Below are 288358 nucleotides of genomic sequence, written 5' to 3' on the forward strand. Positions count from 1 at the left end.
AACTATTATAAGGCCACGACGTTTAACGAGACTTAGTAATAAGAGCGATTGCACCAGAAACCTAAAACACATTAAAACAAACGTTCTCAACTTACCACCGAGGCCAAACTGCAATATAAAATGCTATCTGTTGAATATTCGTTCATTAACAAGTAAAGCTGTCCTAGTAAACGACTTAATATTTAGTTACAAGTCCGATCTTTTCTTTTTTACCAAAACCTGGCTCAGTGAGTCCAATATGATTCCGCTAATAGAAGCCGCTCGGGACGGATATGATTATTTCCATAAATCTCCTTCTGTACGTCGTGGAGGTGGAGTCGGCTTTCTTTTCAATAATAGATGTCATAGTTTCGTTCCACTCGATGACGGACTCAAGTGCAGAGTTCTTCAAAGCGATGTTTATTATAGCAGACAGACGTAATCCAAGAGAGAAGTCAGGGACAAGCGAAGGTCAGGCGATCGGCAAACAGAATACACAGGGCAAGGTGAGAATTGTGGTCAAAGAATAAACAAGGAAAAGTTGAGGCAGGAAGGAGTTACAGGTAATACAGTCAGGCATGCAAGAGAAATTGCTGAACCAGGTTCCGCATTGTCTGCTCCTCGGCGTCCCTTTTTATCTTCTGTTCCATCAGGGAACAGCAGGTGTCGCCGATGCACTGGTTGATGGAGACGTGAAAGTACCCCCTCCCCGATGGGCAGCTCTGGATGCCCCAAGCTGGGATGGCAGACACCCCCTGGGGCGAGGGGCCGGGTGCTCGGGATGATTTCTGTGGAAGTCAGAGATGAGTGCGGGGTCCAGAATGTCCGATTCTGCCACCCAGGATCGCTCCTCCAGTCCGTATCTCTCCCAGTCGACGAGGTACTGTAGCCGACCTCGCCGCCTGCGAGAGTCCAAGAGGGCCTGGACCGTGTACATTCGGTCCCCATCAATTGGTAAAGGAGGGGACCGAGCTGGATCAACCGGCGGTTGGTGGAGGGACACCCCTACAGGCTTTAGAAGAGATACATGAAATGTTGGATGTACCCAGAGATCCGGGGGCAACTGCAGGCGGTAAGTAACAGGAGTCATTCGGCGCTAAACCTTGAATGGGCCGATGTACTGGGGCCCGAGCTTCTTAGAAGGGGTCTTGAGATGAAGATCCTGAGTGGAGAGCCACACTCTTTGCTCAGGCACAAAGGAAAGGGTACGCCTGTGTCGGTCTGCTTGACAATTGTACCTTTCGGCACTGGGGAGCAGGTGGTTCCGGACCGTCCGCCACACTCGGTTTCTTTCGCGGTGCCAGGACTCCACTGCCGGGACTGGACTCTGTGGAGACTCTCTAGGGAATAGAGCAGGCTGATACCCCAACACGCACTGAAACGGCGAGATACATGTTGACGAGTGTTGAGCGGAGTTGTGGGCGTATTCCGCCCACGACAGGTAGCGAGCCCATTGGTGTGGTTGTTGAGAACAGTAGGCCCATAGATACCTTGCTATATCCTGTTGCAGGTGTTCAACCTGTCCGTTGGCCTGCAGGTGGTATGCTGATGTAACGCTTACCGTCACACCAAGCCTGTTCCATAAGGCTTTCTAGACTCGGGAGGTAAACTGTAGTCTTTGGTCTGAGACAATGTCTTCAGGAAGTCCATACAATCTGAATACCTGCTCAAATAGGATTTCTGCCACCTCAAGAGCAGTGGGCAACTTTGGAAGGGGTATCAGTCTACAGGCTTTGGAGAAATAATCCACAAGAGTATCACAGTTTTACCCTCAGAGGCAGGTAGGTCGATTAGGAAATCAAGCACGACGTGTGCCCAGGGTCGTGTTGGTGTGGGAAGTGGTTCCAAGAGGCCAGCGGCCTTCTCGGGCAGGGTCCGGGTCTGAGCACAGGTTACACAAGCTTGGACGAAGTCCCAGACGTCGTCTGTCATGGACAGCCACCAAAATTGTCCCTGTAAAGAGAGAGGGTGTGCTGGATACCGGGATGCTCCGCCTCTGGGGACTCATGCCCACTTCAATACTGCGGCACGGAATGGACTGGGCACATACACTCTTCCTTCGGGTCTCCCGGGTGGCTCCGGCTCACTGGCTTGGGCATCTTGAATATCCTGGAGGAGTTGCCATTGGATTGGGCCCACGATGCACCCCTTGGGGAGAATCCTCTCGGTGTGGTCGGAGTCGGTTCAGTGTCATGAAGTTGGGACAGGGCATCAGCCTTTGTGTTCTTTGAACCTGGTCTATAGGACACAGTGAAATCAAACCTGGTAAAGAATAAAGCCCAGCGAGCCTGGCAGGAGTTTAGCCTTTTAGCGGTTTCAAGGTACTCGAGGTTTCTGTGATCCATAAGGACAAGAAATGGGTGGACAGCCCCTTCCAACCAATGGCGCCACTCCTCGAGCGCGAGTTTGATGGCAAGGAACTCCCGGTTCCCGATATCATAATTACGTTCTTCCGGGGTCATCTTTCGGGAGAAGAAGGCACAAGGGTATAGCTTCGGCGGGTCCCCTTGCCTCAGGGACAGGACAGCTCCCACGCCAACCGAGGAGGCATCGACCTCCACTACGAAAGGTAAAGAAGGGTCTGGTTGTCTCAGCACCGGGGCAGATATGAACCGGGTCTTTAACTCCTGAAACGCCATTTCCACTTCCTCTCCCCACAGGAACTGACGTTTCTTACTGGCGGTGAGTGCGGTAAGAGGAGCGGCCACGGTGCTGAAACCTCTGATAAAATGACGGTAATAATTGGCGAAGCCAAGGAAGCATTGGAGCGCTCTTACCATGGTCTGCCTGGGCCAGGATGTCACCGCACAGACTGTCTGGGGGTCCATGGAGATCCCTTCCCTGCTCAAAATGTACCCCAGGAAGGAGATCTGGCGCTGGTGGAATTCACATTTCTTCCCCTTGACATATAGTTGGTGCTGTAAGAGGCGCTTTAATACTGCACGTACTTGCCGGATGTGTTCGTCTCAGATCCAGGAGTAGATCACGATATCGTCTAGGTATATACTAGCACAATGATTAATTAAATTCCCCAGCACGTGGTTCAGAAATGCTTGGAAGACTGAGGGGGCGATAACTAGGCCAAACGGCATAACGCCATACTCATAAAGACCTAGAGTGGTGGAAAACCCCATCTTCTAGTCATCCCCCTCGCGGATCCTGATCAAGTTGTACGCGCTTCGAAGGTCTAACTTGGTGAACCAGGTAGTACCTTGAATGCCTTCCAAGGCGGCCGTAATTAAGAGCAAAAGATGGGGATATTTGACCGTGATTGTGTTTAACCCCCGATAGTCGATAAATGGCCATAGACCTCCATCTTTCTTGCTGATGAAAAAGAAACCAGCCAGTGCAGGAGAGGTGGATGGTCTGATAATGCCTGAAGCGAGAGCCTCGTTTATGTACTCCTGCATGGCCCATTGTTCTGGTAAAGACAGAGGATACACCCAGGCCCAGGGAGGTGTGGTACCTGGCAAGAGGTTGATCATGCAGTCCCAGGGTCGATGAGGAGGCAATTCGGCTGCTCGGGCTTTGCTGACGACCTCCCGCAGGTCCTAGTAGTCCGGGGGTATCTTCGGTTGGGGAAGGCCCTCCACACCCTTAACCGAAGTAGCACGGCAAGGGAGAGTCAAACAGGAAGAGTGACAGGTCTTTCCCCAAGACACCAGTTCATTAGTGCTCCAGCGGAATACTGGATCATGTCGCGTCAACCAGGGGTAGCCTAGAATAATCGGGGTGTGAGGGGCCCTGATTAGGAAAAAGGTCAGTATCTCTTCGTGACATGCTCCTGTTTCTAGCTGAAGTGGAATGGTCCGAGTGTCCACCACACCGGATCCAAGTGGCTGGCCGTCGAGTGCTTTAACTCGAAGTGTGACCTCACAGGTTTTAAGGGGAACATGGTGCTTCCTGGCATTGCCCCAATCCGTAAAACACCCAGCTGCGCCAGAGTCTATCAGAGCACTTGCATGTACCCGGTTCCCTTCCCAGGAGATACACACTGGCAATGTGGATCCCCTGGAAGCCCCCTGTGGTGGTCGTACTGGACAGGCTGCACGGAGGTGTTCCGGGGAGCCACAGTAAAGGCATAGGTTCCCCACCAGGTGATGTCTCCCTTCATCAGGGCATAGGCGACTGGTCCTCACCTACATGGGTTCCGGTTCCTCTTCAGACCTGGACACGAGGGGGGGGGGTCTGACCCCCACAGCTCTCTCGGCTCCGGCCTAGGTTGTCAATCGTGATGGCGGTCTTCACAAAGCAATCAAAGGTCCAGTCCTGCCCGCGGTAGGTTAGCTCAGCCTGGATCCGAGGGTGAAGCCCATTGCAGAAACAGATAAGGAGGGCAGCAGAGTTCCAACCGCTTCTCGCGGCAAGGGAACAGAACTCGAGGGCATATTCAGCTACGGTCCTGTTTCCTTGGCTCAGGTGCCAGAGACGGTCACCAGCAGAGCGACCAGCGTGATGATGATCAAACACTGCCTCAAACTTTTCCCTGAAAGCAGTGTAAGTGGTCCTCTGGCGTGCGCGCCACCCCGCCACTGCCCAGGCATGAGCCGGACCCACCAATAAGGACAGCACAAATGCTATTTTGGCTTCATCGGTCTGATACATCCGTGGGGAGCATTCAAACACTAATTTACACTGCATCAGAAAGTCCTGGCACTGATCGGGTGAGCCATCATACCTCTCAGGAATGGCGATGGTTGTATCAGGTCCACTTTCCTCAGGAGGTGCGGGTGGTGCAGGAGCAGTTGGAACCACGGGCGTGGTGGTCACGGGGGACAGGATAATCCCTGCCGTTTGCAGGGCTTGATGCAGCCTCTTGATAGTGTCTTCCAGTCATGCCCATGACTGCTCATGCACACCAATGATTGCCACCTGGGCGGCAAGCACGTTATGCATCTGGGCGAGTTCTGCTGAGTCCAGATATGAGGCAGAACCTTCTGTCATAGTTTCGTTCCACTCAATGACTGACTCAAGTGCAGAGTTCTTCAGAGCGATGTTTATTATAGAAGACAGACATAATCCAAGAGAGAAGTCGGGGACAAGCGAAGGTCGGGTGATCGGCAAACAGAATACACAGGGCAAGGCGAGAATCAGGTAACACAGTCAGGCATGCAAGAGAAGTCGCTGAACAAGGTTCCGCATTGTCTCCTCCTCGGCGTCCCTTTTTATCTTCTGTTCCATCAGGGAACAGCAGGTGTCAGCGATGCGCTGGTTGATGGAGACATGACAATATATTACAAATAACACCGAGAAATCGTAATAATATCACCTCATTTGAAGTTCTACTACTAGATTTCAACTCAAAACCCAATATAATTATATCCCTTACCTACCGTCCACCTGGACCGTACTCCTCTTTTCTTGAGGAATTTAGCAACTTCATAACTGATTTAGTCATTAATCATGACAAAATAATACTGATGGGTGATGTCAAGATTCATATAGACATGTCGAAGGATACTCTCGCTAATAGTTTTACGTTTCTTCTAAACTCTGTTGGTTTAACTCAAGTTGTTACCGGTCATACTCACTCCCATAACCATACGATCGATCTTGTCATAACCTACAGCGTAGATGTTCATCATGTTAATATTATCCCTTTAAAGAAGGCTATTTCTGATCATCATTTAGTAACCTTTGATCTATACCTGCAGGTGCCGTCTGACAATAGTAAGACCAAAATCGTGCGGCATATTGATGACAATACTACTGCTAAAATTGTTGATCATATTAGAAGCTCGGATTTTGGAACGAGTGTAGATACAGATCAAATGGCTTTAGATTATAATTCAGTAGTAAAATTCACCCTAAGCTCTGCGCCTCCACCAAAACCTAAACTTATTCGAACTGTAAGAAACTTGCCATGGTTCAACGAATCAACTCGTGCAATAAAGTTAGAATGTCGTAAATTACAGCATAAATGGCGTTCAACTAAACTAAATGTTTATTATGTAGCCTTATCCGATTGTCTAAAAAAATATTTTTGCTACCATTAATGATGAATTTATGTTGTTTTTCAATAATAAATTAGAGAATATCTGCAAATCCATAGTGCCCTCTAGTTCAGTTTTAGCCAGCATAAGCGCTTCTGATGATCATAACATGAGTTGTTCGCACCATCTCAGTAGCGTCGACGTAGTAACTGTAGAGGAAATTACCATGCTAACTCGCTTTATAAAAGGTACAACCTGTCCTTTAGACCCAATCCCCACTAAATTACTGAAAGCTGCGGTTTCCATGCTTGCAAAACCTATTGTTAATATTGTTAATACATCGTCGTTACTAAATGGCTGTGTTCCAAAAGCTTTTAAAATCGCCGTTATTAGACCCCTACTAAAGAAATCAGATCTGGATTGCAGTAACCCATGTAATTATAGACTGATCTCCAGTCTACCGTTTTTATCCAAAATTCTAGAAAAAATCATAGCTTCCCAAATTGTAAAATACACACACACACACACACTTTCAGAGCCGCTTGTCCCATACGGGGTCACAGGGAACCGGAGCCTACCCGGCAACACAGGGCGCAAGGCCGGAGGGGAAGGGGACACACCCAGGACAGGACGCCAGCCCGTCGCAGGGCACCCCAAGCGGGACTCGAACCCCAGACCCACCGGAGAGCAGGACTGTGGTCCAACCCACTGCACCACCGCACCCCCCATTGTAAAATATCTTAATCGTTTAATATATTTGAAAAATTTCAGTCTGGTTTCCGCACTTGTTACAGCACTGAAACGGTACTCACACGTGTTGTTAATGATTTTCTCATTTCTTCTGATGCTGGTCAGATCTCTATTCTTATGTTACTGGACCTGAGTACTGCATTTGATACTGTAGACCATAGTATCCTATTGAGTAGACTAGGAAATCTGGTTGGACTAAGAGGTACCGTTCTGAAGTGGTTTAAATCGTATTTAGTTAACCGTGAACAACTTGTACTGAAATCTGATAACTGCACTCCCTCCATCTCAACTACAGTTCAGTATGGTGTACCACAGGGCTCTGAGTTGGGGCCAATATTGTTCTCACTTTATATGTTACCACTGGGTAATATTATTCTCAAGCACAATGTGAATTTCCATTTGTATGCCGATGACACACAGCTTTATGTATCGTTTAAGCGTGATGATCCATCACATGTGGTGTCATTAGTTAATTGTTTTACCAGTATAAAATTATGGATGAGTAATAATTTTTTATCTCTAAAATCCCAGTAAAACAAAAGTACTTGTGGTGGGTGGTGATGTCAAAACTGTCGACATAATCACGCCAATCTTTACAACAAATGGTGTTAGCTTCAAGCGTCCGGATTGTGTCAAGGATCTGGGTGTCCTGCTGGATGGACAGCTGTCATTTGTATCGCATGTAAATGCTTTGACTAAGTCGTGCTTCCTTCAATTAAGAAACATAGCTAAATTGCAGCGATTCCTTTGTAGACGGGATTCTGAGAAACTGGTTCATGCTTTTGTTTCCAGCAGGCTGGATTACTGTAATGCTTTATTGTTGGGTTGTCCATACCAGACTGTATCCAGGCTACAGTTGGTACAAAATGCTACTGCGAGAATTGTTACTAGAACTAGGAAGTACGACCATATAACACCGGTACTTAAATTGTTGCATTGGCTCCCGGTCGCATTTAGAGTTGACTATAAAATCCTACTTTTGACCTGTAAAGCAATACATGGCATTGCTCCGGCTTACCTTTGTGAGATCATTGATTCTTATATCCCAGGACGATATATCCATTCATTAGATGCAGGTTACCTTAAAGTGCCTGTGAACAATAAGACCTCAGTAGGAGGTCACGCCTTTAGTTATAGCGCACCTAAACTGTGGAATAGTGTACCAGCTACTGTCAGAAATACCCCGTCTCTTTTTGTTTTCAAATCCCGACTAAAGACTTACATGTTCACTCAGGTATTCCACCTCGAAATGTAATTCCACCTGCCGTGGTTGTTTTTATCACCTTTAGAAAATGCATATTAATTAACTTAAGTAACAAATTACTAACTCTGTTCTTTCTTCTTGTTGAGCACTAACTTACTACAATAGACCTGAGGAGGCCAGCCAGTGGTGACAGACGAATCCTATGCTAACAGAGGATGATGTCCATCTGCCATGACGAACGAGACGTTCCATGTTTAGCTGGGGATCCTAGATGCCATTTAGCAACATAATCATTATTACTTGTTACACTGGCTTACAATGGTTACTTTCTAGAATGCCCAGGAGGGATGGGCAACCACTGACCCTTGGACCCCCAGAGGTTTTTTTCTCCCTCAGCCTTCAGTTGGGAGTTTTTCTTCCTTTCCCCGGTGGCCAGTAGGCCTACTTATAGCTCTATAGAAGTACTTTATTATGGTAGCCATTAGTTGACTATCTTCTTTGTATTTGTTTTTCTTGCCTTATGCCTGTGTTAAAGTGCTCTTTGTCACTGCGTGAGAAGAGTGCTCTATAAAAAAAAAAAAATAATGATAGCTGTTGTTATGTAGCACATCTCAGTATTTTGTTCTGTTCCTCTTTCTCTCACCTAATTTTTGCCACTGTTAATTTTTCTTTTATTGTTTTATTCTTGGATGGTGTAGTGGTTACCTCACTGGTCCTGGTTCAGTCTATGCACACACACACACACACACACACACACACACACACACACACACACACACACACAGAGAAACCACTTGTCCCACGTGGGTCACAGGGAGCCAGAGCCTAACCCGGCAACACAGGGTGCAAGGCTGGAGGGAGGAGGAGACACACCTAGGACGGGATGCCAGTCTATCACAGGGCAACCCAAATGGGACTCAAACACCAGGCCCACCCGAGAGCAGGACCCAGCCAAACCTGCTGTGCCACTGCACCCCCCCTCTTCAATCAATGTAGAATTTTCCTTTCTTCATTGTGTTTGCCTGAGTTTCCTCTAAGTGTTCTGGTTCCTTCCTACAGTCCAAAGACATTTGTTTCTTGTGCTTTGGTAACTCTGATTTACCTTTACTATGTCTTTGAGGGAGCGAATGATTGTCATTGGTTTCCCTGCGACTTGCAAGCATATACCGTACCTTACACCTTATGCTTCAGGAAAATTCTTACCACAACCCTGTACAAGTGGTTTATAATAATGGATGGATTCTGTTGTTCTTTTTAAAAGTGCTGATTTTATATATTATTGTAATTTTTCTTGCTTGTCTTTGTAACCTACACAACATCCCTGCTATTGTGAAACACTTCTGAGTTCTGCTATTAAGCACACTGTATGAACACACACAGTCTACAGCCATTTGTTCCAAGCAGGGTTGGGGTGAACCAGAGCCTCACCCAGCAATACAGGGCACAAGGCTGAAAGGACACACCACGGACAGGACGCCAGTCAGTCGCAAGGCAACTCAAGGAGGACTTGAACCCTAGACCCACCACACCGCAGGCCCTGGCCAAACCTGCTGCATCACCGCACCTCCATATGCCATAGAATGAAGAGTAACATTAGTAAAGATAATATGAAATTATTATTACATTACCTAAGAAGGTAATCAATCAGAACACTCTTTCTTTGCTGATTCTTAAAGTATCAGTTGTGCTAAATGAATAAGTCACAAAGTCACTGCAATAATATTGTCTTTTAATTTTGTGTGTTTTATCACTGTACACTTATAAGTGATAGATAAAGCTTTTCTTTGCCTTTATAGCTTATTTTGTCACTACACATTTAATGCTTTACAGCTTAAGAAAGTGTCTGCCAAATGTATAAACTGATGAAATGCTGGAAAGTATGAAAATGTCACCTTGCCTTTGTTTTAAACCAAACAGGCAAAGAAACCTTCGGGCCACTTTAACTACATAGTGTGTCACAGACTGTAGGCTCTCCTGTGACTCTTCCTGAATGATGGTGCAAAGGGCAATTGAGGTCAATACAAACAGATGAGGCTAGAGAAGAGTAGGCTGTGTAACCCAAGGTAAAAAGTGTTGTATTGCATCTGTATTCCTCATTCATGAGACACACCCTGTGAGAAACCAGAAGGGCGCGACTTTCAATCAGTGATCCTTCTGCATGGGATAGATCCTGTCGGGGGTATATAACACACCGCATCCTTCACACATTTATTCAGTGTACAGCTTTACGATGGCATTGCCTGTAGACAGCAGAAAGCATCTTTTCATTGTTTCTGTTTGGCTTCTTCTACAAAGTGTTTTCGTTTTTTTTCCTCAGAATTTAAAGTCATAATTAATTAACTTTATCAGACCCTTTTAAGCAAGCGTTTACATAGCTCAGTCTATAAAAGGTAATTGTCTTATTTTTATTTCTTTATTTTTTTTTTCAAAGTGAGGTGATTGTCATTAAGCAGCTAATTGGTCATTTGATATTTTGGATCCTCAGAAAGCTTTAACCAGTCATCTGTATCACAGGTTTTGTGTAGAAGCAAATAAAAAGATGCTTTTTTCACGTTACACCGTTTTTTATACACCCAGTATGTTGACTCCAAAAGCCGACAACAGGCAATGCTGAAGTAGCAACGAAATGGTGATTTCCCTGCAGGCCATTGTGACATGTGTATTATTGTGCCTCCTTGCAGAGCTACACCGACGGAATGGGCCACAACCCAACTACCATTTCCAACAAGAGCACGGGTGCAAAACACACAGTTGACACTTACTAATGACTTCATCTGCACGCTGCACAGCAGCCTAGAAGATAGTCCCCCTTCACAGGTCAATAATTCATTAGCAATGTGTCACAGTGACTTCAAGTCAGTGAGTAAGCGTCACCAACGGTTCTGGGAGAATGCTTGAGTTGTGACCCGCAAAACGTTGTTTTAATTAGTCGAGGTGGGAAAGGACTATGGGTTTGACGTCACTCTCGCAGAGAAACTTGTCTTTGTTTACTTCTGCTTTTATGTTCCATCACAGGAATATTTTGCAAAGCTTTGGTCTCAGCGAGGCAGTAGAGTCCTTTGAAGAGCTGCTTATATATTAGTCATTTTCACTGCAGGGACGCCTTGAACAAACTTCCTTCAAATCTTTGCAGTCCAAGAATAGCATCTTCCTCACAACACTTATCTGCATTAAAAATGAGATCACCTTCAGGAGCACGAGAGTTACATGTGGGCAAACCTTTTTTTTCATTTTTCTTTTATGTCAATGTGACTGTCGACGATGCAATAATGTAAAAGACATGTCAGGACACTGACCTAGCTGGAAAGAACGCGTTTCATTCGATTTTTATCTTTTACACATTTTTGGGCAGTTCAAACCTTTCATGGCAAACACTGGACAGAATTAAAGACATGGTTTTTGTTGCTTACAGGTGTGTCTCAATTTCTGCTGCAAAATATGAAAGACAAAAAACATTATCCTCTTGTTTATATGGACAAAGCTGTAGTCTGATTAGATGAAAACTTCTGGATCTCCTCAGAATTAAAAAAAAAATTAAACTTCAAACAATGACAAATTAATCTTTACACCAGCATCAACATTTACAGCAGCATTCATACAGTATTTAGTAAAGGAAAATACAGTCAGTGACCCAGACTAACTTCAGCTAAATGGTCCAGGAGAAGGTCCTGAGAAGGCACTCAGCTGTTGGCTACAAGTTCAACACCGGTTCTGGAAAAATTGAAGAGTGTGGAGATAGTGAGGGACACGACCATGTGAGAATCTCTGGGTTGGCATGAGGAATGAGAGGCTTGAAATGATATTTTTAGCGATATTAAGTCAGTAGCGAGACCAGAGTAGAGCGGCAAGGAACATTGTACACCTGATGAGGACAATTTTTAATGACTTCCTCCAGCAATCCAGCCTCAGTTCTGCCAAAACTCTAAATTAGGCTTCTGTTACACAAATGTATAAATATGAGTTCATTACAAAATAGAATAATACTCCTTCAAAATTGCCAGATCTCTTTCCTGAAATAATTCATTTTAAAATTATCTCTGGAGCTTTAAATTTCTGGAAACTCAAACAAAACTATTTGGATCCCTGCTGTTTGAGACAGTCAGACTCCCAGTTGGGAAAACACCTGTAGGCATTCTGAAATATTCACACTCTGAAAAACAATTCTAAAAGAATTGTTTTTTTTGTTTAGTTTTGTCTGTATTTTGATACTTTATCTGATTTATTTTTATTCTCATGCTTAGGGCAGCACAGTGGCACAGCGAGTACCAAAAGGAAAATTTCCAAGAAATTTACAAATTTCAAAATTCGTAATCCCATTCCTAATAATAATAATTTTTTTAAGAAACATTTACATTACATTACATGAGTAGCTGCTTGAAGGTTTAATCATTGTTCAATAGATATGTTCTCAGAGTTATAGACCATAAACTTTTACACATTACATGAGCTTAAGAGATCATGGGCGAAGTGAATCTGGAAAAGGTGATTTTTAAGACCCTTTTTAAATGTGAACAGGGATTCAGCAGTTCTGAGAGAAGGAGGTTATTCCCCCACATTGGAGCCAGAACCGAGAACTAGTATTAACTATTAACTCACGTATAACATATAAAAAACTGCTGCAACATGCTATTTACTCAAAAACGGTCAGTTTATTATTATTATTATTATTATTATTATTATTATTATTATTATTATTATTATTATTGTTGTTGGGGGCGTGGTGGCACAGTGGGTTGGCCCTGGTCCTGCTCTCCAGTGGGTCTGGGGTTCGAGTCCCGCTTGGGGTACTTTGTGACGGACTGGCGTCCTGTCCTTGGTGTGTCCCCTCCCCCTCCGGCCTTACGCCCTGTGTTGCCGGGTAGGCTCCGGTTCCCCGCGACCCCATATGGGACAAGCGGTTCTGAAAGTGTGTGTGTGTGTGTGTATTGTTGTTGTTGTTACTCTTCATTGAATGTCAGCCAAATGCATAATCATAAATCTGCAGTTCTTAAAGGCTTCAATTGTGCACTTAGCTTCCTAAAATATTGGAAAAAAGTGTTACACAAATACAGGGAGAGATCTAGATAAAAACATATGATTCTTGTGTCCAGTCAATTTGTCTCATACCACTGTATAAACCAGCATGCATTCCAGGAGTAGCTGCATATAGGATTTTTTAACATTATTGAACAGATAATTTGAGGGGGCGCGGTGGCGCACTGGGTTGGACCAGGTCCTGCTCTCCAGTGGGTCTGGGGTTCGAGTCCCGCTTGGGGTGCCTTGCGACGGACTGGCGTCCCGTCCTGGGTGTGTCCCCTCCCCCTCTGGCCTTATGCCCTGTGTTGCCGGGTAGGCTCCGGTTCCCCGTGACCCTGTATGGGACAAGCGGTTCAGAAAGTGTGTGTGTGTGTGTGTGAACAGATAATATGTTACACATTTCTTGAACAAGTAGGAGGTCAGCAGAGAAGTGAAAGAGATGAGTTTGGAAATCCCTGTTAGATGTAGAGAGAGATTCATCTCAACCTGTGCAGGTGTCATACATATACATAACATTTGTCCAAAGCAATATACAGTTTTAGTGATTCATCCAATTGTATGTTGTACTGATGCATTTTTTAATTTTGTGCAATATTTGAGGGTACTAGGGTAAGGAATCTCATGGGACTCCAGCAACCAAAGGGTTAAAACGTTATGCCTTTCAACATTATACAACTGATTGCCTTAAATTTGAGGCAATTATTGTTCAAAAATTCTCAGCTTTATACTGTATTCATCTCTAAGTGTTACAATATTCTTTGTAGTAAACATTCAGATATTACAGATCATTTCAAGGAAGATGAAACATTTCTAATTAAATTTGTACCTGTACCTGTATCCTAATGGGATGAATATGACATTAAAACAGCAATTACATGATAGTAAATAACCTTCATAAAACATTTTAGTGCAACTGAGTGTATTCTTTGCTGTTATCTTTTTATGGTTTTTGCTCTCCAAAAATAGCTCCAGGAGGGGGAAACCATAAGCTGAGAAAGAAGAAAGTAATAGGAGGCAATATCAAAGCTACACAGGAGGGCTCCTGTAATTGAGTTTTTCATATTTTGTAATGTTCTTTCACTATATGGGTTTGAGCCATGAGAGTCCTGTCCCTGGTGTGGAGCAAAGCGTGTACTGCAGCTGGCCATTTTGAGAGCTGGAATATGGGTTTCAAAGCTAAGAGGTATAAATTGGTTGATTCAAATCTAATTTAAAATATGGCATCATTGGTTACTCTTACATAAGCACAGCAATAGTACCACTACTTGTATGTCTACTATTAGTAGTAGTAGTCAGATGTCTAGGTGTTCGCTGAGCCTGGCATTCAGACTGCAAATGTTTCATCACTAGTTGAGGTGACATCATCACCACATTGGTCACCAATGATGTCACCTCAACTGGTGATGAAACGTTTGCAGTCTGAATGCCAAGCTCCTCGAACACCTGGACATCTAGATCAACAGCCAAAACAATAAACACCATCAATCATCTCTATCATTTCTTATAGTAGTAGTGCTACATGGCCGGACAAAGCTTGGACATCCTTTATCCACAAAATTGGCAGCTGCACCAGGGAGGAGCCTGTTAATGGAATAATGAGTCCCAGGTGCAGACTCATCCAATGGGGGGGGTATGCTGTTGGTTCTGGTACTAGATTTATGTAGCGGTATTGTATGATCATTAGCTTAGCTGCTGTTTACACTTTGAAATGAGTTAAAATCAGATTGGGTCAGGTGGTGAAGGGGGGTGCGGTGGCGCAGTGGGTTGGACCACAGTCCTGCTGTCCGGTGGGTCTGGGGTTTGAGTCCCGCTTGGGGTACCTTGCGACGGACTGGCGTCCCGTCCTGGGTGTGTCCCCTCCCCCTCCGGCCTTATGCCTTGTGTTGCCGGGTAGGCTCCGGTTCCCCGTGACCCTGTATGGGACAAGCGGTTCTGAAAATGTGTGTGTGTGCGTGTGTGTGTGAGTCATGTGGTCTCTTAACTTGAATTGACGTATCCTTTGAACCTGTGGTTTGATGCATGTCTACATTTATTTATTTAGAAGATGCTTTTCTCCAGTGGGTTGGACCGGGTCCTGCTCTCCGGTGGGTCTTGGGTTTGAGTCCCGCTTGGGATGCCTTGCGACGGACTGGCATCCCGTCCTGGGTGTGTCCCCTCTCCCTCCAGCCTTATGCCCTGTGTTGCCGGATTAGGCTCCGGCTCCCCTCGACCCCGTATGGGACAAGCGGTTCAGACAATGTGTGTATGTATGTGTGTGTGAAGACGCTTTTCTCCAAAGCGACTTCCAATTAACCCTATGTAGTGTTATCAGCCCACACACCTTATTCACCAAGGTGACTTTCACTGCTAGATACACTACTTACACTGGGTCACTCATCAGTGGAACACACTGTCTCTGTCGCTCACACGCTATGGGTGAACCTGAACAGCATGTCCTTGGACTGTGGTAGGAAACCTATGCAGACACAGCAAGAACATGCAAAATCTACACAGATAGAGCAGGGATGAAACCCATGTCCTCTCGCACGACCCAGGTGCTGTGAGGCAGCAGCGCTACTTGCTGTGCCACCATGCTGCCCATCTGTGCTTTAAATTGAATCTAACTGGTATGAAGTTATTTTAGCAACTCTAACATAAGTCTGAATCAAAGGCAATATTGTGCAGATGAACACATACATTTTAATGCACCTGCATTCATTTCAAGTTAGAATTCTTTATTCTTTTGTTAATTATGTCCATACAACAACCATTCAAAGACCGATGTATAAAGATGACCCGTGTTTTCATGCTTTAAATGGCATGAAGGCAAACAGTACCAGATCCATCTCTTTAACTGAAAAATGTATTTAGCTATCGTTTTTTTAATTATCCGTTTAACAGAACCCACCCCTGCCCAAAAAAAAAAATGAAAAATAGCATATATATGCTATATATAGTAACTAAAAAAAAAGGTTATTAACAAGAAAAACATGATAAAAATGATATGCAATGGCTGCTAAGCAGAATGTCACCAGTGCCGGTTCCAGCTGTAGTGTGGAATTCTGCCAGCTGTGCTGCTTTTTGTGGGTGAGGGAAACAGGCTCATCCCTATCAATGAGCGCAGTACGGTGGACAGTGATGTCACTCTCTAGGTGGAGTGGTTTGCAGGCCTGTAGTAAATCAGCAAAGTGGCTCTTCAATACACCAAATGTCCTTTCAGTGAAGCAGCAGCATTTCTCTGACTTTTATTAAACCGAACCTCCACGCGTGAAAGACGCCTTCGCTGGGGTGTCATGAGGGCTAGCAGGGGTGGCCATACTCACTGAGAAGTGTCAAGCAAGAGGACTGGAGACAGAAGATAAGTGAATGGACCCAATTGCGGGTCGGTTTTTATTTCCGAGAGAGTTCGCTGGGTCAGACAAAGAGCAATGATCGGGGACAGGCGAAGATCGATCGAGGCGCAGGCATCTATACAAGGGTGAAGCTAAACTCAGGAGTCGAGAGAGCACACAAAGGTCAGGAGCCAGGAGCCTGAGAACGAAGCAGGGAACTAAGGGTAAGGAGTAAACGCTGAGACTGCAAAGCCACAGAAGGTGGCATCTGCAAGAATCCGCACCTCTGTGCAGTTACGGAGCTCCCTTTATACCAAACAGGGTTAACAAGCCGCAGGTGCGGTAGCTCGGCTTGATTCTGGGGGCGTGACAGAGAAGCATTCCAATGTAAGCTCTTTCCTCAGATGAAGTGACCCCCTCAGCCATGCACCCAGTAATTAGCAATTAAAGTTATGAGTGAAACAGAATCAGCCGCTGTTACATCCACAATAGGTGTCCATTTTGTCTTCTTTTTTGGTTTTCTCCTCCCCTGACATGAATTTGGAGTCACAACTGTCCATCAGTTTCAGTCCAGGAATGGTGGTCTTCATTTGCTGCACCAGGAAAGGAAGCACTTCCCAACAACTGAAAAGACAGTTCCTTGAAGCTATTGGGAAGTGTCACAACCACAAACACACTGCAACCAGCAGCACCTAAGTCCGATTCAGTACTGTCAGAAATCACAGCATTCATCTATAAAAACCATCCCCAGTTCCTTCCCCGTTGCAGAATCTCTTAGAGGCAACTGTTCCTCCAGAGTCCACGACTCTTCCTTAGCACCTTACCCACCCTCCTTGCTCCCTCTCCTGTCTCTCTGTCCCTGTTTCCCAGGGCATCAAACTATGCTTTGCATTATTGAGTACATTTTTGGATTCTCCCCTTGGACCCCGTTTGCACCTTGGATTGAACCACACGTGTCCCCCACTGAGAGTATTGCCTTCTCCTGAATATCTTTATCCACAACGATTTTGCAATTGGGTCCACATCCGGGTCCTCAGTCTGCTCTGAGCGACAGAAAGCTTGCTGGTTGCTTAACGACTTGTTATATTTCGTCTTTATTTTTACCTTCTTCCTTGTACTTTGAAATTTTTGTTTCTTTCTTTGTACCACCTGTATACTGCTTGTACATTTGTTTGGTTGGTCGGTTGTTTGTTTCCTTTCCTTAGACAGTATAAAAGTAGTGCAGTTAAGAAGGCGGGTGAAGACTTTGTTTTAAGTTTCGGCCCCTTTCTGCTTCCGACTTGGAGTGAAGAAGTGGCTTGTCTACAAGCAGTAGGTTAGTTAGGCTTCTTTATTTTTTAAATACCCTTTGCATTCTCTCTACTTTTGTAAGGTTTCCTTGTTAGCCCTTTATTTTGTGTACACTTTCATTTAACTGCCCTTTCAGCAGAACATTAAACACATGCTCCATTTGTGCACCCTATTTGTCTTGTCAGTTCAAAACTTGGTACAAAAACCTTTATGTTACACCTTCATGCTATATGGGACAGCTGGTACTGTAGTTGTTAGAGCTGCTGCCTTTGGATCTAACATTTGAAAGGTCAATCCCCACCTCTTGCTGCAGTTCCCTTGAGCAAGGTACTTCTTCTGAACAAATTGGAGGACTTTTGTCTGGTGGTAGTCAGTCTCCATAACCTTGTATTGCAGTCCAACCCTAGACTGGGCTGGAATATACTGGGGAGCTTGTCTGGAAACTAAATGTCTTGCGTGTATTTGTTGGTTTCTGGTGTTAGTAAGGTTTAGGGCCTGGAGTAGGTATTGTGTGACACAGCAAGATACACTAACACATTTTGTGGTGGGTTCATATGCAGGCTGGACATGGAGTTCAATTTTGATAGATTTAGTCTTTCGCCCTCTGTTGCAGCAATGAGTAAGTGTCAAAAACTTGATTTGATTATGGTATCTGAATTCTGTAACATCAATGTACTCCATAGTGCAAGAAAGGAGGAGCTCAAAAGAGCAATAATAGAGGCTTTCTTGGTTGAACGTGTGCTGTCAGGGCAAACCTGGAGTCCAGGTTTTGCACTAGAAGAGGCTGGTTCTCTGCCGATTGCGATGGCAACCATCAGTTCACCTAAGCTTCGCAGCATAGATCCTGTGACCACACCTGGAATGGAGCCTGTTCATGAGTCTCCTGGCTCAGCAATGGCAGTAAAGCTGAAAGAGCTGCAATTAGCCATTAAGCAGTAAGAGTAAGAGACTCAGCTTCTACGGGTTCGTGCATTGGAGCTGGAGACTGCCAAGGAGTCCCGTTCCAAGATGTATTCATGAGTGTTTATTGTCATCAGCCTGGTCATTTAATTGCTACTTGTGATGTGTAGAACAAAAATAAACATAAACCAGAGCGTAGCATTTATGAAAACTGACAGTAAATCTGTTTCTTCTGACCCAAGTCAGTGTGAAACTGCTATATAAAGGTTGTGTGTATGAAGAGTGTGAAGGAGTCAAAGTGCTTTTGAACAGGTCGAAGCTCTTCTCCGTAGTGCCCCTGTGTTAGCTGCTTCTGATTGTAGTCTGCCTTTTTGGCTGGATGTAGATACCAGTGATGTGGGACCAAGTTGATGAGAAACGTATTGAACACCCAGCTTATTTTTACTCCAAGAAATTAAGTAACCATCATTTTAATTACCGCACCCTTGAAAGGGAAGCACTTTCTGTAGTTTTAGCGGTACAACATTTTGAGGTTTATATATGTTATCAGTCATCTCCTATTATTGTCTACACTGACCATAACCCTCTTACATTTATTCATTTAGCAGACACTTTTCTCCAAAGTGACGTCAATCTCATTGGAAAAAACAATGTGTGTATTACATGAGCAGAAGGAGACACAGATGCAGATGCGTGATTTTAAAGTACAGTTAGTTACAGTTATAGCGATGAAAGATGGCGCTGGCGCGAGGCAACGTGTTGATGGCTTCTCTTCGTAGACTTGTTAGTTTAGTGTGTATTATTTTGTTTGTGTCACTGTCCTTCCAGCCAGTTTACTCTCTTATTACTTATGACCACCAAACCCTTCTGCAAATACGTGGAACACTGCAATCAGATGCAATTCTTAGCGTTAGAAAGCTGAACTCGCTACCTTCGCTCTGCCGTGAGCAACATCATGACCGCGAGCCATCTGGGACCACTCAGAAGACGTGATCTCAGAAACGGGGCCACAGGGCCGGCGTACAAGTAAGAGCAAAATGCTGCGGGATATGACCTCCAATGCCCAGCATTTTCCTGTCCAACATTCAGTCTCTGGACAACAAACTGGACGATCTCAGAGATCGACTTAAATTCTGAAGAGACTTACGAAACTGCTGTGTTTTCTCCTTTATGGAGACGTGGCTCACCACCAGCATATGAGAAGCATATGAGAAGCACGCCGGACCACGCAGTCCAGCCCGAGGGCTTCTCAATCTACCACGCAGATCGGACTGGTTCATCAGGGAAAAAGAGAAGAGGGGGCATATGCTTTCTTATTAACGACGCATGGTGTACGAATGTGGAAGTGATTTCACATAACTGCACTCCAGACCTTGAATACCTTCTGATCAAACCATGCTACCTGCCCAGGGAGTTCTCGGCTGTGCTCATGGCCGCAGTTTACATCCCACCCCAAGGGAACACACACAGTGCTCTGAACGAACTGTACCACATCGTCACTAAGTACGAGAACAAGCATCCAGTTGGACTGTTCATTATCTCTGGAGACTTCGACCAAGCCGATTTCAGGAATGTGTACCCAAATTACCATCAGCACATCTCCTGCCCCACCAGAGGCTCAAACACCCTCGACCGCTGCTACACTTTACACAAAGGTGTGTATCGCTCCGTGCTGCGTCCACACCTTGGGCAGTCAGATCACGCCTTGATCCTACTGCTTCCGATCTACAAGCAGAGACTGAAGCGAGAGGAACCTGTGACACGCACTGTACAGCGCTGGACACCAGAAGCAGAGGAAAGGCTCCAGGACTGCTTCAACTCCGTGGACTGGGACATGTTCAGACACTCATCCTCCAATCTGGACGAGTATGCCACAGTGGCCACGGTCTTCAACTGGTACTGTCTAAGTGTCTGCATACCCCATAAAACAGTCTGCTCATTCCCCAACCAAAAACCATGGATTACTGCTGAAATCCGAAATAAGATCAGCGCGCAAACCTGTGCGTTTCAGTCCGGAAACACGGGCACGTACAAGAAGAGTAAGTACGAGCTCCACAAAGCCATCGCCACCGCAAAACAGGAATACAGCAGGAAGGTGGAATCAGAGTTTAACTGCACTCAGGACACACCTAGGTTGTGGCAAGGAATCCAAACTTTAACAGATTATAAATCACAGACGTGAACATTGAGAGGTACCACTGCGTCTCTCCCCGACGAACTGAACGCGTTTTGTGGCCGCTTTGAGCTTGCGAACAAAGACCCCCCAGTGTGATTCCCTATAGCGCTGAATGACCCCAGTCTCACCGTCTCTGTGGCACAAGTGAGAAAACTTTCAACCGAGTCAACATCCGCAAAGCTGCTGGCCAGGACGGAATTTCAGGGCGAGTTTTAAAAACATGCAGCGAGCAATTGGCTGCTGTCTTCATGGACATATTTAACACCTCCTTAAAAAGCTCAACTGTACCCACCTGTTTCAAAAACACCACCATTATCCCCATTCCTAAGAAAAATAAAGTGAGCTGCCTTAATGACTATCACCCAGTGGCACTGACCCCCATTGCAATGAAATGCTTTGAGAGGCTGATGCTGGGACACATGAAGGACACCATCCCAGACACTTTGGACCCACTGCAGTTTGCCTACCTCCATAACAGATCCACTGAAGACGCAATATCACACACCCTTCACACCACTCTGGCTCACCTGGACAATAAAAATGCTATGCAAGGCTATTATCTGTGGACTATAGCTTGGCATTTAACACTGTCATCCCGATCAAGTTGATCCAGAAAGTACTAGGGCTGGGACTGAGTGCCGCATTGTGCAATTGGATCCTGGATTTCCTCACCAACAGACCCCAGCATGTGCGGATTGGCAGTAATACCTCCTTCCCACTGACCCTCAACACTGGCACTCCACAGGGAAGCGTCCTGAGCCCGGTGCTGTATTCCTTGTTCACACATGACTGTGTGGCCAGGCACAGCTCCAACACCATCATAAAGCTTGCTGACGATACCACCATTGTGGGTCTAATCACGAGCAACGATGAGATGGCCTACAGAGATTAGGTGAGGCTCCTGGCAGAGACGTGCCAGGACAACAACCTGTCTCTCAGTGTCAGCAAAACTAAGGAGCTGGTGATTGACTTCAGGAAACAGGATACGGTTCATGCACCTGTAGCCCCCACACAGTTTGTTCCCATGTGTGGTTGGATGTTTGAGGTGGAAAATGGTTATATAAATATGCAGGGGGTTATGGTTTTGTAACGTGACTTTTTTTGTTGTTCCTGTATTGTGCGTTTTCTTTGATGTTTGTTGGTGAGAGAGATGTCATTTAGGGACTGCCCAATCAGTGCCGGTGGGGAAAGTGCTTGCGACCTTGTCGGGTGGGATGTTCCGGGAGAGAAGGGGAAGAAGACGGAGGAGGAAGAGAGTTGGAACACCGCGTGGGGAGATTTTTTTTTTTTGAGACCGGGCGAGGAGAACAAGCGGTTTGGGTTCGTTCTCGCTCGGGAAAAAAAACGGCGCGAGCAAGACAACCAGCCGGCGGGCAGTCAGTTAGATTTGCAGTAGTTTAAGGGAAAGAGGGGGAACGGAGCACGTGTGGGAGACACCGCGTTGCACCGAGTTTTTTCGGAGTTGGGGAAAGGAAGGTTAGGGTTTGACCAGCGCGACTGGACCCGGAGAGAGTGTTGCCAGGACTAGCCATCATCGCTCCATCCTTGCTGGAGAGAGGGTGGATGTGAGGACAGGTCGCTGTCGGTTTCCTGCACCGCATGAAAACCGTGAGTAACGGCGGGAATTTCCCCTCGGTGGTGGACAAGGAGCTCCAGACTAAAAAGCGCGCCAACGAGACGACGGTACCAGAGACTGAGTCATATAAAAGGAAAAAACGTGTTCGTTTTCTTTGGTGGTGTGAACAATGTTTATTTGTGTGGACGTTTTATATTAAATGTTTGTCGGGTTTATTTCACCTGAATGTTGTGACAGTCCCTCAGTGTGAATGTTTTTTTTGGGGAAAGGAAAATGGGCTGAGGTTGCTGTGTGTGACGCATGGGAGGTTTGTACTCACAGTAGTATAACAATATAGCTGCACGACGCTAACTGGGCCTCTCCTCACCCTAGCAAGAGCCATACCCCGTAATTGGGGGAGCAACAGTACACGCATCCCAAAGTTGTGTTGTAGACACCACCGATTCACCTCCCATGCTAGTAATATTAAAAAAAAACATCAGAATTGAGTGGATGGGCTACACTTGGGGGCTTGTCCGGGATCCGTTTACTGTTTTCTGTATTTGTGAGTATATTTTTGTATGATTTGATGTCTGTTTGATGTGATTTTGTGATTTGATGTCTGGAAAGTTGTTGTAACATGGAGTCAAAGCAGATAGTCCAATGGTGTAACGACAAGGGTATTGATGTAAGAAAAGCTATCGTGCTTAGTGGGGTTTCTGTTGACATTACTGATGAGATTGTGTATAAGGTGCTGGATGGGGTGGGAGTATTTGGTCAATGTAAAGTAAGGGGACAGTGTTTAGAACAGGCTGGAAAAAACCAACTAGTGTTAATTGAAACCACAAATGACATGACTAAGGCTACCATACCTGAACAGTTAGCTGTTGGAGGTGAGTTGGGGCCCTGGGTAGTTAATGTCAGCGAGACCCGAGAATGTCCAATATTTGGTGAAAGAGGCAGTTTCCAGGCAAAATTCCTGTCATTCCTAGCAAGTGAAGGGAAGACTTTAGCTGATGTCTCAGGCTGGTTTGGGCCTACTCCAGCGCCACCTGTCACTCCAGACTTGAACACCAAACTTGTGAATGCCATCTCTTCACTTGTGGAGAAATGCCAAGCCATGCCTATGGATGGACTTGGCTATTGTAAACTTCGCTTGTTCTCCGGTATGAAACCAACTCCACTGGGAGAGGAAAAGTATGATGCCTGGGCTGAGCAGACCACTCACATGCTGGATGAATGGCAGTGTTCAGATATTGTCAAGAAGCAGAGGATAGCTGAGAATCTCAAAGGGCCAGCAGCAGACATTGTCCGGTGCTTGAGAGTTAGTAACCCCTCTGTCACTGCTGATGATTACCTCAACGCCCTGGAGGCAGCTTTTGGAACCACAGACAGTGCAGCTGATCTCATGGTAAGGTTCCGTGGTACATTCCAGCAGGAAGGTGAGAGACTATCAGCATACTTGTTCCGTCTAGACAAACTGTTGCATGCAGTTCATCGTAAAGGCGGGGCTGAGGTGGCCAACATGGACCAAATTCACATTGAGCAGGTTGCACGAGGAGCTCTGTCCTATGACCTTGTTGCCATGCGCATCTGAACGATGTATAAGCTTAAACCTCCTCCAAATTTCACTGAGTTGCTCCGTGATGTCCGAGAAGAAGAAGAGATGATCCTGGCAAGGCAAAGTGTGGGGAACGCTGCTCTTCCAGCAATGGTTAGGTGTGTGGGGTGCGCTACACCCTCTCCTATACCTGTGCAGCCTAAAAATCCTGCAGTACCTGTGGTGGTGGGGAATGGTCAGGAAATAGAACGGCTCAGGGAAGAGTTCAGAGGGCTAAAGACGGAGGTTGCCCGGCTGTTTTCTACCTCTGTAGCTGCCTCTGATGGCATACCACAACAGACCACGCAGAATCTCAATCCGAAGAGTACAGGGAACTTGTATGCCTGCGGAAGGGAGGGTGCTCCCAAACCCCAGTATCGTGCTGGTGTTTTTTGCTTTCGATGTAGTGAAGATGGGCATTTCCAACGAGAGTGTCCTAATCCAGAGAACCTCCGAAAAGTGACGAACTGTCTATTGAAACTAAGGCAGTCGCCGGGAAACTTACCAGGGGCCCAGTGAAGGAACGGCCTGCCGCCCCAGAGAAGACACGTCCCACCAGGTGCAATATGCTACGGCAAGGGGAGGCTATATTGCCAGAGGGTTAAGTTGGACCCAGTGCTATTGTCTCGGTACAAATTAAGGGCATTTACGCTAAAGCTTTGCTCGATAGCGGTTCCCAGGTTACTCTACTGTATCGCTCCTTCTATGACCAGTATTTGAAGCACTTGCCTTTGACCCCTATTGAGTGCCTAGAGATTTGGGGCATTAGTGTGGAGCAATATCCATATGATGGCTATCTGTGCGTGAAACTGGAGTTCACTGGAGATGTAGTAGGAGTAGTGGAGACCATAGAAACGCTTGTGCTTGTGTGTCCAGACCCGGTTGTGAAAGGGGAGGTTTCTGTGGTGATTGGTACAAACACCTCCATAGTTAGGAGGCTCTTCCAGTCTTGCATAAATAAAAAGGGGGGAAATTTCTTAGCTACCCTTGCTGTCCACCCAGTAATAAAAGAAGCATATGAGAAGTTCCAGGAAGCTTCTGACGGCCTGGCTGAGGAGAGGCGAGGGACCGTCCGGTTCACGAGGAGCAAGCCTTTCACTCTGGCCCCAGGGGGTGTTGCTACAGTGATTGGCACTCCAAAGTTTCCTGGGCACCTGAATAGTCAGGCTTTGGTTATAGATCACCCAGAGGAGGGCCCTTTCCCGGAAGGGCTGCTGGTAATGCCTGTTGTAGAGGAGCCAGGAGCTGTCCAGTGCCGTCACCTCGCAGTCACTTTGAGGAATGTGTCTCAGCAGCCGGTGACATTAAAATGTGGAATGCCTATTGCGTACCTATTCCCAGTGGATGTGATGAATAAGGGGCTAGGAAGGGAGAAGACGATGCCACATACGTCTCAACTGTCCCCCTCCTCCTTCAACTTTGGGGACTCTCCTGTGCCTACTAAGTGGAAGGATAGACTGTGTCGGAAAATGATGGAGAGGAAAGAGGTCTTTTCTTGCAGTGAGTTTGATGTAGGGTGTGCTAAGAGTACGCAGCACCACATTCGAGTGACGAATGAAACGCCTTTCAGAGAGCGTTCCAGACTTTTACCGCCAGGGGATCTAGAGGATGTGAGGAAACATCTCCATGATCTGAAGGAGGCTGGAATCATCTCAGAATCTCGGAGCCCTTACGCTTCTCCGATAGTGGTGGTTCAGAAGAAAAACGGAACCATACGTATGTGTGTGGACTACAGAACCCGGAACAGGAGAACAATTCCTGATCAGTACACAGTTCCTCGGGTGGAGGATGCTTTGGCCTGCCTGAGTGGTAGCCAGTGGTTCAGTGTGCTGGACCTCAGAAGTGGTTATTATCAGATTCCTCTGAGTGCAGCAGACAAGGAAAAGACCGCATTCATCTGTCCCGCGGGATTTTACCAGTTTGAGCGGATGCCAGAAGGGATATGTGGGGCCCCAGCAACCTTCCAACGGGTCATGGAGCAGACTGTAGGAGATATGAATCTTCTGGAATGCCTAGTGTATCTTGATGACATCATTGTATTTGGGCAAACGTTGAAGGAGCATGAGCAGCGCCTTCTAAAGGTGCTGGACAAACTAAAGGAGGAGGGATTGAAGTTGTCTTTGGACAAGTGCCAGTTCTGCTGCCCTTCAGTGACTTACCTTGGGCATGTTGTGTCCAGAGATGGCATCGCTACAGATCACAGAGTGTCACTTCATTTGGTGGCGGGCTGTTACAGCCAAAGGCCTGTAGTATTTTGATTTGTGGGCATGTCTGTCTCTCTCTCCATAGGTGATGTGTTTCAATCCAACTTCAGCCTGGCTTGTAACAATTTGGGAGATATCTACAGAACGTGAATTTTTGATGTTCTCAAAACAAATGTTGCAGATTGTCTACACACAGGAGGTGAAGTACAATTGTCTCTGAGGTTTGTGTAATCCACATAAAAGGTTCTGTCATTAACAAAATAAAGTAATTTTCTAGTTAGCAAAACAGTAGTATAGACTTCATATACCAAGCTTTTTAAATATGTTTGGACAAGAATTACGAGTTTGCTCCGTGTGTCAAAATGACAAAAGATTCTATGATCGCTTAAAATCACTTGTACCTTAATATTGTTACGTTAAGAGATTGCATACAAAAGTATGGTTTAATTTCTGTAATATTTTGCCAGTTTAAATTTTTTTAAAGGGGTTTTTAAATTCCCTGGGTCTTTCCACTTTTCACAAATTCTCTACCTGAGGCTTTTTTTTTCCGTTTTCCACCACAGAAAAAGCTTTAAAAACCAACTTGTGCATTTCCCGCATAAGGTCTGTTTCTCTTATTTCAGGTTGGTTGTACTAATATTGCCATTTAACAGTCAGCAATGTACTTTCCTGAAAATTACCAGTCCAAAGCAAATTTCAACCGCGCCCCCCCCAACACACACACACACACACACACACACACACACACACACACACTGTTGTCAACCAGCATCCCCAATGGTTTTATCTCAAAAGCAATAAAATCGATTTTCAAGCATGAGCCTACTTCCTGGTAGCCAGGGGACATTTGTCTCTGCTACTAATTAGGCTCTCCAAACTCCCATCTCATCTCCCGTCAGTGAGCTGACAAGAATAATTGCCACCCATGACAAGCAGCAGGAAGTAAATAAATATGATCACTTTATAGCATAAGGATCATTACGCCTGAAAGTAAAATAAGCCACTCCTTTTGAAAAGATTTTTGACGGTAGATAAGTTATCCTAACCCTAAACGCAGCTAACTTAAGAGTTGTCTTTTGCAGACTCCCAAAGGGTAGAGCTGGTACACTGATATGCTTGGGCTGTTGGTTTGGATGTGGATTTGATTCTGCGCCTTTCTATACAGAGTTTACATGTTCTCCCCATGTTTGTCAATACAGAAATGTTTCAGGTAAATTGGCTTGGTTGTGTGTCTGTTATACTGATTAGTTGTGGGACAGTTACATTTATTCATTTGGCAGATGCTTTTCTCCAAAGCAACTGTCAGTCACAGGGATGGGAGACAGGAGGAAAGGAATTGGACCCAAGTGCAGGTACGTTTATTTTGGTTCGTTCCCAGGGACAGACAAAGAATGAAGGTCATGGACAGGCATGGATCTTCCAAGCCGCAGATGTCATTTCCAGGGTGAAGCAAAATTGAGTAACTGGGAGAGCAGTGTGTGATCAGAAGCCAAGAGAGTCAAAAACAGGAAACAGGGAATAAGGTAGAGGGAGTATAACGCTGAATTCACAAAGCCACGTAGGGAGGCTTTTGCAAGATTCTGCAACCCTGTGGGGTTACGGTGCTCCCTTTATACGTGGCCGTGCTGATTAGTAGCTTGGCTTGCTGCCGAAGTTGTGACAGCAACGTACATCTTATAGAAAAGAGACAGAAAGAGACACTTAGATGCAGATGCGTGATTCTTAAGTACAGTTAGTTTCTTTCCACCATATGAACCAATGTTCATCACATGAGTAGATGCATAAAAGTTAATCTGAATATTCATGATTCCAAATCACCTTCCTAGTAATTTTTTTTTTTTTTTGAGCTGTATATAACATTTACGTTACATTACAGGCGTACCTACGTAAAGGCTGATCCAGGGATGATTTTAAAGTCGTAGTGCATGAACATTTACACCTTACATGAACTTAAGAGATCATGGCCGAAGTGAGTCTGATCAGTTGATAGCATTCAGCACATATTTATCATTACAAGTAACAAGTCATAAAAAATGCAGTAATTCTGCAGTAAAGCAGTTGCTAAATGAATAAATGTAACTGAGGTTTGGTCCACAAAAGAAAAGAGACAGCAGTGATTAACGGCTTACTTCAGCTATTCCCAGACTGTACCTGTTCATGCTACCAAATGTCTGGTTCCAAAATTAATTAACCTTATCCAAGTATGGATCTTTCCAGTTGAATAACCATAAAAATTGCCTTGAATTTCTGTTAACTTATACTGTTGCCTACCATATTGTGCCTTGGGAATCACACAACATTTGCAACAATTGCATTTTATCAAGGTGTAGTGTTTGCCTTCCTTTGTAAAAGCATGTTGCTTTAGCCAATTGCAGTAATTTACCTCAGTTTCACTACTCCAGACAGATGTTCCAATTTAACTCAGATGGAAGACCTCAGGTTTTACAATTTGTTATTCACAACACCGTAACCTCAATTTTTGACAAAAAAAACATTGCCTATGTATCCTTTTGAATGAAACAGCCCTGTAATCACTCATTTGAGAAACAGAACAGAATAAATTAGCTTTCTTAAGCTTTTTTCAATTGATAAAGGCTGAGAATGATAAATTTAAGTAATCTTATTCCTTCTTAGAGGCCAAAAAATACCACTAGGAGTCAATAAAAAAAATTCTCATCTTAATAGCCCCCCCAACCCCCAAACTTGCTGCATGCAAAGTCCAGAGTTGTTAACCCCTGCTATAATGGAATAAACATATTTCTTCGAAAACTTTGAAATTTCTCAAAATAGTGCAATAATTTAATTTCACAAAAATATTCCAGGTTTCATTTTTGTTTGTATCTGAAATATGTTAACACATTTGCTAAAGAGCTTCATACACAGGCATACAGTTATCAAAGCACTGTTTTACGCTATTGCTTTTGCTGACACACATTACTGAAGTACTTGCCAACAGAAGTGAGAGTCAGGTACTAGATAAAAAGATGATCATGACAGATGGCATGAGGAGAAAAAAGAGCTGGAGAAATGTTGGCCAAAAAGTTGGGAATCTACTTGAGTGCTAGCAGGAATTCAGTAGTTTGAATTACTTAACGCTTTCAGTGAGACAAAGATGCGACAAAACCCTTTTTCCACTTTCCAAATATTTCTGGACTCCTTCCAAAAATGTCCTTAGTACTTCTCCAGCTTTTCCTTGATTGACCATGTAAATTTATAAAATTGAAGAGAGCTGAAATTGCCCCTATACATCACTTCATGTTCACAGGCTCTGGTGGCACTCAACCCCACAAACTCTGAGTAGTTTTCTAACCTGATGTCCTCTATGCTATCTATTTCACCAAGGAGCCTTCTCTGGTCTTTTCAGCAAACTCTTTGGTGAAATGGATACCAGAGTCTTTGCTGGCTGTTCAAATCTCAGAATGCTCCTTCAACATTTCAAATTTGTAAAATGCATAACTGAAGCAAAAGTCAACCACAGAGTTCTAGCTTGAACTTACCAACTTTAAAAACACTTTTCCACCCTTTTGGCATAGAAGTTGTTACACCGGTGTTAGGTGTCAAGGGTTACCTGACTTCTTTCAAAATGTTCTGGGCTAAATCTCCAAAATATCAATTTTTAATTGGGATGTGAAGTGAACTAGCAGAAAGTGCGTGAAAGTAATTACAAATCTTACTTTGAAATGTTACAGACATTTTATAACATGCCTTTCCATCAACATCAATGACTTAAAACCCCTACTTTGCAGCTGGACACCTAAGTAATCAACAGCCTATTGTGCCAGTTGTTACCTCATGGCCTGAAATTCTGTTCTAACAGTGTAGGTGTTCCTTTTCAGTTGTTATGGGGAAGGTCACAGATTGTGCTCTATGTTAAAAAGTGAAATCCGTTGGAGTTAAGTAGAAACCAAGCTGTTCCACACCCTTTACGCATTAGTAGTATTCTAATAGTCATCCAATAGTCCATATATTTGTGATCTTTCACTGGCTTTTTGTTGCATTTATAATTATATTTACATTTATTCATTTAGCAGATTTTTCTTCAAATTGATGTACATCTCAGAAAACAACATAAAAGTAGATTCAACACCCGATGGAGAGGTTGAGATGAAGATGCATGATTCTTCAAGTATAAGCATGTGTTTGAGACCCTTCTTGGGCGTTTAGACTGATTCCACCACACTGGAGCTTCATGTGGGCCAGATGTGAAGGAGTGCAGTAGTCTGCCTGGGGTATGATGACCAATTAAGTCTTGAAGGTTTCAGGGAGCTGATGGTCTTGTAGGCCATAACCAGAGGCTTGAACTTCATGCAGAAAGCAGCAGGAAGCCAATGGAAACAGAAAAGGGATAGGTGATAGCATAGTGGTTAGGGCTTCTGCCTTTGAACCTAATGGCTGTAAGTTCAATTCCCACCTCCAGGTGTAGTACCCTTGAGCAAGGTACTTGCCCTAAAGTCGCTCCAGTAGAATTACCCAGCTTTATAAATGGATAAATAACTGTAGGTAGATTAACCTTGTAGATTGCTTTGGAGAAAAGTGTCAGCTAAATGAATAAATGTCAGTGTAAGAAAGGAAAGTACATGGGAACTTTCTGGTAAACTAAAGACAACTAGGGCAGTGGCCTTGTGTAGAGGAGAAGTTTTCTGATGGTGGCACAGTGTGTAGTTGCTGTTGTCTCATAGCACCTGGGTGGTGTGAAAGGGTGTGGGTTCAATCCCTGCTCAGTCTGTGTGGAGTTTGCATGTTCTTCATGTGTCTGCATGGGTTCCCTCCTACAGTCCAAAGACATGCTGTTCAGGTTCACCCATAGTGTGTGAGTGACAGAGACAGTGTGTTCCACTGATGTATAGATGAGTGACCCAGTGTAAGTAGTGTATCTAGTAGTAAAAGTCACCTTGGTGAATAAGGTGTGTGGGCTGATAACACTACATATAGTTAATTGGAAGTTGCTTTGGAGAAAAGCATCTTCTAAATAAATGTAATTGTAAGATCAGGCAACAGAGTTGCAGTAGTCAAGGTGAAATACCACCATGGTCTGGAACAGAAGTTATGTAGAGTTCCTTGACATAAAGGTGGATCCTATAGCTATATGAAGGATGCATCTGCAGGACCAAACTGTGGTTTCACTGTGTTGAGAGAAGATAGACTTGAACTGATAATTAATCCCTTGCTCTTAACTGTTGAAGCAGTTTTACAGAGAGATTGTTGCTGGACATTATGAATTATGAAGCTAATCTTCACCATATATTGCTTCTAAACTGAGGAAAAGAGTTCTCATGTGTCATGTTTTCAAGTATTTAGCAGAATCCATAATATAGGCATCAGATGCTATGATCTGTGCTGTTGCATATGGTGGAGAAAACAGTACAAAGGATATTATAGCAGGGAAATTGTAAGAGGTGGATTATAATGCCCCAATAACCCAGAAAGACAGAAATTTCCTGAGGCAAAATACTGTAGTGTTTTTCATGACTGAAACTCAAGAGGTGGTTCTTGAAAATAGCTGTGAAATATTTATCATCAAAAACAAAACAAATGAAATTTTCAATCCAGCTGAAGCCAAACCACTGAAAAAGTCTGGAAGTACTAATCTTAGCTCTTCTGACATATCCTGTTTTCACAGGATAGCAGGGGGCAAGATCTTAATAGAAAAATTAAAATACTGTATTGAGAATAACCTCTTAAATAATGAAAAGCATTTTTTTAACCCACATGAAACTGAGCATGGGAATGTGAGCAATAATGTATGTAAATACTACATAATTTGATTTGGACCAATGCCCTTTGTCAGAAGGCAGATGGATTAGGGGCACAGACTGTGGCAGTATGTAGGTCCTTGTGGATCATTGCATATTAAATTGAAGTGAACTAAATCTGTGTGCCTGCAATGAACACCTAAATAATGAATACCATCTATAAACCAATTGTGTTTGAATTGCAGTTGCCATGGCTACCAAAAGGCACCTTTCTCCCTCTGCTTTTCTTTCCTTGTCGATGACACAGGCATAATACACAGTATTTCCCAGATATCACCTTTTATATATGTATGATGAATCTCACATCATTGTTTGTACCAGTCCTTCTGCTGCTTTTCATAAATGTTCTGTATTGATTTTACCCAGAAAACAGGAAGTCAGTCGTATTTCTTTACCTTCAGTATTGAACTTAACATCTGATGTTATTTCTGTAACAATTTGAGCAACATTAAGGCGCACCATATTTGTTGATTTGTTGTGGTGACTCAATTCCATCCATGGAATGCAAATATTAGGAGAAATTTACATATTGAATGTTAACATTAGGTCCAAATGAACCAGGTTGGGAGTCACGGGAGGACAATACTCGACTGTAAACACAAATGAACGAATGTTAAACTCTGATGGGCCTCATTGCACTAAGAAATGTTGTTAACCCCCGATGGTATTAACACACTACTGTGATACTAAGTCATGTGGTACCTTAAATTGCATGGTCACAAGAGAGTGGATAGTGTGGTAGTTAGAGATCATGACTTGTAATTTGAATCCTACCATTGGTGCATTGCCTATTAATCCTGGCTTGGTTAAATGCATAAAAGGAGCATGGTGGTACAGAAGGTAAAGGCAGTGCCTCACAGCTCAGTGTGAGTACACGTTTTTCTTGTATTTGCACCTTGCAGACATGCACGGAAAAAAGGAATGGAAAACAACTTTAATTCCCTACCTTACCTAGAAAACTATGGATGTGGTAGTTATGAGTCAGCTTTGACCTGATGGCACTTCCATTCATCCAAAAATGTGTATACAGCTCTAAGATGTTTTGGATATGTGTTAACAAAATTATGTACCCCTTAGTCTTTTTAGACATTGAATTTGAGGCCATGGATTTTCCCTCTGAACTGAACTGTTCACTCACTCCCCTCCTTTCCATTTTCCCTCTATTTTTGTACCTTTTTGACACAAAGTCTGATTTTTTTGTTGTTGTTTTTCTGTGAGTTCTGCTAGTATTTGAATGGAGCCTGGCTGAGGAAAAGTGACACCAGTATTGTTCTTATGTAATTTCCTTGGAATCGAAATTACTATTATTAGCAGTATTATTATTAAGCTGAATATAATGTTTGGTATAATGTACTATTACCTTTTAATATGCTCAAATGTAGTGAAATTGTTTTTGTTTTGTTTTAATTTTGGAATGAGGGAATGACTGGCAAAAAGAGGGGTGGAACTTGGTGAATCAAGTAAAAGAGGCAAGTGAGAGCCCTTACAGAAAGCAAAAGGAGTTATTCACAAGGACATATTGCTCCTTTGAGAAATTTCATGCCCCACAATCTTCTTGTTGCAGCTGGTGCACAGTCATGCCTCTGTGTACCCCCCCATCTTTTCAGATTCTGAGCCAGATTTGAGGCAGAAGGACTGATTGCTGTCTATTACATGAACTTGACCTTTGACCAAAGTGGAGAAAAGTGGAAGGGGTTCAGACCTGGAAATATCTTTGGTGAGAAATGTATTTCTTTCTACCTGCAGCCTTGGCAGAGGCACCACTTTCAATTTCTCCTGGTTCCTTCCTCACAGAAGATGTCCCCCAGGGATTGTAATACCAAAACATTTACTTCCTTCAATCGTTTCATAAAGAGCTTAATCTGTACCCTTCCAAGGAGCCATGGGGTCTCCTGCTATGAGAACACACTCAGTTGGGGCCTCCCAGGGTGCACTGTAAGAGTGAACCTCTTAAATGTTCTCCTCAACCATAGGAACTCTACCCACATGTAGGTGAGAAATTTTTAATGACTTGCTGATGTACAGTAGACTGAAGTTACAGCTACTTTATAAACTGGATATATTTGTTTTCACTTCTATTGAAATCTGTGACAACCGGATGTGAAACAAACATGGACGTGTTTTGCTGTAACATCAAGACATGGATGTAAAGTACAATGATCTCAACAGTAGAGTCTATATACAAGCGTACAGTGCAAACCCAGAGATAAAGTGCATGGGTGACAGGGAATAAGAGAGACACACAAAGGGTTCTTACATTAAGTGAGAATGTCTTGCGTGAACGGATTTGATACAAAGAGACACGATAGTGATGGGGTGGTTCACAGGACCTGGACAGGATCGTAAAGGACTGGCGGAGACAGGACAGGAGCTCGGGACTGGAACAGAAACACACTGGAAAGTAACATGTCAGTGAACAGGAATCAGTAGATAATCACAGGGAAAGTGGTAAAGAGCTTGTCAAGATCCATAAACTAGTGACATATCTGTAACCCCTTTAATACAGCTGAGGTTAACTGAAAACAGGTACGCTGAGTTAGTCATGGATCACAGGTGATGCTATGGTGAACATTGCAGATTTCACCCCCTGCGGTTATGACAAAATCCTACTTAAGAGACTACTTATTGTATGCTGTGGGCTAAATAATGATTATTATGCACAAAAAAGAAAAAAAAATGGGTTTCATAAAACACCTCCATGAATACCAAGCATTGCATAACATTTGTCGCCACAAGTTTCCCCTTCTTCTGTGAAGTGCTCTTGGCACACACTGTCAAACATGCTCAATCAGTCCATCCAAGGTCACTATACAGAGTATCTTCGTGAGCCATGTCCAACATGCTCTCGGAATACATCAGGCCCAAAGTGTTTAAGACTACTTCCGGTAATGCATAAGGTTTGTGGCGTTAGAACCGTCACATTAACTTATTACAGAATGAGTTAGACTGAAATATAATGTTGGGGTACAATGAACTAAACTAAACTTGTGAAATGCAAGATGAGGTTCAGAGAATGAATCAGAGCTTTGCCCAGATATTTCCTGAAAATCAGAACATTTGACCTATCTGACATCTTAAAAGTGCCATCAAACCTTGAAATTATTTTATTTGATTCTCTTCTATTCTTCTATTTAATTCAATGTACAGAGCTGAACAAAGGATCATGAGAGATAATACAAATATCCTATTATTCTGGATTGTGTTTGTCTGAATCTGAAAGGGGCTTGATTTGCATGGTAAGGCCAGTGCTTGGGACATCAAAAATCACCTTACAGTCTTTTAAAGTTAAATTTAAGGCAACAGCTGAACAGCAGTGTCAGCTTTGGGTGACATGTAGGGTAACCCTGCAAAAAACCATGCAAGACTTCAGGCAAAGTATCTTGAGAAAAGCTCTGCTCAGTTAGAGGACTGCATTCTTGGTGTTTGGATCTGAGTAGCTTGTTTTACCTTATTGCATTTAAAAGAGAACAACCCTAGATACTCTTGTTATAATAAGAGTGCTCTGTGCCAACTTTGTAGAAGCACATTTTTTCCCCTTCAGTCTCAGTTTTTAAAATCTCACCAACTGCATTCTCATAACAGTAGAGCTTGAAACTAGGAAGCCAGCAGCTATTTGAATTTTTTATTAGAATACAATACAGTATATGCCATATGGTTCTTAGTGGTTGTAATGCTCTCTCCCAGAAAGTGCATTTCATCCTGACAATATAAAGTTTTTATTCATAATAACAGAAACAATAAGAAATCATTAAAATTGCTCTACATGATAAATTTTTTCACTAGATGGTTACGCATAGAATGTCTTTTGGGAGGATCAGTAATCTGGAGGCATTGCACTAGATTAAACTTCATATAACAACATAACTACTATGCTTTGCTATTTTGAATGCTGTGAATCACACAAAGATTCACATTAATATTTCACATTTTTAAAATTGATCTAAGAGGTCAAAATATTTTCAATATGTATAATAAAAAATATAAATTTATCTGACAAAATACATTTATTAAAAAGGTATACATGCTTGTACTTTTATTCAGTGGAAGACAATGTATAATTGTCATGCTGCAGACCGGGAGGCTGGAGACAGGTACGTAGTGGACCCAAGTGCAGGTTGGTTTTGTTCTTAATCTCACGAACCAAAGGGCAGAACATGATCAGGGACAGACAAAGGTCATACAAGGCGCAGATGTCGATACAAGGGCAAGGCAGGAGTCGTAGAATACAGGCAAGGACTGATAACCAGAAATAGGGAAACCAAACAGAAGATGATGAAGCCACTGAGACTGCAATACCACAGGGGCAATTGCAAGAATCCACTCTGTAACTTGTTTCCGGAGCTCCTTATATCCCAGCTGTCATCAAGTAGCCGCAGGTGCTGCCGCTCTGCTTGTTCCCGGGGGCGTGACAATAATATATTAATTCATTAATTTTCTAGAACACCTTGTCTCATTAATTGTTCAAGGCAAGTCACACCCAGCAAAGGGTACAAAACAGTACATCCTAGACAGGAGGCCGTGCTGTGGCAGGACACTCACACAGTCGCTTCTAAGCAACCTGATGCAACCAGTGTAAGTCTGGAGTGTGTGTTCAATAATAGCTTTTAAATACTTTTCCAAATTTCCCTGCAAACAGAACGTCCAGTAAAAATGTGTTAAATTCTGACAAATGCTCCAATATAATTTAAATATTGAATGTTATTTTTTAAACTCCTAAAACATCATTAAACATTAAAAAAAAAAAAGTTTAAGTATTACGTAGCCAGTGGATAAACCATTCAGGGGAAGACAGGTAATTCTTGTAGGAAAGATAACTTTCCCTGCAGTACAGTGTTGATGTGAAGCTCATGACCCCTTACAGAAACGTAGTAAAAAGGACTGAAGATTTTCGGCAGCCAGACTCCCAGCTGGACACATTAAGAACTGCAAATGACAGTAAAAGCAGAAATAATATGAGAAAATATGACAAAAATATGAGTACCATTGACACGCTAAAGATAGAAACAGAGCAAAATAGGTCCATGATGTTCTTTTCTACTATAGTTCACTTTGATTTTAAACACATGCATTGTCATAATACATACTTTATAACATTTAGTCTGTTTACCTGCTTAGTAAATCCAAGACCCTGGCTTTGGCAATTTTACTTATGAATTTTCTCTATAAATAATCTCTGATTTCAAAATATTTTTCAGATGTTTTACTCAATCACCTTCTTGTAGGAAACGTGGAATCAATTTCAGTTTTCAGTTTTTTTTCGAAGTTTTTGTGTTGTTTTAGTCTGTCTGTAAGTGTGCTCTGAAAATGTTGCCTATAACACCATCTACATGAAAAACACTCATTATAGAGAGTTAAAAAAGAGTAGTGGTGTAGTTATTGTGCATTTGTAGTTATTTAGTATCTGTCTAAATGTTTGGTAGCAGCAAATATAACAGTTGCTAGTGATAACATCTTTTTTTGTTAATATCTCTATAACCTGTAAACCTAAACCTAAACCTAACCTGTAAAGGTTATCTTCCCAAGCTGAGAGTCTCTGGTTCCAGTCCCACCTCCTGCTAGGGTACCCTTGCTTGAGGTGCTGCACCTCCTTATACATTTATTCATTTAGCCAATGCTTTTCTCCAAAGTGACCGACAGTGTTAAAATCACCGCTATTAACCATTTATACAACACCGTAATTTTGCTGGAGTGGTTTAGGATAAGTACCTTGCTCAAGGGTACTACAGCCAGAGGTGAGAACTGAACCCCTGACCTTTGGATCCAAAGGCTGGTTCCACTGTAACCACTACAGTACCAGCTGTCCCCCTATGCAGGACATTTACAATAGAAATTTTCCCTGTGAATAAGCAGGTGAAATCATTCTAAAGTAACTTAGCCATTACTTAAGTTGCCTTGAGCCAAAAGAATAATAATAAATAATGGAAGGTGCGGATTCCACGTGGTTCACTGATCACTTTTCCTCACATTTCAATGAACACCGCGTTCTCTTTCGACGTGGCGCCCCCTAGAGGGACACGCAGGAACGAAGCAGTTCGAACACGCGCTTGCGCTTGTTTGTTGTCTGCCCCGTAGCCCCCCCCCCCCCCCCCCCAACACACACACACACACACACACACACACACACACACACACACACAAGTTCGGACGGCGGCTCAAAACCAGCTGGTGTTTTCCGTGCCGATGTGCGCAGAACCTTCGGAGCTGTGATGTGACCCCGAGGACAGTTACTGTTCACGCGCGTGTCGCGCGCGACAGTCACAGTCAGTGTTTCCTTCTCTGCTCATTAAGCCAAATTAATTATATACAGAAATACTGTCACCTTATTTCTTTCGCTTATTACAATAACAGATCAATGGTGTGGCGATCTTCAGCACGACGTGCCACTGAAAATGTAAGGGCGTATACTCATACTGTGTGTGTGTACGGGAACATTTTCTCGCGTTTTCTCTAAAAGTGACATTTTTGTCCGCTGCCTTCTGTCCACTCCCTTCTGTGGGGCACTTGGTGATTCCAGGAAGACGCGCGAATAACGCACTTCTCTGGAGCGCGAGCGAACGCCCGGCGTCTCGGTGCTCAGTCGCTGCTTCCGGGCCGTGGGCGCGGGCACTGCGGAGAGAGAGAGAGAGAGAGAGAGAGAGAGAGAGAGAGACGAGGACAGCGGGCGCGCGCAGGAGCGACAGAGCGAGCGAGCGCGATCCGCGCCCCCGTTCACAACCAATACCATCATCATCATCATCACCAGCAGCAGCACAGAACGAGGCTGCGCGCGCGCGTGCGATTTAAGTGCATGAAGCGACAGGAATAACGGTCCTATTTCCCAGGACCCTACCGTTCCGCGGTGGGGCATCTGAAAAAGTGACTGCGGTTCTCCGTGTTTATTATTATTATTATTATTATTATTATTATTAAGCATTTTTATCGACTCATCTCGTCAACTATAACTTCGCCTTTTTATTTTTTCTTTTCATAATAGACTTGACTGCGAAGCAACAGCTTTTTCCAAAGAACGACTTATGAAGTGTTTTTTTTTTTTTTTTTAAATATATACACTTCATTATTTCAGGATTAGTTGAGTTCTTTCCGGTAAGTAATATGTCCTAATAAAACATAAGGTGCGCATTACCTGTGGCTACCTTTAATGCTGTTAAATATATTGCCCAGGTAGGTACTTGTGTGTGTGTATTTGTTTGTTTGGTTGTTTGTTTTGCTCATTCAGTCAATGAATACTTGGCGTCACTGTTTCAGCGGTACAGTTTTTATCGGGCACTTTAAATTAATGCCTTTCCTTTATTTCATTAATAGGATATAATTATCTATCGCGCCATGATTGTTGAAAGGAATATTTTTCTTATTTCCAAACTTGAATCGCAGACAACTGTGACGCGTAGTAGGCTGTGTGTACTGTAAACGTCCAACTGCATGTTCATTTCATTTGTGCTCATTTAACGGCGAGAAAAAGGAGCTGATTGGAATTTTGGAAGCGGTGTGTGTTTGAATTGTTTGTTTCGGTACAAAAGAGAGGGAAAGAGACGCGCAGCGAACTGATCACTATTAGCGACTTGTCCCAATTCAACAGGTTTCCGAGGCTCCCAGTCCTGCCCGAAAGCCTGGAACAACATGTCTGAATGGGCTAGAGGATAGCGGCACACACACACACACACACACACACACACACACACACACACACACACACACACACACACACACACAGAAAGATATATGTAAATGTACATGTATGACGTGTATGTATGTATGTACTGTATGTACGTGATTATTTGCTGACTTCTAACTGAAAATAGATACACAGGACCAAAACCTATTTTATTTGTTAAAAACATCCATACTAATCAGATACTAATTTCAGATAAAATGCTGCCTTTATATTCTGAGTTTAATTGTTATAAATGCACAGAACAAATTGTCAATAAATAAGTCTGTGTAAAACCCTTATTATTTACAAAATGAACATTTTCCCTTATACACAAGCCATCTGAATGTGAAACATGGTGTTCAGAAAAATTACGTCACTTTACATTTGTTATGTCATATCAAGGCAGAGTGAGCATTACTGCTCAGTGCTGGTGTGCTTAATGTTTGTTTTCCTAATATATCCCCTTTCTTACCTGTAAACATGATCTTCCCAATCTGCTGTCTCCTTAAATTGAATAGTTATTTATACCACAAATAGTTGTTTCACTTGTTTTACGGTCAGTATTGTTAGTCTTCTAAAATGAAAGCCAAAGGAAATGTTTGTCACAGTCTAAGTTTTACCAGTATTTCTGATTATTGTACTTCTTTCTCCTACAGAGGGTGGCCTTGATAGCAGTTATGTATGTCGTCTATTCACAATTTAATTATACTTGAGAGGATACTGAGCTCCAGCAGGGGAGTCGTGTATTTGTTAAGGGGTTATGTTAATATTTACTGCAGTGCAGTAACTGCTAATATGAACACACTGAATGAGTTTATGGGCTGTCAGACAAGCAGCAAAAAAATCCCTGCGTTTCTTGACTTTTTTTCTTTTGCTCTTGTTTTCTCACACTTAGATGGTTACTAACCTAAAGGCAAGCTGGTTCTGAAGGAGGCTGGGCTCTTCCCCTCATCCCACGCCAGAGTCACCATGGCAGCAGGAGTAGCGGCATGGCTCCCCTTCGCCAGGGCAGCGGCCATCGGCTGGATGCCGGTAGCCAACCTGCCCATGCCTGTAGCTCCCACTGAGAAGAACAAGCGGCAGGACGAGCTGATCGTCCTGAATGTGAGTGGGCGCCGCTTTCAGACCTGGAGGAACACCCTGGACCGCTACCCAGACACCCTCCTGGGCAGCTCCGAGAAGGAGTTTTTCTATGATGAGGAGACCAAGGAGTACTTCTTTGACCGCGATCCTGATGTCTTCCGCAGCATCCTCAATTTCTACCGGACTGGGAAACTGCACTATCCACGTTATGAGTGCATATCATCGTATGATGAGGAACTGGCTTTCTTTGGCATCATTCCTGAGATTATTGGCGATTGCTGTTATGAAGAGTATAAGGACCGTAAGCGGGAGAATGCTGAGCGACTCATGGATGACCAGGAGGACAACAAAGACAGCAAGTTGCCCAACATGACCTTCCGGGAGACCATGTGGCGGGCATTTGAGAACCCTCACACGAGCACCATGGCTCTGGTGTTCTACTATGTCACTGGCTTCTTCATTGCTGTCTCTGTCATCACAAATGTAGTGGAGACAGTGCCCTGTGGCTCCTCACCCAACCAGAAAGATGTGCCCTGTGGTGAACGCTACACGGTGGCCTTCTTCTGCATGGACACAGCCTGCGTAATGATCTTTACTGTGGAGTACCTGCTGCGGCTCTTCGCAGCACCCAGCCGCTACCGCTTCATGCGCAGCGTGATGAGCATCATTGACGTGGTGGCTATCCTTCCCTACTATATTGGCTTGGTCATGACCAATAATGAGGATGTGAGCGGAGCCTTTGTCACACTGCGTGTCTTCCGCGTCTTCCGGATCTTCAAGTTCTCCCGCCACTCACAGGGCCTGCGCATTTTGGGCTATACTCTGAAGAGTTGTGCCTCGGAGTTGGGCTTTCTCCTCTTCTCCCTTACCATGGCCATCATCATCTTTGCCACCGTCATGTTCTACGCAGAGAAAGGCTCTACCTCCAGCAAGTTCACCAGCATTCCGGCGTCCTTCTGGTACACCATCGTCACCATGACGACCCTGGGGTAAGGAAATCTACGTCCTCCCTTCTTTCACATGGGTATCTCACCATGCTATTTGCACCTTGTCTCCCTCAGCTCAGGGAGTGGGTAGCTCAGAGACCGAGGGGAAGAAATCTCAGATTTAAGTGAAGCACCGATGAAAGCGATCTGCAGGGACACCCGAGTTTTCCGACAGCCGCACTTTTCACTTCTGCGGAACAAGTGATGGATTATGTGATGGACCAGCGGTCCTCACAAACAGGGCTAGCGCTCACCCCCTCCTCGTACTCGTTTTCTCAGTCTCATCCCTCCCTTTCTTCCTTTGTCGCTCTCACACTTCACAAGCCCCTTCACCCACTCAGTCATGGGCATGGATGGAGTCTCCTTCCAGATGGTTAAACTCGGTACATTGAGTCACTGAGGGAAGGGATGTATTGCTTTGCTTGTATTGTTATTTTTTACTCTTAGTCTTTTTTTTTTTTGGGTGGGTGTGGGTGTACTGCTTTTTCAGAAAGATCTTGTAGCACATCTTCACAAAACCTGCATTAATTATTTCCAATGAAGTATTACCTCATAGTCGAGTTACTGCCTCTTTCTTAAATGTCAGCTCACTTTCTATAACTACAGTATTTGCCTTGTGGTGAAAGTCCCTTTTTACTGCCAGATGTTAGTAACCACTTTTATGGACATTCGCAGGATGAGTGAAGAGTATCGCAGTGGAGTCCCCTGACCCATGTCCTTTCAGTTCTATTAATAGCTGTGCTGAGTGTGTTTGTTTGCTCAGGGAAACATGTTTAAGGACATCGACTTACAACATGAACGTGCTTAGATGGAGTCCTTATGTTGAGCCAATACTGTAGTACCCTTGAGCAGGGCACGTAGCCTGACTCCCTCCACATCTAGCTGTATAAATGGTAATTCTAATTTAAACTCAAGCGTTGGCAAAACTACGTATTTTTACAATTAAAGATGATAATGGTTATTTGTAACTATTCCTTTTGACCTTCCCCAGTGTGTGTGTTGGTAATATTCGACACGTGTAAACAAGTGGAATGCCTGAGTCTGATGATGCCCCGGTTTACTTGACTTGCAAGCAGGCTCCAGGCAGCCTGTGCTTAACTGAAGAGCAGCTTCTCTCCTCCGATGGAACGTGAGGGACAGAAGTGGGTGTGTTCATACACATCTGACTAATCTACAGTAGACTCATGCATTTGTTCCATTGTTCACGCAAGAGAGCCTCAAACAGGTCATTGGTTGCAGTCGTGCTCATGGAGATGTCTCAGCAGGGTCCCTGTGGAGATGTTCCATGAATCCATCAGCTATACACCCTACAGTTGGGACCCTGTGTACACTCAGGGCCATCCACCAAGGTCAAAAAGTCCAGCAGCAGCAGAGAAAGTGTGCACCCACATTACCATGACGCGCTGGACGGCAGCCTGCACCTCGCTTCCCTCAAATGCCCCTTTAGCTGCTAAATCACAGCACCCTGTATGCTCTGGGCACATACTCTTTTTGTCATTCCACTAGCTCGTGCCTCATGAATTATGTAGAGCTTACTTATCACCCCTGCCAGCTCTTCTGTTTTGTTGGGGGAACCACGTAGCATGGCCATAAAAATGGGTCTGTCCAGCAACTACTGCTCCGAGCCAAGAACTTGGGGAGCCGGGCCAGTTTGTTGCGCCCTCGTTCCTCAGAAAGGAAAGGCTATTACCATCCACATCCTGCTGTAGCCACAGCCACGCCACTTCATGACAGAACTGCATTCTTAAGGGCAGCACATTGTGTGGTAGTTAGTGGCGTTGCCTTTGAGCTTGAAGGACCCGGGTTCAGCTCTGCCTCTTTCTGTAGTACCCTTGATCATGGTATTAATTTTGAATAGCTCTAAAAAATTACCCAGCTCTATCGCTCAAAGATTATAACCAGCAGGTAGCAGTGAAATGGGTCAATTAACCAATATCAGTTTCTTCATTTTCGTCACTTCCTCTAAGATGATGTGATTTATCTGTTTTACCTTGATTTCAGGTTGGTAGTCCGACACTGTTTATTAGGAGGAGTTTAGGTTGAAATGCAGACTGGTCTTCCACAGGATCTGTGTCTATAAATGAAACATGTCTTCCTCTTGGGGACAGGCTAAATCAGAACTCTGTCCCAAGTGGGACACATCTAGAATTTTCTATTTGATGAGATTACTATTAAAGTTGATTCTGACCTTTGAAGGGCAGAAATTCATGTGCGTTGTCATTTTGTGAACTGAGGGAGAGGGGAGGCTTGGAGCAGCATGCCAATGACAGCCGCTTTCAAAGAACACATGCTTGACATCCAGAGAAGTTTTGACCTTTCTGAGGTGCAGCCCTTTTCAGTAACCTTTGAAACGTACCTGCATAATCCCGAGGCCTTCCTTTGAGGCGGCTTTGGCCTGTGGCGTTCACATGTGGTTTCAGTGACTGTGATTTGACTTTCTACAGTGCTGTATGTTCCCCAGGATACTTTGTTTGTGTGAATGGCATATGTGGTAAACCTGGCTGTAGATTTTGGGTGGCAGAGGTGCACTGTAGCTCTTGAGGGTTGGATCATCTAACACTAACCCTTAAACTAAGGCTCAGGTCTGACTATAGTCAGACCCCCACCACCACCCTTGGATGCTACAGGCCATGGGAAATGACACTAAAATATAAGCAGTATGGATCACACGAAGTACAAAACACCAAACATTATTAATATCCCACCAGCAAAGTAAAGTACTTTGTTTTTTTTTTTAGATTGTGAATAATTCTCTGCTGTTGCTTTTCTGCCCTGTAAGGGCTTTGACATCTCCTGAAAGGAGTATTCACCTCAAACACCCATTGATTGCATTGCATCCCATTCCCAAATGGCTCAAAGCATTTGACGTTCAGTTGGAGCAGTCTGATTTATTCCAAGAAAGGTCATCTGTAGCACCCCCACAATGCATCAGGATGTTTACTGCAAGAAATGACTATTCGCAAGCCTGTTCCATAATGGCGGGACAAGTCTTGTATTAATTTTCTCCCCTGCAACTGTAAATAGGGGCATGCACGCACATATTCCCAGGGAAATAACCATCTCACATCCCCATGGAAATAACCATCTAAAGTTGCTTAAAGAAACTTTTCTCATTGATTTTAAACAGTATATATTAGCATAGTGTATAGGAGAAAAGCTGCAGTTTGAACAATATAACAACTTAATTGTACATTGTGCCCTCCACTTTCCTAAGCATTTCATATGAGAATAAAAATATCTCTTACTGGACCTAACTATAAGAGAAAAAAAATTGTGTGTATTCCAAGAAATATCTAAGACATCAAGATGGCAATATTCTGAGGCTGGAAACATTGTTTTGTGCTGCTATTCAGCAGAGTGTAAAGAATATTTTACTGCAGTCCTCATTTAGAAGCAAGGTGAAATCTGTCCTCTACCAGATTTACCTCAAAATATATGAACTTCCACTTTCATTAACTTATATGAACTCATATGTACATGGTTTTCACATATTCTCATGTTTTGTTTAGTTTGTATAAATACATTAACAAAATAAAAACAGTTATTTAAAATACCTTATATATTTATCTCCAGCTATCATAGATGTTTCCTAAAAGGACTGAATTATTATCTAAAAATTATGTAATTAAAATCTCAAATAGCGCGACTCAATGCCACAGTACTATATATAATAATGCTTTAATCAGCTTAATTTTTTTAAACTAACAGCCCTTTCAAACCACCTTGAATGTAAGTCACCTTAACACTAAAATATCTGATGCACGTATTACTATATACTTAGTAAAACTAAGTAAAACAACTGAATACCATATAATCAATGGGATTACTTATGAAATAACAGATACTTGTTCATTACACTGGGTTCTCAACCTACAAACATAAACTGGAGCAGAAGTCCGTTTGTAACTCGATTTGTTTGTAACACATGGAGCTTATGTTCTTGTTCCACTTGAATCACACTCAATACTGCAAAGTAGGAATAACTTTTGTGAGAAGGTGTCACCTATGAAAAGTAAACTAATACAGACTACAACAGTTGGTCTATATCAAGGATGTCAAGCTCAGTTTCGATCTGCCCGTGGCTCTGATGGATTTTATTCCAACCAGTTTTTGAGCTTTAGTCATTATTCATTATTATTTTGTTACTTAGCTGACACTTTTTATAGAGTGAACCATTCAATTAACAAAACATTAGACTGGAAATAAGATGTGTTTTTCATATAAAGTAAAAGCTGCCATGTTCAAATCACAAGGTAAACAGGTAATTAAACTTTATTAGATGTTATACTTAAAGTCTCATCCTTAATTTAAAATACATTTACATGTATTTATTTAGTACAGTTAGTTTGTTACTTTCCACCATAAGAACCAGTGTTCATCACACAAGTTGCTGCATAAAACTTTGTCCAAATATCGACAATTCATAATAATAATTTCATTTTTTTTTTTTAACATTTACATTACATGAGTAGCTGCACGAAGGTTTATCCGTTATTAAACTGTTATGATGTCAAAGTTATAGACCATGAACATTTACACATTACATTAATTAAATAAAGAGATCATGGGAAAGGTGAGTCCGGGAAGGTGAGTTTTAAGACCCTTTTTTAAATGAAGACAGAGATTTGGCTGTTCTGATTAAGAGGCAGAGGTCATTCCAGCCTCATCATTGCAAGAACCAAAAGCCTTTGTGCGTTTGCTTTTAGACATTTTCTACATGGGACCACCAGGCGGGCAGAGATGGAGGAATGCAGCAGTCTGGTTGAGGTGTAGCGGATGATAAGGTCTTGTAGATATAAAATATCCTTCCACAAGCTACACATGATTCTAGAGACCTATTTAAAATTGAGTTGGGTACCTGTTATCTGTATTGCACTGTAATTATACCCGTTATTTTGACTTTTGAAAATGAAATGTCCACCGATATTCTACAAATAAAGTAAATACCAGTATTTTTTCACTATATGCAAGAATATATACTGACCGAATTGGCAGTAATCAGATCTATTATTTCTTTAGAAGTCCTGTAGTGAAATACAAAAATGGTAATCCTAAATTATAATTAAAAATTGAAGTGATTGCTCTGATTGGCCAAGTAAGACAAGCAAAAATGCTGTATACCCGGTGTCCTCTGGAAGGATTTTGAGATCTCTGCCTCCACTCTTCCATTCAGTTGTAAGAGTTTCTGAAGATGAATTCAGAATATTGTCACTAAAGTGTTCAGGAAATTAGTTAGATTAATTCGAAATTAGGTATATGTCCAGATTCCTGTACCAAATGAGATTCCTAAACTGAAGTTCTGTGCAGTAGCTAGGGACAGCTGGTAGTGCAGTGGACCTTTGGCCTGGAAGACTGCAGGTTTAAATCCCACCTCTGGATCTAGTACCCTTGAACAAGGTACTCAGCCTTAAGTTGCTCCAGCACAATTACCCAACCATGCCAATAGCCTTAGGTATGTTAATATCGTGAGCTGCTTTAAAGAAAAGTGTCAGCTGAATGAATAAATGTAAGATTTGCTCCAGCCAAGTCACCATCAGTGTTGTTTACATTTATTTATTTATCAGATTCTTTTCGACAAAGCACTAACGCAGCGGGTTGGCCAGGACCTGATCTCTGGTGGGTCTGGGGTTTGAGTCTTGCTTAGGGTGGCGGACTGGCGTCCTGTCCTGGCTGTGTCCCCTCCCCCTCCAGCCTTGCTCCCTGTGTTGCCAGGTTAGGCTCCAACTTGCCGCAACCCTGCTCGGGACAAGTGGTTTCAGACAGTGTGTGTGTTTTCTCTAAAGAAACTTCCAGTTAACTCTATGTAGTGTTATCAGCCCACACACCTTATTCACCAAGGTTATAGGATGTCTCTTTTGTGCTATTTTATGCTCTTTACTGACCTACTGCAGGATGTCTGAAAAGCACTGGTAGTGCCAGTAAGGAAATAGTGCTCAATTACCATGGAAAGGAAAAAAAATAACATTGAAAGTGCTGCTTGTTCCTTCAACACAAATGTTTCACAGTTCATTTCAGCTAGTAGTACAATGGTTAGAGCTGCTAACTTTAGAGCCAAAGGTTGCAGGTTTGAATCTCATCTCTGGCTGGTAGTACCCTTGATTAAGGTACTTACCCTGAGTTTCTCCTGTAAACTTACACAGCTGTATAAATGGGTAGATAACTGAAAGTAGCTTAACGTTGTGAGTTGCTTTGGCGAAAAGGATCCGGTAAATGTGCCCTGTAAGTTTTGTCTGCAAATGAAAGTAATACATTGCCATACAAACACATCTCTAGTCCATATTGTGGATATTGCTGTATTTTGTTGAGGATGTGCACTGTACTTATTTTCACTCAGTCATTACAGTAGAAGTGTACGTTAGTGGTTTCCTTATTATAACGGCTGCTATACAGTACACGGTTGGTACAGCAGACATACCATGTTCAATGATTTGACTTTTCAGACTTGGATCATGTATACTTGAAGAACACATGTTCCTTGTCCATTACAACAGATAAATAGGATGAATGTAGGTCAGTGTGTCTCGATATTGGCTCCCCACTGTGTGTAATGAGGGATCAATTGGTGTTATCATTCGCAGGGGCGATTGGTCAGCCAGACAGTGGCAGTGATGCTGGGGATCGACAGATGTGATTAAAGTGTCAGTGACCCTACCCGTGTCTGGTGAGAGGACCCTCAGTGTTTTTATTGCCAGAGCCCAGGGTCAGGACCAGAGGCCACAACTGTGTTTTGTTTCCAGCTGGTGTGTTCTGCTCCCTGATGAGGGCTTGCAAAAGCCAAGACAAGCTGTTAGTGATCTGTTTGTGTCGTGTCCTAAATAATGAAAAACTTTAGTGTATACCCAAAAGACGGTTGTTTTTATCCTTCTTTTTTAGTTAGCTAGAATATGTTAGTTTGAGTTGTGACAATAAACCTGTGTTGTTTTCATTTTTTGTCTACTTAGAATTACAGGGTTGGCAGCATTGTTCCAGAGAAGGTTGAGGGACATCTCAATGCATGTGTAAAATCCCAGGCTCTGTTTCATTTTCCCATAATATCTCAGAAATGAAAGAAAGGAGCACAGCAGCATGATTTACATTTTGGAGTAACCTCAATGTTGATGCACTTCCAGATGAGCCTTGTTAAGTGGCCTCTCCTTTCCATCTGGAGGCACTGACTCAATAGGAGTGACCAAGGTTCTCACCTGTCTTCCTCAGCGCTCCTATCCACTGAGCATATATGCCCCCATCACTCTGAGGTGACCCTGCAATATTTCTGGGGCCTGCTGTCAAGCTCAAGAAGAAGGATGACAGTGCTTCCCTTTATTTATAGAGGGACTAAAACTGACAGTGCCACCTTTGGTGCCTCTCTAAATAGCTAATGCTTTGCATAAACACCAGTGGTTCCTCAACTCTGTTGGAGCCAGTCCGCCAGATTATCCCCACATCCCTAATGCACTCTAAATTATTCCCAACACCTGATTATAGCAGCACCAGCTCTGTGCTTAATGTGCTCAAGAACAGGTGGATTAGGCTTAACAGAAGTGCTGCTGGATGCAGAGCATCTGTTTGGGTTTAAGTAGAGATCTGCAGCTCGTCTGGGGTGCCTTGACTGAAAATGTGTGGTGTTAGGGTCTTAACAACTTACTAGCCAGGAAAGACAAATCCTTATTACCAATTTGGAAATGATGTAGTTCAACCTGGATGCTGAGAGAGCCCAGGTAGCTCAAATAATAGTTTTGAGCTAATAAAACATGCAGATAGACCTTTCTTAGATAGAAGCAGTTGTGCAATGAATTGTGACTTCACCGGTTGCTCAAAGCTGGTTAAAAGAGGCACACCTGGAGGGATTTGTTCTTCAGGGTGGCATCTAACCCTATATGTGCATTTGTTCATTTAGCTGATGCTTTTCTCCGCAGCAAGTTCCAGTGTTGTTACTTTCCACCATTAAACCATCTATTTACCTGGGTAAATTTACAGGAGAGATTTGAACCACTAACCACCACCAGCTGCTTCTAACCCTCCTTCTAAGCCATAACCCTATCCCAAACCGTATGAGAAAATATTAAGGAAGGAAGGAAGGAAGGAAGGAAGGAAGGAAGGAAGGAAGGAAGGAAGGAAGGAAGGAAGGGCAAACATCAGAAATCACCTGTTTAACCATAATTTAACACTGAAGAGAAATGTACTTTCATGGGTGGCCATAACACCCCTTTTCTACCAGGAGACGTTTGACAAAAAAGCAATGAGGAACTTGGAGAGGAAGCCCTGCCCCTAACGAACCTCTAATCCTAACCTACTCTGTGTGTATCTGTATGGGGAGAATTGGATATATAATTGTTACTTTCAAAATTCCAACCCTATTGTTGAAAGCTACATCCCCTAATGAATTGTTTTTACGCTTCACATTACAGTGGGAGTGAGACAGTTAATGCACCACTTCCTGTCCTCCCTTCGAGAGCTATTTTAAGCACTCATCTGGCCAGTGGTACTTTCATTTGTTATCTGTCCTCTTTACTGCTCGTTCTTGGGTGACAAAACCAATTGTACTGCCAAAGTCGCTGTGCTAAGGATTAATGTCGGACTGATTGTTTTTTACTGTTAGTGTGTCCAGACGAGCGCTTGGTCTCTATTTTAAATCCTAAAACCCATCAAATACCAGTGCTTAAATACATTATTGTTACTGTTATTTCATTCCCTAGCTTATGTTATTTTCTAAAGAAAATTAATGTTTGAATGCTTCTTCCATTTACAGAGTTCACATTTGCAGTGTATTTTTCCTGAAGCAAAGCTCAAGGTGCAAAATGTCCCTCTTGTGGGACCTGAACCTGCAGCTTTTTGGTCATGAAGCCAGTCCTTGAACTGCTGCCCTTCCCGCTGCCAATAACCAGCAGTCTCTGTGCTTTAATCCTCCTAATTAATAACTGGTCGAGTGTCCCAGAAACATTCTGGCTCCTTTTTAAATCCTTCGTCATTTTGTGGGATTACCATAGTTAAATTAGGATTAACACAGACCCACATCCAAAGATATTATCCATGTGTGAGAACTACATAGCAATTGATTTATTCATCTCATGCCGAGACTTCAGAAGAGCCCAGTTCTAATTTAATTTCATGGCTTTTCCAGAATCGGATGTGAAGTAGCCGTGGTTTAGTTTTAGTTTTGTGTTAATAAGGAAGACCGTGGTTCTGTCTTGGAGTCAGAGGCAAGAGCATCAGAAAGCTACAAGATGGCTGCTCTTCTTCCTTTTTCATTTGACAGGAGTAGGTTTCACATCTCCATGGCTTTCCTGTGTTGACCTTGCCATGGTGATTCCACAACCTACATGTGTGACCAAGTGTGCTCACCACACACACTGTGTGTCCTCCTAGCATAGAGCTCGATGGGATGGAGGACAATAACAGGGGATGAGTACTTTGCTTGAGGTTTTTTAGAGAGAAATAAAGGTGGCATATTAAAGTAAGAAAGCAAATCCTATTGGAGGCTATTTTTAAAGCCCCAAAAGACTGAAGTGCAGTTAAAAAAATCAATAAAAAAAAAGAGGAAGCAGAAATCTCATTTTGATTGATTGATTGACTCTCTTGACCCGTGTCTTTCATCTTTTATCCTCTTTTTCTTTTTCCATTGCAATTCAATCATCAATTCCCAGAAAAAAAAGCTTTTTTGTACATATTGGGAAAGAAAACACTTATCTTATATTGTTTTGTAATCCTCCATTATGTTTGACTGGGAGGGGGAAAATGTCACAGGATTCAGTGCCAACGCACAAGCTGTGGGCAGACTAAGCTACGGGTTCGGCTTGAAAGAAGTTGAGAGACCATTTGAGAATTGTGTTTCTTGTGTTATGCTGTTATGGAACAGGCAGCTGTATTTTTTATCATTATGTAAGCTGCTTACAGACAAGGGGCTCACCATAGCAGACGTGTTTAACTTGCAGAGGAGTTATACTTGATACTGGCAGGCAGAGTTTTCCCATGTTAGTTCTGATGAGTATAATTTTTTTTTTTTTTTTTTTTTCAGAAGCAATGAGAAACTTGTGGGGCAAAGCTCTGCTCCAGCCCTCACCCTTCACACAAACCCCTTACTCTAATTCCAGCCAGAATGCAGCATATTTAAAACAAAGAAGATTATAGTAACAAAATGGTGCTGTTGGGACCTTACCAAATACCTGTGTAAATTCAATAACAATCTGAAGCTGGGAAAATGGGTAACGTAAAATCTGTATGGTGTTGCTGGCTCTTGGCATGGAAGTGCCTTCTAGGTAACTGAATTACATGAAAATTAATGCTGTATATGGTGTCAGAGATGTGCAGTTTTGGAGGTAACACTTCCGTTGATCTCAGGCTTGTCTACTGACTTGATGAGAGAGGTCACCATCACCTCTAACAGGTTTAACTGTCTCATCATGATAAATTGCAGAGGTGATGTTCTCTGGAGCTAAAATGGTTATCATATTTCACGATAAATGATAATGGTGAATCTTCTTATCATTTATTATTCTGCCTCTTTTTGGCATCCTTCAGTTCCTTTGGTACGGTATCATATAAACAACACAGTAGATACCAGTTAAAAATAAAAATAAAAAACTGATTTCTGGGAAAATGAAAGTACTTTTCAATAATTTTTGTTTTATTCTGAAATGATAGTACAAAGAACTGATACAAAGTCTTTGTATCAGTTAATGCCACCATCATATTTAGATGGCAAAGTAAGTGATGAAGCACTGTGGGAAACACCTTCACAGGAACTGGTGTCTCATACAGTAAGAGATATTGGTGTCAAGCTAATAATAGGCGTTGCTTTGAAAGGACACCTCTGGGAAGCACATGACTCCTGACACCTTAAGGACAAGATGATGGATTGGAAGAGACTCCTGTTTTGATGGTTAAGGACTCTGAAATGATACGCATGGATTTCCACACTGCTTCTGTCCTGCGCTGCTGCTCGAGGTTTGGCAGTTCTGCAAGCAAGGTTGTACTAAAGTCATGCCGTGCTAGACTCGTACTTCCAGTCACTGTATTGGTGACGGAGTAAATTTACCCAGTGCTCTCCAACATAGAGTATTAGTATTAGCTTCAAAAAATCACTGTGAAGCTGCATAACTTAAACTTGACTTGATTAGCAGTTAACAAGGAGAGTAATTTCGTATGTGTTGCTTTTTGGGTAGAAAGTAAATTGCCTTACTGATTCATTATTAAAATTGAATAATACAACAGGAGCGGAGATTGCTAGGATAGGAAGCAGGTACATTTATTTCATTTATCTGTTTTTAAAGTGATTCAATAAATTCTTTGTGGTCACTGCGTTTTCCATTAATGTTATCAGTAATGGCCAACGCAGGGAAATTGAAGGAAATACAAACATCGTTGTAGATTTAACAAGGGGGCAATAACAGCTGCATAACATCGCTGATACACATCTTATTTATGATGGTTGACTCAATAGCAGTGACCAGTTAGCTTTTAGTAGTTGTTATTTCAGCAAGGATTGAAGGCCATATTTTACTGCTGTTTCTCATTAATCACCAACAGTGTCTTTTAACATAATGGCCAGTGCAACAGGCTGGAAACATGGTGCGATATCATTTAGAGATTCAATAAAAACCTGCATACACCTAAATACATATTGTTAGGCATCAAGTTCTGAGTTATAAGTGTAGAATGATGTATTTCTTTCATTGTATGTTTTTCTACAATCTGACAGGTCCAACTTTAATAGTGAAGAATGATGACTTTTTCTGAAGGGTATGTTGAAATTGTGAGAAGGAGGATCACTTTTGCAAGGGTTGGAGTGTGTGTGCAGTGTGATTGTGGTAGTTGAACTCCAGGACAGCACAGTGTGTGAACATTCATTGTGATGACGGTGGTCACTCTTGGAATGGCATGAGAGCTGTCCAAACATGCTCCTCCAAAAACACACTTGGGACCAGATGTATTGTTCATATTCATTACTCACTCTCTCTCACACACACACACCATCTGAACCACCTGTTCCATACAGGGTCGCAGGAGCCTCACCCGGCAACACAGGGCATAAGGCTGGATGGGGAGCGGACACGCCCAGGACAGGACACTAGTCCGTCACAGGGCACCCCAACCAGGACTTGAACCCCAGACCCATGCAAGAGCAGGACCTGGTCTCTCTCTCTCTCTCTCTCTCTCTCACACACACACACACTTTCAGAACCGCTTGTCCAATACGGGGTCACGAGGAACCGGAGCCTACCCAGCAACACAGGGCACAAGGCCGGAGGGGGAGGGGACACACCCAGAACGGGACGCCAGTCCGTTGCAAGGCACCCCAAGCGGGACCCGAACCCCAGACCCACCGGAGAGCAGGACTGTGGTTCAACCCACTGCGCCACCGCACCCCCTGCTCCCCCTATTCATTACTCCAAAATCCCTAAGAGAAAAGGCTTGGAACACAGTTCTCCCAAATTTGTTTTACAGTTAGGCTCTGTGAAAAAAAAAAAAGATGTTTTAGGTATTTGAAATGGGTGGTATTATGGCACAGTGATGCAGTGGGTAATGTTGCTCCTTGTGAGTTCCTCAACTGTTCAGACAGAAGTTTGAATCTTACTCAGTATGTGTGGAGTTCTGTGTGGGTCTCCTCTGGGTGCTCCTGTTTTCTCACACAGTCCAAAGACATGTTTCACCTGAATTTACCACTCCAGGTTGTCCATAGAGTGCAAACAAATGAGTGAGTGTGTGGCTACCCTCTGAAGGAGTGGTGCCCTCTCCAGGGTGTATCCCCTCCGCCTTGTGACCAGTGATTCTGGGATAGGTTCTGGATGGCTGTGAGCTCAGCTAGGACAAAGCATTCGAGATTTTGGTTATAATAAATAAATGTTACTCTGTGTGGCCTCTTCATTGTAAAATTTATATTAATGATAAATTACATTATAATGTTACCCATTTTCAGTTATGGCATCTGAAAATAAGTTGTCTCCCCAAGCTCCTAATCATTACTAATTGTTAACTGATTCATTGAGGAAGCATTTGTCATTTCATGCTAATTCTAACTTTATTATTTCCATGCTTGACACTTTGGTAATAGTACCTTTATTGAAATTGTTCTAATAAGAATCAATACTCACAAATACAAAACGTGAGCTTTAAACAATACGGAAATGGGTTGAATGAAGTGGTCACACACTTATGTTCTGATTTGGTGGGCTTCTCCTCCTCCTGTGGGCTGGGCAACAAACACAGGTTGCAAAGGTTTAGAAAATCGGTAAGAAATGTGCATTTTTTAAAAAAGTTTCCCATATTTGAAAATTCATAATACAACAGTTTTTAATTCAAGGAATGTTTGTATTTGAATTTCCAAGGTGTGCCTAGAATTTTCCACCATATTTGGTCAATTCTGTCCCACTTTTCATTCTGTGAGGTCGAGGACATCTTTTCTCAGACAGTGGACACTTTTGCTGCTGTCAAACAGTAATTCATGTCATTCTCCCTCCAGTCCAAAAGACATTCTCCCATTGTTTATGACCAGAATTCGTTTGGGGTTGTGGGACGTTGCAGCAAATATCAACATGCTGTACATACATCTGGTGTTTCCTTGCAGTGATCATGTCCATTGACAAGGCAGTAAATACAGACCCCAACCTGGGGCCTTTTTGTGCTGGTAGGGTAGGTGAATTCACATCCAGTTCAACTCATGTAGACCCCTCCTGAACATTTTTTTTGCATTACATGTTGATGCTAAGGGAAAGTATAGAAGTGGTTTCCCATTGCCATCTTGCACCTCTATCTCTGGGTTGCAAACACAGGGAAAACATGTAAGCTCCGCATGGCCTGAGCCACATTCAAACTTACAACCTAACTTGGGGCTCAGACAGTGCGAAACACTGGCGTTACCCATTGTGCTGCCATGCCACTTTCACACCACCCCAGTGAAATCCACATGTGAGTTCCTTAGAATGTGATGCTTCAAGCCTCATCCAAATGCAGCTCCGATACTTACAACTGTACATCTCACAGATAATGTATTTCCCCTGCTTCCTGTTTTACGTGCAAACACACCACGGAAATAGAACGGCCTTGGGCAAGTGCAGAACCACTTGTAAACCACATCTCTTTCCCGTGTTACTGGAAAATGGTAATGTACGCTACGATGTCTGAATAATTTTGCTTACATCTGGGTTAACGGATTTAACTCTGTTATTACCATTTATTGGTGTTTGGCCCATGCAAACACGTTTATCTACCAAGTTCACCTTTGCGGGGCACATTTTGGACTCTTTTTTCTCGAGAGCTCTTTTAAATTCTTTGTAAAGATGCTGTGGATGCGTTCGGAAAGGCTATATGGTAAAGTACCAGTAGCAGCAAATAGCATCAGGCAAACATGCAGCTCATTTAGGTTGGGACACACAGCAGCATTATAGCTGGAAAGTCATTAAGAGTAACAAGAGGAAATTCAGCAGAACCTTATTGAATTGGCCGGTTACAAATTAACAGGTATTGATTGTTTTATTTCTGATGCACATAGAAACTTAACAATGAACCTGCACAGGTATATAGAACTCTTATTTTTTTAAATGAAAGGATAATGTACAATCATAAAACTCTCACAGTTCTAGACCCTTTATGGAAGAAAGGAAAAATTCAAGTAAAAAGTATGATTTAAATCTGTAGCACAGCAGTTAAGGATGTAGAGTCACCCTTCTGCCCCTATTGCTGTGGGGTCTTTGTGGAAGGTTCTTACCCTGAATTGCTATTTACACTGACATGAATCAGGGGCAGTATGTCAGTATGGGTGAGAGACCTCTGCTGAGTAATAATGTTACAAATATTTTATGTATTTGTGTTATTAATATTATAAATCAAATTTGTTAAGGAAGTGTTGTACCACGTTCCATCATGACATTACAATTACTCATTTTTTTCTCTGGTTATAGATTGATCAGCAAGTTAAGTTATTATTTATATTCAGTTTTTTAATTTAATGCAATATATACAGTAGCCGTACACTCACTCACCCATTCACACACTATGGGCAAGCTGGAATGGCAGATTTTAATGTGTATATTGAGATTATTCTCATGTCAAAATGATTTTACAAAAAAATCACTTATACCATACACTGGAAAAACACTTCAATCGCATGACCCCACATTAGTTTCATCATGCAAGTATGAACTGTAATAATAATATGCTACATCACCTTACATTATCATATCTATCATTTCCCAGCTAAGTTGAAAGATAATAAATCATTGTAGATGTGTCAAAGAGTTTTGTGTGCAAGAAGCTTTGCTGCTTTCTAATGGATCTATTGTAGTATTACAGAATTTATGACTGAATCAATAACATGGTAATAGGAAAAGGTAAATATTTCTCTAAAACAACAGAATAACAATCCACCAGATATAGAGGATGTATTCCTTATTCTGGTAAAAACATCCAAATTAAAAACAAATTTTAAACTAGGAGAAAAGTGACTGCAGGAAAGCAAGATGAAAATAATATACCCAGGTCTTTAGAAACCAGCATGAATATCATCTATTTTCCATTCCGTATCATAGAGAACAGCAGACCGCATAACACTTGGCTCCTCTTATCTCAGCCTGTGTTCGGTGTTTCAAGGGAGCAGAGCTCAACATTGTCAACAGCGATATGAGTTTAAAAGATATGCAAATAAGGAGCGCTGTACTATAATTAGAAGAAAGAGTTTAATCCTTTGCACTTGCACATATGATGCTGGATTCCTGAGAAAGGCGGTGGAGGAGCACGTTTCGGAAGGCACGGCTTGCCAGGTGGCTCAGAAGACTGCTGGTGTTCTAACTATCCTTTGCATGGACCCCATACTGGCTCGCCGTGGATCCAGAAGATTGACTCCAGCACAGATCGCTCAGTCCCAAACCGCAGAGGCGAGTCTTGCTCCCTCTGTGTAAGTGGGTTAGTGCACATTCTCACTGTTTCACAAAGATGTGGAGCCTCCAGATCTTTCTGTGCGCTCTGCAGCTTAACCTCTGTCGGTCTTTATCAGCACTTGAATGAACCAACACACTTTTCCGCTTTCCACTTCCACTTTTCCACTTCAACTAGTAAAGCCTTCATTGGAGACTGCTTGGTTTTGTGGTTAACGAAGAAAGGGCCAAGGACTTGCGTCACTGACGGCAGCGAGGTGTTTTACCCTTGATATGAAATCCCGTTCACCTCTGGTCTGAAAAGGCCACGGCCCATGCTGTCATACCACATTTCTAGCCCTAGGAAGGAAATGCTGTCATACCACATTTGTGGCCCTAGGAAGGAAATTCTAACATCTCAATGGCCCTGCAGTCCCACTGCAGGCAGTGCCATCCAGATTGCAGGTGAGGTCAAAGGCACCACATGAAAGTCCTGAGAAGAGTGGTGGATTGGAAATGTCATGATGCAGTAATTCCACAATGCTGGGTATGGTGCCACCGTTGCCACTAGTACCTTAAACTGCTTTGGCTTTCTTTAAAGAAATCAAAGCACAGGAGACCAGGCTAGCACTCGAATGTCTGCGGGGCAGCATTAGCCAGTTGTTCCCAGCACCACAACAGCAATCCCAGAAGGACCATAGAATGAGCATTGGAAGGACCCGCCTTGCCCTCCAACTGCTGCTAGAAACCGCAAAGGCATTCACAGTGCAGGGAAGTGCACTGCAGTGGTGGACTGGAGTCTCCAGAGGGTTGTGTGCCTGCTCCCCGCTTTTCTGGAGAGAGACTAAGAGACAGAGACAGAGAGAGAGAATCCGCTTGTGGAGTTTTCAATTAACACCCAAGGTTCCTTTCCAAGGTGCCATGGCACTTAATTAATTTGTGATTCATATTGTGTCATTATCTTTGGGTTGGAGCATTCCTCCAGGCCCAGTTCCACGACAGCCCGGGGGACAATGTTTGAATGAACGCACAGTAGCAACCTTTCATCAACAAGCTTCATAAACAGGGCAGACAACTTGTGGGTCCTACCAAAACAATTTCCTTCCTTTTCTTTTTTAAAATAGCCCATCAATTTTTGGCCCCTGCTTCCCTAAACCATGAAGTGCAGACAGCATCCAATTAGGTCATACATGTGTAATAAGAGAAGGTAAAATATTGATTCCTTTTTTCAAAGCTGAAGCCTAATTCTCTTCTGAATCCATCTGTCAGTGTAAGGTTCAGATGAATACAACATTTTTAGGATTAGCCAGACGCTGCTGTTGCTTAGATGTTGAACAGGCACCTGAGATACTGTTCCTGTGCTTTTGCCAAGTACAGCGTACCAGGATGGAAATGCGAGTCAAAGTGCAAAGGATCAAGACATGAAACCAATTCTAATTCTTGGCGATCTTTAAAAAGAACAATTACTGAAACATACTAAGATAAATGGCATTAATTTGCTAAGATAAGATAACACTGCCTAGTGACCTTAGGCGATAAAAGCAAATGTAAAGATGTACTGGAAAGCTGCTGAAAGCTTGTTCCCCCCTTTCTCTTCTTAAACATGTATTATTCATATAGCACTCAAAAGATTTTCATTTTCGTGTGTAAGAAAAATGGGTTTTGCAAATCTAAACATGTGCAGTGTGGTGTGCGGGGCTGAAATTATACATGGATATCAAACATATATACAGTATTTATGGCTGTGAATTCTCATATTGTTACATGTGTCACACTGAGCAGCTGTAAATGCCTGATGAATGTTTCTTATTTACACATCATTAAATTTCCCCACTGGATTTCCTACTGGTGATGCTATAAGATGTTCATCTGCACTCACACTTTTATTTTTGACTTTTAACCAGTGGATCTATAAAATTCTCACCCCTCAGACACACTCGTGCTCATGCACACACCCACACACTGTACAAATGTGCATATGGACACATAAGCACCTGATAATTAATTCATAAGGTGTACAAACATCTAATAAAATGCGTGTGTGTGTATTCGTTTTGTTTTTTTTTTGAAAGTGGTGCCTATCACTCATCTCACGTGTGTCATGGTGGAAGCAAAATGTAAATGAGCATCATTCAGCGAGCTCTGCCTGTTGTTTGCACATGTGAGGAAAGGAGAGATGTACTGTACCCTGAGGTCGTGCAAAAAGTCAACAAGCATTCCAATTCAATTTGTGCACAACCCTGGTTCTGAATCTGCATTCTTCATGGGTGTGTGCTGTTTGGTATTACTTGTGTTTTTTTTACTATTATTATTATTATTATTATTATTATTATTTGGACAGGGCCAACAATGCGTTGTCAGGGTTGCCTAGGAGCTCAAAGGCCGAAAGCACATGGCAGTGCTACCACAAAAGTTTCTATAAGCGCTGGCAAGGGGCTGAAGCGCCTTTCAGAATAAAAAAGATACCTCCTTTGGAAGGAGGAGACACAATATAAGGGCAAGTAAGGGGTAAGAATTTTAGAGGCTTTCCCAACCCTTTTTTCGAGAATGCACTGGGAGGCAATGGCCACGTCTGACCTGCTGCTTGACCAACCATGAGACATGCTATTACCATCTTCCTTTTTCTTTCTTTCTTTTTTGTTCTCATTTTAATTATTCCTCTGCTTCTTGAAGGCAAGGCGCTACAAGAGGCTGTTTTCTCCATCTCTGTGTGGTCTATTTTTGCAGCTGTTAATTTAACAGCTAGTAATCATCTGTCCTCACAAAATCAATGGCTCCATGTCAGCCCAATACGTGTCTGCATGTGTGCGTCTGTGTGTTAGAGATGTGTTGGGTGGAAAAAGCGAATTCATCGTCGCACTGTCCATGCTGTACATGTCACACCTTTAAACACGGTGCTTGTCCTCAACTTCTTCAGTAAGAATACCCTTCTGCATAAACTTGTTCAAGTTCATTTCCTAACATTTTCAGTTGCCTTAGACAGAGGTACCACTAAATAAATGCCAATAATGATAATAATAATAACAATAACAGTGTATAATATAATTTTGTGCTAACAATTTACATTGTGCAGCAAGTTTTCTGATACCTCTTCTCATAAGGTTTTCATTACTTTCCCGGAAATACAATATGTGATAGCAGGGTCATAACATGGTGCAACAATATAACAGAAGTAATAATCCCAGTGGCAACTGATATAGCTTTTTGTTGTGTGGCTTAACTTTTAAAAACACACTTTCCCACGTTTTACTTTCATGCTTAACTGGAAAATACGTTTCTCCATCTCTTCACTGCGCTGAGCCAATTTGTCTGTTTGAATGAATCGAGAGGTGAACTCGAATGGCAGCAGCCCATGCTGTGGCTCCTCCATGGCTCTCCACACCCTGCACTTTGCCCCCAGCACTGACTGAACAAGACTGGTGCCAGACCCCATCTCTCCATGACCTATTTGGCAGAACTGAGTTGCCCTACACATGGACAGAGCTACCATGAGTTGTCTGCCAAGTCTGCTGCCTTCACTCACACATTTTTGGATTAGAGTCACCCACATGTGAAAGGGTCAGCCATGGTCAAAGGACTGGAAGGTACAAAATTAAGAGCAATAATAGCACCCTCTTTTGTTATATTGCTACAGCACATGACCTTCTTTTCAGGGATCAACAAGAGCCCATGTACTTGTACATTTATCAGAAGCACAGGTAGACTATCAGTTACAAATGTTTACTTTTAGGCAAAGAATTGGAGATTCACATCTCGCATCTTGTTGTTTTATCCATATCTTGCATCCATAAGCATCCATAACATGAATTGCCTCAATAAAAAACATCTGCCTTGATAAACTGAAATCCTGTGAGCCAAGAAAACAGATTTTGATTTTTAAAACCCAACCAGACTGCTACACTCTTCCACATCTGCTCGCTTGGTGGTCCCACGCACGAAAGGTAAAGCACAGGGGTCCTCAATTCTGGCTCTGTTGTGGTCGAACAACCTCCCCCTCTCACACAGAACTGCTGAAACTTTGTCCACATATGAAAAGGGTCTTAAAACTCACTTCTTCAGACTCACTTTGCCCATAATCTCTTATGTTCATGTAAGGTGTAAATGTTCATGTACTGTAACTTTAAGATCATATGCAGGTAAACCTTTACACAGTTACTCCTGTAATGAAGCATAAATGTTTAGATATATCTCATAAAGGGGGGTGCAGTGGTGCAGTGGGTTGGACCAGGTCCTGCTCTCCAGTGGGTCTGGGGTTAGAGTCCTGCTTGGGGTGCCTTGCGACGGACTGGCGTCCCATCCTGGGTGTGTCCCCTCCCCCTCTGGCCTTACACCCTGTGTTGCCAGGTAGGCTCCGGTTCCCCGTGACCCCGTATGGGACAAGAGGTTCAGAAAATGTGTGTGTGTGTGTATATCTCTTAAAAAAAAAAAAAAAAAAAAAAAAAACTTGGAAAGTGATCAGGAATCGTGGATTCTTGGATAGCCCTTTATGCAACTACTTGTGTGATATACATTGATTAAAATGGTGGAAAGTAACAAACTAAGTGTACTTTAGAATCACACATCTAAGTGTCCCTTTTTGCTAAAGTAATGAACACATTGTATTTTCTGAGATGTACATTGCTTTGGAGTAAAGCATTTGCTAAATGAATACATGTAAATGTAAATGTAAAAAAAGCAACTCTGAAAAGCACAGGCATAACAAGAAGGGGACAGAGGGATTGTGTCTCCAAGCCTAATGTGTCCTCCCGAAAACGCCACTGATTCCAATTCTTTGTGTTTCGCAGTTCTTCATTTGGTATCAAGCTGTTAGTTAAAAAGAATACACAAATTAATTTTGTTCACTGAGTGCCTGGTCTGCCATGCCTCCTGCTACAGTGATGATCTTCAGCACCAAGGAGCACACCAGTGATGTCAGCCACCCACATCAGCAATGACAAAACTGGCTGGAATCTTTTCAAAATGAGTGTTGCCATTATATAGCCTTGCTTTGTAGAGTAAAAAAGAGTGAAGTCGAGCAGTGAGTAAGCAACTAGAGCACAATTTCTGTCTGAACTGTGTATTATATCACAAAAACATAATTACCTTTGCTGGCATGTTTAACAGTGTATTCCCTGCCAGTATCAGTGACTGCATGAGGGAAAGAAATACCTTCTGACAAGTTAAACAGTCCATATTTTCTGAATTAAGCAGTATAGTAAAACAAAAGGTCGAAATTCCTGAAGAAATAAACATACATGGTGTGGTGACTTCAAAGTCAGTTTGGTGATGGTAACCTTTGCTCTTACCCATATGACCAAAATCATTTTTCCTGTAGCCACTTGCTCACACTTTTTCCAAATAAGGTTTTGTGTTCAAGACCCTACAAGAACCCCGAAGCTGTATCCTTCGAAAGGCCACTTAATATCCCAATTTCCATCTGTAGAAGTGCTCGTAATATCCAGCTGTAGAAAAACATAAAACTGTGAGGTACAGCTGTGTAAGTCATTGCAGATAAAAGGGCCTATCAAGAAGCTCATTCATTGTGCCTAAAGACATTTGCTGTTCTTTTTACAAGGAAATGTAATAAAAGGGAATCACTATAATAATCATAAATGTTGCAAATATCCTCATACACAGAAAAACCCAGAGCTATAGAACAGTGGTAAAAAACAGCTTTGTGAATTTCAAAGACAGACACAGACAAAATTACACAATAAACATTTGACATCAGTATGACTAATGAAAAACAAGGAACTGAATTGAATGCTGCCATTAGCGATATCAATTTTTCCTCTTCCCGAAATAACTTCCTTTCTAGTGGATTAATGCTTCATAAAATTCTTTTATCCAAGCAATTAATTTTGCACAAAATAATTCCACTGAAGAAATGACAGCCTAAGACCCTTCTCTGAATTTGAACACAGTATAAGCAAGAGAGTGGCTAATTATGTGAAATATTATTTCCTTTATTTACTGATTTTCACCCTAATTTAATCTGTGTTCCCACCCCCTGACAACCTCATATTCTTGCACTCATTCAAAGGAAGTTGTACTCTTTAAGACGAATTGCCTGTCTGTAGCATAATTCATTTTTAAAAATGCACTAGGGAGGGACAAAGAACCTGTTCTTACTTTTGGAAACTGAGATTTACAGTAACACATCACTGTGATGAATGGCTGGTTGATGAACATTTCCCATTCATTTAAATTCACATTCCTATTTATTCATTCACCAGATGCTTTTCCCCAAAGCGACATACAGTCCAGACACATTCGAGTTCCTGTTCATGGAATTGTTTGCTGTATTTTATGAAAGGCAGAACGGTGTTAGCCAAAGAAAGTGTGTGCTTGCTTCTTCTAGAGTGCTGCTGTAAGGTGTTCTTAAATACATTTACCTTTACATTTACATTTATTCATTTAGCAGATGCTTTTCTCCAAAGTGACGTACATCTCATAGAAAATACAATTTGTGCATTACCTTAGAAGAAAGACGTAACTGCAGATGTGTGATTCTTAAATACATTCTTAAATACACAGTAATCTATAAAAGTCTTTTTCAGCAGGTGTTGTTTCCCTTGACAAAGAACCAAATGAACTGACATAGACCAATTTAAAAAAAAAAAACAAAAGAAAACTGCAAACCTTACCATGTCACTTTATCTTGTTTTGTGTTTGAAATGGTTCTCCTCAAGAAAACCCATCTCCAACTTCCTCCCATACAGTAAACAAATAATTCATAGGCTGGAAGAGTGAGTGTTGAGAGATGGCTTTTGTAGCAGTCCAGGTGCCCCTGGAGTCCAGATGTTGACAATAAGAACCTGCGTTTGGCCCCGCCATGGCCCACTTTCTGTTCACATTCCCCTACTTCTTCGTTCATCTGAGCATGGAAGACAGGACCCTCGCAGGGGACCCTTGCTCTACTCTCCATGTGAACCCATGTGAACCCATCCACCAACTTCGCTCAGACAAGGGAGTGGGCAGATGTCTACCACTTATGCTAGTTGCAGTGTAGGGACAGAGGTTACACAGAGACCATGAGGCTGAATAAGAAGCCAGTCAGGTTGTCCTTCAGGGTTCGATGATGACCAAAAATGGGACATTTCCGAAGGCAGTAGTGGCAGAAAACTGATGAGTGGAGATCATAACTTTTTCACCTTTTTTTAGAGTAGCCCCTGGGAGGCCAGAGGCTGTTTTTGGGTTTATACACCACACTTGCTTGTTCCAACTTACAGCTCCATCACATACAGCTCCTATCCAAACATATGTTCTTTAGGATATTTATAATTAGTGCCACTGAGGCACCTCTAAAAGCAGAGAATAACAATGTCTTGGTAGTCATGTAGCTCAAGTCCTTGTCTATAACTCTGAGACAGGGGAGATTGGAACACTGGCTGGACAAATGAGAGTACCGTACATCTGAACTTCTGCGTAGCATTTGAGGTAAAGTAGTTGTATAGAGTGAAAAAAGCATTTCTCAGTGAAACATTTTACATGCACTATTCTGCAGTGGACTCTTTTATCTTTTTCTATCATGCTCCCCTGCTTCTTGTCTACTGCTTTTTCCTGACAATACAGATAGTTCAGATGTTGATATAGAGCCCATTTGTACCCAATTTCTTTTCTTCTCTTGTCTTGTAGACAGCCAATGTTGGCCTATGACCAAGGGAGCCAATATCTTTTTTCTTCCATCAGTTTTTTGGACAATTGGACTGGCTCCTCTAATGGCACATCAAAATGAAAATAGTCATAGCTGTAAAGTTAACTGGGAGTGGAGACAACCCTTCCCAGTGTCCCTTCAGAACAGCATACAAGCCGGCCAGCAAAACACCCTGGAGCTGCCTGTGTCTCTACCATCTCCACACCAGTCAGTCAGATGGAAGCAACCAGCTTTCTTGCTAACGGCTCTCAGTTTTTTCTAGGGACACTTCAGCCAAACTGTGCTGGCACATTTGTTGCCAAAATGTTAATTCAGTGTCTTATTCCCTAAAACTCTCTGGGTGTTGCACATTATTTAAAGGAGATTGCTCATTGTTTAGGGGGGCACAGAGGAGTGATGGCATGGTGGCGCTGCGGGTTTGGCCAGGTCTTGCTCTCTAGTGTATCTGGGGTTCAAGTTCCACTTGGGGTGCCTTCTGATGGACTGGCATCCTCTCTGTGGTGTGCCCCCTCTCCAGCCTTGCGCCTTATGTTGCTGGGTTAAGCTCCAGCTTGCTGCGACCCTGCTCGAGACAAGCAGTTTTGGCCAGTGTGTCTGTGTTCGTTGTTAGAGTGTCCCGAGCAGTAATTTTACTCATAAAGGTGTCATACTTTAGACTACTTTTTTGTAAAGTAGTCCTTGCAACACAGTTTGGTGCTGATTCAGACTTTATCAGCCATGATGAATATACACTTTGAGTCACTTGACAAAGGGGATTTGGTTAACATCTTCAACGGGTGAAGATTCTATGTTCATATGAAATTCTTCCAAACAAATCTGAAGTTTGATTCAGTCCAGTATCTTCCCAGAGTCTAGAATCTGCACTCCACTGTAGACATAGAAAGTGTGTTCCTATGCCAATGTTCATGACATTGATATACTGTGTGTGTACAGCTGGATGTGTCCTCAGTAGTCCTCAGTACAGTACATTTACCCTTTTCAAAACTGGGTTCTGCCACCTGTTGGAGATACATGTATGATAAGAAAAAAGTTTGAATATATAGGCCAGTGTGATCTCTGTACATTTCCATGATCTGAAATGAACCAGTCTCTCAAGGCGCTGTTGGTGCCTTGTCCCTACATATAGCCTGGCAGCTACCCACTAAAACACAAGTCAAAGGTTTGGCTTTGACTCCCGCTGGCTGATCCACAAGAAGAGAACTATGTCTTCCCGGTTGCACAGAAGGCCTTAGTGAATGATAGCTTGACCATCCATTTTTCTGTCTTAGCCAATAGGCTGTTTTGGAAAAAGCCGGACTGTAGCTGCCCTGCAAGCAGGACTTGGCTTCCCACATGGAAGAAGCAGATGGGCCAGATTGCCAGGCTGCATCCTCAGGCCCTCAGCAGCAGGCAACCATGTAAGTTCATGCTAGGAAAGGTAATAGGCAAGCTTGGCCTGTGTGTTTCGCAACTCAGCAGGACAACAGCAGCAAGCTGGGTCAGGCAGGGAAGATGGCCAGGGTGCAATCTGAGCTGTGGGAAATGTTCCAACCCAGGGAGGGTCATGCCACCATCTTTCAGATGATCTGCTGGTGTCAGTGGCCCAAAGTTTACATCTTAACAGAATAACATTCATTGCAGGTTCCTCCATCTGTTCTCATTGGTAGAGAAGTCCAGTCCTCCACCACCACAGTTTCATCTTGTGTCCTTTCAAGCTTGTGAGCTCCATAGCATAATATATATCATACAAGGTTATTGGTCATTTAGTTTGGTAAATGAAGTGATATTCAGAGTTGTGCAGTCATTTACCAGGGCTCTAATAACTTAGATAATTCATAACCAAATTATGGGGTAAAGAGGGGAGAGAAACTACAAAGTCTAACTTGGCAAAGAAAAAAGTGAAGTAAGAAGTACATTTACTTCCTTTCATTCCAGCTTCTGAATTTTCTTTATGGTGATCCCCAGCAATCTTTCAGTTCTAACAGATTTTCTGATTTGATTACGAAAGCTCTTGGAAAACAGCAGTTATTATGCAGGCTGACAGTTCTGTGCCTTCTTCTCACTATTTGGTATTCATGGGTCATGTAATAATGAATATGAGGAATTATCTACTTTGTCAGCCAGTATGGGTCGAGTTTTTGAAATGCAAGGCAATGTCAGAGCCTAATAATCACTCAGTTTCTCATATGGACCTGTCATCTGATGACTGATTAACCTATGGCCGTGGCAATCTTTGTGTCATAACAAGTGAAGAGTAATGGCTTGGGGTTTTTATTTTTCCCATTTGCATTTATGGCTGCAAAGGCACAGCGCTTTGGTGAGTTGTGATGAACGGCACTTTCAAAGGCTCACATAAGTATGAAGTCCTGCTTCATACATTTTAAAACTTCTGCTACAATTCTTCCCAGTAGATTTTATTTATGGAGAAATTAAGCCTTGGAAGCTGCCTATGTCTGTTTCTTTTTTCCATTGTAAAATATTGTTTGGTAGATTTCACAACAAGACTTGGAACTTCAGTCCTCTACCTGACAGCTCAAATCAGCAGAGATCCTAGTTCGTTCTTTTTTAAAAAGTTGTTCTGAAGTTAAAAAAAAAAAAAAAAAACAACTGTTATAGCACTTAGTCAAACTTAAAAAGATCTCAATTTTCCAGCAAGGACAAAGCAACTCAAATCAGAAGCAGCCATTGTTGAAACTCTGAATTTTGGAAACTAAAACACGTGACATTTTGCTACAAATCACTTTTTTCACTCACGTGATACATTGACCATTAACTGTTCTGTTACAGTTATACCCTTTCATACTGTATATGGCACTTTGAAAAGATGTACGGTTCATTGAGATGGATACTGACCAGCCTATGATGTGCATATTTTAACAAGTGATAATGCCAGTCCAGTATGGGTGCTCTGCAAGGTTTTAAAGCACCCATCACATGATTCAATGAAGAAATGATGGTAAACGTTACTGAGGCCCACCCACTTCAGCAATGATAAACAAAAAAAATCCCATGTGCGGAAGCCCATATCTTTAATTAGAACATGAACTGTAAACATGTCAGCATTTTTGTAATGTAGAGACACAGATGTGATGAGAGAAATTAATAATTCATGGTTCTCAGGGAGATCACGGACAGGATTGTGCTGTCACAGGGTGACACTTTATTATAGTATTTCTTGCACAGTTTGACAAATGGAAAACCACAGGCTGATTGTTTGCACACACTGAAAAGGCACTAATCAATAAGGTATTGTTTTATTAACAGCTTTAGCTTCAGAATGATGGATTTGGAGTTGGTTTTCCCATCCTGCGTGTACATAATTTACATTTAAATATCACACAGCTGCTCGTGTTCTTTCAAGCAGGCCCCAGTCATGTGTACTATGAGCAGACGTGGGTTGTAACAAACTATATTTACTCATTTACCTACACTCCAATAAATTCTTGGAAAATTTTTTTTTTCCCAAGTAAATTTTGATATGGATACTTTTTTCTTTTACTCAGTCACATTTGTAAAGAAAAAAATAAGTTTTACATTTACTGTGACATTTCTGTCATCTTTTCGTTACTTTAGAATTATTTTAATTTCATGTTTCAATTTTGTTTGGGGGGTGCGGTGGCGCAGTGGGTTGGACCAGGTCCTACTCTCCAGTGGGTCTAGGGTTCAAGTCCTGCTTGGGGTGCCTTGCGATGGACTGGTGTCCTGTCCTGGGTGTGTCCCCTCCCCCTCTGGCCTTATGCCCTGTGTTGCTGGGTAGGCTCTGTGACCCTGTATGGGACAAGCAGTTCAGAAAGTGTGTTTGTTTGTTTCAATTTTCACTCCGGAACAAATCGATCAGTATTACTACAAAGCATTACGTCTTCTAGGATTTTATTAGCAATAGATGGCTGTTTGTCACAGTCATATTTATGGTGAACCTTTAAAAATATGTCTTCACTGTCAGATGAGTTCTTTTGTTAATTTCAGTAGCCAGGTTTCCTTAGTTGTGACACCAGTCCGAGTTGAGTGCTAACCCATCAGAGCTCAAGCTGAGTTTCATCCCACCTTGATTGACAACCTAGTTCATTCACTTCCAAGGAAGTGAATTCATGACAAAAATATGTGTTTATATATTTTAATAGGGGGGTGCGGTGGCGCAGTGGCGCAGTGGGTTGGACTATAGTCCTGCTCTCTGGTGGGTCTGGGGTTTGAGTCCCGCTTGGGGTGCCTTACAATGGACTGGTGTCCCGTCCTGAGTGTGTCCCCTTCCCCTCCGGCCTTACGCCCTGTGTTCCCGGGTAGGCTCCAGTTCCCCGTGACCCCGTATGGGACAAGCGGTTCTGAAAATGTGTGTGTGTGTGTGTATATTTTAATACACAACTGTTTCTTTAGAATGAGTGTCAAGTGAACTTATCACAGATTTGCTTATGTGAGTAAACGTCTAATTGTAGAAGTTTCAGAAAAATTATTGGTTAATTAATTTTAATTGTTATGTTTATTAATACACAAGTTGCCTTGTAAACTAGAGTGTGAAAGTCAGCAATAAAAGTAGACAGATATTTCTTGGAAGTTAACTTTATCTTGCGCACACACACACACACACACACACACACACACACACACACACTTTATTTTGTTTTGGTGAATTAGCTAATGCCATTTCCAACCTCTTTTTGTTCCACCGTTTACTGAGTATTGCCTCACCCTTGAAAACGACATCCGCACCTTGGAATACCCACGTCTGTCTCCGACCAACGATTTTGTCTGCTCCTGTGTTTGGCATGGAAATAAACACACCTGCACTTGGGTCCAACCCTTACCTCCGGTCTCGGAGCTGACGTAAAGACTGGACCCTCGGTAGTGTTATGAAAAATGTTCACGTATGAACAACTTAAAACTAATGTTTAATATTCATTCTGTGAACTTACTGAACAGTGTGAACACATTTTTTGTAGGTTTAGAGTGCAACTGGATAATGTATAACCTAAAAGTCAATATAAATTAAAAGTTATGCTGACCACGCATCCACCAGCAGTTCAAACATGCATCGTTGTCCTTGTCTGCCAACACATTTCAGTCAATATGAACTACACACACTGTATAAATTTCAGTTACTGTACACTGTTGCTCTTCTGTTGTATGGCTGGCTTGTAAACTATCCAATTAGGTAACTATCCACTGGGCTCTCCGACCAGTTGTTACTTTGCTTCCCAACCAAAATATCAGTCATGGCAATGGAGTATCACTTAAATACTCAAGTAACACAGCATTTGGTTTGCTGCAATGAGCTAACTATGATTCCTGCTGTCTAATTTTGACGTCCTAAATTAACCATTGCTGAGCTGGATAAATATCAAATCCGTTCGACTGACAGAGTAAAAAAAGTTCAACGAATGTGGTTAGACCTGTAGGTCTTAATTAGTCCTAATCCTTCCAATCTGAGCATCTGGATTGACTGGCATTTTTTGTTTTTTAGTTACTTTCTACTTGTGGATTTGTCCAATAATAGAGGTTGTCTGTTCGAATAATAATGTTGCCACTGAACTGTTGCTTTTGAGAGAGACATGCATCCTGAACTTCTTTTGTATAAATTCCTTGCTGTTTAGATGAGTAAAAACTTGTAAATCACTTTGTAAAAAGGCATCAGTTAAATGACAAATGACTATACAGCTTAATTTGAGGCTGCAAAAAGCATAGTTGTTTGAGCTGTTACCTTTCAGCAAAAGAATAGTAGTTTCAATACCTGCTCATGCTATTTCACCCTTGATCAAGCCACCTACTCCATGTTGCTCCATTAAAGTTACCAGTGTGTATAAATGGCTAAATCAGTGTAAATACCTTAGTATACAGAAGGTATGGTTACAGAGGAGATTAATTCCGTGCTTCGCAGCTGCTGAGCTCATCGGTGTGTGTTGGATTTCAGTCCATTTTAGAGTGTTTGGAGTTTGTGTTTGTATCCTCCCAGACATGCACGGAGGAAGACGCTGACAAATTACTTGTAATCCTCCCTTGCCTCGGGAACCACACAAGTGGTAGCTTTGAGTCACAGTTAACTAGGTGGCACTTCCATCCATCAGCCTCTGTATACCAACCCAAAATTGTAAGTTTCCTTGTATAATGGGGTCCGCTAGATCATGGTTAACATTAATACTAGGTTGACTTAAGAATCACATGTCTGCAACTATATTTCTCTTTCTCCTAATGTAATGCAAAAATTGTATTTTCGGTGATATGTACGTTGCTTTGGAGAAATGCATCTGCTGAATGAATAAATGTAAATGTAATGTAAATTTAATACCTGTGGTCTTTTTATGTGTTTTCCATTCATTTGATTATTGTAAGGTTGAGGGGGCACAGTGGTGCAGTGGGTTGGACCGGGTCCTGCTCTCTGGTGGGTCTGGGGTTCGAGTCCCGCTTGGGGTGCCTTGCGGTGGACTGGCATCCTGTCCTGGGTGTGTCCCCTCCCCCTCCGGCCTTACATCCTGTGTTGCCGGGTAGGCTCTGGTTCCCTGTGACCCCATGTGGGACAAGCGGTTCAGAAAATGTGTGTGTGATTATTGTAATTCTAATCTTATTTTATTTAGCTATTAAGATGATTTAATTTATTGAAAAGATAATGTGACAACCACTAGCAATGTTAACATTTACTATATTATAAATGGTAACATTGCTTGTACTTTATAACGTTAAAAGCATTCTTTGAATCCACACAACTTCCGTACTTGAATAGTTTATTTTTTTTTTTTTAGCCTGGTGTTTTTACTTTTACTCAAGTAAACTTGTGGATGAGTACTTTTACCTGAGTAATTTTTTGAAAGTAATATTGTTTTTATTTGAGTACTGTCTTTGGCTAGTCTACCTACCTCTTACTATGAGTTCTAACTACTTTCTAGAAGGCTATAGCTGTGCTTATTGTATTTCAGCTACTTTTCCGCAGGTCATATCCATCTTTACCATGATTCCTTTGACTTCTTTCCAGCAGTCTATAGCCATAATAAGTAGGAGTGTTTGTGCTGATTTCCAGTAGCCTGTAGACACATTTAATATAAGCACTTTTAAATTGCATTCAGGCAGGCCATGCCCTGTATTTACAGTGAGCACTCAATTGCTTTCCAGAAGTCATCGCCATATTTGCTGTGTGTGGCTCTACTAAGATCAAACTTCTCCCTTTATTTCCCATGTACTTCCTCTTCAATCTGTGGTCTCATGATTTATATAATTTTAATGTTTCATCTATTGTTCTCATCATCTACATCTGACATAGAATACTTTTAGGTCCTTCATATTAACTCCTGTCCACAGCCTCAAATAACATTAGTCAATGAAAAATATATATTAAAATATGTATGCAACATTATGTAACACGAATGCATTTTACAGTGTGAGTGAGTTGAGTGAGATGTGTTGAAGACTTTAAAACAAAATCACTCAGAATTCTTCTGAGATGTTAAGTATTTAACTTCCTCCTCTTGGGACATGTCATCAACTCTTCTAGAGACAACTATATATTACTTTCATAGTAGCACCAGGCAGCTTTTTGCATCAGGAGTTCCACGGAGATGAGGCCTGCTGCTGGGGGCTTCAGGCAGGGTAATTGGAAGAATCTTTTTCTAATTGAGAATTTCCTATGAAGAGCCCATTCTTATTGTTTTCTCAGACATATTGAGGTTTGTAGACTGCACGCTTGCGTAATGTTTAGTTGGGGCTGATTGGGACACCTATATCAAAACACTAATAGTTCAGTTGTTTAACAGTCCTCATTGTTTGGTTTTTCCCCTTTTTCCCCATTGTTTATTAGTTATGAACACCAACACTTTTACACTGCCACTCTGGTTCCAGGTGCCATTCACAAAACCAAATGCTGGTGCTGGTGAATCTTTTATGAAGTACAAGCACTGTTGCTTCCATTCATAGAAAATTAAAAAGCCCATTAGGTTCATTGCCACGCGGAGAGATGACTCTCACATTCTTTCCTCCGGGGGCGGATGCTCCGTACAACGATATCCGATAACCTTGGAAGAACTGTCGGAACTGCACACGCACAATCATTTCCCCATATGAGAATGGAGGATAGACTCCTTCGCCTACAGAAGAAAAAATATGGCTTCAGAAAGAACGATTTAGAGCTACCAGCCATGTCATTAACCTTGTTGTTTTTGGTCCTTGCCCCACCCTACCAAAATTCCTCAGTATGTTTGGAAACATCTGTCTTCATAATATAGTAGAGATAAGGGAGAAGACTGGCAACATACTGTTTTCATATATACATAGGCCAACCAAGAAAATTATCTGTTTATCTGGGCAGTAAGTGTTTAACTGTTTGTAAAAATATTGTATAACACTACAATAAACACAGGCATACATAATCTGTACATATTATATCCATCCATCAATCAACAACAACCCCTTATCCCAGTCAGGGTCACAGCGAGCCAAAGCCTTATCTGGCAACACAGGGCACAAGGGCGAAGGGGGAAGGGACACACCCAGGACAGGATGCCAGTCTGTCGCAAGGCACCCCAAGCAGGGCTCAAACCCCAGATGCACCACACAGTGGGCACTGACCAAACCTGCCACACCACCACACTATATATTATATGTTATTACCAGAAAGCCCATATGTGCACAGACATATTGATAGGGAGTGGATCTATGGCTCAGACATTGAGCTGACTGCCAGTTTGCATCCATGTTGTATGCCCTCAGGGTTTTCACATACCATTTTGCCTGTTAACATGGAGGCAGTGTGTGACAGCATCCACACGACAGTCTTGAGATTTCAGGCAGGACACCCCAGTGCACTCATAATGGTCTCAGGAGACTCAGGAGTGGACAGGTCCAGTTGAGCTGCGAGTGCAGTTTTTGTGTATCTGCACACTGTTTCTCTGCAGGGGGGGGGGGGGTGTGGTGGCACAGTGGGTTGGACCGGGTCCTGCTCTCCAGTGGGTCTGGGGTTTCAGTCCCACTTGGGGTGCCTTGCGACAGACTGGCATCCTGTCCTGGGTGTGTCCCCTCCCCCTCCGGCCTTACACCCTGTGTTGCCGGGTAGGCTCCGGTTCCCCACCACCCCGTATGGGGCAAGCGGTTCGGAGAGAGAGAGAGAGAGAGTGTGTGTGTGTGTGTGTGTGTGTGTGTGTGTGTGTGTGTTGCGGTGCAGCTGCAGCAGCAGCAGGTTTGGCCTCTGTCTGCTCTCTGGTGGGTCTACAGTTCAAGTCCTGGTTGGGGTGCCTTGTGATGGACTGGCCTCCCATCCTGGGTGCATCCCCTCCAGCCCTGAACCCTGCATTGCTGGGTTAGGCTCTGGTTTGCTTTGGTACAAGCAGCTTCAGTGTTTGTTTTTCTGTGTATGTTCTTGTACTTATCTAGGTGTGCCACACATACCTATCTATCTCTCTGTAGAAAATTTTAGAATGGGGACAATAAAATGATGGTAGTAATGTTGGTTGTTAATCCATTCAGTGCAAACTGACAATGGCTTCTTAAATGAGTTTTGTTTTGGCATCAATATAACTAATACTTCTTTATCCCAAATTTGTGATCAAATAGCAGGTAGCATAGTTACAGCAATTAGAGTGGTTTGAGCTGCTGTCTTTGAACTCAAAGGTGGTAGGTTCAAATCCCACCTCCAGCTAGAGTACCCTTGAGTGAAGTACTGACCCTAAATTGCTCTAGTGTTATTATACAGTTGGATGAATGGTAGTAGATTTTGTAAGCAATATTGCATGTGCCACAACATTGTAAGATGCTTTGGACAAAAGCAGACAGTGGAGCAAGTGTGAAGTAGGCAGCTGGGAGCATAGTCGTTAGAGTTGTTGTCTCTGGACCCAAGCGTTTTGGGTTTGACTCCCACCACTGACTGTAATACCCTTGAGCAATGTAATTACCCTAAAATATGGCTCTAGTAAAATTACCAAGCTGTATAAATGGTAAATAATCACAGGTTGACAAACATTGTAAACTGCTTTGGAGAAAGTATCTGTTAAATGAATAAATGTAAAAAGCATTCTCATGTTTAACTTTTTCCACGGGTCTTGCATGACAATGAAGCTAGTAGAGAAGACCTCTGCACCTGAGAAGTTCACTGAAGTACATACAGTATGCTATAAATGAGGCCTATTGTATTGCTGTCCTGCAGGGCCAACCCCAGCAAGTCTTTATTCTATCTGAATAAGTTAAGAGCCATATTAGACTTAGTGCCCTGACAGAACCTATTTAACTCGCTTTCTGGGTTCTTAGCAGTGTAATGAGAAGAGAACTCAGCCATGCAGCACCTTCTGGGTTGACTAGACCTACTGTAAACAGAGGCCCAGCTCTTCTGTATCGTTCCAGCAGATGTAGTCTGACAGGAACAGTTGTCACACCTTCTTCAAATCAGCGTTGTGTGACGGATAGCTCAGTGTCCACTGTCTATTCACACAACGTGTGGCACAAATTTAAGGAAGGCAAACTGCTTCTTGGCATCCCACCTCTCAGCCACCACAGTCTGAATTCAGGCGAATGTCGGGCACCCATCATTGTGAGACTTCCATTGGTACCATTAGTTCTGGCTTCTGCATTTTTGTATAATATTCCTGTGAAACCTTTCGTAAGCCGAAATGGCGTAAAGCGAAGACACAATTACTATTAATTTATATGGTAATTTTATATTCATTCAGCATGATCAAAACGCTTAAGTATGTCCAATTTTACACTAACCCTAAACCTTACGAGCTCTCTTGGGCTTTTCTGATACCTTAGGACACATCTTTCTAATGGATGCACAAAATAAATGGAGATAAAGCACAGATGCTCACAGGCACAGTTCAAAACTATGGTGGGTCAATGCTGAGATGCTGAGTGTAGTTCCTGGGGAAGGAGCTTGGCGGCGCCACTCTCGCTGCTCAGGGTGAGTGCTCCCTCTACAATGGCTCGCTGCAAAATAAATGCTCAACGCTATTTTCACTTTTCACCTTTTTTCATAAAAGCGAAAACCCTCTTCGGATTTCTTTCGGTTAGCAAAAACAGGTACTAATGTAGGTCTTTTGTTAAAGTGGCATAAAGTGAACTTTCAAGAAGCGGGGGACACTTGTATTTTATTTTCTCTGCTCTAAGACCATTTTTTTCCTTCGGAAACTTCTTTTTCGAGCAAATTATCTGAAGTCAGAGCAACTATGCAATAGAGCAGAGCTGACTGTATTACACAAAGATGGACACAATTGAGCATAATTTTATTGAGTCATGACATCCCTTATAAACTGACTTAGAGAGTGAGCAGTCGCTGTGGGTCCATCTGCCAGCATGAAGCAATTGAGCCTGGCTTGCCACACGCCCACTTCTCACACTCAGGTTATTTAGGAAGGTCCACACTGGCAGCATAATATTGCTGAGCTAAAGCAAGATTCTGACTTCAGACAATCCAAGCCCAGGGCTGTGCGCACCAGCGGCACATTCACGTTTGACGGGGATCACACTTTAAAAATGCCACTTATACTGTAATCCTGCCTAACTGTAGTTTAGTCTTACAAGCGTAGCGTTTCCCATGTTGTATAATGTTTGAATAACAAGGCAAATGTCAAATAAAATTCACTAAAGATCATATGCTCTACAAGGCATCTAGTTAACCACATTTTTATAGATTATGTGCTGCTGGTGGACTCCTGTGTTCTTGTCTTGTGTCAGTAAGAAGGGTCATTCGGGCCATCAAACGTTCAATTTTAAAGAATTCAGACCACTTAAAACTGCTCAACTTGTGAGCACAATATAGGTTCCACCTTAATTCATTATAGGAGTGACATTTGCTGCTGTTGCCTGTGTTTTAGTTGGAAAAAAAGAATCATTTTAGTTTACATTTAGCTGATACTTTTCTCGGGGGGTGCGGTGGTGTAGCGGGTTTGGCCGGGTCCCGCTCTCTGGTGGGTCTGGTTTTCAAGTCCTGCTTGGGGTGCCTTGTGACGGACTGGTGTCCCATCCTGGGTGTGTCCCCTCCCCTCCAGCCTTGCACCCTGTGTTGCTGTGTTAGGCTCCGGTTCGCTGCAACCCCGCTCGGCACAAGCAGTTTCAGACTGTGTGTGATACTTTTCTCCAAAGCAACTTACAGTGTTAAGGTTATAATTATTTACCCATAAATACAGTTGGGTGATTTTAGGGTAAGTACCTTGATCAAGGGCACTACAGCCAGAGGCAGGGATGAAACCTGTGACCTTTGGATCCAAAGGCAGCAGCTCTAACCAGTACACCAACAGCTGTCCAAACTATTTGATTAATTATAATTTAAAAAATTTGTTAGCCCTGATGGAAGTGAATTCATTTTCCATCTTTCGTGACATGGAGCCATCATTGCAACATCAGCTATTCTATCCTTTGAGCTTGAGTCTAAATATTCCTCCTGGAGAGATGAGCTTTCCTGGGAAGGAAGATGACACAACAGACATGTGGGCAAGTGCCCAGCAGGCTGGCTGGCACTGCAGAGAGCACCCCCCCACCCCTGCCACCTGTTTCTCTGGTTTAAGGAAACAATTTGGCAAATGGATTTGTCCTTTCCTGGAGGGATTCCTTTTCACTCGTCCTGCCCTATGAAATGTGGCATCTGCTCATCTTGAGCTGCTCTTCTCTCTTCCCTGTGCTTCTGTCTTTCTTGTGGCAGAAGATCTGCCCCTCCCAAAAGCAACAGGTCATATCCCCTAAGGTGAATACTTATCCCAGAAGGTCTCAAAAATAATTATTTTTCTCATTCAACTAGCAATTATTTTTTTAGACATTTCGGGATAAGTGTTCAACTTAGGGGATATGACCTTCTGCCCTTGGGAGGGGTATATTCATATCGTAACCTAAGAGTAGTTTAAATTACAGTGTAAACTACTCCTAGGTTACAATATCAATAATTAGCTGGTCTTATTTGTACTCACCATTGTTACCAATTTACATTGTGCTGCTCATAATATTCTGTGATTAATTGTTCACATACTTATGTGTCAGTTATTAGTGCAGCCTGGGGAAATGACATTCTTCCAGCCTGAAATGAGCCACAGTGTCAGCATGCCACATGGAACCAAGGACGCCAGGGCGGTTGGACCCAAGTGCAGGATCGTTCGTCAGGAACCACAGGGTCAGGCGAGTTCTCGTTGTCGGGGATGGGTGAAGACTCGGTCGATTGGCAGTCAGAGTGAGAGCGAGGATCCATGGATGTGGTCAGGGGGCGATGCAAAGGGTCGAAAGCCGGAGAACGGATACAGGAAGCACGGGACGAGGATGAGCAGGACATAGCACAGAGGGATGGTTGTGTCAGCAAAATTCAACAAGGGAACAGAAGCGGAGGAGGGTCTTTTTAGAGTGCGTGTGCTGATCGGTGTTCGGTGATTGATCTGTGTCAGGTGCTGTCAGTGGTGATGCAGGCATGGACGTGACACAGCATCAGTAAGTTAGTCTACGAAACATTTTCTTTCCACTAACCTTTTTAAACAAATTAAATAAATTCCACATTGGGACTGCTTCATATTAACAGTTCAAGCTGAAATACATCTACACAAGCATCATACTCAGTCAAATCCAGTGCTGCTCCCAGTTCAAATCATGCAGTTCTCATAATCCCAAATTTCCAGGCAACAATTCAGGATAGTTTTCAACAAAGTCTCTAATAAAAATATTGAAATAAATGCAATTGTATTGAGAGTTCTTAAAAAAATATTCTTTAGTCCACAATAAAGTTTGGAACACATATATCTTGTTTGCACCACACCACGTCATCCTCACCGGGTATTTGTATATCAAGGCAGAGCTCCACAACACCTGCAGCACTCTTTCCTTACTTTCGTGAACTGCTTTCCTTAGTCAGGGCTGCAGCAGTCCTGAGCCTATTTAGAGGCTCTTTCGAGTGGCCAGTTCACCTCAACTTCTTTGTCTTTGGACTGTGGGAGGAAACCAGAGCACCCAGAAGAAACCGACACAGAAACAGAGAGAACAACAGAGCTGAATTGGAACCTATACCTAAACAGCACTGGTGCTGTGAGGCAGAGGCGCCACTGAGCCACCCCCCTAGAGCATAGCAGATAAAATTTATTTTTAATGCAAGGAAGTAGGGCTTCGAATGTAAAACCCACAAGCCATCAACACATCACTGTTGATACGCGTAGGCACAAGCATTGTCCCCCGCAGTTGGTTACATAAGTAAGCATCTTTTTGTGTGTGTTTCCATCAATAATCCAGCGCTTATATATACAGGCTGCAATGCAGAAGTTGGTTGTCAAGGTACTGAACCGCAGGGCTCCTCTACCCGCCTCCTGTCTTAAAACACAACCTGGTGCTGCGGTTGCCTTTCAGGGCCTTTGCAACACATGCCTTTGCAGAAGTTCCCAGATACTGTCACAAGCAAAGCAACAGCATGGTGGGAAACATAATGCCACCTGTACCGAATGTGAGAACTGAACACTTTGGCATGGCATCACAGTTGTATAACACAGCATATTCGGTGAAGTAGCTGTGATTTGTTTTCGAGAACCCTTGTGATGTGGTCCTTCAACTCTGCACTCTGGGCAGCCCTATTTGCCATGTGCTTCTGCATGACTGCTTTTGGCCTCTAGAGACCTGACCTAATCATGAATATTTTATAAATTAGACCAGGTATCATGCATTTGGATTTGTTTTCCCTCTAATATCATTTCGGGGCTAAAGGAAGCGTGCTGAAGTAATCAGAGTAAAAATAAAAGGACGTGTGTCATGGGAAGAGCACTGTTATTGCTCCATTGAGTTCTATACCAAACCAATTTACTGCCACAAATGAAATAATCCTGCTCTACAGTGTCATGTAAATGTAAATGGTCAGTAGTGTGAATTCCTTTCATTGTGAACATCTGCTAAGCGGCTAAGTAAGAGGGCCTAGCGTGGCGCAGCCGCGGGTGGCACGGCGCACTTGTCTGGCAGGAATCCAAGCTGATTGGACCCATCTCTTTGCATTAGCGGGATGGTGTCAATGAAGAAGCTGGCACTCGGTGTGACACCGCTTGTTTGTTTTTAATGAAGGCCTGAGCCTGCCTTCTGCAGCACTGAGCCATTTTAATTGGAAGCACATCTGGCTGTCCCCAAAAATAGCAGCCAGCGGGCCGCCCCTTTCACTGGCTGGGGGTTTCAATTTGCCACTCTGCTCCACTGACTTACTTCTGCGAGCGCTCACCCGCCTGCCCCCACCACTCTTTTCTGCGTCTCTCTCTCTCTCTCTCTCTCTCTCTCTGGGGCCACGGTAGGACAGCCAGCCACCTGGGCACAGCAATGGTGGAGGGGTTTGACCCTGTGAGGTACTGTCATTGGATGGTGGCTAATCGATAAGGACAAATGTGGGACTGAAACCCTCCGTTTAGAATCCCCCAGTGGCAATTTCCCCTTTATTGTTATTTTATTTCTTTCATTATCTCTTATCTGTTTACTAATTTAAAAAAAAAAAAAACTCTCTGTATACAGCTAATTGTGTAATATAATTTATATATTTTTTAAACGATCCCACAGTGACACTATGCTCAGTAAATGGCACACAAGCAATGCTCCTGGCCAACAAGTTTACTTGTAACTACATATATATTTGTGGCATTCAGTTCCTGATTTCTAGTTCTAGTTACTTGCTACATTTTAATTTAGAGTCTTAATTGCTTTAATTGTAAATTAGTTTTTGTTTTTTATTCATGACAGTCATCAAGGTTTCTCACTTTTACAAGATTTACCTTTCAATCAAATTTCTCACAGTAAACTTCAATAATAATAATAATAATAATAAGCATTGATCCTTTCTGTGAGAATTTTTGGGACTCAACAATTTATCTGGAACTTTTGGATCCGAAAATAAGGCATTCTTTTGCTACAGTACCATTAACCTCATATATGACAGAGTAGTGGATATTATTTATTAATATTATAATATTTTATTATAATAATATTTACTGTTTCCAGGCTAGAATAACAAAGTGTGTTGAGAGTACATACACACACATTTTCAGAACTGCTTGTTACGGGGAACCAGAGCCTACCCGGTAACACAGGGCGGAAGGCCGGAGGGGGAGGGGACACACCCAGGACGGGACGCCAGTCCGCCCCAAGGCACCCCAATCAGGACTCGAACCCCAGACCCACCGGAGAGCAGGACCAGGTCCAACCCACTGCGCCACCGCACCCCCTGTCATGTTGAGAGTATTTCACTATAATTATGTGAAGGAAAATGTCAAACTAAAGGAGAAATTTGAATGCACACTCATTTTAACAATTGGATAAAACAGATAGAAGGACATAAATATCTATATAATATAACAATGTGATCATTTTGAAATTAGAAGCACGAGTTAAAATCCTCACGCATACATTGTCTGAACCACTTGCCCCATACAGGGTCGTGGGGAGCCGGAGCCTAACCCGGCAACACAGTGCGTAAGGCTGGAGGGGGAGGGGACACACCCAGGACAGGACGCCAGTCCGTCACAAGGCACCCCAAGCGAGACTCAAACCCCAGACCCACCGGAGAGTCGAACCTGGTCCAACTCACTGCACCAGCGCGCCACAACGTCCCCCTTAAAAAGCTTCAAATTTTTTTTAAATAAAATATATGCAAAATCACACAGTGTACTTTTCAAATCTCAAGATCGATGAAACTATACTGTGCGTTCTGTACGATGTTCTAGTACAGTGGAAGCTGAAGAGTGACAAAAGGAGCCGCATAATATATGATAGCTGCATTTATCATTGTCGTTCACCGTGATATATAATACACATTATACATCCAGTGAACGTCAGAACTGTGAGTTATCGTGAAAGATCTTGGAGAGGAAACTGACCTCTTCCATCCTCAAGTCTGCAGCGAAGCCAATAGTGAGGTCAAATACTTCCATTTTCACCTATAGCTCTTCTCTGCAAGCAGATGCACGTTTGTTTAATCCTATTCATTTTCTTAGCTGGTGCTTTTATCCAATAAGATGTAATGAAAAGATGAATGTGTAGCAAATTTACAAGTTATTCATTTACACAACTGGATAGCGTTACTAAAGTAAAGTAAGTAAATTCAAGTACTGTGGGCTTGGCTACAAAAGCAGGACAATTCTGTCGGTTTCAACATCCTGGCCATTACCTTTTAAAACTGCCGGACCTTAAAATGATTTGGTTATTTTTATGAATCTTTTTGGTTCAGCGCTTCAGTGTTGACAATGGGCAGGTAGCAGCCTGGGGGATTCAAACTAAATGAATAAATGTAAACAGTGCATGATCTGCTGTGTATAATGAAACTAAACCTTCCAATCTGAGTGTTTTGCCTAAAAGTTGTTTAGATGCGTATATACAGAGTCTGCAGAGTTGAGGCACATGAAAACCAGGCTGTGTTGGAGTCAACATCATGGATCCGCTGATGGCCAGAGACTAATATTAGCCACTCATAACTGGAAGTCTGTGCGATGTCATTTGCATGGAGCCATGTGGCACAATATGGGAGCTGGTGAAAGAGTCTCACCCCAGGGGCACGATGGCTCAGACAGGTTGGACCCTTTCAGCTCCAGCAAGAAGGAATTCACATTATATTTACATTTATTCTTTCAGCAGACACTTTTCTCCAAGTCAAAGTACATCTCCGAGAAAAACACAAAAGTGCTTCACACCAACAGAAGGAGACACCTGGATGCAGACACATGATTCTTGAAGTATCATTGATTTGTCTCATCCCACTGTATGACCCGTATACATTACACAAGTAGCTGCATACAGGTTTTTTTTTTTAAAAAAAAAAAAAAACACAAATAGCAGTACAAGTTAGGAGTGGGACGTAGGAGTTTGGGGGAAGTAAGTGTAAAAGAGATGTCTGTTGAAGCAGTTATTGAATATTGAGAGGGATGTAGCAGTTCTGAGTGAGAGAGGGAGCTCATTTCACCACCAAACCATTCAAACCATTCTGCTTTTGATTTTGGACCTCTTGTGGGTGTGGCCAGAGGTGGGGGTGTGTAGCAGTCTGGTTGGGGCGTAGCAAGCAATCAGGTCTTGTAGGCATTGGTAGTTTTACCCTTTATAAATCTCTTCTCATGTTCCATAATATAGGGTCCATTGTTAGGGCTCGCAGCGACAACTTACTGCTTTGTCCGTTCATTAGATATCATTATTACAGATATTTTTGTTACAGCTCACTGTTAGGTCTACTGTTCTGGCAATGGATAAATGTTGGGACTTACTGTTGCATCGCACATTTACAGCTTCCTTGTAGGGCTCATTGGTATTCGCAAAGGTTGTGTTCTTGCTCTAGTCATTTAGGGCCAAATGGTGCGGTTCACTGTCAGAGCTCATCATTCAGAAGCGGCGCAAGTCTCCTCTGTTAGCATTTTCTTCTGAAATATGGTACTAATGAAAGCCATATTTAACAGTCTGTCTCAGGAACTGATGTTGGCCACCGACACTGGTATGGGCTCTAAACACTGACTGGCAGCACACGGCAGTGCCCCGGGTTTCACAAACACTATGATGCCATGTGTTCATCTGAAACTAAGAATTATGTATAATCCTCTCAATTCAGCTGGGAAGATATCTTCCTTTGTTCCACTTGGCACAGCCATATAACCACGTGGAGCAGCAGAAATCATATTCTCATGTTGATATGTCTGTGGTCGACCGAGTCGGTTTTAGACCATATTTCCAAGCATTCCTCTCTGTGTACGTATTCTGTTCTTTTTCCCCCTCCTTCTTCTTTTTTGGCCTCCCTCTTCTTTCCTTACCAAAGTGCTGGCAAATATTTAGAGGAATTATTGAGCATCCATGCTTATCGCTCATGCTGCCTGAGCAGGCTAAAGGCTTATAATGTGCCTGTATAATTAAAAAAAAGGGAGCACGGCTTGAGCTGAAGATTAACCAAATCTTCTTTGCACAAAAGTAGCAGGTGGAACCAGCAGCCTCACTGAGGAAATCAGGAGTTCTGTTTTTACTTCTTTTTTCTCCTTTTGCATTTGTCCTCCAGGCGTGAGACTGTAAAGACTTTATTTCCATGTGTAGCTGATGGGGGAAGGGCTGATGGGGTGGGGGAGCAGCAGATATATGGTAATTCAGAAAAAAACATCTATGAGAGACTTGGGAAGGCAAGAACTTTGCTGGGAGGGTTGCTTTGGAAAGCTCAGAAATGAAGCCTGGGCTGTTTTACACAGCATGGATCTTTCTTATATAAGGAACGCAATCAGAGACGTCATTGTTGCAAAAGTCAAATATAAAACGCATCACATGCTTGTGGAGTTCTTATGAACCATATAAGGATGCAGGTTATGTAGTGTTCCCCACACACAATAAAAGAAGCAAGTTTTCAGCTTTGTATACCTGCGACAGAGACAGGAAGGACAGCTGTGCACATTGCAGTGTTCACATCTAGCAAAAATATGGCCGATGAGATGGAAGCCTTGTACGGCACTGTCCAGGGGGTATCTGGTGTCCTGCCACTGGGAAGAAAGCTCCCAAAGGACAACACATGTGCAGATAATAACGTGTGCAGAGGCTGCTGTCATGCACAGTTAATCCAATCTGTATTTTAACTAATTAATCAAAAAGGACGTGGTTTAAGAGAGGGTGGACAAGACAGACATCTTTAAATGATTTATGTGCCTTTAAGGGTGGTCCCTAACTTACGATGGGGATTATGTTCTGATGAAACCATCTCAAATTGAAAATATCGTAGGTCAAAAATGCATTTAATGCACCAAACTAACCGAACATCATCGCTTCTTATCCTTTAAGATGGTCGAGATTGTCAATTGCAAAAGTCCAAGTTCACATGCAATCGTCATTACAGAGTAAGAGTAATTGTCTTCCTCTGCTTCTCACCAGTAGCAGGAGACACAGATGGGCGTTTTGAAGACATGATGGATGCACAAAACACAACGTAGATACAGGGGGGGTATCCAAAAAAACAGAACACTGTAGAGTATCGGTTGTCGACTCTAGCTACTTTGTGACAGACTGGGAGATGCGGATTTTTGCCGTTGCTCAGCTGCCCAGTATCACAAGAGAGTATCGTACCACATATCCCTTGCCTGGGAAAAAAGTCAAAATTCAATATTGGAAGTACGGTTTCTAATGAATACATATCGCTATCACACCATCGTAAAGTCAAAAAATCGTAAGTCAGACCATCGTAACTTGGGGACCGTCTGTACATTGATTCCCATCTGGTGGTATGAACAGAGGCCATCGTGTGTTGTCTTTGGGAGGTCGTTCTGTCCCCGGGGGGCCTCCTAGGCAGATTGGCAAGCCTGCAAACAGCACTGGACTGTTGACCTCTCAGTAGCCCTAGTTTACACAGCTGAATAGGCTGCTTCTGTCCTGTTCCTACCCAAGAGACAAAAATAGTTGGTTTAAGTGATGTTGAACTGCATACATTTAGAAGGGGTCTACAGTCGGTCTCCAGCTTACAACCTTTCAAAAAACAAACTTCTCGCTGACAGAAACTTTTTTGAGTCACATGCCAAAGCTGCTCCTGACACGCTGACAGGTAACATTTGTGAACAGTAAACGTTACCTTACATTTCCCAGAAGAGTGAAGAAGAAGTAAAGAGAAGGTAAAAAGCTGTAAATCATTCTGGAGCTTCTATTCTACCAGTTTTGAGGTTTCAGTGAAGCGCTGCCTCCCCGGTATCCTCCACCCTCATGTAATGCCCACAATCTTGATTCTAAAGAAGTTCATAAACTGGGGACCAGCTGTATTTATGAGCATGGTGTCATGCTAGGAATATCGTTAGCGCTTCGAGTGTCACTGGAACTTCAACCACCCTACCTTTTTTTTTTATATTTTACTTCATCGTTTTTAATGTACAGTCCCTGGTCAGCTGATGCATCCATTGAAATTGACTGCTTTTACATTTCGTGTCACCCATTGTTTCACACTCCATTTACCATAGTGTGATTCCTCAAGGGTGCAGCAGCTGAGCCACTCCTATAATTTGAACCCTGGTCCATATGCGAAGAAGGAGGCAGGGCAGGCAGGCACTCAGAAGTTGAGTGACAGCTCCAACAGGGCCACCAGATGACCGATGCGCAATCGCCACGATGGCAGCTCCGGCTGCCACCCATTTCCGCACCCCCACCCCCCATCCTTTAAGAGTGATGGGATATTAAAGGCGTCCGCATTCAAATCAAATTTATTGCTGTAGTTAGTGGGGTTTCCCCCCCTTTCCCTTCCAACATAATGTTATTATACAGCTCTCCAAATCTGATTGCCTACTCATTCCTCATGTCCTAGCAACAGGCGTTCCCATAGTAACTTGAGGCAGGATAAACGGTGCCTGTCCTCCGCTTGCCTGTCAAGCATTCCCACACTCGGCCTCATCCACGGTTCGCGGCAGGTTTCTCCTGACACGACTGGTATCTCTGAGCACGCTAACAACGCCACAGGATGGTGGTAAACAAAAACACGGCCCTGCATGCACAGAAATCAGCATCATTGATTCTGTTCTTTTCTGAGGTTTGACAAAGGAAAGCCCAGATAATGAAGAAAACACTTTCCTTGATTGGATAATTTCATCACATGGCTTTTTCCTGACCTCCTCTGACGGCCGCAAAGCCGTTTTGTAACACAAGCCAGCTGCGCCCACGGGGTAGCAATGATCCACCGAAGGCGTTCTTGCCGAGGCGAGCGCCTTCATTATACCACGCGATCCACCCTGGGATGGCACAGAGGAGATGGGGGGGTGCTGCATGAGACACCAAACTGAGGAGGGTAAAGCTTGCAGAATCAAAAGCCTTGGTTTGTCCTCAGAAGAGGAGCAAGACAGGAGCACTCTGCAGTCGATCTTGGCCAGGTCTGTGACGCTGTGCTAATCAGCAAGCTAATCACGACTAATGTGGAGGGCCGGAGGGGGTCACGATCACATGCCATGAGGGAGGGTTTCAGTTAATAGTCTTGCTCAAATATCAGGCTCCCTCTCTTATTTTTAGGAACCACAATTAAACCCTTGGCTGTTTGAAGTAGTTTTCCTACCTTTGGTCACTTCAGTGGATCAGTACATCATTTGAGAAACTTCCCAGATACAAATGATAGGCTCCATGAGCTCTGTGTGTGTGTGTGTGTGTGTGTGTGTGTGTGTGTGTGTGTGCGCCTCCTTTTCACTGCTAACAGCTCAAGGCTTCCATGTGGTTATGGTTGCCAGCAGCTCAGTGGTGCTCTCACCGCCTTTGTCTATTACTTTCCCAGCGAGGCTCAATGCTCTCTTCCTTGGCAACTTCTCTCAAGGCTATTTTTAGAATTCAGACAGTCTAAATTCAGCAGAGCCTGCAATGAGCTGTCAGCTCATTTGTTTAAAACAGTAAAGAACATTTCCTTTTAGATCTGTGATAGTAGTATCGCAACTCTTTTCTGGAATTTCACTGCATAAACATAGACGCACTCGATATTTTGAAATTGCTCCTAGAATACCCATCAGCTCAGTGGCTCAGTGATGCAATTGCCAGGACCTGATTTCCTAGTTTAATAGCTTCAGTGCTTCTCACAGATGAGGGACATGAGCGCCATTGCATGTATTAATAATCAGGGAAAGAATATAGTGTGGCCGTCCTTCCCCCTCCACACACAACTCCCAGTACACACACATGCACATAGACATCACTGCATATGCATGCACACTCTCACACATGTGCACTCATGTTTCAAAAGTGCAGAATTACCATAGGTCTGAAATTGTGACTTGAAAATGTTCTACAGTAAATGATATTTACTTATTAATTACCCGGAATTAATTATTCAGCTCACATGCTTATTAATTTCTTTCATTTTGTATACAAACAGACTTTATATAAGGAGGTCCTGCACAGCTAAGAACTGCAAGTCCTTTTTCATAAAATGGGTTATTATTCATTACAAAAGCATTCTTGCCTGTTACACAGTCCCCACCATGGGAAAGTGGTGCAAGTCAGGCTGTTTTATGACTTAATACATTTATCTGACGCTTTTCTCCAAAACAGTTTACAATTATTTACACATTTATACAGTTAGGTAATTTTTACTGGAGCAAATGAGGGTAAATACTTTGCTCAAGGGTACTATAGCAGTAGTAAAACTCAAACCAGCAACCTTTGGATCTGAAGACAGCAGCTCTAACCAATATACTGTCACGTCCTCCCTTGCCCAACTTCAGTGTATTATCCTCTACATTACCATGGGAACAATGACCAGTAGTACACTAGTAGAGATATGGTGGTGTTTGGACTCCTCTGTTTTAATACAGGCAATGGATGGACACAGATATTTACATTTACATTTATTCATTTAGCAGACGGTTTTCTCCAAAGTGATGTACATCTCAGAGAAAACAGAATTTGAGCATTACATTAGGAGAAAGCGACAAAGCTGAAGATGTGTGACTCTTAAGTACAGTTAGTTTCCTTCGCCATATGCACCGACGTTCATCACACAAGTACTGTAGTTGCGTAAACCTTAACGAGCGTATCGCCAATTCCTAATCACCTTCCTAGTAGGCCGGTTTTTTTCTTCTTTTTTTTTTTTTGAGGTATATATCAACATTAGCGTTACATTGCAGGAGTAGCTCTGTAAAGGATTGATCCAAACATCATCATAAACATTTATACCTTGTATAAACTTAAGAGATCATGGGGAAGAGATGAGTTATAAGACCCTTTATAAATGTGGGCAAAGATTCAGCAGTTCTAAGAGAGAGGAGGAGGTCTTTCCACCACAATGGAGCCAGAACCGAGACCCTCCGTGCTTTGCCTTTCATGCATGGGACCACCAAGCGGGCAGATGTGGAAGGGCGTAGCAGTCAGGTTGGCGTGTAGCATATGATCAAGTCTTGTAGATAACTGGGAGCAGTTCTATTGATGCATTTCTCGGCAATAACCAGGGTCTTAAATTTGAACTGGACAGCTATAGGAAGCCAGTGCAGAGAGACGAATAGAGGAGATACATGGGAACGCGTCTGCAAGTCAACCACAACTTGGACAGCAGCGTTCTGTATCAGCTGTAGAGGTTTGATGGCAGTAGCAGGAAGGCCAGACACAAGAGAGTTGCAGTAGTCCAGACGGGATGTCACCATGGCCTGGACAAGTAGCTGGGTAGAGTCTGTTGTGAGGTAAGGACGGAGCCTACGAATATTATGCAGGATGCCTCTGGAGGTCCAGGTTGTAGCTTCGATGTGCTGAGAGAAAGATAGACTCAAGTAAATCATCACTCCTAGACTCTTAGCTGAGGAGGTAATTCTCTAAGAAGTTTATTAGCAGTCTGTCTCACACTGAAAGTGTCAACCAATCACAGCTCCTGATTAAGTTAACTATTCAGTATACAGCAAGTGAGGCAAGAGATTTTAATTGTGTGATAAATTCATTTAGGTGACATTTTTCTCCAGCATAACTTAGCAAAGACTACGTCTCTGAAACAAAGGTAGCTCACCTAACAACAAACTTTCAGCTGCAAGTGCTGCAGGTCATTGCGGTTACTTCATTGCATCCAGACATGTTATTATATTTGGTGTGCAAGTGGATCGTGTACTTTGTAAAGTTAGCAGTACTGTTTGAGGATGCTGTTGGGGAGGCATATGAATGAAAAATGTTAAAGTATGTGGCTCTGGTGGCAGAGGCAAGAGACTGTGGGTGGTGGGCTCATGTGAGGTAGAGGTAGAGGTAGGTGTTGGGGTTTTGTAGCTAAGTCAGCTACACCATTGCTGAGCGAATATGGTGTTAAGAAGCCATTCATTGAGGGTGGTGAAGGACCTGTATGAGGCTGCTGAGAAGGTGAGTCAGTGGCTGTGGTTGAGAAGAGAGCAAGGCAATTGGGGTTACAGGTTGGAGGGTAGTGTGTAGTGATGGAAAATTAGTGGCAGGTGGCTGATCGGAGACAGCTGGTGGTAATTAAAGAGGTGTGACCTTGTTAAATGGGTTGGTTTAAGTTTGTGGAGTGTTGTGTTTGCAGCTTTTGTTGGCTGGTATGGCGGTACAGTGTGATCCGGGATGGTTTGAGTTTGTGGCGTTGGTGTATTTGTTAAGGCTGAAGGGCATCTGAAGGGCAATGCCAGACTGCACTGTTGAGCCTTCTGGAGGTGTCGTGGGCCTAATTCAATGAAATACTGAGGGAGGGAGATGCCCACTTGACAGCCTCAATGAAGTACCGATGTTGGTACCCTGTGGTTGCTGGGGAAGGAAATTAAGCCACTTGGTCTTGAGTCATGAAGATGTATGATTGCAATGCCGGATGTTTTTTTCTCTGTGGTTTCACATTTGAACTGTGTCCTTGTGTACACCCATTGTAATATACGTATGGGGTATAACATATTGTCACATGTATATTGAATGTATAGACAAGCAGTCATTGACAGGAAATGAACGAATGAAAATATAACATAAGACAAGCTAGAAATAATATATTTCATTTAAAATGTTCTGCTTTTTAAAAAGAATTAATGGAAATTGATTCCCTCACAATGACAATTCACCTAATTTACCTCATTGTGTGAAGGTCAGATGTATTTTCTTCACTTAGTGCATATATTCTCTGCAGCCACATGCTTTGTCCGTGTGCTACTAGTGGGTGGCTGTGGCACAGCAGCACACGTGTTCTGAAATGAAACAAACTGGAAAGGAGGGAAGCAAAGGTTTCCTTCCACATAGTTGGAAATGAGAGTAGTGGTGAGACAGAGCCACATTTGCATTGACACATGCTGTGCTCTGTGCTTTGACAGATTCCCTTCCAGTCAGTTAGACGCAGGCTACGTGCAATGGCAAGTCCCCCGAACCACTCCGTTCTGCCTTTTGCTGCCTTTTGCCGACTCTCACCATGACTGACAGTTGAGTCCAGGGCCTTGAGGGAGCTTCAGGGAAAAAGTAGAAACAAGGATGGTTTATATATTTAATAAATGCAAAAAGTATGGTGATTTTTCGCTCTGCTGGCCACCCAGTGGGTTTTTATGCACTAACCCTTCTGGTCAGGTGTAGGCACAGCAGTTCCTGTTTGCTGGCCAGTGCATCAATACAAAGATAGTCAAGATTGAAATTAGTAAACGTTAGCATGTTTCAGCAGCAGTCATAAAGTTCTGTTTTACAAACAACTGGAAAATGATCTATAAAGCCTGGCTCAATGTGGAACATTTGAAAATTTTAAGAAACATTTTAAAATTATCGGTATCATAGAGAGGGGGTGTGGTGCTGCAGTGGGTTGGACCTGGTCCTGCTCTCCGGTGGGTCTGGGGTTCGAGTCCCGCGGGGGGTGCCCTGTGACGAACTGGCGTCCTGTCCTGGGTGTGTCCCCTCCCCCTCCAGCCTTATGCCCTGTGTTGCCGGGTTAGGCTCTGGCTCCCCGCGACCCTGTAGGGGGCAAGCGGTTCAGATGGTGTGTGTGTGTGTGTGGGGTATTTCTTAAACTGATATTTTTGCCATCACCTAACTTCCTTTACCATTCCAAAGTGGGGGGGGTTTGTTTGTTTATTTTTTAATTATATATTATGTGTTTATGTTTTGTCAAAATTGGTATTTTCTAGTTCTGCACGCTGTAGGGTAGTAGAATGATGGCCCTACTGAATTCTGTTACATTGCACTCTGCACACATTTCTGTTTTGTCCTTTCATGGAGTTACTCTACTGTCAAAAATTCTGATCAGACTATGAATACATGAGTTCACATTAGAATTAAAATTTTAAAGTTTAATTCATTCTGTCACATCACAATATTTAGCATTTACATTTATCTGTTGCTTTTCTCCACAGCAACTTAGTGTTAAGATACCAACAACTATTTAGTTGTTTATACAGCTGGGTAATTTTACTGTAACAACTTAGGATGAGTACCTTGCTCAAGGTTCCTATAGCTGGAAGTGGAATTCTAACCTGCAGTCTTTGGGTTAAAAGGCAGCAGTGCAAACCACTATGCTACCAGTTGTAATACAGGTGGTCATCTTATGGAGGAAACAAATTGTTCCAAGATGGAAAATATGTCACCTGAAATTCATTAAAATATCAAAGTAAAATTTATTCTTATACATGGCAATAATGACATAATTATATTTAATAATGTTTATAAGACAACATAACATTTCAATCTTATGAACATTTTAGTTCATGATGTCTCAATTGGAGGGATGTGGTGGTGTGCCAGGTTTGACTATTACCTCACTGTGTTGTGGGTCTGGGGTTCAAGTCCTGCTTGGGGTGCACAGTAGCTCTGTGTTTCTCCCTGTGTTCACCTCTCCCACCATGCAGAGGATGGACCTGGCTACCCACCTATGTTCCTCTCTTCACTTGCCTTGAAAACCATGTGAGTGGTTGCTGTAGGTCAGGATTGACTTGGCACCTTGCAGGCATACAGTATCTCAGTCATGCCTTTTTATACTTTCCTTCATTATTAATATCTACTTGACTATTGCAGGACTGTGGAGGTCCAGAGTGTATCCAGAAAGCAGAGGGCATGAGTTGTGGTACATCCCTGGAGGGAGATACACAACGCTGTTTATATTTATAATTATATCTGTTTATCACATCATATGTCTTACTCACATTCCCTTGCATTTGTATAGAACATACCTGTACATACATATGTCTAGTGACTATTTTTTGTATATTGTGTACTTTATATTTTTCTATATGTTTTATCCTTCATTCACATATTCTATCTTCTCATCTGTGTCTTGTCACTGTCATTCTGTCTGTGCTGTGGAAGGTTCTGTCACCAAGACAATATTCCTTGTATGTGTGAACATACTTGGCAATAAAGCTCGTTCTGATTCTGATGGATGTTTCTGAAATAAATCATTGTAAGTGGCTTAACACTTTATGTCACTTCTGAGAAAAGCACCAGCTAAATTAGTAAATAAAATTAAATGAAATGTTTCAGTTTTGATGTCCAAGTAACATTAATTGATGATTGTTGTACAGGGGGCGTGGTGGTGAAGTGGGTTGGACGGGGTCCTGCTCTCCAGTGGGTCTGGGATTTGAGTCCTGCTTGGGGTGCCTTGCGGTGGACTGGCGTCCTGTCCTGCGTGTGTCCCCTCCCCCTCCAGCCTTACGCCCTGTGTTGCCAGGTAGGCTCCTGTTCCCTGCAACCCCGTATGGGACAGGCAGTTCAGAAAATGTGTGTATGATGATTGTTACTGGTTGAGATCATCAGGGTGACAATAAGCAGAAAAAGCTTTTCCCATGTTGTCTTGTGCTAATAATAACTGAGTTTCTTTAGGTAGTTAAATGTATTTTGTGCCACCATTCAGTGCTGTTCTGAAACCCGGGTGGCATCCTGGTGAGGGTCAACTTCAGGAAGGGCATCCTGTTAGAAAAATGTGCCCCAACCACAGTTTCAAATGTGGAATTTGAAGGTAAAACTTGGGTTCCGCCAGAAAAATGCTGTAAAACTGAAATAGAATGGATAGATAGACATCATTAAATGAACTTATTGCTCATCATGCTATAATTTTTTTAAATGTTAAAATGAATGCTTTTCAGTACTTTGCTGTTGTGTTGAACGACTGCTCTGAGCCGATTACCAGGAGCTGGAGTTGTGCCAGGAATCACTTTTCTGCAGTGGAGTGTATGTGTGTCATTTGTGGGTAGGCTGTCTGGGGCACGAGACTAGCAGAGTGGTTAATGCTGCTACGTTTGGACCTACTGGTAATCCCCTTGAACAGCATCATCACCATTGTCCCTCCTGGGGCATAGGCCACCCACAAGGGCTCTGCTTGAAGTTTCCTTCTTGGTGTTTCTGTAGCTGGCAAGGTTTTTGCAGCATGGGGTAGCTAGCCCCACGCCCAACCTTTCTTTCTCAGCCAGGTTTGGGACCATCCATGACAGAGTTTTGAGCAGCATACTTACCATAAATTGTTCCAGGAAAATTATCCAGCTGTACAAATTGGTAAATAAATTGCTCAACATTCTAAGTTGCTTTGGAGAAGAGTGTCAATTGAGTGAAAATGTATCTTTGCAAAATTGCAAATAAAGGTAAAGGTAGCATTAATTTCACATTAAATCAATATTTCATTTAACATTAACTCAAGTTCAATGCAATTTTCTCACATAACTCATGCTGTGGCTGAGTCAGTAATTTGTTGTGCCCCAAAGCCAAAATGACCCTTAGTCAACAAGGGTGCATGATGTTTCGCTAACTACCAGCATGATTGAGCTTTATGTCTATCTTGCAGTTCATCTCTGAAATAAAAATAAATATAATAATGTATCCATCCATCCATCCATCTTCCTCCGCTTTATCCGGGGCCGGGTCGCGGGGGCAGCAGTCCGAGCAGAGTACTCCAGACTTCCCTCTCCCCGCACACCTCCTCCAGTTCCTCTGGGGGAACCCCAAGGCGTTCCCAGGCCAGCTGGGAGATGTAGTCTCTCCAACGTGTCCTGGGTCTGCCCCGAGGCCTCCTCCCAGTGGGACAAGCCCGGAACACCTCCCCAGGGAGGCGTCCAGGAGGCATCCGGAACAGATGCCCGAGCCACCTCAACTGGCTCCTCTCGATGCGGAGGAGCAGCGGCTCTACTCCGAGCTCCTCCCGGGTGACTGAGCTCCTCACCCTATCCCTAAGGGTGCGCCCAGCCACTCTGCGGAGGAAACTCATTTCTGCCGCTTGTATCCGCGATCTCATTCTTTCGGTCATGATCCAGAGTTCATGACCATAGGTGAGGGTAGGAACGTAGATCGACCGGTAAATTGAGAGCTTCGCCTTACGACTCAGCTCCCTCTTCACCACAACAGACCGGTACAATGACCGCATTACTGCGGACGCCGCACCGATCTGCCTGTCAACCTGCCGCTCCATTTTTCCCTCACTCGTGAACAAGACCCCGAGATACTTAAACTCCTCCACTTGAGGGAGCAACTCCCCCCTAACCCGGAGGGAGCAATCCACCTTTTTCCGACTGAGAACCATGGCCTCGGATTTGGAGGTGCTGATTCTCATCCCCGCCGCTTCGCACTCGGCTGCAAACCTCCCCAGTGCACGCTGCAAGTCTTGATTCGATGAAGCCAACAGGACCACATCGTCCGCAAAAAGCAGAGACGAGATCTCACGGCCACCAAAGCAGACACCCTCCGTTCCCTGACTGCGCCTAGAAATTCTGTCCATAAAGATAATGAACAGAATCGGTGACAAAGGGCAGCCCTGGCGGAGTCCAACATGCACCGGGAAAAGGTCTGACTTACTGCCGGCAATGCGAACCAAGCTCCTGCTCCGGTCATACAGGGAACGAACAGCCCGTAGCAATGAGCCCCGAACCCCATAATCCCGAAGCACCCCCCACAGGATGCCACGAGGGACACGGTCGAATGCCTTCTCCAGGTCCACAAAACACATATGGACTGGTTGGGCAAACTCCCACGAACCCTCCAGCACCCTAGTGAGGGTATAGAGCTGGTCCAGTGTTCCACGGCCAGGACGAAAACCGCATTGCTCCTCCTGGATCCGAGGTTCGACTATCAGTCGGATTCTCCTTTCCAGTACCCTGGCATAGACTTTCCCAGGGAGGCTAAGGAGTGTGATCCCCCTGTAGTTGGAACACAATCTCCGGTCCCCCTTCTTAAAAAGAGGGACCACCACCCCGGTCTGCCAGTCCAGAGGCACCGTTCCCGAACTCCACGCGATGCTGCAGAGGCGTGTCAGCCAAGACAGCCCCACAACATCCAGAGACTTGAGAAACTCGGGGCGGATCTCATCCACCCCCGGAGCCTTGCCACCGAGGAGTTTTTTGACTACCTCAGCAACTTCAGCCAGGGTAATGGACGAGTCCCCCTCCGAGTCCCCAGCCTCAGCTTCCTCTACGGAAGGCGTGTCGGAGGGATTGAGGAGATCCTCAAAGTACTCCTTCCACCGCCCGAGAACATCCTCAGCTGAGGTCAGCAGCGCACCACTTCCACTGTAAACAGTGTTCGTGGAACACCGCTTCCCCCCTCTGAGTCGCCGGACGGTTTGCCAGAATCTCTTTGAGGCCGACCGAAAGTCTTCCTCCATGGCCTCACCGAACTCCTCCCAAGCCCGAGTTTTTGCCGCGGCGACTGCCAGAGCCGCGCTCCGTTTGGCCCGTCGGTACCTGTCAGCTGCTTCAGGAGTCCCATGAGCCAACCAGGCCCGATAGAACTCCTTCTTCAGCTTGACGGCATCCCTTACTTCTGGTGTCCACCACCGTGTTCGGGGATTGCCGCCGCGACAGGCACCGGAGACCTTATGGCCGCAGCTCCGAACCGCCGCACCGACAATGGAGGAGCGGAACATAGTCCATTCGGACTCAATGTCCCCCACCTCCCTCGGGACCTGGTTGAAGCTCTGTCGGAGGTGGGAGTTGAAGACCTCTCTGACAGGGGCCTCCGCCAAACGTTCCCAACAGACCCTCACTATGCGTTTGGGCCTGCCAGGTCTATCCAGCTTTTTCCCCCGCCATCGAATCCAACTCACCACCAGGTGGTGATCAGTTGACAGCTCAGCCCCTCTCTTCACCCGAGTGTCCAAGACATATGGCCGAAGGTCAGAAGAAACGACTACAAAGTCGATCATCGACCTCCGACCTAGGGTGTCCTGGTGCCAAGTGCACTGGTGGACACCCTTATGCATGAACATGGTGTTCGTTATGGATAAACCGCGACTAGCACAGAAATCCAATAACAACTCACCGCTCGGGTTCAGATCAGGGAGGCCGTTCCTCCCAATCACGCCCCTCCAGGTATCACTGTCGCTGCCCACGTGGGCGTTAAAGTCCCCCAGTAGAACGACAGAGTCCCCAGTGGGAGCGCTTTCCAGCACACCCCCCAGGGACTCTAAAAAGGCCGGGTACTCTACACTGCCGCTAGGCGCATAAGCACAAACGACAGTGAGAGACCGTTCCCTGACCCGAAGGCGTAGGGACATGACCCTCTCATTCACCGGGGTAGACTCCAACACATGGCGGCTGAACTGGGGGGCTATTAATAAGCCCACACCAGCCCGCCGCCTCTCACCTTGGGCAACGCCAGAATAGTGGAGAGTCCACCCTCGATCGAGTAGAGTGGTTCCAGAACCCAAGCTGTGAGTGGAAGTGAGCCCGACTATATCTAGACGGTATCTCTCAACTTCCCGCACCAGCTCAGGCTGGTATAATAATGTATTTATAATCATTTTTATTTTAAATGTAAATAAATGACCAAGAGATAAGCAGACAAACAACCAAGTGAATGAATTAATGAATGATGGAGCTTCTTTAATTAGGGCAAGAAATGTATTTAGTTCCCCTGATCCCTGTCAATCAAATCTGATGTATTTTTACTTCCCCTTATAACACATACAAATACACAAATCCTTGTGAAACTGTGTCTATGGCAGGGTTCGTGTACATTCTGCTTTGTTTCAAAGAAGAGGATCCGGTTATCAAGGTTCTGCACATACCCAATACAGAGGACCACGTCAAGTCATTCAGCACAAATTTAGTCTGTGTTCACTTGTACCAGTGAGCTTCCAACTGCCACCTTGCAGCCATCTGCCTGTAATCACCAGCTTACCCTCATCAGCCAGGAATGACCTACCTGCGGTGACCATCCTGCAGGCAGCAGTCTTCTGTCAATGTCCAGTGATTACCCCATAATCATGATCAAGACCTGTGTACCTGTGCTCACCACCCTCTTTCCTAAACTTGTGCTCATAAACCTCTGCAGGCAGCCTGTGGTTTCATCTTCTAGCTCAACATATGGGCATTTCTACTAAATTTGCCCACATTCTACAACAGAGTATCCTGAAATATTTGCTGCATTGCTAAATTCTGAACAGAAAAAACACAGATCCTGGATCACCAGGGCTTGCTGTGTTTCCCAGGGTCAAAGCTGCAGGTCAGAACATTCAAAATTCCCTGAAAATTTTGGGTTTTTTTTGTTTTTTTTTTCCCTGTCAATGTGCACCAGAGGAGATTATTTGTATATGAGATCTTCTGACAGACATGGTATTTAATCTGAAAGTGTTTTCCCTCCATTTCGTGTTGGCAAGAATCACCAGCTCAAATACTGTTCAGTCTGATTTGGTATTAAGTCAGAGAGTCAGATTTTGGGATGATGTTATTTTCTGTGGTCTTGACACCATGTTCCCTCATCTAACCCACCACCCCCTCAGAGACACACAGAAAATATTGCTATATAATGCAACACTCTACCCACCTCACGACACAAAATAATACTAGATGAAACATGTTACCAGCTGAATTTTTTTGGGCTGGTTCTCAGGTTATTTTTTAACAGACACAATAAGGATGCCAGGTAAAAAGTTTGCAGGTTCTAGCCTTAGGACAGACTCCGTTGTTGTGGTCTTGAGGAAAGGCATGATGGTTAAATAGTCTGCAAAGGAAATTTGGGGTGGACAATTGAGTTAAAATTACAAACAAATAAAATATGTCTTCATATTAAAAGCATTCTATGCAAAAAAAGCTTCTTGTATAATTTTATGTTAAGCATAATTAATGGAAAACTTAAAATGGAAAAGTTTATATATACTGTATATACTGTATATTCATACTGAGTGTGTATACATATATATATATATATATATATATATACCGGGGGGCGCGGTGGCGCAGAGGGTTTGGCTGGGTCCCACTCTCTGGCGGGTCTGGCATTCGAGTCCTCCTTGGGGTGCCTTGTGACGGAGTGGTCCTGGGTGTGTCCCCTCCCCCTCCAGTCTTGCGCCCTGTGTTGCCGGGTTAGGCTCCATTTCCCCGCAACCCCACTTGGGACAAGAGGCTTCAGCCAGTGTGTGTGTGTGTGTGTGATATATATATACACATATACTGTATTGTGTTCTTCTGTACTATATATATATATTTTTTTTTTTTTTCCCCTGCCTCACCCCTCTAGTACCCCCCCCCCCCCAATCTCAGGTCCTTCCAAGGCTTGGGAGTTTGAGGGCTCTGTGCAGTATCGTTGCTGTTGCTAGTATTGGGCTTTTCTGGACTGAAAGCTCTGATGTTGTTCCTGGGATCTGTTGGAGCCACTCTTCCAACTTGGGTGTCACTGCCCCAAGGGCTCCTACCACAATTGAGGCTACTTTGGCTTTTACCTTCCACATCCATTCCCATTCCTCCTTCAGCTCCTGGTGCTTCTCCAGCTTTTCATACTCTTTCTTCTTGATGTTGCTGTCATTCGGGACTGCTACATGTAACACCACTGCCATCTTCTGTTCTTTATCCACCACCATGATGTCCTGTTGGTTGGCCAGTACTTGCTTGTTAGTCTGGATCTAGAAGTCCAACAGGATCTTAGCTCTGTCATTCTCAGCCACCCTCTGCTGTGTCTCCCACTTGGTCTTGGGAACCTCTATCCCATAGACAGTGCAGATGTTCCTGTACACAATCCCAACCACTCGGCTGTGCTGTTCAGTGCATGCTGTTCCCACCTGTATCTTGTACCCTGCCAGTAGGTGTTGGATTGTCTCTAGGGCCTCTTTGCAGAGTCTACATCTTGAGTTCTGTCTGATATGGTAGACCCTTGCTTCTATTGATATGGTGCTTTGAGTCTGCTCCTGTGCTGCTGTGATCAGTGCCTCATTGCTGCCATTCAGTGCAGCGCTTTCCAGCCACTGGTAAGATTATGGATGTCAGCCACCTCTGCTAAACGCCGATGGTACGTTCCATGGAGGAGCTTGTCCTGAAATGGCACTTCTGCTGGTTCTTTAATCACCTTCCCTGTCTGGTGCTGTCTCTGAGGCATTCTCTTAGCTTGATGTCATCCATGTAGAGGAGGTAGCTGATGGTAACTCAATTTCTGAATTCATCCATTCCTTGTGGTTATCTGGCTGAGGAGATTTAGGCCTATGCAAACAGCAGTAAGGACAGAGCATTGCCTTGATACATTCTGCACTTGTTGATTACTTGGGCTTTTGCCTTGGAGTTGGCTTTGAGTGTTGTTTTCTGCAGTTCCACTGAATTCTTGATGATGTTCCTTACTGTTTTTTTGACCTTGTATAATTCCAGGCACCGTGTGTGCAGCATTGAGTCATAGGCTTTCTTGCAGTCAATCCAGGCAGTGCTCTGGTTGGTCTGTCAAGACTTGGAGTCTTGGGGGAACTGTCCTGCCTACCAGTAGCTGGTGTTTTGAGCCTCTGATGTTATTCCCCCTAACTTACTGATCTCTGTTCATGTACTTCCCCACATGCTCATGTAGCGTGGTGACTATGATTCCTGACAATACCTTCTATGTTGTTGAGAGGCAGGTTATTGGTCAGTACTTTGATGGTGCTGTTTTCTGATGTGGGTCTTACATGGTTTGCACCATCTTGACTTGTGTTAGCCAGTCAGGATGGACACGTGCAGACAGTAGTTAGTTAATCTGTGTTGCTAGGCATTGATGCAGTGTCATTAGGCTCTTCAACCAGTACTTGTGGATCATGTGACTGGTGACTGCTTCCTTCTATTGAAGACTGTAATATTCTGCTTTTAGGTCTGCTAACTACTGGTGTTATGTGTTGCTCTTTCTCCCATATGCTGTTCCAGTACTCTTTAGTTTCAGCTCTGGATGTTGCTGCACTGTAGTTGGGAGTACACCTTGGGTTGTTCTTTGTTGAACAGGGTATTTATTCTTTTGACCTCTGCTTCTCTGGGGTACCTCCACAGTCTTGTAGACAGTACAGTGAGCCTTTGTTTTGCACTGTCCAGGGCCTCACCTGTGGACATTCCATTAGTACCTGATATCTATTCTTGATCTTTACACCATTCTTCCCTTGAACCAGCCTACTCATGTCCTGACATGCTGCCTTTATGTTAGCCTCTAGCCTTAGTCTCTATGGGGTAGGCAGGGGTTTGGGGGTACTGCCTGCAATTGGATTCCTTTCTGATATCATAGCCAACCAACTCAGGGGTCACTGTTGCATATACCAGGTCATTGGTTTCTGTGACTTTGGGGATATTAAGCCCTGCTGCACTGACATCTGTTAGCATAGCATCTGATGGTTTCTTCTTATCCAGCTTGGGTAGTCTGACTCAGGACCCAATCATGGCTAGCTTAGCTGTGATTTTCCTTCTGATATCAACAACTCTACTGTGCAAGGTGGGCATAGTGCCCGCAGAGTATTCCAGTGAAGGTCCATTGGGGTATGTTGTATGTTGCAGTTTATCCATCGCAAGCTGTCAAAATAACTTCTTGTTGACAATGGTGAAGCGCTGTTACCAGTTAGTCTTCATGTATGTCTTTTAGCCATCCACGATTCCCACATGCACTTCATATAGCTTCTCTCATTGGGCTTGCTGTTGTAGTAGCATTCCATTAATTCCAGGTTTTCTGCTCTAGTTCATGACTGGTTTGTTCCAATAGCCCACTTCTTACCAGAATTTCCTGGTCCCCCAACATCCGGCGCAAATCTTGTTAAGCTGGTATGACTCTCTTCATTGTGGTAGCCCTCATCGAGAGGTAAGCAGATGTAACATTAGGAGTCTTGCCAAAGGACCCCAACTGGCAGGTGGTGATGGCCAGGAGCTGAATCTCAGTCTCTCAGGTGTTATTCAATGTCATTACCATTGCTCTATCCAGCCATATAGTCACTGTAAAACATTTTATTCCTCCAAATGACTGCTATCACGAAGGGCCACATTTTAATGCAAAATATAAAGTTTCAAAAGAAATGTGTTTTTATGGGTTTTTTTGAAATATTGCCTTTTTGATTGTAAAAGGTGCTGTGAAGAAAACATTGTCTTGGTATAAAACTTGCTGACACAAGTTATTATTATAAGAATAATACTGTTGTTATATTATAATAATAGACTCCAGACTGGCTTATAATGTTTGTTTGGGTACTAAGTTACTTAAAATTGTACATTTGTGCATACAGTTGGGAAATTGTTAATATCAGGACCAGGACCCTTCTCAAGGGTACAACAGCAGGAGCAGAGATTTGAACATAGGCCCTTCCAACAGTGTAGCAACAGCACAAAGAACTACACCACCTGTTTGCTTGCTGCTCCCTCTTGTTCATTGAACTCAACCTGCTAGACCTCATGACACTAGCAGTAACTGATTTGCTACTCTAAGAAGAGAACAACCTGTGGATGTTGAAGATGATCCGGTATATTTTTCTTATAAACCTTTGCATTCCCTCAGCCCTCCCTCACAATTCATTTTTATTCTGTTTTTTACAGAAACAAGCAACCAAACAAATAAATAAACCAGATGTTTTGTGCTGGCTTAATTTCTATTGTGCTGAATATGGGCAAAAAATCAGGCAAATTAAATTGGCCAGGCTAATAACAGCTTAATAAAAGAAAATAAGCTATATAGAAAACTTGGTTCTTGCAGAGAAACCAGGAAGTTAGAAGAAAATCTCCACAACCAGAGGCTGTCTTTATTATATTATCTCTGGTTTGGTTGTGTCTCCCCCGCATTGTTTTCCTAAAGTGCATGTCCCAGATTCCATGCCTGCTATAGAGCACATGGAAGATTGAGCCACTCATTCAAAACTGGAGAGGATGTCTTCAGTTTTGTATCTTGCCCTGTCTAGGACTGGCTTCAGATCACTGTGACCCTGTTCTGGATAAGTGGTCCGTGCAAATGGAACAGAACTGGATATTTTTCTTTAATATAAAATATTTTATTGCAATTATTAATAGTTGCCTTCCAGACACTTGTTTCCATGGTAACTTTCACTGTTTGTGATTCACCAGCTTATACAGCTGGACATTTTTGTAAAGTATATTGCTTGTATATTGTTTTAATTATATTAAGTAATGGGGTAAAAGAGAGGGCCCTGCTAGTCACTCATCCACAATGTTATTGTACAATGTCCATAATGTCACCTGGGGGTCAATGAGAGAGCATTAAACTTTTCGGTTTACTTAGCACTGGGATCTTCAGAATTTTCACCAGTATTGTCTCTTGAGTGCGGGCTTCCTGAGTGCAATCTAATTATGGCACCAAAATGCCATTTGCACAGCAAATGAGTGCTATAATATTCAGTCAAGGGTTATTGCAGAGTTGAGATAGAGGTAAGAGAATAATATGCTTTAATATATTCTTTTTATTGCTATATTAATGCAGGATCATATATGAATACAGGGGGTTGTAGTGGTGTGGTGGCACAGTGGGATTGGCTGGGGCCTGCTGTGTGATAGGTCTGGAGTTCAAGTCCTGCTTGTGGTGCCTTGTGGTGGACTGGTGTCCTGCCTTGGGTGTGTCCCCTTCCCCCAACCCTGTATCCTGTGGTGCTGGATTAGGCTCTGGCTTGCCACGACCCTGCTTGGGACAAGCAGCTGTACATGTTGTGTGTGTACAAACACATCCGCTTAGTTGCTGCTTTTTTTTCGGAACGCCCTGGGATCCTCTTTTGCCTCCAGAACAGCATGACCTCACCAACATGGAACTTCTACATTCACATTTACATTGATTCATTTGCCAGAAGTGTTTCTATAAAATAACTTCAACTTAGTGTACACAACAATATACTTTACAACAGACAAATTTTTGTGTGTGCAGACATGTGATTGCCAACACACTGTGGGTCCAGCACCAGCATTTTTGCTGGTACACATTAGACGAGTAGCTGCATATAGAATGAATAGTAAATACAAAGGCAATTGTGACACATGGTGTGATGTAAGTTTATGGAACGGTTAAGAAATCTGAAAAGCAGGAAAATCAGATGCAACATTCAGCATTTACAGCAAAAAGTCCCTCTTGCTGCATTTTTTACACAATTTTTACACAATTATTTTTTACACTCTCTGGTGCAGACTTTAAAATTATTTCTTTGTTTCCACCCAGTCATACAGGCTGGTTTTCTTTGAGTATTTTTATTTCTATCTTTGTTGTGAAATTTGTCATTCAAAACATGAAGCATGAAGTATAAAACAGAAACACGCTGCATCACAAGCAGCAGTACTTGTTCCAGGAGGTTACTGGATATCCAGCAGAAATGTTTCCTGTCTGGACCTAAGACTGTACTGTTTTTTACCACATATTAAGCTGAGAAAATTCAACATCAAGAATTTTATGTTCATTATATAAGTCTAGATTGTAATTGTGACTATTTCCAGTATAGCTCAGATGGACTGATAGGGTTTAAAATGGATAAAAAAAACTGAGAGACAGCCAGTTAAATTATCAACTGTTTGAACAGTCAACTCAATTTTAAAATGATAGCTGACAGGGAGCTGAAAAATGTCCTAATGTCACAAATCACCTGGGCCATCACATGCCTTAAAATAAAATAAACTAAAAAACTAAAATGTTATAGATTTGTAAAAATGGTGTTATGAGTATGAACAAAGACATTTGCCTTTATCAGCACTTTCATGGCACAAGTCAAACCATGTTTAAATTAATACGTCAGATTAGATCAGTTGTATTAAACCATTTTTCTTAAGGAAAACCCATTAAGGATATTAGCTGAAAGTATTGGCAAAGTGTTTGCAGGTGCTTTTCTGTAATTCATATTTTATGAAAACTGAAATATCATTAATTGATATTGAGTTAAAAGGCATGATAAATCAAAATAATTTAACTGATCACCATTGACAATGCACAGAAAAATTATGGAAAACATTATGCAACACATTATAACCTCTGACTAACTGAAATAATTATACCTGTATTTTTTTTTAATTTTACAAGGTAATGAATAAAATGCATTTATTTGTCTTTGTTGTTCTTCTTGGCTTAATACACATTTAAGCCGGTACTCAGAGGATTAGCTATGTGCCTGTGGTGGCTCCTTAAATTTTAGTACCATGCCATAGACCCACAACTTTGATATTTTTCTACTCCTATATTGGTTTTAATTGCCAGGGTTAGGGTTAAGAATTAGGAGGCTGACCCCTGCCTGGTTTCCAGAAATACCATGGTGGCTGACAGGTTCTCTAAGGGGCAGTTGACAGAGCTTTTGTTTATACCTTGGTTTTGGTATCTATTTCCTCTCACTGCTATTTACTTCACTGGGTCACATGTTGTGGTTGTTTAATTGTTTTACAGTTTAATTATTTGCATTTCCATTTGAAATTACTTCCTGGAATGTTAACATAATTAAGTGAACTTTAACATATCAAAATGGTCTTAAACTAAGAAAATCTGTCTGCTGTAAGATGCATTTAAAAATTTATTAGGACATATGTTACCTTATTTCCTTTATCTCTATTAATTCTTCATCCATTTAAACTGTGAAAAGGTCTTCTATATTTCATCTGTATGCCAGTTCAAACAGATGTTGAACACCTTTTTGGATGGTTGAGTACTTCTACTTCTTGTACTTCTTGAAATTGCTCACATTTTCAGAATATTGCCTTTTTTGTTCATGTGTTACATATGGAAATGTATGCATAACATGTTACTTTTGCTTTTTTGTTGATTTTGTTGAAGCTTGTTAATTAAAACAAATAAACAAAAAATAGTTTTCACTGGTTTGTCAGGAGCAGCACTGGAAAGTGAAACTTCTCCTTCCATTGACCCCAGGTCTCTCCTGTTTCTCAAGTGTTCTTGATCAATAATGTGTGTAAAAAGATGATTTGTGTCACGCATACAAATTAGAGCTTCATGTTCTTTGGACGTTCATGTTTTAAATGCAGTGATGCAGCTTGCAGAAATTATGAAATATTCCTAAAATGAACAACAGGTGGAATAGAGGTTAGCGCTACTACCGTTGGAGTGAAAAGTTACAGGTTCAGATTCCAGTACCTACTGCAATACCTTTGAGTAAGGTATTTATCCACAATTGCTCCAGCTGTACAAATTTGTAAAACCAGATGTCTTACATAAAAGCTTTATCAAATCAATTAAATGTTAATACAGCCTTTCCTGTTACATGTTTATATGTATCTCAAAAAGGGATTCCTAGAAATGTGATTAGGAATCATTGATATTTGGATAAAGTTTTATGCAGCTACTCAGGTGAGGAACATTGGTTCATATAGTGGAGAGTCTGTGGCAGGGCACCCCAAGCAGGATTTGAACCCCAGACCTACTAGAGAACAGGAAAAGGCCAAACTTGTTGCACCACCACACCCTCCTTTAATGGTACTTCTTAATTTTAAATCTACCAAGGAGAGGACATTTAAGTGTGTAGATGGTTGTTTATTGACCAGGGAAGGTGCCGCAGTTAACATTGTAAATTTGTTAGTTGTGCGCACACGCGCGCACACGCGCGCACACACACACACACACACACACACACACACACACACACACACACACACACACACACACACACACACACACACACACAGACAGAGTCTGAAGCTGCTTGGCCCACACGCGGTCACGGATAACTGGAGCCAACCCCAACCCAGCAACGCAGGCTGTAAGGCTGGAGGGGGAGGAGACACACCCAGGACGGGACGCCAGTCCGTCGCAAAGCCCCCTATAAATTTACATTTTCTTCATGTTCCACACAAGACTGAGACAGAAATCTCCATCCATTAATTATCATTAAGCCATTCTCCAAAACAGGGTCTCAGTAGAACAGTACAATCATATAGCAGCTATGATGGAAGGGCAAGCCATTCTTATACTAATTAAATTTTAATAAAGTTTTGCAGTTCCTGGCTAAACACAAGACACCATTGTCAACAGAAGACTAATTACAGTATTGAAAAGAATCCAAGTAATATTACATTTACACACACCCTCACACACACACTGGCTGAAACCACTTGTCCCGACCGGAGCCTAACGCAGCAACACAGGGCGTAAGGCTGGAGGGGGAGGGGACACACCCAGAACAGAATTACATTTACATTTATTTATATATCCTATGCTTTTCTCCAAAGCAACTTACAATGAACTCTATGTAGTGTTATCAGTCCACACACCTTATTCACCAAGGTGACTTACATTGCTAGATACACTACTTACAAGGGGTCACCTTACACCAGTGGAACACACTCTCTCTGTCACCCACACACTATGATTGAACCTGAACAGCATGTCTTTGGACTGTGGGAGGAAACCAGAGCACCCAGAGGAAACCCACGCAGACACAAGGAGAACATGCAAACTCCACACAGACTGAGCGGGGGATCAAAGACTCAGTCTGTGGGGATTGATTGATCACACACACATATAAATGTCATATAAATATATAAATGTCATTTGTTCATGATATCAAAAATCCATAATAAAATACAGTTTAAATATTGCTAGTTTTGGGGGGCGCAGTGGCGCAGTGGGTTGAACCAGGTCCTGCTCTCTGGTGGGTCTGGGGTTTGAGTCCCGCTTGGGGTGCCTTGCAGTGGACTGGCGTCCTGTCCTGAGTGTGTCCCCTCCCCCTCTGGCCTTACGCTCTGTGTTGCCGGGTAGGCTCCGGTTCCCCGTGACCCCGTCTGGGACAAGCAGTTCAGAAAGTGTGTGTGTGTGTGTGTGTGTATTGCTAGTTTTCTCACACCCATTATACTGTGGCGTGCAGCATTGTGGGTTTGGATGAGGCGAAGAAGGACGCACAGGCAGTGTTAATCTTGAACGTTTTATTTGAACACCAGCATACAAGGTAATAATGCTCCTGGTCCGAGGACCCCCTTTTCTCCAGGACCTGCACTTCTAGCCAGCCTTTCCAGTCTGCTTAGCGTCCCCAGGCTCTCTCTTCTTTCCACTGGCCAGCACGATCAACCCATAATTTCCCCCAGAAGTGCCCCCAATGGTTGCACACTTACATTTCACATTTTTCTCATAATGCAACTATTTACGATAAGCGCATTTCCCGCTAGAACACCAGCAACGCAGATGGTTACAATACCGTTAAGGATAAAAGAGAAGATCAAGGTCGAGAGGTTGAGTTTAGTTATCAGGTGAACAATGAGCCTAGCATTTTTGGTGCAAATGTTTCATTACCAATCAAGGAAACATTTTCAACTGCATAGAAAGTGAAAAAAGGGAAAAGTGGGAGGATTGTGTTTATATGAGCTGTCAAGTGACTCACATAGGAAAAACTAATAATAATAAGGAACTCTTTTTAAATGACTTCCCATTTTAAATCCCACCTTCTTTTGTAGTATGCTTTAGTAAGGTACTTACCCTGAACTGGTACAGTAAAAGTGAACGAGCTGCGTAAATGGGAAAATCATTTTAAGTAGCTTAACAATGTTGTTTTTGAGAAAAAAAGTTACTGTAAATATGAACATAGATTGTGCTGAAAAAAATTGCCAGTAGTACTTAATGTACTCAAGGAAGTTAGTTAGCCACTGCTGTGACTGGGGACACAATGGACTTGTCTAAACACTGGGTCATGTCACCTCCATCCTTGCCTACCTTCAGAATGTGAACTGCCAAGAAAGCTGAATCCAATGGCAGACTAATATGTTGGTTCACTAACAAGTAAGTTCATGACACACCCGTAAGTATTAATAGAAGTGATATGCAGCAGTCTACTGAAGTTTCACACCTCAGCTGACTGGTGTTATGTTGTAGCCCTGCTGAACTCCAGTTTTGTGCCCTTGACAGAGCACAAAGAGTGCTTTATTGCAACTGGCTCAACCCCTGTATCATTTAGAAGTAACTCTTGTGTTAATCGAACAACAGTCATTTACAATTCTCTGGTCTGATTTTAAGGTTTTGAAAAATCCATTCGTGTCCAGGTGTGTTCTGTACCAAAAGGAATCCAATTTCAAAAAATGCTTTCATGATGTTTTGTTTACACTCTGATAGGGAAAACCTTTGCCGCTATTAACACAGCAGTTCGATAGCCTCCATTAGAATTCCTGTGCAGTCTGAAGTTGAATGAAAGGTGAAAAGAATGAAAATGACAGGGGGTCAATGGAAAATTGACTGGACCTACTGAGAAGTACATACCCTTGGCCCTACCTGCATTCGAGAAGAAACATAACATTAAGGAAAAGCTGGATGTTTATTTACTGAGCCAATACAGATTGAGCGCCTTTGTCAAGGCTCTTTTCTTTGGGCTCAAAGATGCAAATTCTAGACAAAGGGCCGGTTCTTCACTTCATTGTCATACCAATGTAACTTGAACCTTTTGGAGAAACTCTGCAAGCTACTATTAAAGAAAATGCCTCACAAAGACAGCATGTCTATTTCTGCAACTCAAGATGATTGAGCGGAAAAGGTCAAATGTACAGATGAACTGAGTTTCGACTAGAAGGAAATGTTGTTCTCTTTCTTATGACCTGCTGAACCACAGTCTGCTTATACTACTGCAGGTAATAGGTCTCTAGCAGAGTCGATTAGTGGTAGGTGTGCGCCACACCTCATGGTATCCAGGCTGACTCATGCAACTTTGCCTTGGTGGCTCTCAAGAAGCCCCAAAAAACCACACTGCATGTGCGTGAGATACTTAGCAAACCCTCAACTCACCAACACCTAAAAAGGCAAAGCCTGAACTCTCCAACACCCACTGAAATCCAACAGTTTTGCAAACAAAAATGAAAGAGGTATTTGGGAGGCTTAACGTCTTGAGGGTGTGATGCCCGAGGAGTATATCTGTATGGGAGTGTGTGAGTGTTTGAAATGACAACTATTGATGTCTGTTTATTTTCCTGCTGTAAAGTAGGAAGGAGAGGAGTGGTCAAACAGCAATGTTGGGCTACACAGAGGAATGATAAGAATTCTTAGCAGCCAGTGAAATACATCGAAAGGGTGGACATGGAGTCTGTTAGGGGCTAAGACAGTGTTTTCAGTCATGAAACACAAAGTTTGGACCTGTATCAGAAAACACAAACAGGTTTACAAAGTTGTCGAACAATTCAGACTTTTCTAGTGAAAACTCGATTTTACTGAATTTTGTGCTTTGTGACATGATCTGATTACTACTTAATTCATTAAAACTGTAAAACTATAAAAAGATGTTCTTTCTAGATGTGCACAGACCTTGACAACCAAGGTAATGCATATGGTAAGCACATTTTGAAGAGATACATGCATAATAACTGCAACAGGTCTGTTTATTTTGACTTGCGGGTATTTATGTCTTGCTTGCTTTTGTTTGTGTGTCTTCTATAAAGCAAAAAAACCACAGGACACTGCAGGATATTATAGTCACAGAAAGACAAAGGAAAAGGGTCACTGTTACACTGGATACTGAGGTATTGGAATTAGAGTGACAAATGAGAATTATGTCATACAATACAATATACTGTAAACATATGATTGCGCAATAGTGCCCTCAGGATAAATGGAACAATTTTCTCCACCTACACAGTGGAAAAATGCCATTGACTAATTGGGAGGATCCATCCCTCAAAGTGCAAGACTCATTTCCTGGATTTCCAACTCCTACTATCTTCTGTGGTAGAAATAATATTTCTCCCAGCAAATAAACAGACTACTACAGCTTTTGAAGTTGAAATATCAGCTCTTCAGCAGTTTCCCATCAAGGAAACAAATAAAACAGATGATATTTGTTGAAATGGCACTTCCACATAATAACATTGAGTCCTTATTTTGAACCTTCTACCTTAGGTTGTTCCCATTTCTTCACTGCAGCTGGAAAAATAAATATATGAACTGCTATGCCAGATGATAAATAGCTCAGAAAAAAAGAGGACAGTGCACTAACTTGGATCATTTCTTTTTCCTTTCATGTTTTTGAAACGCCTGCCTGCCATCTGCTCCACATAGGTGAGTACGCTATCTTCACGTTACTTATTTCATTTAGAGGGTGATATATATAGGTTGATAAAAACTGCAGACTTACTCATTTATTTATGAAGCAGAGGTTGTTTCAACAGTAATAAACTGTGCAGCTGAAGAATCTGATTTTCATACGTCAAGTCAAAGTAAGAGAACTTATCCAAAAATCTATTTGAGTAAAAGGAAAAAGTTTTCGACAATAAAATAAAAAATTTTAAAAACTCTATAAAAATGCTAGGTATGAAGATAGATTGATACAGATCATTCTTTTTTAATGTTCTGAACTACTACCAATATTAATAGCTTAATTATACAGTTTCAATTCATGGAAAAATAATTACATTTCTTCAATAAATTAAGTGTGCTTTTGCAATAAAATTTAATTTTGTAAATATTGTCAGTAACAGTAACCAAATAAATACAAAAGAAATAAAAACATGTAATGATTCATTTAGGAAATCAAAATTAGTAGCTTACACTGGCTTGGATGATGAAAATAAAATACAGTACTCAATGCACAATTTAGCATCACTTGTCATTAACACACCATGCTACCACTGCTGATCATCACAATCTTTTTCACAAGACATGTATAATTAGTATAGTAATGAAAACACTGATTAACATTAACATATTTTGCAAACTTTCTAGAAATCAGATTAAGAAGTAGATGTTTCCTCGCAACTCTCCAGCAGCATAAGTACTCTAAAGTATCATAAATGTCATACTTTTGGTTTTTCAGAAGTAAAATAAGCTCATTCTTCAGAATATTTGAAATGTTTAACTTTCTGTTGACATGTTGTGGAAGTTCCAGCAGACTAGTCAAATCTGACTCTTGTCCCCTTGTGTCATCTAGGCAAGTCAGGAATAGAAGTGGATACTAAGATGTTGGTAGCGCACAAAACACCATTTTTGTTAGCATTGCCCACTCTTTTTACACAAATTTATCAAAAAAGGGTAAATAAATCATAGAACAATTTAGCAAACTCAAAAAATTCAACTCTAACAATATGGGTTAATCCTCATTGCTAACTTATTACACAAATACAAATTCTTGTTCTTTCTTCAGATTAAATGTAAATTATTAACCATCTCTGGGTATCTCTGCATGGCAGGGGCACATATTCATATGGCTTTTTACAGAAAAAATATGCACACTTCGATGAACTGGAGGTGCACAACTGCAGTTCTCAAGGGCTCAAAGGTGTGTATACTGGTTTTTGCTCACGCTCAAGGCTTGTGGTCTTTATTGGTAGTTACCTGACTGGCACATTGCCTCACTGTTTATTTACGATAAGAAGAACACACCAATGAAGTAAATTCTCTAAAACCAGCAGAACTTTCTTCCTTAAGGAAGGACCTGTACATCTACCCGGTGTTGATTGTGTGTAAATGTCTGCTGGTGCGCCGCAGTGAACTAATATTGTACATGGTGCACTGGATCACTTAGATCTTGAATAGTAAAAATTGCTCTGAAAAAATTTGGAAGTCTTCTGCTTTTCGGTTCAGTGAAACTTGCACAGGGTTGGGCCACAGTCCTGCTCTCCGGTGGGTCTGGGGTTCAAGTCCCGCTTGGGGTGCCTTGCGACGGACTGGCGTCCCGTCCTGGGTGTGTCCCCTCCCCCTCCGGCCTTACGCCCTGTGTTGCCGGGTAGGCTCCGGTTCCCCGTCACCCCGCATGGGACAAGCGGTTCTGAAAATGTGTGTGTGTGTGTGTGAAACTTGCACTAACTTCAAAACGATTGCAATGGTTCTGAGAAGTGCTGAATTGTGAATGGGTGACAGTCGTCCTCTTGTCGCTGTGCTTTTTGGTTTGAGATGATTTGATCTGCAAATCTCAGCACATGATGTGTGCATAATGAGTCACTGTAACACGTACAACAGGATCCTTGCATTTGACAGCATGAATTCAAGTCAAACTTGAGACTGGCACATCAGTTTATTGCTCTCAGTCAATTACTTATGATGCCCACTTTACTGCATGCTCATTCATTAACATACAAAGGTCAAGACACATCCTGCAAACTAGTGAAAGAACAAATTATACAATCACAAGAGTAAAAGGTATTGTCCTATCAACTAAACTGAGTGCCATTCAATTGACTGGTTCACCAAATGATAGCCAGCCTGGCACACATACACTCAAGAGTCAATGGTAAAATATTCACAATACCAGGCAGAAAAAATATTTTTTAATATTTTTTTCAAAATACATTTTGAATATGTGTTAGCAATTGTAAATTGTCTGAAAATTCATTTAATCCTTGGAAGTTAACACCCTTAGAAATTACACTGTTCCAGCAACATGGCCAGCAGGTTTACACACAATGTCACCAGTTAGATGATTATTTTGTGTCTGTAAATTCTATGGTCCTTCAGTTGGCGTTACCACCTTTTGACAAAAGAAAAAGTGTCTTGTTTGCCTTGGTCCACAGATAAATCCTTACCACCTTTGTCCTCACCAGCAGCACAGGGTAATTATTCAGTGAAATCTTCAACAGACGTGCATCAGTTAACGACAGGGATCCGTTCTGAGGAATGCGTTGTTAGGCGATTTCGTCATTGTGCAAACATCATAGTGTACTTATATGAACCTAGATGGTATAGCCTCGATGCGGCCAAGAGACATGGTAAATGCAAGATTTATGACACTGCTGCCGGCATAACACAGCATACTGTTTTAAAGTAAACTTTTTTTTTATAAGTAGAAAAAGTAAACTGTAAAATAACGATAAAAAATGCATTAGTAAATACATAAACCAGTAACAGGTGTTTATCACTATCAAGTATTATATACTGTACATAATTGTATGTGCAATACTTTTATACGACTGACAGCACAATAGGTTTGTTTACAGCAGCACCACCATGAACACGTGAGTAACACGTGATACAACGTCACTAGTCGATAAGAATTTTTCAACTCCATTATAATCTTATGGGACTATTGTTGTATGTGCAGTCAGTCGTTAAGCAAAACGTCGTTAAGCGGCGCATTACTGTATTTATAAAGAATCTAACAAGATCACTAATATCAAATTCAACGTCTGAAACATCACATCACTATCATAATTTTCTATCACCCACTATCATCTAGTCTGTAGTGGCTTTTGCAGCCTCTGCAGCAGAAAACCTTCAGCTTCCACCTTTCAGACAACAAGAAAATAGCCAACAGGAAGTGTGCCATTTGGTGTTTTCTTTTACAGTTTGGTTTTGATTTCTTGAATTTTTTTACCTTACTGAGTCATGTGCTTTAGTTCCGTTTTAATAAAAGGCTGTCCTCAGGGTTGTATTTTTGTCAAACCATTTATTGTTAAATTTTTTTGTTCACTTTTAAATGTTCAGAGGCAATTAAATGAAGTTGTACTTCTTAATGATACATTTCAAATTTAGTAGGTCATGTGTAACTGTATTTCCTTAAGTTTTCTAAAAAAAGTACAAGACAACACTGAACAATGGAACTGCATAATATATTTTGTCATATTGTTATGTTGCTATGACCCTGTGTTGTTGCTGTTGCACATTGGCTGCCAGGAAGGGTGTCATTATATCAGTCACATTACTATAATATCAAATAGCAAGTGGCATTGATAAATGCAAAAAAAAGCTGTTAGGGACAGATACCTGAAAGCACACTGATCAGTTACAAAATTTAGTAAAATCACATGGCAAAGCCTGGCAGTGGGGTACAAAATACACTTGATGTCAGGCTCCAAAGAGTAATGTATGTAAAAGCGTATTTGAACATAAAGATAAATTGAAAACACTGTAATGTATGGAAGGGGGTGCGGTGGTGCAGTGGGTTGGACCAGGTCCTGCTCTCCAGTGGGTCTGGGGTTTGAGTCCCGCTTGGGGTGCCTTGCGACAGACTGGCGTCCTGTCCTGGGTGTGTCCCCTCCCCCTCCGGCCTTACGCCCTGTGTTGCCGGGTTAGGCTCTGGTTCCCCACGACCCTGTATAGGACAAGCGGTTCAGAAAGTGTGTGTAATGTATGGCAAAATATTTAACATGTTTTTGGCCAATTCTGAAATATTTTGCATGTATTTCTTTTCTGCACAGGTATCATTGTGCATAAAAATTGCATCCCTGCCATCATTTACAATTCTTGACCTGAGTTACGCTTTGAAACAAGTGAAGTCTCTTTGAGCCTAACTGTTACTGTTGCCTACTGTGATTTTTGAAACCTGATTCTGTATTCTGCTGTTGTCTTTCGGGAGGGATATGAATGAATTTTCAGTAACAGTGCAGCACACAATAAACTGAGGAGCCAGGTTTTAATTTTGATTTTTCAGTCATAAAATTACATGTGTGAGGGGTATATTTTCTGCTTAGCTGGGTCCCAGTTGTGTGAAAATGAGAACTAAAAATGTTTTCCCCCTCTTTTACTGCTGCTGTAGTGAGCCATGCCCCACTTCTAAATCCCAAAATTCAACTCTTTGCTATACAATGTCTGAGGAAAAAGCCTGTCATTATTCCATCATGGACATATCTGAATTGCTTCAGCTCTGCAAACCATCTTTTCGTAATCACAGATACCTTAAGCACCCCTATTAATATATACTCATTTATCCTACACAAAATCGCTGCAGCAGCTTCAGAAGGTTCTACCTTTTTCTGGCAAAACGGGCAGTGCCAATCATTCCTTTTACGTGGTCCTTATACTTCCTAACATATTCATATATTTGATACTTTGACACATACAGTGCATCTCTGTATTTCCAATTTGTTGACTGAAGGTTGAGTATGCCGGACACAACATCCAGCAGTACTGCTGTCCTTTACCTTGGATGGGGTTATGGGAGGGGGGCATCTGGTTATATAACATTGAAAAGAGCAGTGGGAGGTGAGTTTCATGTTTGTGATCATTACAGCATGTCGATGTAGGGTGCGGAGCCAACAGAACGTGAGACTGACAGAGAGGTATACTGAAAATAAAATTTAAAAAACATCACTATGTTGTTACCAACAAATTGTGCAGTGAGAAACTAAAAAGAGGAAAAAACAGCAAGAACATTAAGTTTTCCTTCTGCTACTTGGTGATGAGGGCTGTGTGAATGGGACACAGGGACAGAGAGCAATCTTTGGTGTTTATGGTGAACAATGTATGGCGGAACAAACTGGAAGCATGACCACATTTTCTCTCGGTCACTGTCAGCTTTTCAGCATACAGGTGTGTTTGGTCTCAGGTGGCTGTACTTTGCAGAGACTTGTTGGAGTGCCCAAGGGGTACACAGTGTGAACTGTAAGATCTTCTTTTGTTCTGTTAAAATTAGTTGCCTTTACTTGCTGAGAAGGCTGGGAAATTTTGTCATCTACAATTCCCCCTTGGTTTTTGAGGACAACATAGCTGACAGAGTCCATCAATGAAAAAACAATTATAGTGGTTGCTACATTTTGCATGCCTCTGTTCATTTTATACCAGTAAAAGTCAAGCACTCAGTGTGGAAAGAGCAGAACAAGTTTTATATGATGGTCTCTGGATTTGCAGGAACGACTTGAGATTTAAAAATGAATAAGAGTATGCAGCTGAAGGTATAGAAAGAGGGATCAGGAGGAGGTGCTGCTGCTGGATCTGCAGTCCGGACAGCTTCTCAAGGACTACATCAGCAGTGCAATGCAGGAATATGAAAGCAATATTTTCGCACTCAGGTCTTCATGTTCTGTTTTCAGCTATGTCTGTGGTTTCCCTTTGATGTCTGGTGGGTGACAGCTGACTTATGGGGACTTCTCTGACTAGCCTAGGAGCATGAAATGACTGGAACCATCTCCCACTCACCGTATCTTTCAGTTATTACTACAGAGAGCAACACAGGCATCAACAGGTAGAAATCTTGTGGGCTTGTATCTGAAAAAAAAAAAAATCTCTTGAAATTTCTTTTAAGAGTGAAAGAGGACAAAGTGAAATCATCTCACACTGTTTGGCTTCCATAGTGACCAGCTTGCTGTTTTTAAAATATGTTCCAAAAATATGCTGGTTTGCTTCACTTTGTTAAATAACAAATACCAGCAATATCACTGTGGCATTAAAACGGAACACAGCACTACACTTTTAATTAGGTAGCAACGTGTCCCCAGATGAAATGTTTTATCCTTTTTGTATCATTGGAATTAAAAGTTTATGAGGAAGGGAAAAGCAGTAGGGGTGAGATCTGGTACTCTTTGATCTGGCTGTATTGCTCTTACTTCTGTTTCTGTTGAAGTTTTACTTCCATTAAAAAAGTTTTACTCAAGAACTCAGTTTGTTTTATAAGCTTCATTAACTTTTCTGCTCCACAATATGTTGTAGGTCAATCCCTTTGGCATTTTGCATAGTCCAGTATTTTCACATTAAAGGAAAAGCATGATGGATGAAGCCATATATAAAATATCATGTTAATATTCTGTAAGAATTTTAATAAACAAAGAATATACAAGTTTTAATGGTGTTCTGGATCTAAATCTAATTCCTTTGCATAGTTTTAAGATAACTGCCTGCTACTCTGGAGGGCTTTCATTTCCTTGGGAATTTGGATCCCAAGGGCAAACACAGTATGGTCACGCAGAACTCTGACTTCTGTTGGTTCCAAAGGCCAATGAGAGCCCTATTGAGCTGGATTGAATTGCACTGGAAACAACTGCCCACGTCTACTGTGGAGGAAAGGTCAGTAGCCCAGCTTCAAAGGAAGGCCTTAAAAGATGAGACAGGTGGAAAGACTCAAGCTTTCAAGGACTGGGAGCCAGTTTCAGCAAAGCTAAGGCACCCTGAGCTGAACGCAGCTTGCTGATTCCTTTCTCATATCCCTTGCCTGCAAAGAGAAGAAAGGGTCTCTTGAAGGAGCACAGAACAGAGTCATGCCATTCCAGCCCAATGAGAAGATCTCAAAGACCTTTTGGATACAACTGAAATTGTAGAAGCATTATCTGCATTTTCCTGTGAATTCCCTCTTGATGCATACTTTTTATTCATGACACTGCAAATGACTGAGATTATATTTAGCTGTTTAGCACACTTAATTCTGTTTCATTGGAGAGCAGTCTTGAAAAATGATAAGAGCTTCTGCAACCACTTATTTGCCTTATGTTTTAAAATATGTAGCTATTTTTGTTGAAGCAAACCAGATTACATGTCTCACTTATGGAAATAACAGCAGGACCCCACCTGGGTCAGAATTCTAACTGCGTATCCATGCAGGTGACTGCTTGCAGATATTTAGTATAATTCAGTCTACTAAGAGCTTTAGTAGTACATTTGTTATAATGAAATGAAACAATTTCATTAAGTGGGCAGCCAGTCAACTGATCTGCTATCCCCTTTGTTGATGCCATCCTGGCTGTTGCTGCTCACTATCCTTTGGTTGCGGAATTTAATGGAACATGTCAAGACGTAGACATACAGAGTTTTAAGTGCAGAAGCACATCTCATCAAATGCCTCCTTCTGCCTTCTCCAATGCCTTTTATCCCTTATGGTGATGAGAGGATTACCCACACATATGTAGGAACGTGACAGCACCCAATGCTACTTGTGCAAGTGTTGTAGAGCTGTCTTGAGTGCTGAAGTGTTTTCCTTCTCACTGCACATTACATGAAACCCCTTCAGTGCCAGGCCATAGGTCAATATGATGTGCACCTCCAACCTGGAAACGTTCATACCAAATTGCAGCATGAACAGGAGATAGTAGGTGACCAACCCCAAGAAGGATTGCACCTTTTTTTTGCTTCTAGAGTGATGTCTTGGACCGTGCAAGGAAATAAACATTTGGGAATGCAGAACACATTTTTTCCCTGGATTCTGGATGCAAAGGCACTTGCCAGTAGCCTTTAATTAGGTCAGGAGTGGGCATGTTGTTCACCTGCCAAAAGTGCTCAATCAGTCAGCACTCCTTGATTCAGGGCATCAGGTCAGCATCAAAGTCAGAGATTAGATTTACAGTAAATGTCAGAATTTACTGCAGAATCTCCAGATGTCATCAGGTTTGGCAACTAAGGCAATAGGGCTAGCTCAGACATTGTGAGATTCCTCAGTGACCACCAGTTTCAGAATTTGCTGTACTTCCTTTTGTTAACTTAAGCATGACTTGGTGGTACTAAGTGGGAACAAGCAGCGTTTGGTGGTGGGAAGCCACATGGTACATCAGACCATTGCATATCATGAAAAAAAGATGAAGAGGGCTTACTAGCTACCACAAAATGTCTGTCTACCTCTTGAAGGTTATGGTGGACAAGCACAAGGGGAGGGGGTTCATTCCATTATACGGTCTCAAATTATTCCTGTTCCCTCTACTGATCCCAATCATCAAACAACGGGAACCCTGGCTCATTTGTTGCAGCATCAGGTATGTCTTAGGACTTGGAGTGGTCCCCTGGAATGGCATCATGCTGGAACTTGGAGTGTCCTTGCTTGGCTATGTTATCTATGAGGCAGCTTCCATGGTTTCCATGGTTCCAGAGAATCCCATACACTCCTGACCAACACAGCACTGACCCCCTCAGTCCCAAGTCAGGTGGTAATTTGCAGACAGGCTAAGGTCACCCATTTCTAATCCCCATACACGCATTTCATGGTCGTGCATTTGGATAAAAACTGGCCAGAAGGAATGTACCAAGAGCACACTGCAGTCACATAGCTGCTGGTGCCCAAGAGGGCATGGAGCTTTTTTCCATGGATCCAAAAGTTTCAGGTCCAAGCTGCAGCAGATTGTCTTTCTTTGATATGGTCTACATAGACCTGGGAGTCGTGCAGGAGTTTAGGCACAGGAGTGCAGCTGGCCTGAAGATGCTTTTAGCCGGTGGGTTTGTATGGAGATACCCAGCCCATGGTGATTTCAAGGATCTCAAATGCTGCCATCAGTTCAGTTCTCAGTATCAGTTCTTCCAGTCTTCTGAGTTGTTCATCTGCACCACTCGCAGGTTGGCTCAAGAAAGGGCCCAAACGCTGAAGTGTTTCCTCTCTCGCTCTGCATCACAATTAGCTGACTTTCAAAAGTGTGCTGTCAGCTAGCTTTCATTACTATATGAAAAAAGACTATCTGAATGACTAAAAACAGCATGTTGTCAACAAGACTTTAGAACATTTACATTTACATTTATTCGTTTGGCAGATGCTTTTTTGCAAAGCGACGTACATCCTGCAGAAAAATACAAGTGTATTATATCAACAGAAAGACAGACTTAGATTCAGATGCAGTTAATTTGTTACATTCCAATATATGAACCCATGTACATCATACGAGTAGCTGCATAAAGAACAGCCTAACTAATTTTGAACTATGGCAGTTAGCTTTGTTGTAAGGGAGGAGCAGTTTCATAAACAAATTTTGGCCTCTGGTTTTTATGCCCAGTTTTTGATTTACGGAACAAAAAGTCATCTATCTATCCATCCACTTTCAATATAACCACTTATCCTCATCAGGGCTGGAGTGATCTGGAGTCTATCCTGAAAGCATTAGGCACAAGGCTGAGAGGGGGTAAACCCTGGATGGAACGCCAGTCCATTGTAGGAAAGCCACACACATATACAGTCAATCACAGTCACTCTTCCATTCACCCATTAAAAACAATTTAGAATCAACAATCCACCTGAACTGCAAGTCTGTGGGAGGAAATCAGAGCAACCAGAGAAAACCCACATAAATGCATAGAGAACATACAAACTCCACACAAACTGAGCCGGGATCGAAAAAAATTAGGATAATGAAATTGATTTGAAACATGTCCAAAAAACAAATTAAATTTGCTCATTGTGTGAGTGAAGAATTGCAGTAATCTGCTGTAGTTGGCACATCTGCATCCAGATCACTCCATCTGTTGTCGGTGTTAAGAATGTGAGCGTTGCTTTAAGAGAGTGGGGCCTTAAGGGAAGTAAGAAACTACAGGCAGTCCCCGAATTACAAAGTTTCTTGTCCTCAGTTATTCTTTAACTTGGATTTTAATGTAAGTTGGAACAGTTACAGTAGGTATGGTGGTTGTAACAATAATAATAATAATAATAATAATAATAATAAATGAAACTACAGTTTTTGTTGTAGAGAGAGACACAGAAAGAGATAATAATAAATGTTACTACTGTGATGATGAACAGCGGACATGGAGGAGGCAGGACCCAAGTGCAGGATCATTTATTCAGAATCAACGGACTAGACTTGTTCTCGTGGTTGAAGACCGGTGAATGGTCACAGGCAATCGGGCAAGCTGAATGGAGTCAAGGATTCAAAATCGTGGTCGGGGACAATGTGTTGTTGTTATCAAAGAGACGTGGAACAGGACTGGGGAATGATGAGGGATAGGAGTTGGAAGAGCAGAGCGAAGGAGGTTTAAGAACGTACGGGGGCGGTTGTTGTCGGAAGTGAGATTCCGCAACTGGGAAGAAGTGTCGTTTGTGCTCTCTCAGAGAGAGAGAGAGAGAGAGAGAGAGAGAGAGAGAGAGAGTGTGTCTGTGTGTGCGTGCATGAGTGCAAAACATTAAAGAAACATTAACGTTCATGTTTCACCTTTTACTTTATTATTTACTCTTTAGTTTCAGTCGTGATCGTTTCCTTTATCTTGGATGTATCACCATCACTTGCATCACATTTACACTTTGGTGCCATGGTTAGGAGGGAAAAAACAAAAAAAAATTAAAGCCAAATACAGTAACACCAGACACAGCTAATGGGAAAAGAAGGAAGTCTGTCCTACCTCGGGTTCACATGCCCCGCCCATAAGCCGACAAACCGCTGTAGACGCGCTCATTGTTTTGATGTGTTTTGCAAAGTAGCACCCGTTTATTATTACGAACCATTGTATATACAGTAACTCGATTTTTTAATATGATAGGCTTAATTATGAAGTTTTCATTTGATTGTTATTAAGGGTGACAAAAAATTCAACTTCCGGTCAGTAACGGGGTGGTTCGTAAGTACGGGTCGTACGTAAGTCAGATGTTTGTAACTTGGGGACTGCGTGTACACAGACGTGTCTGTCATCATATTAGGTGTGTTATTTAATTAAATTACTGCAGAGAGACAAGAGCAATTAACAGGAAATGTTTAGTTAATGGTTTTCCAGCTCTTTATGAGCATTTTAAGAGCAGTATGCAGTTTTAGAAAGTTGTTCACAGTAAATGTAATTTGCTCAGTGAATCCCTGTTTGGTTTGTTGCTCATCCTGTAGAGAAAATTACACCACAGTAGAAAGTGTGTAAAATGTTTTATATTGTGCTGAAATCATAGGTTGATAGTTATATACTGTAGGTGTCTAACAGTATTCTAGTGAGATCAGGAAAAATTTATTTGGTGTTCTTGGATGGCCTGAGAACACATTATTATTTTTCCCCATTTAAAATAATGGGGAAGAAGCCTTTGGTATCCAAAATTTTAATATCCATACCATTATCAGGAACAAATTCTTTTTTGTAATTCAAGGAATGAATGTATAAATAATACACAGTACACATTTCTTACTGCATTGGATGTTCCAATTTTAAAAATGTTATTTAATTATTTAAACTTTATTTATTGCAGTCATAATTAATTTGTGTTGAAATAGACATTACAAAAATATATTAAATGTTTGGAAGTCTTTTGTATTATTGGCAGTAGCATCAAAGTAAAAATTTTCTTAATCTAGTCTCAAAGGGTTACAACAGTTCTAAGTCCTGCTTCCACTCTCTGAAAGTGTCCATTGATGCATTAAGGTCACACTGTACAGATTTAGCTGGTGCAAATTTGCCTTGGTACATAATTCAAATTATAATTGAAGATTGCCAGCAGGACCAGTTGACCTTTTCACACCTACAGTATTGAGAAGAAAAATAAAAGGCTTCTCTCACCCTATCTCCTTTCAAAAGGTAATGATTTAGAGAGTGATGATTTCGTACTTTCTGTTTAGGATTAGCAGTAATTTTATCCATTTGAAATTAGAATTTGAAATTGAAATCTACTGTTTTGTTTCTTTGTTCACATGATGAATATTTTGGACGAGTAGTTTGTAGCACGTGTTTACTTTGTAGGCAGATGTAAACTTTTGTGGCACTTATTTACTTTGTAGAGCAAATATCTATACATCATTTTATATCTTTAACTGGCTATATGAGAGATTAGTGGGTGTTTGAGGGAACTGAGAAGTTGGTACCTGAGGTCTATTCTGTAAAACAGAAGTGAACAAAGATTTTATTTTTAATGTCCATGTAACTGTGGTGTGTGTAATCAGGTGGCACAGTGCAGTCCCATAGGAGCAATTTCAATTACACTTCAGTCTCATTCCAGACCCCACACCCTGTCCTCTTTGTTCCCGAGTTCCTCTCAGACTCTCCCATTAAATTACAATTAAATAGGGGGTGTGGTGGCGCAGTGGGTTGGACCAGGTCTTGCTCTCTGGTGGGTCTGGGGTTCGAGTCACGCTTGGGGTGCCTTGCGGCGGACTGGCGTCCCATCCTGGGTGTGTCCTCTCCCCCTCCGGCCTTACGCCCTGTGTTGCCGGGTAGGCTCCGGTTCCCTGCGACCCTGTATGGGGCAAGTGGTTCTGAAAATGTGTGTGTGTATATATAATATTAAAATATATGTTTTTATTAAAAGTTTAAGGCCCAAAATGATACTCTGCCCTGCTTGGTTTGCAATCCCCACCCCCTGCCTCCCTCCCACCCAAAGAGTACTGGGCAAGGTGCTAATTACCCATCCTGCCTACGGCGTCACACATTGACTAGTGGTGGGGGAGGATCAATCTCACACCGTGACCTTTTTGACTTTACCCTGGGTCCCATTCCAGCATGTCATCTCTCTTGGTTTCAGGCTTTCCCCCTGTTTTTTAAGTATTCATCTTCATCATGCTCTGGTGCCGCTCTCCTCCACTCATTCTCATTTTTGTCCAATTCTGTCTTCTTCTCAACATTTCCCTGTGAATCCTGTGAAATGTTCTTTTCTCAAACTCTTCATTACTTCACAGCTGATCTGAAAGAAAATTAAAGATGTGCCTCCCAACAATGACCTACACAGACTTAATCCATGGCTCTGAATCTAGAGCCATATGTTGAGGGATTGACAAGGTCTGCTTCATTATTCACCTTCATATGTGGGTGCTGAGCCTGGGGAACCAAGTTCAGACCAGCAAATTATATGTGGTATGACTGGAAAAAGGAATAGTTTTTCATTTTCTATGTGCTGACAATGTTATATTGATTGGCAACAATGTTTTTGGGCCAAAAAATGCTAAGTTCAGCTGTAAACTGAAACTCAAACTCAAGCACCAGAGCTACCAGTCTTTCTTTTTATCCCTGATCATCCAAAGCATGGAGGAATGAAGAGGTGAATCAGCAATGGATGGGTGAATCAGGTACTGAATTGAGAATGTATGATAGATGAAGCAAGTACTAGTTTTTTTCTCATTCCTGTTATATTGCATTCTTGTATCTTTATGAGTTGACAAGTAAAAACACCTCAATATAACGTAGCAATATTTCTGCAGTATATTCATTTGGAATCGCTCTGCATGCCATAACCTAGTACTGGCATTTGAGTTTTGATATATGGGTACTGCATGGGCTACAGTGGTTCAGCGGGCTTGGCTGGGTCCCACTCTTTGGTGGGTCTGGAGTTCAAGTCCTACTTGGGGTACCTTGTGACAGACTGGCATCCTGTCCTGGGTGTGTCCATTCCAACCTTGCACCCTGCATTGCTGGATTAGGCTCCGGCTTGCCCTGACCCCTGCCTGCGACAGTGTGTGTGTCTGTGTGTATGGAGACCTCAAGATACACTCTTAATATGTAGATAAATAACAGGAATTTATGATCAAAGCAACTCACTTTTTTAACCATGTCTTCTTGTTAACACTGCGGTTGTCCAGAGCCTATGCCAGAATCACTGGATGCTAGGATAGTTGGAGTACACCATGGATGGGACCCCAGTCCATTGTAGGGTAGCCACACATTCACATTCACAATCACAGCCACCATACCACCCAAAACCTACACAGAACTGTACCTGTTTAACAAGGACTTCCTGTGAGATGCTCAACAACATGGTTGTGTCAGAGCGAGCTCTAGCCACAAAGCTCTTCTTTTTGGGAATCTCTAACTTTAAGATGTGCTTTAGACTGTGCTTAAAGTTTCCTAAATTGATTAAAAGTTGTGAAATATTTATGTCAAGTGATAGCACTGAAAAAGAACAGTTTGCCTATGAAAAATTATACAAGTAAACAACTTAAATCTAGCTCAGCTGCTTAGCCATATGGTATCAGATGAAGTCACCAGGCTAAACAGACCATCAAAACAGAGACGGAGTCTCTGCAAGGGATTTTGTCTAAAATGCTGGGTGACACTTTGGGAGGGGCCCTAACCAGTTGAAAGTCAAATTAAAATAAGGTCCTACTCAGTTCCTTAGATTAAATAAACATTTGCAGTATTACAGGGCACCTGGTAGCATAGTGGTTAAAGCTGCTGCTTTAGGATCAAGCGATCATAGGTTTGAATTTATCCTACCTTGTACTGTAGCACTGATCTTAAATTGCTCCAGTCAAAATTACCCACCTCTCTAAATGGGCAAATAACTATAGGTAGTTTAACATTGCAGCTAAATTAATAAATGGAAGTATATCGGCCAAATTAGACACAGTAAAAGGCACGGATCATTGGGCTAAAAATGACATGAAGTGTTGTTTTGCCAAAATGGAAAATTTGAGAAACATGACAAATGAAATGCAAGGCATAGCAAGAATAGATAATGTGAGGCTTGGCAACCTACCTACAGGGGTGGAGGGTGATGAGCCAGTCCATAGGCTATCTGCAGGCAACATTCCCTATGTGGAAATGTGTATTCACAGTTAGAGATGGACAGAACCAAATTTAATTAAACAACTCACCTGGGCCCTGCGCTATGGTATTAAAGCTTCTTAGGTAATGGGATTGTCAAGCTACACTGCAAAGAGGACGTAGGACCAGACCAGCACTTCTAAGAAGCAGTTGTATGGCGTTCTGTGCCAATTACTCCTCTGAAACAATATAGATGAGTAACAAATACATTGGGATCCCAGCCAAATTCTGACAGAAAGGCATCGATTCATTCTCGATCACCTTAGACCAATTTCAAGATAAAAGTTGAAGATGTTTCAATCCAGTGACAACCTCAGGAGATGGTCCAAACAGTAAAAGCATTGACATTTGAATGAGATGCAGCTCCAAAGTGTTAACGTTGTGAAGATTACTTCAGAGTCCACAGAAAGCCTAACAGTCAGTTGTACTTCTACACAAAGGAAAAAAGTGGCTTCTATAAGTATCTACACCTCAGTCACTTTTCATATATTGTTTTCTCAACATATCATGGAAGAGTTGACTGACTAAAGGATTACTATTTAATTACTGGTTCTGCTGTGAATGGATTTTTTTTTTATAACATCTTAGAACATCTTTAGTCATTTCGGCGACCCAAGTAGCTTCCTCAGAAGTACCACAAAATCTAGTCAAAGATTTGATTTTGTTGATATATGACTACTTCAGAACCCACAGCCAAAAATTATACATATTTTCATTACAATCATAATATAATAAATTCTCTCCTTTGTAGACATATATCAGACCATAATCCAATCATAACGACTTTTCATTTGCAAATCTGAAAAAATAAAATATCTAGATGGAGATTTAATACTGCACTTCTGTGGAATCGGAGTGTCCAGGATGGACACTTCGATATAACATCTACCACCCAGGGACCTCAATGTCACAGTCCCAGCGGAGTTCCAGGATACAAGAGCTGCAAAATAATAGAAGCGATTGAGGTAGAGAAGCACCCCGATAACTTCAGTCGAGAAGAGGGTTTCAAAATATCAAGGATCTGGACACCCCTCATTTCGAATCTTCATTCCGTTAAAAATGTAAGAAGCCTGAAGATGAACCTATAAAATAAAGACTCCAATAATGAATTCTATCAATAGAAAGCTGAATTAGCAGAGTTAAATTATTTGCATTTGCACTGAGAATATCTAATGTTTGTCACTACATGCAAGTAATACGCACAGCATTGTACTCTTGGCATTAATACTTCAGTGATAAGAGAGCAGAAGCTCCATACCTTCAGTTAGCTGCCCCTATAAAGGTGTTTTATAAACAGCTCCAGAATGAATGAGACATTGAAATCCTTTTTTGCTGATCTCTGTATAAGTGACTTATGCCCATCTGAAGAAGAATATTTAGCCTTTTCCCAAAAATGTTCATTTTCCAACCTTATCCTTAGAGGATCCAGTAAAACTGAACTCCCCAATCACATTGAAAGAACTACATCTGGCACTAAACTCCATGAACGGGGGCCACTCACCAGCTATCAACAATCTTCCAGCCAAATTGACTTTGGCACTTTGGGACGTCTTAGAACGAGGGAATGCTGGGAACATTGCTGTTAAGAAAGATAATATCCGTAGAGATCTTGACACAGCAATTATTTTTGGCATACCTAAACCAGGTGAAGAGCTTCTAGAGTGTGTTAATTATTAATTTATTTTGTTGATAAATCCATATTTGAAAGTGTTTGCAGGAGTTTTAGCTGTCAGGTTAGAGAAGGTTGATGGGGAACTTTATACATCCAGACCTAACAGGTTTATGAAAAAGCATTCAGCCTTGAACATTCTTAGATGGTTCTTGCATGTCCTTGTTGAAGCTCAGAAGATTTCCACTCCTTGCAGTCTTCTTTCTCTAGATGCAAAAAAAAGAACTTTGACAGGTTGGAGTGACAGTAGCTGAGGAGAGTCACTGAGAAATTTATGTTTGGCCCAAAATTGATTAGCATGATTAAAATATTACATTCCATCCATTCATCTTAGATTTGCATTGCATTATTCTGACTTATCTGGAATATTCTCAGGGACAAGACAAGGTTATTCACTCTGATTTTCAATATTTCTACCCCTTGCACAAAATATTTGTCGTTGCTCCTCAGTTTTGCCAATTAAATTAAAATCTTCCAGTTACCCACTGGGGAGGGGGGGTGTGTGGTGGCACGGTGGCACAGCCAGTGGGTCTGCGGTTCGAGTACTGCCCTGGGTGCCTTGCAACAGATTGGCATCCCATCCTGGGTGTGTCCCCTCCCTCTCTAGCCTCGAGACCTCTGTTGCCGGGTTAGGCTCCAGTTTGCTGCAACCCTGTTTGGGACAGTGTGTGAAAGTTACCCATTGTCATTATATGAAGACGATACTCTGGTCTTCCTGTCTGATGTCCAAAGCTCACTCCTCAGTGCATTCAAATGATAAAATAATTTGACATGATGTCTGGTTTCAAAATTTATCTAAAACAGCTCTAATGTTCATAAACACAGAAAAGTAGTGTGGCTATATGCACAGAAATTCCAATTACAAGCCAGGTAGTCTATTTAGGGATTCAAATTAAAACCTCTGGTACTGCACTGGTAAAGATAATTACATGAAAAACCTTTAAAAAACTGAGAATGGACAACAGGTGAACAGACCTCCATCTGAAATATCAGTAGTTAAAATGAATATTGTACCACACAACTTTATGAGTTCTATGCTGCCATTGGCTCCTCTAGCCATGTATTAGTGAAAGGTGAACCCAATTCACTAATATATCCGTAACGGGAAATACACCTGCGTGAAATAATCAATTTTACAGCAAAATAAATTAAACTGTGGTTTAGCCTACCCAGATTTTAAATTTTATTGTTTTTTTAGCATTGTCTGTCCTCAAGCACTGGTTTGATTCATATTCTGATCTACCTTGGAGGAAAAGAGAACTAGGCATTATAGCTCCCATTAGATTGAAGGACTTTCTATTCACAGGCTTATCTACGAAAATATATGCAATAACAAATGGTGCAGTAATAGTGCATATGCTACAAACTAAATATCTGTGTAAACTAAAGGCTACAAAGAGATACCTGGGGATCAAAATAAAATGACTTAAAGCCTCTTCAATTTGGCATACTTGTAACTTAGTAACAGATGACAAATCCTTTATTCAAAAGGATTTCAGTCAGTGTGAATTATATTCGCATTGGAGGATCGCTTGCTGCAGTTTATCATGATTCCTGTAAGTTTGTTTTGCTACCATTATATCCTGACATGCATTCTTATCCTGTAGTTGTGCTCATGGATGAAAGTAATCTGTTTTGTGTTTGTGCAGTCATCAGCTGTCTTTATTTAGTTATTTAATTATTTCATTTAATTTGCGGTGTGCGTGGAAAGCTAAACTGTGTCCCCTACTGTAGACTGAGTGTCACTTAGGCGTTTCGATTATTCGTGCCACCCTCTTTGTTTTGATTACAATCTCTGAGCAGTTCTGATTTGGCCTCTCAGCTGACGTGAATTAGCCTGGTTCAAACTGCAGCCGCTGATGCGTAGTGCCAGCGGTAGCAGCAACCTCAAGGTGCGAAGACTTAGGGTAAAAAGAGAAGGCAGTCTACCTCCAGGAGTCCACTGAGAGAGGCCTCCACTACTACATGAGTTCTGCCATCAACATCGTGTTTTTTTGAGGGATCATACATCAAACATATTGAATATCAAAGTTGTCTACGGCAACTGAACTGTGCGGCAACACCGTCATCAGAAACTTAGACACTCCTGGTGCTACAGTAACCTGGTTCATCCTTGTCTATCAATTCAATTTAATTCAATTTATTTTTATAGAGCGCTCTTCTCACGCAGTGACACAGAGCGCTTTAACACAGGTCAAGGCAAGAAAAACAGATACAAGCAAAGAAGACAGTCGACTAATGGTTACCATAATAAAGTACTTTTATAGAGCTATCAGTATGCCTACTGGCCACCGGGGAAAGGAACAAAAACTCCCAACTGAAGGTTGAGGGAGAAAAAACCTCTGGGGGTCCACGGGCCAGTGGTTGTCCACCCCTCCTGGGCATTCTAGAAAGTAACAATTTGTAAGCCAGTGTTCAACAAGTAATAATGATAATGTTGCTATATGGTATCTTGAATCCCCAGCTCAGCATGGAACGTCTCGTTCGTCATGGCAGATGGACATCATCCTCTGTCAGCAAGGGATTCGTCTGTCACCACTGGCTGGCCTCCTCAGGTCTTATGTAGCAAGGTAGTGCTCAACAAGAAGAAAGAACAGTTAGTAATTTGTTACTTAAGTTAATTTAATATGCATTTTCTAAAGGTGATAAAAACAACCACGGCAGGTGGAATTACATTTCAAGGTAGAATGCCTGAGTGAACATGTAAGTCTTTAGTCGGGATTTGAAAACAAAAACAGACGGGGCATTTCTAACAGTAACTGGTAGACTATTCCACAGTTTAGGTGCTCTATAAATAAAGGCACGACCTCCTACTGAGGTCTTATTGATCACAGGTACTTTAAGGTAACCCACATCTAATGAACGGAGATATCGTCCTGGGATATAAGAATTAATGATGTTACAAAGGTAAGCCGGAGCAATGCCATGTACTGCCTTATAGGTAAAAAGTAGGATTTTGTAATCAACTCTAAAGCGACCGGGAGCCAATGCAACGATTCAAACCCTCCATCCTGTTTCAACCTCTCCATGGGAATCTGAAAGTTCCAGTCTGCAGTGAGAAAGGCTGACTTCATGCCAGCCTACGCCTCCTACCTCTTACTGCACCCTGATGCCGGCCTTAACTGAAATCTGGATAACCTCAGACAACATAACCACACCTGCAGTCCTCTCCACTAATTGCTTTTTGTCCCACACCCCTCGTCCATACAGCCGAGATATACGCAAAGGCTTGCTTATCTCTCCCCGGTTGGTATATTCTGTTCTCCCTCTTCACCTGCATGACCTGTCCTCTTTTGAGTTGCATGTTGTCTGTCACTGCCCCAACCACTCTTGTTGTGGTTGTTCTTTATCACCCTCCTGGCCGCTTTCTGGATGACTTCAACATCTTATTGAGCTCTCTTCCAGGGGACAGCACTCCGCTGATTTTCCTGGGTGGCTTCAATCTGCATTTCAAGGACATTCATGCAAGTGGCTTTCTGTCACTCCTGCAGTCCTTTGACCTCTCCCTGTTCCAGTCGCTGCTACTCACAAAGCTGGCAATCTCCTTGACCTTGTCTTCTCCCATAACTTTGGCTATCCTGTCCTCTTTGTTACTCCGCCACATGTCTGATAATTTTTTCATCTCCTTCCAGCCCTGCATCACTACTAGTCCCTCTCCTGCTTCTGCACCCATTGCCACCTTCCGCCACAACCTAAAATCTCTCTCGCACCCCTGCCTTGCCTCTGCTACACTGTCTGCTTCTGCTGCACAATTCTCACATCTGTCAACAGACAATGCTACTAATATTTTCCTCTCTGTCCTATCTTCCTGTCTTGACTCTCTCTGTCCCCTAACTTCCAGACCAGCACGCCCCAGTTCCACACCATCTATGTGCCAAAAGAACCAAACTGGCACGGACCTGGATGTCTACAAGGAACTCCTAAAAACCTTTCATTCTGCTCTCTCCTCAGCTAAAACAACCTTCTTCCAAAACAAAATACAATCTACAACCAAAAACCCAGAGACTCTTCACCACCTTCTCATCCTTACTCTGTCCTCTGCTGCCTTCTCCTCCATCTTTTCTCACTGCTGATGAATTTGCTTTGTTTTTCAGAGACAAAGTTAACTCAGTCACAGACAAGTTCTCAGCATCTGCCTGCCCTGATAATGCTGGACCTCCCTGCAAAGCCACACTACTCAAATTCAAGCCCCTGTCAGAAACTGAACTCTCTGGCCTCCTGCTGTCACACAGACCCACCAGCTGCTTGCTTGATCTGATCCCTTCGACACTCCTACAGACCATCTCCCCGCAACTCTCCACCTTCATCTCCAAGATCATCAACTCCTCACTCTCTCTGTCTCTTCACATATGCCTTCAAAATGTCCTCCTTTCACCTCTGTTAAAGAAATCCTCTCTGGATCCTGACTCAATTCAAAACTACCAGCCATTCTCCATCCTCCCTTTTCTGTCAAAACCTCGGGAACAGGAAACTAGTGATCAACTGTCCGAATTGCTCCCAGAACCATTTCCTCGATGGATATCAGTCTGGATTCAATCCTGGACATTCCACCAAGCCAGTGTTCCTGACAGTGTCAGATGCTCTCCAGTTGGTTAGAGCGGCCTTCATCTCCTCGGTCCTTATCCCCCTTGACCTGTCTGCAGCATTCAACACTGTCAACAACCACATTATAGAAGAGTCTCTTGGTCAACCTGGCATCGAAGGAACTGCACTGAAATAGTCTGAGTCCTACCTATCAGACAGATCCTACCAAGGGGTCTGGTGGGGCTCACATTCATCTCCTCAGCTTCTCTCAACTGGTGTCCCTGGGTGCTGGGCCCTCTATTCTTCTCATTCTATACCTCTTCCCTCAGCCCTGTCATCACCTCTCATGAATTCAACTATCACTGCTACGCCGAGGATGCCCTCTCATTTCCACCTGGAGCATCAGACATTTCCACGAGCATCGCTGCTTGCCTATCGGACATGTCTGCCTGGATGTCTGATCACCACTTACAGCTCAACCTTTCTAAAATAGAGATCTTGACCTCTCATCACGTATGTCTTCCTGGGCGAACCCTCCATCAAACTGGAAAACTCACTCATTTTGCTTACCGTCTCAACTAAGAGTCTAGGACTAATGACTGACTCAAGTCTATCTTTCTTTCAGCACATCGAAGCCACAACTCGGACCTGCAGATACATCCTGCATAATATCCTCAAGATCCATCTCTATCTACCAACAGACTCTGTGCAGCTACTTGTCCAGACCATGGTGATATCCCACCCAGACTACTACACCTTTCTCCTGTCTGACCTTCCAGCTACTGCCATCAAACCTCTCTAGCTTATACAGAATGCTGCTGAACGAATTGTGTTTGACTTGCCGAAGTGTTCCCACCTATCTCCCTTCCTCGTCTCGCGGCACTGGCTTCCTATATCCGCCGGATCAAATACAAGACTCTGGTTATGGACTACAAAAACATAATGGGACTATTTCCAGATATCTATAAGACCTGATCATCTACTACACGCCAACCAGATTGCTACGCTCCTCCACCTCTGCCTGCTTGGTGATCCCATGTAGAAAAGGTCCAAAACCAAAAGCACAAAGGTTCTCGGTTCTGGTGCCGATATGGTGGAATGCCTTCCCCCTCTCACTCAGAACTGCTGAATCTCTGTCTACATTTGAAAAGGGTCTTAAAACTCATTTCACCCAAGATCTTTTAAGTTCATCTAATGTGTAAATGTTCATGCTCCTTAACTTTGAACTCAACTATTGAGCAACGGGGGGGTGCGGTGGCGCAGTGGGTTGGACCGCAGTCCTGCTGTCCGGTGGGTCTGGGGTTCGAGTCCCACTTGGGGTGCCTTGCGACGGACTGGCGTCCCGTCCTGGGTGTGTCCCCTCCCCCTCCGGCCTTACGCCCTGTGTTGCCGGGTAGGCTCCGGTTCCCCGTGACCCCGTAAGGGACAAGCGGTTCTGAAAATGTGTGTGTGTGTGTATTGAGCAACGGATAAACCTTTATGCAGCTGCTCATTTAGTGTAATGCAATGTAAATGTTTAAAAAATATATTATTATTAGGAATGTGATTAGGTACTATCAAAATTCAGACAAAGTTGTATGCAGCTACTTGTGTGATGTACATATGGTGGAAATTAACTGTACTTTAGAATCATGCATCTGCATCTGAGTATCTTTCTGCTAATGTAAGAAACACATTGTACTTACTATGAGATGTACATCACTGGAGAAAAGTGTCTACTAAATAGATAAATGTAAAAGGCTAGGATGGAAAAAGGTATATGGGTCCTTGCCATGGTTTCATCTAGGCAAGAAGGCAGACTCAATTGGGGAGTGCACAGGAATTTAAGGGGCTGGGCAGGAATTGTAGTCAGGGACAGGCTTGGGTCTTCAGGCTGCAAACATCGTACAATAGGAAGTCCAGAATTGTGGTCGGTGAACACAGGCAATAGGTCAAAACACAAGTGAACTGAGCAGATCACAGAATGGGAAGGGGTTTCGGGAGAGGGACTCGGGAGGTGGAACAAGGAGCAGGGAACAACGAGCAGAAGCAACAGGTAAGCTGACTCAGGACAAGTGAGCAGTTGGCGAATAAGATTGTGTCTTTCTACGTTCACTTCTGCCATTTATTCTGCCTGGTCCCAGGTGTATCTGGTTATGCCGATGGTGTGGGCATGACAGTCCTAGAAGACTTCATTAGTCTTACATAGAATTAATAATTCATTAGAATTAATTGTAATCAAATAATTAGAATTAGTAAGACCCCCAAGACCGATGGCCGGAACCTAGCAGGCACATATATTCTTTCCCAGCCGATCTGTTAAGGGGCCCCGGGTCCGTTACCTGTGCGGCTTGGAGTTCCTTCAGTAAACGCCACTGCACTGGGGCCACAATGCACCGATGAGGCAGGATGGTCTGGGGGGGCTCCGGGGTTGGCCCGAGCTCAAAGACACGAAACAGGGCGTCTACCTTTGTGTTCTTAGAGCCAGGTCTGTAGGAGACAGTGAAATGGAACTGGGTAAAGAAGAGGGCTCACCTTGCCTGTCAAGGGTTCAGCCGTCGGGCCATCTGGAGGTATTCTTATTTTCAGTGATCACTGAGAACCAGGAAGGGGTGTGCCACTCCCTCCAGCCAGTGGCGCCACTCCTTGAGCGTCAACTTGATGGCTAATAGCTCCCGGTTCCTGATGTTGTAGTTTTGCTCAGCCGAACTAAGCTTGCAGGAGAAGAAAGCGCAGGGGTGCAGCTTGGCGGGACTCCCCTGTTGCTGGGACAGGACAACCCCCACCCCCACAACAGAGGCATCCACTTCAACCACAAAAGAGAGCGACAGGTACAGGTGACGGAGGATTGGGGCCAAGGTGAACCACGCCTTGAGCTCAAAGGCACATTGGGCCTCCGCTGTCCACCACAAACGGGGTCCCTTGGTGGCAGTCAGCAACGTCAGTGGTGGGGTGACCAAGCTATAACCATGGATGAAGAGCCTATAAAAGTTACCAAAACCGGGAAGCACTGCAGTTCCTTCAGAGTCGTGGGCCTCGGCCACTCCAACACAGATAACGTTTTTTGCAAGTCTATGGCCATGCTGTGCCTACTAAGGACAAAACCAAGGAAAGATACTTGGGTTTGGTGGAATAGGCACTTTTCACCCTTTACGTACAAACCATGCTGCAGGAGTCGCTCAAGGACCGCCCTCACGTCCTGTGAGTGTTGGTCCCAGGACCAGGAGAACACCAGGATGTCATCCAGGTAGACTAGGATGCGTTTGTTGAACAGGTCCCCCAAGGCGTGGTTCACAAAAGCTTGAAATGCAGCGGGGGCATTCAAAAGGCAGAAGAGCATAAAGAGGTATTTGTAATGCCCCAAAGTGGTGCTGAATGCCGTCCTCCGTTCATCTCCTTCCTCTATCTGGATGAAGTTGTATGCGCTCCTGAGGTCCAGTTTGGTAAACCAGGTGCTGACATGAACCCGTTCGAGCGTGGCCGATATGAGGGTGCAGATAACGGACCGTGATAGCTTTCAGGCCCTGATAGTCAATGCAGGGCTGTAGGCCCCCGTCCTTCTTACCTACAAAAAAAAAAAAAAAAAAACCCGGCGGAAGCAGGCGACGTGGAAGGTCAAATGATGCCGGCCTCGAGGGCTTCAGTGATATATACCTCTATGGCCTTTTGCTCCAGCAAGGACAAGGGATAGATACGGCCCCGGGGGGGTGTTGTGCGCGGAAGGACGACAATCGCGCAGTCCCAGCTGTGGTGAGGGGGCAATTCAGCCACCCTGCCCTTGCTGAAGACCTCACTGAGGTCCAGGTAGTTGGGGGGAATGACCACAGGGGCGGCCTCCTCGGAGCCCTCACAGTGAAAGTAGCTCAACAAGGAAGCGTCAGACAAGTGGAGGTGCACTGGAGCCCCCAGGTCACCAGTTCCCCGGTGCTCCAGCAAAAGACAGGGTCATGCCAAACCAGCCACAGGAAGCCCAAAATCACTGGGGGATCTGGGGACTTAAGTAGGTAAAAGGTCAGCTCCTCCCAGTGACAGGTTCCGAAGGTGAGCTGCTTGACGTCCGTCATGGCATCCGCTACTCCAGACCTCAAGGGCTGACCATCTAGTGCACTGACCCTTAGCGTCACATCACACGCCTTCACTGAGACACCCAAGCATCATGCAAACCTCTCATCCATAAAACACCCCGCAGCCCCCAAGTACACCATGTCTTTTGCGTGGGACCGCATCCCTTCCCAGGCGAGCACCACCGGCAAGTTTAGCTGTAATCGGCAACAACGGACACCACTCACCTGGGGGGTTGGGCGGGGTCGTCGTGGGCAGGCTGCTTTGTAGTGTCCTTGCTTGCCGCAGTACATGCACAGCCCCTCCCGTTGTCTAAGTCTCCTCTCCTCCGAAGAGAGACAGTCCTGGCCGACCTGCATCGGTTCTGGGTTGTCGGCAGAGGGTTTCAGGAAGGGCGCAATCAGCTCTGGCTATGGGCAGTGTTCCCATCACAGATTGTCAACCATGACTGCATTTTCAATGAAGCAGTCCAGGTTCCAGTCCTCACTGAGATACGCCAGTTTGGCTTGTATCCGGGGATGGAGTCCCGATCACAAGCTGGCCAGCAGGGAGGCGGAGTTCCACCCGCTTTGTTCGGCTAGGGTCCAAAATTCAAGTGAATAGTCAGCAACCGACTGGTTACCCTGTTTGATGGTCATGCGGTCGTCACTGGCGGTGCGAGAGTACGAGGGGTGGTCGAAAACTGCCTCAAACTTCTTTTTGAAGTTCTCATAGGTCATCAGGGAGCAGCTCTTCCAGTCCGCTGTTGCCCATTGACGCTCCCGACCAGTCAGCAGCAAGGTGATATATGCTACCTTGCTCTCATCGGTGCAAAAAAGCCTCCGGAACAGAAGACATTGCCTTGTCGGTGAATGAGAGGAATCCAATAGATCGATGCCAGGGACAGTGCAAAGGTCAGGGAGCCAGGGTGTCATTACTGGGGAAAACAGGAATAGGGATTAGAAAGAGGCAAGCCAGAAAAGAAGCACAGGTCGTAAAGCTCTCGTTGTGGTTACTGAAAATGAGGTTCTGCATTCAGCTCTGGTCGAGTTGTCTCCTTTATACTTGCATGCCCTAATCGTCTGCAGGTGCGGAGGTGGGTCGTTCGGTTGCAGGTGATAACATTTACATTATTTTATTACTTTAAACTCAGATTAGCACTTAAAACACATAGTAATGAGTAGGGCCCAGAACTAAAAGAACACCCAAGAGTCGTTTGGATTTTAGATGTTCCCAGAAGAATAGTTACTTTTACTTAATGCTAATTTTATATCACATGTGTCTGTTACAGGTCAAAAAGAACGGGACACAGATTTGGCACAGAAGGGGAAGGACGTGGACTAGAAAGCAGTTTGGGATAATGTTTTTGGAGCCTTGCATAATGCTAATCAGCAGTTCATTCACATGAAAGTGTGTTACACCTCTTATCTGACACTGAGGGTGAGACACGTAAGGAGATTGATTCCATATCTTTATTTTACTAACTGCCTATATGGGGCACAGGATGCCCTTATGCACAGTAAGTGGGACTGCCCAGAGGTATATGTTTTTGGGTGAAGGTTGATAGTATCTCAAAACTGACTGACGTACACTTTGCTGCGGACCCTGCTGTGCATCTCATCAATGATGCCTTTACATTTCCCATCAAGACAAGGACTTGAACGATTTAGCTTGCAGGTTTGACTGCAGCCAAGAATGTTATTGTGAAGCATTAGATACCACCTTATAGTTTATCATTAAAACACTGTTTGCATTCATCATTGCACATCCTTGTTCTTGAAATGTCCTCAGTAAGATTTAAAAATGCAGCTCTGTGGACTTAACAAGTATGGAACTACAGAATAGTGAGTGGGATGGTACTTTTACTTAAGTGAGCATCATTCTTGTTTTTCTAATTATCTGTTTATTTAACAGGAGGTGCAGTGGCGCAGTGGGTTGGACCACAGTCCTGCTCTCCGGTGGGTCTGGGGTTCAAGTCCTGCTTGGGGTGCCTTGTGATGGACTGGCGTCCTGTCCCGGGTGTGTCCCCTCCCCCTCTGGCCTTACGCCCTGTGTTACTGGGTAGGCTCCGGTTCCCCGCAACCCCTTGTGGGACGAGCAGTTCTGAAAGTGTGTGTGTGTGTGTGTGTGTGTGTGTGTGTGTGTGTGTGTTTATTTAACCCGGGGTGCGTGGTGGCGCAGTGGCGCAATGGGTTGGACTGGGTCCTGCTCTCCAGTGGGTCTGGGGTTTGAGTCCTGCTTGGGATGCCTTGTGACAGACTGGTGTCCCGTCCTGGGTGTGTCCCCCTCACCCTCTGGCCTTACGCCCTGTGTTGCTGGGTAGGTTCCAGTTCCCTGTGACCCTGTATAGAACGAGTGGTTCAGAAGGTGTGTGTGTGTTTGTTTGTTTGTTTATTTAACACAAATATTGTACTGTGGACTATGTAGTCCTATGTGGGTGTGGTTTTCTTTGGATGTTGTATTTTGTTTGTCCATGGTGGGTCAGGTGGGAAAGTGTGTTAGCTGTGTGCTAGCTATGATTCTGCTTCTTCATTATCCCCTCAAAGTGAAAATTAAAAAAAAAAAAAGGACAAAAAAAATGTATTTTATCAGAGCTCTTTATAAGACTTGAAGTCCATGTCCTTTGACCCATTATGTTACCTGCACCCATAAAGTTGCTGCAACACTCCCACATGCTCCCACTTTAAAAATAACTTATTGAACTGAAACTGCATAAAACTGAAATCTCTCATTTGATAAAGTTGTGTGAGAGAAGTGGTGGGCAGTCAATACTAATTCTGTAGCAGGCATGCAATTAAAATCCTCCTCTTCCTCTGCCGTGCATCCATCAGCATGGATGCCACTTGCCAACTGTGTGCTCCTGGCTCCATGCACCATATTTTCAATTGCTGTGATCAAGGACAAAACAACAGTCCTTATTCTAATAAAGAGTAACATTGCAAGATTTGTGGCGATCAGGCAGAGGCACATTTTCTGTGGGCTAAAACCTGCATCATGGGTGAAGTTCATGTTAAATGTATGTCTGTATGGATAACCAAATGGGACTGAAAGGTGCACCCCCTAAACATCCTGTCAACCTACAGGTGAGGAGACTGCAGGCATGGGGTCCTCTGTTTCTTACCTTATTGTGTGTGTGTGTGTGTGTGTGTGTGTGTGTGTGTGGATGTGCTTGCCCGAGCATGTATGCATTTTTGTGTCTGAGTAACAAAACACTAAAAATCTGGGTTTGTCTTCTCATCTAGAAAGTATGTAATTTGTTTATCCATTGTTTACCCAAGTCTTGATTAATAATTTGTATGGTTTCATTTGTTATTTCTGCATGCTAACAAGCCTTTGAGTTCAAAAGTGATCAAATTATATCTGTGATTTAAAATCACAATTTGTTTACTTCCAGTGTTGAGTTTATTGAACAGTCAAAGAAAAGTTAATAAAATACATTTGGCACTAAGGCTCTAGTCCATGGATATATCTCCATGATGACTGAAAATAGGTAATTTCTAAAACTTAAACCCATATCATTCTGTATGTCCTCTCCTGACCAGTCAGACCTATCTGAGAAAAGGAAATTGAAAATATAGAGCATCAGATGTTCTGCTGACATGTTGCTACAACAGACTGCACCGAGTCCAACATTTTCACATTTTCAAGCCTTTGGATAGGTTGTACTTATTTTAATAAAGGTTGATAAAGGTTTCACCTCAATTGTTCCAGTAAAAGAGCCAGCTGTATAAATATTTGTAAGTACACATCTCTTCAGGTGAATGCTTTGGCTAAGTAATGAAATGAATGTTGTAGTCAACAATAATACCTTAATTCCATTTGCATTTATTCATTTAGCTGACACTTTTTTCCAAAGCAGCTTACAACATTAAGATACCTACAACTATTTGCCCACTTGTACAACTGAGCAATTTACTGGAGCAATTTAGGATAAAGATCTTGCTCAAGGGTACTACAATAATGTGAATCACCTTGTATGCTCATCCTAGTTTACAGCAGTAATAAAGAGAAGGATAATATTGCAAATTGAGCTGAAGGTTTGTCTCAGGCAGACACAGAAGAACCCCTCTGGCAGATTTATTTGTATATCCTGGTGTCTCAGCAGGCTTGTGACAGCATGCCAGTGAGCCTTGTGCTGACGTATGGTGCTGAAGTCACGACCCTGTCATGAATGAGAAATTTCTTCCATTACTCATTTGTTACTTGAATGCGAGGGGTCATTAGAGCAATCAGCCTATCAGGTGACAGATAGCCAGGCAGCTCACCTTTTGGGGGGGGGGGGGGGCAGGGTCCACAGGTGGTGAGTGCTAATTGAATAAATTAGACGTTTTGTATAAGTCCATGGCCTCGCCGCATCCCTGCATCCCTGCTCTCTATCCCCATCAGTGGATAGGAAAGGCACATCTGGGATAAATGTCAGCAATAATCCATTCCAGGAATAAGAATCACTTTATATACATATAACATTCACAGACATGGCAGAAAAAGGCCTAATAACTCAATCTAGTCGATCGTAACCATCTGTTCACCAAGCGTGCAAAAAAACAATGATAATAGATAAATGAGACAAATGTTTTATAGCTAGAAAAACAAGGACCATTTCATAAGAAGATATTAATATTTATGACGGAGAATTGTCCCAATAAGGCTCCTAGATGTACCTAAGATTGAATCCCTAATCTATTCTTGTCTCCATTGAGATACTGCCTTGGCTAATGGCTATTCACATTCTGGAAACCACATCATTGCGGGAGCTCTTATTATCTCATCTCTTGTGTTCTCAAGCCTATTACAAGCAGCTTTTATACGAGTAAACGATGTGAAGCGTTTCACCCCGTTTTTTCAGTGCCTTAACATGTGCACATACCAGCTGGTGTGTGCTGATGTAGAATCGGACTGGGGTTCTAAGTCTTCTGGATGAGGTTGCGTTGTGTAGGAAATTGGTTCTGCCGTTTCGCTTCCCATGTTGGAAGCATCTTCAGGGAGCTTCCACATCTTGCGAAGGCTGGATGTGAACTGAAGTGTTCAACGAGGGTGAGCGTATTTGTAGGCGGGGTCGAGGTCGGAGGTTGTAGTGGGTGGTCCCGTTGGGTGGTGCCCCTGCTGTGTTTTCCACCTGCGCTGCATCTTTCGGGTTACTGGTTGGCTACTGATCTGAGCTACCGTGTAAGGTGGTCAGTTAGTCGTGGGTCTGGGGTGAAGATTCTAAATAAGGTGTGTCCAGGTTCTTGATAGTTTGAAGCCCTCTTCTCGATTGAAGTTATCTGGGTGCTTCTCTATCTCGATCGCTTCTATCACGCGGTTCTTGTATCCCATAACTGATGCGAGAACTGTGGTCTCTTCGAAGTTGATCACGTGGCCAGTCCGCAGTGAGTGTTCAGCTACTGCTGAATAGGTGTTATTGTTTTTTGTCGCCCTCATATGTTCCTGGAGCTGGGTGGAAATAAGCCATCCTGTCTGGCCTATGTAGGCTTTGCTGCAGCTGCAGGGTATTTGATAGACTCCACTGGTCTTCAGCGGTAAGCTGTACTTCACTGTATCGAACAGGCTTTTTGTTGTGGACCCAGCGGTGAAGGTGGTCTTGATGTCGTGCTTTTTGAGTAACCTGTTTATCTTGTCAGTGGTGTCTTTGAAGTAGGGGAGGTAGGCTATTCTAGCTGGTTTGGTCGCTGTTTCTTTTTTTGTGTCTGATGTTTTTGGATTTTCATGTGGGCGAATGACTTCCATAACTTTGTTACGTTCGAAACCATTCGCCAGGAGCGCTGTCAGGAGTAGCTGTTTCTCTTCCTTTCAGGAACTTTTGTCGCTTCCAACATGGGAAGCGAAACATCGGAACCAGTTTCCTTCATGACACGGTCTCATCCAGAAGACTTAGTAACTCCAGTCAGTTGACACTGGCAGCGGAAGCCTATGTGTTTTGATGTAGAATCTGTTTGCAAAACCACATACTGTAGCTTTCTTCTTTAGGATCCACCAAACTAAAGTGAAGAAAGTGTGGTCCAGAATAATCTTTGCATGTCACATGTGGTATCTATGTCTACAGATAATGCCAGGATGAGACCTCTATCAAAATACATGTGTATGCTGAAGGTCTTTTTGTGCTGTGTGTATGTAGCATCTGTACCTGTTACAGGTTTTTATAAACAGCCTGTTATCAGTGGCTAATTATAGACAAGAATCCAGCGTAAAGGTGCTCTTTATGGACACGACTGCTGACCTACCTGAGTTCTGCACTGGTGTGTAGCAGACAGATCACTGTTACAAACTACATGTTACTGTAGTCAGAGTGGTTGCTTTGACCCCACCTATAAGGTCATCTCTGCTCTCATTGTGGTCATCATTGGTCCCTTTACAAATGTTCCTACTTGTGGTTCTTCCCTTTGTGCACCAGTTCCTGGGTCAACAGTAAAGATTAGGTCAGTTCCACTGAAGGCCAACAGGGTGAATTTCACTGTAAAAACATTTAGATTAGTGCTCATTTTAGTTTATATTGTGGTTTCAGGACAGCAAAAAAATAACTGATACTCTTTTGGCCACAGTTGACTGCTGTCTGTGTGTGTGTATATACATGCGTGTGTCTGTGTGTGATATTTGTCTGAACTTGTGAACAGAGTACTATTATTATGTAATACAGCCCCCAGCAGGAGGTAGCATCTGTCACCAATGGTGTACATTCCATTACTTTACTGCCTGGTGGCCGACCAGATACTTGTTCATGCTTAAAAATAGTGTGTAGACTGTTGCTTGACCTTTCCTCCTTCCGTTTAATTAACTTTATTACGAGGTTATATAAGTACCGGGGACGCGTGCTTTTCAGGAGCAGTTTGCCAGTGCCTCCCATATGAACCATTCCTCCTGTCCAGCATTAGCCTTGCAAAAGCCACAGAGTTGAACACAACTGACTTCACAAATCTTTGCACCTTGAATCAAGCTTAACCTGCATTGTGACCAGCTCCAGCTTTCCTGTCAGGCACTGCAGGCACCGTACCTAGGGCATATGAAATATTTAGGGACTATGAAAGAGGTATAAAAAAATGTAAAAAGCAGAATAAAAAGGAAAAATAGGAAAAAAGTTTCAAGGATTTTAAGAGAGACACAATGCAACTTAAACTTCTAAATTAAATTTCAAGAACGTAATTCCAGTATTTCTAGGCATTTTATAAGAAAGGTTCTTTCTGTAGTTTTAAGCTCCATTAATCATGTTGTTTAGCATTAGAATATTTTGAAGTGCATCATGTCAATTGACATAATTGAATTGGTGTTTATCCCTCTTCTTCTATATTCCAGAGTGGAAGTGCCTAGAGGCTATGGCCATAACACATTAAAATAGTCTACGCCAGGACAAGGCATCACTCAAATGTTACATTGCCCATGAGTAGCAACTTACAGAAACCTTGAGGCCATGGCCGCTCTCGTGTTTAATGATCTGACAGATAAGTTGCAGTACCAAAAACCTACACCACGTCCTGTTTCTTGTGACTTTGGTTGAAGTAACTGTGTGCCTTTGTAGGATCTTACAAAAAGCATTCCACTGAGCAGGAAAGTATTTTGCTATCTTTTTGAGCTTTCCATTGTTTTCTGCCAGTATTTTTTGTCACAGTTGTCAGTTGCACTTCTGTCCATCCACTTGCATTAACCGCTTGTCCTGAACAGGGTCACTGTAGTCCTGAGCCTAACTAAGAATCAGTAGGCTGAGGAGGGTACACCTTGGATAGGAATTTTGTCCATTGCAGGGTGGCCACACACAAACTCACCCATTCACATACTATGGGTGATTTAGACTGTCCAATTCACCTGAACTGGGGAGTGATTAGTGCAGCTCCTTGAGGAAAGGAAGTTCCTCAGATCTCCTTCGAAACCCCTTGAGAACATTTTCACTGTAGTAGCTTACAACTCAGAGACTACAATACCATTATGATGATGACATCCACATTTTCTTCAGGCCATAAAACAACAGAATTAAGAGGTTCAGTGAGAGGTGCACAGAAAGACAGCACTCACTGTTATTAAGACACACTTATATACATGTCCGCTTCTATATGGATTATTTGATCTTTCAATTCTTTATGCTACAAAATATTATGATTTAAGGATAATGGGGATGATCTCAAAAATGCTGCAGAATACCAGTATATCTGCACTGAGTGCTTTTGTCTGATACTGGTGCAGTTATTAATAAATCAGCTGCAAGTTGCTTTTGAAAAAACACACACATATTGTCTACAACCGCTCAGCCCAAGCGGGGTCACAGCAAACCGGAGCCTAACCTGGCAACACAGGGTGCAAGGCTGGAGGGGGAGGGGACACAGCCAGAACAGGATGCCAGTCCGTTGCAAGGCACCCCAAGCAGGACTCAAACCCCAGACCCACCAGAGAGCAGGACCCGGCCAAACCCACCACGCCACTGCGCTCCCAGCTTTTGAAAAAGGTGTTATATAAATGTAAGTGTGCTTTCATCCACCTTCCGTATAGTGCTAACATAATTAATATAGTTACATTTTGACAAGATCGATCAAGTAAACCCATATGATGAGCCATAATGCATTGACTGTTTCAACAGTTTTTGAATCAAAATTTGAATAGCAGGAAATTATTTAATCTTCAAAATTCACTTTGTGACATCTGTCATACAGAGCAAGTGCATAATGTAGATTTGCATGGCATTCTAAACACGTGTCTTCAACAATATTTCAGCATGCTTTCTTGAAGTTGAAGCACATGACTTAATAGTGCTGCTTTAAATAGAACAGTTTGTTTTACATGCATGAGGGTGCAGTGGCGCAGTGGGTTGGACCACAGTCTTGCTTTCCGGTGGGTCGGGGGTTCAAGTCCTGCTTGGGGTGCCTTATGACAGACTGGTGTCCTGTCCTGGGTGTGTCCCCTCCTCTCCAGCCTTACGCCCTGTGTTGCTGGGTAGGCTCCGGTTCCCTGTATGGGGCATGTGTGTGTGTTTTACATGAGTCCCTCTGAAAGAATGAGAAAATTAAGTATGAAGCAATGGCCGTTGCTTTGGCTCCTTTTAGCTTCACCCAGTCTTAAGGGAGAAACAATGAGAAAGATGTAAAAGTACAAGATGACTGCACCTAGAGACATGCTTAATAGCCGCCAACCCTAAGGCCAGAAGAAATGGGCTGTGACACGTGTTGCAATGAGGCATGTTGAGTGTTTGGTCAAGCTTAGTGTCACCTCAGTCAATGCAACGCCACAGCTCGCCACTCATGACACATTGACAAAAATGGCTTTTTCACTTTGTGTCCTTACCATTGTGTAGTCTGCTTTTGAGGATGTGACTGAAGCTAAATCCAAAAAGATGCATCCCTGCAAAAACTCTTGTAAAGAGGGCTCAGCAGAGCTGGTTTTGCATGTTTATAATATGTGTCTCTTGCTTGTGGATTGGCAGTGTCTCATATCCCAACCAGGGTTTGCCCAGTTTGTTCAGCCTGGCCTCTAAAGCTGAAGCAAACACCCTGGATGACAGAGGTCAACAAATGGGGGCATGGTTCAGCATAGCGAGGTCACATGATATTCTGTGGAAGAATGTCCAAGTCTTATAATAGCTTGAGGAAGTCCTGCACCAAGCAAGGGTCAAGAAAACTGAAATTGTCCAGAAAACCTCAAATGATACCACACTGAACAATAACACTCTCTGGATCAGCAGGTCTAAGCTCCTTGAGTCAACTCCCTCTCAGCACAGCAGCGCTATAAACACATGTACAGAACTGCACTTTGTCCAGCTGGCAAAGGTTTGTTTAAAGGAATTTTAGGTTCACTTTAGTTTCACTTTAAGTGGAACAGATCCAAAACCCTAAAAAAGGTAAAGCCAAGTAAAGCTATTATTCTTTAAAAGAGACTTAGATGGGTACAGTGGGCAGCACGGTGGCACAGCAAGTAGCACTGCTGTATCACAGCACCTAAGTGTTATGAGAGGATTTGGGTTCAATCCCCACTCAGCCTGTGTGGGTTTCCTCTGTTTCCATTGTAAGTAGTGCATCTAGCAGTATAAGTTACTTTGGTGAATATAGTGCATGGGCTGGTTACACTGCATAGAATTCATTGGAAGTTGCTTTGAATAAAAGCATCTGCTAATGGATGTAAGATAATGCTTTGCTTAAGTATCCCATGTAGTGCAACTTTAAGGTTAAGTGAATTAGAAAATTAGACATATCAGAAAAGGACAGAAGATAGCATACTGGTTAAATACTAATCTAGGCACTTTAGCAGAGGTTGTGTCATTGGACCCTTTAACATGATACTAAACCTCAGTTAATACAGGAAAAATGTTCATCTTCAAAAATGGCTGGAATGCACATATATGTGGAAGTAGTAAAAGACAGCCACTGACAAAATTACCTGTTAAGTAACTTTATATAAAGTAATTAAAAAAGTTAAAAAAATACACAGTAAAAACATGGTCAGGGTTCATGCCATGGTCCTTTACTGAGGTGTAAAGTATAAAACAGCTCCAGGAAAGAGTTGGTCTGCTGCATTCCTTAATACTGCAAACCTAGCTGCCCTACCCCAAGTATTTGCAGGTTGCTCATCAATAACATCTGTTTTTCCAACCTCCTAGTACTGATTTTTTCACAGCAAACTCAGTTGAACCAAAAAAACCCAAGACAATTACTCCTAAGATCCATGAGACAATGCTCTGTAATTACTCTGTAACCTCCTGCACAACACCAGCACAACCTTTTTTCACTGTAAAGTCCTCATTGTCCAACAGAACCTCCAGAACAGTCCACAAATGTTCAAATCCACATTAGCTTGATTCACAAACCAACACCTACCAAACGGCTACATTGCAATTTATCTGCCCACAACAACTCTGTCCCCATCCCTTAGCCCCTGACAACCTTCATCACCCCTGAAGTGCACCTACCAGTTTGAGAGAGCCTTTGTTAAATTATTGAGCTTCTACTCAACTACAAAGCCCCCTCTCCCCATCCCCCACACCAACTCCTTGGATGTAGTGCTTTAACCAAGGCTGAACATCATGAATGAGCCTGAACAGCTGGTGCTGGAGGGTATGCCTGGAGGCTTGAAGGCCTGGCAAGAAGAGATTGAGCTTAGAATTGGAGGAGTACGATCCTCAGGGACATCTTTCCTGTTGGACGCTCAGCAAACACACAAACACAGATTCACTAAGCAGACAGACAGCAAGCCTTCGCACTGCTACTGTATGATATGGTGCCTCTGGCCCTTCTTACACAGTCTGCTGGACGAAGGACTGCTGTAATCACACACACTTTTTTGCCTTCTGCCTTTCCAGTTTAGTTTTGGTCATAATAAAATAAAAAATTAATCTAAAAAAAATCAGAATAAAAAGAGAAGTAAAGATGCATTAAATTAAAGATATAAGAAACAGTGTGAATAGAAGTAATTCCATGCTTCCTCTGTTTTGCCTGAAATTGATGTGACAAAGGTAGTAAATTATTACATCATTGGTTATTGAATGAAATCTAAAAAACTAAAAAAAAATGGGTCTCTATGTTGGGTTCGGAGATTTGTTTAATTCTTGAGTCCCATCTGTGGAGACACAAAGGTGAGATGTGGAGACGTGGTTTTATAGCCTTTATTCATGCTTACAGCTGTTCTTCTTCTCAGTGCCCCCATCTACTCGAAGTCAATATGTCTCAGAACACATCTATCTCATCAGTCTTTTTATACTCTCTTGCTGTTGGGAGCTTAATCTCTCCAGGACAAATACCCCCACCCTTCTTTTACAGCCTGTAACTTGATTTAAGGAACTTTAACTCAAGCATCCTGCAGAAACATGAAAAAAATGCAAAAAAAAAGACAGAACATCTAAATACCCAAAAGAATATTCAGTTTATGCAAGAATAGAACACTCAATAATGACCCATGGCCATGGAATAAAAATATAAAGATCTGACGAGATACTTAATTGGGGATGTCATGAGGGTTAAGTGGTTAGTAAAGCTGCTAGTAAAGTTACTAGTAAAGCTGTCTTCCCCCAGTCAATAAAGTGAGCCAGTTTTTCCTAGAGAAAGCATGAATGCCTCCTACAGCCATTGCACATACCTGCAGGTGGCCACTCAGCAGCTGTGAGATGAGTTGCTCTTCTCATCAGCTCTCACCTTCCTTACACCTGTCAGCTTACGGAGTGTAAACAAATCCATCAGCTTGGCATCAAACCCTGGCTTTCAACACACCCTAGGGGGTAGTAAGGGGGTACAAGGTAGATGTGTGTGAAACAGCCAAGTTGCAAACAATGAAAACAAAGATTGTTCACGCAAACCTATGTCAGTACAGCTTTCTTTCCCATGTTCTCTTTCACAGGCCCTCTACCCTACCTTCCAGGTCTCTGACAAATTCTGTCCTTCAGATTTCTGTTCTTGAAAATGCTCCACCTCCTCTACACTTCATCACGTACTTCTGCCAATTAATCCACATGGTCTTCTTTTCATCCCAACTGCAGCCTCGCAGTTATCACCCCTGACATCACGTTAAGGCAGCTCATTTGAATTCTTGGAATTCTTCCCCTTGTATTATTATTATTATTATTATTATTATTATTATTATTATGTCAGCTCACAGAAACATCCCCTCAGAAAACTGGCACTTCAGCTAGGAACTCATCTCAGTTCATAGTTGTATTACACTGCACAGATGTGTGTTCAGAACTGTGTGTATTTGTTTCTGAAATTTTCTAAATGCTCATGATATTTTTTATAAAAAAAGACATGCATTAATAGTAGTCCTTTTGCATTTATTTAGCAGACGTGTTTCTCCAAAGTAATTTAAAACACTTACTTACCCATTAATACAGCTGGGCAATTTAGGGTAAGTGTCTTGGTCAAGGGTACTAAAGCCAGAGGGGGGGTTCAAACTTCTGACCTTTGTGCACAAAAGCAGCAACTCTAACCACTACACTACCAACTGTCCCAGCTTCCGAGCTGATCCATTAAGAAATCATATACTTGACAATGTGGGGTGATTTTTTTTTTTTTTTAACCCCTCAGTTTTAGAGCTCCAGATGCAAGTTACATTGTTTTTATCAAACAAATTACAAATAAGTGTAAATGCAGAATCATAAGCGCCACTTTTCGCAACTTTGAAGATCAGCCATCAGCACAGTCATCTTACAGTCATGTTGCTCTACTCCAGCAACATGACCAGCAGCTTTTCAGACAATGGCAGTTATCGATTGTTTCTTTTATGTCTGTAATTCCACACCGCTTCAGCAACATCACTGTCTACACTATCCTGTTCTAAGAAGGCTAAGAATCCTGTTCATCATCTTCCTTCTAATCTGTAACAAGCTTTTGGGTTTTTGCAGCGGAAAACCTTCTCACCATCTTGCAGACAACAACAACAAAATAACTGACAGGAGGCCGATATATCGGTTACAGGAGTAGATTTCAAAAAGGAAGCAGTATCAATAAATGCAAAAAAAGTCAGAGACACAAACCTGAAAGCACATGGTTCAGTTACTTAGCTTTGAAAGATGGTATTCCAGAAACTGGCAGTAGGGTGTAAACTTCCATCAATATTGGCCTCTAAGGGCCACTGAAAAACTTATTTTGTGATTATAGTGAGTCTATTACAGATTCAGGAAAGATTATTAATGGCATGGTTTTATTTCCCATGGAAAATTAGTATTTTCATTTATTTTTTCAATTTTACAAGAACATTCACAGAAACATTTAAAGAATTTAATTTGCATGTTAAAATGGAATGCACTATTACGTAATGGAAAGTTAACAGGGAGACAAATGCAGAACTTTGAAACCATCTTTATCTCAGCGTAATTTTAAGGGCGTTTACATTTTCTCTCGCTTTTTCAGTCCTTTAACATTTGTGATTTGAATATCAATTAAATGTGAATATCAGTAGATATTATCCGTGTAACCCTAAACTATAAATGTTCTTTGTGTTTTGTTAATGTTGGGCTTTGCAAACTGAATTGCTCATACCCACCGATGATGAAAGAGTTGTCTGTCTCTTTTCATGGCCCACGGTCAGTCATAGGAGCTATAAACACTGCACTGCCAGGGAAGGGAAAAAGAGAAACTGAAAACACTCGTCCCCATTTGTGTTGGAGATGATTGCACAAAGGACTGTTACTCAAACATTGCTTTCCATCAAGGGCCCCTTAGCTGGGACAAAGCATCAGTGATACATGTATCCTGAGCCAGCTCCAGCTTGTTACTGTCTCCCCCTTCCTCTGTCCTTCTTTGTTCCCAGGATGGCACTTTTTGCAAAAACAGGCTTCATTTCTGCCAGGGCTCCCATCCATTTATCACCACAGCATGCAGGGGGCTGTAACAAATCAGTACCTTCAGTGGGCTCTGGCTGCAGAATAAACAAGTCGTCTCCTCCACGACAGCATGTTCCTATTTTAGCCATCTATGGCCACAATGACTCATTGTCTTGTAAAGAATTTGCATCTTTTCTTACCGTTTAGTTCTTTTTCTTTCTTGATGTTCCCACTCCATAAATTCCTGCAAAGAATGGAATGGTTGTGAAGAATTCTTCAGTTATTTTCAAAAGCTACACTTACAAGGCAATAATGCAAGTCTCCATCTTTCCTCAGGTTCCTAACTTGTAGCATCACTCTCAACACCTCCCATGAACTGGAAGGCAAGTGAAAAAAACTCAAAGGTTTTTACATTGGATTTTAGATTCATTTAAGTCTTTTGGTGGTGTGAAGCACTCAAAGTAGGCACAGATGACGCACACTGTCAATGGATAGGCCATAGCTAGAGCCTACTTCCACATTTGCAGAGTACAACTCTTGAAGTTACGGTACATATAGGATTCCATAAAGGCAAAGTTTCAACTTCATAAATGCGTACTGTAGTGTAGTTCCATAGTGTTTACTGTTGTGACTTAGAGGAACAATCTGCTTCTTAGACATTTTGCACAGTGGAGATGCTAAAGGCTATAGTGGCCTGGCAGAGGAGTCTGGCAGTTTGAGATGTGCATTGCCACTAGAGCCTAGCATTAAACATCTGAACTACTTCACTGGCTCAGCAGAAGGTCTTTTTGCGAGACGTGGGAACTGCAAAAAAAAAATTGCTGCATTCCGAACATACTAGTCCGCACATTAGACCAAAGCACACACACACACACACTGTCTGAAACTGTTTGTCCGGAGCTGGGTCGCAACAAACTAGAGCCTAACCCAGAAACACAGGGTGTAAGGCTTGAGGGGGAGGGGACACACCCAGGGTGGGATGCCAGTTTGCTGCAGGGCACCCCAAGCAGGGTTCAAACCCTAAACCCACCAGAGAGCAGATCCCGGCCAAGCCCACTGCGCAGCTGCACCATCACGCCCCCCTCTAGACCAAAGCATCTCTTCTCAGAACATCTGAATTTCCAGTGAGGTAGAGCTTGTTGCCTTAACCTCCTTTAGCTGCAATTCAGCAGAAAACAGGCTGAATACAGAGACGAATCAGCAAAAGCATGGCTCCTTTTGTTAGGTATGCTAAATACAAGTGTGGTTCAAGACCACCATAAATATGGAAATTACAAACCATGGAAAAACACTCTGGTTAAGCAGAAGACTCTACTCAGTCAACTGAGAGGTCTGCATGCATGACTTTGACAATGGTAGCTTTGCCCTGCAGAACACTATGTGACCTAGCAAAGAAACCATTTTAGGAAGTTCACTCTCTGCAGTGTGTTGGGTGACACACCCATGTTTCTGTGAACTGAAACACAGCTCAGGGGATGTTAGAATTAGTCTAAACTAGAGTTAGGGATGGGCTGCATGGAGTCAAAAAAATCTTAAAGGAAATATTGTTACAAACGTCTTCTGTGTCCTCAAAATACTTTTTGTGCACCATGCCCACATATGGGCAGTAGAATATGGACCAAAAACTCATTCAAGTTTCTTTCTCAGAGAGGTCTGTCTTCAAAACCACAAATGTGCAAAGATTTGTTTGTTTTACTTTCTATAGGACAGCACAGGTCAACAAGGGTCAGGGAAAAACCAACTCATTCTTCATTAGAAGTTTCTTCAATTCAAAGTTTCACAGTTATAGTTGCTTCAGGTATCCAGCCGTGGAAACTCTGAACTCGGTATCTGTCTTTTGAGAAACGGAAGAATCTGATGACTCTAAGGAGAAAAGTATGAATTAAGAATCAGGTCGTTCCACAGTGCATTTTCATTTCAGTCAGTGTCTTCCACTGTTCCCGTAAATGAGTCTTCACAGGATGGAACCAGAGGAAGGAGGTAAGTAGCGCTGCTTAAATCTCACTAGGTCACCTAGGTCCCAAGAGAAGACTCAATCTGGGTGTCCATGTCATTCTGTCATACACTGAATGAGGTCAGCAATAGCTTATTATTATCCGTTATTTAGCTGGTGCTTTTATCTAAGACAACTTACAGTATTAATATTAGACATACAGATACCAGGGCATTTCACTGATGCATTACTGGCTAAATGACATTGATTTTGGGTACCGCTCTGAGTGGAGGAATTTGGACCAGAGATCTTTGGCTTGCAAGGTAACTCTCCTAATAACAATTCCATCAGGTGTACACTTATCCTGTTTATCAGCTATATGAGAATCCATCCACAGTCAACTGGATGCAAAAACTGTACGTTGTTCTGAATTGTCTTCAACCTCCAGTGCGGTTTAAAGAGGGATAGGTGCCCCCACATATTATTTTCCATCAGTAGCTGCATCGCTTGGCTTTTCCCTCCTTTGACCTATACTTTGTGGCTGTTACCTAATTGCCCACAAACAAGTAATAGATGTCTTTCTTAAAGGGAAACTTTGTCAGTTCAAAGGCTACACTCAATGAATTAGTTATGCGCAACACAGTCCTCGCTGACACCTGGGCGCTACTGAGATACACGTGGGAGTAGATTAAAGCAGAGGAATTTAGCCGCTGCAATACAAAAGAATCTGAATGTGCTGGTGACAGAATTTCGTGGGTGTCCTCTTGCCTTCAGTTGGGACAAATTCTAATTTAAACACCAAGCGCTTACCATAGCTGTGGTGCTGTTAAAGTGAAAAGCATGAAAATGAAGCTTTGCATCATTTTCTGAGTAATTTGCTCAGTGAGTTAGATGTTTGTGTGCAGCGAGGAGTCTGCAAGGTCAACATTTGTGATAGATTCTGGTTTCCTATTGCAGTTGTGGCAGACCATGCATTAGAGTGGCATGGTGGCAGGTATGAGGAGGAACTGAAGTGTAGTTCTAGACATTTAGTTGCAGATGATGAGTTTTTTCCCAGTGCAATCCAGGTGTACAATGCCAGGTGTGGGGGGACATGAGTGTTCAAAAGTAAATCATTCCCCCATACTCATTTTGCATTGCAGTGCAACACCTAGGTCCTCTTAAATCCTTCTAACTTTGAGGCCTTTTTCAGAAATAAGACTGCAACTTGAATGTGGAGGGTAAGTGCTGTCAAGTCAAATTCAACTCATTGGGACTCCTTGGGTTGTTTTCTTGGGAAGCCAGGGTATGGAACTGGTTCAATATTTCCTTCTTCCAGACATATTGTATTATAAACATGAGGAGAACATATAAATTCTGCACACCTTGGGATAGAGCTGAACCTTCTCCCTAACTTGCAGCTGAAACTCTAATTGACACTTGTGTTATGCACTGGTTACTTGACTTGACTAGACCGTATTTACTCCCCCCACACCTATTCTTGGTGCTCAAAACAGTGGACTACCAGTCTCAGAAAATGAAATTAGGTTGCTTTATAAGAAAGTTTTTGGCATGACCTCTCAGTTTTCCCACACCCTGCCTACAGCCTGCCACTACACTAACAGCCTCTGGATGCCTCCCAGGTGCTAGGCTGCCTCTATTGCTGTGTCACCCAGTGCATTCATTCCAAGCAGGTCTGGCCAGCCTCAGAAGTAGGACAATGCTCCCTCATACCCCACCCCTTTAGAGATGCTAGTGACTCCCTCGCTCTCCTGAGTCTCACCGGTGGCCTACTTCCATCGGCAACCTACTTAGGAACTTGAAAGGGAGGCTGTTTGTCAAGATCCAGTAAAGCAGCTTCATTCCCTCTACATCAGCTTTGATGGGAAGCAGGGTCAACACTCTTGATAAACTATGCGTGAGCTGCTTTCTGCGATAGTAATCCCATTATTTCCATTATTTGGTTTCTTGGTGAATACTGATAGACAAGGTATATTGAAGATTTTATAGTAATAACTGTTACACGAGGGGCTTGTGGTATGGTAGACTGAATAAGACCTACTGATGGGAAAGATCACAGGTGCTAGACTTCACTGTTTGTCCACTTCTGCTTCTTCTCTTAGGCGTCAAGTACAGAGTTATGACTTTTTCATTTGTGGTATATTTCAGCTCCAGAATACATGGGTACCAAGAGGTGGAGCCAACAGATCTGTCTGCCATCCCTCTTCACACAAATTTTTCTGTCACGTATTCCTCATGCTAGAGAGCCCATTTCAAATTAATTAAATGAATATACAACTGATAAATGGCCAAAGAACATTTAGTCTCATTTCATGTGTGATATAAATTTTCTTTATTGCATTATGTCAGAAGCACTCTTAGACTTCAGGTGCCTAGTTTGATTTAGACTAGGCTAGTGTCCGTGACCATTTAGTGACTGTGGTCAAAATTAGAGATCAGAAATAATAGTGTTTGTTGATCACATCATAAGATGGTTTTTGTTCTTATTTACTCGGTCCTGATGAACACTTGTACTGAATGCATTGTATTACATATCATGTTATTCAGATGTGCTCTGCTGAGAACTTGTTAGTATTTTCAGTCTACTTTAACTTCATTGACATTTTCAGTATTTGGCTTACTAATCAAAAATTCATATATTGTAGAAAGATATTGGTTTTAAAGGGAAAGACTGGTATCAATAAAGCTCAGAAATACAGTATGTGCATGTTCCATAACCGTATCATATAAGGTTTATTCAGACAATGTGTTATTAGAGGCAAAAAAATATTAGTGCCATAGTTGTCTTCTTCTGGTGATATTCAGCCAATATACAGCTTTTATATATGACAAATATGGTTTCTTCATGGTATGTATGTTTGTTTGTTTCAATGCCACAAGGCTTTACAAAACCCTTTATACTTGGCATCTGAACACATTGCTAATGATAATCAGTTTCATTACAATTTTACATGTTTTATTCACATTTTATACAGTTGTGGTGTTTTTGGTCACATTTAAAAGGTATCTGCCGAGCCACCATGTGACTATAAGAAAGAAGAGAGAATGTCAAATGCCATATTCAACAGTTTCCACACACACACACACACACACACACACACACACACACACACACACACACATTGTGATATAATCGCGGGTCTGTGAACCATATATTCGAAAAATAAATGTAGAGTGTAGAACTCATAAAAACAGAGAACAGAAAGCATAAACCAAGAGTAAAATTTTCCTAATTTTGATAAATGAAAAATTGTGAAACCGAAGCATTTCTGCTCTTCAATGCATCAGTGTAACAGGCTGCATTAAAGTTTAGAGAATAAAACTTGGATTTCGGACAGATTTGTAGGCCACTCTCTAGGCTGTTGACCAATGCTATAGTGCTGAAGTATCTAGGTGTACTGAGTGACCCCAGCAGTAAGACAATACCCTTTATTTGCATAATGCCTGAAATTTTGCATAACAGACAGCCACATCAGAAGTTTAAGACATACAAAGAGCCGTGTTGGAAGACTTCAGCCTACCAAGTGGAGTGTGCAACCTATCGTTCCACAAAGAAGTTCTCCCTTAAGTGCTGTGAGTGTCATCTCCTTAGTGGGAATGAGAGCTCTTCTGTCATTAGCTGCCCAGCCCTCCCATGGGCACCATCAAAGCACCTCACTCAGCGGGTTCAACCAGTTGGGGGCTTCAATCAGTAAGGGGGGGCTGAGCCAATCTGAGAATTCAGGCCATTTGAATTCAAAAGGAGAGCTACTGCTTCTTGGTTGCAGTGCAGTCCCTGTTGAAAGGCAATGTGTCTCATGGAAATCTTTTTACACATCAGAACAAATGATCTGCAGTTAAAGGGATACTGTATGAGAATCCTTCCACAGTCAATGCTATAATAATAATAATAATAATAATAATAATAATAATAATAAAAATAATACATCTTTGTTTTTTTCATTAAAAGCAGCTCACAGTTCTTTTACTTGCATATTTATATATGTCTTTAGATTTTTACAAGAGCAGGTGAGATTAAGTCCCTTAAGGATGAAAGAGCAGTCCCACGTGGGACATGAACCAATCATCAGACATCATTAAGGACCGAGTGTATGTTTTTATCCACAGGGCTGCATACATTTAAGAGCAGAATCAGAAAAAAACCAGCTCGAAGAAATGCAACAGTGCTGCAGATCTTCATGTTTTTTCATATGTTTCTATGTTTTCTGGTGGAGGAACTTGGACCTCGCAGATTATCTCCTGGGACTAAAGTGGACTTCATGATAACCATTTGAAACCATTGAAAAACGAAAGTAAAGATCCTAATAATGTAATATTACATAATATTATCTAGAGGGTGACTATAATTTTCTGTACCTGAAATTTCAGCTTTAACCCCCCCTGAAAAGGGATTATAATCAATATGAGATCTGTCTGCCTGCAGTCTCGACCAATGTGCTATCTCCTAATAGTCTGCCACTATTGACCAAACCGAAGAGGGCAAACGAATCATTAAAGATGTCGGCAGGCAATATTTTAATTTAAATTCCCAAATAAAAGGGCAAAGGGTACGGCAGGGAAGAACAAGATGCACAGAAAGTGCTTCGCCTCACACTACAGAAAGAAGGCTCACTTTCTGTGTTTTTACAGTTTCCTTCAACAGAAGAGTGCAGATCCCTAAGTCTGACCTCAGTCATTTACTCTGGAACAATGTTCTGCTTTAAAGGTGTGGGTGTGAACCACCCTCATGTCCTGCTTTATGGTTAAGGTTAGTCTCAGGGTTGGGGATTAGGGTTCAGTCAATCTTAATGTTTCTCCATTGGATTCAGCAGAAATGTCCATTTCTTTTTTAGCAGTGTTACTGTATCCACATTCTCTAGTTAGTTAATTCTGATATGTATTCTCACTTTAGCAGTGCTTTCCTCAGAAAGACATGGGTTGGTCACCATTTACACGTGTCAGGCTTCCTCCATCAATGAGTCAATTGTCTTTGAGACAGAAGTGGCACTCATATCCTCTGATAGTCCCCAGAAGGTCTCATGTATACTATCTGCAGCAGTCACCTGGTTAGGGAACAGAGTCCATTGAATCCTGGCAGACACAATGCTTTTAGTGGGTTTTCAGCACAGGGCAAACATGCAATTGACTCTTTAGGGCTCCAGGGAATGTCTTTGGCTTAAAAACTCTCAATTTAGTGCCATTGCTGTTTGAGGACCAGACATGATGAGGGTACATAATTGAGAGCATAGCAGCAGTTATAACTGTGAAAAAAAAATAAACAATATATATCAATTTTATTTTATATCATATGATATTATGATATAATATATTATATAGGTATATAAAATATTTTCAAGATATAATAATTAGCAGTTGAGCAGTGCAGATGCAGAGCACTATTCATATTTCATGAAATGCTCCAGCAGTCTGCTAATAAGCAGGAACACTTTTATGGACCAAATTGCTTTCTGACGGCTATAAGCGGTTCCTGTGTAACAGCTGCCAAAGTACTTAAAGATTTCCGAAGTTCGAGTTGATTGCTGCAATATGCATTTGTTCAGAGTCAACATTTTGGCCTTGAATCAAGGTAGAGTGTGTTTATGTTCTGTGAGCTCTTCTCTGCCTTTAAGGTCAATGAAATTAATTGTTTTACAAAGCACTTTAAGTCCTATATGTCAAAGCAAAGAGGGGAAAATGGGGGAAATGATGGGCTCATTCATCATATTTTTATGTTCAAAATAAACGAAAAAATGAGTAATGGAGATGACATTTCTATTTTGTTCAATCTAAGATAAATGGCCTACCTCTTTCTTTGTTGCGTTTCGGGTATTTGTGAGAAAATCCACAAGTGCAAAATGAGTGGTGAAATGGCTCCTGCATGAAGTCCTTCCTTGAAAGCACATAATGGCCCAAGAGTAATTGTGCTTAGTTTGAAATGGTCCCACAAAAGGTGACAGTGTTATGTCTCCGAGCTACTCAAAATACAAAACAAATTTCAGAATGTCACAATGAAGCACAATCGTCAAAACATATGCATGGCTGAAGTCATTTTGGTTATTGGTTCTTGGAAATGTGTTGAAGTTCAAACGGCATGTAAAAGTATTTCACATCATGTGACATATTTTGTGTTCATACGAAAAAATATAAATGAAGGTAACAGAATATTTAAAAGCAGTATTAATACTTATGAAAAAGCCTTATCTTTAAACAGTATTGTTCAGAAAAGGCAGCTTTTCAACATTTCTCATTCAAAGGAGACAACTCCTTTTTAGACATTCATGATTTTTTACATGTCATATACGATAATATATAACAGCTGCCATCCGCAGTGTGCATTGAGCTGCTTACACGTGCTGCTGCCTTTAAGGTGGAACCTGATTTAGTGTCATCTTAATTATATTTAATAGAAAATAATCAATTACATACAAGGCTGAAGTAACAATATAATTTTTCACACAAACCTTTTTAGATAATAAAATTGTATGAAAACTATATATTAATGGGGGGTGCGGTGGCACAGTGGGTTGGACCACGGTCCTGCTCTCCGGTGGGTCTGGGGTTCGAGTCCCGCTTGGGGTGCCTTGCGACGGTCTGGCGTCCCGTCCTGGGTGTGTCCCCTCCCCCTCCGGCCTTACGCCCTGCTTTGCCGGGTAGGCTCCGGTTCCCCGCGACCCCGTATGGGACCAGCGGTTCTGACAATGTGATATATAATAATGGATTTTTATGTAAAAAATTACATTTTCTGATGTAAATTTGAAATTGTGCTTTGGAGTGTACATGCAATGTGCTACGCTGGGGCTCGTCTGCCTACGAAAAGGAACCTCACTGCTTTTCTGTCACATTTCAGTCTTGTCATATAGGTGTGAATACTTGAAATGCAATTCTCACACTTATCGAAAATATATTACGGCTGTGATTTTGTAGGCTCATGTTTACGCAGAAACGATGGAGTCAAACATAAAATGTAGTAACATGTTGCAGCAAGAGATTTATTTCTGACACAACAAATTTGTAAACAGTTCCAATCATTTAGTGTCACACTAATGTGTTCCATGGGCTAAAAATGTGCACAAAGACAGCAGAAATCTGCACAGAAAAGGAAAGCTACTTTAATATCGTAACATTTTCCACCAAAGCCATAGTCTGAAACCAGTGAGTGACACATTAAGTGGGCACATAGCAACGTGTACTTTATTTTTTAAAATTTTCTCGGTTAATTAACCCTTTCACTTCCCATCATAATTCCTTCGATTTCACCTTCGAGTTTAGATAAAATTTTTTGTGAGACCAGACCATAAATGGCATAAAAAGGGCGAATCCACAATTGAAACTTCATTGTCATGTACATATTTGTTTTTAAAGAGAACACTTTCATTAAAAACAATATTGCTAACATGCATTCAGAGTATTGTACTATATTGCAGACTTAAAACAAATTTTAATTTAAATCTCAATTTAAACTTTATAATGTCCTTCAGAATTTAGGTACTTTAGTATCTGAGTCCTTTGTCTAGTGTTTTGAGTAATTTCTCTCCAACTTGTAGTAACAAATCATCACATTCAGCATAAGGAGCTTTAAAATTTCAATTTAAAATTTCAAGATTGTAACACAATGTTAATTTCAGCAATAAAATAATAAAGATGACAACATGAAGTTTTCAGAATTGCTATGCTTTTGTCTCACTAAAACTCCACAAGTAAGGATATTGTAACAGTATATTAAATACAACATTACTTATCTAAAATCTCTTTTTGCAAAAATATTTAATTTTGCAGTCGACAGAATTTGTGTCCCTTTCTTCCTCTTTTTTACTACACAAAAGCAAACTTTGAAAATCAGATAGTACAATGTCAATACAGAATCATTACAATTATTGTCATTAGTGTATTAATTACTACTTGTGCAAACACTCAGGGGTACCCTTCCACACAGTGAAAATGTGGTATAGTGAAAAATGATTACCATTACCCAGAATGCCAAGCCAGCAGTGAACATCATCGCCACTGCAGTAGTGCTAAACAGGCCCCAGAAAGTGACAAGTAAAACCAGGCCTACCACCCAGGGGTTGGGGAAGGGGGACAAAAACGCTAATATCCATAACATTATAGAAACACAATGGTCCATTACTTCCGCTGATTGCATATCCAAAAAGTGTTGATTCAACCACTGCAGGCACAATGGGTGTGCATGGGTGCCAATTTGACGGGGGAGATGAAAACCTGAAAGAGGGCTTACGGCACTGCTGGAGACGAGGTCGGCAGAGGTGAGACTTTGTAATTGCTGCAGGAAATAGACACAGTTCTACAGACTGAGCTTGGTGAGAAATCAAAGTCACATATATGCAGGAAAAATAAAAAAGATTTAATTTTTTTCTCCTGCCCATGCTCTTTTATATACGCTCTCTCCTTGCACCAATCACTTCTGAGGTCATACGCATTTCCATATTTGCCAGGAACATGCTCACATGGAAAAACGTCATAAAGGCTTTGCTTTAGCTTCATCTTATTTAGGTTTTTCCCTTTACACTTTTCATTGTTAAGTAATACTTATAGTTTAAAATGTTCAAAGTATATTAAAATGCTAAGAACACAAGTTTTCTTTTAAGATCTGGGTTCATGATTGCATTGAGCAGGTCTAAGCAGTATTGTTCTTTACCTTCTGGGTGCAATCCGAGTATTTTTTTGCTCTGTCATATGTGGTTATGAAATGGCTTCCATTGTTTCAATTCAGGACCAGCACAGTCATTGTGTTTCTTATATTTGCAAACCTTAGCTATACTCATTTAAAAATTGCGCATTTACTGGTTCATAATAATGACTACAGTTCTTTAATTGCTTAAATAGAATTGCTTAAACATTTTAAAAACAACTAATGCAACCCGCAAAAAATAATATCAACCAAACAACATATTTTACCTGCAAAATGCCCAAATTATTTATTAGAATGACTAAACCTTTTCAAACAACCAACCAATTTCAATAACTCCTTGTCCCGAGTGGGGCCGCGGTGAGCCGGAGCCTATCCTGAAAACACTGGGCTCAAGGCTGAAGAAGTGGGGGGGCACACCTTGGGTGGGATGCCACAGCCAGGCAAAGGCACCAGAGCAATTACAGGGCAAGCACTTTGCTCAAGGGCACTACACCCAGAGGCAGGGATGGAACTGGAAACCTTCAGAGCTCTTTAGGCAGCCACCCCTAAGCCCTTTCAATAATTAGTGATTCCAGAACGGTTTTGTATGATGTTAAACAGAGTCCACACAAATAATTACTGAAAGCATACGTTCTGATAAGTTCCACATATTTTGCTGCATTGTTTCCTCAAAAATTTATATCAAACCAATTTAATTTTAATATTTTAAATTTAAGTAGCAAAACAAAACAAAAACAGAGTTAAAAATATTGGTATAAATTTAAGCATATAACGTATTTCACTCAGCATATATTTTTGCATGGATTACAGCACTACGCCTTTCATTTCTGTCAGGCCCTATCTTCTTATCAGCATCACATCCTATGTCAGCTTTTCTCGAGGAAGAATCATCTTCCATGCAGTCTCCACGCTTTGGAGTCTTCTGCAGTGATCTCACTATGGTAATATTGTTGAAATGTGTGCTGACCATTACAGTAGGCCCCCTTTCCCCTACCTTTACCCCACACTCACACAAACACCCCTTCTTATGATAACTGGATGTTACTGTTGCCTCTGTTCCACTTTATGCTTCTTCAACACACTGATGTGCCTCTCCATGATGTAATCTAAACCCACTGATGTAGTGTTGGAGTATTTTGCAGCAGATGATTCACACCAGTGAAGTGAGGTTGGAAGCTGATGTGACAGATTGCTTACAACTAAGAAGCCAACATTATGTTTAGTTTAAAACTCCATTTAAATGTTATTAGTGTTCACTACTGAGCAAGAAAAAGAGTTACTGGCTTAAGAATTTTGTGTCCAAGAAATGAGAATACATGTATATAGTGTTTTATACAAAAAACTGCTCTTCTGGAGTTTGCGTATAAGATTTAAAAATGTGCCGAATTTTCTGATAATTGTTCAGAGCTTGAAAGAAGGGAGGAGAGACAGAACATAACTCCTGGAGCAGGTTCAGTGTGTCTTTAATGAGATTTCATCTCTGTATAGTAGACAAAACCAGAAGGAATCCCTCAACATACAGGGCTTTTTTTTTTTGAAGTACCCAAATCACTTGCGCCAAAGTTAAAAAGGAAAAATAGAAACCCCCTAGTTTCATGTCCCTTTCTCGCTTGTCTTCTCCCAGTCAGAGGAGATGGGGCTGGCAGGTCAGATCCGGCTCGGTAGCATTTACCAGGCAGGTAGGCAGTCATCTAAGCTGATTCCCGCCGTCATCAGCTCAGTCCCAGCTGCTGCTGCTTGATGTCCCTTGATTGTGGAGGTCTATGCACTCTGTCAAGGGAGCAAAAAGAGAGAGTCCCCAGAAGCACAGCATGTCTCACCAACTTCCCAGCACTGCCATCTCTGGGGTGTTTATCCCTTGGGGTGATGAGCGGATCAGACACAAGTGTGTAGCAATGGGACAATTTCTGGAGCTGCTCATGCTGGTGTTGTTGAGCTGGAGTTGTCCCAGGTGCTGAACTCTTTCTCTCTTGCTCCACATCACATTGTGTTGAGGCAATTGAGTAAAACTGTCATTCCAAGTTCGAGTGAATATAAACCCTAAAGTGCAATTGATTCTTACACCATAGTTATTAACTTTAGTTGACATGGCACTGTGGAAACAACATGATTTCAGAAGTTACTGAAGACTGGTATACTTACAATGTGCCAAGTTTTATTTAAATTTTGAGATGCTGAAATTCTTATGATTTTTTTCTGAGATTAGCTTGACAGAAAGTTTCGTGTTATGCCCAGCCATCCTTTTTCCAGGCAGTTTTTTTGAACTGCCAGTTAGGTACATAGTCACAGAAAGCCATTTCATCTATTGTCAACAACCATTCATCTTAACAGGGGTTGCAGCAAGCCAGAGCCTACCTGGCAAGAGAACATACAGAGCTAAAGGGGATGGAAAACACTCAGGATGGGACACCACACCATCATAAGACACCCTAAGCAGGGCTCAAACCCTAAACCTACTACACAGCAGGCACTGGCTGAACCCACCATGCCACCCATCTTGGAAATCTTCACTCCTAAAAATCACAAGGGAGGAAAGACAGACACCTACATTCCAAGGTTGATTTAAAGTTGCCAGTTCCTCTGAAACCCACCTTTGGACCATGGGAGGGAACTGGAGCTCCTGGAGTAAACCCAGGTGAACATGGCTAGAACATGTTAACTTTTTATTTTAATTGATTCTGTATGCTGCTGTATGGCCCAAACACAGTGCGTGCCTAAGTGACCTGAATATTTAACAAAGTCCTGGGTGCCATTCATGATTATAAACCCTCTGAGCACTTTTGGAGCACTTCCCAGATTGAATAGGTGCTGTATGTTCCTCATTGATGTCCTGTTCATGAATTCCTATTCTACATTTTCTGATCAATAGTTATTTGTAATTACTCTAAAACATGAGGGCAGTCAAGACAGTGTGGAGGCAGAGCGTTCGTGCCTCTCAGGGGGCAGGTGACATGGGTCCTCCCATCAAGCACATGGGGTGACAAAGTCCTTTTCATCTTGGGCCGAGCACAGAGGGGAGCTTGTTAGCTCACACCCTCTGTCAACTCTCTGCATTGCCTTGAGCTCACTAAAAACTTGTGTGTTATATCCCTGCAGAACATGTTGCAAAGGCAAAAAAAGCCATAAAAATGTTTATCTCTTCACCATGAAAAAAAAATAGAATAAGATTGCAGACACATCAACACAATTAAGCTGATTTATTGATAACTGCACCAGTATCACACAAAAGCACTCAGTGCAGATATACTGATGTTCTTCTGCATTTATGAGATCATCCCCATTATCCTTAAATCATAATGTTTTGTAGCACAAAGAATTGAAAGACCAGATAATCCATATACAAGCGCACATGTATATAAGTGTGTGTTAATAACAGTGAGTGCTGTCTGCCTGTAAATGTGCACCTCTCACAAAACCTCTTAATTCTGTTGTTTCATGGTCTAAAGAAAATGTGGGTGTCATCATTGTAATGGTATTGTAGTCTCTGAGTTGTAGGTTACTACAGTGAAAATGTTCTTGAGGGGTTTCGAAGGAGATCTGAGGAATTCACTTTCCTCAAGGAGCTGCACCTCGCGCTGGCCTTTTTGCATCAATACACAGGTGTTCACTACTACCCTGTACATTACAGGTGTTGCACACATGTTTGCACTTCCCAGCAAACCTTGTTCACATGAACTATTAACAACAAACATTGATAATGAATTTTAGTGAACGTTCTTCGGTAGGGCTGGTCGTTACAAAATTGCATTTTAAAAATGAGCATCTAATATTGATTTTTGTTTTTGGTAAATGTTTCACATCATAGTATTATATTGCTGTGAAATATTCCTTTAATGAGGCAAAAAAGAACAAATACTTAACAGTGAGCAGGGAAGTGGAGCCCAAGAATGCAATGAGCAGCAGCAAAGATTCTCCAGGTTGCTTCTAGAGCCAGTTTCCCTTTTATAGGGAAATCTGATTCCACAATGGATGTCAGGTGTGCAGAAGAAGCTCCTACACCTCAGAGGAACCTCTGGTCTTCTCCTGTGGTAAGGTCACCAGGGTTCCTGAGAACATGTAGGTCACACTGAGGGTTAATAATTGTACTTCATTGTGGGGAATATTGTTACATATTGACTGGATTCATGATTTAAGCTATAAGTGAAAAGGTCAGCCATGCTGGTGGGGTGAGACACATGAAGCCAAACTATGACAAAAAAGTTTGGTAATCCAAAAAGTAACTAAAATTCTTCATAAAAGTATTTTAGATTACATCTTAGCCAACACTCATATTCAGGCCACCACTCTGTGACAAAGCAGCAACTTGAATACTCTGACGATTTAAATCATCCATAAGAGAGAGGTATCCTCTATGGAACCTGTGCAACACTACAATAATAATATCGATATGATAATGAGGTCACTGGGTTCACGGATCCCAGTGCTGGATTTATTTATCGTAGAAGATTTAAAGAATATACAGAACAAACAATTCACAAAACTATTGGCAACACAGACTTGAGGACAAGAACAGAGAAGTCAGGATCGTCTAGACCCTGGAACCACTGAGCCAAAAATAAATCCTATTGTAGACCATGAGATCAGGTAGACCTCAGGTGTGGTTAGAGTGATGAGAGGCCCCTCTGATGGACCTATATATTTAGGATGGGGACATACAGTAGCAATATATCAATATACTGTATGTTCAATAACTGTATCTGACTTTGGTAACAAAGGTCCAGAAGCAATAATGATAATGCAGGGTTCACCTTGTAGGGTTAAGATTTTCCAAGTCACATAATTATTGTATCTAGTTTTGTTTAGCATAGAAGCAAGTTGTGGGGACTGTGCTGCTGCAGACAAAGTATAAGAAAATTCCGAGCTCCTGATTTTAAGTTCAGGAACTTAGGAGAAAGTTGAGTTCTTTAGTAGAAAAGCAGACACTAAGACATGTGGCCCATCCTGGCAATGTTCCCTGTTGTGGATGGGTACTGGACGTTCCCTGCACACTGTAGATGTGGCTGAGGCTATAGCGGGTGACGTTGCCATGATGCACACACCAGATGCACCCTGTAAAACATGCTCACTCCTGTTATAACAGTCACCAGCCCCATGGATCTGCTCTAAACTCATTGAGAGGCACAAATTACAGGAGAAGGTAGTGTCATTTACAGTTCACCTCGCATGCTAATGTATGTGCTCTTGGTAGTGTATGTCTTTTTCACTGGGGTTTCTATCTCAGTTTCATGCATAGTAGCTTCATTTTCAAACTGCTGTGGTGCAGAGGTATGACCCAAACAGCATTACTCCACACATATGAGCAGTTTGGGAGGTTGAAAAGGAGAAGCTGCTCAAGTATCAAAGTTCCTTTATAAATGTATATGATTGTGGGATGACAGTTGCATTGCATACTCTGATTCTTTTTCCCATCTTCTGAAGCATTTATAAGCAACAAACAGAGGTGGGTACAGTAACCAGACACAATACACAAGTAAAATCACAGTTACTTTCAAAAAAGGATAGGTGCATCTAATGAACTGTCAACTCACTGTAACCACCCATTAAAATTACAAAGTTTACAAGTAAAAGTTAAACAAAATACTGTATATGGTCAAAAACTCTCAAGTACTGAAGTCACTCTGATTTGAGTGAGGCCTTCTAATGAACTACTAGTAATGTTAACACCTTCAACATGGAGTTTTTTACTAGTTTACTAGTTTTTTACTAGTTTTTTACTAATCTTTTCATACAATTTTCTGCACAAATAAAATATTGTCAATTACACTGATAAAACTAATACAAAATAAATGAAGGAATAACATTCTGTAGTGTGGTGGTGCAGCAGGTTCAGCCAGTGGCTCCTGGGTGGTGGGTCTGGTGTTTGAACCCTGCTTGGGGTGCCTTGTGACACACTGGTGTCCTGTCCTGGGTGTGTCACCTCCCCCTTTGACCTTGCACCCTGTATTGCTGGGTAAGGCTCTAGGTCACTGCAACCTGGCTTGGGACATGCGGTTGTTGGCAATGGATGGGTCACAGTCCATGAGATATTATTATTGATCATTATTTAGCTGCCCCTTTGTTCGAGGTGACAAACAGTTTTAGATTTGTGTGATACGATATTTACAAAGGCTACAATTTTTGTATTTAAAAAGCACGGTAGTTTTACGGTGTCAATCAGGGTACCTTAATCAAGTGTACTACAGCAAGGGCAGAGATTCAGATTCATGTCCTTTCACTGCAAAGTGACAGTTCTAACAATTGTCCTACCTGCAGCTTCAAATAAAATTATGTGTTTAGTTTTCCAGTGAGCTCACACCTTTAAACAAGTCTGTTGACTGCAGCTTGCTATATACTGTCTAATTTAGATGTTCCATTGCAGGATTGACTCACATGCATACACACTGCTGTTCATTTAGATTCACAAACAAGCCTGAAATACATGTTTTTGGGCTGTGGGAAGAAACCAGAGCACTCAGAGGAAACCCACACAGACACAAAGAGAACATGCAAATTCCACACAGGCTGGGCTGAACTTTAACTGTTTGAACTATTAGAACTATTGAATTTTAATAGTTCTCCAAAAGGTGACAGCAACAGCAGCTGACGAAATCCACAGGAGACACCATGGTTCACAGACATACTGACTTGATCCTTTTTTGTAAATATTAAAAAATGTCCAGTGCATGACTACCAGACTTTGTATAATAACTAATAGTTTCTCAGTGATATCAACTGTCTCATCTCAACAACAGGAAAAGTAAAATTTTAGTATATCTCGAGCATTTGTGTTATCTCAGTTTATTGTATGAAGATTACTCTGAACAATTGCCCTAGAAACTTTCCATATAAGGTCCATCACATGAAGAAAAGGCAATATTCCAAACACAGGATGTCTTTCGAAAAACAGTGAACCACATATAACTGGTATACATGAGTAGAGGGTTTGTGTGAGAGAAATCATGCCTAATGTTATGATATTTATGTATCTATCAGCCCTGAGACCCTAAAACCATACAGTAAACGAAGCCTGTGATGAATCAGGGCATTATTGTTACTGTATAACATCTGAAATACATACCTATAAATCAATACCATCTTCTATCACTGTAGATTAGTGGACCCACAGGACTGCCCCTATGCACTTACAGACATTGTGCGTTGTAAATTCTGTGAAAAGACTTTACCTCAGTCCGCAAACTTGTGGAGTATGAACTTTGTCTAATGGAAGAACAGTCACACAGTGTCCTACAGGAATTGAAAACGCTATTAAGCCCAATTTCTGGGATGTCCATCCATCTTCAGAGTCTTGATAACCAGTCTTAAGCTGTACTGACCTGCTGGTTTTAATGACCAACCTTCCTGTCTCTCTGTCTAGCAGCCTGCATGCCAATCCCTGACCAACACAACCACCAGCTCGCATGCTTTTCTTTTTATTTTGTCCCCTTACAAGTCTGGGTCCCCATGACCAGAGACATGTAAAGGGCTGAGGTGTCACTCAGCCTGTGTCACACTGCCAACCACAGATCCCCCGCATGGATAATAATGCCGCTCTGGAGACAGAGGAGAGGGCAGGAAAAGGAGGTGGCCCTCACCTTTATCTCCCTCACCCATCCCACTCAAAGCTTGTCTTTCGCCCCTCCCGTCTTCCCCGGTGGATGGCAGGGGTGCTTCTGTTCAGCCATGGCAGATTTCGGAGAGAAACTTTGCTCTGCTTCCACCACAAATAGATCCTGTTTCATTTCAGCCCTTGCTTTTATTACTACTGCGTGCCGAAGAGTTGATCATTTTATCAGCATTTTCATAAAGTTATTCTTTTCTTCATAATGCGCCATGAACATGGTGGAGACTTGCAAACAAGGGACTACAGTGTAAAGTGTGTCATTAAATAAAATCTTCACAGAAGAGCTAATGCTCCTATTTGTATTACAGATCCTACTTTATAACACTCTGTACACAGTTTCTGACCCACATATTATACATTTAAATGATTCATTTAGAATTTATTCATATTAGCGACGTGTGGCTGAGCAAGAACAAAAGTGCATTTCACCAACAGATGGAAAGGGATCGAAGCAAACTATGGCTCTGTTTTATTTTTATTCGTACTGCGTGAAGAAAGTCTATTTCTCAAGACTATACGAGTTTCACTGGAGAGGTGTTAACTAGCTGTTGTTCTGTCAAAAGTTCACCTTTGTAATAATCTTAAATGACTTCATATTGCAATTAAGGAGTACCGAATAAAATATACACTGTGTCTGCTGCGTCACAAATGATTTCACTGCTCTTACGAGCAAAGGCAAAAAAAAAAAAAAAATCATAAAACTGAGAAGATATGGCACTTTTAATGTGTTTCCAAAAATAGATTTCAGTTTTTTCTCCTTCCTTCAAACGTTTACAACGAGAAGAGAGAAATGATAATATGGTGATGTGAATGGCGGTATCGAAGATGACACACAGATGTAATGATGCAGTTGTTTCCAGCTCACTTCGCTGTTCCCTAGAGTCTTCTGAGCTACTTCAGCTTACAGTGAACTTGCTTTTATGGCATTTGAAAATGTACTACACTGCGTCCTTGAAAGCAAATTATAAAGCAGGAACGTGAAAGGACTAGATGGTGGAATTAGCGCCGCTGTGGTACAGAGGAAAAAAGTGAGGACTCTAATTATTTCTGCATTCAAAGGTGATCATGAGGCTTAAATCCAAGCTGCTACCTTAAACTCTTCAAGAACACTTTAACTCTAAAGAAGTGCGTGCTAGGAGCAATGTGTGGGCCAGAAGCTGTTTTTTGGTTTTTTGGCAAAATTCCATTGGGTGGTCAACGGTCCATGGTCCAAGGAAACACACAACTTCCATGCAGTTCTTTTCATGAGCTTTCATGATGAGAGCTGAGCTGATATGGGCTTTTCTCAAGACCTACTGTGATATTTATACTTAAAACAGTTACAGTAGTCCCCCTTATCCACAGGGGGTATGTTCTAAGACCGCCAGGGGATGCCTGAAACCGCAGATAGGACCGAACCCTATATATACTATGTTTTTCCTATATGTATATACCTATGATAAAGTTTAATTTATAAATTAGGCAGAATAAGAGATTAACAACAATACTAATAATAAAATAGAACAATTATAACAATATACTGTATTAAAAGTTACGTGAATGTGGTTTCTCTGTCTTTATCTCTCTGTAAAAATATCTTATTGTACTGATTTCATCACTCTACTCAGAATGGTGTGCAGTTTAAAACTTATGAATTGTTTATTTCTGAAATTTTCTATTTGACATTTTCGGACCGTGGTTGACCACGGGTAACTGAAACAGCAGGGAAGCAAAACCACGGATAATGGGAGACCACTGTATACTTAAACAGTGTGTGGGTTGACTGATATTTGAATAACCTAACAGTTATTACTTGAAATGAAAAATTTAACCAATTCATTAAATTAGTTCCACATAGTAAACAGTAGAATATCTCTAGAGGTTGTCTCATTTTCTCATTTTTCCACTTAGCTGATCTATAAAACAAATCTCTAATACAATACATTTCAATACATTCAAAATATTCTCAGTATATCATTTTTGTTTTTGATTTGCTTTTTAACATACATCTAACTTTATTATTTTTGATTTTAAGATATTTCATAATATTTACATTTTTGTCTGGTGTTTTGGAATCGCAAGAAGTATGTTGCCTGACACCAGTTAAGCCTAGAAGAATCTCGAATACAAAGTGTTGCCTTCATTAATCCTACAGATGAGCTACTGTAGCACAAATTGCTGAAAACCATAATGCTGGCCATGATAGAAAGGTGTCAGAACACACAGTGCAGCGCAGCTTGCTGCATATGGGGCTGCGTAGCCGCAGATCAGTCAGAGTGCACATGCTGACCCCTGTCCACCACCAAAAGTGCCTACAATGGGCACGTGAGCATCAGAACTGGACCAAGGAGCAATGGAAGAAGATGGACTGGTCTGATGAATCACATTTTCTTTTGGGGGGGACCTACACAATATTAGGCAGGTGGTTTTAATGTTGTGGCGGATCAATGTATGGAAATGATATAGATGAGGCAGCATGTTCACCTGTGCTTGTTAGTCAGCTAGTCAGCCAACCTTGGATCTACTGATAACTACAAAACAACTAAATACTACAGGTTTAAGACCTTTCTTCTAATAATTAACAAATTCAGTACTGGATAAACATTCAGAATTTTAGCCTTTTAGCTGGGTGTTTAGTATATTTAGTTCAGCTGAGCTCATTTGTTAGAACAGGTTATTTATTGCCAGAAAAGCAAAAGAACTGTAGAATGCATAACTTGGCATGAAATTTTACCTCCAGTCATACCTCCATTAATCAATAATAATAATAATAATAATAATAATAGTTTGAGTCCCACTTGGGGTACCCTGCAATGGACTGGCGTCCCATCCAGGGTGTGTCTGCTCCCCCTTCAGCCTTGTGCCCTGTGTTTCTGGGTTAGTTTCCGGCTCACCACGACCCCGCTCAGGACAAGCAGTTGTAGGCATTGGTTAGTTGGTATAATAATCGCTCCATGGAGAGCAGCCAATGGCGTACAGCCCATCATGCATGTCTCTAGAGACTGAGGCTTAAAATTTGTATTGCTACTTATCCAACTTCTTATCACCCTGGAATCCAAACTATTGTAAAGTCATTTAGAAAAAGGGCCAGCGATATCTTTATTTTCTGAGGATGATGAAGCCTTTTGGAGTATGTAGGACACTGTTTCACATGTTTTACCTGTCATGAGTAGTCTGCTGTGCAGCTGTATGCTGGGCCAATGGCGTTTCCGTAGACTGAATAATGAAAAAGAGCTGTCTCAGGGCAAAGAGTGTGGTTGGACCATCTGTTTTTGCACCATTTAATAGCTTGACAAAGTGATATTTATTCATTTAATATTTATTCTTTGTTGTCCTTTACTATTACTTTGTTGCACTATGCTGCTGTAGCCTTGTGCAATTTCATTCAGGATCAGTAAATTTTATATCCACCTCTATCAGCCACATCTGATTTTAAATTGCATGCAAAAGGTTCCATTGTTGGCATGGCGATCTCTCCAATGGGCTCTGAAATTATTATACCACTTTTTTGTGTTTAGTTGCTCGAGATGTGATACAGAGATGTTTCTACCATTTTTATTGTGTTCTCAAAATTTTTAAAAAAATGTGGCCATTTTCTTCTATAAATGTTACCATTAGACCTCCACAGACTCAGTGAGCACAGTTACGCCTGTTTTGAACCTGAACCTTATGGTAATTTTGAGCTTACACTTACTTTCCTTACTCCATAGAAGGATCTGAAGTCAGTTCTAATTACAGGATGTGAACCAATATGGTCCTGCTTCACTGAGCACTGTTTGCCATTTGAGAAAAAGGGAGTAGGCCAATGATTACTGTAATAAAATGCCATCACATTATCTATCCAGGAAGGAAGTGGGCTACCCACTACTGTGGTTGTTCGCTCATCATGGCACTGGAGCACAAAGCAGAGGAGACGTTTCATCCTCCGTGGTCCTTCTTTCCAATTACAAGGCAAATCTCAGTGTTACTTCTGTTCAGATCCATCTCTTTTTCCACTTTGATGCTAATTGCTAGAGGATAGAGGGGCAAATCATTGCCTTTAGTCCCACTATAGCACCACCACCAGAAGGTTTTCACTCAGTCTCCTGCAATTAGATCTTTTGGGCTGCTTTCATAAAATAGGTCTTCGGTCTGAGCGTTCTTCTAAACTGGAGATGTGGCTGCTTAACTGGCTGGATTATATGTCAGAGCGTATTTCCTTTCAAAATAGTTATACTTTTGGCAGCTTTAGCGTATCAGTGCTTTCAACTTTTCTTCATTTTTGCCTGTTTTCAATTATGTAACAGCACTCTTCAATTCAATTTTTTTTTATAGAGCGCTCTTCTCACACAGTGACACAGAGCACTCTAACACAGGTATAGGGCAAGAAAAACAAACACATCAGATAAACACAGAAGACAGTTGACTACCAATTATCATAACATAATGCTTTTATAGAGTTATTAGCATGCCTACTGGCCACGAAGGAAAGGAACAAAAACTCCCAACTGAAAATCAAGGGAGAAAAACCTCTGGGGGTCCAAGGGCCAGTGGCTGCCCAGCCCTCCCTGGCATTTTAGATTAAGTAACAATTCTAAGCCAGTTTACAAGTAATAATGATATTGTTGCTGTATAGTAGCTTGAATCCCCAGCTCAGCATGGTACAGCTCGTCCATCATGGCAGTTGGTCATCATCTTCTGTCGGCATGGAGTGGGTCCGTGACCGCCAGCTGGCCTCTTCAGGTCTTATATAGGGAGACAGTGCTCAACAAGAAGAAATGGTTAGTAATTTGTAACTTAAACAAGTAAATTTAATTTGCACTGGTGTAGACATGGGAATAACAAACACAGCCAAGTGGAATTACATTTCGATTACAACTCTGCTATCTTCATTCAGAAGCCGTGTGTTAGTTTCGGTTTAGACCAAATGTAAATTATCCTTTAGTAGGTTATTGTGTTTGATCTTGTTCAGCTTTGCTCACTAATGTTCTGACTTTTTATTTTCAATGCGGTAGTTTTCTTTTATTGATTAGATACATTTTGACTACCTGTTTTTGCTTGTAAAGATTTTTGAGTCAAGCATGTCTTGCGTCAAATTTAGCACCTAAATAAATGCTTCCTATTAGGTTTAAGGCAGGACCTCGACACTATGACAGGTCAAGGGGTTTGTGAAATTTGCCACTGATATCACCGTAAGTGAAAGCCATGCATAATTTCTCTCTCACTTTGCACAGCAAATTCCCTGTAAGTCTCATATACTTACTCACCAGAATGGTGCTGTGAAAGGAGCCACATGGGAAGCATGAATTTTATCTCCAGCTCCGCTGCCAGGCAGCGTTAGACAGCAGACAGGGCTATGTAGGCAAAAGAAAAAGATTGAGGAGCGGGGTGGGAGGAAGGCAAATGTTTTTGTTGGAGAAGAGGAAGTGGGACAGAGAGAATGCAAAGATCCCAGGTGTGCAGGAAAGGACATGTATTTGCCTCTCCACCTGAGCTCAAATTACTTGCAATCTGCACCTTCATTCTATGATGGCACACATACCACCTACACCAATCTCGGTAACTGAAGGTGAAGGTACCAAGATATTTTACACCGAAAAGAAACTGGTCGATTTTGTACATTTTGTACAAGTACCATCACTACAGATGTCACAGATTTGAAGTTTTTTTTAACAGTCCAACTGGTGTCAGTTCAGTGTCCAGAGCCTGTGTCTGTGTTACTTTTGATTTCCTGCATTAATACTGTCTTCTACAGGAACTTCAACCAGCATTTCCTGTTCAGGATTTAAAAGTCCCATTTTTCCATTGTATTTCACTCATTAATTCAGCACTGAACTTGCTCAGGTGTCCAGATGATCACTCTCAGTTGCATTAAAGTCAGTGTTGGACAAGTTATGTTGAAAATGTCACGACTTGAGTGTTAAATACACAGTTTAGAATATAAGCCAGCAATGCATTCAGTTACATTACACAATATGTGAAAGTTGTTCTTTTTTGTGTGAAACTGTAACTGGTGAGGAAAAACGGCAAGGACGCAACATGGTGAAGCACAGCAAACTGTTTCTGTCTGACACAGACATGTTCTATACTCTCCTTCTTGGGGTTGTGTGTCTGAAAAAGATTATGAAAAATGGTGATGAGCACAGTGTTCTCACTGGACAGAGACACACAGTGTACTACTTGTCTCACACCCGTGCTTCCAAGGTAGGCTCCAGACCGCTGCAACCCTGCACTGGGCAAGCGGTTATTGAGTTTAAAAAAAAAAAAGAATGAATGAAAGCATAGAATTAAAAAACAAGTTACTTTTGACAACTTTTACAACAGCTTTTTGTTACGAATATAAAACAATGTTGTTGACACTGTCATGCATGAAAAATACCTTTTATTTTGAGATTAACTTCAGCTGATACATTCTTCATCCAGGAAACTGGTCTGATCAAATGCCACTTTGTAGACAAAGGAAATTTCTGAAGATGTCTAGAGAGAAGTTAATGAAACTTGTCAGTCTAGATAGGGTTACACAGCTTTTTCTAAAGCACTGAACTTCAGCTGATCCACAGTCAGACCCATACTGATGAAATGGAGAAAGTTCAGAACAGTGGTGAATCTACCTAAGACATTCTGATAAAATCTTTCCACAAACAAAGAGTAAAATGAGCTCAGGAAGAACAACACACTGGGAAGTTCAGGGATCTCTTGCCTCAGTTTTACATTTAGTCATTTAGCTGACACTTTTCTCCAAATTAACTTATAATGTTAAGCAACTTACAGTTATTTACCCCTTTATATATTCTGGGCAATTTCACTGCAGCAATTGAGTGTAAGTATGTTTTTCAAGGGTTATACAGCTAGAGGTGGTAATCAAACTTTTAGATCTTTGGTTCTAAAGGCAGCAGCTCTAACCACTATGCTACCAGCTGTCTCAGCTATGGCCATTGTTCATGATTCCATAACAAGGTACTGTGCAAACATGTAAGACTGACAAGCAGAAACCACTACTCACTAAAAAGAACATAAAAGTTTGTTCAGAGTTCACCATTAAGCATCAAGATGTCTCTCAGCACTTCTGGAATGTTCTGTGACATGAGCCCCATTACATTTGCATCAGACCAAATACAGTAGTATCTCTGTATGACATCTCAAAGTAAGAACTTTCTACTAATAAGCACGGTGGTGGAGAAGCAATGGTCTGGGGATGTTTTGCTACCACGGGACCTGGGCTCCTTGCTGTCATTCAAGGAACTATGAATACCTCTTTGCATCAGAAAATTAAAAACAAGAAATTCAGGCTATTGGCCTGTGAGCTGAAGTATAGTTGGAGCATTCAGCAAGACATACACACAGACTGTCAGAACCGCTTGTCGCATACAGGGTCACAGAGAACTGGAGCCTACCTAGGAACACAAAACGTAAGGCCGGAGGGGGAGGGGACACACCCAGGACAGGACGCCAGTCCGTCGCGAGGCACCCCCAGTGGGACTCAAACCCCAGACCCCCCAGAGAGCAGGACTGTGGTCCAACCCACTGCGCCACCACACCCCCATTTGGTAAGACAATTCCAAAAATACAAGCAAATCAACAATGGATGTTAAAAAAGATCAAAGCTATGAAAAGGCCTGGTCCTGACCTGAATCTGACAGAGATGTTGTGGCAGACTTGAAAAGAGATGTTCTTACTGGAAAACCTGAAAAAGTTACTAGGCTAAAATCAGACCCTGGTCAACAGCTACAGGAAACATTTAGTTGGTTCCTGCAGCTAAAGATGGTGCAACCAGCTTACTGTGAAGGAGTTTTACATTTTCACATCTCCGATTACACATTTCATTATCTTCCACAGCAAAGAAATGAATAAAAGCTAAAAAAAAAAAAAAATTAGCCGTCGTTGAGTTTAATATCGAAAAGCTCCAAAAATAGATAAAATTTGAAAAGGAGTGAGTACTTTTTTGCAGCGCTGTATGTTATAATAATATGCATGGATTAAATAGATTGTCATGGTTTATTGTGTGTGATTGTGTGGAGGAGGCAACCACATGGTAGGATTCAGGCACAGGATAACAGGTAAAGCCTACCCAAACTGTTTTACTTTAAACCAAATGAACCAAGAAGCAACAATACATCCTAAGACTTGAACACACTCATACATTCCCCAAGCACTCCTTCTTGGGTTCCTCAGGCCAGCTCTTTAAAGTCCTCCATGATTTCCCTCCATTGGCAATAGCTGGCTGTCAATGCTCTATTACAACCTAACAGGGGCAGTCACAGGGGAGCTGTCCATCACACTATCCCCACCCCTTCCCAGGATGTCACCACCCACCAGCTTGCAATATCATGTGTTCAAAATATTAGCCACCTGGTCACATGCTGCACAAACTCTTTCTCATCCATGATTTTAAACGAACACATCCATTACATCATATTATGAGATTTTTCATTGTTTGTTGATGCTGACACACTTCTTTAGCAATAAACAGTTTCTCAGAAAGATACTACAAAACACGTATCAGCTTGTTTAACTTGGCAGCCAGTGTTGCTCTTCACAAACTTGTGTGTTTCTTGCTGGTAATACTGAATATTGTGTGACATGTGGGGTAAAAGCAGGGATCGAGGAACTATAGAGAAGCAAAGATACCTAGGTATAGCTCTGGGCCATGGTTTTTCATTGGCCTTCCATAATATTCTGTGTCATTAATAGTCCTGCCAAGAGATTCAAAGCATGCAGGCAAATGCTCAAGTTGTCCCAGCTCATCACAAGGAGGCATATCATATCCTTTACTGTCTGTGTGTCCTCTTAAACTGATGTTCTTTTGGCGCTCTCACTGCCAGTGTTCAGACATACCACCCTGTGAAGCTGTGTGATTTGTTGACTTCTACATTACAGTCATTCTTTTAGCAGGTGCTTTTCCAAAGTGATGTAAAGCTCATAGTAAAAAGAAGTGTACTCCACAAACAGATAGAAGGAATCAGATCCAGATCATTGATTCATTGCTTCGAGTGCAATGGAGTACAGTCACTGAGTCCAAAACCATAATTTTTTGCTGGTGCACATTACCCACATGGCTGCGTATAGAAATGATGCCAAGCCTCTTTCCCACAACATGTCACATTTCACTTACAGACATTTCAAGTCATGAACCAGCTTATGGTCCCAATTAAGTTCAGAAACCAGGGAGCAAATGTACTTCTGTTAATTCTGAAGTGTTTGTAATTATACAGTTTCCTGTTGTTTTTTGCTAATCTCATGAACTTTCAAAAAACAACACAGAAACAGGTCATTTTATTTTCATGACTACAGCTCTGATTTTGTGATCAGAGATTTTCCAGAGGTCATTATTATCAGAAAGAAGTACAAGAGCTGCCATTCACACTGCATCTGGTCTGATTTAACATACATTCATGCTTCAAATCTAACCACTGAGGTGCTTCACCCCAAGTCTGAACTATGTTGAAGTACGGTCAACCTATAGTTTATTTAGCTAGTAGCATAGTGGTTAGAGCTACTGCCTCAGGCCTCACCTCTGGCTATAGTACCCTTGAGCGACGAAACGAATCTATTTTAAATAGTTGAATTGCGGGTAAGATGAAAATAAAGTGTTCAAGCACTGGGGGGATTTATGGGGAAAGTAAGGAGGGGTGACTGTGTTTGCTGGTGGGAAGAGGAGAAAGCCTGAGGGGTGCTAAGTAAGGGGTGCTGGTAAGGCTGACTTGAGGTGGAGGTCGTTGAGGACAAGGGGTCCTTCGATTAAGAGTATTATTTCTCTGTGTTCCAGTGTTGTAATTAATGTTAAAAGTGAGTGCTGTCTGTGCATCCTTCTTTGTCCCATCTGAACCCAGAGCATGGTGCACCGCAATGCCAGTGTTGAATCGTAGTTCATTTCTCCAATTCCACGCACATTAATGAAGGAGATACCAGTATAAATGAGTATCAGGCACAAAATACAAATATGGTCATGCAGATGGTGGGATACAATTTTATGTAACTATTAGATTAGGAGAGAAGTGAGTCTGACCCTTCTTGAATGCTGGGAGGGATTCAACAGCTCTGAGGCACAGGAGAATCATGGATTTTCCTTTTGGGTCCTTTTCAAGAGAAACCAGCAAGTGACCAGAGTGATCAAGCCCAGCAGGCATCTGGGTGCTGAACCTTTGACCGTCTCCGAAGCCATGTGAACTTGAGCTTAGCTGCAGGAAAATGATGGAGGAGAACAGTAAGCTGCACATGGGAAAATTTCGCAGGCCGAACATAATTCATGCCGCTGTATGTTCATTTATTTGTGTACCACACCATACACACAGATACTCTTTACAATGATGTCAGCCACAGCCCATGTTATAGTGGGTGGTATTATCAATTATGAAAGGCAGCCTTATACTCAGACCTTGGAAACTTTTTCCTGTGGAACATGCTGCAAAACAGCAAAATGTTGGAGGGCTGTGTATTTCAAAGCTGTATTTAGTCCCACTGTGGATATGCTTTGATTCCATATTTAGCTCTGAAAATTGAATTGTATCACACTTCTGGTCGTACATGACACCCATTCAGTTTTGTCTCATAGAACATTAGTATGGGGCTGTCTGACAAATACTGTTAAACTGCATAAAAAACAAATCTGTTATGTAACATGTAAAAGCCAAGTGGGATTACATCTGAACTTTGATTCATTATTCTTTATTGAAAAGCATGTTATTATGAGGTCCTTATTCATCAGATGAGTTAAGCAAGAAATTGAGATGAGTGTCAGCATCTAATGATTGAAGATAACCAGTTTACAAGTAGTTTCCCATTAAATCTCCTCGTTTTGCTGTGATAAACTGTAACTTCTTTACCCTGAACCCTTCCTCTGTGTATGTGGACATAATTGCTTTTTGTGAATGTACCATCTAACTGTAAGATGTTTTAACCCTGTGCTGTGCGTGAAAACAATTTAAAAGCATTTACTTGGCTTACAGTTATCATATGTTACACGAATATAAAATTAGCATGAAAATGTAGCAACAACAAACTAAATTTGTATTACATTTTTTTTTAATACCCAAAAATAAAACGGGTGTCACGTCCCCCGCAGCTGGCACATCGGCGACACCTGCCATTTCCTAATGGGAACGGCAATAAAGAGGGAAGCCGAGGAAGCCCAGATGCGGAACCTTGTTTTGCCTCCTTTGTTTCCCTTCAAGCCATGCTTCAGTGAACCTACTCCGACATAGACCTTTGCCTGTGTATTCCCGACCATGTTCTTTGCCTAGCCTTTTGTACTACGTTTGCTGATCGCCTGACCCACGCCTGTCCCTCGACTTTGCTTTTTGGATTTTGATTTGGCTTCATTAAACATCGGTGTACGATAACCCTGCACTTGAGTCCGTCCTTGCTAAGCACAACCATGACAGAAGGTTCCACCTGCTACCAGGACTCAGTGGAGTATGCGCAACTGCGTACGGCGCTTGCCACGCAAGGCGAGATTTTGGGAGCACAAGACCAGTCACTGCAGCGCCTGCAAGAAACGATCGAAGATCGAAGATCAGGTTCTCCTGGCAAGAGGTATTCTCAAACCCGCCTCCCAGACGGCACTCGCGACTCCTGCTGAGCCTGCCCCGCCCGCACCACCCGAGGCATCCCGTACGGTTGCAAGGATCGCGACCCCAGAGAGATATGATGGTTCGCCCGATCAATGTCAGGACTTTCTGATGCAGTGCGAGTTGGTCTTTGAGTGTTCTCCTCGCATGTATCAGACGAACGCAGCTAAAATCGCTTTTGTCCTGTCCTCGTTGACCGATCCAGCCCGGGCATGGGCAGCCGCTGGGTGGCGCACTCATCAAAGAACTACCTATGCCGCTTTTCGCGAGAAGTTCAAAGCGGTTTTTGACCACCCACACGTGGGGCGCGTATCGGGTAATTGTCTTATGGATTAATATGTCTCAGGATAGAAGAAAGGAAACGGCACCTGGTGGGGAAACTGTGTCTCTATTGCGGGTCCCAGGAGCATCTCCGTGCCGCATGCCCAGTGCGACCACCCCAAGGGACCTCCAATAACACGAAGGTGAGTCTGGGGGAGCACCGGGGACAGTTGCGGTTGCCAGTGAGTATTTCCTGCGGGGCAAGCCGGGTGCAGGCAAGTGCCCTCATTGATTCAGGAGCAGCGGGCTGTTTTATGGATGTGGGCTTTCCCAAAGTGCATCGTGTCCCTCTTAGAACCTGTGAAGTCACCCTGAGCGTGAAAGCCCTGGATGGTCAACCCTTGGGGACCGGGGTGGTTGATACCCAAACTGTACCTCTCCTGCTCGAAACAGAAGTTTGTCACCAAGACTTACATTCTTTCTGCTCCGAGCTCCAGACACCCCAATCATTCTGGGTTACCCCTGGTTGGCACGCCATGACCCAGTCTTCAAATGGAGTACCAATGAGCTGGTTTCCTGGGGAGATTCCTGTCGCTTGTCTTGCCTCACCCTTCCTTGTCGGGCCACATCGGTGGAAGGGGTAGAGGGCCTTCCCCCACCGGTCATACCCCCGGACTTCCAGGATCTACGAGAGGTCTTCAGTAAGGCCCGTGCCGCCGAACTGCCTCCTCACCGGTCCTGGGACTGTGCTATCGACCTCTTACCAGGTACCACGCCACCTCGGGGTCGGGAGTATCCCCTGTTGTTGCCGGAACAACGGGCCATGCAGGAGTACATCAGAGAGGCCCTCGAGGCCGGGCTGATCCGGCCGTCGACATCACCGGCAGTGGCAGGGTTCTTCTTTATCGATAAGAAGGACGGGGGACTAAGGCCTTGCATAGATTACCGGGGGTTGAACACCATAACCGTCAAATACCCACACCCATTACCGTTGATCACCTCGGCCTTGGAAGGTATTCATGGGTCGACCTGGTTTACTAAATTAGACCTCCGCAGCGCGTATAACCTTATTCGGATCCGTGAGGGGGATGAATGGAAGACGGCCTTCTCCACTACGCTAGGTCATTATGAGTACAGGGTCATGCCTTTTGGCCTAGCTAATGCCCCCTCGGTTTTCCAGGTCTTTCTGAACCATCTGTTGGGCGATTTCCTTAATCACTGCATCATCGTCTACCTTGACGATATACTGATCTACTCAAGGACCCGAGAGCAGCATATCCAGTAGGTCCGGGCGGTCCTCAGGCAGCTCCTACAACATCAACTGTATGTCAAGGCAGAGAAATGCGAGTTCCACCAACGCCAGGTCTCCTTCCTGGGCTACGTCCTGAGCCAGGAGGGAGTCTCTATGGACCCCAGGAAGGTGGATGCGGTGACCTCCTGGCCTCGACCCACCACGGTAAGGGCGCTCCAGCGCTTCCTTGGGTTTGCCAATTTCTATCATCGCTTCATACGAAATTTTAGTACAGTAGCCGCACCCCTTACTGTACTAACGGCTAGCAAGGACTGAAGACTCCCTTGGGGGGCGGAGGCGGAGAAGGCTTTCCAGGATTTAAAGAAACGGTTCACCTCCGCCCCAGTGCTGAAACAGCCAGACCCTTCCTTGCCGTTTGTGGTGGAGGTCGACGCCTCCTCGATAGGGGTGGGTGCAGTCCTGTCCCAGAGGCAAGGGGACCCTCTGAAGCTGTACCCCTGTGCCTTCTTCTCCAAGAAGATGACCCCCGCCGAACGTAATTATGACATTTGGAACCCTGAACTCCTTGCTATCAAGCTCGCACTTGAGGAGTGGCGTCACTGGCTGGAGGGTGCTGTCCATCCCTTTGTGGTACTCACGGACCACCGAAACCTTGAATACCTTGAGACCGCAAAAAGGTTGAACTCCCGACAGACCCGATGGGCCCTGTTTTTCACCCGTTTTCACTTCACTGTCTCCTATCGACCAGGTACCAAGAATAGGAAAGCCAATGCTTTATCACGGATTCATGACCCAGAACCGATGCCCACCAACCCAGAGGGGATCCTACCTCAGGGATGTGTGGTGGGTCCAGTCCACTGGCAACTCCTCGAGGACATCCAAGAAGCCCAGGACAGCGAGCCAGAACCGCCCGGGAAACCAGCAGGCCGTGTTTACGTGCCCATTTCCTTCCGCACAGCAGTGATGAAATGGGCCTATGAGGCTCCGGAGGCAGGGCATCCCGGGATCCGACGTACCCTCTCCCTGGTACAAGGACGGTTCTGGTGGCCTTCGATGTCCGATCATGTCAGGGACTTCGTCCAGGCCTGCACCACCTGTGCTCAAACCAGGACCGGACCCGAAAAGGCAACTGGTCTCCTACAACCCTTGCCTACGCCAACCTGACCCTGGACCCATGTGGCGCTGGACTTCCTAGTGGACCTACCGGTCTCCGAGGGTAAGACCGTGATCCTCTCTGTCATAGATCGTTTCTCCAAGGCCTGTAGACTGGTGCCCCTTCCGAAGCTGCCTACAGCTCTCGAGGTATCGGAGATCCTCTTCGAACAAGTCTTTAAACTATACGGACTCCCCGAAGACATTGTTTCAGATTGGGGGCCCCAGTTCACCTCTTGGGTGTGGAAGGCCTTTTGGGGCCGGCTCAGAGTAACGGTCAGCCTTACATCCGGATACCACCCGCAGGCCAACGGCCAAGCAGAACGCCTACAGCAGGATGTATCAAGGTTTCTCCGAGCCTACTGTTCCCAAAGACCGCACCAAAGGACTCGCTACCGGGCCTGGGCAGAGTATGCCCACAACTCCGCACCGCATACATCCACAGGTATGTCGCCCTTCCAGTGTGTGTTAGGCTACCAACCTTTCCTGTTCCCTAGAGAGACCTCTCCGTGTCCTGTTCAGGCCGTGGAAACGTGGCACAACGAGAGCGCCCGCGTCTGGAGGATGGTCTGGTCCCACCTGCTCCGCAGTGCAGAACGCCACAAACGTCAGGCGGACCGGCACCGGCGTACCCTTTCGTTCATGCCCAGGCAAAGAGTTTGGCTCTCCACCCGAGACCTTAACCTGAAGGTCCCCTCAAAGAAACTCGGGGCCCGCTACATCGTCCCCTTCAAGATAGTGCATCGCGTCACACCGGTTACTCACCGCCTTCAGTTGCCTCCTGACCTCCGAGTGCACCCTATGTTCCATGTCTCCCTCCTGAAACCGGTAGGAGTGTCCTTGCATCAGCCACCAGTAGACGCCACACCACCACCTGCGCTACCCCTCGCAGGGGACGATATCTACACGGTCCGGGCCCTGCTGGACTCTCGCCGACGGAGAGGTCGGTTGCAATATCTGGTGGACTGGGAGGGGTACGGCCCGGAGGAACGTTCCTGGGTAGCCGCTTCAGACATCCTGGACCCCAACCTGATTGCTGCCTTCCACAGGGACTATCCAGAGTTCCCGGCCCCACGCCCCCGGGGGCGCCCTCCTTCTTGGCCCAGGGCGTCCGGGGCCACCCATGGAGGGGGGGGTACTATCACGTCCCCTGCAACCGGCACATCGGCGACACCTGCCATTTCCTAATGGGAACGGCAATAAAGAGGGAAGCCGAGGAAGCCCAGATTGCGAACCTTGTTTTGCCTCCTTTGTTTCCCTTCGAGCCGTTCTTCAGTGAACCTACTCCGACATCGACCTTTGCCTGTGTATTCCCGACCATGTTCTTTGCCTAGCCTTTTGTACTACGTTTGCTGATCGCCTGACCCACGCCTGTCCCTCGACTTTGCTTTTTGGATTCTGATTTGGCTTCATTAAACATCGGTGTATGATAATTCTGCACTTGAGTCCGTCCTTGTTAAGCGCAACCATGAAAACGGGTAACCCCATTATATTTAAACTAATATACAGTATATAGAATGGTGCATAAGATGATGATAATGTCAACAGAAATTGTTTTTGATCATTAATGATAATAATAACAGTAATCATCATTATGGCATATAGAGCTCTGGAAAAAACAGAAATACTAGATAGGGTGTATTTTAGGGATAATTATGAAGACTTGCTTAACCTAAAAAGAATTTTGGGTGCAGAACCTTTCTAGTCCAATGTCCCTCTTTAACAGCTTTACCAAAAAAGTACTTCTATAGTCTTATAAAGTGTAAATGCGAAAGTTCTTTAAGCCACTTTATCTTAAATAGCATTCAAAGCAAAGACTATTTTGTTGGTATCTGAGTACATTGCCTTCCTCATCCCATTTCAAAAAGGAGATAATTAAAATGTATATAGCATTAAAACCAAACAAAACTGCACTTTCAGTCTAAGAGGATTAAGGTTTCGCAAATGCAAGTCCAGAAGCTGGATTAACTCAAGAAAAAGGACATCATGAAATGACTAAGGGGCTACTATGCACATTTGCCGCAACACCCATGAATAAGAATGACGATGACTGCACCACGTCACAAATGCCCCATGATGAAGTGGCAGCTGCATATTAACACAGACCAGCACTGACGTTTCACAAGTGGGACAAGCCAGTCACTGCAATAAACTGATTTCAGATACAAAAAACATTCAAAACTGAAAGATGCACCTTGAATTCATATCCTAATCTCATGTTTTAATACTTGGCAGTGCCACCATTTATCACAGTAATTTTGCAACTTTTGTGATTTTACCGTGGGAGATGCAGTGGCGCAGTGGGTTGGACCAGGTCCTGCTCTCCAGTGGGTCTGGGATTTGAGTCCCGCTTGGGGTGCCTTGCGACGAACTGGTGTCCCGTCCTGGGTGTGTCCCCTCCCCCTCCAGCCTTACGCCCTGTGTCATCGGGTTGGGCTCCGGCTCCCTGCGACCCCGTATGGGACAAGCGGTTTCAGACGGTGTGTGTGTGTGTGTGTGTGTGTGTGTGTGTGTGTGTGTGTGTGTGTGTGTGTGTGTTTGACTTTACCACCTAAACAGTTATTTCTTGTGTTTCTTGTGCAGCTCTTTCTTGTGTTTTCGCTGTTTGAAAGTACAATTTTGACAGGTTTAATTATACAGAAGCACTCTCAAACTTTGTGAAGCAATTAATTTAATGTATTGCTTTATTCAGTCAATGAACTATTTAATTAATGAATTACATTCTTCAGCTAGTTGAGCCCTATTTGTGCCTTCTTTGTGAAACTAGAGAGCATAGCTCAATAGCATCGACATCAATGAGCTTCTGAAATCCCCCGTATGTGTTGTGTGACTCTGTAAATCCCATAATGCTTTTTCATATGGAATATCATATTACAGTTTCATTGCTGAGATTTGTGCGACATTTTTCCTGTCACTACTTGCAAAACTAGAATTGAAGCAATATTTATCAGGCTACTGGAATATATACTTCCAGTCCTATATCTTGGTTCTTAAAAGGAACAACATTCTGGTTGTCAAGCATTCATGAAATAAAGCTAAAATGTACATTTCTTTGTAGACTGGTAAAAATCGTGTAAAACAATATGCATATCACTGTGCGCCAAAACAATGAGATACAAAAACAGTTTCTTTCCCCACACTGTTCTGTCCATGAACAGTTGATTGTTGTTAGTCTGTGCAATACTTTTTCCCTCATTATTTTCTCTTATTATCTTATTCTCTGGCACTGTCAGTGCATCTTTGCAGATGTTGTATGTACATAAATATGTTTATATGTATATGTACACACACTGGCTGAAACCACTTGTCCCAAGCGAGGTCACAGCAAACGGAAGCCTAACACTCCCAGGGCGGGATGCCAGTCCATCAGTCCATAACGAGGCACCCCAAGCAGGACTCGAACCTCAGACCCACCAGAGAGCAGGACCCAGCCAAGCCCACTGTGCCACTGTGCACCCCCCCCTTGTGTATATTTATGTTGTGTTTTATTTTTGTCTACACTATGAGCCATTGGGAACCACTGGGAATTCCTTGTATGTGTGTGCATATATGTCCAAATAAATCTGATTCTGATTCTGATTATGGAGATAAATATGAAGGAGCTGAATCTATAGAACTAAGTTGGAAGAGTTCAGAAGTGAGGGATTTAATTTTACAGTTATGACAAGCCTTTGCATGGGATGGATGTGTTGGAACTCTTGAGGTATCATAAATAAAAAAGTAACAAATATTGGTGAGAGATGATAGAACTGCTTTTCTCTTGGTGTCTTGTAGATGGGGTTCATGGGGTTTACGGAGAACTTGTTATAAGCAATGGTAGAACACAGGAATGACAACTGCTGGGAAAAGCAGCCCAACTGAACAAGGGTTATTGCAGTTGCCTAGGACCTTTCAAAGTGCCACAGGATGACAAGAGGCACTGCAGTGTAACTGTAAAAGACCCCAACTTCTACAGAACATAATGATCTGCACATTAATTAGTTTGTTACACACTTCTATTTTTTTTCCTCTTTTTTCTCTATTACTCTCAGTTCTTCCTATTTCGTATTTATAGAGATTTGTCCAGTACATTCAGGATTCTTAATCAAAAATATGCAGCACTCAGATTTTGTTTGAAGAGGACACCCACCTTGATTCCACTTTTGTTCTTCTTTCAGATGACTATACTTCTGCTGCTTGTATGCATTTTGGGTCTGTTTCATACTTCTTATGTCACTCAGACCAGCAGTTACTGCTGCAGTGATTTCTCCCTCCTCACAAATAACTTGTAGCAGAAATGCAAATACCAAACTGAAGGAATTGCACTGTAATGGAACCATAACACAAGTTTTCAGTGCTGTCTGTGGAATACCGTTGTGAGAAAACCATGTATTGGCTCTCTGAATGGTTGTTACATATTTTGGAAGGTATCCATATTTTCGAGTCTATTTATTCTAATTTAATTTTATACACTTGCCTTTTTTCTGAAATTTCTGTTTTTGGTGGGGCGAAATCAACAGGATGGTAACAAAATGCTCCAAAACAGAACAGAATTGTAAGACCTCTGTGTTCAAGCCCCTCCCGTGGTGCTTGAAGAGGAGGATAGATGGTCACAAATTTTAGCGATGAATAACAAGATGAAGAACGTTGCACATACAGTATTTATAGAATGAACTCGTCTACAATCAGTATTGAATAGGAGTTTGTGGAGTTAGTCGATTTAATATGATTTTAATGCAGCTCTAAGCTATTTTGATTTGTTTTATTTTTATTTTTGATTGCAGAAGTGCCTTTGGAGTTATAAACAAACAGTTATGAACAGACTTCCAGTCCTAGTCGTGTTTATAAGTAGAGAAGCCAACTCACCCCCCAATTTCACATTTTAGGGAAGTGACATCACAACTTAACATTTATTGTGGGGACAAACAATATTTTAAATAGTACTCAATGAGTTTTACACAAATATTCGGGTGACACATTAGGCTAACAAGCACACTGGGGGGACTTGGTCCCTATCATTCTCCATGTATTATGATATAATTAACACCCATCTAGTCCTCATCAAGTCCCAACAGTAGATACATCTTATCTTATATAACAGATTTTTTTATGCATTTACTTACATTTCTGCATTTATTCAGCATAGAATGGCAGCCTGCAGAAGCCAAAACACCTGTCTTTATGACATATTGGTGTTGACTTTGTTCCATATATTTTTTGATGTAGTTATTCTTTTTTCTAATCTTACAAATAAGTGTGACATGTGTTGGTCAGTTATTTGTTTTCAGTTTGTCATTGTGTTATTAATAATCTGTGGCAATGCTTCAAGTCTGCCTTCAGAATAGAGGGCTGTATAAGAAAAAATTGTATTGCCTTGCATTGCACAATCTCAGAAAAACAATGTTGGTCCTTATAAGTCTGGGAAGGGTTATAAAGTCATTCCCAGACAATATGGGATCCCTCATTCCCCAGTGATTTAAAAGAAAAACAACAAATGGAGCACAGTCACAACAGTTTTTAGTTTATCTAGGAGTGAGCATTCAAAACAAATTCATTCAAGATCAGACTGTATGATACTCAGAGAAACTGCAAAAAAGCCCATCCAGGCATCAAGAGTAGGAAAAGGCTGAACAACTATGCCATTCATGGAACGGTACTGAGGAGAAAAATTTTTTATCCAAAAACAAATATTGCTTTAGGTTTGCAAAGTCGCACTTAAATGAACCTCAGGATTTCTTGAATGTCATTCTCTGGACAAACAAGAGCAAAATGGAGCATTTTGACCCTAAAGCAGCTCACACTGTGCGGGCAAAGACAAATAGTGCATATCACCACAAGAACCTCATGGCAGCCATGAACCATAGTGGTGGAAGGGTGACAATTTTGGGCTGTTCCTGAGAAAAACACTTGTTGATGACTGGCAGCCACATCATCTTTTTCCCCTTCCTCTAACTCTTTCATTCTTTCTTTCCATCTCTCTCCAGCTACGGGGATATGGTGCCCAAGACAATTGCAGGGAAGATCTTCGGCTCCATCTGCTCACTAAGCGGGGTATTGGTAATAGCCCTGCCCGTTCCAGTCATCGTTTCCAACTTTAGCCGAATTTATCACCAAAACCAGAGAGCAGACAAGCGACGGGCACAGAAGGTTCAGGTGAATGCACTCTCCTACTCGGTCAGCTGTCATGGCACACAGTGCCCCACCTGGGGCCAAACTACACTAGAGGTGGATGCAATGGATGCTGGAGCCTCAAAGAATTCCTTGGTTCTTATTTATGGCCTTAATATGTGGTGACAAGGTCATGCTTTTTGTGCATCTGAGTTGGTTTCCTTCAGCACACTCCTTCTTATGTATCAAAAGTTTGATCTTCTAGCTGTGAATGAATCAGTGGCCATAGTTAGTGCCCTTGGGAATAGAAGATCATGACAGGATGGTGATCCACTGCAGTCTTGCAAAGTTTCATCTTCCTGCCAGCCATAAAGCTGTTCCACTTTGCCAAATAATTCTCTCCATCTGTTTTATTTAGTTAGACAGAGTGGAAGTGTTCTCACTCTGAGGGAATATACAGTATTGATATTTATCTGATACTTTTCTCCAGAGTAACTTACTACATGAGCTGCCTACCCATTACTTACCCTTTTATATGGGTAGGTAATGTTACTGGAGATATTTACAATAAGTAAAAGAGGGTAGTGTAACTGGATTTAGGATTCAAACCTGTAAACTGTGGATCCAAAGGCAACAGCTCTAACCACTACAGTACCTGCTATATCTACATCCTTGCCTTCCTTTGCCTTATTTTGTACTGAAATGGCTAGAATATCAAGTGAACTATAAAGCAGGTACAATAGACCACAAGAAAGAGAGGTGCAGAATAGATTTCATTTTCATTATTTCTTATGTCCAAGGGCAACCTGCTTACAGGCAGCAAAATTGTGAGTCTTTCACTCTTACTGCTCCCAAACAGGAAAGTCTCCAATAACTTCTACAATCACTCCAGGGTTCATATGAGGGTTTTAAGGTGCTGAGCTTCCTTTTAGACTCCAGCACTTATTTGATTAATCTAAGTTCTCTTCTGGGTATAAAACATAATTACTTGGTTTTTACAGGCAAACATGAGGTGCTGGCAGGAAAGTGTCTCAAAGACTAAATTATTCACACATACAAAAGTGAATTTGCACACATCCAAATAAATTTTCTTATGATTAGCTCTGAAGCCATCAGTCTTCCATCCTTTTCCCATCTCCAAAATTAGCCACTGGCAGTAGTTCATGATTAGTTAAGCTCTGTTACATCAGTTTTAAAAAATCATTAAATTTATCAGCTTCTGTGAATGGCTCTAGCAATTCATTCAAAGACTAAAATCATTTCGTAGACAGAAAGAACTAAGATCTATTTAACAGATGCGTTGAAGGTGGCTGATAAGCCATGCTTTTTGTTTGTCTACGGAACTGAGTGTGTGGCTTAGGCAAAAGATGAACAGGAAGGAGAAAAAGATGATGTGGCTGTCAGTCATCAACAAGTCACTACAGCTAGTAGAAAAAAACACTAGCAGGGCGCAAGGTGTGGTGAGACAGCACAGCAAGAAGAAGGTCGGCCCCAGGAGGGCCCCGCAGTTCAGCGACCCAAATGGTAATTAACAGAACCTGAGCCCCATGGACTAGGAGCAGCCCTGGCCCAGTGGACCCAACCCTTCCGCACGAGGGAGGAAGAGGGAAAGAGAGAGCAAGAGCCAGGAGAAAGGCCCACCTGTTTCCATGAATAGCCTGCCCTGTCAGAGGTTCAGCAGACAACAGGAAGAGGTCACCTGTGGCCTTGTTCAGTCACACCTGAGTGCAGTCACAACAATAAAGCACAGGATACTGTATCATGGTCAACTGCGTAGTGTATTTACAAATTTATTTAATTTATGAAGACACTTCAATTTAAGGATTTAAAATCTGAACCTGTCAGCATTTTGTGTATGTTTGTCTTCTAGTGCATGTCTGGTGAAGGTTTCTCTACAGGCAACGAATGCTAGGCTCATCTCCCCTATTGATGCTCCTTAAGTGTAGATACCAAAATGTGTCATTTAGGTATGAGTAGGTATTTGTCACAGGACATCGCTTGAATGTGTAACATGATTTGAAACAGGTTACACAGATTCTCACAGGCATGTATAGAAGGTCTTTTTAGGGTATGATGGCATTAAATGCAAAATTTGTGAAACTAAGAATAAATGAAAGCATGACCCGTATTTACCACTTTAAAATAATTTCATCAAGTGCTGAATGGCCATCTCTGGGCTCATTTCCTCTTTTTTGGGCCTTGGCCTGGCGCACAAGCATACAAAAGGAGCGAGAATTATTCCAGTTTGAAGGTGAATTGCTGCACGTTTCCCACCCTTGGTGCAGTTTTGTTTGGGCATCCTAGTGAGGAGAGTAATTGCTGTAATGATGGAAGATCTTGGGTGCATTGCTGTAAAACACACTTTGCCTGCTGATGCCTGTGGAAGGTTAGCACAGCAAGAGGGCTGTTTTACGCTTGAGCAAAGCGCTAAATGTGAACTTCCTCACGAAAATTACCCAGCTGAAAAAACAGCTGTGTAATGCAACTGTAAGCTGTGCAAGCCATGCTAGATCAAAGCATCTTCTGAATCGTGTCATTATGTAATAATGCTTGTGGAACATGAGCAGAAGTCAGGGTTGAGCCTAGGGTGGAAAAGATTGTGTGGAAGTGCTGTGCTTAACAAACCAAAGAGGCCCATTTACCCTACCTGGTGGTCCTTTCCAGCCCTTTTACTGTTTATTCACAAAGAGTTGTTCACCAGCCCGATTTTAACAGTAATATTAAATGCAACATTATTAAAACACCTTTTTATTACTTCTGCGTTATTCTTTATAACAAGCTGGTAAAAACATTTAAAAATTTGTGTGAAATGATATGGCTTTCAGATGTTTATGTTTTTTCATTTTAGGCAATTATTATGCAGAAGGTGGCACAGTGGTGCAGTGGGTAGCACTGCTGTTTCTCAGCAGCTGGGTAATCAGTTGGGATGTGGTTACAAACCCAGTTCAGTCTGTATATATGTTCTCCACATGTTTGCATGGGTTTCCTCCCACAGCCCAGACACATGTTCTCTATATTGGCTGTAGTGTGTTTAGTGAATGAGTGTCAGTGAAAAAGTGTGTGGTTGCCCTGAGATGCATTGGCATTCCATACATTGCTCACCCTACATGCTGCCATCTGTCTTCAGGATAGGGTCCTCCCCACCACAGCCCAGAAATGATCAAGTAGTTAGAGAGAACGAATGAATTACCATGCTGACCATTTTAAAGCTTATTGTGAAGATATTACAATATACCAGTGTATATCATCAGTTATAAATGCCGTCAGCAATGTAATTTTCTATTGTCTGTGCCCTTTTGCCAAGTTTTGATTTTAAAAAAGTTGAGAAAGTTAAGGAAGTGTCCTTGTGCTGCCTCTACCCTTGCAGAGATGAAATGCCCGCTGATTAATAATCTCCCTCATCAGCACCATGGGTCCCCTGCATGTTATTAATCTGCAGAAACACTCCCAGAATAAGTGCAATGGTGCTCGTCTTCTCCTCGTCCGTATGTTTGTCAGCGGCACCAATACATAGCGGACGTGTCCCAAATTGTCCGATGCTGCGTGCTCACCCCCATCCGTCTTGATTCTGTTACGATAGGGAGGCACTCCAGGCTTCTGCTGCAATTAAAGGGCCATCTGGGGGTCCTTGCTTCATAAAACTTCAGATGTTATCCTTCTTTGTTCATGCGCCAAACAACAGCAAAAAAAAGCCATTTGGTCCGCAAAGAGCTCCCTCATGGAGAAGTTAGACACCTCTCCCCCCAGCTGCTGTGTTTATATGTGTTGTACAGAATGGATGTGGGGAGAGTCACTGAAAGGTCAGTCCATAGTAAGTCCTCCCGTCACTTTATCTCATGATAGCACGCACTTCTTAACTGGAAACAGTGGCAGCCCTGGTTATAAACTCGACAGATCAAATATCAGTATAGCCTCCTGAGCTGTTGTTAACTGGATAAGATATGGCAATGTTCCCCAAGTACCAAACACAGAAATAGACTAATATTGAACTGGGTGTCCAGTGTCTACAACCTGTCAAGGGAATTCTGCCATATCCGTGACAAGTGACAGCATCCTCCACCTCTTGTCACATATGTAATAAGTGGATGTGGACTCAGTACTTGTCCGTTTTGTCCTACCACAGTCATATCCTACCTGTGCAGGCAGCATGGGTCACCTTACTGTACCCATAGTGAGTGGTAATCGGGACAGAGAGAACACGAGGAGGACCTGAGCAGCACGTCCCGCTCCCCGTAACTTGACTCGGGAGAGATGTTGCCCTGGAACTTAGCTTTTTGTGCATTAATAAACATGTTTTTCATCAATAACTTTTGCAATAAAAATCACACACATAATTTCACTGTGAATTGTGTTATTCTATTATATTGTTTTATTGTATTATACTGAATTGTGTTATATTCTACTTAAAAGATGTGATGGCCTCCATGATATATTACTCATGGATAACTGTGACTACAGGCTGCAGCAGTATTATCTAAAACCTACCTGCTGGGGGTCTGCAGGTAGCACAGCAGTTATTGCCACTGCCTCACACCTTAGGTTCAGATCCTGCTTCCTGTTGCATTACCCGTTGTACTTCCCTTGACTGAGGTACTTACCTTGAATTGATACAGTGAAAATTACACTTGCATAAAAGGGTAGGTTCCTGTGAGCAGCTTAACACAGTGGGTCACTTAGAATAAATAGCTAACCCCGTACAAGGAAAAGTGTCTGGGGTGAAGCACGTTTCAACAATGGAAACAATAATGAATTAAATGGTCTGTCCATGTGGCAAATGAAATGTTCAAGTTAGCATATGAAGAAAATATCAGTCCTGTTGATTGAATAACCATCTTCCAGTTTACACTAAAACCACACACACACACTTTCAGAACCACTTGTCCCATACAGGGTCACGGAACCTACCCGGTAACACAGGGCATAAGGCCAGAGGGGGAGGGGACACACCCAGAACAGGACACCAGTCCGTCACAAGGCACCCCAAGCAGGACTCGAACCCCAGACCCACCGGAAAGCAGGACTGTGATCCAACCCACTGCGCCACTGCACTCCCTTATTACACTAAAACCATTGTCCGATATTCACTGTGGACAGGAGATCTGTGTGAAATGAAAGGCAAAAAGCAATGGACAAACACAGCGTTGCCAAAAAAAGGTGGTTCATCAAGAGGACCTTCACCTGACCAGTCCAAGTCATTTTAATCTGATCAGCATAATGAAGGCCTTCCCACCATTCCAAGGTGTCTGCTGGTTCTAGACACCTAGACACATCACACAGGCCAATGTCACCTTCGAGTGGGGGAAAGCTTGTTTCATCCCGATAAAACTGCAAGGTCATCATCAGAGTCATGTATTCCATTTGTTAATGGGGGTTGGGGAAGTGGGGCTTTCAAGGACTGAGGTGCTGAGCTTGGACTCTCTGTATGGCATCACATTTTGCATCAATAATCTCCTCCAATTCCCATCGCAATCCTTGGGCTGACTTGCTCGCTTAGTGCCTAAGCGCCTTGTAGATTTCAGTACTTTAGTCAAACAGATGGCTTGATTAGGAGAATATTTCCATTTATAATGCTCTGCAGCCACTGGAAAGCTGGAAAAACATCATTCACTTTTACAGATGCTTTTAAACGAGGCATCTTACATAACCTAAAATCTCAAGCAAAAAAAAAAAAAAACATATTTTCAGAGATGAGGCACAATGTTCATAAGGGCTATGACTTGACCTGACCACAAAATCTGTCAATAAATTACTTGGAAACTTAAAATTACACGTTTTTAGCTACTAAAGCACCTGCCACTCCTATGCTCTCCTAGACAAGAACTGCTCTGGGCTGAAGGTGTGAATCTAATGTTAGGTCCTTCCCTTCACAGTAAATCTGTTCCACACTTGCTGACGTTAACATGGAATGTGTTTTTGAAGACTGGTGGACATAAAGCAAGAGTTATGAAAAGGTCCTTCTGGAAAATCGAAAGGGCTTACAAATAGTCCTTTACCCAACTTTTTATCGTCTCTCTCACTTGAGTATTACAAAACATGGGGTCAAAATGTACAACATGGTCATCCCAAAGATGAGAAGTGGTTTCAGGTTGAGTTACACAGCAAGTGAATACAAGTTTCCAGGAGATGTTATCACTCATCCCTTAAAATAGAAAACTGCTCAACAGTTTGAATTCATTGTTTCTCAGACTATATTTGAAAGTTTAGCTCATAGCTGTGCTTCAGGAGAAGGAACAGTACATCCAGTCCTATGGGTGGGATACATGAGCAATAACAAAATATACTGCAGCAAATACATGGACTTGGCAGGCAATAAAACCTAGTCTGCTGCAGAAAGGGAGATCTTAGGATTTGGACATCTGTAGAACCAGTAGCTGTGGAGCTGTGGAAATGCTGGGATTCAAAGCAAGACATACCAGCTCTACTGCAGCAGTTTTATCGGCAAGATGCATGGATTTTAGTCTTTGGCTTTGGAGATCCTTTTGTTTCCACAAACACTTATTTTAAGTTTGAGAGAGGAAGCCAGGCCAGGCCATCCACAGTTTAAGGTGATTCATGCACAGAAAGAGAGGAGTGACTGGTATTCATTCCAGAGCACAAAAAAAATTGTCCTTTATTGTTTTCATGGTGACAGCTTTTTGCAGGTCCTTCACAGCCTAACAGTGCTCTCACACACTCACACCTCTGTAGATCAGCCATGCTGCTCAGCATGTGTTTGTTACACTGCATGTGTTTTGTAATGGTTCTTCGGCCGCCACGCAGTACACTATGCCAGTTAGCTTGTGGAGGTACCTGGGTCTGTCATGAGAGAAGCAGTCTGAAGCGATCATCATTAGCTAAATGATCATGCGAGCCATTTAAGTTGCCATATTTAATGATGTCAAACAGCTTGTTTCTCTACAAGCGAGATGGTTCTCCTTGTACAACTGGTGTGATGTGGATGAACCAGTGATTCAAACTCATGTGGCTGTTTGCTAGGAGCTGGAAAACCATACGTGCTGAAATACACTGGAAAAACAACCAACCAACTAATCAACCCAACTGTGATATCAGAGCTTCATTTGACTTCTTCTGCAAAGCACCTCTGTTGGTGTGAAACACGATTTGGATTGTATTTTTATCACTTTGCAGTATGATGCTTTCTGACTGTGCCGCCTTCTCGCAGATCCGTGCTCTCAGCAGGTTTATGTTCTCTAGAACGTGCTGATAGCCTTGTAGGCCTCACCCCATCGCTGGGCTCCCATTTAGCTGCCTTGACAAGGAAATTGTGCATGAAAAAAGAGTGTATTGAGAGCAATGGTGTAGTGAAACCAAGCACGCTGAAATTGCAGACACACATGGAGGCCTCTGCATTGTTTGATGGCTTGCAACTAGAGTGCTCAGAAAAATTCATCTGACAACTACAGTTGTTTTTTTTATGATGACAAAAATGGGATTCGTTCGGAAAACTAGAGAGCAAGGAATGGTTTGTAATCTAAGCAGTGATTCTCAGCAAAAATGTTTACATACCAGCAAATTTTCGTAGCTCCAAGCCTTCAGCAGTGACCCCCCAATCACGCAATTAAAAGAGTAGTTAATGAATTAACATTCAGTTAATGAGTATGAGAAAGAAATGGTCTGTAATCATAAAATTGTCTGTTGTGGAGATTTTTAGGTAAAACTTTAAGCTGATTTACCAAATTCTTGCGTAACACCATCATTTTCAGTGTATACTGTTACATTTCTCAACTGCAGAATCTATAAATTACAGGTATGACATTAACAGACAAACTGACTCCCAACAAATTCAAGCATTTGATCTTGTGTAATATTATTATTTTCAACCACTTCGCTACGGCTTTATTGAGTACAACATTTCTCATGCCTCTGCTTCTACGACCTGTATAGCTGGGTCTAACTGAACTTTTTGTCTTTCCAGAAAGCCCGACTGGCCAGAATACGAATATCGAAGACAGGTACCTCTAATGCTTTTCTGCACAGTAAGCGCAATGGCCTCCTCAACGAGGCACTGGACCTGACGGTAAGTGCTCTGCACGTTTGTCCTTCGCCACCCGGCTCAATTCGGTGACTGTTCTTCTGCATCACTCTGTCTCACTCCATCCATGATGTGACACAGGCTTCTATGAAAGCACAAACATCACAATAGTAGAGTCATCATGAGGAACACATCTACTCATCTGCTTGGTTCCAAAATAACCTGAACCTTTGTCCTCCTCCATTTCCATGAAAAAGGCAGGTTTTATCAAAGAGGAGGAAAGATTTCAGTGAGTGCAGGAAGACCTCCAAGAGTTTGGAAAGAAAATCCTAGACCTGTGCGATTACTTTGCTGTCACCTTTTCTAGAAGCCTTTGAAGGTCTAACAAGAGACTCATTATGACTCAGCATGACACTTACAGACTTGATGATGCAAAATATAGGGGGATACTGAATTTGAGATAATAAATATTGTGGAAAATTCTCAATTAGTCACACCATTGAGCAGACATTGCAGCCCATAATGGTACTTTAATTCTGTTCTTTGGAAACAAGAAAAAAATTAAACCTTCAGCATACTGCTAAAATATGAAAAAATGGCTAAAAGAAAAAGAGACTTGAAAGGTCAGATGCATGATTATTTTTGAATACACCCCAGAAATGTAGATGCCCTGGCTCTCAGCTTCAACAGGCAAAGAAAAAAAATGCAGATTTTCCATCTCCCAAACTGGCTTGCAAGAAGTTGATCTCGGTTGCAAAAATGTTTATGGAAACTTACCCAGTTGAAGTAACTTGTTTCTTCATCGGAAAGAATCGTAAGGTCGCGTGATGTATAATAAATCAGTAAACACCATTTTTGTCCCTTTATTCTGCAGTACTGGCATTGCAAGGATGACAAATTGAACTGCTCATTACACTACACTGGCCACCTTTGCCTTCCAGGTCTTTTAAAAATGAGGCTAAATTAAAACTTAATTCTTTACCTTGTTATCTACTCCAAATAGGAACATCCATCAAATAGCTAAGTAGCATTAAAAACCGAAAAAGAAAGACAAGGCAAGTGATCAGGCAGCCTGAATTAAGTTATTCCATGGCCTGTGAGCTCAGTTGTTATTCTTTAACAATTCCCTTGATCAACGTTGGCTGGAGGTTTGGACGTCCTACAGAACAATATCTGTAATTATCAGGTCGTTAGGTATGATTATCACGCTTCAGTTCGGACTGAGGGTGCCTGAGTCAAGGGCAGCCCTTTACAATGGCAGCTAGCAGGCACTCAAACACAATACCCTTCTTGTCTGCGGCATTGTTAATAAGCCCTCCATTCCAATAGAAAGATTGCAGCAAAATCTATGAATTTAGATACCATATCAGTCAATCATCTTTCTTTCTATTTTCAGAAGAGCCATTTTTCAGTGATTTACTGGGGACTGACATCATATGAAATGCACTGAAAATGGTCTTAAGAGATTATTTATGTAGAATAGGCAATTTCAGTTACTTGGCATTTTCTATAGTTCCAGCCAGGGGCAACAGATGCCATTTTTACATATAGCCAAATAAAGCTCTAATGTTTCACAGCAAAGTGACTTGATTGTCAAGGTGGACACAAAGATATGCAATAAGCTCAGCACAGTGCAATTAGTGGTTCCCACAATTTGAAAGAAAGCCCATTTTGATCATCCTCTCGCCAATGAGCCCAGAACGGAGAACCACCCACCTGCCACTGACTCATGGGTTATTTTTACAAGTGCATCGTGCCGGTGCGCTGGGTAGCAACATGTTTCTCCACAGAGCACCAGATTCATTTCTCTGTGCTGGCTCACTGAAAGTGTCTGCTCAATGACAGTTTATGTGCTCTGTTTTTCATTTAAATCCAATAGCTATAGCTGCTCGAAGGGCAATACCAAAAATTCCAGATACCATCATCTTACAGGAACATAAAGGGAACTGTATGATGGACTTTTACTCATGTCTTAATCTACTCAAACACATCCTCATGTTTACAATGAAGTATGGAGAAACCATCAAGTGCAGAATTAATCTCAATATCTGAAAACAAAAGACATGTGTACAGTGCTGTGAAAAAGTATAGAAGGTGTTTTTCAACATATTTGCATGTTTGGATATTTGATCTTCATTTAAACAATATGGATACGTAAAGGTAATCTAACGTAACAAACATCCATACAATCATTGAAAAAAGTCAGAAATGCTTTTGTCTGCTGTGGAAAAAAAATAAGTAGCCCTAGTTTCAATAGCTGGTGCTGCCCCTGTTGGCTGGAATCACTTTTCATTTGTGTTTCTTATTAGTATCCTTCTTGTCTATTAGTATCCTTCATACACTTGGACAAATTTGTCCCCACTCCCTACAGAAGTCCTTCAACTGTGTGATGGGTAAGGGCTTTTTTGTATGTACTGCCTGTTTCAAGTCCCCCCCCCCTCCCCCAGCATTTCAGTGGGGATGAAATCTCAGCTATGACTTGGTGATTCCATAGCCCTCCACTTGTTCCATTTGAGCCATTCTTTTGAGAATTTGCTTGAGTGTTTTTGGTCATTGTCTTGTTACAAGGTTCACTTTCACTTCGGCTTCAGCTTTTGGACAGATGGCCTCACATTCTCCTCAAGCACTCTCTGGTACAATGAGGGGTTCATAGTTGGCTCTATGATGCAAGCTGGCCAGACCCTGAGGCAGAAAACTGTCCCACACCACAGTGGTTCTACTACCATGTGTGACAAGTAGTATGAGTCCTTTTTTGTTCATTGTTTTTGGATTTCATCAACTGTGACATCTGGCATTGAAGTTAACAGTTCTACTATTGTCTTATCTGCCCAGAGCACATAGTTCCAGTCATTCTGATCTTCACCTAAGTGTTGTTTGGGAGTCTTCACTTGTGCATCTCTATTCTTTTTTGAGACCTCACATGTGCGGCAAAGTTGTGCAGTCTTTTCCAGATAGCTGAACCACACACTTTGACATTGATTGAGGTAAGGCTGGCCATGAAATCCTGTGAGATTCTTGGAGACTTCCTGCTATATCTTTTAGTCAGCTCTTGGGCTGAATTTGGTGGGATCAGCTGGCCTGGATAGACTGCCAGTAGTCTGAAATTGTCCCCATTTGTAGATGATCTTTTGGACAGTGGAGTGATTGAGTACAAAATTGTGAGAAATTGCTTTAAACTCCTTCCCAGACTCTTAGTAACAATTTTTCTTCAGAGGGCCTCAGAGAGTTATATTGATCTTGGCATGATGTAGTCACACACCTCAATTGCTAAGACCAAACCAGACAACTGTTTTCTGAGAATTATATTAGGCAGTGGCCTCCAGGTTACTCTATAATGATGTTCTAATCACTTGCACCTGTTTTGGTGTACGTCACCTATTTACCCAGGTGAGAAATCTTACTAGACTAATTTAGGGTATCTTGCTCAAAGGTATTACAGCTGGAAGTGGGATTCCAGTTACTGAATTTCAGGTCTGAAGGCAGCAGCCCTAACTGCTATGCGACCATGTTCGCTATGAGATGTGTGTCACTTTGGAGAAAAGCGTCTGCTAAATGAATAAATGTAAATGTAAATGTACCAGCTGCCTCATTCTCTTCTGATACAATGATAGAGGATAGGGGGGTGATATCATTTTTTTCGCTATTTCCATTGAATTAAGCTGTACAACTGAGAACAAAAAGTAATTTTTAAATGTTTTTTTTTTTTTACTAGATTACTGTCATGTATCAGTATTGTTGAAATAACAATCAAATATCCTTTTGTCCAAAAAGGTTTAAAAAAAGACAAACCTTTTCACACGTCTACTTTTTCACACCACTGTATGTATATTTCACTCTTTTCTTATCATTTTCCTCTGATGAAAGAGAAGCAACTTCTTAACAAGTGAAACCTTTCATACAGGTACTGGACCCGATGGGACTCACACTCCTCCACCTGTGCTATTCTTTGCTCCAAGCGTTGGTTGTGTTCCCTAACTCTGTGTGTGTGTGTGTGTGTGTGTGTGTGTGTGTGTGTGTGTGTGTGTGTGTGTGTCTGTGTGTGACCACTGTAGGGCTCCACTGAAGATGAGCGCCATCACAACAAAACCACATCACTGCTGGAAAGCCAACACCACCACCTACTGCACTGCCTGGAAAAGACCACGGTACGTCTACCCTTGCACTTCTCCTTCACTCTCCAGCAGAACTGTACGGGCCTCAGTGAAGTAGCGCATTCTGAGAAATGTAGAATATCACTTTCAAAGGCATAAACACTGAAAACATATTACAATTAAGAAGCCCAAACATTGTAAGTGTATTTAAATTTATCGCATTAAATTTATATTTTATTAATTGGAGTATTAAAAAAATTTGAATATAATAAAGGGTAAAAGGGGCAAATAATTTATACAGTAATTACATTAACAATCACTTATGAACCAACAACATATTATGGCAAACAAAATATGTTTTCTAAAGTGCAGCATCTAATTTGGGGGCTGAGAATATCTCATCTTCGTCAGAAAGGTACAAGTTATTTTTGCAATTTGTAAAACCTATAAAAAAGGAACCTTTTGCTTGTTATATTCAGAAGTAAAAGTTCTGTTTTGAATGCAACCCACCAAGAATGCGTGAAACAGAAATATTTATGTCTCTCTCACTTTCATTAACTGCTTGTCCTGGTCCTGGTCCGGGTTGCAGGAGTGTGGAGGCTATCCTGCAGTCACTGGGTTCAAGGATGGAGGGCTGGAGGGGTGCACCCTGGACAGGGTGCCAGTCCATCACAGAATACTTAAAACTACATATTTATGTGTATGGAGGAAATGTATCCTGGCATAACAGTACAGTGCACAGTGATTATTAATGTTATAGCTGTACACAGTATTAATTCAGATTCATGACAGTCTCAAGTACAACTCTTACAGCCATTTGGCAGAATTTCTTCCACTAGTGGTTAACAACTAGGTTATTCAGCGCATGTGACTGAAAATTGAGAGATTATAGGTCACGCTCACCTGAAGAGTAATAAAAATACACACATCTCGATGTGCATTTACTTTCCTTCAAAAAGGTTCAAACCCCAACAACTGCAGAGACGCAATTTAAAGAAAAATAAGTACATGGTGCTCTAGTTAAAAATTTGGATCCTGCTTAATGCTTCAATTTGTGGGCCACGGTGAACCTACAGAGAGCACCAGAGGACACTGGCAGACCATAATGAGGGACATTAGTTGTCCTCAGCAGGCAGGAGGGTCAGAATTTCCATGTCAGACATTAGCTCCTGGTACCACAGGCTTGTATCACAGAATGAATACAAACCCATGAGAGCCCCTTCTCTGAGCCAAGCCCACAAGCATCATGTGTCTCGCTCTGTTAAACTTAGCCCCCTGTGTTCCAATGTGTGCAGCACAGAGCCAGCCAGCCCCTATAGACATTCTGCTCCACTTTATGTATGGAAGGGGGACAGGAGGGTCAAAACATCATCAGCATTTAAATAAGAGCTGATAGTTGCCCAGGTTTGTTTGTGTATTAAACAGAGTGCTGTGTGTGTGTGTGTGTGTGTGTGTATACACACTTTATATATAAGTAGTTTTGTGACTCTGCTCCCCAGTTTGAGGAAGTTGTATAGACTTTCCTCTTATAATGAGGCCTTCTTTTAGTCGAACTCAAGCTTACAAGAAAATTTCATTGGGACCCAAAAATTGCGATAATGAGCTGTCAGCTGTCACTTACAAGAAATATTTTACAAGATCAGACACTGCAATTCTAAATATGCACATCTATGGCATCAAGTTCCCCAAAAGATGAACAGTATCCAAGTGGCTGGGCTTATCCTGTATATGTCAGTCGTCAGATACTGGTGCCAGTTCAAAAGGCTCTTGCTGAGATCTGATCAATCTTTATCAGTTATAATAGTAATGAATCCTAATAAGAAAAAGTTTTAAGAAATACTAAAAGTTGAAAAGGTCTTATAAAAGCCTTATAAAAACTTGCAGTGATTAAAAAGCATAGAGTCCTCTTGAAAGGCAATATCATTACGAATGACTTTGCGTGATTTGATTTACTACTCATTTTTTGCAAATGATACTACAAGTGATTACAGTAACTACAAGAATTGCTGTGGTAATTAGTGTTCCATAAAAATAATAATAATAATACATGATAATTAAGATATCTTTTTGAGGGAAGCTGCTTTCCGTTGCAGATGTTATCTCCTATAATTCAAGAAAATCATCTTCCAGTAGTAGCAGATCTACTTTTTTAGTATTTTTTTCATCACAAGTACAAATTATTTGAAAGTTTTTGTTCTAATTGCATTAATTATTTGAATGTGAGGCTTCAGAGCAGCATAATACTTTATGGGCCCACTACAGCCAGACACCCAGTCAGCACCCACCTTCTTTCCCACTTCCACAGAACCATGAATTTGTTGATGAGCACCTGTACGAGCAGAACTGCCTAGAGGGGGCACTGCAAAATTACACGTCCCGCAGCCCCTCGCTATCCAGCTCAGGTGGCTTGACAGGCACCTGTTGCTCCCGACGTTCCCGACGGAAGAGCGCCCACCTACCCAACTCTGCCATGTCCCCAGGACCCCCACATGGCCTACAGGAGCTCAGCGCTGTCCACATCCACCGCAGTGACCGGCCACCCCTCAGCACAAGGTCAGATTGAGCCTCTTCCAGTGTGGCATTCCAGTGGCATTTCTAACTGCACTAACTGGGAAGCAGATGGTGTAATAGGGTTAAAGGTGTTACTTTTCGACTCAGAGGTCCCAGGTTCAGTTCCTTCCTCCAGCTATAATACTCTTAAGCAAAGTATTTACTCTGAATTTGTCCAGTGAAATTACACAGCAATGTAAAAGACACTTTAAGTTGCTCTGGGGAAAAGCATCACATAAATGTAAATTATAATATTGGATCAACAGGTGTTCTGCATTAAACTCATAAAATTGATAGTGTCTTTCAGCTGCTCAGCTTTATTTTCTGTGTATCTCGGGTTCAAGTTTGAACAAGTTACATCACTGCTGAGCCCATGACCAATAAATGTGCTCAGCCTGAAATATCCCAGAACTGTGGTGTCTAAAGTAGAAAACCACATGCTGTGGAAGCCATACAACATTCATTGACTTTTAAAGCTTGTCCTCGTCAAGACAACAGTGGTTCAGAGCCCATCCCAGAATAAGTGGGCCAAAGAGACACATCCTAGACAGGGCAACAGCTGAAAAGAGGTTGATAGAAATAGCAAAAAAAGGTATTTATACTAAAGTAGTTCAGTGTAAAGACATTGTTCAAATGTAAAACAGCAGAGGCAGGAGCAGAATTTGAATCAAGAACCACAAGTCATTATCCATAAGCGTTATACTACCAACTGTCCCATAATAACAAACTCAGACACAAAGAAGCACTGTCCAAAAAATACCCAAATGAAAAAGGCCAGTCAGTTGAGATGCTCTAAATCCAAATTAAGGTATAACTCTGTTGGCTTTGTCGAATTGTATGTTAGATACTAGTTGGTAACTATTCACCACCTACTTAGAAAACAAATGGTACTTGTTACTTTGTTAGAGAATATATAGCACAGAAGCTACACAACAGGAGAACAGCAACAACTTACTGCACCATATTTTTTAAAGGGGATGTGGAGTTCATGCACACTGAGAGTGACATTTTTGGCAGGTAAAGATGACAATAAATATTTGAAGTGTGTAGGTGGATGTGGGGCCAAGGTACCCTTCAGATGGGGAAGTCAAAACATAGTCAGATTGCTGGTCATTGGAATCATTGGAATGAGATGCTGTAGTGTGCCACAAGGCAGAAAAGGAATAAAGTGGGGTGGGGAGAAGGGTCAGCTTTACTATAAAAGTAGGAAAATGTATTCTCACAGTATTCAAAGTTTACATTCAGTATTAAATTAAAGCTGCGACATTTTTCATCACACAAGTAGCTGCATCCTTCACATCCAACCTTTACAAGATGTCACAGCTCCCTGACGATGCTTCCAACAAGAGAAGCGAAACGTTGGAACCAGGTCAAATACAACTCAGGCAGCAGCGTTCTGTATCAGCTGTAGAGGTTTGATGGCAGTAGCAGGAAGGCCACACAGGAGAGAGCTGCAGTAGTCCAGACAGGATGTCACCATGGCCTGGACAAGTAGTTGGGTAGAGTCTGTTGTGAGGAATGAACAGATCCTGTGGATATTATGCAGGATGTATCTGCAGGTGCGGGTTGTAGCTTCGATGTGCTAAGAGAAAGATAGACTTGAGTCAGTCATCACTCCCAGACTCTTAATCCAGGAGGTAGGCAAAATGGGTGAGTTGTCCAATTTGATGGAGAGATCGTAACAGGAAGACAACATGGAAAAAAAAAAAATGAAAAATGTATTCTTAACATATTCAAAGTCCATTTTTCCCCTCAGAGGTCACCCTCTTGGATATTAATGAACTGGGCTAGGTTGCCAATTGGTGCGGGATGAAATGTAACACTGGTCACTGATTGGTTGCAATGCCTGGAAAATTTCAAATATGGCCAATGAAATTTACCAGACAAGTCAGATAACAGGAATCTGACATTGTTAATGGTTCTCCATGAGTGTGACTCTGACAGCTGACAATAGCCAATGAAATCCACAGATGTTGTGGTAGAGCATAACATTAAAATTTTTTAGCTTTACGTAATAATAAAATAACAACAATATTCCATAATAAAATTATATTACAATTAACTTGACAGTGGGATTAAAACAGAGAAAGAATAAACCAAAAATGCACACGAATAAACAGAAAAACAAGTAGATTTGACACTGACAGTTCATGAACTTTACTCAGTGTTACAACCCTAGTTCCTTTACCACATTATGACTAAAATGAATCACTTCTCTTAGCTGTCCTTGTGTGTATTTTTGTCATTCTGGGTAGTTTCTGTTTGGACATAATTTGAAGACATGGATGAAAAGGTTATTGCTGTGTTATTACAAGCAAGGTCAGGATGTGTCAGAATGTCACACGGCTCACAATATAGAGTAAATTCACTAGTTTCCACTAGAGGGTAGTACAGGAAAGGTACAGGAAAAATACAGGAAAGATTACGGGATAGGTATGGGAAAGGTGCAGGAAAGGTACTGGAAAGGTTACAGGAAAGGTACAAGATGGGAACGGGAAAGGTTGCTGGAAAGGGAAGGGGAAACGTACAGGAAAGGTACGGGATAAGATCGGAAAGGTTATGAGAAAGGTTACAGGAAAGGTTACAGGAAAGGTACAGGAAAGGTTACAGAAAAGGTTACTAAAAAGGTTACGGGAAAGGTTATGGGAAAGGTTACGGAAATGGTTATGGGAAGGGTACAGGAAAGGTTGTGGGATAGGAATGGGAAAAGTTACGAGAAAGGTTACGGGAAAGGGAAAGGTTACAGGAAAGGAAAAGGGAAAGGGAAAGGTTACAGGAAAGGAACAGGAAAGGGTACAGAAAAGGTTACGGCAAAGGTACGGGAAAGGTTACAGGAAAAGTTTGGGATATCAATGGGAAAGGTTATGGGAAAGGTTACGGGAAGAGATACAGGAAAGGTTACAGGAAAGGTATGGGATAGGAATGGAAAGGTTACAGGAAAGGTATGAGATAGGAACGGAGAAAGTTACAGGAAAGGGAAAGGTTACGGGAAAAGAGCGGGAAATGTTACAGGAAAGGAACAGGAAAGGCACAGGAAAAACAACCCAAATGTGGAGGCCGCAGTGGAATTGTTAAAGGATTAAGTTCTTCATTCTTCATATGTGAAACATACAACCCACAGGTTATGCCTTTTTTACTATTATCCACTGAGTTTGTTCTGCTTAAGTGATTAAATTATGAAACATGCTATTTTTCCAGATTTTCAGATGGATATCTGCATTTACATAACAGTTTATATTTACATTTATTCATGAAGCAGGTGCTTTCCTCCAAAGTGACATACATCTCAGAGAACAAGACAAAAAGCGTTTACATCAACAGAAGGAGAGATTTGGATGCAGACACGTGATTCTACAGAACAGTTAACTTGTCACATTCCACTATATGAATCAGTATACATCATACAAGTAGCTGCATAAAAGTGTATCTATTATTGAACAATTTCTAATCACAGAATTATTCAACATAAGTATTTATTTAACCTGGATAATTTGTTTTGAAATAACCAGCATTAAACCTTGATCAATAAACTGCTCCTCTTTTCCAGTCGTTCCAGTCTGAACTTGATGCCCGACGAAGCAATGCGCCTGAACTGTAAGAGTGGTCAGATCACCACAGCAATCATCAGCATCCCCACCCCCCCGGGGACCACACCAGAAGGTGACGGCCATGGCCCCCCCAGCCCCAGCGTCCAGACCACGGCCGGCTCCAGCGTTGTCAAGGTGTCCGCCCTGTGAGGCCCCCCGGGGGGTCTTACCACCACCTGACACCGCAGACTGATGAGGAGGACCAGCAGGGGGTGCCCTGGAGCAGAGTTCAGGCAGGGACAGTGAATGGAGGGGCTCACCCTCTGCCCCCTTTCCTAGGAGATGGGCTGACGGAGCCTGTCAGTTATGAGGAGGTTGGTCTTCTACAGGAAAAACAGAGAGAAGAAGAAGGAGTAGGAGAAGGACCAGGACAAGGAGAAGGAGAGACCAGAAGCACTTAATTCTGATGAAAACATGCATTCCATGGGAAGGACTAGACAAGAGAAGTCACTGTGCTCTATCACCTTTATGTTTCCTTTGCCTAGGAGAGGTTTTCAAGCAACAGCAACAAGCATCAAACAAAAAGAAACAAAGGAGCAAACGAAAAACAGAAAATGAGATATACAAGAAGCAGCAAGTAGACAAGGACAGTGTTTCTCGTTTCGGTTTCCTTTGTTTTGTGTTCTTTGGTCTCTATATTTACCTTGATGAAACGTATATCATAGAATCTTAATCTTTTTATGTATTTATTTATTTTGTTCTAGAGAAATCATTAAAAAAAAGAAAAACAAGGTAGGTGTGTCTGTAACAAAGGTGTTAGTGGGTTTTTATTTTCCCGAGTCTATGTGCATAAAGTCCGTGTTAAAGAGGGGTATTCTGTACTCTCCAGCGTGCGACTGTAATGGGCTGAGGGCCTGACGTCATGGCTGAGTCAGAACACATTAGGGTTAGGTTGTCCAAAAACACTCACCTTCAAGCTTTCCAAAAGCACAAACCATGGTCCTTTTTAAGTGAAGGTATTTCTTCTGTTTTCAAGAGAAATCCTTCACTTCATCAGACTCTCTTCTCTAATCCAAGATCAGACCTTCAAAGCAGCTCTTCATCACATAAGATCTAGAGATGTTGTTGTACTATTCCGAGAAACTGCCCAGAAAAACATTAACAAGACATTAGCAACTGAAGCACAAGCCCTTTGACAAGACTGTGAGACATGGATGTGTTCTGACTCCCACTTCATGCTGGGGTCACCTGTGCACAGCTGTTGACAGATTATTTTGTATTATTGGCCATCATATGGCAGACCAGTGCAACAGCTCTTGCACCCAGCGTTGGTCCATTTGCGTTGACTGTGGGATTGGTAGAATTAATCATTTAGACATCATTTTATCAGCCCAGTGGATGTTTAAAAAAATGCTGTATGGTTAGAAAATCGGTGTTTTCAACTTTCAATGTTTCCTTCAATCTTCTTAGTCATAGATGTTCTTTAGGGCACTGGCTTCATCTGTCACCATGGCAGCTTTGATATCATAAAGGTCTTGACGGAAAGCCTGCCATGTCCCCATTCGTAACCCAACATCATTCGCCACCTGTGACCTCAGATGAGCTTTTGTGGGTCAATTTTTGTTCTTTGTTCTCTTTTGGTCTGTAGATTTTTATGCCCCCTTGGCAATATCAGCCAAGATGGAATCATTTGCAGTTCTCAGATATAACATAATCTCTTGCTTCTTCCTTTCCTTCCCTTTGCATGAGATGAGACATGCATCTGAAACGAGACCTCCTGCTCGACTGGTTTGCGCATGTCACATTTGTTTTGTATCTGGGCAATGCGAAAGAAAAGAACCCCACAGCGCCAGTCCAATGGTGTTTCAGAGAGGTGTGGTCATATTATCAAGGCTGTCATGAGGCTTTGCCTTGACGCATCATTGTCAGTTTGTCCAAACTGAATAATTTGAGTACCACCCTACAGATGCTATGACATGACTTTCACTACCCAACTGGTCTGTTCTGATCCAAAGAGAAATTGTCTTCGCCAGTGTTCTTGAATAAGTCTGAAACTGCCTTTTTCCACCTCTGCACTGGCCAGCTTCCAGCACCAATGGGGTGACTATGCAGCAGTCCCTTAATTGACTAAATAAATCCATTCCTGAAAATGGTGGGGATACTAAAATTTCAGATACCGAAAGCCTAGATTCTTTATTTTAAATATGAGAAAATAATATAGTGTTTCCAGCCCATTCAAAAATCTCAAATTTTCCCAAACAGCACTAAAATACTGTAAAACACCTATATATAACTATCAGCCCATGATTTCAGTATGATATAAAACGCTTAATGATTATCAGGCACTTAATAGGTATTTTTCCAGGTAGTACTTTTCAAAAACTAATTGTGTTTTCCTTATATTGAGTAAACAGCAACAGAAATTCAATAATAAAACATGTTAAAAAAATAAGTGCAGACACACACACACACACACACTTTCTGAACCGCTTGTCCTATACAGGGTCACAGGGAGCCAGAGCCTAACCTGGCAACACAGGGCGTAAGGCTGGAGGGGGAGGGGACACACCCAGGATGGGATGCCACTCTCTCGCAAGGCACCCCAAGCAGGACTAGAACCCCAAACCCCCTCGAGAGCAGGGCCCAATTCAACCCACTGTGCCACCGCGCCCCCTAGGTGTGGACCAAAAATTAAAATAGACAAACAAGGTAATTTACTCTAGTGTCCTGTTACTGTAGTCAACAAGTGAAGAGAAGAACAGTTCATCGTGAGTTGTGGTGGATAGAGAAGAATGGAGGCTTGGCAGTCATTCTTGCACAAACGTGTTGGTCCAAAGCAAACACGATACAGAAAAACCAACAGGAAACGGCTGATGCTAGCACCAGCTACAGTGCACAATTGCACTTCCGTTTCACTTCCACAACTTCCTTATTTTTTTTGGACACACTTTGAATAAATTTTGTTAAGGAAATCAAAAATTTCGTATAAAAAGCCATGAGCCATTACACTAAAATTTCAGATTGAGAGTTTGTATATCAAGACAAGGGTGACTGTATTTATAAAATACAAAGGTTCCTCAGCCACAACACAGTCATACACAGACAGTCCACAGCAGTCTTTAAATTTCTGGGGGAAGGTGGCTGGTGAAGCAACAAGACAGGTGGTTTGACAGTTGAGGAAGGTGAAGGGAAGAGAAAGGTAAAAAAATGTGTAAAAGGTAATCCAATGGTTAAAATCTGAGTGTCATTGTGCATCACATTGTCAGGAGGAGCGTGATAAAATTCTGTATTCCTTATGCTTTCTATCAAGGAAAATGATTGTATAATGTTTGTCTGTCCTTTCCTTTGTCTTGTGTGTCCTTTTTTAATTCTTTCTGGCGGCTGTCCGTATCCTGTTCAATGTTATGTATCATTTTTGACTTGGTCTTGTGTCACCACTGTGAAGCGCCTGTTAAAGATCTCTATCTGCCACAAATACAAACCTGTGGATATAATTCTTCAGACGCCTTCAGTTATTTGGTCCGATGCGCTTTCCGCTTGCATTTTTCTGTTCATTTTTATTTAGCCGATGTTTTTCTCTAAATAATTCATGCATTTTTACAGCTGGGTAGTTTTTACTGTATCAGTGTAGAGTAGGTACCTTCATCAATGGTACTACAGCAGGGGGTGGGATTTGAACCTAGGTTTGACAAGTGCAAGACAGCAGCGCTAACAACTACACCACCTGTTGTCCCCATTTCATGTATTCAGCTTGCATCCAAGCTCTTCTAATGGTAAAGATGCACTGCTGGAGAGGCATATGAACAGGATGTTGAGTGCACACAAGCAGGAGAGAGAGGGATAAGAGGATGAGCAAAAATGGTGGTGAGAACTGGGGTGCAAGCTGGTTCCACCAAATCGTAATGTGTCACATCTGGTCTCCTTCCTACCGTATGGAAGGGAAGGACACATTTTGGATGGACTAGGGCTGAAAATGGTGAATGAGAAGAGGTAAGCCAGAGCTTTAACTACCATGCAACCCACAAGTTTGGCACAGTGTTACGGTGACACAGGGCCAGTGTGATGAATTTGGTGCTCCTGTACAAGAACCAACACCCGTTACATTTCCATCTCTAAATTAATAAAGGTAAACACATATACAGTACTGTGCAAAAGTCTTAGTCACTTTGTTTCACAAAAACAAAGAGGTCATTAGAGTCAAGGGGGGCGCAGTGGCACAGTGGGTTGGACCGGGTCCTGCTCTCCGGTGGATCTGGGGTTTGAGTCCTGGTTGGGGAGCTTTGCGAAAGACTGGCGTCCTGTCCTGGGTGTGTCCCCTCCCCCTCCAGCCTTACACCCTGTGTTGCCAGGTTAGGCTCTGGCTCCCTGTGACCCTGAATGGGACTAGTGGTTCAGAAAGTGTGTGTGTGTGTGTGTGCGCGCGCGTGCGTTAGAGTCAATGAGAAAGAGCATATTTTAGATTTCCAAGTATTCATGTCGCAAGGAGTTACAGTAATGGTTTTGTATGTTGTTAAAGAAAGATACTTTCAAAGATACTTACAAAGTCAAAGTGGCTTTGTCATTTCAACCATATATAGCTGGTACAGTATACAGTGAAATGAAACAACATTCCTCCAGGACCATGGTGCTACATATAAAACAATATATTATATTACAATGCTACATTACACACACACTCTCTGAAACTGCTTATCCCAAGCGGGGTCGTGGCAAACTGGAGCGTAACCCGGCAACACACGGCATAAGGCTGGAGGGAGAGGAGACACACCCAGGATGGGATGCCAGCCCATCGCAAGGCACCCCAAGCAGGACTCAAACCCCAGACCTGCCAGAGAATGGGACCCAACCAAGCCCGCTGCACTATGCAGTTTGTGACAATGAATGGTTACTAAGCTTTTTAGGACATTTAAGAGCATTAGTTTTGGAAGCATTCTCATTTTACAGCTTTTTTCCCCAAGTGCATAAAACTTTTGCACAGGACTGTATGACAAAAATTATTTTTATTTTACATATAGATACACACAGTTCATGAAACAGAAGATAAAAAAAAATAAATCTTATGTAATTATTTACAAGAACACATGTCAACATTAGAAATGCGCAGAACATACATTTTACAGAAAACACATTTTCACTGAAATGGGTTAAGGGAAAAAGTAGATATACTGTATACTACTTATTGCATACATCAACTGTTTGTTTCAAGGAACATATTATCTACAAAGTGCAACATTTCAAAGAGGTGGAGCAGCAATGTGTCATGATATTGATTGTCATGGTGTCCCCCTGAGCGGAAGCACCAAACCCAAGTGCTGAGCACAGGAAGGTTTCTCAAGGGGTGATCCAAAAGACATAGTCGAATAAACAGGCAAACAGTTACCGATGTGCAAACAAAATCCGAAGGGAGAATCCAAGAGTCGTAATTCGGTAAACAGGTGAGAAGTCGTGGTAAACCAGGAAGTCTTATAGATACAGGACCAGGTGCAGGGAAACAAGGAAGATGGCGAGGAGGAGGAGGAGAACAAGAACGAGGAATCAGGGAATCCACTGAAATGGAGAACACCCAGTGGATCCATGAGGCAGGGAGTTATGTGCATATTCAGCCCATGGTGAGTACTTCACCCACTGCCGAGGCTTCTCCATGCAGTAACTGTGTAGGAACTGGCTCACATCCTGCTGGAGTCTCTCCACTTGCCCGTTCGCCTGCAGATGGTACCCCAACGTTAGACTAACTGAAACGCCCAGCTTCTGCCAGAACGCCTTCCACAGCCAAGATGTGAACTAGGGCCCCAGGTCTGACACAATGTCTTCAGGTAAACCAAAGAGGAGAAACACGTGGAGGAATAGGAGCTCTGCGGTTTCTAGCGCTGTTGGGAGCTTGGGGAGAGGTACCAGACGGCAAGCTTTAGAAAAGCAATCAAGGACGGTCATTATGGTGGTTTTACCGTGCGAGGCAGGCAGATCCACTAAGAAATTCAGTGCTATGTGGGACCAGGGGCGGTTTGGTACCAGCAGGGGTTCCAGGAGTCCCGATGGCTTCTGGTTCGAGGTCTCGACTTGAGCCCGAACATAGTCTTGTGTGTCCTCTGGCAGCGACGGCCACCAAAAATGCTTCTGGAGGAGGGCCTGGGTCTAGCTGTACCCTGGGTGGCCGGCTGCAGGATGGTCATGCACCCATTGCAGGATTGTGACTCTCATCCCGGGGGGCACTTATTGTTTGCCAGCGGGCTTACCTGGAGGTTTTGGTTCTGTGGCCTGGGCTCTGGCGAGGTCTTAGCTAAACTCCCACTGTACTGGTGCCACGAGGCAGGACTGGGGCAGGATGTATTCGGGGTCTTGCTCTAGGGGCTCCCGGTCATGTATGAGCAAGAGGGCATCAGCCTTGGTGTCCTTACTACCAGGCCGATAGGTAACTGTAAAGTTAAAACGGGTGAAAAAGACGGCCCGTCTGGTTTGTCGAGGCCCTTTGCCTTCTGCAAATACTCCATGTTCTTCTAGTCCGTGAGGATGATGAAAAGATGCCGAGCCCCCTCCAGCGTGTCTGCATTCTTCAAGGGCCATCTTCGCCGCCAGGAGCTCTTGATTCTCTATGTCGTAGTTCTTCTCAGCCTGGGACATCTTCCTTGAGAAGAAGGTGCATGGGTATAATTTAGGAGGGTCTCCCTGGCGTTCGGACAGTATGGCCCCTACCCCTGTCTCCGAAGCATCCACCTCCACTACAAACGGAGCATCAGGATCTGGATGGTGGAAGATGGGTGCTGTTGTGAGCCTTTTGTAGGCTGTCAAAGGCACATTGCGCCTCATCAGTCCAGGTGAGTCTGGCCTTCTTAGAAGAGGTTAGGGCTCTCAAAGGGGCGGCCAGAGTACTGAAAGCCTGAATGAACCAGCAATAAAAATTGGCAAAGCCTAGGAATCGCTGTAGAACTTTTACTGTGGTCAGCTGCAGCCATTGGAGAACAGCTCTTACCTTTTAAGGGTCTATGGCCACTCCATCTTTGTTGAGGATGAATCCCAAAAACGAAACCTGCTTCTGGCGGAAGTGGCACTTTTTCCTTTGACAAAAAGTCGATTCTGCAGCAGCCGCTGAAGAACCTGCCGGACCAAGCCTGCATGCTCTTCTATAGACAAGGAATAGATCAGAATGTCATCCAGGAAAACCAGAACACTTCGGTTGATCAGGTCCCCGAGGACATGATTCACAAAGGCCTGGAAAACACTAGAAGCATTTGCGAGACCGAAGGGCATGACCAAATATTCATAGTGTCCAAGGGCGGTGCTAAAAGCAGTCTTCCACTCATCCCCCTCGCGTATCCTTACCAGGTTGTGAGTACTGCGCAGATCCAACTTGGTGAACCACTGGGCTCGGTGGACGTGTTCCAGGGCTGCTGCAATTAGTGGCAAGGGGTGAGGATGCCTCACCGTGATGTTCAGGCCCCGATAATCGATGCGGGGTGGAGGTCCCCATCCTTCTTCTCGACGAAGAAGAACCGAGCCACAGCGGATGAGGTGGATGGTCAAATGATCTCCGCCGCGAGGTCTTGATACTCAGGGGGTATGTGTACCTGTGGGGGAGAGTCCGCACACTTGATTGACGTGGCCCTGCATGGGATAGAAAGACAGATCCCCCCGCATTGCGGTCCCCAAGACACCAAGTCACCAGTGCTCCACTTAGACAGGGTCATGCAGGGCAAGCCATGGAAAACCAAGGATTACTGGGGTCTCAGGGGCAGAAATAAGATAAAACTGCAGCTGTTCCTTGTGGCAGGCCCCCCCACTCTCAACTGGAGGGGTTCAGCCTGGGTGTTGACGTAGCCCCGTCCCAAGGTTGTCCGTCCAGTGCGATTACTTTCATCCGTACCTGACACTGGCGATGGGGCAAGTGATGAGCCTTGGCAAACCCTACATCCACAAAACTGGCAGCCCTCAAGTCCACCAAAACTTGGGTTTCAACTGAATAGGGTCCCCAGGAGATAACCGCGGGTGCAGAGAGGCAGTTACGCCGGAGAGTTCCGCTCACCTGAGGCTCAGGGCAAATAGGGCATTGGACCCGGAGGTGGCCCAGTTCCCCACAGTAGAGGCAGAGGCGATGCTGGATCAGGCGCAGCCGTTCGGTGGTGGTGAGGCGACCATGGCCGAGTTGCATGGAGTCGACCTTCTCATGTGGACGGAGTTGACCGTCCGGGACCTGTCGCGAACGGGGTTCTCTATCCCGGGCAAGGCTGTCCAGCGTGATGGCGGTTTCAGTGAACTGACCTAGTGTCCATTTCCCGCCCCGGAATACCAGTTCCTTTTGTAGCCTGGGATTCAGTCCACACCGAAAACAGGCGAGCAGGGCGGTCTGATCCCAACCACTGCTCTCAGCAAGAGTCCAGAACTCCATCGCATACTCTGCTGCCGAGCAATCACCTTGTGTCAGGTCCATGAGGTGTTCTCTGGCAACCTGGTCAGTGCAGGTAAGCCCAAACACAGCCTAGAAGTGGGCTTTAAAGTCCTCATAGGAGGACCGGAAACAGCGCCCCCATGCGGGGGTGGCCTAGTCTAGCGCTCGGCCAGTCAGGAGAGAAAACATGTAAATAATCCGGCTTAGATCAGAGCGGTACACCTGGGACAAACTGGAAAAGATGAACTCGCACTGCAGCAGAAAACCAGCACAGCGTGCAGGGGGTGCCATCATACCTGGTGGGGGTGGCCAGTCGCAGATTTTGTTGGGCCGCCAGCACGGCGAGGGCGGAAGGAGGTGCCCGCGAGATGTGCTCAGTACGTGGCGGTCTCCCCTCGTACCGGAACGCGCTGATCAGGTTCTGCAGAGTGTCGCGCAGGCGAGTGAGTGACTGTTTGTGTGTTCCCAGCAATACTTCATGACCAGCGAGTGCATGCTGGAGATGCTGACTCCGCTGGGTCCGAATGTGAGGCGGAACCTTCTGTCACGGTGTCCCCCCAAGCGGAAGCTCCGGACCCAAGTGCGGAGCACAGGAAGGTTTTTCAAGGGACGATCCAAAAGACATAGTTGAATAAACAGCCAAACGGTCACCGATGTGCGAACGAAATCTGAAGGGAGAATCCAAGATTCGTAATCCAGTAAACGGGCAAGAAGTCATGGTAAACCAGGGAGTCTTGCAGATACAGGAGTGGGTGCAGGGAAACAAGGAAGATGGTGACGAGGACGAGGACGAGGACGAGGACGAGGACTGCGAGCGAGTAACAAGGTTCCGCAATTGTGTGCACTCCAGACTTTCCTTTTATACACTCATCCCCTGATCTGCTGCAAGTGCTCCTCGTTGCGCCGAGGTGGAGGGCGTGACATTGATCAATAATTTTGTAATAACTGTTAATTATTAAGCAAGGATTTTTACTATTTTTTTCTGAGATTCTATGTATTTTTTGTAGTAAAATGTGGCAGTCTCATATTCACCTAATTATAAAATGGGTCCTGTGGTCACAAAATATCCCAGGTCTGCTTTTCAATCCTTATTTTTTCCTCCTTAAAGCAACTAATAGCCTTTTTGCAATAAAATCTCTCATTTTCAACAGTTTAAAAACTTTACCATAGTTTTTTCATGTGTACAGCTATACTTCTTTCTAGTTTTACATAGAACTTCTGAGTTTTTTAAGGCATAGTACCATTGCTATTTACATTACTGTTACTTATTATAGTAGCATTACTCCATATTGAGGGGGTGTGGTGGCGTGGTGAACTGGGTCTTGCTCTCTGGTGGGTCTGGGGTTCGAGTCCCGCTGGGGGTGCCTTGCGATGGATTGGCGTCCCGTGGGTGTGTCCCCTCTCCCTCCAGCTTTACGCCCTGAGTTGCCGGGTTTGGCTCCGGTTCCGCATGACCCCATATGGGATGAGCGGTTCAGAAAATGTGTGTGTATTCCATATTGTCCACATCCAGGCTACCAGAACTTCTTCCGACTTCCCTCACTCAAATCTTTAGTGCTGTCCTTGGCTTTCCTTGTTGTCTAGACTGTCAACACTGCAGCTTAACAATTAAAGTGACCCTAAACTCTCAGTGGCAAACAGGGTTGCTCAGGTTGTTCGCACTAAAGTGTATGTTGTGCCCCAGATTGCTACTCCCAGAACTCAGTGCATCTCTGGGATAATTTTATGCTTCTACAATTGGCAAATAGCTCCTTCTTTGGTGAACTTAAATGGATTCAGACCATCACGATTTCAATGAAACATTTCACTCTTTTATTATTGCCAGGTGAGGTGCAAGGTAAGGTGTTCTCTGAGTCATTACTTCACTCAAGCAATAAACAGTCAAACTAAAACAAAGGTTAACACACCATGGCTCATTCACACCAAGGATAATAGTTGGGCACTCCTAAAATTTTCTTATTACATGTTACAAACTTGTTCAGGTTTACTTTTAATTTACAGGGGCAATCCTGGAAGATTACTTAATTTAAAGAAACTTAACACAGAGATAACAAAGTACTTCTCCATATTTTCATTATTGTCGATTACAATTGACCCTTGAACAGCGCAGGGGTTGGGGGTGCCAACCCCCAGCGCAGTCGAGAATCCGTGTATAACTTTTGACTACCCAAAAACTTAGCTACTAGCCTACTATTGACCAGAAGCCTTATCAATGACTTAAAGTGTCGATTAACACATATATATATATTGTATTCTTACTGGGGGGTGCGGTGGTGCAGTGGTGCAGTGGGTTGGACCACAGTCCTGCTCTCCGGTGGGTCTGGGGTTCGAGTCCCGCTTGGGGTGCCTTGTGATGGACTGGCGTCCCGTCCTGGGTGTGTCCCCTCCCCCTCTGGCCTTACGCCCTCTGTTGCCGGGTAGGCTCCGGTTCCCCGCAACCCTGTATGGGATAAGCGGTTCTGAAAATGTGTGTGTGTATTCTTACTTTAAAGTGAACTAGAGAAAAGATAATGTTATTAAGAAAATAAGGAAAATACATTTACAGTACTGTACTGTATTTATTGATACCATACATTTACATTATCTGTTTACAAGATGAATCATCTGTCTGTCTGTCAATACCTACATCAATATTGTCTATGATACAAACACTGTAGATGTTATATGTATTACAAACAATAAGACATCAAAAATGAAAAGATAATGAGAAAAAGAAATTTATATTTATTTACAGGTATAACAACTCATGAATTGATAATGAAGAAGCAGCAATAAGATTGCTTTAGAGTAGCCAAGTGTAATCGATTCGATTGCTTCACGGTAGCCTGTACACTAATGAATGAACTGTTATTAAATTTTTATGGCAGGCAGTATTACAGTCATATTCATAATACAGTACTGGAAAAATTCTGTGTATAAGTGGACCCACGCGGTTCAAACACGTGTTGTTCAAGGGTTAACTGTATTTCTATCCCAGGAGAAGACAACCTAGTTTATGGAGAGACGCAAAGTCTCACAAAGAGACAAAGCTATTCCCACACACACACTGTCAGAAACCACTTGTCCCTTGGGAGCCCTGGGCTTTGGACAGCTGGTGGTGTAGTGGTTAGAACTACTGCCTTTGGATCCAGAAAGTCACAGGTTTGATCCCCACCTCTAGCTATATAGTACCCTCAAGCATGGTATTTACCCTGAATTGCTTCAGGAAAAATTTCCCTGCTCTGTAAAGGGGTAAGTAATTTGCTTTGGATAAAAGTGTCAGCTAAATGAATAAATACAGATGACAAATAAAGAGTAAGCCTGATGAAAAGTACAATATGAGAAAAGAAAGCAACTTAGTTTGTTTGGAATACTTGTGTGAACCAATGTGTATCAGATTCCCTGGAAACAGAGCAGTGGATGGTGTTCTGTTAAACAGAAGGGTCTTCCCTGCGTGCCTACAGTTGAGATGTCTGTAGATCTTCCATCCTTTAGAGCGTCTGACGTTATTATTAAATTTGTGTCTTTTCTGCAAGATTTCAGCTGTCAGACTGAGACAGAGGGGTAAACGGGAATTTTAAAAAAATATATAAAGAATTTCTTTACTACAACTTTTCTGAAATCATTTTTGTCAGAGAGATCAAGGATTGGATGAGGGTGTACCTTGGACAGGCTTTCGGGTTCAGTACCAGCACGCAATCCAACCAAGCCAATCACACTCACACACCAGCTGCAAGGGGAGATGCTCATCTTATAGCAAAACAGCAGACTATGCCACAAATCTTGCTGGTTCACAGCATCTGTCCGGGTACAGCCGCTCTGCCCTGATGTCCCCATAGAGGAAAAACTGCGATGCACTGCAACTGGCATTCCATTTTTTTCAATATTTTCTAAACTGGCCATTGTCAACTTGTACATTGTTTCACTGAATTACACTCCAATACTATTATTATATATTGTTTTATATTGTACACACACACATTGACTGAAACTGCTTGTCTCGAGCAGGGTCGCAGCAACACAGGGTGTAAGGCTGGAGGTGGAGGGGACACACCCAGGACGGGATGCCAGTCCGTCACAAGGCACCCCAAGCGGGACTCGAACCCAGACCCACCGGAGAGCAGGACCCGGTCCAACCCACTGCATCCCCCCCCGTTTCATATTCTATATATTATAATTTATTGTAATGTAGCATGGGGGGCGCAGTAGGTTGGACTGGGTCCTGCTCTCTGGTGGGTCTGGGGTTCAAGTCCCACTTGGGGTGCCTTGCGATGGACTGGCGTCCCGTCCTGGGTGTGTCCCCTCCCCCTCCGGCCGTACGCCCTGTGTTACCGGGTTGGCTCCGGTTCCCTGCGACCCTGTATGGGACAAGCAGTTCAGATTTTTTTTTTGTGTGTGTGTGTGTGTGTGTGTGTGTGTGTGTGTGTGTGTGTGTGTGTGTGTGTGTGTGTGTGTGTGTGTGTGTGTGTGTGTGTGTGTGTAATGTAGCATGGGGGGTGCGGGGGCGCAGTGGTGCAGTGGGTTGGACTGGGTCCTTCTCTCTGGTGGGTCTGGGGTTCAAGTCCTGCGTGGAGTGTCTTGCGGTGGACTGGCGCCCTGTCTTGGGTGTGTCCCCTCCCCCTCTAGCCTTTTGCCCTGTGTTGCCGGGTTAGGTTCTGGCTCCCCACGACCCTGTATGGGACAAGTGGTTCAGACAGTGTGTGTGTGTAATGTAGCATTGTAATATAATATATTGTTTTATATGTAGCACCATGGTCCTGGAGGAATGTTGTTTCATTTCACTGTATACTGTACCAGCTATATATGGTTGAAATGACAATAAAACCACTTTGACTTTGACCTGGTAGCCAGGGAAACATCGAAGCATAATGCGATACTGCAATAAGTAGCTTTCTTAAGAAAACATCAGTAGGAGCACTCCTGAGGTCTGAATCATCAGTCAAAACAGAGCTTTCTGAGTATCTCCATGCACAGGATGACTGTACAACAATGTAAGTGTGGTAGGAAGGAGCCCAACCATGCCGGATTTTCCACCTCTACGCACACTCAGTTTGGCCTTCTTGGAAGGAAACAAGAAGCCAGTCTGCCACTACCATTTAATCTGCTCCCGGAAGACAATGAATACTGTGTCTGGGGTTGCATGATAGATGTAAAACACCCACAGCCCACAGCCTGTGACTTTTCTCTATGCAGCTCATCTTATTCATGATAGACTGAATTGCTTCAGTATAAAGTTTTCATTAGTGCTGTTGCACACAGACTCTTACAGGCCCGGTTGTTCTGACTTATTCTTCACTCAGACTTACTTGAGGTGATGGTAGGAATTATTACATCTTTTGCTGCAGTGACATAGGGGCCATGATAACCCAGCTCCAGAAAACACTACTTCTTGGTTACTTTTATTTATCAGACGCGTTTGTCCAAAGCAACTTCCAATGAACTCAATGTAGTGTTATCAGCCCACACACCTTATTCACCGCAGTGACTTACACTGCTAGATACACTATTTACAATAGGTCACTCATCCATACATCAGTGGAACACACTGTCTCTGTCACTCACACACTATGGGGGATCCTGAACAGCATGTCATTGGACTGTGGGAGGAAACCAGAGTACCTAGAGGAAACCCATGCAGACATGGGGAGAACATGCAAACTCCACACAGACTGAGTGGAGATCAAACCCACATCCTCTTGCACCATCCAGGCACTGTGAGACAGTAGCGTTACTCGCTGTGCCTCCATGCTGGTTAAATGGTATCTTTATCTAGGGATGAAACCCAGAGCCTTATAAAGGTGGTCAGGGCAGCAAGAGTATTTTCTCATAAAAGGTCTGTCATCACAATTATATAAGGCAAGATCTGATCCTCTAATGCTGGGGTTTTCCAGCTCTCAGTAATGTAAATATCTGTTTTCACTACAGGTCCAGTATGCCTAGTGAGGCAATGTCTGCACTTTGCCGACTTCTCATGAAGCTGGGCCATAATTGTTCAGAAAATAATTTTCTCATAGCATCTTCATACCATTGTACAGCTTTGTGATGCTGAATCCACATCTTCTTCAGGGATCCCACATTTCTAATAAACATCAGACTTAGGCAAAAGAAGAAGTAAAAATAAGTAAATATGAAGAATAGTCAGCTCAGTACCAACTTCACAGAGACAGGCCTCATGAAACAACTTAATGGCCATTGGCAGAAATTATTAAGTGTTTCTACCCATTTTTTGAAGGGTTTTAATTAGTAAAAAGGAGGAACAGCTTGAGGCATGGTAGCGCAGCGGGTTTGGCCGGGTTCCACTCTCTGGTGGATCTGGAGGTCGAGTCCTGCTTGGGGAGCCCTGCAGCAGACTGGCATCCCGTCCTGGGTGTGTCCCCTCCCTCTCCAGCCTTGCGCCTTGTGTTGCCGGGTTACGCTCCGGCTCACCGTGACCCTGCTTCGGACAAGCGGTTGTTGACGATGGGTGGAGGATGAAGGTGTAAAGCAATGTTGTCAGCAGGACCATGCTTTCCTGGTAGCTTAGAGGTAGATGTGACAGCCTACTATCCCTCTTGGTAATAAAATAATTAAAACACTTGTGGGTGCTTTCATATTACTGTGATAAATCTCTAGGCAAATGTGTTGCTATTAAACTAGAAACAAACTGGAAAAGGGTCTGAATACATAAGTAAACGACAGGGTCCAGTTTTTTATTTGTCATAAGTTTGCATAAAATTCTGAACTTGTTCTCATTTTGTCATTATGGGGTATTGTGTGTTGCTTGATGGTAAAGAATCAACCCCATCCATTTCGAAATACATCTACAACAATGAAGTGTGAAAAAAGTGAAGGTGTCTGAATACTTTATTAAGGCACAGTAATATACAGTAATAAAAAATAGTTGTAACTTAAAAAAATAGCAGAGTAGCGTTCAGGTAATCTTACTGTAACACGTGAAGGATTGTCTACTTCTAAAACTCAGCACTGTGATACTTGAATCATCCGCTTTGTTACATACAAAATTTAATTTCATGCTCTGCTCTCCATGCTGTGTCTCTTGGTGGTTCTTATTTTATGCTCGTTGAAAGTGTTAATCTCAGGCCTGTCGGGCGAAGGAGGGAAATGACTTGTGAAAGTGGGAAACAATTACATACAGCAGGACCCGAATCTGATAGAACCCAAGGCTAATATACTTCTCTCTGCCAGAGCTCTGCGTAATGAACTCTCAAAATTAATCTGTTGAAAATAATTAACGTAATTACACAAATGCCAGTTCAAATGACACAGTAGAACAAGTCAATGGAAAGGATGAGACTGATCAGCATCCACTGCTGTATTTAGCCTGATACTCGCTGCTGCATTATAAAAGAATGGGCATCTTCTTCTCACTCACATAAATTTTTGATTTAGGCGATGTAGGACAGTGTGAAGTTGAAGTAACACTCAGGAACACGGGCAAAACCAGTGCACTTCAGACAGTGCCATAACCTCGTGTCTGGTACTGGGGGGAGCAGAACATACAAGCAGTAGTATTGAACAAAACATGATGAGCAGTGGTCTCTAACTTTCCTTGCCACTGTTGCAGTGTCTTTCTTATTGTGAAGTCATAAACACTGAGCTAAGATGAGCAATGAGAGCCCTAGAGTTTCCTGGTTGTTGTTCTGGGGTGCTTTCAGAGTTCACTGATGACTTTATGTTATGCTCAATGAGTGATTTTCCCAGGATGGTGAGCCTTAGGTGGATTTTCCATTGTTTCAAACTTTTTTCCATTACATGAGTATTTTCATTCCATGAGTATGGCTCTGACCGTAGTTCAACTGAGGTTCAGAGCCTTAGAAATGGCTCTGTAAACTTGTCCAGACTAATAGGCCTCAGCAGCTTTTCTCCAAGTACAGGCATTTCAACGTAAAGCTCTTTATCCAGGTTGTGTATGCGCATTTTAGCAGCACTGTGCAGTTTTACAAAGTTGTTCATAATAATGCCACAATCAGTTACTTTCATTAATTGAGGATAGGCCGTAGTTTAAAAACTGTTGATTTACAATTGGAGTAGTGGAGATTATAATTTTTTTCAGAGTTTTTGAAAACTTTATAGGACCAGGTTGGGCCAAATCAGGCCTGATGGGCTTCAAACAACTAACATCTACAACCGCTTGCCCCAAGCAGGGTCACGGCAAGCCGGAGCCCGCCCAGCAACGCAGGGCCAAAGAAACACACCCTAGATGAGATGCCAGTCCACCGCAAGGCACCCCCAGCAGGGCTCGAACCCCAGACACACCATAGAGCAGGCACTGGCCAAGCCCCCATGTCACAACACCCTTGCATCTCCCCAGCCTTCAAACACCTGAGTCTAATTACCCATAAATTCAGTTAGATAATTTAGGGGGCAATTAGTTTTCCACACCTATAACATTATCTTGCACAACAACAACCCGACACAGAAATTACGCTGGTGTCACTTTCTGTCTCTCAGCCACCATTAAAATACTTCTTGTACTTCCCAAAAAGGACTGATGAAATTTTATTGTGAATAAGCTGCAAAAATCCATCCATCCATCTTCCTCCGCTTTTATCCAGGGCCGGGTCGCGGGGGCAGCAGTCCGAGCAGAGTCCTCCAGACTTCCCTCTCCCCGCACACCTCCTCCAGTTCCTCTGGGGGAACCCCAAGGCGTTCCCAGGCCAGCCGGGAGACATAGTCTCTCCAACGTGTCCTGGGTCTGCCCCGAGGCCTTCTCCCAGTGGGACAAGCCCGGAACACCTCCCCAGGGAGGCATCCAGGAGGCATCCGGAACAGATGCCCGAGCCACCTCAACTGGCTCCTCTCGATGCGGCGGAGCAGCGGCTCTACTCCGAGCTCCTCCCGGGTGACTGAGCTCCTCACCCTATCCCTAAGGGTGTGCCCAGCCACTCTGCGGAGGAAACTCATTTCTGCCGCTTGTATCCGCGATCTCATTCTTTCGGTCATGATCCAGAGTTCATGACCATAGGTGAGGGTAGGAACGTAGATCGACCGGTAAATTGAGAGCTTCACCTTACGACTCAGCTCCCTCTTCACCACAACAGACCGGTACAATGACCGCATTACTGCGGACGCCGCACCGATCCGTCTGTCAACCTGCCGCTCCATTTTTCCCTCACTCGTGAACAAGACCCCGAGATACTTAAACTCCTCCACTTGAGGGAGCAACTCCCCCTTAACCCGGGGGGGGCAATCCACCTTTTTCCGACTGAGAACCATGGCCTCGGATTTGGAGGTGCTGATTCTCATCCCCGCCGCTTCTCACTCGGCTGCAAACCTCCCCAGTGCACGCTGCAAGTCTTGACTTGATGAAGCCAACAGGACCACATCGTCCGCAAAAAGCAGAGACGAGATCTCACGGCCACCAAAACAGACACCCTCCGTTCCCTGACTGCGCCTAGAAATTCTGTCCATAAAGATAATGAACAGAATCGGTGACAAAGGGCAGCCCTGGCGGAGTCCAACATGCACCGGGAACAGGTCTGACTTACTGCCGGCAATGCGAACCAAGCTCCTGCTCCAGTCATACAGGGAACGAACAGCCCATAGCAACGAGCTCCGAACCCCATAATCCCGAAGTACCCCCCATAGGATGCCACGAGGGACACGGTCAAATGCCTTCTCCAGGTCCACAAAACACATATGGACTGGTTGGGCAAACTCCCACGAACCCTCCAGCACCCTAGTGAGGGTATAGAGCTGGTCCAGTGTTCCACGGCCAGGGCGAAAACCGCATTGCTCCTCCTGAATCCGAGGTTCGACTATCGGTCGGATTCTCCTTTCCAGTACCCTGGCATAGACTTTCCCAGGGAGGCTAAGGAGTGTGATCCCCCTGTAGTTGGAACACAATCTCCGGTCCCCCTTCTTAAAAAGAGGGACCACCACCCCGGTCTGCCAGTCCAGAGGTACCGTTCCCGAACTCCATGCGATGCTGCAGAGGCGTGTCAGCCAAGACACCCCCACAACATCCAGAGACTTGAGAAACTCGGGGCGGATCTCATCCACCCCCGGAGCCTTGCCACAGAGGAGTTTTTTTTGACTACCTCAGCAACTTCAGCCAGGGTAATGGACGAGTCCCCCTCTGAGTCCCCGGCCTCAGCTTCCCCTACGGAAGGCGTGTCGGAGGGATTGAGGAGATCCTCAAAGTACTCCTTCCACCGCCCGAGGACATCCTCAGCTGAGGTCAGCAGCGCACCACTTCCACTGTAAACAGTGTTCGTGGAACACCGCTTCCCCCCTCTGAGTCGCCGGACGGTTTGCCAGAATCTCTTTGAGGCCGACCGAAAGTCTTCCTCCATGGCCTCACCGAACTCCTCCCAAGCCCGAGTTTTTGCTGCGGCGACTGCCAGAGCCGCGCTCCGTTTGGCCCGTCGGTACCTGTCAGCTGCTTCAGGAGTCCCATGAGCCAGCCAGGCCTGATAGAACTCCTTCTTCAGCTTGACGGCATCCCTTACTCTCGGTGTCCACCACCGTGTTCGGGGATTGCCGCCGCGGCAGGCGCCGGAGACCTTATGGCCGCAGCTCCGAACAGCCGCCCCGACAATGGAGGCGCGGAACATAGTCCATTCAGACTCGATGTCCCCCACCTCCCTTGGGACCTGGTTGAAACTCTGTCGGAGGTGGGAGTTGAAGACCTCTCTGACAGGGGCCTCCGCCAAACGTTTCCAACAGACCCTCACTATGCGTTTGGGCCTGCCAGGTCTGTCCAGCTTTTTCCCCCGCCATCGAATCCAACTCACCACCAGATGGTGATCAGTTGACAGTTCAGCCCCTCTCTTCACCCGAGTGTCCAAGACATATGGCCGAAGGTCAGAAGAAACGACTACAAAGTCGATCATCGACCTCCGACCTAGGGTGTCCTGGTGCCAAGTGCACTGATGGACACCCTTATGCATGAACATGGTGTTCGTTATGGATAAACCGCGACTAGCACAGAAATCCAATAACAACTCACCGCTCGGGTTCAGATCAGGGAGGCCGTTCCTCCAAATCACGCCCCTCCAGGTATCACTGTCGCTGCCCACGTGGGCGTTAAAGTCCCCCAGTAGAACGACAGAGTCCCCAGTGGGAGCGCTTTCCAGCACGCCCCCCAGGGACTCTAAAAAGGCCGGGTACTCTACACTGCCGCTAGGCGCATAAGCACAAACGACAGTGAGAGACCGTTCCCTGACCCGAAGGCGTAGGGAGACAACCCTCTCATTCACCGGGGTAGACTCCAACACATGGCGGCTGAACTGGGGGGCTATTAATAAGCCCACACCAGCCCGCCGCCTCTCACCTTGGGCAACGCCAGAATAGTGGAGAGTCCACCCTTGATCGAGAAGAGTGGTTCCAGAACCCAAGCTGTGAGTGGAAGTGAGCCCGACTATATCTAGACGGTATCTCTCAACTTCCCGCACCAGCTCAGGCTCCTTCCCCGCCAGTGAGGTGACATTCCAAGTCCCAAAAACCAGAGTTGGCGCCCGAGGTTTGGGTCGGCCGGGCACTCAGCCCCGACCACCGCCCAAATCACAATGCACCGGCCCCTTACGGTTTCTCCGGCAGGAGGTGAGCCCACCGAAGAGCGGCTCCACATCATGGCTTCGGGCTGAGCCCGGCCAGGCCCCGTGGGCATAGACCTGGCTACCAGGCGCTCGCATGCGAGCCCCCCCCCCCAGGCCTGGCTCCAGGGTGGGGCCCCGGTGACCCCATACCGGGCGGGGTAAACGAAAGCCTTGATTTTTTCTTCATAAGGGGTTTTTGAACCGCGCTTTGTCTCGTCTGTCATCCAGGACCTGTCTGCCATGGGAGACCCTACCAGGGGCATATAGCCCCAGACAACATAGCTCCTGGACTCATTCAGGCACTCAAACCCCTTCACCACAGTAAGGTGGCGGTTCACGGAGGAGAATAAGCTGCAAAAATAAATTTACTAAATAAGTGCCAATTAACCATGGATCGTTTTATCTCGATTTAGTGCCATTAAGTCACATTCTACCAGACCTCTACCAGTTACTAAACACAAGGATCCACATACATTTTTTTTTCCCAGCCTGGACTGTGAATGGTTAAATGATGCATTCAGTATATCCAAAGTTCATTAGATTTATGATGCAGGACAAATGTTAACATCTGTAGTGGACGTAAGTCTCCAGTTGTTTCAGTTATTGACCACAGCAATAGAATATTTTTGAGTATTTTTCTGTTCCAGACACATAAGAGTAATCAATGTACATTCCTTATTGTCAAAATAAAATTATGGTTGTAATTTATAGGTATGTACAAGGGAAAAACTCTTTATCAATAGCCTTTTGAATAATTGATTAAACATCCTTTTAGTAAGCTTGTATTTTACAATATTGACAGAATCCTTACATTTAAAGCACAAGTGAGATATCACAATGTCTGTGGTAAGAGGTAAATCCTGTTTATTGGTCAGTCCTATACATTCTTTTTATATAATTTAGTCATCACAAAACTGATGCTCTCTCCAGACTTTCAAAGCTCCACTCCACAGGAAATTGTCATTTTGTTAGTTGGATACTTGTACAATTTCTCTTTAAATTAATATTCTAGGTTCTAATGTCACAGGCAGAGCTACAAGAACATTGCTATTCTATATATATATTTGTCCAAAGAGGTACACTGCTTGCTCAATATGAAACAGGTTAAAAGGTCAGCAAAGTTACATACAAAAAGGGATTTTTACATTTATTTCATGCTTTTCTCTGAAGAAACTTACAACAATGTCTACAACTGCTAGTCCCAAGTGGTGTTACAGTGAGCTGGAGCCTAACCCAGAAACATAGGGCGCAAAGCTGAAGGAATACACCCTAGGCTGGATGCCAGTACACCACAGGGCACCCCAAGCAGGACTTGAGCCACAGACCTGCCACACCCCAGGTCTCAGCCAACCGGTGCACCACCACACCCCCTAAACTTACAACAAGCTACCTACTATTATTTAATCAACTGGGCAATTTTACTGGAGCAACTTAGGGTAAGTACCTTGCTCAAATGTACTATAGCTGGAGGAGGGATTTCAACCTGTGACTTTTGGGTCCAAAAGCAACAACCCTAATCACTGCACTACTAGTTACACAGTAATGGGGACACGTAGTTGAGTGGTTAGTGTTGCATGTTTGATCCCCACCTCCAGCTGTAGTACCCTTGAGCAAGGTACTTACCCTAAATTGCTCCAGTAAAATGACCCAACCATTTGTCCAGGCCATGGTGACATCCCATCTGGATACTGCAACTCTCTCTTGTGTGGCCTTCCTGCTACTGCCATCAAACCTCTACATCTGATACAGAACGCTGCTGCCCAAGTTGTGTCTAACTTGTTGAAGTGTTCCCTTGTATCTCCTCTAGTCGTTTCTCTGCACTGGCTTCCTATAGCTGCCTGGATCAAATTTAAGACCCTGGTTATTGCCTACAAATGCATCAGTAGAACTGCTCCCAGCCATTTACAAGACTTGATCAACTGCTACACCCCAACCAGCCCAGTCCGCTCGTCTACTTTTGCTTGCTTGGTGGTCCCTCACACAAAAGGTAAAGCATGGAGGTTCTCAGTTTTGGCCCTGTTGTGGTGGAATGATCTCCCCCTCTCACTCAGAACTGCAGAAACTCCGTCTACATTGAAGAAGGGTCTGAAAACTCACCTTTTCCGGACTTCGCTCAAGATGTCTCCAGCTCACATATGGTGTAAATTTTCATGCACCATAACTTTATGATCATGCCCAGATAAGCATGATCTACAGAGCTGCTACTCCAATATTGTATGTAAATGTTTGGGTACCTCTGAAAAAATAAAAAACTGTAGGAAGGTGATCAGGAATCGCTTATCCTGCATTTTATGCACCTACCCGTGCAATGAACATCAGTGCATAAAGTGGAAAGAAACAAATTAGGTTTACTTAAGCACATCTGCAACTACTGTATGTCTCTCTTTCTCCTAATGTAATGCACAAATTGTTTTTTCTCTGAGATGTACGTCACTTTGGAGAAAAGCATCTGCTAAATGAAAAAAGTAAATGGGTAAATAACTGTAAGCTTGTAACTTTAACATTGTAAGTCGCTTTGGAGAAAAGCATCAGGTAAATTTAACTTTAATATCAGTACACTTTCAGTGTAACATTTGGATTACTTCAGTTGGGACAGGACTAAGGCAACTGCATTGTTCCATTTTAAAATTAGTGTGGGAGAAGAATCTTCCTGCACAAGTTTATCTGCTTTTACTTAATTCCAGGTGTGTTACTGATAAAACATTAGTGAATAAAGCTCTGCAGAACACAAATGATCCATAGACTGAGAAACTGCAGGTGTGTGTTGAGTATGATGAGACCAACCTGCACGCATCCAGTGCCCAAATAAACTCACATAAAAATCACGGTGTGCTTCTTACATTTATAAGTTGCCAGATGTATTAATCATAAGATGTTTTATTTTACAACAGCCAACAAAGCACAAGGACCATGGCCAGGAAGTGCATCACAGTTCAGGACGACAGTATCAGCAATGAAAAATAACTGGTCCACAGCTCCCACTGTGACGGACTGGAGTCCCGCCCTGGGTGTGTCTCCGCCCCCTCCAGCCTCGCGCCCAGTGCTACCAGGTTCGGCTCCAGTTCGCCGCGACCCTGCTTGGGATAAGCGGTTTCAAACAGTGTGGGTGTGTGTGATCTTCCAGCGTCCCACCACAACCCAACACTGCACCAACAAGCATCTCCTTCTGACAGACAAAATAAGGTTCATGATATCTTCTCACTGCACTCCACACACACAACACATTAATATAATACACATTAATCAGGATGGGTGTGTTCTGGTGTTTATTCTTGCATTTCTGCATCAATAGTTCACCTCTCAATGCAGCCTGACATCACACTGCCCACCCTTACAGCCTTGATAGTTAGCCAGGTACAGACTCAAAACTCAAGATACTGGAATTTCACTAACACTCTAAAAGATGAACTAATAGCCTTAGTGTTACAAAAAGTTTTAGTAGGAATTGTCTACTTCAAAGAAGCTGAACTGAAATGTCTTGCATCAATTTAATTAAATTGAGTTGTGTGAGTGGGTTGTAACTGAGGGGTGTGGGGTTAATTCACTAGGACATTCAGGACACTGCTCATTTTAGTCTAATATTTAACTTCAGTCACTTTAGATTCATAGACCTAAAATGCCTCAAATGGAATTCGGCAAAGAAGTTGGAACATTCATTTGAAAGAGAACCAAGTTCATCATATCATTTATTTTGTTTTAAAAGGCTTACAGCGGCTAAATGTTTCACAACATCACTGCTTATTGTATGTGAACAAATTTTTTTAAACCCCTTCTGTGAAATATCTTGTCTAAAATCCAAAATTTCTACTGATTTTCTGACAGCATTTCAACCAAACTTTTAGACAAAGCCATCGTGTTTGTGTAGGCACCCACACACACTGCCAGCCTCCATCATTTCTGCTGCTACTGACTTCACCCGCAAGGCTGGTTTGAGCCCCTGTGAACATCTGATGAGTTTCAGTACAAGTGTGTAAAGGAGTTGGTTTGTGAGAAGTAAACACCTAGTGCTTAAGCAGCTCCTGCATGTAGACGGCGTTCATTCGGTACGCTGCCATCCAGCTGTAAGCCATGTTGTAGCTTTGTTGGGAGTTCCTGGCAACTGTAGTATAGTACTCATCCCAGGCTTGGTAACAGGCCTGCCAGTACTGTTGGAAACCTCCATCTGGATCTTCCCTCTTCTTGTCATCGTGCTCCTCCATTTCCTGCTGCTCCCTTTTGGGCTTGCATCTGCTACGTTTAGACTTCTTACATGGGTGTCCTCTCCAAGGGTGCTGAGGGGTGGCCTCTTTGGGACAAAGCTGAGACTGGGGATGTGACCAGTGGGAAGATGGAGCTGAATTTTGAGACGGGTCACCTTGCTGGCCCTGCGCCAATGGGTTCAACCCTGAGTTGGAAGTCACAGTTGTCTGCAAGGTAACACTCTCTGCCTGCAACTGATGTGTTTGTGGACTGGGGACCTCCATTTCGTCCTCTGTATGAGAGTGTGAGTCCGATGCCCCCCCAGTAGACAGTGAAGAGCTGCAAGAGGTCGAAGAACAAGAGTTCCTCCTTTCACCATCCCCCCTCTCGTCCTCCTCCAGCTCACTGTCTGTCTGCTGGACATCAGGCTGGAGGAGATGCTCTGGTTTTTCATCACAGGTCATATTTCTTGGGCCGGTGAACTGCAAGACCACCTCAACAGTCCGGCCAAGGCCGTTGGTAATGAAGCTCTCATAATCAGCCACAGCCTCCTCAAAGGACATAGGAGTGCGTGTTCTCGCTTTGAAGGACAGCAGCGGAGGGATTGTGGGCAGGTTTGGAGTCTCCTTTTCAGGTACCGGAGCTACTGGAACCGATACCTCTCTAGGAGGCAGGACATCAGTGGCGAGGCTCAACTTTCTGTGCTGTTTGCCAGCTGCTTTCCTTGACCCTTCTTCTGAATTCCTTATGGTCTTTTTGGGGCTGCCCCGTGTCTGAAGGTCAGTACTATCTTCAAAGCCCTCTGCCTTTGCTGTCACTGGTGGAAGGAAGGCATCAGACTTTACCCGTTTTTTCTTCCTTTCTGCTCCAGCCAAGGCCTTAAAGGTCGGTCCCATCTTGAGGTTCTCCACCGTGACATCCCAGTCACATGGTTCTTCCATTAACCCAGGAGGAACGGGATCTGCAGGAAGTCACTAGCCTCATAATGCATTGTCACAACAGAAAGCCTGCACATGTGCATGCTATCCAACTGACATACTGTATTACTACTGTAAATAATGCACTGCTTAAGCATAAAATAGACTTCTGTTCACATATCAACTCACTATAGTTACAGCTGATAAGTACTTCTAACACTTTCATTCTCTAGACTTAAAGAGAGCAATTTAATCCAATTACAAGGATTTTCCATTCTAATTAAAGTTGAATACAGTAATCATTACTGAACATGAATAAATAAGTGATACAGAAAAACCTTGATTTAACACGAATTCGGATATAATGAGATAGGTCATTGGACCATTTTTTTGCTCTTTCCAGAATGTGAGAAACTACATTGAAAAATTCAAAAGTTGGCACAATTTACAAACTTAGCAAATCGTCTTACAGCGCGAGTGGGTTCGAAATGCTGAAATGTCTCTTAGTCTTACAGCTGTCCGTTTTGGTACCTGCCATCAATTCACTGTCAACAAATCACACTTGGCGAACTTTGATGTTTGCCAGATTTCACTCGCAGCCAGCGATATGCTACGTTCAAGCAAGGAAAACTTAATTGCTTTTTTAAAAATAAAACTGTAAATGATGATTGCTGATACACCACCACAGATGATAGTGTTTACACATACAGTACATGTATTCTTGAATGTTTATCGAATTAACTGAGTAGAATGAGAGCGAAACAAATTTTAACATGCGTAAATGTAAACGTGATTTAAAGCACTTCATTGTTTTGTCGTTAAAGTAAAAAGATTAAAAAATGTGTTGTAATTTCTACTGTAACCAGTAATTTGCAGAATTCTTTAATTCAAAGGTAATATACTTGTCAGAAAGTAAACATGCAAAAAACGGGTCAAATAGGGCGAAAATGGTGCGATGCTGATTTTCTTGAACCCCAATTCAGCACAACCCTGCTTTTTTTCCACGATTATACTTTATGGACCCTAACGACCACATTATAACAGGGTTTCACTGTATTTCATAAATGATAACTTGTAGCACTGGTCAGATCTGCTCCGTCACTAGCAGGCACATACCCGGCAAGCATGAAAGATTCAGGTTGTACTTCTGAGCAATAGCCATCATCTTGTTCTCCTCCTCCCCGTGACAGCAGTAGGTAACAGCCAGGCCATGGGTACCTGGAAAAAGGGAAAATGCTTTACAGGCAAGTTCACTTCCAGGGAACCTACATGAGTGTCTTTTCCTCACCTTCCAGTCCTTTCTGCTGAAGTAAAGACATCTAGAGAAATGACACGTCCACATGTTTGTCTTTGCAGTACCTATTTCTCCATTTCTCCCTACAGAATTATGCATAATAATACTGATATTATTTGATGTAGTGGTGCAAATAAAGTACCTCACTGATATTTATGTTAATCTTTAATCATAACCGGTTATTCATTATCTAGAACCCCCCGCCTTTACACCGCCAGACAAAACAGTGGGATCTCGGACTTGCGATGTCCCTGAAATGCTGGTACTGTTTTTTGGGAAGTTTATAATTTAAGACTGCTGAAGGGTTACTGCACATACTGCATTTAATTATTTTTATTAATCTTATTGTGTCCTTCACTGTGAATGTTGCTCTCCACATGTTTAGCAAGTAACACCATAAAGAAAATAACAGGTTGTTACCGAAGCGACCTGCCCGTCCTATACGGTGCATGTAGGTTTCCCAGTCTTGGGGGACATCCAGGTTGACCACCAGGTTCACCTTCTCAGCATCAATACCTCTGGAGGTCTGCAGACAGAGAGGGCAGAGGGACAACAGGTACATATAAAGACTGATAGTAAAAGAACAGATTCTCAGGAAAACAATACACGGCTAATTTTTTAAAAGAAATACTGACAAATGTAGAGAAATAATGGAAGTACTCTGGAGAAATGGACAGTATTGTTCAATAACGAGCCATTTGATTTTTTTCTTAACATCATTCAGGCAGAGAAGATAAAAAAAAACAAAGCTGAAAAGCAAGGGAAGACAGAAAAAAAGGGCAGCGGAGATGTACGATTTCTGATTGGATCACAAGAGGTGCAAGACTGGGCCTGGAGGACACTTGCCAGGTCAGTGGAGATGAGCACACGACACTGATACTGTTTCAACTTGGCCATGGCCTCTAGCCGCTGGTCCTGACTCAGGCTGCCTGCAGGGGATGCGAGGGAACCAACATAGGCAAGAGTACAGAAAAACTCATCAGCATAATTTGTGAACATAAAACTCTCCAAAATAATTAGTACACTTTTAATTCCAAAGAATGTGTGATTAATGCCATTTTTAATGTAGCAGCAGCAGCAACACGGTTAGTTACATACAGAGCACAGTAACAGTATAATTGTAGCTGCAACTATGAAGGACAGCAAAATATCGGTTTGTCAGACATGATCAACTTTCCAAGTTCATTGTTCAAAAAGTGATCCCATGAGTCGCCATTCATTAAATTTAATCAGACATAAGAAAATTCATCACTAAAATCCTCCACATATAAAAAGGAGTGTAAAGCACAAGTAGTAAGATATTAAAAATGACTGAAAAAATGAATTAAATGAAACAAAGCTTTGAAAGACTAATGAAATTATGAAGTCTGAATTTTCATTTAGTATAATATTTTAGCATACTAAAAACCTCCAGCCTTTAATTATATTAACATCCCAAGTGTTCATTTTAACTGGAAACTCAGTTTTATTTTACAGTAGTTAGCCAAGGAGTACAGAACATATGACCTAGTGAGGTAGAAAAACGAAAGAGACACAGAGAGAACGATTGAGACGGGGGTGTCAAAATATGACATTAAAACACTTTTAACAAAGAGCAACATCCCCCTTTGAGAACCTGTCCAACAGGGAAGATATCGCCTAACTAGTAACATCCAGACATCCCTGACTGTACCAGTAGTACCTACCCTTGGTAGAATAAAGAGAGTGAACCCACCTGAAACTAATAAAATACTTAGAAATACCTTAAAGGTTTAAGGGGGGGGGGGGGGGGGGGGGGGACTGGTGAAACACAGAAACTAAAGAAACAAAGCTATAAAAGAACAGAAGAGAAAGGAGTTTCACTCTCAGTCTCAGCCCTTCAGACTGGAAGGCGGACACCCAACCATCAAACAGGTGGCTCTCATGGGGACACCTTACTCAGGCTAGACAAGCAAAACCTCGGTAGATTTTGCTTTGTTTGAAAATTTCAGCGATTTCAAATTGAGCTCTTTTTCAGAGTTTTTCAGAGGATTTCAGTCAGTTTCTACAAAGAACATGTCCACATTCCGCCGGACTCATGGAGCTCTCCTAGCTGAAGGCAGGAGGAGGGTTGATGCAGGAGAGGACAGCACAGTCTGACAGGACCATGCATTCACAGCATCCCTTCCACTAACCTGAGATGCACGCGGCAGGGAGGCCCTTCTGCGACAAGATGTCAGACAGGTGCTGTGCCCTGTGGAACATGAAAACTCAGGTTAAAGAGGGGAGGAGGGGGAAAAAAAGTCATGGTTCTTTCAAATTCTGCCAGACTGTACTCATTTTAGCCTCACTTTTAAGCTACTGTTAAGTCTTTCAGGGCCAAATTAAATACTAGCAGTAGAAAAAATCTGGACCAGCTGATCCTAGTTTGCAACATCTGCCTGGAGAGGGTTTTTTGCATTTGCATTAATGTCAGAAGACACATGCTCAATTCAGGTGTAGGAGTGACCATGCACAGAACAATGTGTGAGGTTTTTTTTTCTAAAAAAAAAAAAAAAAAAAAAAAAAAACAGTAGGTACCATAGAGTTCAACGCTCCAACCTCAGTTATTTTAAAAATTGATTGCTACTATTTACGCTGATTGAGTGTTTCCTGCCTCAAGCACTATGCTTCAGGGATAGGTACCATACCTACACACATACACTGCAACTCTACATTCGGACAAGCGGTTATCAATATTGAACGAATGAATTATTGCATATGTTGATAGCAATGCAGCTGAAGTGACAGAAAAAGTAAGTCTTCATAGCAGCCCCATCCAATCTGCCATCCATACCTGCTGTGCAAATTGGAGAAGACTAGTGCTTGGTTGAAGGGCACCTTGCTGAAGAGCTCAAACAGGTGCTGCACCTTCTCCTCAAAGACCTTATGGGGCAATGGGTGGGACCTTACCAGTCTATAGTACTGCTTCAGCCCTGTAAACACAATCCCACATACTTAAAAAGAGACACACAGTAAACAACCTTCAGGCCATAAAACTAGAAAAAATAATCATCTACAACCATCAGTTTTTACCTAAAGAGTATACAGAAAAAGACTATAGTATGTGCCTCAAGAATATTATATTTTAATTGCTGCAATTTCAATGTTACAAAAGTTAATGTAGGGTAGGTGCTTCCAACCCCAGTAAATCCACCTATCAAACTTGGGTCAGTGGGATTGAGCCTGACGAAAGTGGGGTCCGTCATGTAGCGAGCCAGGTGCTGAGCCAGCGACTCCGGGTACGTGGCGGAAAGGGCCAGCATCTGCTTGCTCGGTGGCAGGGAGGAGTAGATCCAGCTGTGGGATGCAGAGAGCCTTAGCCAATGAGGAAGGGGAGGGAAGGGGGGCAAAAGGAGAGCACACACAGCAAGTAGCATGAAAACACTGGCATGTGGAGAACAAGCACCATGCTCCTCAGCTGGGGAGGTAGATCTGCAAAGGGACATTTGGCCTGAGTATACAAAGTGAACATGGGGGGTCCTTCTCATCTTGGGGCTGGTTATTGTATAGAGACTGATGTACAAGAGCTTCAACCATAACCAAATACATTCAGCGTGGAAGAAAAAACAGCAGAGACAACAAAAACGGTAAGACAACAGCAAGTATGATTGATTGTTTAAAACTTTACAGTATGAACAAGAAGATTAGGAAATGATCATATCGGTAGAATAAAAGGAAACAAACTAGAAACCACACAGTCAGCACCATAACTGACAGGAGACGCCATGCCTCACTTGATCTGCTCCTGGAAGCTGCCCTCCTCCAGCAGTTTGTCCGCCTCATCAAGGACAAAGAGGCGAACGCTGGCCGTGGACAGGAAGCCCAACTCGACAAGCTGCTTGACACGCCCTTTGGAGACGAACAGAGAGGAGGAGCACAAAATGAATGCAAGGCACAGCTCACAAGACACACTTGTGGGTTCATGTTCCAGCAGAAGCCCTGACTTTGTAGCCTTAACTGCAAAGGATGTACGTTTCTTCAGACAACTGTCGTAAGATCTGTACTCTGAAATTGTGACTGTTGAGTAAGTAGCACAGACAACATAATAGAACACAGTCAGCCGCAATCCCTCGTAAAACAGCAAACAAAAAATAAGCAAATAATGCGACTCAGACCACTACCATTTAAATCTTCTTGGTTTTCGAAATTAATGTTTGAATCTAAATGTACTTATTTAAATCACCTTTCTTTCTCTAGCTATAAATTCCAATAACTGGAGTAATTCACTCAAAGTAAAGTCCCGATTACGCAGCCTTGGACTGAAACCCAGCCGTCCATAGGTAAGTTACTTTACAATTTTTTTTTTACAGTACTAGGCATTCCGCAAAATGTCTCATTGAAAACTAAACTGGATGGGGTTTTTTCTTGTGTTTTTATGCTGACCAACTGCCACGACGAACGAGACGTTCCATGCGATCCAAGATGCCATTTACCAACATTATCATTATTACTTGTTACACACTGGCTTACAAATTGTTACTTTCTAGAATGCCCAGGAGGGGTGGGCAACCACTGGCCCGTGGACCCCCAGAGGTTTTTTCCTCCCTCAAACCTCACTTGGGAGTTTTTGTTCCTTTCCCCAGTGGCCAGTAGGCATACTTATAGCTCTATGAAAGTACTTTATTATGGTAACCATTAGTCAACTGTCTTCTATGTTTGTATCCGTTTTTCTTGCCTTATGCCTGTGTTAAAGCGCTCTATAAAAATAAATTGAACTGAATTTTCAACATTCATTACTGTAAAAAACAGTCAGCCACAATTTCCATGAAACAGGAACTTCAAGCCATAAAAAGAATGGCTGGTTGGCAATCAGCAAAAAAAAAAAAAAAAAAAGTTAGATTGAAGCACTACAAAAAAAAAAAAAAAAAAAAAAAAAAAAAAAAAAAAGAAAAATGTAGATATAGCCAAGGGTTGAACATGACTAAATGGAAGCTTTTATAACTTTCTATTTTATTATGGAGCCCATCTAAGAACCTATTTCCAAATCCAGCTCGCACTACACATGGATCTGTATTTTGCAAATTTTTGGTTACCTGGCCCACCGCTATTCCCATCTAGGCTGGATACTTAAGACCACAAGGCACACTTCCTTGGAATTAGAATTTGCTCCCTTTGTGTTACAAAGCCACAAACTTAATTTCCTTCATAAAACTCCATGGGTACAGCAGAAAATTAAAGTTCTATTGAATTAAAGGCCACACTCTGCAAATTAACCAGAATTAAAGTCGCAATTAAAGATTTTAAAGGCCTGAATGAACATGACCATCCTGAACGTGTTTTCTATCAATCTGTGACATTTCTGGCAACATGAGGAAGAGAGGTGGACAAATGCCACGCAGGAACTATTGGATGTCGATGCCACACGCCAGCTGCCGCTGCTGTGCACTGACCTGGGGAGCCGATAGCGATGTGGCACCTTTTCAGCCGCGCCCTGTCCTGGCTCACCGGGGTTCCCCCGATGAACACGTGACACTCCAGGCCCTTCAGGCAGCTGCCAATTGTGGTGATCACAGAATGGATCTGGACCGCGATCTCTCTGGTGGGCGCCAGGACAAGGACCTGTCCCAAAGAGCACAGGGCAAGACGAACGTCAGAGCTGTACTGGGCACCGTCTCCCCCCTTCGAGCGCACATTGCCGACAATTCGTTCAGACGCATTTTTCGGGGCAGCGCCAGCACGTGGGATGGCACAGCGTGGCCCATGGGCCTGTCGCCTTGCAGTCTTAAGGTTAGGGTTCAAATACTACTCCTGATGTAGTTCATGATTCTTGAACAAAGCACTCACCCTGGTTAAGGTAAAAGTAGGATTTTCCCCTCAAGCAGTGTTTCCAGTGATCAGCCAGTTGATGTTACAGTCCATATTCAAACCAGAATTGACACTCAGGTCTAAAGAATGCAGCTGGGAATTTGCCCTCGTAGCACAGTGTCCACCCTAAAATTACATGTCACCAGCTTCATACAGTTTTTCCCTTTTTTTGACAAAGATGTGGAACGCATGTCCGTTATTCTAAGATACTTGGGAAGAGAATATATGATTCTGTGAAGGTATACAGCTGAAGTTCCCTCTGCAAACACAGCACATAGATATATGGTCAAAGTGTTTAACTTACTTTCTGCTAGAAAACTAAACAGCTGCATGATAATTTAGAGTCATTCCAGAATGTCTTGTCTCCTCTTAGGCAGAGGAATGTGACTCTGCCTTTGAAATACTTTAACGGTGCCCTTTTCTTACGTATGTCAGTGAATTTTCCATTTGTCTACATGGTGCTTCTCCCTCTGTGCCAGAACCGCTGTGAATCAGTTCAAATAAGCATTGTCACCATCTACACCTATTTACACTCAGTATGCTGCAATTCCACCTCTGCCCTTACTATTGACACATGCGCTCCTCCCTGTAAACAGTCACACTGTTCATATAATATCTACTTACTCTAGTTTTCAAACTCTGACACTTTATCAGTTTTATTATTTTGATCTCATTACACTTTATTCAGTGTGTTTGAACGAACATTCACCATGTCAAAGTCATTACAGATGCAAACGTTAAAACTTATTCATGCTCCATGAATCAAAGTCACAAGTAAAATATTATTATATGTTTTGAACAAAAGTTTAAAATAGACAGAGAATAAGAACAATGTATGATAACCAAACACTCGTATTTCAGCATTTAAACACACTTGGTAATTTACATATATTCATTTGGATGGTGCTTTTCTCCAAAGTGAGTTACAGCATTAAGCTACTTACAGTTACCCATTTATACAGCTGGGTAATTTTACTGGAGTACTTTAGGGTAGGTACCTCGCTCAAGGGTACTGCAGCTGGAGGTGGGATTTGAACCACTAACCTTCGGATCCAAAGGCAGCAGATCTAACAGTCCATTACCAGCTGCCTCATAATGAAAATATATACTGCATTAATGGTTTTGCTCTGCTGCTACCCTCCCCAGAAACACAGGATACACACAGACAGACCTGTAAGGTGTGCGAATACATTTCATGACCCACCTGTGTGCTCACATTCTCCACAATGAGGGAGTCCAGGGCGATGGTGGCAAACACACAGGTCTTCCCTGTGCCAGACTTGGCCTGAACAATGAGGTCTCCAGGGAAAAGAGAACATTTTAAAGCACTTTTAACAATGTCTCTCTTTTTAAACAATCTACTGTTTTTTTTTTTTTCCAGCCATTTCCATAACCTCAGCATGAAAGTCACGTGGGTCACATCTTACATTCAACACTGTTGAGAGACTTTGGAAGAAATGTAGTGTTTTACAGTCTGAGTCTGTCAAAATTATCACCCCACATCGACTGTTAGTTATGATCACATTTTTATTTCCTTTTTACACTTTCTGTAAGGGCCGAGGCCCACTGGCTTTCTTCCACATCACATACCACCAGTGAAGTGCAGTCCTACATTTTGGAAACTTCCAGAAAAGTGGCTCCTCAGCCAAAGTGAGGGAAGAACAACTACGTGCCGTATCCTAGTGTTTTATGTCAGTATACATTCTTTACTCGGGGTGTACAGTGTAGTAGGTGGTGTAGCGTGTACGGTGAAAAGTTCAGCTTTGTGTGTTCGCAACAATTAGTCCAATTCCTAACGACAGCAGTACAGGAACAGAAGAAGTGGAAGAATTGCACACACGTGACGTGTGTGAGGAACACAGGGATTTGATTTCTCTCCGGGCTGTTCCCTTTTTCCCACTCGGGTTTTAGGCTCTGACTGAGCTTCTGCCTTTACTCTTCATACTGACGAGCAAATTGCTGCAAAACCGTTTCCTTACACACACACACACACACACACACTGACTGACTGACTGACACACGCCGGACGTCGTACCGAGGCCGCAGCGGCCGAGCGGGATGGCCTTCAGCTGGATCGGGGAGGGCCTCTGGAAACCGGCCGCCCGCAAGCCCTCCAGCACTGGACCAGACAAGAGCAGGGAGCCGAAATCCACCGCCTCCGCAGACAGAACGTCGCCGGTTCGCACCCGCGCATCCACATCATGCGCTGTTCTCCTCACGTGCGCCGCCATGTTGCTGACAGGGGAAATATCGCGAGATTTGGGCTCTTTAACGCGATGCGGGCGGAGCGGTTTACTGACACCATCCCCGCTGCGCAGCTTCTGTGACGTGTCTTTGTATTCACATCCCCCTAGATGTCATTTTTTCTAGAACAATTTTTTTGATGGTATTCACTGGAAGAAAGCGTGGTGGAGAGGTGCATTTCAAGATTCTTCATAATGTGTATCCAACCAACTCCCAAATTGCTACTTTTGTTGATCTCTCAAACTTATGTGTTTTCTGCAAAGTTGAGGAAGAAACCTTGCTTCATTTATTACCATTGCAGTAAGTTTAAATCTCTTTGGGAGGACTTAAGTTGTTATTTATTTGCTTCTAGAAAATTTGATTTAAAGTTTTCATTGAAAGATATGTTTATTTTTCTGGCAGTGACCATGCTATTGATCTTTTTGTTAATTTTTTCGTGTTGCATTGTAAATTTTTTTATTCACAAAAACAAATTTCTCAAGACTTTGCCTAGATTCGATGTCTTTCTTGCTGAGATTTCCCTTATTGTAAACTCTCTTAAACTCATTGATAACAATAAGAATAACAAGTTTATTAAGAATTATGATTACATTTTTCGTATTGAATGAGATGCTACTGTTACCCTTTTTTCTTCCTTTTCCTTTTATTGTATGTTATTGTATTTCAATGCAGTGCTGTTCCTTTTCTGCAATAAAATAAAATTTTTAAAAAAGTGTCTTTGTATTTTATCCTTATCGTATTTGTGTTTTGCAGCAGAAATGGGGGGCGCGGTGGCGCAGTGAGTTGGACCGGGTTCTGCTCTCTAGTGGATGTGGGGTTCGAGTCCTGCTTGGGGTGCTTTGCGGCGGACTGGCGTCCCCTCCTGGGTGTGTCCCCTCCCCCTCCGGCCCTACGCTCTGTGGTGCCGGGTAGGCTCCGGTTCCCCTCGACCCCGTATGGGATAAGCGGTTCTTTATAAGAGTGTGTGTGTGTGTGTGTGTGTGTGTGTGTGTGTGTGTGTGTGTGTGTGTGTGTGTGTGTGTGTGTGTGTGTGTGTGTGTGTGTGTTGCAACAGTGCAATACAAGGCGATGTGGGTAAAAACGACATAAAACGCTGAAAATAGGCACACGGGCTTTTGGTGCAGATGGCGGTGAGTTCTTTGAATACACTGATCGTACAGTCCGTGTGTGACATGAGATTTACTCAGCGAAGATCGAGGGACGCGACACACTCGACCGCGATAAACACGCCGAGACCCGCTGTGTAGGGGTGTAAGAAAATGCGGTGTTACCACAACAGTACCTGCTCTTAAGCACGGGTAAAGAGGGCTCATGATCATTGAAAAGTGTGAGAAGTGTATCCGCACAGCTGGTGTGGTGGTTAGTCCCTAGCTTTTTAGTCTTTAGCCGAAAATCACAGATTCGATTCCTACCTCTAGGGGACGCGGTGGCGCAGCGGGTTTGGCTGGGTCCTGCTTTCTGCTGGGTCTGGGGTTCGAGTCCTGCTTGGGGTGCCTTGCGATGGACTGGCATCCCGTCCTGGGTGCGTCCCCTCCAGCCTTGCGCCATGTATTCTGGGTGAGGCTCCGGCTCGCCGCGACCCCGATTAGGACAAGAGGCTTCAGACTGTGTGTGTGTGATTCCCACTCCAGCTGTAGTACCCTTGAGTAAAGCACTTATCCTCAATTGTTCGAAATTACCCAGCTGTGGAAGTGGGTAAATACTTGTAGGCAGACTTACTAACATCGTACATCACTTCAGAGAAAACCATCACCTAAATGAATAAATGTAAAAAGAGTGTGAGACGAGCAGTGTATTCGGTGTGAGAGTACTATAGTAAGTGTGCGCTGTTGTGTCATTTACTGTCACGCACAAGTGCTCAGTTCCAATGTGGACCTTCGCCTACTGTACAGTCACGTTTCTTACTGGAGAATAATTTGTATTTATTTCTACGAGTTGTGGGTAACGATACAATTATGACTGTTAAATAAGAGAGTTTATTGCCCTCGTGCCGCAGCCGAAGACACGAGAAAAGGACGTTTTCCCCCCCCACAGCAGTGAGTGACGGTACTGTGAACTCGAGTGAAATCATGGAGCTGTACTTCAGTGCTATCCAACAACACAGTAACAGCAAAGTAATTACACTGTAAATGGTCAACATTTACGTAAATCTGTGCCTGTGCTGTACCCCCTTGCCCCTTTCTATGTTTAATAATAATAATATCTTTATTCTGTTCTCCTCTTTGTCGCGCTCATGTAAAAACCAGAACGAGTAGTGCGAGTGGATATGTGTTCGAGTCACGCTTTGTGACGTCTCTCTCAAGTCTGCATGTTCTCCCAACTTCTCCGTCCTGTTTCCTCCAGGTGCTCCGGTTTCCTCCCACAGTCCAAAAACATGCGGTTCAGGAGGACTGGTGTCTCCAAGTGTGTGTGTGGGGGGGGCCTACCCTGCGGTGGACTGGTGTCCCGTCCGCGGTGTACCCCACTCAGCCTTGCGCCCAGTGCTTCTGGGATAGGCTCCGCACCATCACATAAGGAAATTATTATTTATTGTACAATGCAACAGTATTACATTCAACACCTGTTTAATCAGATACAATATCAATAATATCATCAATGACTCGTCTGACATGCGGACGCACAGAGGACACTTCTCTTCCCAGACAAAACATAAATAACACACGTATTACATGATAGAATAAATGTACATGTCCAAAGAGAAAGTGAGGAAGTTCTCCTTCAAAGTGGACACGCGCTGATAATGGACACATACCTGTACCGACACCCTACTCAGCCTTGTGCCCTGTGCTTCTAGGATAGGCTCCGCACTGCCGCCACCCTGAACTCCAGCTCACTTAGGAATACGCACTAGAGCAATAATAATTGTTATGAATACTGTCGGAATTAATAAGAGAACTTTTTTATTGTATTATAATAACTATAGTATATTGACCTCCAGTGACTCTGTAGTTCTAAAGACGAAAGAATTGTGTATTTTGCGCTTGTAGCCTTTTTCTGTCTTTATTTCTATAAATACTTTCTTATTTGTTTTGTTAATTGAAAAAAATGACTTACAGGAACAAAAATGTCAGCTGGAAAGAGGTCCAGTGAGCCGCTCGTTTCTGTGAAAGAAAAGAGATTCCCTTTGAAAAGCAGTTTCGTGTCTGACCAAAGGAGGCTGACACGGTCCAGCACGATCCAGCACAGTCCTGCACAGTCAGACACAGTGAGACAAAGTCCAACACAGTTTAACACAGTTTGGCACAGTCGGGCACAGTCACGGGCAGCATTGTAGGTGGAGAAGCATCGGCGCCCTGCACATGATTTTCCCAGCCAAGAGGGAAGAGTACACGCCGCAGCTTTCACTGGGAGCCAATGTGTTGTGGGTGGGGGTGTGTGGTGTGTGTGTCGGGGGTGAGGAGAGGAGACGCGCTCATTTCCGCTCCATTTACACTCGTGACAAAGTGGCGCTTCGCCGTGAGCGTCAGTACAGAGCGGAACGGAGCGGATCGGTGGCGATTCAGCAAATAGAGCATCTGCAGGAGGAAGACGAGGCGCCTCCCAGAGTCTCTCATACCCTTCTTGATCGAGCTGTTTCTTGTGTTTACAGTGAAGTACCTCTAGGTTAAACTTTTTTTTAAATTATTTTAAAGAAGAAATTATCAATGGAGCGGCAGCGTCCACGATCGGAGCGCAAAAACATGGACACGTGTTTGAGGCGTTTGAAGCAGGAGCTGGTAGGTGATCGTTCCTCCCTCGAGCTTCTCCGAAAAGAGGAGCAAAACATTGTGCATCTTTTTCTGTGTAGCTACGGTACATGTAACCCGCCCGATTGTGACCGACTCTCCACGTTTACTGAATGCTTTAACTTCTTGCGCGCGCGCAGCCATTCCGAATTCCCGTGAGTGGAAAAAGACCCCGGTGTGAAGAATTTTTTTATAACAGGTGGAAATATGTGGGGCTCATGCGATCAGACGCAGTTCGTCTGGTGCAACTGAAAAGTATAACCCTAAATCCTAAGCTCCTAACCCAAAACCCTAAACCCCAAACTAAAGGTGAATGTCAGTGCGCCTCGTGTTACCATTTGGCATGTTGCCTGGTTTGGTCTCATTGCTAATTCGTGTGCAAAAAGACAGATGTTTGCAGATGTGCGGCTGTTGAACTTTACAGTTTGCCCTTAGACAGACGCGTTGTATTTATTCCTTCAGTGTTTTATAACATCCAGCCGATATATATCATTAAACTTTATTCTTTGCGTAGTAAGACCTATTTATACTTTTGTGGCAGAGTAATGCACTGATTTATGTGCTGCTCCATCAGACAGTAGGGTTTTTACACAGCATGGTATTGTTGCTGTACCACATTCAGGGTAAGTAAAGTAGGACTGTGTATGAAGTGTCTTACTCACTCCTTGCTTGTAGTTTCAGATCATTTTAAATGCAGCTCAGCCTTCATCACTTGGACTCGTTTCAATGGGTTTTCAGCTGCTGCTGATCTCATACATGGGTGGCAAATAATACAAAATTGCTGCATCTGAAATGGTGAAAAGGTGATATCATTACACTGACTTAAGCCATGAAATATTTTCATTCACAGACCCATACTGACCCTTCCCCGCACTTCAGTTCTCTGAACCTCTATGACAAACTACTTTAATAAGCCTGTGAGCGTTGTAGCAGGAGGCCAGTAAAGCATAATTTATAATGTACTCGTATTAATCTTGGAATCCTGAAAGTGTTTAATGAAAATATTGAACATGTTTTAAGGAACTGTGGCTGTACCTTTTTCCTTTTTTTATTGTGTGTGTTTTGCACTTATTCCAACTGTTAAAATTTGTGTTGACCGAAGGCTTATCAATGTGTTGAAAAAAATTCTTTAAAAAAAAACTAATAATTGCATTGAACAACTGTTATCATGATTAGTAAAAGGACCACTGTGAAGTGTCGTGCTCAACACACACAGACACACACACTCATCTTGCAGACACTTTTTTATCCACAGACGCACGATTACACTGAGCGCAGCTTCTTTTTCGGCGTCACACTTTTCTGTGTAAAGTAGCTGATGAGAAACCGAAAGGCACAAATGCTTCTTTCATGACGGTGAGGCAGCCAAGTCAGTGGAACAAAGCTGTGTGACCTCTGATCTTCCCTCTCTTATGAGGCACTTGATTCTTCACGCTTGTTGCCACTCAGCTGTCCCTGAGGAACCTGCTGTCAGATTGGTGTCATGTATTAAGAATATAGAATATATTGTATTATTGTATTAGAAAAGAATTACATATTTAAGAATATATTATATAGGAATATACTGTGGAATATATTGCATTATTGTTATTATTGTACTATAATAGAATATAATAATATATTTAAGAATATATTGTATTGTATAAGAATATAGATTATCTTGTATTATTATTATTGTATTAGAATAGAATAACATATTTAAGATGACATTAGAATATAGTAAAATGTGCCGAGACAACCATCTCCTTCTAGTTTTATAATTTTGATTTATTTATGTGTGTATTTATTTTTTTTATTTATCTGTAGAATATGCAGGATTCATTCAAAAAGACAGAAAGAGAATTCTGCTCCTGGCACTTTGGAATGGAATTTCAAGAGGTCATATTAATCTCTGTGCTTGAGTTGCTGGTTGCATAAGTAGATTTTTGGCGTTACAGTAACCCAGTTGGACTTTTCCTGGAATGATTTGGAAAAAAAGAGGGAAAATCACAACTCCACTAAGCAGATAAGTAAGAAGTCTGCAGTAAATGGACGTGCGCGGCGCAGCCTGAAGGAGGATGGGGCTCTTCAATAGGAGTTTTTCACACAGGCATGTGGATGGGAGCGGCAGGGAGGGCTGTGCTCTGTAAGCCCTGGAACCCGTCGTCAGTTCCAAATGAGCAAGTCTGCGTAGGATGACTTGCAAGAGGCAAAGACCGATAACTCTGTGCTGCCCCTCCATGCTGTGCTGCACAGAATCTGTCACATCCTCCTGCATGGCACAGTCAACCCCAGTATGAGTGTTCCCTCTAGAGATGTGTGTTCACTATGCCGTGGAGGAACGTATCCATCCGTTGTCACAACCCAAGAGTGCTGCTCCTCCGTCTCCTGCTGAGCTTTGAGCGTTGACGTTCCTTACGTTTTACGCACACCTTAATGTGGGAACGTCTACAGCACGTTGTTGTGTGCTAAAGGCCTGTATTCATAGTTAGTTCCTCCGCCACCAAATTTTTGTTCCTTTCATGTTTCACATGCATTGTCATCCAGGGCTCCTGAGTCTTCATTTAATCCTTAAAAACATTGCAGCACACAGCACTCTGGATTTGGACGGGGCGAAGAAGGATGCACAGACAGCACGCATATCAAACATTTTATTAAAATACTGGCACACAGGGAAGTAATGCGCTTGATCTTAAGACCATGTTTCCTCAATGACCTGTGCTTCAAGCCAGCCTTCCCCCTCTGTTTAGTACCCCCAGGCTTTCTCCCTGCTGGCAAACACGGTCACCCCTTTATTTTGCCCGTAAGTCCCCCCAGTGGTTGCACATATTTTTCCCATAATGCAACTATCTACAATAGATCCATTTCCCACACAAACTTATGGTAACGCAGGTCGTTACAATGTACACACACACACACACACGCACACACACACACACACACACACACACTGTCCAAAACCATTTGTCCCTAGCAGGGTCATGGCAACACAGGGCGCAAGGCTGGAGGGAGAAGGGGACACACCCACGACGGGACACCGGTCCGGTGCAAGGCACCTGTTACAATATAATTAAAGTCAGTTTTGCTCTCAGTCAATTAAAATCGCTGTGTGTTGCGCAATGTTTGCCGAACATTTCAAGGAACTTAACAGCAAGCTGGAGAAGAATGTATCACCAAAGTAGTAGTAAGAGGCAAGCAGAACCCATCCCACTCTTCTGTGGTACTTCTAGACTCACAGCTGCTGTGTTTGGCTTCGTCCCTTCAGTCCTTGGCACTCCGACATCTTTCCCCTTGGGTGCCCTTGAAGCTGACACCTCGCATCAAGCGACGTTCGCAATGAGAGCACGCCACATCATGAGTCGTCTCACTTTGGACGTTTGGCATTTATGCATGCCCTAATGGTCCATCGCCATGGCGACAAACTGCTGAGTGACATACAGGCCGCAACAGCAGCAGGGGTTCTGAACACACTTCCACATGTATGTCCATGTGTGGCTGCTGCTCACAAGACATCTTGACTGGAACATAATCAGTCAATTGGAAACATACAGTGTTGTTCAAAGTATGCAAACCCTATGCAGGTGGTCATTATTCTTGTATAAAATCTTAGACATATAAAATGAATAAATGGCAACGTTTTACACACCTGACTCTACTTACCTACTTGGTTGAACAAATGCAACTTTGGGTTCACTTATTTATGCACCTGCATTACTACAATTTTTCTACTATACATATTGCATTGGTCATTACACACCTACTACGTCAGAAGCTCATATTATTATTATTATCATCATCATCACACATCTATTATGTCAGATCTGAAAGACTGCTTGTCATTAAATAACCACTTTGTGGTAAATCTAGGGGACACAATGGGTTCACATACTTTCAAGCAGCACGGTAGACATGGGCTTTGTTATCTGTACTTTACCTTGTAATACATGTGTGGTTTTTCATCTAAAGTCAGTCAGAGATGAATCATTTAGAGTTAAAGTATTGCATCCAATGTATGCTTGTCTTTTAAGAGTACCATATATACCCTCCATATGAACATTGAGGTAACCCATCAAATTGTAGTAGTATTACCTGGGTTAAAATTACTGTTATGCTTATTTTTACCTAAGGGACAGCTGAAATGGGCAATCCTTAGGTCACTTAGAGCTGACGTTACTCGACCCCTGTAGTCGGCAGAGTGGCAGGTGCAATGTGCTGTCACTAAGGTGTGTAAGTCAACCCCACCACACTACGGCCTTCACTTGCACTCTGGATTCACAGTAGCACAAGCATAGCTCTGAGTTTCCCGAAATTCACCTTTTCAGTGATATGTAAATGCAAAGAAAGCAAATGACATGGTAAGTTACAGAGAAGAACCCCATACTTTACCATAGCACACATCTTACACACTTGGATTAATAAGTGCAACTTGGGGTTCACTTAGATTTATCTGACACTTTTCTCTAAAGCAACTTACAATGTTAATATACCTACAGTTATTTACCTATTTATACAGTTGGGTAATTTTACTGGAGCAACTTTAGAGTAAGTACCTTGCTCAAGGGCACTACAGCCAGGGGGGATTTGATCCTGCAACCTTTGGGTCCAAAGACAACAGCGCCAACCTCCACACAACCAGCTGTCCCACATTTTGCTGCACATGCACTTCTACTACATGCATGATTTCCTCTAAACTAATATTTGGAATTGGTCATTACATGCCTATTATGTGAGAAGAGAAAGGGTGCTTCTCCTAAAATAATTTACTGGTAAAACCAAGGGAATCTATAATCACACAAGGGGTTCACATACTTTCCAGCAGCACTGTATGAAACTAAAGTGAATGTCAATGTCTTTAACCTGGTGACAGATTCTTCAGTACCATGACGAAGTGCCCACGCAATAAACATGCAATACTGTTACTGCTGGAACATCCCTCACTTCTGCCATGTGTTTCCTTTAGATGTTTTATGATGGTCCAAGACTTCAGTTAAGGTTCTTTACCGCCGCTCCTACGTCATTGCAGTGGAACGCCAAGAGCACCCCAACCCTGCACACAAGCGACACATTCAACAGACAAACAACGTCCCCGTTGTGAAGGCTGTAAAGAGCATGGGCCACATGCGTTCAGCCCACAGGTCCCACTGTGGAACACAGAGCTTTCACTGAGGCTGGCCTCATACCCATTGCTCCCACCCTCATGCAGCAATCCACCCCAGCGAGCATAAACACCCTTTGTGTCTCTGTGAAAGAGGTGCTGGTTCTGTGCCTGACTTTTGCAGTCTTTCATTCAGGCATCTATATTTGTGTAAAGAATGGTTGGAAAGAGGCATGGCCAGCTGCAGTCACCAGGTTTGTAACCTTTGGTTCCCTGGATGCTGATGAATTGGCTGAGTGTGACAGAGGGGGAGCTCACATTTATGGCATCCCTGTGAATGACCTTCTGTGTCCACTTGCATGCACAGGATGCATGGATCTTGTTTGCTCTGCTTAGGCTCTCTTATCTTGGGCACACACTTAGCTACATGCCTACATACAGTATGTATGTACATAGAGATAGATAGGTGTGTGCAAAAGTAGAGACACGGTGTCATACACAAGCTCATGTAAACATTCGTGGTTACACCTAGTCGTCACCAAACCCATGCCTAAACACCCTGCCCCATATAGTGCAGTCCATAAGACAATGATGCAGTTTAGTACTTGGTGGCAAATTTTTTTGCATTTTGCGACTTCCTGAAGTGTGCCACTCACAGACGTAACCAGATCCAGATACCAGGTGTCCTTCCTGGTGATGCTCTGCCAGGCCTGTGCAGCTATCTCCAGTTCTTGCTTGTTTCAGTGATTTTTTGTCTTCAGTCTTGTCTTCAGTGAGTGAAATACGGATTAGTGGGATTCAGGTCAAGTGACTGATTTGGCCAGTTCAGAACATTCCACGTTTTGGCCCTGAAAGAGTCCATTGGTGCTTTAGCGGTATGGTTTCAGTTATTGTCCTGCTGCAAGTTGAAGCGCTATCCAGTGAGTTATGAGGCATTTGGTTGGATTTGAGTGAGATGTTTCTTTACACTTCAAACATCACCCTGCTGCTGCCATCAGCAGTCACATCATCAATAAAGACACGTAACCCAGCACCAGTGGCCGCCATACATCCCCATGCCATGACACTACGCCCACCGTGTTACACAAATAAGCTAGCATGCTGTGGATCGGGAGCAGTTCCTGTTTTTCTCCACAATTTCCACAATTTTTTCTCCTATTTCCATCATTTTGGTTCAGGTTAATTTTGAACTCTTCTGTCCTTAACACTTTGTTCCAGAAAGCTGCAGACATTTAATGTACTTTTTAGCAAACTGTAATCTGGCTGTTGTGTTCTTGAGTGTTACCAGGGGGTTGCATCTTGTGGTGAACCCTCTGACATTATGCTGGTGCATTGTTCTCTTTATGGTAGTCTTTGACACATCTTCCTACATCCGGAAGAGAGTTCTTCATCTCTTCAACACTTGAAAAGGGTTTTTTTCTTAACTGAAGGTATTTGGTCATCAGCTGCTGTGTTCTTTGGTCTTTTGTGGACATTTGAGGGACAGGAGCAATGAGATGTGTGTGTGCCTGCACATATATAAAGCTCTTGTGCATGAAATGACAATGCGGTGATACACAACTGGCCAAGAAAGAACTAAGCACCCAAATGCTTCATTACTCATGCATACACATACACACATTGTCTGAAACCGCTTGCTCCATTACTCTTTGTCCTTTAAAATGGGATGGATATGAATAAAAATTGCTGCAATGTTTATGTGGTTCATCTCATATAGATTTACATACATTTAAATTAAAGTAGACAGTCTGCACTCTGACCTCACAGTTATTGCTTCATTCATTTAAAATTCAGTGTGCTGAAGTAGAGTCAAAACAACAAAAAATTAACTGCTTGCACTGCAGGCACTCAACACGCATGAACACATACTTTTGTGTGGGAAATGTAGATGAAGTCCATCTAATGTTATAAGAACACAAGTGATTTACCATGGGGGTGTGGTGGTGCAGTGGGTTGGGCTGCAGTCCTGCTCTCCGGTGGGTCTGGGGTTCGAGTCCCCCTTGGGGTGCCTTGCGACGGACTAGCGTCCCGTCCTGGGTGTGTCCCCTCCCCCTCCGGCCTTCCGCCCTGTGTTGCCAGGTAGGCTCCGGTTCCCCGCGACCCCATCTGGGACAAGCGGTTCTGAAAGTGTGTGTGTGTGGGTTTCTGTGATATTACTTTGAAAAGTACATTTTACCAATGGCTGTTGCCCGGACAACATTTAAAAAAAGGCACTTTATGGATGTGAATGACAAATATACTGCAAATAGAGTCTATGATTAAGGGTACTGCAGGGGACATTACTCCAACCTTCAGATTTCCCCCATAAGTCTTAAAGTTCTTTGTTTCAAAGTCAACCACACTCATTGTCAGAACTGAAATATATTGCTATACCACTCAGAAATTATCCAATTTTTAGTATGTTTTTTTAATCAAATCATGAATTGTGTGGGTTTTTTTTTAAAAAAATCTAAATGTTAAAAACTAATTAAAACTGAAACAGAAAAGGGGAAATCATTTTTTTTATTTAAATATTAGCAACCTCATACCAGAACAACAGCTTCCACAAACATTCAGAAAGTTCTTAATTAGCAGTGAAACTGTAATATTATTTTTCCTATGTTCATGTTTGGCCTGTGGATGTGATTAAATAGCTTAGCTCTTCTGCCATATCCTTACCATTCATCCTTTCCTGCCAAGTTCATATAGTGATTGCAACTTTAAATGTGCCAATCACTGCTTAGGGTATGGAAGATCCCAGTTGGAAGATACTCCATCCCTGAGCTGGGCGGTGCGTCGCCTCATTAGCAGCAGCTCTATATATGAGGACAACAGGTTGGGGAAAGAACAGTGAGGGGACAGAGAGAACCAAGCAGGGCAGAAGGGTGTCGCCCCCTTTGTGAAATATTATTGAAGGTAAGCTGATAACATGCACTCTTTGGGATTAGTGCTCTAGGAGCCCGCTAAGAAGATACTGTACATGCTTCTGCTACACAGGCACACATGTGATTAAGTATAGAGTGCAGCTCATGAATTTAGGACTGACAGCAGGTCCCTTTACATTTATAACATTTGGCAGACGAAAACGCTGTACTGTTTCTCCACTTACTTGCTTATTTGTTGACCAAGAGTTTAGTCATGAAAGGGCAATGAGAGAAACAAGATCCCTGCTCAGTCTGTGTGGAGTTTGCATGTTCTCCCCATGTCTGCATTGGTTTCCTCCGCTTGCTCTGGTTTCCTCCCACAGTCCAAAGACATGCTGTTCAGGTTCCCCATAGTGTGTAAGTGACAGAGAGAGTGTGTTCCACTGATGTATGGATGAGTGACCCAGTGTAAGTAGTGTATCTAGCAGTGTAAGTCACTGCGGTGAATAAGGTGTGTGGGCTGATAACGCTACATAGAGTTAATTGGAAGTCGCTTTGAAGAAAAGCATCTGCTAAATAAATAAATGTAAATGTAAATGTAAGATATTATTATTGTTGTATTAAAGTAACTGGAGCCCAGTGCTGTACTTTAATTCATTTATTTATTTAAATTGTTACACTGCTTATATGGCTACAAGATGACAAAAGTGTAGGATGAGACATGTTGCACCTAACAAAATCAACCTAGCACAGATAAATGGCTCCCCCATGTAGCTGTAATGCATTTCTTAGTAACCATTTATACTCATTATTGTCACTTGATGTCAGTGTTTAGTAAAGTCAATTTGTATATCAGTGTCACATTCAAGACTTGCAATAAATCATAAATTACTGTACTTGTCAATATCATGTCAATCCAATAATCAAAGGGCAGGTAATATAAGGTAACAAATGGTTAGCATGTTGAATTTGCAGCCATAATAAAGAATAAAGCTCACAGGCACAATAACTGGTCACTAAGGTCCACAGCTACATTATTACCGGCCATAATGGCTTATAGATATGAGATGTCACCATTACACTCGTCTGGAGTTTGACTTTGTTTCGCTTTTCTGTGTGTTCAGAGCAGGCTGAACGGACGCTCCGCAACAACAACACAGAATGATCTGAAGGGAGTTAGAGGGAGAACGTATTTCTTACTCAAGATATAGTAATATGAAAGGAGGGACAAGGAGATGTACTGTAAGTAGGTCATGTTCCAGGGTTACAACATGGATTATAATAAAGGGACTTAGATTATGGTGACACAGTGGAGCAGCTGTGTTGCAGTGCCCCCCACGGCTGCACAGGTCGACATGGCGAACGATTCTCACTCAGTCTGTGTGGAGTCTGTCTATCCTTTCCTTGTCTGTGTGGGTTTGCTCTGGTTTCCTCCCGCAATCCAAAGATATGTGTTTCAAGTTAGTTGGTGACTCAGAATGGTCTGTTGTGTGTATGTATTTGTTACATTGCTGTAGCGTAAAAATGGGTAAATGATTGTACTTGGAGTAGTGTAAAGTATATTTACATTTATTAATTAAGCAGACAATTTTCTCCAAAGCAATATACAACTTAGAATAAACAAAGTGCATTTCACCAACAGGCGAGGAGAAAGAGGTGAATACACAGAACTCACAAAGTACAGTCAAATAGTCCAGTACCACCGTCTTTGCCAGCATACAGTACATTACAAAAAGCTGGGTATACAATTGATAGGGAGCTTTTTTGTTGTTGTTATTGCTGTTTTTCGGACAGGTAATGTAATAAAAGTCTTTGGAGCAGATAGGACCTCAGTGGGTCTAAAAAAGTTCAAACTCTTCTTGAATGTTGAGAGGAATTCAGCAGTTCTGAGTGAAAGAGGAAGATCATTCCCCACCATTGGAGTCATGACAGAGATTCTTTGGGCTTTTGATTTTGGACATGTTTCGTGGGAGACCACCAGCTGGCCAGAGGTAGAACAGCGTATCAGTTCCATTAATGGTCTTGAGAGCTGTAACCAGAGTCTTGACCTTGATGCAAGCAAGCTACAGGAAGCCAATAAAGAGAAATGAGGAGGGAGGTACATGGGAACATTTTAGTAGGTTAGACACAACTTCTGCAGTGGCATTTTGGATCTGCTAGAGTTGCATTATCTGTGAAGAACTATGAGAACTTTGTAGTGGATGGGAGGGAGGTTAGTACGGCAGAGAAGAGGGAAGCGTGTGGGAGAGACTTTAGGTTTCAACAGAACTTGACAGCTCTATTAGTCATCATCCTTACTGTGAAGAGTTCCTTTTTCTTCTCTTATTTCGGCAGTTCAAATAAATGCTTTTTGCACTCAAAGAGCTGTTGCGACTTATCAACTGGTACAGCTAAAACCCTAGATAAAGAACATTCACCCTACACCAAGACACGAGGTGTGAGAGACAGCATAAGACCTCAAGAAGTTATGTTGCTGTGTGGTATCCTACTAAGACAGCCAAAAAGAAACTCAGAGTCTAGACCTTTCTGAATTATACTGATTTTGTCTTAGTCTTAGCACATTTCAACACATGCAGCCTGTTGATTGTTTGTTCCAGACCAGAATTGCTGTCCTGTAAACCCAACTGACCTTTATCTCCAGGATAAAGAGTCAGAGTTCAAGCAAGCTCGAGATAAAGCATTTGAAAAGTCCAGTTAACCTTTAAAACTGAACTTTTTTCTTCCCTGTCCTCCCCGAATAGCTCTCCATGAGGAAGGCTGGCAACGGACTGCATGCCCAAATGAACTCCATGATGGGGGCTCTGCAGGAACTCAAACTTCTGCGGCTGCAGACCACACTGGAGAGGCTGGAGATTTCAGGCAAGCCCAGCCACACTTGTTCTCCTAACCATCATGTGTTCTTCTCCCCTCCAACATTCTTCTCTCCTGCTCCACCTGTGGAGCTGTGCCCACCATCACCCTGGACGCTTGATAGAGAGCTTAAGGCTTCACCCAGGAGCAGTCTAGCAAAGATATCATCTGCATCTTGCTGCCAGGGTGGCACACCTCCTCCATCGGGAAGGTACCCTGGAGAAAGTGGGTACTCACAGGAATGCAACCGCAGCTCATTCCCAGTCCGTCAAACACTGGCGCCCTGGGGTACCCATGAGCTGTCTGGTGTCCCAGGTTCGCTGCGGAACCTCGGTGTTGATGGGCAGTCACTGGAAAATGACTTCTCAGAGGAAAGTAGCAACGACTCAAGTGACTGGACCTCTACACTCATGAGTCGTGGCCGCAATCGCCAGCCATTGATCCTTGGTGACAACATATTTGCTGACCTGGTGGGAAACTGGCTGGACCTGCCTGATCTGGAGAAGAAAGCTCCAAGTCTGGCTGGGTGGGACAATGATGAGGAGGACAAAAAAGAACCAGAATGCCTACTGAGACTCAGCCACTCCCAGGAAATCTGCCGCAGGTTCTCCCTCACTGCAAACATCTTCAAGAAGCTTTTGCGCAGTGTGTGCCCTGACAAGGACAAGCTGCTTATGGAGAAACCGGGCTGGATGCCTCTTGATGACCCTGATGCAGAGCTCTTAAAAAGGTGCAAAAAAGGGACTAAAAAAGGGACATTCTACCTTCCATTTTGGTCAAGGAAGAATGGGCAGCAGAGAAAGGGTAGGTCAGACCTCTGTCCCACAGAGGGGAGGACCCAAACCTCAGTAATGTGCTCCACCAAGGGGGACCAGGAGGTGGAAGAGAATGTGCAACCAAAGTTTGATTACAGCATAGCTGTCTGGGTCTGACCACCTGCAGATGGAGGGGGATTAGAGGTCTGACCCCTTAGCAAGGCTGCAAGTGTTTGCACTGTGGTGGGACCCGGTGGCCTTTTGCCTGAACCTTCCTTTTGTACGTGACATGGATCCCTTGTGTATCATTACAATGTCTTTGTGGTGCTGGAGTCACAGTCCACCATGAACAAAGAATGGGATGAACACCATCCACAAAAACTCATCTTAATTCTCCCATGACATGTTTAACATGCACCTTGCCTTTTGAAATTATTCAGAGCCCACAAATGGAAAATCTGTCTTCATTTTGTTTGAATCAAGAGTTCTCTATTAAACTCTTCTGTGACACAAGTCTCTGGAATAAGATGTTGGAAGTGACCGATTGAGTTTGCATTGCTAAGTTTACTTTATAGGCCTGGATCTTCCCGTTTTCATTGCCTGTGGTCCACCACAGATATAGTGGGTCCCTGACTCACAAACATTTGAGTAACAAACTGTTCATTTGTACACATCTTTTTCAGAGATGTTTAGTATTATTTTTCCATAAAAAGAGGTAGCATACAAGTCCAAACCTCATACCAAAGCTCCATTCGATGCACTAACACAAATATCGCAAACAGTAAGTGCTGCCTTAAGTTTGTCAATACCCTGCTCTCGCTCTGGCCAGGGTTCTTTACTGTGCTTTCTTATTTCCAATGGGTCATAAATGCACAGCCAGCAGACTTGGAATACCCAGGCATGTGCACGATGCACCTGTCAGCCTGTCACACTGGAGTAACAAACCAACTCTTGGTCCAGTCAGGTTTAGATGTAGGGGACCCATTGTACATGTAGAGCGCCCCCTTGCCAGCCTTTGTCTGCTGTTGCTTTTGTAGAGTCAGAATTTATGAGGGATGGGGGTTGCATGAGGATTTGTGATGAGAGCATGAATCATTTGCACCGTGCAGCATTGGCAGGGCTCCACTGACATAGGGGGGTAGGGTGTTGATGTCACATGTACATCTGTGTATTTTAAGTAGCAAAGGACAGCTGCATCTGTAGATTATTGCGTAATGTAGTCACATGGTTCACCTCTCTCATACACGATTGTGATTAAGAACTGAAGACAGTGTAACTGTTTTTAAAACTAATATACGTTCCCCATACAAAGCCTGTTGATACCTCAGTAGTTCAAGGTTAACAACTATGCTGCAGTTATACAATAATCTTTTGAAAAATCTGAGGGAAAAATTTGGAGTGGAGTCTGTGACGGTCCCACATTCAAAGTTCTACTTTTTCGATGTTCTAAACATGCGATCAAAGCAGTGGTTTGACATCTGAGAACTGTGCTGTCATTCCTTCGGTTTTTCAAACACAAGGCAGTCCTTGTCCGACATCAATATCAGGCACTACAGCAGCTCAGTTCAGGGAAGATTATGAAGACAGCCTGATATTCTTCAACAGCAGAATGGATGAAACCACCCATAACCTGAGTGTCTCTGCTGATGCCACTGTAGAGGTTCAATGGTATCTCTCAGGCCCAGATCTGCCCAGAGCATATTACTGAACCAGATACTCTGCCATCTTCCCTCATCTGCCCCAGTTGACAAAAACATATCTCTCAATTCCAGCAACTCCAGGGCTTGTGAGAGGATTTAAGTGAGAGTAGAAACCATCTGAGCCCAAACACAAACAGCACTTGGTCATTCCCCAAGCCCATTGCACAAGCCTTCTCCTAACAAATCATACAAGTCTTTATACCCAATGATGAAAGTAGGCCTGAGTGTAAAAACATGCATTTAGCTAACAGATCCAACATGACAGAATGGTATCCAGTCATTGTTCATTGAATATTAAAAAACTAATGCCACAGGCATTCTGTTCTTTGAATGATTTCCTAAGACACTGCCTATGACATCATAAGGAATCCCTTATTTCTCCAGCAGTTTCATCAGATCCAGTCTACCTGCCAAATGGGGTTTTGCTGGGCACAATCTAGCCATAGCACTGTAAGGGCATGTTCAAGTTCAAGGTTTATTGTCATAGGTACAAGTACAAACCCCCTTTCCAGAAAAGTTGGGACACTTTAGTTTCTGTTGCATTTTTATAATCTGTTCATTCAATTGAACCTTTATTTAACAGACAAAAGAGCAAAGAAAAGATTTTCAGCATTTTCACTGATGAACTTAATTCTCTTTATTAAATATAAAAAAAAAAATTTGGAAATTGATGCATGCAACACACTCAAAACAGTTGGGACAAAGGCATGTTTACCACTCGGTCATGTCACCTTTTCTTTTAATTACACTTCGTAATCATTTGGGAACTGAAGAAATCAATTGTTGCAGTTTTTCCATTGGAATTTTTGAAAATTCTTGCTGTATGCGAGACTTGAGCTGCTCAACAGTCCGTGGTCACCCTTTTCTGATTCTCCTCTTCATGATGTGTCATACGTTTTCAACAGGAGACAGATCTGGACTACAGGCAGTCCAGTCAAGCACACGCACTCTATGCCTCCGAAGCCATGTTGTTGTAACTTGTGCAGAATGAGGTCTGGCATTGTCCTGCTGAAATATACATGGAGTTCCTGGAAAAGACATCTCGACGGCAGCATATGCCTCTCCAAAATTCCAACATAAGCTTCTACATCAATGGTATCTTCACATATATGCAGATCACCCATGCCCTGGGCACTGATGCACCCCCATACATCACAGAGGTTGGTTTTTGCACTTTTCATTGGTAACAGTTGGGATGGTCTTTTTCCATCTTTGGCACGTAGAATCCGATGTCAGTTTTTCCAAAAAACGAGCTGAAACGTAGACTCATCTGACCACAGAACATGTTTCCACTGTCTTTCGGTCCATCTCAGATGACTTCGGGCCCAGATAACTCAGCGGCATTTGTGCACAAAATTAATAAATGCCTTCCTCTCTGCATAATACAGTTTCAAGTTGCATTTCTTGATGCAGCGGCGGACTGTGTTGAGTGACAATGATTTTTCAAAGTATTCCCGAGCCCATGTGGCTATGTCCATCACGGTAGCATGACAGTTTCTCAAACAATACCACCTGAGTGCTCGATGGTCACACGCATTCAGCAGCAGTTTCCACCCTTGGCCTTTATGCACCTAGATTTTCCATGACTCCCTGATTCTTTTCATGATATTATGAACTGTAGAGGGCGAAAGACCTAAATCTTTGCAATCTTGTGCTGAGAAAGTCTTTGAACTGACTGACAATCCTCTCACAAAGTTTGGCACAAAGTGGTTAACCACAACCCATCCTTGCTTGCAAAGACTAAGCCTTTGGTGGATGCTCCTTTTATGCTCAATCTTGATAACCTCACCTGTTAGTGGTTAAACTGCTAATTGTGGAACCTTCCAGAACAGTGTTACTTATAACCTTTTCAGTCTTGTTTTGCCTCTGTCCCAACTTTTTTCTGAATTTCTAAATTTGTTTATATTTAACAAATAGAATTAAGTTCATGAGTGAAAACACTGAAAATCTTTTCTTAGTGCTTTTGTATGTTAAATAAAGGTTCAACTGAATGAACAGATTACAGTTTTTAGTTTTTGTTGCATTTTTAGAAAGTGTCCCAACATTTCTGGAAATGGGGTTTGTACCATGAAATTCTTGTCTGAGTGCTTCTCCACAGACTATGAACAAAAAACAATAGATAATACTGCACAAAACAAAACAATATCAATAAATAACTCTAACAATAAATAACAATAAATACCAATAGACAACCAGAGTACTTAAAACTGAGAATACTTAAAGTGACAGTGGAAGTAATGTGCCGATGTGCTTGGAGGGAATAGTCCAACTCTAGTTGACCATTGCTGTTGGACTATTTCTCTGAATCAATCAATTCCGTTGTTTCGTTCTCTCAAAAGCCCCATTTAAGTCGTCACTTAGTGCCATGATTCTCAGACTTCATCACTGTCACACGCTCAAGACTCAGCAGGGATCGTCTCCAGTGGTTTCTTTATGTAGGCAGTTCTGATTGGCTCATGCAGCTCAGCCATGCTTGAAGGCTTCTAGATTTCAGAAGAATTCAGAGTTCCGGTGGTTATGTGAAATACTGACACCCATCATGACATCTGTAGACCTTCTTCTTTCCCTTGATCCCACTACCACCAAAAACTTTTACTGTTTGTGTAGATTCAAAGTGTCCTTTGTGCTACTCTATGTGCTGTTTAAGGCTGATGTGCAGAACACAACCATAAAATTAAATAGACACCCCTCTACGTATGTAAATTTGACTTACGTAAACCCAGATTCACGTAAAAAATTCCCGGTATACACATTATTTACTGAGAGTGTTTTTATTTTATGCACAACATCTGAAATACGTTAAGCGCAAGTCGGCGTAACCAGACAAGGCAGGAAGCTGTATTTTCCCAGTTCCCGTGTTTTGAGCCGTGAACACATCTCCTCTCATTAGTTTATTCGCATATTTTTTTACCCATTTCATTATTCACAATGCCTGGTGGTAAACGTGCACTTGAAGAAAATCGAGAACCATCTCACTATCATACAGCAATCGATTTGGAGGTCCAGCCATCCATCCATTTTCTTGCCGCGTGTCCTTCTAGGGTCACAGTGGCAATAGGGAGAGCAGAGAAGCCCAGACGTCCCTGTCCCTCACAACTTCCTTCAGCTCATCCCGGGGGATCCCCAGCTGCTCCCAGGCCAACTGGGAGATATAATCCCTCCAGTGGGTCTTGGGCCAACCTTGGGGCCTCATCCCACTTGGCCATGCCTGATATACCTTCAAAGGGTGGGGCCCAGAAGGCATCCTTAGCAGATGCCCGAACCACCTCAGCTGGCTCCTCTCAATGTGGAGGAGTAGCGGCTCAACTCGAGTTCCTCTCAGATGTCCAAACTCCTTACCCTGTCACAGAGAGTGAGTTCTAACACCCTGTGAAAAAAACTAATTTCAGCTACTTGTATCCGCGATCTTATTCTTTCGGTCATTGCCCAGAGTTCATGACCATAGGTGAGGGTAGGGACATAGACCAACTGGTAAATAGAGAGCTTTGCCTTACGGCTCAGCTCCCCCTTCACCACTACAGTCCAGTACAGCGACCGCATTACTGCTACCAGTCTGCAGCCGATTTCATGCTCCCTTCTCCCCTCACTTGTGAACAAGACCTCAAGATATTTAAACTCCTCCACCTGGGGCAAATTTTCTCCCCTTACCTGAAGTGGGCATGCCATCCTTTTTCATGAGAGAACCACGGACTCAGACTTTGAGGTGCTGATCCTCATACAACCGTTTCACACTCGGCTGCAAACTGTTCCAGTGCGTGCTGGAGGCATCCATGTGACGGTGCCAAAAGGACAACATTATCGCAAAAACCAGAGACATCACCTTCTGACCCCCACATAGAATGCCCTCCTGACCTTGGCTGCACCTTGTATCCTGTCCATGAAAACCACAAACAGGAATGGGGATAAGGCACAACTTTGGCGGAGTCCAACACCCGACCAAATGGCCCGCAGTAGTGGCCCCGGCACCCCATACTCCCAGAACCACCTCCAACAAAATTTCTTAGGGAACACAGTCGTAGGCCTTCTCCAAGTCCACAAAACACATGTAGAATGGATTAGCAAACTCCCATGACCCCTCAATTATCTGAGAGGGTAAAAAGCTGGTCCACTGTTCCGCGGCCAGGACGGAATCTGCATTGTTCCTCTTCAATCCGAGGTTCAACTATCGGCCGGAGCTTCCTTTCTAGCACCCTGGCATATACTTTCCCAGGGAGGCTGAGAAGTGTGATACCCCGATAGTTGGCACACATTCTCCTTTTTTTAAAGAGAGGGACCACCACCCCAGTTTACCAATCCAAAGGCACTGTCCCTGAGGTCCATACAAAATTGCAGAGGCATGTCAGCCATGACAGCCCTTACAACATCCAGGGGCTTAAGCAGTTCCGGATGAATCTCATCCACCCCCGGTGCTTTGACACTGTGGAGCTTTCCAGCTACCTCAGTGACTTCCACCAGAGAAATGGACTCTGATACCCCGGAAGCCTCTGGCCCTGACTCCTGTAAGGGAAGCCTATTTCTCGGGTTTAGGAGTTCCTCAAAGTGCTCCTTTCACCTCCCGACAATCTCCTCATTTGAGGTCAGTGTTTCTCCACTTTTGCTGAGCGCAGCTTGAGCAAAGCTCTTTCAACCCCTCCTGAGCCTCCGGATGGTTCTAAAGAACCTCTTTGAGGCTGACCAAAAGTCATTTTCCATACTCACCAAACACCTCCCATGCTCTGGATTTTGCTTCTTGCAACTGCAGCCACTGCTGCCTTTTTTGCCCTCCGGTACCTATCCGCTGAGTCGGGGAGTCCCCAGAGCCAACCAGGCACTAAAAGCCTCCTTTTTCAGCTTGGCAGCTTCCTTCACCACCGGTATCCACCAGCGGGTTCTTGGGTTGCCACTGTGACTGCCACCAACAAGCTTTTGGCCACAGCTGTACCTGGCTGCTTCCACAATGGAGGTTTTGAACAGAGTCCATTCAAACTCCATGTCCCCTATCTCCTCCAGGACATGGGACAGGTTCTTACAGAGGTGGGAGTTAAAACCAGTCCAGATAAGGTCCTCTGACAGTCATTCCCAACACACCCTCACTATACACTTGGGTCTACCAGGTATGTCTGTCAGTTTTCCGTGCCATCTGATCCAGCTCAGCAACTCTCTTAACCCAAGTGTCCAGAACATGTTGCCTCTAGTCACATGAAACTACTACAAAGTCGATCATTGATTTTTTTGCCTAAGGAGCTCTGGTACCAAGTACACTTATGAGTATCCTTGTGTTATGTATGCACAAACCATGACTAGCACAGACGTCCAATAACATTTCACCATTTGGATTTAGATCGGGCAAGCCATTCTTCCCAGATTTCTCAGTCATTGCCAATGTGAGCGCTGAAGTCCCCCAACAGGACTATGGAGTCTATAGGTGGGGCCCTGTCCAGAACCCCACCCACTCTCTCCAAGAAGATCGAATACTCTGAACTGCTGTTTGGTGCATAAACACACAACAAAGGATTCCTCTCTGCGACCTTAAGTCGCATTAAGGCGATGCTCTCGTTCACTGGGACAAACTCCAACTGTATGGCAGCCAGCCAGGGGCTTGTAAGTATCCCCACAGCTGCCTGACACCTCTTACCCTGTGCAAGTTTGGTTCCAGAGCCAACACTGTGAGTGAAGGTGAGCCCAACTATATCTAGTCGGTATCTCTCAGCCACCTGCACCAGTTCTGGCTCCTTCCACCCGTGAGGTTACATTCCACGTGTCAAGAGCTAGTTTCTCCCACGAGCGGCCACAATGCCACACACCACCCTGCCTTTTCTTGCTGTCTGAAAGGTATCGCACCCAACCCCCATGTTGGACCTTGCAGGTGGGGGGCCTACATGGCCCTCCCCACGTTGCCTTTCCGGTCTTAACCTGGCCAGGTTACGTGGGCTGCCTGGCCACCAGGCGCTTGCCAAGGAACACTACCCCCAGGCCTGGCTCCAGGGGTAGGTCCCAGTGACCCTAGCCCAGGGCAGGGTAAATGTTCTCCGGTTCCCATTTTCCATAGGGCTTTTTCAGATCATGTTAGTCTGGATCATCACTCCAGACCTGCTTGCCATGGGAGACCCTACCAGGAGCATACTGCTCCCAATGACATAGCACTGGAGATCCCTAGATTACACAAGCCCTTCTGCCATGACAAGGCCCCGATCCAGGGAGGGCGATTCGGAGATGAAACTTAACAAGGAAGTATGAAGGTGGACAAAAATATTCGCCTATAGCATGGGAACTAGGTTCAGCCATATCGACTGTGAATACAATAGTGAAGGATGCTGCACGTATAAAGGAGCACATGAAAGGAACAGCTACCATGAAAACAACAATAATAATGAAAAAATGTCAAGGGGTGTCTGTATTACATTCTTTCAGGGAAGCCAAAGAAAAGGTCAGATGAGTTAACCTGTCACAGAGCTTCTTACATTTTCTACCCGTTTTCCAACCTTGTCCTGTGTTTTCTTTCATTTCTTTGTAAGTTATGAATTAGAAGAAAATGACACACATGATGTGAGCTCACACCACGCATGACAGCAATGAACAAACATACATGCTGGATGACATCAACTACAAGTATTTGCAAAAGCCTGTTTAAATTGAATCTTTTCAGTACTTGGGGTGGAAAACTCTTGAAATCATTAAATATCTTTTTATCCAGCACTCATATTATTAATTTGTTTGCAGAGTGAAATCAATGTTTGTGTGTGTAATATATCCCCATCACATAGGAACACAGAGACAAGGAAGAACAAAAATACAATGACCAAGAAACTAATGAAAATGTACTAAAATTTAATCATTCATAAAAGCTCAAAAATTATTTTTTGTGACAGGAAAACACAAGAAGCAATATTAGAGTTGGTTTAGTATAATATATTTCAGCTTCAGGAGACATAGAAATCAACTCTTACTATTTTCCCCATGCCCTTTCTATAAAAGAACTTTAAGCATTAATATGCCAAAAATGGACTTGGAATACGTTATGGGAAGTATGAAAGCTTGTGACTACAAATATAAAATAAAGTCACTGAGAAAGGTGTGAAAAAGATGTTACTTGCTGATGTCCTTCAGTTTAAGGGCAACAAAAATATATATATGGACTTCAGTATATTACTGTCAAACATTAGTGCAGAGAGAAAGATGCAATGGCTGAAATAGGTTCATGTCTCACCTTGATATCCTTTGAAATAATTGCAGTGATTTGAAATGCATCCATGCCATTTTTAAGATTAATTATCTACTGTTATCATCATCATCATCATCATCATCATCCAGCTAAGTCTGATATCCTCAATGTTTTCCAATGACCAACTGAAAAGATGAAAATACTTCAGTCTTTTTATGTTATAGTTTCATTTCCCAGAAAAATGCAGCATCCAGAGATGACTATGGGGTGCTGGTAGAGTGTCCACTGATGTTGTAACATTGGGGGGGGAAAAAAAAAAAAAAAAAAAAAAAAAGAATACAAATGTCTTCATGTGGCTTTAAGATTAAAAAAAAGCAGAGAGGAGTCAGTCAGATATGTCAATTTTCTCTCTTTTAGTTTGTGATGGAAGGAAAAGAACGTTTCTTTTGTTGAGGGCTGAAATGCTGGCATCTTCCAATTAGGCAACAGTTTGTCATTACAGCATCCTGTAGAGGGCAAAAGAGAAAGGGGAAGAAAAAAAAAAAAAAAGTTTTCTTGACCTTGTCAAACCTTCAAAACACATTGGCAGTACGCACAAGACTCCATCCAACTTATGGTTGATGTACAAATGGCCCCGTTTCTATGCTATTATACACCAACAATGTGCTACTTACAGCAAAACACACATTGGTGCATTCCTAAGCTTACTTATGCAAAGGTTACATTCAACATTAAATTTAAAAAAAAAATACCAAGTAAGCCTTTAGTGCTCAGTGTATAACATTTTATACATCAAGTCATACCACCTTTAATTAAAAATTTTGCCAAATGAAATAGTTACCCTTCAAAAAATAAAACATCTGTACTGCCATTGCCAGCTCACAAGACATAGAGCAGTTAGCATATTAAAATATCAATCAACACAGCCTGATGTCACATTTCCTCATTTTCTAAAATCTCTTTCTACAATTAGGTGTTCACTAAAACCTCTCCAGGAGCAGTCACACAGAAATACAGGGTGGTACGAGAGAACATGGGTTCGATCCCTGCTCAGTCTGTGTGGAGTTTGCATGTTCTCCCTGTGTCTGTGTGGGTTTCCTCCGGGTGCTCCGGTTTCCACCCATAGTCCAAAGACATCCTGTTCAGGTTCCCCCATAGTGTGTGAGTATGTTTCACTGATGTATGGATGAGTAACCCCTTGTAAGTAGTGTATCTAGCAGTGTAGTCACCTTGGTGAATAAGGTGTGTGGGCTAGTAACACTACATGGTATCCATAATAAGTCGCTTTGGACAAAAGCATCTACTAAGTGAATAAATGTAAATAATGGGTTTTAGTTTAATCGCAATAAACACTTGTGCGGTGCAGAAGACTCAGAGCCTATCCTGGAAGCATAGGACAAGAGGCAGGGTACATCCTAGAGGGTGTGCCAGGCCATTGCAGGGCACTTTGTCATCCTTTAGTTTGGGAACCTTACATTCTTTGGTTAGCTTTTAAAGAGAGTTGAGATTAATACAAAGATCAAATATAAAGCGTGACCACATTTATATAAGTCCACAAAAACAAGGGAAGGAACTGGTGATACACAGACTGATGTTCCAGACAATGTTGAATGGCAGAGTATAAATGGAGGAAGCACTTCATGGGCTATATTTATCCTACTCTTATTTATTACTGCATTTAATATCATTCCATTATTTCATATTTTACTGATTTTATTATTTTCCAGAGTATCTCTAGATTACAATTTTTCATCATACTACCAATACTGTCTCAACTCAGATTTATGCATCCCTCTGCATATCTACCAAGAAATCTGTGGGGTTATAGTGTATAATTATAAAATATGGTCACAAATAAGCACTATATCTGCATGGTAGCTTCCATACAGCTCACAGAGGAGAACACAAGAACAGATCACCTTCCAATGAAGGAGTATATCTGTGGACAGCATAGGAAGCTAACCATAATACGTGAGCCCCAGATGTGAGCAGGAGGTCTACTACCCTCCCTCCATCTGCATAACTTCTCTCCACAAATAGTGTGCACAGCATCACCTGGCTCAAAGCTGCTGCTGGGACAGGTCTACAGAATTGTGCAGGTGGACTTCTTCTTCGTCTTCTTTTTTTCCACCGGTGTTTTCCTGTTTATCTGTCTGACCAGGTCATAGAAGATCTGCCACAGGCAAGGGAATGTGCATGAGAACATGTAGAGGAAAAAAAAAAGCAGAGCATCTTGATGATGGCAAGATAAGGACCCTGTTGGTGCTCACCTCATTAACATTGATTTTTGATTTTGCTGAGGACTCTAGAAAGGCACAGTTGTTCCACTGTCGGGCCAGGTTCTGGCCCTGCTCCTTGCCTACCACCCGCTCCTCATCCAGGTCACACTTGTTACCCACGAGAATCATGGGCACCTATTCCAAGGAAGGGTGACAGGAAAAGAGACATACTTAATCATTTAAGTAACAACTCATCATTAATAACATCATTTAACCAACAGTTATCTCCAATATGAAGCACAAGTCAAAACAAAAAGACACTTCATAACAGATGAAGACTTTTAGATGCAGACATCTGACTGATGGAGCACAGTCACTTTGTCCAATATCACCATTTTTGCCAGCACATACTACTGGGTAGCTGCCTATAGAACATATGAAAAATACAAAGGCGATCGTCATCATGAGAGTAGTGAATCTAAGAAAGGTACGTGTTAAGACCTTTCTTGAACACTTAAAGGGATTTAGCAGTTCTGAGGGGAGGAGGCGCTCATTCCACCACACCAAGAAGTCAAAACCAAGAAAATGTGGGCTTTCAATTTTTGACCTTTCATGGATGGAATCACTAAACAGCAAAAGGTTGAGAAGCATCAAGTCCTATAGGGAACAGGGTACATGCTTTGAACATGCCATTTTCCTTCACCAGCCAAAGGAAGCCAGTGCAAAGAAACAAGGAGGCAAGATGCGTTGAAATGCTTTGTAAACTTATGCTGTGCATTCCAGATCAGCTGGAAAAAGCGACAATAGAAGTAGTATGACTTCTGTATCTGGAGAATGGGGACCAGTACTGAGCCTGGGGAACACTAAATGAGCAGACAGACAACCATGGCAAACCAAATGATAGAATCTACCCAACAGATGAGACTCAAACCATCTGAGTGCTGATCCTTTGATTACAAGCTGTTGTAGCAAGGAATCCAGGATCTGGTGGTTGATGGTGTCACATGCTGCAAAGAGGTGCAGGAGAATGAGGCAGCTCTCAGCAAAAGGAGAGGTTCTGACACTACAAAGAAGGCAGTCTCGATGGAGTGGTGTATCTTGAATCCAAACTGGCTAAACTGCGCATTCCAGACTTTTTCAGAGAAAAGGGTGACAAGAGACTGGCTTGTAATTCTGGACTGAGTTTGGGTCCAGAGAAGGTTTCTTTAACAGGGGGAGATGGGGCAGATAAAGTCAGTAGAAACATCCTGAGGAGAGTGCAGAATTAAAGACAGAACAAATTACAGAAATTACTGGCTAAATGAACTGAAAGAGAGGACAAGGACTGGGAGAGTGCAGATGGTTGCTTGGCATGAAAGCAGAAGCTTGGCAGAGATGCCAAGAACCTGTTTGTAATGAACTGACCCTCTCTAAAGAATGGCACAACATTGTTAGCAGTGAGGATGAAGAAAAAAGGGGGAGGAGATGGTGGGAAGAGCAGGGATTAAAAAAAAAAAAAAGTTAAGTCTGCAGGGACTGTAGTTTATTATCGAAGGGGGGAGAGAAAAAAAAAAAAAAAAAAAAAAAAAAAAAAAAAAAAAAAACAACCAAAGTCACTTGAATCAGTGCACCCAACCTTTGACTCCAAAGTCTGAACAGCGTTGAGCAATATAGACATTTTACTCAGATTTTCACAACCAGCATGTACTCTGAAACACATGTGCAAAGATACAGCCCTTCTGTCAAAGCGAGGAAGTGTGTTGTGCCCTTACCAAACGGAGCTGCATCTCAGAGTAACAGGTACAGTAGTTGGTTTCATAAAAACACACCAACTGCAGCAGACAATTTCATATCGCTGTAGGTAAATTAGACACCCCTCTACTTACGTAAATCCGGATATACTTACAAAATTCCCAGCATACACATTATTTACAGATAGCGCTTACGCAAACAAGGGGGGCACGGTGGCGCAGTGAGTTGGACCAGGTCCTGCTTTTCAGTGGGTCTAGGGTTCGAGTCCCACTTGGGGTGCCTTGCGACAGACTGGCGTCCTGTCCTGGGTGTGTCCCCTCCCCCTCCAGCCTTACGCTCTGAGTTGCCGGGTTAGGCTGCAGTTCTCCGCGACCCCGTATGGGACAAGCGGTTCAGAAAGTGTGTGTGTGCGCGCGTGCACTTACGCAAAACATCTGAAAAACGTTAAGCACAAGTAGGCATAGCCAGACAAGGCAGGAAGCTCCATCTTCCCAGTTCTTGCGTTTTGAGCCGTGAACATCTCTTCTCCTTAGTGTAGTGCTTTTTCCCCCCCCATTTTTTTTTTTTTTTTTTTTAACCCATTTCATTATTCACAGTGCCTGGTGGTAAACGTGCACTTGAAGGATTCACTTACTGCTGAATCTCTGTCCATGTTTAAAAAGGCTCTTAAAACTCACCTCTTCCAAATTCACTTTGACGTGATGTAATGTAACAAATGTTTATACATTTTTAAAAAATTACTAGGAAGGAATCGTCGACATATATTAGTATAAATATTCTAGAATATATTCGGATAGTTTTATACAGCTACCCGTCTGATGTACATCGATTCATATGGTGGTAAGAAACAAAACTATCTAAGAATCACGTGTCTGCATCTCTTTCTGTTAATGTAATGCACACATTGCATTTTCTACGAGATGCACATCGCTTTGGAAAAAAGCGTCTGCTAAATTAATAAATGTAAGGAAAACAGGAACCGTCTCGCAAGGGTACAGCAATCGATTTGGAGATGAAATTGTGAAAATAATACGGAAGTATGAAGGTGGACAAAAATCATCGTCTATAGCACGGGAACTAGATTTAGCCGTATCGACTGTGAATAGTGAAGGATGCTGCACGTATAAAGGAGCATATGAAAGGAACAGCTAGCATGAAAACAACAATAATGAAGAAACATCAAGGTGCAATAACTGAGATGGAAAAATTACTAATGTTGTTATGTTGAATGCTGGAGGAGGAAGGAGAATCCGACATGTAAATTTCGACTTGCATAAGGGGTTAAAGAACGGTCTATTTGCATAAATCGAGGGGTGTCTGCATTTGTAATCTAACATTAAAGAAATAGGTTGTGGGTAAAAGAAACATCGGTTTGACACGCATGTCTGTGTGGGTGTAAATTTTCTTTGTGGAGATGCTCGGCTTGGAACGCGACTCGTTTACTATAGAAACCAAAGCTGGTACACTCACATCTTCAGTGTCCTTTACTCGTAAGATCTGCTCCCTCAAGTCCTGCAGGTCGTTGAATGTTGACTGTGCTGTGATGGAGTAAACCAGAGCGAAGCCCTGGCCATTCTTCATGTACAGGTCCCTCATTGCTGTGAACTGCTCCTGGGGGGGGCACAGGGAGGGAACGGGAGGGGGGGGGGCTGCATCACTTTCTGCTCTTTCATTATTTGCTAAAGGGAATAAACTTATTGACGCTATTAAATGTCCTCTTTCCTATTCCTGTAACATTTTACACACTTTATATTAATATAAGTTCTATGAGGAAATCCACCATATCCCCCAACACCACAAGTGACCAAACAAACAGAAACGTGTATGTTGCTGGAGTTCTTGTTCAGTTTTGTTTCCTTTCCTTGAGCCAGATATTGTTTTTAATGCATTTATCTGTCCTTTTGTTTTCATTTGTGTTTTTGATCACATGGTAGGTATTACTCCTGTGCTAACAGTAATTTTTCAGCAAGGATATTCGAGTTGTCCACTTGCATTTATTACCTGGAATGTAAATGGTATGGATCATAATGAGGACATCCCTTAAAAAAAAATAAAAAAAAAAAGGGGGGGGGGCAACTACAGCAGGAAACCCATGTTTGCAGAGCATGAATACTATTATTGTGATAAGAGTCCTGAGTGGAGTGGCACTTTCCATCTCTAACAGATTTCCTTTTCATTCATTCACACTGCAAATCAAATGAAAAAAATCAAATTGAAAGCAAAAATCTGTATGAATCTGCAATCTGCATTGACGCTGCAGTTCAATTCGCATCAAATTTGGTACAAAAAAAAAGTGGCATATGATGCCAGCGATCAGCGCCACTTACTGTTCCTGCTGTATCGAGGATCTCCAGCATGCACTGCTGCCCATCTACTTCCACTTGCTGTAGAGTGAGGAGACACACGGGAAGCATTAAGCTGGCAATACACGGCACGATATCAGGTAAGTGACCAACAAGCCAAACTTCCTGCACGCACCTTTCTGTAAGAATCTTCTATTGTGGGGTCGTATTTCTCCACAAAAATTCCCTGTACAAACTGGACTGTCTGCAGAGGGCAGAAGAAACAAAATGTAGTAAAAACATAACCAACCAAACATGTAACCCAACATTATAATCCATCTAGTAAGTGTACGATATCACTGTTTGACACATATCATGTACAAAGACAGAAAGACGGACTGCCATTGGCACTCCACTCCGTGGTGACGGGGTACACTTCCAAGCTTTACATCCATGACCATAGGTGAGGCCTTTGCAATAATCACCCATCCTTGCCATGTGTTGGCTATGACTGGGACCGGAGAATTGCGGGAAATCAAAACAAATCATAACATGTCCTATATAGTATGGTATGAGAAAATGTCAACCCTCATCAGCTGATAAGTGTTCAAGACACTCAGGATCTTCATAATATTCTGTCCAAAAATAGTTTTATAATCAGTCATTGGTATATCCGGACATGTGTTGCTTAACGACGGGGATACGTTCTAAGAAACAGAAACATGAGATTTATGATGCTGCTGCTGGCGTAACACAACATACTAGTTTACGGTAAACTTTTATGTAAGTTATACAGCCGCTGCTCCGGCATTATATGCGATTGTGTATCTTCTATTAAAAAAATAAATTGGTAGAAGGTTATCAAGATTCATCTATCCTGCATTTTATGCACCTACTCAAGCGATGAACATTGGTGCATCAAGTAGAAGGTAAACTAGGTTTACTTAAGAATCACATGTCTGCAGTTACTGTATGTCTCTTAATGTGATGCACAAATTGTATGTTTGCTGAGATGTATATCGCTTTGGACAAAAGCATCTGCTAAATGAATAAATGTAAATAAGTAGAACGCATACACTGTAAAATAAGGATAAAAATACAGTATACTAAATACATAAACAAGTAACATAGGTGTTTATCATCAATATCAAGTATTATGTATTGTACATAATTGTGTGTATATACATGACTGGCAATGCAGGTTTGTTTACAGCAGCACCACCACAAACATGTGAGTAACACGTTGCGCTACGACGTCGCAAGTCAATAAGAATTTTTCAGCTCCATTATAATCTTATGGAACCACCGTCGTATATGCGGTCAGTCGATAGGCGACGCATGACTGTATTAATACGTGTCTAGAAATCTTACTCATTTTTAAAAATGTTTCTTTTTTTTCCTGTGGAAAATGTACTGCAAAGCACATCGCAGCAATTTCCTTATTAAAACACATGCAACAGTGCTGTGAAAAAGTATTTGTCCTGTTCCAATTTTCTCCCATTTTGACAATTTTTTTATATACATTCTTAACACTGTTTTGAATGTCATTTCCTTGGTGTGAAAGATAAGAATGCATGCCAAAAGTGGAATATATTTCATGACACTTTACATTAACTAGAATTTGTTTGACTAAAGTACTGACCCAAGTTGACCAGATTTTCCATTGAAAACAATCATAATTATTCTAGTTTCCAAGCATTTAAAAAAAATTGTGATAAATGTCCAGAAGAAAAAAAAAAGATGCAGTAGTGCATTAGTGTACAAGGCTGCGGAAGAAGAGGTGGTGTTACTTACCAGAGCAGATTTGCCCACACCTCCTGAGCCAAGCACCACTAGCTTGTATTCACGCATGGTGGTGTCACTTCACCAACTGTCCAGTAATCTGGAGAGAAGTAGAAGAAAAGGTTTTGTGAGGGGGGGGGGGGAGAAAAAAAAAAAAAAAAAAAAAAAAAAAAAAAAAAAAAAATGCTGCAGTGGATATTAAAAAGACAGAAGTAGGACAGCAGAAGGGGTATTGTGTACATATTGAGTAACCTACATACATTGTCCTAGTCGGAACCTTCATTTTTTGACAGCCTCTCTTTACAGATTTAGCATTTATTTAGACTTCCAAATAATCCGTCACTGTCACTTTCCTGCTTCTGGCTTTTTTTATGCAAACAGGGTGCTTCATATTAACAGCTGTAAGGGACTTCAGCAATAACCAAGACACCTTCGCTTAAAACAGAGATCGCCTTATGCTTTTACACTCAATATGTGGAAAAAGCATGTACAGACTGCAAATTAAATCGGTAGGTAGCTACAGGCTTCTTTTGAAAACAGCAGTAATTAGTTCCAGAAGAACCTGACCATAAAGTGAATAATTGCTGAACAAAGTATAATTAAAATAGAAAAATAAACAATGCATACATACATCAACCACAAAAAGATTCACCTATATTTTTGTCCACCAAGCATGCATATTTTTTTTTTTTTTTTAAAAAAAGTCTCATGCAAAATTAGGCCCACAATATCAGAACTGAACACCTGTAAATACAGGTGTAATACCCACATGATCAAACCTAATTGTACTACATAACAAATTTGATTTTCTTTAAATCTCCTTTCTCCTTCCAGTTCATGATTTAACATTTTTTTCCTTTTTATTTTTTTAGAGATTTTGTGGGAGCATACCATTTTTTTTTTTTTTTTTTTTAAATTATGAAGACTGAGGCAGCACAAGTCCCATCAGTGTCAGTGAGGCTGACACCACTTAGCCCAGGGACAAAAAGAAGGAGCTAGAGTTTCCTTCCTGGTGTACCTTGAAGTTTGCCATTTGTTTTGTCCTGAAGGACATTTCATGGGCATTCCCTACTGTCAGTCTTTCACAGGTACACATCATATTTGCCAATACACATAAAAATACCAATTACTGACCGTGAATAAGGGACACTTGTCAACAACCATACACTCCAACCTTGACCAGGAAGACAACTGGCTATTTACAGTGTCACTATGGTTGTAGCCTGGGTTCTGCATTACTATGACATTAGGCAGTTCTCAGCTGACTCTGCCAGTTTGAAGTGGCATTGTCAGAAATAATCTTATAAAGTCAAATCACAAGGATAACATCCAGAAAGTAATAAGCAATGATTTGATATTACCACATCTACACCTACTCCACTGGCTGAGATCATGTATCTCGAATTGAGGGTAGCTATTTTCAAAGCCCAACTTCAAGGTTTAATTCCATTATATAAACCTATGGACTTCAAGACCCCATTCCCAAGGTCACCGTCACTGTTACGGAACTGTCACATGCCACGTCACCAATGAGCATGCTCAGGCTGGCATTGTTCCCAGGGTGGCGAAGCAATGAGGAGAACGTGAGGTCGGGTGTCAATCAACCAAATGTTAATTATTTTCAGAAGCCATCACATTGTTCTATTTACAGGTACAACAAAGTCATGACTATGTACAAACATTTATTCATTTAGCAGATGCTTTTCTCCAAAGCAACAAACATCTCATAGAAAATACAATGTGTGCATTACCTTAGGAGAAAGAGACATAACTGCAAATGGGTGATTCTTAAGTACAGTTCGTTTCTTTTCTGAAATACACCGATGGTCATCAGACAAGTAGCTGCATAAAAATTTGCAATAGACGATTCCTAATCACCTTCCTACTATTTTCTTTTTTGAGATACATATAAACATTTACATTACATTGCAGGAGTGGCTCTGTAAAGGACTGATCCGAGCGTGATCATTTATACCTTACGTGCATGAACATTTACACCTTACATGAATTTAAGAGACCAAGGGCAAGAGCCAAGCTTTAAAACCCTTTTTAAATGTGGAGAGAGATTCAGCAGTTCTGAGTGAGAGGGGGAGGTCATTCCACCACAACGGAGCCAGAACCGAGAACCTCCGTGCTTTACCTTTTGTGTGTGGGACCACCAAGCGGGCAGAAGTAGAAGAGCGCAGCAGTCTGGTTGGGGTGTAGCAAGTGATAAAGTCTTGTAGATAACTGGGAGCAATTCTATTGATGCATTTGTAGGCCATAACCAGGGTGCAGGGAACTTCAGACTTCCACTAGTAAACAGCAGCAGTCTTAACAGCCACACCCCTCTGTTCCTTTCACCCCTCTGCCTCCAGATGGAAGCAATTATATGCATTAGGCTCTACTTGAACCCTTCCAGTGTCCAGTTTGTATAGTTACCATTAAAAATATCCACCTTATACTAAGTACCACAAAAAAAAAACAATCCAATAACATAATATTTTACAAACAGTATTTTGTAAAGCTGCAACTTAGTTCAGGTAGCAATGTATCCATTTCCACCATCTGTAAAAACTCCCTCAAATAAATTCGCTCATTGTCATCTTGGCCACAGGTTCTATTTTGCCCAAGTTAAGCATCCTTACCTTTGTCACCATAAAAACACATTTATAGCCATTGTCACATGTACAACCTTACATATTGTATAGCATTATAATAGCATTCATTCCTGCTTGAAAGTATGTGAAACCCTTGTGTTCCTTAGTTTTACCGCAAAAATGGTTATTTAATGAGAAGCAGTGTTTCTCGTGTGACACAATAGGCGTGTCATGACCAATTTCTTTCCAGTCTTACGAGCTTCAACAACTCTTCTTCTAAGGTCTTCTGAAATATCTTTTGATAGACCCATGCTGCACTTGATTCTGTTGTGAAGGGCCGGTAGCCAAAGATGTCACATGACAGGGCAGGGCAGGTGAGACGCACACCTGAACTAACTGGGACACCTGACCCCTACCCTACAACCAGAACTGATCCAGTTGTGGTGTGCAAAGAAACAGAGACACCATTCAGCAGAAGTTCACACCAGGGCTGTGGAGTCGGTACACAAAACCTCCGACTCCAGCAAGCCAATAATTGCTTCCAACTCCACAACTCAAAACTCCACAGTTCTCCTCAAAAGTTGCACATTATTTTGGAGGTCGACTTACACCAGCTCAACTTTTACGGCAGATTTAGTCAAAGTCGGTACATTTTTACCGACTCCGACTACAGTAACTGCTTCCGACTCGGACTCCACAGCACATGTCCCACCTGTCCAGACACCCCATTGCCCCCCAACCAATAAACACACAGTCAACAGCACCTTCAAAACACCTCCACTGGCATGGTTGCCTGTCCTGGTCTTTCCACCAGAGGACCTCCTTATCCACCAACCCTGGAGCAACAAGTTCCAGCAACACACAGGAAAAGGCAAAAAAAAAAAAAAAAAAGCTGGACAAACCAACTATGTAGGAACCTCACAAATGGCTCCTCTTAAAATGTATGGTGAATTGACTATGCTTACAAAGCAAAGCTGGGGTCAGTTTGGTCCCCGATCCATGGTCATACAGTGATGTGTATCACAAAATGTAAAACGTACCACAAAAATGCAGACAATTCTAAGCATTTTAGAACAATAACCTTCCAAGAATGCAGAGCGTAGGCCAAATAAGAGAGTTTTATGTAAAGCAAAAACACTAAATGAAAAATTCATAACTTGTAGACAAAGGAAGACCTTTACAAAGTGGCAAAATGTGGCATTATAAATTATCACACAAAACCAGTTATGCATTCTATAAGAAATAAAAACTTAAATGGCTCTGAAGTCCACATTATTAGTTCCTACATTTACTTCTCACTTGGCTGACACTTTTGTCCAAAGCAATCTGTGACAATGATTTACCAGTTGATACAGGTGGGTAATTTTTACTGTATTAGTAGTACTGTAGAGTGATACACATGAGCAAGGAACTTACAGCGGGGGTGTAGTTTGAACCTGTGTCATTTCAGAACAAGGAGTGAGCACTAACCACTACGCCACCTACAGCCCTCATTGAGATTTCAATGATTCCAGGAACTATGTATATAAAAACAATGTTGAAAATGTGTTTAAATAAGTTCAATACTACTGAAATGTGCAATATTTGTGCATTTACCACGTTACCATATGGCACAACCAACTAACCAGACTCTATGGTACATTTCCAGTCATACATCATAGAACAGTAGTCGATGGAAGGGGACTGTAGGAAACTAATAAAAGCACTGAGGACAGACACGGCGATAAGAAAGCATACCACACTTCACACGTCAAAACATGAGACAGGCAGCGGTAACGATGAATCAGCTGTACCCACAATGCCACTTTACTGCCTGAGCCGACACACAGGAATCACTGGTGCGAGAGTCAAAGCTGCTGGAGCCACCGGTACTTTCATGGTCCCAGTCCACCTGAGCTGAAGTAAAGAAAACTAGCTTGCAATTTACGGAAAAGGGCCATAGGTGGCACAGTGGTTAAGAGCTGCTGCCTTCCACTCAAAGACCTGGTTCAAATCCCACCTCCAGCTGTAGTACCCTTGAACAAGGCACTTACCCTGAACTGATACAGTGACCATTATCCAGCTGTATAAAGGGGTAAATTCGTGAAGTGACTCTTGAGCAAAGAGTGAGCTACACTAATAAACGGCCACATAATTCAACACAGGGGGTCCTGAGCACACTAAGTGTTGAGTGAGGGATTCCTTGATGTTATGACTTTGACAGGTAATTGGCATTTATTTTTCCATGACTAAAGCTAGTGCATCAATTGAGTTGAGTACCACAGCTTTACCCGACACACAACGATCCTGAATAGCAAGTGCTGCCTTACATTAGCCAACATTTTCATGTTGCTCTAGCGAGGTGACCTGCTCAGCAGTGCTGTGGAGTCGGAAGCGATTATTGGATTACTGGAGTTGGTAAAAATGTACCGACTCCGACTAAATGTATTGTGTATGCTGGCGTATAAGTCAACCCCCAAAAATTAGAGGTGTAACATAGGTTTAGGTCTATATTCACCGGATAAGTCGACCCCCAAAATAACATGCAACTTTTGGGCAGTGCTGTGGAGTCGGAAGCAATTACTGGGTTACTGGAGTCAGAGTCGAGGTTTTGTGTACCGACTCCACAGCCCTGTCGCTTCGTGTCGAGTAACATACCAACCCGGGGTCCCAGTTCAGTTCATCAGTAAGACATTCATCTGTCTGATTGAGAATGGGCTCAAAATCACACCCAAGTCTTTGGAAGGCGATCAAGATGGCATTGGGCACAGTTCCTTCAGTCATTCAAGGCCTGGAAGACGTGGCGCTCAACGTTATGAGTGGGACACGAAGAGTTCGCCACTTGACGACGGACCACATTTTAACTTACACAGCATGAGCCACTGAGCCAAACACGTGGATTTCAAAGCATGAGCAAACAGATGGAAATTCGGACATGCCGCAGCTGTGTAGGAAGTTCAAGTAGGAAATCGAGTGCGACACGTTCCTGCAGATCACGCGGTACCGGGTGCAAGATAACAGCTGTCTCCATGAGGCACCAGGGCCAAGGCAGTATAAGGCACAACAATTTGTGGTCAGCAGGCGGTGAATTGCTTTGGGCAGAATGGCCAGCTGTAAGACAGACGTTAAACAACTGAATACTAACAACAAAAATTGTTCCAAGTATTACAATTCAACAGCGAACTTTCCTCATCATTTCATAATTTTTCCACATATTTCACAACTTCAGCAGCGTGAACAGTTCTGATGACATCATTTACATTATTTCATTTACCAGACGCTTTTCTCCAAAGCAACGTCCAATGAACTCTATGTAGTGTTACCACCCCACACACCTTATGCGCCAAGGTGACAGACTACTAGATACACTACTTACACTGGGTCACTCATCCATACATCAGTGGAACACACTCTCTCTGTATCACTCTCAAACTACGAGTGAACCTGAACGGCATGTCTTTGGAATGTGGGAGGAAACCAGAGCACCTGGAGAAAACCCACGCAGACACGGGGAGAACATGCAAACTCCACACAGACTGAGCGAGGATCAAACCCACATCCTCTCGCACCACCCAGGCGCTGCGAGACAAGTGTTACTCGCTGTGCCTCCGTACCACCCACTTTTCATCATCTAATGATTAATGCCAACACATAATTATTCTTTAAAAATCCAGTGCTTGTGCTGAAAAAGCTGCAGGTTCTTGCAGTTCAACACACCTGGTGTCATTAACACTATCAATTACACAATGGAACATACCTTTGTACACACAGTAAACCGAGAGGCACGAACCCAAAAAGACAGCGAACAATGACGGACGGTTATACTACTAAGGACAGAGGGACAGCCTGTGGCCCTACCCAAGTCAAGTAAGGCCAGCTGCCCACCCATGGGCATGTTTAGCTATGTTCACAACAGCAGTGAGCGAGCAACCAGTGGATTCTGAAGCGTGACTTTTGTTGGGTAGGAAATACCTTTGCCGCTCAGCACTTTCACTGAGGAAGCATCAGGTGAAGCAGACAAGCACTCGAGCCAAGAAGCTTTGATCTTGGCGACATCTTGAGATCACACATGTAAACAGACAGTTTTAGTGATTCCACAGGAGATGGCGGCAAAAACACACAAACACACACACAGTCATGCGCTGCTTAATGACACCTCGCTTAACGACTGACTGCATATACAACAGTGGACCCATAAGATTATCATGAAGCTGAAAAGTTATCGACAAGCGACATCGTAGCCGCCGTAACGCAACGTGTTATGTATTTGTGGTGGTGCTGCTTTAAACAAACCTTCTGTGCTGCCAGTCGTATAAAAGTATAGCACATACAATTATGTACAGTACAGAATACTTGATAATAAACACTTATGTTACCGGTTTATGTATTTAATATACTGTACTTTTTATCCTTAGTGTACTCTTTCTATTTATATAAAAGTTTACTGTAAAACAGCATGCTGCGTTACACCAACAGCAGCCTCATAAATCTAGTGTTTACTACATCTCTTTACCGCATCAAGGCTATACCATCTAGGTTTGTACAAGTACACTGATCGAGGCTATACCATCTAGGTTTGAATAAATACACTGTGATCGAGGCTATACCATCTAGGTTTGTATAAGTACACTCTATGAAGTTCGCATGATGACAAAATCACCTAATGATGCAATTCTCAGAATGTATCCCCGTCATTAAGCAACACATGTGTGGATATACAGGCAGTTTGGAGCATCTGTCAAAAATGTTATGTCCGTATTTAACAGAATCCATCTTATAAAGGATCTCCGACAAAAACAGCATAGCAGGTTAAGATATGATGCACTGCAGCCTGCCATTCTGGCACACTTTCAAATCCCATTTTACTTCAGTATTTTCCCATTACTGTTTTGCTGTACCCTCATGCCGTTTCCTTTGGGATCCAAAAAAAAAAAAAAAAAAGTTTACTCTATTGATCCACCTATAGCAGGCAAACCAAACAGCCCCCCAGAGATTAGTGTGAACCTGCTGACAGTCTTTCCAGAATTTATGACTTTGACAACATTCAAACAACAGAAGGGGCATTTCTATAAAACGAGGTGACCACATGTGTGTGTGCTTCCTTATTCGTGTCAAAATTTCCAAAAGCGTTGAGTGGTTTTGCTGAGTCTACAGTAACGAAGAGCCTGTGCCAAAAAGCTGGAGGAACTGGACGTTGTGGTCAGTGGGAGAGGGAACCGAAAGCTACGATTTTCTCCCTTCCTGACAGTAATTTGACCGACCCTGGGTGGGCTTCCACTGTGTCCTAGGACCAGGGTTTTCAATAATGGCATTATCTCATCCAGTTGTTACATTTCTGATTATTCTTTCCCAACATGACACACATGGCATGGACTAAGTGAGAATAACAAGACACTGCCGATGTGTCACAGCAGTGAACACACAAGGTTAGATCTAAGTCCTGACAACCACACCCACCTCAGAACCAGTGCTGTGGAGTCGGAAGTAATTATTGGGTTGCTGGAATCGGAGGTCTTGTGTATCGACTCCACAATCCTGCTCAGAACCCCAACATATGAATCCAAAGACGCTCCTCCTGAAGCCAAAAGGGCTTTTGGGCCCTGAAGACCCTTATAAACAAAGAGCCAATCCATTCCCTCTTTCACAACGGGGAGCCACAGAGAACGAACATGTGACTGTGTTGGAAAGGTAGACCCAACCAAACACTACCCATATCGCGTATACTATCACAGCAGTAGAGTACAGATACTTTTTATATTTTCTGCATTTCCTTGCACAGGGTCATTTGACCTGTTAAAGAGCTAGCAAATATACAGGGTGATCAACACCACAGTGACCACTTTACATTTTTCAACCAATCAGAACCTCAACGAGAAATAAGAGGCTGCCTAGTTTGCTCCAAAAACGGCATGTTCCTCAGTGCATCTCACTGTATAAGAACATGAGAAATCTTGTATGAGAAGTTACTGGGCTCGGAAAACACTCTAAAAATCACGCCACTCAGGAGGAACGATCGCTAAAAACGGATGCTGGCATTAGAGACAAAAGAGAAGATTGATAGCTCAGAAGGATTCAAGAGCATGCAGTTTTGCAATTTTCAGGATTTATTTCATTACCAATCAGCAATTACCAGCACATCGCAACTGTGGAAGGGAGGGGGGGGGGGGGGGGGGGGGGGAAACCCAACCTTTTCACTGACTGTTTTTGAGAAGGTTTCCTCACCAATGAGCAACTCAGATGGCAACATTTTCTGCAGCCACACAGCCATGAGACTCTAAAGGTGTCACCATACAGGTTTAAGTAGCCACCTGTAGCGCTGAACGATCAATATCTCTACCACTGTCAAACAGATGTCCTGCTGTCAGTTTTGGCCAAAAGCACTAAGATGAATCCTGAGACAGATTACCTCCCCCCATTAAACCTAAAGACCATGTTTTGGAATCAGAGAATTCTAAGATATGATACATACATCGATATTTACCTTCATCTGCTGCACGGACAGTACATTACCACTGCACCTAATACTGAAAGAAATGTTCCTTCAAGGCCCTGCATCCCAACTCAACCCACTCCTACGGTAACAGGGTGTTTGGTTCCACATCTTCAAGATTCCTCTGGCTGTTTATATTTTGCACGGAATTAAAAATCAAATTGTTTCAGAGGCAGCAAAAGCCTCTGCAGACAAACCCTTTCCCCTGAAGGGAGAACCCCAAACCCACAGTCGCTCAAATGCTCCGCGTGCTTCGGGATTCTTAGCCTGGTACCTCTTGGCTGACCTAAACGTTCTCCTGGGAGCCGTACATAGTTTGAAGCACAGCTCTCAAAGACCCAAAGGGCATGCAACCAAATCATTCTCCTCACCCTGGAGGTCAGCGATCAAGGGCACAGACCCACAGCTCAGATTTAAAAAAGACCAACTGTGCAATGTAAGCAACTCACAGAAAGTCCCAATGGACACAAGTTTGCATGAGCCACTAAATCCAGTTCTTGGGCAGAGGTAATTTATGGGAATTAAAGTCTTAGTTTGAGAGTGAATGACACTCTTCAAGACACTGGAGGTTTTTTCTTCATCTGTGAGAGTTCTGCTTTCATTACACACCCATCCACAGCGTTCAGGAACTGCACTTCAACATGCACAAGTAGAAACACAGGAACAACCCAGTGTTTGGATGCAATGGAAGGACAAAAGGACAGCCCACGGGCACAATTCAGGCTTAGGTTTACCTGGTCAGTGGAAAAAGGCTGAACTTTTTGGATTGCTGTCAACAGTGTAACCATGAGCAGGAGAATTTGGATCTGGATGAAGACTTAACCATGAATACACACACTGATATACAGACAAAATATGGCTCTGTATAAAACCTTTTTGTCTTTTATTTTTTATTATAGTTATTATATATCCCACAACCCGAGTATGAGATCAAAAACGGTAATCTCTCCCCACCATAATGGGCACCAAAAAAAAAAAAAAAAAAACCTTCAAGTTCTCTTACAACCAGTCTTCCAGATCTTTCTGCGGACTGAAGCCACAACAGGTTCATAAAAGGCAAATACCACACTGAGGGCACCAAAATTCCATCCTGTAGATATGGAGCAGACAACCTTTCACGTACAACTTAGAGTACGCCTATGAAGACTGACTGTGCAAATTCATAATTAAAAAGGGCTTCACGACTTTTATGGGCACCACCTGCATTTCCAGTTGCAGTGTGCTGGCTGAGCCTTCAAAACCACTGTCCTTCCAATGCCACCAAGTCCCTTCCCAGCCCTGGAATCCACAGCCTGGCAGCTCTACCCTTGATTGCTGTGGAGGTTCAGCAAAGATGACAATGACAGCCAAGTTAATTATAACAAAAACATCCATTTGAGCTGATGAAACAGAAGTGAAGCACCGAAGGGACATGGTTTCAAATCCCACCTCCTGCCCCAGTCTCTCTCTCCAAGGTACAGGCAAGCCCCAAGTTACAAGCGCCCGACTTACATACAACCCGTAGTTATAAACCACTCCCCATAAAGCCTATTATATTAAAAATTCGAGTTACATTGGAAGATTCGTAATGACAAAACAGGTGCTACTTTGTGACGCACATCAAAAAATTGCTCGTCTACAGCGGTTCCTCGGCTCGTGAGCACAAGGTAGGACAAAGACTTTGTTCTTTTCAGACAGACTGTCATGCTCACGACGTCGCACCTGCCCGAAATCAGAGCAGTAGGGTATAAACAAACCACACCTGCACACCCTGCTTGCAGAATCTCATTGGAGAAACCTGTCTCTCCAACGGTATTGAGCGAACCCACAGCAACCTACTCATCCTTCCCAAGTCCCTTGTTCTTCTCACTCCCTCGTTTCCACTCCTGATGTCCACGGCTCCCAACACTTGCATCGCCTTCTCGACTACAACATCAGATTCTCCCCAAGACCTACGTTTGCACATCAACCGACTCACGCCTGTCCCCGACCACAAATCTCGCCTGCTCCCTTGTGTACCGACAATAAAGATCTCACGATTGGGTCCACACACACACACCTCATCCTTCTGCCTGCTCAGTAGGACACGGACCACGTTGCTGTAAACAGTGTTTCGTGTAAAATTGTATTTGGCTTTTTTTTTTTTGTTTTTACCCTCAAAACCAGGGCATCAAAGTGGAAATGTGATGCATCAAAGAAAAACTATCAAGACAAACTAAAATGGAAATAAAGCAGTTGGAAAAAGGTAAAATGCCAACGAACCTTGGAAAAGCAGACAATTTAAAAAACTGAAGAAACTTTAAACGCACATTCTCTCTCTCCTCCCTCGCTCTCTCCCCATTATACATACTGTAGTAACATTATTTTCTGTCTCCCTCCATTATACACACCGTAATTTAATAACAGCCACTCACCTTGCCCTTCGACCACGATTTTGAATCCTCACCTCTGTCCCGTTCGCCCATCGTCCAACCATGAGAACACATCTAGTCCTTTGATTCTGAATAAACGATCCGGCACTTGGGTCCTGTTGCCTCCATAGTTGTATGTATTATCAATCATCATCACATCGTACTCTTATTATAGTATTGTTCTATTAAAAGATGTTTTAGTGTATCTGGAAATGTTTCTTTAATGTTTTTAATGCATAGAAAGGCACACTATATAAGATATACTAAGTCAAACATTTCACAAACTAACATTAGATACCCAATATACCTAACTGTTCCGACTTGCATCCAAATCCGACTTAAAGACAGACTGAGGACACAGAACTTGTTCGTAATTCTGGGACTGCCAATATTGATCATTACATTGCATTATTCTTACCATACTGGTATATTAAAGATGTTTTGGTGTATCCGGTAGTGTTCCTTTAATGTTTCTTATGCACAGAAAGGTATACGATATACTAAGACAAACATGACAAACTGACATTAGATACCCACCATACCCAACTGTTCCAACTTACATACGAATTCGACTTAAAAAGACTTAGGAATCTAAGTTCGTAATCCGGGGACTGCCTGGAATTTACAGCGAAGGCCGAATAAACATCTAAGACATGGTAAGCAACTCACTATAGAAAACTAACTGCTGTAAACTGCTTTTTACAATAGAATCAGTTAAACAATAATGTGACATGGCAGAAGCAAAGAACAAATTAAGAGTACAGCACATGTAACAGATTCTTTTGTACCTTCCATTATAAAGCATTTCTCACTGGTTTATTTCCAAAAACATTTAAAATGAAGAACTTTATTACAAAGTGCAGCGATGTGCAGCATAAAATGAAAAAAGTCAAAGTACAAATGAAAATGAGTGCACCAACTTGAGAGCTTGAACTGCAGTCTGTACAATATGGACGCCTTAAACACCAGGATTTCTCTTCTTCACATTCGGACATTTGTGGTTATTGAAGCCATTGACTGGAAAGTGTCCAAGTTGACTCATGTTTTTGGCTATGATATAATGATCTAACAGTGTGACTTTTTTCCACCCCTCCCAGAGATGAGATATACTGAGCAGAGCAGCAGACACCACCATATTATACCTCACTTTGTACCAAAATCATGCATACCAAGGTCTTGGGCCATACATTTCATCTGTACAAGTTCACAGAAATGCTGGAAAGATCAATATGTATAAAGAAAGGCATCAGAAAATTTTCAAAAACACATGCTGCAAATTTGACTGAAATAAACCTTTACACCCAAAATATAACACACAGGAAAGTGTTTTTTCCCCCGAAAAAAAATAAAAAACATCCTTTTCGTGGATAATGACACTAACTGAAACAGCAGGTTTAGACTTGTACTTTTTTTTTTTTTTTTTAAAAAAATCATCCAATATTCTTTTGTAAGAGTACATCTGTTCCTCATTTAATGGGGGTTAATTTGTTCCATGAAATCACTCCAATAGGCAAATCCCCCATCATGAATTGGTTAAATTACCATTATTTCATAGGGAAAAAAAATAAGAACCCTTGACACAAAAAAAAAAAAGCCTACAATTAACTAGAATACCAAAATAAAATCTGTTAGACAATAAAATCAGCACATTTTACAATATAAACACAAACATGTCTATACTGTCCTTTAACATTGTATTTTCATTAAGATATTTAAATGCACAGTGGCAGCGGCCAACATTTCTCTGAAGTTTAAAACATGGTTTGAACACCATTTGAGTGAAGCATATGGGAAAACCCCACACTAGGGGGTTTTTACACGGGAGGAAATTTTTTTTTTAAATCTCACTCTGTTTTAAGAAAGCTGCTGTTTTATTCTATTGCTAGAGTGCTTGTGTTGCACAGGGCTGCTCTCATTCTGAACAGGTGCTTCACAGGTAAGTGCGTCGTTCTCTTTTTCCCCATTAAAAACACCGTGTTACTAAAAGGCTCCTTTTCTGGAAGAGGTGTTCTCTCTTCTGATTGTTAAAAACACACTCAAACTTGCTGAAATCTACACGCAAACTGCACCGTTTACTTGTTTTCTCTCAAAACTACTTCCTAAAATAACACAATGCAGAAAACTGGCTCTTTTATTAATCGTTTTTTGCACACACTTATGATTGTTTTGCCTCGTTCATTTTTTTTTTTTTAAACCAGTGCATAAGATAAGGTTCAAAAAACATGCGCAAAGGCAACTGACATACATACAGTATATCAAATTATTTTCTGCCTGCTGCAGAGGCAAAATGACTAAGGTGCAAAATGCAGTTGTGCTGAATTATGGCCACTGTATTATTAAAATGTATCTTTTCTTATAAGAACTGTAGCAGTGTCTCATTGCACAGGACCTTGCAAAATAAAATACCATGTTAACGCAAGACAACAGTGCACGAACAGCACAGAACCCATTCACACCTTCTCGGGGTAATTTTCTGACAAGTCATCTTGGGCATTTATAATTTGGCGGGAAATGCGAAAAAGGTCTTACGTTTAAAGAGGTTAGCGCTAAAAGGACCGTTTGAGTTCCGTACAGGACGTGATGCAGTTGTTTAAAAAGCGAACGCCACAAGAGATTACTCCAAAGGAAGGAATTCCTTTATTTTGAGATAGAATATATATAATTCATGCCAGACAAGCTGCATAATTCTTCAGACTGAAGGAGGGATTGGAGAACACTAAACTATATTGTACATCCTTATAAACAGTATACCCTCTGTATGCACATATTAAAATAAAATTAAAAAAAGGGGTGGGGGGCAAAAAGTGACAAGCAATGTGAATGTAAAGTGTGTCGCATTGACTACGCTACACTCTGAAATGGGCTGTCCGAGAGAAACAACTATTACTCTACGTCGGGGACCGGGGGACCACAGGAATTGCCAAGGCTACAGAGTGCAGTTGGGCAGGACCACGAGGAGACCTGCCTGGACCCCCCCATCCTCCAGCTATGCCCAGGTTCTGTGTGTGAACTAAGTCCCATAAAACTAAGTGACATTTCACTCATTCAACGTAGTGATGGCAAGTCCAGTGGTTTCTTGTAGTACAAATGAACCCGAGGAGGAGACACCTGAGATCGGGACCAAAACGTCCAAACCGGGGTTGGATTGAAACCCGCTGTCAAAATCAAACAAAGGAAGAGCCAAATGGTGTCACTGGGCTCCTAAAACGCTACATTTTCATTTTGTGGCGCTTTCTCACACACAGCACACTCAGCACCTCCTGGTTTTTACCATGCTTTTTACTGCGTTCCCCCGTGTCGCGCGACACACGTGCGGCCAGCGAGAGGCCGAGCAGCTGAACGAACACGGACTCGTCTCGTGTCCCCAGCGCTCCCGACCCGACTCTCGAGCCTCCTCTCTTCGGCAGGGAAAAGCCACGATTTCAGCTCACTGGCCGGCGGAGTAACGCCGGGTAGGGAGGCGAGGCGAGACGTAACACTCTGTGACTGTGTGTCCATGTGGACGGGACGGGTTCTCCAGCGCCCTGTGCTGCTCCGCACGAGCAGCACTGCCTGGGAGCTTATCGGCAAAGGACGGAATGAATCGCGTATCTGTTTAGGAACCATCCGTACCGACCGGGAGTAACAGGCGCATTTCGTGCGCTACGCTCGTAATCGTATCCGCCACAGTGCGCGCGCACAGCGCCGTCTCGGCTAACTAGCCTAGCGCGACTCCCTCTCTCTCTCCCTCCCTTCCGCCCGGCCTACCCGCTCAGCACGGGCTGGCCTCCGTACTTTCCCTAGCGTGGCCCTAAGCGCGCGCGGTCCAGTCACGGAGGGTCCCGATCGGCGCCGTGTGCCCCCACCACTACCACGCTGGGCAACGGCGACCCGCGACGAAGTTGGGCGGCCCTACTCACCGTGGCTCACTCTCTCCGCCGCTCCGCTGGTGAGGGATCAGCTCGGGGCTCGGAGGCGCGCACGTCATCGCCACAGCCACTGCCTTGGCCGCCTTAAAAGGGCAACGCCAGTGGACCCGACCAACGCCGAGCTGCCTTCCCTCGAAAAAGCTAGGTAATGTTCCGCTGTGTGCACGCGGTTCCGCGACACGTTCACATTCCCTCTTACAGCACCGCGATGTGTGCATTATTGTTACCCTCTGAGTCTGCTGCTCAAGTGTGGCGCTGTCACAGAACATGACGGTGTACCGCTTTAAGACATACCGGAAGGCGCATCTGCTCACAGAGACAGCTGCTGCGATGCAAAGGAGCGATTGTGCGGCAGCGGTTAGCATAAGATATCTGGATGTAGGAATAAAGTCATCGTTTGGAAGAGCTACATGTCCAGAAACCACGAGTGGTGTTAAACTACTCTGAATAACGTTGTATAGTCGCAGGCTGATTGTGTGGATGTCGTCCTTACGTCACTGTTAATACGTGTCAGGTGAAGCCTTAAGGAGAGAGTTGACAGCTCATTAG

General features: G+C 42.9%; 4 protein-coding genes across 5 annotated transcripts; 2 read left to right on the forward strand and 2 right to left on the reverse strand.

Annotated features, from left to right (window-relative positions):
* The first annotated feature begins 38710 nt into the window (after positions 1 to 38710).
* Positions 38711 to 206705, forward strand: LOC108928267 (potassium voltage-gated channel subfamily D member 3-like). Of its 2 annotated transcripts, none has more exons than XM_018742144.2 (7): positions 38711 to 38754; positions 40218 to 41394; positions 187760 to 187928; positions 195799 to 195900; positions 199908 to 200000; positions 202252 to 202499; positions 206044 to 206705. In XM_018742144.2, the coding sequence occupies exons 2-7, from the start codon at positions 40292 to 40294 to the stop codon at positions 206231 to 206233; spliced, it is 1905 nt and encodes a 634-aa protein (XP_018597660.2). In that variant the 5' UTR covers positions 38711 to 38754; positions 40218 to 40291; the 3' UTR covers positions 206234 to 206705. The 2 variants fall into 2 exon arrangements, with proteins under 2 accessions (XP_018597660.2, XP_029105177.1); XM_029249344.1 differs by lacking the exon at positions 38711 to 38754 and adding an exon at positions 38793 to 38832.
* Positions 206706 to 228986: 22281 nt separating this feature from the next.
* Positions 228987 to 240366, reverse strand: ddx20 (DEAD (Asp-Glu-Ala-Asp) box polypeptide 20). The gene is made up of 11 exons (XM_018742170.1): positions 240153 to 240366; positions 239322 to 239416; positions 237703 to 237871; positions 236047 to 236161; positions 235467 to 235609; positions 235107 to 235245; positions 234466 to 234524; positions 233159 to 233241; positions 232733 to 232838; positions 232135 to 232236; positions 228987 to 231062 (listed from the first exon to the last, which is right to left on the reverse strand). The coding sequence occupies exons 1-11, from the start codon at positions 240346 to 240348 to the stop codon at positions 229924 to 229926; spliced, it is 2346 nt and encodes a 781-aa protein (XP_018597686.1). The 5' UTR covers positions 240349 to 240366; the 3' UTR covers positions 228987 to 229923.
* Positions 240367 to 243836: 3470 nt separating this feature from the next.
* Positions 243837 to 256049, forward strand: LOC108928167 (PAK4-inhibitor INKA2). The gene is made up of 2 exons (XM_018741958.1): positions 243837 to 244077; positions 254745 to 256049. Exons 1-2 carry the CDS (start codon positions 244006 to 244008, stop codon positions 255783 to 255785), a joined length of 1113 nt encoding a protein of 370 aa, XP_018597474.1. The 5' UTR covers positions 243837 to 244005; the 3' UTR covers positions 255786 to 256049.
* An 8086-nt stretch (positions 256050 to 264135) lies between these two features.
* On the reverse strand, positions 264136 to 287889 carry LOC108928254 (ras-related protein Rap-1A). Its single transcript, XM_018742117.2, has 8 exons — positions 287801 to 287889; positions 272476 to 272563; positions 270878 to 270946; positions 270727 to 270783; positions 269870 to 270010; positions 266720 to 266863; positions 266505 to 266622; positions 264136 to 264955 (listed from the first exon to the last, which is right to left on the reverse strand). Exons 2-7 carry the CDS (start codon positions 272530 to 272532, stop codon positions 266533 to 266535), a joined length of 558 nt encoding a protein of 185 aa, XP_018597633.1. The 5' UTR covers positions 272533 to 272563; positions 287801 to 287889; the 3' UTR covers positions 264136 to 264955; positions 266505 to 266532.
* Between the last annotated feature and the right edge of the window lie 469 nt (positions 287890 to 288358).

The sequence above is a fragment of the Scleropages formosus genome, chromosome 25 (genome assembly GCF_900964775.1).
Source record: "Scleropages formosus chromosome 25, fSclFor1.1, whole genome shotgun sequence".
NCBI classification, from domain to species: Eukaryota; Metazoa; Chordata; class Actinopteri; order Osteoglossiformes; family Osteoglossidae; genus Scleropages; species Scleropages formosus.

Excerpts from the sequence above, each read along its gene's own strand:
- LOC108928267 (XM_018742144.2), top strand. The coding sequence starts at position 40,292 with ATGGCAGCAGGAGTAGCGGCATGGCTCCCCTTCGCCAGGGCAGCGGCC. Across the intron at positions 187,929-195,798 it reads GACGGGCACAGAAGGTTCAG|AAAGCCCGACTGGCCAGAAT; the intron begins GTGAATGCACTC and ends TTGTCTTTCCAG. Across the intron at positions 195,901-199,907 it reads ACGAGGCACTGGACCTGACG|GGCTCCACTGAAGATGAGCG; the intron begins GTAAGTGCTCTG and ends TGACCACTGTAG.
- ddx20 (XM_018742170.1), bottom strand. The coding sequence starts at position 240,348 with ATGGCGGCGCACGTGAGGAGAACAGCGCATGATGTGGATGCGCGGGTG. Across the intron at positions 239,417-240,152 it reads GCTCGGCCGCTGCGGCCTCG|ACCTCATTGTTCAGGCCAAG; the intron begins GTACGACGTCCG and ends TTTTCCCTGGAG. Across the intron at positions 236,162-237,702 it reads CATCGCTATCGGCTCCCCAG|GGCGTGTCAAGCAGCTTGTC; the intron begins GTCAGTGCACAG and ends TCGTCTCCAAAG.
- LOC108928167 (XM_018741958.1), top strand. The coding sequence starts at position 244,006 with ATGGAGCGGCAGCGTCCACGATCGGAGCGCAAAAACATGGACACGTGT. Across the intron at positions 244,078-254,744 it reads GGCGTTTGAAGCAGGAGCTG|CTCTCCATGAGGAAGGCTGG; the intron begins GTAGGTGATCGT and ends CTCCCCGAATAG.
- LOC108928254 (XM_018742117.2), bottom strand. The coding sequence starts at position 272,532 with ATGCGTGAATACAAGCTAGTGGTGCTTGGCTCAGGAGGTGTGGGCAAA. Across the intron at positions 270,947-272,475 it reads GTGTGGGCAAATCTGCTCTG|ACAGTCCAGTTTGTACAGGG; the intron begins GTAAGTAACACC and ends TGCCCTCTGCAG. Across the intron at positions 266,623-266,719 it reads CAAAAATCAATGTTAATGAG|ATCTTCTATGACCTGGTCAG; the intron begins GTGAGCACCAAC and ends TGCCTGTGGCAG.